Genomic DNA, 266,711 nt, shown 5'->3' with positions numbered 1-266,711 from the left:
TAGAATAAAAGAATAAAGGCCATAGGATAAAATCTGTATTGTATACAATTAATAACAGAATCAAAGGAATGCCCAGATATTAAGCATACTTAGAAACATAGCATAGTAATGTAATTTTAACATTCAAAATGAACATTCCCATCTTGTATATGGGAGGGTCTACATGGATATGCATGAATATATAGAGTAACTAACCTCCATTCCCAGCCAGGCACTGGGAAACTGTGCATACACCATGCCACTAACCGGGTAGTTGGTGGGTGTGGGTGTACTTGTTGCATTTGATTAACTTGCTTAAAGTTGGGCATACTTCATTAGAAAAAACAAAAGGAGAAAAATAGTTCTGAGAGCAAGATATACCAATCTGGTGTAAAGCAAGCATACTTATAATGAACCTACAGATTTAGATCCGTATTTCTAACAGCACACATCCCTAATTTATTCTGGGTCAGATAACCTGGGCCCAGTCAATTTTAGAATCTCATTTGTTTTCAAGAAAAGCACATATAAAAAGAGGGACTCGGCAGACTTTGGAATGGAGTTAGAGCTCCATACCAACTAAAGTTTTATGCTTGAAAGCAAACGCTAGGCTCCCACCTGCTGAACCATTATCTAGCCACCATTCTCAGGGTAACTGCTGTTTTGATGCCCATGGAACACCCAAAACTATACAAGGCAGTGGGCACTTAGTGCCTTTTACACAAGCAGATGCTTTAGCCTCCGTGGATTTAGAGAACCCACAGAGAATAACCCACCATAAACACTTCAGACAGCAGACTTTTACCAAGACTCCATGGTTTGTTCAGTCAAGTCAGGCAGGATTCTGATAGTAATCATAAGTAAATAGTTTCCTACCATTATTCGGAATGACTCTGTGTGTAGTCAGCCACCAGACTCTTTCAGGGATCATTTGTGAGGCAAGCCTAGCCAATGAGGAAACATAACTGTTGTGTCCACAACTGAAGTATGAATTGTCAAATGAAAGAAAAACCTATCATTAGCTCTTCTTAGAGAATAAGGACACTAGTAGCAGCAGCAGTAACTAGCAGAAATAACTGATACAACAGCAAGTAACACAGAGCAGTTAAGGTGTCAGTCACTGAGCACTTTACCTGGATTATCTCACTATGACTTACTGAGCAACACAATGAGGTATTTAATTGTCCCTTTTTATAGCCAAGCAAACTGAGGTTTTGAGAGGTTAAAAAAGTTGCCTAAACTGAGTTAATAGAGTAGAAGAAAATCAAATCTAAGCAATCTGACTTCCAAGTCTACTTTCCTACCATGAAAGCACCAGAGGGCAACATAAGTACAGAGGGGTTCCAGCAAGGAAGTGGTACTGGGAGAGCCAGGCTCCGCCCACCTCCTGACACAGCTGGGCAGTGTGGGTAGGGGTACACCTCAACTCAGTGCAAGTCCTATTTCAGTGGCTTTCTGGTCTGTCTGTGGAGGGAGCGAGGACAAGCGCTGAGTCCCATCTAGGTCCAAATCCCCTGTGCTCACAAATGAAGTTGAATAAATTTTACTATGACTTGGCAAAGCCTAAAATATGATAGGACAATATGATGGAGAGGGTCAGATAAGGGAGCCCAGAGAGTCTGGGGTCAGTTTGGACTTGTTGTTCGGAGAGCTGTGATTTGAGAAGCACTGAATAGCATTAGTCTCAGGACAAGAGTAACTTAAAGATTGACTGAGAAGTGAAGAGTCTGAAATTTAATGTTTAGCACCCACTATGCCACATCCATAAGCACCTTAAATTGTCATTCAGTGTGTCAGCCACCACCTAGGATTGCTGGCTACAAGGTACTGAGTAACAAAAGAATGTGGTGGTGGGAATAGAGGAAAATTGAAAAATCCATGAGTTATCTGAATGGAAGAAAGAGACTGATTGCAAGGCATAAAGGATACACGCTAGTTTGAAATTTTCTGGTCTGGGTGACAGGTGGAATCAGGATGATTCCTGGAAAATGAGAGACAGGAAAGTCATTGTGAGAAGTCCAGTTTGAGAGGTGATTTCTCTGAGGTGACAAAGGACATCCCTGTGAAGAGCTTTATTACAGAAAACATAGGTCCCCAACTCTCTTTCCCCAGTTTGGTAGGGTCTAGATGAAAGCACATTCCAGCCTCATCTTTCACATGCAAAGAAAGCATTGCTGTGGGAAATGAATATCTATGCCTAGCACACACCTATGAAAATTAAAAGGCTTTACTTGTACTCTTTCACTGAAGAACTAGCCCTACTCTGCATGAAGGTGAGTCCTAGGGGAGGCTGACTCAAATACTCAGCCAATGTCCCCAAAGGTCTAGAGCTGTGCTATGCAATGTGGCAGCCAGCAGCCACATGTGGCTATTTACATTTAGATTAGTTAAGAGGAAAACATTTTCTCTGTTGCATCAAATGCATTTCAAGTGCTCAGCAGCCACATGTGGCTAGTGAAGTATTGGATAGTGAAAACATAGAATGGAAAGTTCTAGATATCTGGGACAGATGACATTGTTCTGCAACAGGGGTGGCCAAAAAAAAACTAAGTGTCAAATTGTAAATATTTTAGCCTTGCTGGCCTCCTGGGCCTGCTGAAATACTCAGCAGTGCCTCTGTAGAGTGAAGCAGCTAAAAACAAAACATAATTGAATGGGTGTGGCAGCTCCATTGCAGTAAAATATTTTCAAAAACAGGGGCCAGCATGGGCCATAGCATGCTGACTCTTGTTCGAGAACACAGAGCAAAGAACAGACTCCTAACAGAAGTGTTAAAGGTGAGATTTTCAAGTCTATTATGCCCAGAAAAAAAAACATGACATTTGATTTTAAGCCTACCAGACTTAATATAAAAATGTGTCCTCAAGTATGTGAAAAAAAAAATAACCTGAGAAACTTAGTCTTACTCATTTGATGATTAAAGACAATGCCAAATCAAATGGTGATTTTTAAAATCATAATTGATGACAGACTATCTAAACCTGATTAGCCAAATGATGTTAGCTGCCTTATACCACACAGTGATTCTTGTCATCTTGGGTAATCAAGCATCAATGAAAACACCATGTTAATGACTATCAGATTAACACATACAGTTCTGAAAAAATGTAAGCCCATAATTCTTTACCTTAATAGCAAATAGACTGTGTTGAAAGTTATATCCAGTTAGCACAGTGTCAGCGTAAACAGGTTCAGAAGATGGCCTGCACATCGAGGACTGACATTTCAGTGTTCTTCAGGTCATCCTTCACCACGCCAGAAAACCTACCCCAATGAGACACATAATGCACACAAGTCAAGAATATAACTCAGTGGATTTCATCAGTTAGTTAGAACATATCACTGAAGCCAGGTGACAACATTCACTGAACAAAACAGAGATCTTACTTGTATGACTGTCAACTACCCCTTGACTAGGTTATAGTGGAAACCTGGTAAAATTTATAATTTGGGGGAGGGAGAAAAACATATTAGATTCATAGAGTTCCTTCATCCAGTTTAGTTATGGAATGTAATACATAATCAAATATTTGAATTAAGAGGAAATTTTCATGGACAAAGCACTTGGGTTCATTTTGTAAAATTTTTTAAAGAATGCAATGCACTGAATACATCTGAAGTTTTTTGTTAAAATTCAATGTTTCTTTTATTTATAATACAAGTCCTTCATTTATCATTTGCCACTATGAATTACCAAAAATTATCAAAGTTTGTTCTGACTTGTTCCAAGAAGGAGTTAGGGAAGATCTGATTAAATGTATGGAAGAATAGAACCAACAACAGCATAATAACTTTAAATATATTACAATATTATCTAACAATTATATCTCAATAAAGCTGGGGGGAAAATACAATCGATGGAACTGCTGGGATATGGCCAAAATGAGTAGAAGAAAAAGTCAAATGAAGCCAGGAAGAGATTAGTACATAAAATACATTTTCTGATAATAGCAAGCCTTATTGAGTTTTTATGCATCCAATACTTTTTCTGAACTGTGAGAGAATTTAGGTTAAAAATTCTAGTTAACAGCATTCTCTATAATTATTCAATATTTATCATCAAAAAATTTTTAATCTACATGGCCACCTTACTTTGTTGTGTTCCAAAATTATTAGACATACACACATATAACATAGTACATGTGCTGTCCAGAAAGAACACAGCCATGTACTATGAAAAATCAACACATTTATTGAAGATACAAGACACCAGAAACATTGTACATAGGACAATGATGCCTCAGTCCCCTTCAAACTAGGTACTCACACAGTTCTCCCAGTTGCCATCAGCTGCCCCATCATATTTTCCTGAATCTCATTAACAGTCTGAAACCTCTTCCCTTTGAAAGGTGATATTATTTTGGGAAAAGACAGAAGTTGCAGGGCACCAAATCTGGGCTGCAGGGGACCTGAGTCACCTGGGTGATTTGATATTTCACCAAAAAAGTATGCATAAGATATGATGCATGAGCAGGTGCATTGTTGTGGTGAAGCTGCAAATAAGTTGCCCATAGCTGAAGCCATTTTCATTGTGTTGCATCTCTCAACCAATGAAGAACCAAGGTAGTACTCCTTATTAATTGTTTGGCCTGGAGAGGCATATTCGTGATGGACAGCACCTTCCCAATCAAGAAAATACAGTTAACATGGTCTTGATCTTGCTGTGACTTTGCTGCGCCTTCTCTGGGCATAGAGAACCAAGCAACTTCCATTGGGACCTTTGTTTCTGGATCATAGCCATAGACCCACAATGCATGTGTGGTTATGACCTTCTTGAGTAACGTTCATTGGTAGTGGTTTGAATCAAGTCATTAGCAGCTGCAGCATGATATTCCTTCTGCTCTGATAGCAGAAGCTGCAGAATGAATTTTGCCACAACACATTTCACGCAAAGATCCTGTGTCAAATTCTTGGACACAGTAGTTTTTGGAATCCTCAGATCATCTTCTAGTTCTTGCACTGTCTGCTGCTGATTTTTGATCGCAGCCCATACACATTCAACATTCTCAGGTGTTCTTGTCACGGGTGTCCCAGAACATGAATCACTTTCAACAGATTCTTGACCATCTTTGAAACATTTGTGCCACACTTTTATTTGTGCAGCACTCATTACATTGTCCCTGAAAGCCTTCTGAATCATCTGAATAGTTTCCACAGAGGAACCTTGAAGTTTAATGCACAATCTGATGCAGATTCATTGCTCTACTTGCTCAAAATGACTATTTTGAATGCAATGTCCACACAGTACACATGCTCACTCAATGGTATCTACCATCCCCACTGACTAGTCTAGTAAAGTTGTCGTTGTTCACACATGTGCATTCCAGTCCACTCTCCTTGGCTGCCAGGTTATATTAATGCCACACAGACTGTCCTTGTTATACTAACAATTAATAATTATATATGCTAGATATCATATAATGCATGTTATATGTGTGTACATATTTGATTATATATAAAAAGTATTATTTTAAGTGTCATTGGGGAATGTTATTTAAAGAAAATTGAACAATGAATACAACTGCACCAATAATAAATACTTCTAAATTTTCACTCTAGAAAAGATCAGTGAAGTGTCGCAGGTTTGATTCCCCGTCTGGGTACATGTCTGGGTTGCAGGCTATGACCCCCAGCAACCGCACATTGATGTTTCTCTCTCTCTATCTCCCTCCCTTCCCTGTCTAAAAATAAATAAATAAAATCTTAAAAGAAAACACCAAAACATTATTAAAAAAAAGAAAAAAGAAAAAAAGATCAGTGCCTTCTATTTTATATGTAAATAAATGTATAAATATGTCATGCTGTGGCTCATATGCCTTTAGGAAACCCAATTTAAATTGATCAATGATTTCATTGGTGTTTCATATGAGGTTTTTAAAAATTTAAAGGCATATCTATATAGTACCATCTCAAGTTAGTATTGAGTTTGGATCAGAAATATGTCATACTTTAATAATAATGTTTAATAAAAGAGAATCTGCACAGAACTATTACTCTGAATGCTCTATCAAAGCAATGCATACTCAAGGTTACATCTACAAGATTATAGCAATATTTACTTTATGGGAATGATATCATGGGTTTTTTAGAAGGAACTGATTAATGATTGAACAAATGAATCAATTAGATACTTTGTACAATTTTTTTGTCAGTTTCTCTCGGTTCCTACCTACCACTCCAACATGTGAACACCATGAGGTCTGAGGCCTTGCCTCTTACTTAAGGTTGTAACTCAGGGCCCAGCACAGTGTATGTATAATTTTAGCAAGTACTTCATAAAATATGTTTTGGAATGAATAAATTAAAGGAAAAGAGTGCAACTCATACTCAAAGGTTGACTCCAATAAGAGTACCTAAGCTAAAACTTCATAGAGGCTATATATTGAATATTCTACAGTAGGAAAAGCAATAGCTTTATGTAATGCATACCTTATGTTGTAGTCAGTGACTTCCTCATCTGGTTTCACAAATCTACCACAGACCACTTGGAGGCTGACGTCAACCACGGTCATGGGACTAAGTTCTAAGCTTTTAGTTATATAGCACCAGAAAGGGGGAAACATTAATGCCATATTAAGAAAACATATATCCTCTTAACATCTAAGATATATTAAAGGAATATTTCTAGTTGGAATATAATTTACTCATATCATTCAGCTTTGCCAACAAAAGCCAGTAGATCTGACAGTCACGTGAAAGATGTTCTAAGCTTTATTTTTTCCCTTAGTGTTAGTAATATTTATGCTAACAAAATAATTTTATCTTGTTGGCTCTGCCTTTACAGTTATTTTCATTACATATGATCAATGCCATCCAATAGAACCCCCTGTGATGAGGAATAGTTCTATTTCTGTGTGGTCCAATGTGTTAGCCACTTGCCATATGTGGCTATTGAGTATTAGATACATAGCTGGTGTAGACTGAAGGACTGAATTTTTAACTTTATTTAATATTAATTTATTTAAGTTTAAATAGTCACATGTGGCAAGTAGTTACCATATCAGAAGTTGCAGTTATAGACCTTGCTAACTGACAAATAAGAGCCCCTGCCTCAGTTACAGAGACACGGCATCATAAAGGATGACATGGCAATGGTGTTGATTGCCAAGCCAGAGGCAGTCTGCACTGTATCCAGGTCCAGATCTGAGCCTGGAACAGAACATGCCCTTCTACAGCTATTACAATTAAACTTTACACACCTGTTTTCCTAGTGTACTACCAGGAATACAATTTAATTTATATGTTCTGTTGAAGATGACTGTTCATGTCTATTTACATGCACAAAGCACTTCCCCATATGTTAGCTCATGTGATTCTCACAGTCACTGTGACATTTTTAACCCCAGAATTTATAGCTTAGAGTCTTAGAGCATCAAGGAGACTTGCTCTGTGGCTGCAGCTGGTAAGGGGTGGAACTTCCCCACTCTCATGATTCCAAGTTCTGTTTTTTTTTTCCTTCTTTTTAGTATCGATTCTCATATGAAAGATAAATACCTATAAACATTTTACTATAAACAATAGTGTTTTTCAAAGTACTTCTTAAAACTTTTATGCTGATAATGGTAGTATTCATTTCATTTTCCACACACATAATGTCAACAATTTGATGAGTAGAACTACCACTGGTAATATGTGAAGAAAAAATGATAAATAAAAAGTATCATGGACTTCCAGCAAGATGGAGGAATAGGTGGATGCACCGTATCTCCTTGCACAACCAAGATTAGAACAACAATAATTTACAACAATAATATACAGTCAGAATAACGCCCAGATCCGGCAGAGGATTCATCTAAATGGAAGTCAGGCAGCCAAGAAGTTGAAGTAGACACGTTCACCGGACTGGTAGGAGAAGACGAGCTGGCAGGTGCGGGGCTGGCAGGCGCAGGGCTGGCTTGGGTCGGTGGCGCGCGGAGGTCGGGGAAAGTTTGGCGCGAAATTGGCGAGACAGCCATCCTGGGTGCAAGAACGCAGCGGTGATCCTGAGTACGCAAGCTGTGGCTGGCAGACCCAGAGGGGTAGCGATTGTGGACCAGGGCAGCACTCAAAGCCCAGGAGCCCAGAAAAGGGTCTGAGCCGAGGAGAACGGAATTATCGCCATTGTTTTCTCCCGTCCCCGTTCCGGCTCCCGCCCCGCCCCCACATATAACGTCACAATCTAGCGACTGGGGTGCCCAGCCCTGGTGAACACCTAAGGCTCCGCCCCCCACCGTAACAAGAGCAACCAGACCAAAAAAAAAAAAAAAAAAGGAGAGGCGGGGAAAAATATGTTTTCAACAGAGCAGATCAGTCCCCCAGGACTCATCCTTTTGAGTGACCACGAAATAGCCAATCTATCAGATGCACAGTTCAAAACACTGGTTATCAGAAAGCTCACAGAATTGATTGATTTTGGGCGCAATTGAGATGAAAGGATGCAGGTTACCATAAAAGAGATGCAGGAAGATACACAGAGGAGAGCCAATAGTGAAAGGAAGGAATCTGAGTCTCAAAACAATACAGTGGACCAGAAGGAAGATAGAATCAACCAAGCAGGAAAGCATGATGAAATAAGAATTCAAAAAATCGAGGAAAATCTTAAGAGCATCCAAGACACCTTTAAACATTCCAATATCCAAATTATAGGGGTACCAGAATAGGAAGGGGAAAGGCAACAAATTGAGCATGTATTTGAACAAATAATAAAGGAGGACTTCCCCAATCTGGCAAAGGGAACAGTCTTCCAAGAAATCTAAGAAGCTCAGAGAGCCCCAAAGAAGTTGGACCCAAGAAGAAACACACCAAGGCACATCATAATTACATTAGCCAAGATTAAAATGAAGGAGAGAATCCTAGAAGCAGCAAGAGATAAGGGGACAGTAACCTACAAAGGAGTTCCCATCAGACTGTCAGCTGATTTCTCCAAAGAGACCTTACAGGCAAGAAGGGGCTAGAAAGAAGTACTCCAAGTCATGAAAGGCAAGGACCTCCATCCAAGATTGCTCTATCCAGCAAAGCTCTCATTTAGAATGGAAGGGCAGATAAAGTGCTTCTCAGATAAGGTCAAGTTAAAGGAGTTCATCATCGCCAAGCCCTTATTTTATGAAATGCTAAAGGGACTTATCTAAGAAAAGAAGATAAAGAAAAGACATGTATAGTAAAAGGACAGCAAACTCACAAATATTAACAACCACACCTAAAGCAAAACCAAAATAAACTAAGTAAACAATTAGAACAGGAACAGAACCACAGAAATGGAGGGCACATGGAGGGTTAGCAGCAGGGGGGTGGGAGGAGGAGAGAGGGGGAAAAGGTATAGAGAATAAGTAGCATAGAATGTAGGTTGAAAATAGATAGGGGGAGGGCAAGAATAGTATGGGAAATGTAGAAGCTAAAGAACTCATAAGTATGACACATGGACATGAACTAAAGGGGGGAAATGTGGGTGGGAGGGGGGTACAGGGGGGAGGGGAGAGAAGGGGGGAAATGGGACAACTGTAATAGCATAATCAATAAAATATATTTTTAAAAAAGTATCATGGAACAATTCCTGACTCTATTATTTACTGTGGCAGACTCTGGCCAGCAGAGTTCACCTGTTGTGACTGAAGACAAGAATAAATGCACAGGCTACAGCAATCCCATGGGGAAAAAGGGGACGACACAGCCATTCTCTCAAGAGGAGAGTGCCCTGACCCTTGCCTAGACAAGCTTTTATTATTTTGGGGGGGTCTTACATCAAAGAAGGATTTATTATCTATGATATAGGATATTATTGTCTACATTTTAGGTACAATCAAGGAAATGAAAATAACACATGCAGAAGGGAAAGGTGGGGAGCTGATTAGCTCTGTCCTTGGGAAAATTCACACAGGCTTTGGAAATTACCTTGAAGACAGACAATATACATTTCCTGTTTCAGACCAGGGTGAGGGAGTTTAGCAAGAATAAGCTATAACAGTCTGTATGCATTTTCTAGGCCTGATTCCCACGGGAAAACTCAGTTTGAAGTTCTGGCTCCTGCCCACCACCTCGTTTCTGTAGGTTTTCCATACAGAACTGAATCACCTTTGCCAAAACAAACTGGTCCCCTACAATTTACTAAGCGCAGGAACTCTGCCAAGTCATCTAACATTTTTCAGCTTCAGTTGCTTCATCTGGCAGTGTGTGGACCACAATGCAGAGCTACATGGAATGGAGAGATAAAGCATAAGCCTAGGAAAGTGCTTTCTATAATGCAGAGTGTTCCACAAACATTCCATTGTAATTATGCAATAAGGTAAAATATAAAAGTGACATACCACCTAACAATTCACAGCAAAAACACCATAACTAACCATCAGGGGGTGGGAATTTGACAAAAGTCTTCACAAAGCCCTTGAGGTATTCTTTTTGGTCATGAACATGAAGCTGAAATAAGCACTGCCAAATAAATTAATGTATATTTTTTGCAAGAGCAATTAAGCCCATAAAAATTTCATCAACTGAAAATTAGCTCATTAGTTCTATCAAATGCTTATTTATCCCTAAGGTCTTTGCTGGAGGTAGCTGCTCCTGTTCTGAAGCAAGCAACATTCTGGGAGACAAATTCTACCTTGGTGACCTGGTACGGGGACCCATGGAAACCTTCACAACAGCTGTACCATGTCTCTAAGCCAGTGAGGACTGTAAACCAACCAAAAAATAAAAATCAAAAGCAAGAAAGCTTCACAAGGCCGAGTGGCTAACCCCAAGGGCATGTGTCTTCTCTTACCCTCAAAGACTTCTAATCACTTTACCATACAGGCAATCTGATGTCACCACTCTCCAAATTCACTTTTTTGGTTATTATGTAATGAACAGGAAAAACTGACTCCTGGAAGCACAGTTCTTAAGGATTATTCTTTGACGGTGAATTATAATTGCCAGTGTCCTGAACACTATTAACCTCTTCTTCCCCTTTCTCCCATCAGTTGCCCTACTCCCTCAACCCCCCTCCCGCATCACTTCTTTATCCTGCACTGACTCCACCTCAACTATCTCCCATCATCTTCTCCTACTTCCTGACCTCTTTGCTTTCTTCCTGCTACAGCCCTCTGGATGACAGGCTCGACCTACAACCTTCTCCCTTCCTGTATCTCGGTTGTTGACCTGGCCCAAGACACATCATCCAGTCATGCAGACCTAGACCAGAACACAGATGTAGTCTCCAGCCTTGGCTGGACCTCCAAAACCCTGACACCCCCTCTCCCACTTCTTTCATATCCTTGACCAGACATGTCTTCATTGAGTTTTGGAAGATTGTATTTTTCTAGAAATTTGTCTATTATACCTAGGTTTTCAAATTTCTTGGCATATGGTTATTCATGCTAATTTCTTACAATCCTTTGTATTTCTGTGTATTTCTGTAATCTCTCCTCTTTCATTTCTGATTGTGTTTATTTGGGTCCTCTCTCTTTTTTTCTTGATGAACCTGCTTAAAGGCTTGTTCATTTTGTTTATCTTTTCAAAGAACCAGATCCTGGATACATTGATCCTTAGAATTGTGCTTTTAGTCTCTATGTCATTTAATTCTGCTCTGATCTTGGTTATTTTCTTCCTTCTGCTTGCTCTGGGATGTTTTTGTTGTTGTTCCTTGAGTTCTTGTAGACATAGGGTTAGGTTGTTTGTTTGAAATGTTTCTATCTTTTTTAGGTGGGTCTGTATTGCTATGAACTTCCCTCTCAGGACTACCTTGGCTGCTTCCCATAAGTTTTGGGTTGTTGTGAGTTCATTTTCATTTGTTTCCAGAAACTTTTTGATTTCTTCCCTAATTTCATTCTTGACCCATTCATCGTTTAATAGCATACTATTCAATCTCCATGATTTTGAGTGTTCAGGTTTTTTCCCTTGGGGTTGGTTTCTAGTTTCAGTCCCTTGTGGTTGGAGAAAATGCTTGGTATGATTTCAATTTTTTAAAATTTGTTGAGGCTTGTTATGTGTCCTATCATGTGGTCAGTCTTTGAAAATGTTCCGTGTACATTTGAAAAGAATATATATTTAGCTTCTTTTGGATGGAGGCCTCTGTATATATCAGTAAAGTCCATTTCATCAAGGGTATTGTTCAATGCCACAATATCTTTGTTGAAATTTTGTTTGGAAGATCTGTCCATTTTTGATAGTGGGGTGTTAAAATCCCATACTGTAATTGTGTTGCTGTCAATATCTTTCTAGAAGGTCTCTAAGATTTTCTTTATATATTTGGGTGCTCCTATGCTGGGTGCATATATATTTACAATATTTATGCCTTCTTGGTGGATTCTTCCCTTCAGTATTATGTAGTGACCTTCTGTGTCTCTCTTTATAGCTCTTTTTTGGAAATCTAATTTGTCTATTATGTGTATTGCTACTCCATATATTTTTTCCTGTCCATTTGCTTGGAATATTTGTTTCTAGCCCTTCACTTTCAGTCTGTGTAGGTCTTCTGTTCTGAGGTGGGTCTGTTGTAGGCAGCATATGTGTGGGTCATGCTTTCTTATCCATTCAGGTATTCTATGTCTTGATTGGAGCATTTAATCCATTTATGTTTAAAGTTATTATTGATAGGTATTTATTCATTGCCATTTTTGTACCTGTGTTCCTCTCTCTCTCTCTCTCTCTCTTTCTGTCTTCCTTTCCTTTCCTTTCCTTTCCTTTCCTTTCCTTTCCTTTCCTTTCCTTTCCTTTCCTAGTCCATTTAGTATCTCTGCAGAGCTGGTTTGGTGGAGGTGTATTCTTTTAGAGTTCTTTTATCTGGGAAGCTTCTTATTTCACCTTCTATCTTTTTTTTTAATTTTTTAAAAATTTTATTTTAATCATTGTTCAAGTACAGTTTTCTCCCTCACCTTCTATCTTGATTTGAGAGGCTTGCTGGGTAAAGTAGCCTTGGTTACAGCCCTCTGGTCCTCATTACTTGGAATATTTCTTGCCATTCTCTTCTGGCTTGGAGTGTTTCCATTGAGAAGTCAGCTGCTAGCCTTATCAGGGCTCCTTTGTATGTTACTTCCTGTTTCTCCCTCGCTGCTTTTAAGATTCTCTCTTTGTTTTGGTATTTTGCCATTTTAATTATGATATGTCTTGAAGTGGGCCTCTTTGGGCCTCTTGATTGGGACTCTCTGTGTTTCCTGGATTTGTGTGACTTTTTCTCTCATCAAATTAAAGAAGTTTTCCATTATTACTTTTTCAAATAGGTTTTCTATCTCTTGCTCTTCTTCTCCTTCTAGTATCCCTATTATACAGATATTATTATGTTTCATATTGTCTTGTATTCTCTTAAACCTTTTTCATTCTTTGTGAGCCTCTTTTCCTTTTCTTGCTCTTTCTGGGTATTTTTTCTACTTTGTCCTCTAGCTCACTGATCCGATCTTCTGCTTCATCCATCCTGCTTTTCAGTCCTTCTACTGTGTTCTTCAGTTCAGAAATTGTATTCTTCATTTCCTCTTAGCCCTTGTTGATAGTTTCTATTTCCTTTTTCATGTTGATATAGTTTTCAGTGAGTTCATTGTAGTTTCCCTGTAGTTTCTGGTAGCTCATTGTGAGCTCATTGAGCTTCCTGATAACCATTGCTTTGAACTTAATATCTGATAGTTGAGTTGCCTCTATTTCATTTAGCATTCTTTCTGAGGTTTCCTCCTTTCCTTTCATTTGGGGATTGTTTCTTTGTCTTCCCTTTGTTTGTGAGACTCTTCTTGTTAGCTTCAGCTTCTTAAATTGATTTGTTCTGGTTCCCTGGGTTTACGGTGTGAACTTCTGTGGTAGAATACCTGTGAGATTCAGTGGTGCAGTCTCCTTGATCTCCTGAGCTCACTAGTCTTGGGCTGTTGTTTAAGTTGGCTCTGTATTTTTCTTTGGGTTTTGATTGTTTTTGGGTCTTTCTGTGGTGGGTCCTTCCTACCAGCTCCTTAACTGAGGGTCACTCTGTCCACCACCTCTTGTATTTTGTTGTGCTGGTGAGAGAAGGTTGTGTTGAAGCTGGTTCTTCCATTTGTACAAGGTTTTGAGGATTCTCTCTTGCTCTTGTTCAGTTATTTGTACTGGGTAGTTTCTCCACTATTTAGTTGTATTTCCAGATAGGTCCTGGATTGAGGTTTGTGTGGTTTCCACTCCCTCCTTCACCTTCTTCTGTTGTTATCTGTTGGGGGTTCCTATGTTGTTGGGTTTCCTCTTCCAGTGGGTATCCTGGTGTTCACCACTTCACCTACTCTTTTTTGTGATCAGTTGGAGGGGGAAGGCAAAATGGTTTAAGACAGCAAGAGAGTATTCTATAATATTTACAGTAGCAACTGGTAGAGAAGATATAGGAGATCCTTTGGCTATGTATAGTGTTAACAGTAATCTTCCACCCAACTAGATGATTTTTAGAAAGTATGGAAAGAAGATAAGACTCTCGTTGGGGAGGGAAGGATTGTGAGTTGGATCTAGAAAACAGTGAGGTTGTGGGAGGTCAGATTGTGAGGTAAAGGATAGTAAATAGGTGTAGTGTGTGAGACAATAGAGTTAACCACTACAGTAATAGTGTTCAGGGAACCGTGAAGTGGGTTAAGATCTGGGAGGGGTGTTGTGAAGTATTTACAATCGTATAGAACAGCTATTATTTGCAATAGTATTAAAGCAACAATCATATGACAGAATCTATGTGATCTGGATAATAAGAATAGGGAGTACAGGACCTTGAGTAGTGTGCTAATGGGACACAAGTGAAGTGAAGGACAGTAAATTACCAATACACTATGAAAGAGAGATCAGGGAAAACCTTCAAATGATACAATATAACCAGTGAAGCAAAGCAGACTATACTGAAAGAAGAGAAATACAAAAATACCATTAATATATAAGATGTAAGGATAATGAAAAAATAATAATACTACAAATATGCAATAACTTGAAGGTTCTCTGTAATAGCAAAGTGAAATTTGTCTCATTGTTTCAGCTGTTGTGATTCCCCTTCTTTGGATCCATCTCTGGTCTTTTTACAGTTCCAAGTTTTTTATGGCATTTGTAGGTGTTAAAAAAAAGGCAGAAGAAGGAGGGAGAAAAATACAAAATTGGGAAGAAAGGAAGAAGGAATAAAACACAGAAGAAGGAAAGAGAGGAAAAAGGAATTGAAAGATAAAAAATAATAAAAATTCAATAAAAAGTTATTATTCAAAAAATAAAAATAGAACAAAATTTAAAACCCTCTTGATTTCAAAGTGGCCAAACTGGTTTCTCTGGTCTTCCTGGCTGCAGCAGGCTGAGGGGTGATTGGTATGACTTTTCTTCCTTCCTGACCTGCACACAGCCAGCCTCATGCACTGTCCCTGGAGCTATCCTGGTGCCTCTCCCCAGTGCCTTGGGTGTGGGGTCTAGGTCTTTCCCCAGGGTTACCGCTGTGGGCTGAGGTGCGGGTGCACAGTCCACACCCTAGTCCTGTGGGTGCACACCCTTCCCAATGTTATGGGTGTGTGCAGGGTCTTCTGCACAACCTTCCGCATAACCTCAGGATCACTGCCCAGCTGGGTGGTGGGGAGGCCAGAGTGATTGCTGCAGGAGAATTCCCCAAATAGTGCCTGTCTTTTCACTTTTTGTTTTTGAGAAATTCCTCCTACTCAAGCCTGCTGCTCCATACAGTGGCCTGGCCTCTCCCACAGGCCAATTCTCCAGCCAGACTGGTGATTATCAGGGTCAAGACCCATCACTGTGAGACTCTGAACTCTGCTGGCATCCACAGACTCTATAGATGTTCGCAGCCCCTGTGCATTTGCCACTTAGACCTTATTCCCCTCTCTGCGACTTTAAGCATCCAGGTCTCTCCCTGTGCTGCTCAGACCTTGTTTGGTTGGGAGGGAGCAGTTGCCCTGGCTCTCTCCCAAGGACTCTATGGCAGACTTGGTGGGCACCAGGCCTGGGGCTGCAGCTGCCCTGGACCCTGTGCTGGTGTCTGGGACTTTATTGTCCTGAAGTACTCTCTTTACCGTCTGGTTTGTTGGTATCCACTATAATTTTTGGTCTCTTATTTTCATATATGCTGAGGTACTGTTGGCTGTTTGCTCTTTTACTCTGTAGACCAGCTAGGATTTTCTCCCATGTGTAGGGAGAAGTGGAATCTGCTCCCTCCTACCCCAACACCATCTTCTCATCTGAACAGCTATATTTTTGAAAATTGTGATGAAATAAGAAAATCCCTAGAAAGACAAAAATCTCTTGAAATTGACCCGAAAGTAAACCTATAGAAAGAGATGAATTAGTAATTTTAAAATATTTCGGACTTCTGGCAAAGATGGAGGCATAGGCAGATACATTGTGCCTCCTTGCACAACCAAAATAAGGACAACAACAATTTATAAACAAAAAACAAGCAGTACTGACAGAAAATTGAACTGTATGGAAGTCTGACAACCAAAGAGTTAAAGAAGATACATTCATCCAGACCAGTAAGAGGGGTGGAGTTGGGCAGCCAGGCAAAGAAAGGTCACAGCCAAGCAGCAACTGGCAACTGTGGGCACACAGGCAATAGTGGGTGGACCCAGTGAGGCATTGGATTGTGGAGGGGCATGGAACACAAGGTGGCTGGAAGACCAGGCAGTCCCACATTCATGCATAGATAAACCAGGCAAAACTGGGGATCGAGATAGACTCCACAACCCAGGGTCCCAGTGCGGGGAAATAAAGCCTCAAAACGCCAATCAAAAACACCTGTGGGGACTGAGGTGCCGGGAGAAACTCCCAGCTTCACAGGAGAGTTCATTGGAGAGACCCACAGGGTCCTAGAATGTAAAAAAGCCAGCCTCCCCAGGAATCAGCAGCAGAAGGACCCAGTTTGCTTGGGGGAAGCAGGGGAAGTGGCTGAAATTCGGGAGAGAGAGAGCAAGTGCCATTGTTCCTTCTTGGACACCTTCCCCACATATAGCATCACAACCCAGTGGCCAGGTTGCCCTGCCCCGGGTGAACACCTAAGGCTCTACCCCTCACTATGTAATAGGCATGTCAAGACAAAAAAAATTGCCCAAATGAAAGAACAGATCAAAGCTCCAGAAAAAATACAACTAAGTGACAAAAAGATAGCCAACCTATCAGATGCACAGTTCAAAACAGTGGTAATCAGGATGCTCACAGAATTGGTTGAATTTGGTCACAAATTAGATGAAAAAATGAAGGTTACACTGAGTGAAATAAAGGAAAATGTACAGGGAACCAATAGTGATAGGAAGGAAACTGGGACTCAGTTTAATAGAGTGGACCAGAAGGAGGAAAGAAACATCCAATCAGAAAAGAATGAAGAAATAAAAATTCAGAAAAACGAGGAGAGGCTTAGGAACCTCCAGGACACCTTTAACATTCCAACATCCAAATTACAGGGGTACCAGAAGGAGAAGAGGAATAGCAACAAGTGGAAAAGTTATTTGAACAAATAATGAAGGAGAACTTCCCCAATCTGGTGAGGGAAATAGACTTCCAGGAAATCCAGGAAGCTCAGAGAGCCCCAAGGAAGTTAGACCCAAGGAGGAACACACCAAGGCACATCATCATTACATTAGCCAAGATTAAAATGAAGGAGAGAATCCTAGAAGCAGCAACAGATAAGGAGGCAGTTACCTATAAAGGAGTTCCCATCAGACTGTCAGCTGATTTCTCAAAAGAAACCTTACAGGCAAGAAGGGGCTGGAAAGAAGTATTCCAAGTCATGAAAGGCAAGGACCTACATCCAAGATTACTCTATTCAGTAAAGCTCTCATTTAGAATGGAAGGGCAGATAAAGTGCTTCTCAGATAAGGTCAAGTTAAAGGAGTTCATCATCGCCAAGCCCTTCTTTTATGAAATGTTAAAGAGACTTATCTAAGAAAAAGAAGATAAAAGACATCTACAGTATAGTGACAGCAAACTCACAATTATTAACAACCACACCTAAAATGAAAACAAAAACAAAAACAAACTAAGCAAACAACTAGAACAGGAATGGAACCACAGAAATGGAGATCACATGAAGGGTTATCAACAGGGGAGTGGGAGGCCGAGAGAGAGGGAAAAGGTACAGAGAATAAGTAGCATAGATTGTAGGTTGAAAATAGATAGGGGGAGGGTAAGAATAGTATGGGAAATGTAGAAGCTAACGAACTTATAAGTATGACACACGGACATGAACTAAAGGGGGGAATGTGGGTGGGAGAGAATGTGCAGGGTGGAGGGGAGTGAAGGGGGGGAATGGGACAAATGTAATAGCATAATCAATAAAATATATTTAAAAAAATATTTCCACAAAGCTCACATCTCACTTATGAATTCTTCCAGTTAAAGAAGAATTAAAAGAAATTATTAATAAAATCTTCCAAAAATAAAAGAGACCTTATTCATCACATTCTATGAAGCCAATCTAGCCCTGAGATCCAAAAGGGGATAAAGTTATCACAAGAAGAAAATTGCAAAGTCCATCAAGAGATGAATGGAACAAGAAAATACTCTATGCACACGCAAGGCAATGTTTTTCAGCTGTCAAGAGAAATGCTATATGCTACCACATGAATGAATTTTGAAAACATTATGCTAATTAAATTGTATGAGTCCATTTATATGAAGTATCTAGAATAGGCAAATTTGTAGAGATATAAAATAAAATAGAGATTTCCAGGGGTGGGGGTGAGGGAAAAGGAATGAGAAGTTGTTCTTTGGTAGGTACAGAGTTTCTGTTTGGGATGAAGAAAAAACTCTGGAAATGCATAGTGGTGATGGTTAAACCTCATTGTGAATGTACTTACAACATTGAGTTGCTCACTAGAAATAATAAATTTTATGTTATGTGTATTTTATTGCAATAAAAATGTCAGTAATATTTAAAACCCAGATAAGAAAACTATAGACCAGTTTCTGTATTCCTGATGAATATAGATATAAAAATCCTCAATAAAATTCTAGAAAACTAAATCTAACAACATGTAAAAAAGGATTATGCATTGTTACCAAAGGGGTTTTAGCCAAGGAATGCAAGTCTATTTAACAGCCTCCCCCCCCCAAAAAAAACAATCAAGGCAATACACTAAAATTAATAGAATAAAGGGGAAAAAAATCCCTACATGAGATCTTGATATGAAGAAAAAAGCATTTTAAAAACCTCTAACATGATAAGACACTTAAACTGGTAATACAAGGAAACTTTCTCAACTTCATTAAGGATATGTTAAAAGCAAAACAACAGTTACCATTGAATTTAATGGCGAAAGACTGAAAACTTTCCCCTAAAGAGCAGAACAAGACAAGGACGCCCTCTTTGACCACCTTTAGTCAATGCTGTACTAGAAGATTGCACTAGGGAAACTATGCAAGAAAATGAGATAAAAGATGTCCATCTTGGAAAGGAACAAGTAAAATTATCTCTATTTGTAGAGGATATGATCTTGTGTAAAGAAAATCCCAGAAACTTCACTAAAAACTATTAGAACTGATAAAATAAGTATGGCAAGCCTGCAAGATACACAATTAAAAAACCAACTGTATTTCTACACACAGCAATGAACAATCTGAAAATAAAATTACAAAAATAATTCATTTTACAATAGTATTTAAAAGATTAAAGTACCTACTTAGGGATACATTTAATGAAAAAATTTCAAGATTTGTATCACAAAAACTACAAAACATTATTGAAAGTAATTAAGTGGAAAGATAGACTTAATATTGTTAAATGTCAATACTCCATAAATTGATTTAAAGATTCAAGGCAATCTCTATCAAAATTCTAACAATATTTTTGCAGAAAATACAAAGCTGATCCTAAAAGTCACATTGAACTATCAGGGACCAAACAGTTTGCAAAAGAACAAATTTGAAGAAGTCCGAGTTCTAATTTCAAACTTACCCCAAAACTTCCAGCCAAGATGGAGGCATAGGTAGATACACTGTGCCTCCCCCCACAACCAACAGAAGGAAAACAACAAATTATAAACAAAAGAAAAGTAACAGAAAATTGAACTGTGTGGAAATTTGAAAACCAAGGAGTTAAAGAAGAAACATTCATCCAGACTGGTAGGAGGGGTGGAGTCAGGCATCTTGGAGGGGAGACTTGAGGCACGGTGGCAGCTGGAGGACCAGGGTGGGCAAGGTGGCAGCTGGCAGACTGTGTGAGGTGGTGGCTGGCAGAGTGGGCGGTCCCACATTTGCATGCAGATAAACCAGGAGGAACAACTGCAGAGTGAGACAGACTCTGCAACCCAGGGTTCTAGAACCTTTAAATAAAGTCTCAAAACCTCTGACTGAAAAAGTCTGTGGGGCTTGAGGTGGTGGGAGAAAGTCCCAGCCTCACAGGAAAGATCATTGGAGAGACCACAGGGTTCTAGATCATACATAAAACCACCAACTGAGGAATCAGCACCAGAATGGCCTACTTTGCTTGTGGGTAGCGGAGGAAGTGACTGAAAGCCTGCCAAGAGCTTAACAAGAAGCATTGTTCCCTCTCAGACCACTTCCTCACATACAGTACCACAATGCAGCAACCCAGGTTGGCCTACCCTGGTGAATACCTAAGGCTCCACCCCTTACTATGTAACAGGTACACTGAGACCAAAAAAAAAAAAAAAAATATGGCCCAAATGAAAGAACAGATCAAAGCTCCAGAAAAATACAACTACTATGTGATGAAGAGATAGCCAACCTATCAGATGCACAGTTCAAAACACTGATAATCAGGATGCTCACATAATTGGGTGAGTATGGTCGAAAAACAGAGGAAAAAGTGGAGACTATGAAAAGTGAAATAAAAAAATGTATAGGGAGCCAACAGTGACAGGAAGGAAACCAGGACTCAAATTAACACATTGGAGCAGAAGGAAGAAAGAAACATTCACTTAGAACAGAATAAAGAAATAAGAACTCACATAAATGAGGAGAGGTTTAGGAACCTTTGGGACAACCTTAAATGTTCCAATATCCAAATCATAGGGGTATCAGAAGGAGAAGAGGAAGAGCAAGAAATTGAAAACTTATTTGAAAAAATAATGAGGGAGAACTTCCCCAATCTGGCAAAGGAAATAGACTTCCGGGAAGTTCAGGAAGCCCAGAGAGTCCCAAAAAAGTTGGACCCAAGGAAGCACACACCAAGGCACATCATAATTACATTAGCCAAGATGAAAGATAAGGAGAGAATCTTAAAAGCAGCAAAAGAAAAGGAGACAGTTACCTACAACAGAGTGCCCACAAGAATATCAGCTGATTTCCCAGAGAAATCTTACAGGTAAGAAGGGGCTGGAAAGAAGTATTCCAAGTGATGAAAGAAAAGGACCTGCATCCAAGATTACTCTATCCAGCCAAGCTTTCATTTAGAATGGAAGGGCAGATAAAGTGCTTCCCAGATAAAGGTATAGGAGTTCATCATCACCAAGCCTTTATTATAGAAAATGTTAAAGGGACTTATCTAAGAAAAAGAAGATAAAAAATATGAACAGTAAAATGACAACAAATTTCACAACTGTCAATAACCAAACCTAAAAACAAACAAACAACACAACACATCAAAAATGAACTAAGCAAACAACTAGAACAGGAATAGATGGACAGAAATAAAGATCACGTGGAGCATTATTAGCAGAGAAAGGGAGGGGGAAATGGGGGAAAAGGTACAGGGAATAAGTAGCATAGATGGTAGGTAGAAAATAGACAGGGGAAGGCTAAGAATAGTATAAGAAATAGAGAAGCCAAAGAACTTGTATATATGACCCATGGGCATGAATTAAAGTGGGGAGGGGGGATGTGAGTGGGAGGGGGTGTTCAGGGTGTAGGGGAATAAAGGGAGGGAAATGGGACAACTGTAATAGCATAATCAATAAAATATATTTTTAAAAAATTTGGAAAACTTACTGCAAAGCTACAGTAATTAAGGCTGTGAAGTATTGGAGTGGGATAGAAATAGAGATCAATGGAATAGAATTAGAGTCTAGAACTAATGATCATTTGTGCTTACACATATTAGCAACTGATTTTTGACAAAGGCAGCAAGAAATTTAAATGGGGAAAATGAGTCTTTTCAACAAATGGTTCTATGACCACTGGATATCTACATGTAAAAGAATGAATGTGGGCCTTACCATATGCCTTATACAAATATCAATTCAAAATGGATCATACATCTAACTGTAAGAATGAAAATTGTGAAACTATGAGAAAAAAAACAGGAATAAATCTTTGTGACCTTGGTTTCTTAGATGTGACACTATAAGCACAAGCAGCAAAAGAAAAATAAATTAAAATAAAAAACTTTTCATGCTGCAAACTATACTACCAAGAAAGTGAGAAGATAATCCATAGGAAAGAAATATTTGCAATTGTTTATCTGCTGAAATTTGTATACAGAATATATAAAGAACTCTTAAAATAAAAAGACAAATAACTGAAAGTAGGGGCAAAGGATTTGAACAGATATTTCTCCAAGAAAATACACAAGTGGCCAATAAGCACACAAAAATATGTTCAACTCCATTATATCATTATGGAACTGCAAATCAAAACCATGAGACACCACTTTCCCCACTAAAATGATTGTATGAAAAGAGACAATAACAAGTATTGGCGAAGACGTGGAGAAGTTGAAACCCTTATACACTGCTGCTTGGAAAGTGAAACAGAGCAGCCACTCTGGAAAAAAGTTCAGTAGTTTCTCAAAAACTATAAATATAAAACTAAATATAAAAAAGTAAGTACATGACACAAAAATTCCACTTTTAGATATATGCTCAAAAGAAATATAACCATTTGTCCACACAAAAACTAGTACACAAATGAACAAATTATTAATAATAATATTAATTATTAATAATAGCCAGTAAAAGGCAAATAAGCCAAATGCCCATCAACTGATGAACGAATAACCACAAAACACAGCACATTATTTGGCAATAATAGGAAATTAATGATACATGCTATGACATGGATAACCTTTGAAAATGTTACACTAGTGAAAACATTAAGCTAGTCACAAGAGAATCACATATGATTCCTTTTTAATGAAATGAACAGACAAATCTAGAACAGAAAGTAAATTACTGGTTGCCTAGAGCCAGGAGATACAGAGGGTTGGGGGAGTGGCAGACTGGGGACACAGGGTACCCTTTGGGGGTGATAGACATGTTTAAAAATCAATTATAGTGATTGTACAGTCTATAAATATACTGAAAGTCACTGAACTGTTCATGTTAACTTGGTAAAGGATAGGTTATATGAATTATATCTCAATTCAGTATCTCCATTCACAGATAAAGAAAATTAAGCTCAGAGAAATTAAATAACTTGCCCAGGACATTCAATCATTCTGTGGAAAACTGGAATTTAGGTTCTTTAGTTGTGTCTTGAAAGCATAATCTCTTTTTATGTCTTGAAGAGGATTCTGTTGTCAGTATGTACCAAGTGCAAATAATACAGAGACTAGAGCAGAGAAAGTTTGTGTTAAACAGCACTTTTTAAAACAAAAATGTTGAAGGAATTCTACTCACTGGAGTGCTTCTTCAATTTCTTTATATGTCATAAAAGACCTTCAGAATTTATAATATAAGTGGCAAGAGGTTCAAATTATAATACTTTGAAAAACTACAGTCGATTTTTCTTATTCACTATAGTTATGTTCTGTAGAGTCCCAGAAACAATGAATTTGTGAATACTGAAGCATTAATCCAGGGCAAATAGGGAGTTAAGTTTGGGTGAGTCTCTGGTTACAACATTCTTGTCAATCAGTCAACAGCATAATCTTGTTTTATGTGTTTCCAGTTAAAGACACTTTAGTACATATTGCAGATTCATTAACACTGAACTTGTGTTCAACAGCACAATAACTCAATGCCTGGACAAAGCTTCCCTAACACACATAGTTTCTCTGTCAGGGCACATTTACAGCATTCTTATTCTTTGAACGCTAGACAGTGCTATACTTCGGGGCCATTTCAAACAGCATCATTAACTAAAAATACAAAAATGCAAAAATGTGGCAGTATACAAACTAAGAAAAGAACTCTTGTTAACAGCATGAGAGCTGACACAAGAAGGCAGTGAGTGTTGCCTTGTGCAGCCTTTCTTGGAATGTGCACATCAGGCAATTCAAGTTTTTTACCATTATGCTTGTCTACAAAGGACCCCTAAAGCACAAGTCTTGATTTTGAGGTTACAAATTAATTTTAGTGAGTAGGTGAATTTGAAAATACAGAATCTGCAAATAATGAGAACAATCTACCAATTAATGGGTAAAAGGCTATGCAATAATAATACATCAATTTTTAATGCAAATAGATATTGGGAAAAATAAAAGATACAGAAAATGCTTACATGTGGGAATCAATTTACTGACTGCCTACATGAGCCGCCTGGTGGATAACAGGACATAAGTGTTAGACTATATTTCATGCATTTATAATGTATGGAGAGAGAGAGAGGTAGGCTGAGACTAAATGGCTTTCATCAAACTTGGCAGTGTGTGCAATTCTGTTTCTTGGGCCAGATCTTTTTTGTAATACAAAATAGTAATTCCATTTGTCTTCCTGAAACCTAGTTGGAAAAAACTACAAATTATCTGATTTCAGCATAGTACAGGCAAATCTAGAATGTTTTGTGGAGAGCCCCAGCAATCCAAAGTAAAAAATACTGGGCAATATATTAAGAAATAACTCACACGATGTAATTTAATTTGGATAATTTGACATGTATAGGTCCCTATAAAAGATTCCTCTAAGTTGGGAAATGAAAAGTTACTGTATGTAAAGTAACACCATGGCCTCTGGAAACCATCAAGTCTGCAAGACACTGGCTGACCAATTATCAAGGCCTTTGCCTTGTCATTCCAATACAGGGTGGGGCAAAAGTAGCTTTACATTCGTTTGTATAGAAAATAACACAATAATCATAAAATAACAATACAAGAATAAACTGTTCCATGTACTCACAACTGTAAACCTATTTCCCCCCGTATATTATTGATCACAAGCATAGAATAAATATACTATATGGATGTTATATATATATATATATATGGATGTTTTATATATATAGAGAGAGGCTATATATATATATATATATATATGTAGTCTATCAAATTTAGAATATCTAAAGAATATATGTTTAAGGGAAACTAACTCCCTCAGATTTAGAAAAAGGATTAAAAGCAAAGCGTACCCACCTGCTCAGCATTCTTTCCCTTACAATTTTCACTTTCTGTGAACTCACTGAAAATTTGAAGACATTCCTTCACAGTGCCATCAGAGTCAGAAGTGCCATCTTCAGTGAGCTCCTTATTGAAATCAAATTCTGATGCAGAGATTTGGGGTTAGGTTCGTGAACAATGACATTCAGTTTCTTCTTTCTGAGTATCATAAACTATTTTCACATGTGTTTTGCTCTTTGGATAACTTTCATTATGCTTTTCATTCTGTCTATCCTTGTCACTGAGAGATGCACGAGGTACAGTTTCTTCTGAAATACTTATGTACTTTTTATCACCACCAAAGCTTTCCAACTTAGAAATAGTTTTTTTTTAAACACCATACAAGTTTACATTATTTTTAATGTTCAGTGAGGTTTTAATGAGTGATTTTAGTGGTTCTAATTTGTTACAGTCATCATCTATTTGTATGGTTAGTTGGTTTTATGTATTTTTTCCTCTTCTGTGCATCTAATTTGAAGATATCTCTCCTCCGAGGATGGTATATGGACCCTTTCCTCCATATTTTGATGTTTGAAGCCTTTAAATGGTTTAGCTTTCTTGGAAGTAGGCGTCTATCTACCTCTTGTATCACACAGTCATCTTCATCAGAATCTTGAACATTTGTTTTAATTTTTGTCACTGAAACAGAAGGTCTTTGGTTCTCCAGGATGTGTGGAAATTTTCATTTCCAGATTTTTCAGGGGGCAGAAGTGCTGAGTTTCAGGCTCATCCTGTTTGGCTTTAGATGCCCCTAGCAGGCCCGTAGAATAATTGAGCAAAGGATCGTATTCAAAGTCAGTTGTTGGACATTTGTGGTCCATCCCATACTTTCCAGGCTCTCTTTGTTCTTCAATGGTTCACTACACTTTTCCTTTAGAACCAGGCTATTTTCAGGAAAATCATGTCTCACATTTGAGTCACTCAATGAGACCGTAGGGCTTCACAATAGCTCCTCAAGCAGTAAACTCAGAAAGCCTCTTCTGCTTTTCTTTGACTTCAGTCCTGACTGACTCTGTTTCTTTGTTGATTCATTCCAATTCTGCCACAGCTGTGTCTAGTATTGTCAGTGGCAGGTGAGTTTTGTTTTATCCTTAAAAATCACATAACATAAAATGCAAACTCCAGGATATCCTGGACAAGTATTTCCTATCATTAGCTCTTCTAAACCCAGCTTTAAATGCAGGGAGTGGTACTAATTGATCGAAGTTCTTGGAAAGAAAATGAGAAATCAATGACCCACTGTTTAAGCCTTTCAAACATCTAGCTTTTCCCATAATAGATTAAAGTACATTTGTGCCTTATTACAAGAGTGATGTATTACTTAGTATACATCAGTGAGACAGTGCACATCTATACATAATTATTAAACTGTGTCAAATGTGACATAATTTGGATACACATTATTCACCTTATAATTTACCAAACAGTGACAATTTGGAAACAATTCAAATTGCTAAATGCTTCTTACACTGAACTATTATTCAAAGCAGCAGACTTTACTTAATTTAGTTGGCCCTAACATTCTAAGGTCCCTGATGTTCTACAGAATGTTTCAAACACAAAATAAAAGATATGGTCCCACCAACAACCATAAAGAATCAACAAATAAAACAACTCCAGAGCAGCTGGATCCACACTTGGAAGGAAAACCAAGCTGACAACAAGAGATAAGGCTGGCAGTGCTGGCTGCTCACAACACCTGGCAGCTCCTTTCTTTTCACTAAGGAAATCACACCTCTTCCTTCTTTCCAAGATACACTTTCCTGTATCAATTATGGCATAATTTACACACTTTCTCCTTCTTCCAAACAAGAAATTTCAGATATGAGACATGGTCCAAATTACGCTTCTTAGAACTCTGACTTTATTTTAGATGTCTCATGTGTTTGGATAACATACACATGCTTCCTCTTTATACAGTGAGCTTTCTCCTGGATCCACAGCCTTTTAACTTATCACTCACTGTCTACTAAGAAACTATCTCCATTAAAACCCAGAACAAATTGTATGATAAGGTGAATGGCATTTTGATGGAGGAGAGAGAAGGGAAAGAGCAGGCATAGGGATAATTATCCTAGGATTCAAACATAAACTCCTGGATCTAATATCTGCTTAAATAAACTTGGAAAGGGGAGTAAACTCTGGATAACCAGTCGGAACTGCTTTTTGGCAAAAGCTGGGTTTTATTTGGTTGCCATGATTCAGAGAGAGCTGTTTGTGCTCTGGGGATGCAATTGGAAAAAAAAGTGATACTTTCCCTTTACTTCACAAGGTAATATTTCTTTTGCTCCATCAGAAGCTAGATTTGGAGGGCTAATTCTGAAGTTGGAAGGCACATGTGGAATCTTCGCTCAGGCTAGAGGTGATTGGACACAGCTCCTTTTGATTTGTAATTATTCCTTGCCCAACCTGGGTCCCACACCAATGCTTTTCACCAGAATGCAGTAAACTCCTGACAATAATTTCATACTGGGATGAGTAACAGGGAGAAAGGAGAAAACCCCATGAGACCATGCACATGCATCTTACAACCAGCAAACCTGTGCACACGTTCTAGGATTCTGAGCGCTACCCCTCTTCCCCATCCATACATATCCACACATATCCACCTGATACTTGTCCCCCAAATCCTTCCAGTTGAAACTAATTCATGAAAGGGAAAAAATATCCCCATTCCATTGGTCTCCTTTGTAAATTGAAATAGTCTTGGGATGACTAGCCTCCTGAACCCCTTAAAACTTGAATTAGTCTTTGAGATGCTTTGCTTTGCTTTCAATAGAGAACAATAAGCCTGGATGCTTGGGGGACAGGCCCTTCAGCTCTGGAACACTCGAGGAGGTCCATGAATCCCCTTCTGAGAAATTACTTGCTGAGACCCCTTCTTCCTTTCTTTTCTTTTGAAACATTATCTCAAATGCTTATGGATACTTTAGAAATGGAAAAAAATCTTTTTTTCTTATTGTTTGCTCAGTGAGAATAGCCCCAATGATGTTTAAAATCCTCATGCAAGGATATGTTTATTGATTTTAGAGATGGAATGATGGGGGGCTCTGCCCGCAGAACTCCCCAGTCACTGTGGATTAGAATAAAAATGCCCAATGTGTGATTTGCTTGGGGAGGAAATGTGACCAGTCCCTCAAAGGGAAAAGGTACCAAACACCTTCTTCCCTGCATTTTTTTGAGTTAGGCTCACAGGGAGATACATAGTACACACATAAAGCTTATCAACCAGTGCTCAAAATGCTACTGACATCATTTACAGATAATAGTTAAAGAAACACAGGGATTGTCTCTGGTCAGGACTGGCTTTAGCTCAAGTGTCTGTTTCATAGCAGCAGGGCAGAGCAGGTCTCAGAGGAAATTATGTATATTCTTTCTCTGGCCAGATTCACCCCTGGGAGTCGTCTGTTCCAGTATAAGGTCACAGCTGCCTCTGGCATAGTTCCCAGGCTGAGTCAGGTAGGGAGAGCAAAGCAGCCACGAGACTAGGAGACTTTTTCAGAAAGACTGAGGACTCAGGCTATGACAAAGCTAAGGGGTGAGGGTCTTTCTGGCTCTTCTCTGAAGACCTCTAAGTCCTTTCCTGATGGCCCTTTGCAACAGTGCCTGTCTTAGGTTGTCCCTTCTCCTTTGAGGGGTCTTACATGTCATCAGCTAACCAGTCATCTACTTGGGGCCAAGCAGGGAGAAGTGAGGGAGGCAGGGACTGCGTTCCTGCCAGGAGGTAATATTCTGTCTCCTTAGTGGCTCATGTCCCCAAGTCTTTTTCACTCAACTCTAGCTGTGAGACAAAAGGCTACAGTCCCTAAAACCAGTCAGGATGGTTCCCAACAACAGAGGGTGGGAGAGAAGAACTGATGTGAGAGAAAAACATCAATCAGTTGTCTCCTATATGCATGCCCCAACTGGGGATGCAACTGGCAACTTACATATGTGTCCTGCCCAGAGACTGAACCTGCAACCTTTTGGTATTCGGGATGACATTTCAACCAACTAAGCCACTGAGTCAGAGCAGCCTTGATGACTTTTAAACAATTCAAGACTGCTGGGAGTCTCTAATATTAATTTAGTTTCATCTCTTGATATGACACAACTGTTTTGCCAGTAAAACATAAACAGGTGTATTCTTTTTGTTTTGGTGGTGGGAAGGTGTGTTAAGTTGTGGTGATCACCCTGAAAGTCCTCAAAATGCCTTCGAGTAAGGTAAAAGATAAATATTTATTATGGTCACATTTAAAAATGAAACAACCTAGGCTTAATACTATTCATAAGTCACTTTCTAGGATTATTTTTACCTGATGAGTTTTCCACACTTTAAATTATTTTATTTTTCCATTCAATAATTTTTATAGATGAATTTTATTGAATATGTCCTCTCTTCAAGACACCAGAAAAATGCAAATGCCTCAGCAGTTTCCAAATCATGCCATTAATATGATTCACAAAGAAAGATACTTTTTTTAATGACAAAAAATTAAAGTTCCCTATTCATCAATGGTGACTTCCTCACTCTGAAAGCTCAGTCTTCCTCTGAGACTGTGGAAATCGCATCCATTGTTTTAGATTTTGTGCCCAAAACTGTGCTGCTGTCACCACTCCTAGAAAAAGATGAATCTGATACGCCTTCTGCTGGGTGAAAATAGGACAGGTTTGCCAGCTGTGGGTTGATGGTGTACTCGCGTTCACGCTTCTTTATAAAACTGAAAAATGAAAACATATGTCAAGAATTGTTTTAGATTGTGTATGTTTGCAGCACAACCCCAAAAAACATCACAAAAATTAAAACAGTGTATGAATTCTGTCCAATATATCAGTTACTTGGTATAATACTATGTAAATGAATGAAAACTGTTAGACCCTAAGCAGATGTGCTACTGAGACTGAGAAAGATTAGCCCTTTTGTTCAAGGCTATGAAAAAAGGATGCATATCCAGATTCTCTATATTCTTTCCAGTTGATTAGGGCGATTTCTTGTTCTAGAATCAGGGGTGTCCAGTAGGCAGCCTGAGGGCCGCATGTGTCCCAAGATGGCTGTGAATGAGGCCCAACACAAAATTGTAAATTTATTTACAACACTGAGTTTATTTGTGATTATGTGTCAAAATTATGTGTTTACTGTGTGGCCCAGAGACACCAAAAGATTGTACTCCTGTATCTAGATGATTATTTAAAATATTAGGAAATGTTCAAGAGGGATATTCTGTAAGAGACAGTGTATTTTTCTTTCTGAATAGGGGAAATGGAGCCAACTGAATGCCTTCTAGATAAATTTGAAAGTTATGTTTTCCTGACAGTCAGAGACATGGGTAAGACCATGTATGTTGTAGAGACTCCAGAGGTCTGTAGACTTACCTTGTTTTCAGTTTGTATAGCAGGGAACTAGATACTGCCAGGAGGATGACAAAAAGGCAGAGGGTCATCAATGAAATGCCCAGCATTAATTTTAACTTGTTATCCTGCGGCCCTACCACTTCCTCTTCATTTGTAGCATTAAAATCAGAGCCTAAGAGGAAAGAAAGACAATGCAATGAAAAAGAGTAATTGTGTTTGTCCAGCATGTTTTTTCTGGAGGAATAAGGGTTGCAAACCCAATGCAGAAAGGCCCTCACCCTCTTGAGTACTCACTGCTCACTCCCCTACCCATAGGCAATGCAAAGAAGAAGAATCTAGGTTACCTGCTGCAGCGAAGTACCTTATTTAGTTTAACTTTCACAGCAACCTTGTAAAAACTGTCCTCAGCTTCAGTTTACAAATTCACAGAAGGTTATGGATTTTCCCATGACACAGAGCTATTAGGTAGCAAAATCTAGTTTCAAACACAGGTTACCAATATGTGTATGTAGCAGACTTCCTCCCTAATAAAAACCAGTTCAAAACTCTAAAGAGATTACTATTAAAAATGTGAATTTATGCACATTGTTCAAGAGAGAAAGATACAATTAGACTCTTGGGAAATGCATTGATTTCTTTTAAGCTGATATGATGGTGTATCAGATGCTTTCTCCATGAGACTGAAGAACTGAACTTGCCATTTTATTACTGAGATCAAACCTCATGTACTTGATGTTAAAGGAAGAAACTAAAACTTATTTAACTTTCTAAAATAAGTTATATAATAAAAATTATGTGTGGATCGAGATGTCAAAAGTCTTTTTGTGAAATCTATTAATGAAAATATATCTTTACTGTCAAACTTTATATTTTAAAAATATATGTCAGACTTAATGGACATTTATTTAATGATAGTTTTAAATACTTTAAATGATCATGTTAATATTTCTCCCCTCTCCCCCAACATCCTTGAAGAGTTTCAAGGCGTTCCTTTTCTTCTAGGCAATGCTATTTTTGGTAATAAGCAATGACAAGCTCCCAGGTCTGTATTCTGATTTTTAAAAAAGTAATTGTTAAAGTGGAGTGAATTGTGTACAGTTGTCAAAGAATATCATCTTGACTTTGAGGCAGATTATTTTGGGAATAAGCAAATTATGTTAAAATGGGCTGTTCTCCTGAATTGCTTTGCGACTTTTTAAAAAGGTTTTGGAAAGAACACATGTTTGTTGAGGTGATGGGCAAAACCAGAGAAGGATTTGGGATTTCTTCCCACTGGAAATTATGAAAACTCTAATGGCAAGTTTGAACAGGGTCTCTCTGTAAGCCATGGTTTTCTCACCTGTAAAATGGAGAAAATACCAAATTCATGGAGCTGCTGTAAGGATTAACATAATAATGTATGTAAAGCACTGGCTATGCGATTAAAAATCAATTATGCTCAATTTAATTACTTAAAAAGACAAAATTTTTCTCAAGTGTCCCAGGATCTGTCATTCCATGTCTAGCTCTCCTAAGACAAAGATGTCTCGCTCCCCTTTTTTGAAGCTCTGCAAGGCACGTGGCGGCGGCCCATGTCAAGTAATACAGCGCCGAACTGATGGGCCAGGCCTTCCATGCAGCACCAGAGGCTGTTTCTTTCTCAGTGGTTTATTTGCAAAACAGAGGTTTGAGGAAAAGTGATATATTACCTTGTCATGAAATTTCCGTCCAGATCAGGAGTTCTTTCACGCATATAAATATGATTAATCCATTAATGAAGATTTTTGCATTCAGCAGCAGGAATTCTCTCATTCATTGCTGGCTAGAATGCAACACAGTGTAGCCACTTTGGAAGACAGTTCGGTTGTTTCTTACAAAGCTAAACAGAGTCTTACTATACAATCCAGCCAGTACAATCCTTGGTTATTTCAAATGAGTTGAAAATTTGTGTCCTCACAAAACCTACATCTGAATGTTTATAGATGTATTTATATTGCTGAAACTTGGAAGCAATCAAATGACCTCTAGCAGGTGACTAGATAAACTGGTACCTCTCCATACAGTGGAATATTATTCAGTGGTGAAAAGACATGAACTACCAAGCCATGGGAATCTATAGAGGGATCTTACATGCATATCACTAAGCAAAAGAAGCCAGTCTGAAAAGGCTACATAATGTATATGTATTCCCAAATATATGACATTCTGGGAAAGGCAAAACTATGGAGACATGAAAATTTCAGTAGTTGCCAGAAGCAGGGCTGAGGAATAGAAGGATTAAGGGAGCTCAGAGGGTTTTTAGGGCAGGAATGCTGTTCTTTGTGATACTACAGTGGTGAACACATGATATTTCCATTAATCAAAACCCATAGGTTTGAGTGGAATTGAACAACAATAAAAAAATAAAATCTGTAATTGAGCAACAATAAAAAATTTAAAAAAACACATTTGTATAACACAAAAAGTGGACCCTAATGTAAATTGTGAACTTTAGTTAATAATACAGTATTAATATTGGTCCACAAATTATAAATACTGAACCACACCAGTGTAAGGTGGTAATAAGGGGAAACTGAGCACAGGGAATATATGAGAACTCTCTTTAATTTCTGCTCAGTTTTCCTGAAAACCTAAAACTACTCTAAATACAGAGTCTATCAATTAAAGAAACAAATTGTATTCTATATTTTATTCACTTGCCCACTCCTCTATTTGGTCCATCTGTTTCAGGAACATAAGTTATAAAACAGGAAGACAGAAATAGTGGAATGCAATATGGTAACCGGAGAACAGGCTTAACAACCATAACTTTCCTAAAATGGTAAATGTCCTCTGCTTCAGTCAGCCACCGCCCTGCCCATGCACATACGCCTTACCAGAAACACAGTGTCACCGTGCAGACACTACCCTGTGTGCAAGTATTTATGTTCTCATTTAATTGAAGTATTTTGTTCTTACTTGGAACTGGTTGAAATAATTGATCTTTTGCTTCTTCACTCCCCTTTGTTCCATTTAAAGCTGTTAAAACAATAAATTGGTGTTATGGTAAACAAAATTCACTTACTAAAATTGTGTGTGTGTGTGTATAATATATACAGTTTACTCTCATTATTTATGGTAGATGTTTTTATAACCCCAGGGGAAATAGAGGGTTAGTCGGGTTCCTGTGAAGTCACAACATTTTCATCAAACAATCAATACAAAACCTTGTTTTATGTGTGCTTATGTTTAAAGATATTTTATTTCAGAATATATTGCTGATCCATTAAATTGCACTCACAGCCAACAAGCACTCTAGCTTCCGCCTAAATAAAGCTCACCTGACACACACTTTCTCCATGAGGTGCATACATCACAGCTGTCTTGTGCTATGAAACACTAACTAGCATCTAACGCCACACTTAGGGGACATTTTAAAGAGTAATACCATCAACAGAAAATACATGTAGCACTAAATAGATCACAAAAATGACACTTATTTACAATATGAGAACTGAAAAAAAAGAAGGCAGAATGTTGCCTTTTCTACCTCAGCTGCAAATGTTAGTAATAGGCAATTAAAATGTTTGGCTGCTCTGAGCATGTCTGCATGTAACTTGGAAAGTGCTTCAGGTATTAATTTGGGGGGCTACAAATAAACCTTAGGTGTTGGTAAATTTCCAAATACAGAATGTGCAAATAATGAAAGTCAACTGGATATGGTATATATTTTACATTTGTAATACATGCATATATATGTGTGATATTACATTTATACATGTGTTTACATTACATTTACGTATACGTATGTTGTGCATATACACATATGATATTCACATTACATTTATAATGTATGCTTGTATATTTATGATACATACATTAATTTTATGCTTGCATCTGTTTTGATATGTACTTTGCCTTTATTCCTGCATTTCCATGTGCTTTTGTGCTCCAAACACAAAGAGGGACTATATTGGGCAAGATCCTTATTTAAAATTTTTAATTATAAATAAATTGATTGTAAACTGATAAGCTGTAGAGACATAAAACTAGTTGGGGGAGAATTAGAAGCAAAGCACTTGATTGACATTCTGGATTTGTTCTGCTTTTGTTATTACATGCCATGATGGCAGCAAAATGTTGACATTAATTGCTAGTATTAGAACTATTGACACAGATCTTGGCTTTTTTACATAAGACTTTAGTACAACAAAACATTTTCCCAGTTACCTAACTACTATGAGTTTACCTTTAGCTAACATTGTCCAAAATGCAGGCTCATTTGGACCCTGGGTTGATTCTGTTTAAAAAAACAAAATAGAACAGGATGACAAAATAAGGTAATTTGGCTTTAGTAAATTTGTGATAGAACATTCATTCACTCATTTGTTAGTTTAGGCATTTAATAGTTAAACCTTGAGCTTCTACTATGTGCCAGACCCTATGGTTGGTACTGAAGTTACAGAAATGAACAAGACAGTCTTAGCACTCAAGGAACACTCTCGACTTTGAAAGCAGTAAGAATCACTGTAAATTATGTTGCAGGATAATGAGGGCTTTGAAGGGAACACACAGGCAGTATGCATGGAGGGAGCAAAATCAACTTGCAAAAGTTGGATACCCTTCAGAAGGGAGATGATGCTTCAGTACAGGTGCATAGGACTAGTAATTGTTTGCCAGGCAACAAGGGGAAACAGTGGTCGTTCCACTGTGAGCAAACTCAAAATCATGAGCAGGATGCGTAAGCTCTTAAACTTCTGGTGGTCAGGAAGGAAGAATGTGGATGGGGCATGTGACCAGAGATGAGTGTGAAAAGTTCTTTAATGCAGGTCATTTCAGATTTGAATGCCTAGTTAGAAGTTAGAGCGTAACCCCATATTTAAGTAGTGAGACTTATATTTTTACTCATGTAATGATATGCTCTAGGCATGTCCACAGTGTTTAACTTTAAATTTTTGAATATTTTTTCTCAGAGGGTTCTTTATCCTTTTTTTCTTCATTTACTTTTAGTAAATTAAAACTTGAGTGTAAATTACTAGATATTAAAGAAGGGAGATAGATACCAGGATGATCAGATTTCTATTTTTAAATATGTCAAAGACACTGAATAGGTTTTTATTTTTATTTTTAGTAGCATTAAAGATGCAAATGAATTTACAGTAATCATATTGGGAACATACTTGTATTGCATGAACTGGAGAAAATAGAATTTCATGTAACAACATGTTCATTGTCCTCAATTACACCACTCATTCAAGCCATCCTGGGTTGCTATGGTTTCATAAATACCTTATAAGGAACAATACTCTTGGCAGGAAAGTCAAATGATGATTCTGATTTTGCAATCTCTCACTCCCACCCCCCACCCCAAATAATCTTCGGAAACACTAATAATTGACTCATGCAGAAAAAAGTTTATTCCTCAAGCAGGTAGAAATTTTTATGTAATTATTAAAAGTTATATTATAATGTATTACATATTTATATAAAATAAATTTACACCTATATTTATGTTAACTATAGGTGTAAGTATAAATCAAATACATTTTATTAAAATAAAATTATATCATAAAAAGAGCTTACTTTGTATGCCTTGTCATATAATCTGAAAATTGACCCTTAAATTTTCAGTTTAAAAGATTTTAGAGTGATTTTAAATTGTAGCAGTACAAGTTCTTTAAGCATGCAATTACGTTATGAACTACTCAGAGTAGTGAAACAACTTAAATTATTACTCATATTATGATATGCTCCAGGTATGACTACAGTGTAGAAACTTTAATACTTTGAAATGTGCTTTCAGAGTGATCTTCACTGGATTTTCCAGAAGGTGGTGTAGTTGTTTCATTGACGAGTTTATCTAGGAAAAGGGATAATGGATTATCAGCACGTAGAAATATGGACTCAACATTTATTATTTGGCATGTATTTAAGCTAAAAAGTGGAATAAAGAAAAGGAGAAAAAAAAACAGAAAGATGTTGACAATTTTTTGAGATAAAGGAGGTTAAAGAAAAAATAAAGTTTTTGTCTGAGGTACGATTCATATGCCTATAATATATGCAAGAAAGAGGAAAAGCCGGGATTGGTGGGGGACAAGCTCCCCTTGGAGGTAAGAAAGACTCATTGGGTTAGATACTTGGTCTCCGACTGTCCCTGCACAGACCTTCAAATGATACTGTCAGCCCAGGACAGTTTGGTTGCTGTCAGTGTAAAGACAAGAAAAAGGAGGCAACATCAGTTTCCATGTGAATTGGAAACATATTCGTGTTTACTACCCAAAACAGGGTTTTGGAAATAAGGATTTGGGACCACAAGTCGAGGATCTTCAGGCCTGATTTAGTACGTATTTCAGTCTGTAATGTGTCCATCTGGAGGTATGTCAGTGAAAGAGTATCTGGGGACAGCTGTGACTGGAGGACCATATTTCCCCCCATGAAACTGGCCTGTAATTTCAGTTAACTTTGCTTATTACAGGGTTCAACAATGTCCCATATGCAGTACAGGCAATCCCACCAGAGGCAGAGTTCAACGGGGAGGCAGAGTGAATTCAGACCGAGTCTACCCACGAAACTACAGCATGAAAGGGTGGACAAGAGAATGTTACCAGAGTTGACATCAACTCAGGCAGGACTAGAACAATTGGTCAGAAATCCTTAGGTTCTTCATGCAGTCCTCTTATGCCATATTGGGGAAGACTGTCTGGATTGCTTCAGCTACTTTCCCTCAGAATTTCAGGGACTGAAGGAATTGTTATTCATAATTATTCTGGAGATTCCACTCTCCTTGGGGGCTTCCTCCTCTAGAATGTCCCATCCACATCAGCGTGTCTCCCACTGTCAGAGCCCCATTTAACATGGCAGCAACGGATCCCAATCCAACTTTCTCTGACAATCCTTTGGGGACATGAACTGTGGGAATAGAAGTTAGGGTTTGGGAATAATTTCCATGGGTCCTCAAAAATCCATCTCCTAAGGAGATGGTGTGTTTCTTAAACAGACTCTTTATGTCTTGTCCCAAACAACTCAAGATGTTTGCTTGTACAAGCAAAATTCCCATGAGTTACCTGTCTAATTAATGTATGCCCTTGAAATGTCCCAGTGTTTGAAATTGCTCAAAATATTCCATTATTATCAAGTAGCTGTACTAATAATTAGGCTTACTGAGTCTGTCTTTTACCAATTAAAATCTCCATTGCCAGAAACACGCCAAGGTAAAAGATGTGTTATATGTATTTTGGAGACTTTTACTGGCCTCCAAATTCAGCTATCAAGTAGTTATGCTTGGTGGAAAGGTAAAAAAAGGAAATAACATTTGGGGCTGAGCGTATAAAGTAGAGAGCAGTAACAATATGTGTCTAAGAGAGACATATAATTTTTTTAGTCCTAAATTTAGTTAAGTTTTATTTTCATGCAAACCAAAAATATGAGCCTAAGAAATGTAAGAACCTCCTTGCCTTCTGAATTTATCAGTACAATAGACATGGAGTCTCCTTATTTAGGAACTAAGACTTCTGACATTAGCTCCTCTTAAAATCTTTTTTCTATGCAATAATCTGTATTGCTGTTTTGAAATCTTGCTTTAAGGGCTTTTCATATTTTCAGTGTTGCATTTCAGTACTTACAGTTTCTTACAGCAAACCTCAGATCAGTTGTTGCTTTCACAGATATTTCAGACTGGGTGCCATTTGGAGTTCGTGTTGTGAACACATCTAAAATCATAAGACAAAAGTTTGCAGCTGCTAGCTAAGTTTACACCTTTTATTCTTTTACATTTTTCTCCATCTGATTTAAAACAAAATAAAACAAAACATATGCAATGACTAATTGCAGGAAAAGAATAATAAGGTATTTGGGACATCCTTCATATATAAAATAAGGAAGTAGGACAAAGGTTAAAAACACAATTCATGAAGAAAAGAGCTAAATTAGTATCTTTTTGCTAATGACTTTCTGAGAAGAAATTATTGGGGAATTTATGGAAAAACATATTGAAGTGCAAAATTAGTTCTGAAGTATATTTGTAGATGTGTAATATTTTCACATCTACATTTGATAATGAATTCACATTATCAAAAAGCCAAGTAAGAAGCATTCATTTGCCCTTGAATCTTGTTAAACTATGGAACAGTTCAGCTTAAAGCATATATTTTCAATACAACCAAGGTTTCCTATGTACATTCACATTTAAATATGTACATAAAGGATCCTGCTCTTAAGAGTTGTCAGTGAGGTTGATTATAATTCAAAATTAATGGGCATATTCACCTAACCAGAGTCAAATAAATGAGAAAAAGATGGCTGACTATATATATATATATATATATATATATATATCCTTTTTCCAAAATCTCATAAAATGACAGAAAATTTTATATATACATGAATGTATATATGTATATGTATTCAAAACATATGTATATAAGTATTACTCTCAGAACACACACACACACACACACATACAACTGTGTTGTTAATGTATCATAATTTTTTAAGAAGTTTTTGAGCTAGATCTATGGAGAAAAAAAAGAAAATTTCAGCCTACTATTCATGTGGTATTTTTGCAAGGAATGACAGAACAAAGAAACATAAAGGTAGCAATTGACTGAATTTCAAATGAGAATTTAGATTATATTAAGTGTCAATTTTGCATCGTAGGGAATTGATGTTTGACATTTGGTGATTCTCCTTAAAAAAAAAACATTTTATGCCATATATAAAAATGGATTTAAGTTAAGAGTTAAAATATAAAACAAAAAAGTAGGAAAATAATGTAATATGTAATTGATTAAGGCTTTTCTAAGCATGATACAAAATATAGAAGTTATAGAGGAATTAATAAAAAATTGATTTTATAAAGTTTAAAATTTTCTGTGTGACTAAGATACCAAAACAGGTTTAAATATAAGCAATAGCCTGGGAAAAAGATACTTGTTACTTTTACCATAAAGATTAATATACCAAATATAAAGGAGCCCCTACATATAAATGAAAATACAATCTAATAGCAAAATGGGCCAAAGATAAAAACAGACAAACCACAGAAATAGAAATTAAATGCCCAATAAGTACAGAGAAAAATATTCAACTGCACAAATAATTGGGGTCCAAATTAAAACCACTAATGAAATTTCTCACTTCTTCACAAAATATCATTAACAGTATTTATTGCAGGTGAGATTATGGAGCATTCTTGGGGGATGCAAATTGGTAGGTATAATTTGGTGATATCTATCAATATTTTAAAGGATTTATTCTTTGTTCAGCAATCCCAAAATTTGACATATCCAAAAAGAGATATACCCGAGGGTATATGAGAAGAGCATTCAAGGAAGAAGCTTCCCATAATTTAATTCTTTATAAGACAGTGGATAAATTATGGAACATCACTTTATGCAATATTATATGTCCATTAAAAATAATGAGGTAGATGTGGAAAGAACTCCAGAGTTGTGAAATGAGAAGAGTCAGTCATAATACAATTCTTTACTATGATTCCATTTATGTTTTTTTAAATGCTGGTATTAATTTTTATATATATTTTTAAATTTTATTTATTTATTTTTAGAGAGAGGGGAAAGGAAGGAGACAGAGGGAGAGAAACATCAATTTGTGGTTGCCTCTCTCGCACCCCCTACTGGAGACCTGGCTGGCAACCCAGGCATGTGCCCTGACTGGGAATCGAAACTGTGACCTTTTGGTTCACAGAGCAGTGCTCAATCCACTGAGCCACACCAGCCAGGGCCCATTTATATTTTTATATAAATATGTGTGTGTGTAAGAAATATTTTTTCTTTAATCAAAGTAACCACCAATCTATTGATTTATTTACCCTCTAGTTACTTCAAATAGAGTTTTTCCCTGAAAAGGAAATGATTGCAGTTTGGCACACAGTAGAGACAGCCCAATTCAACACCACTCCTGTCTGCCTTCTTGATATCTATGAAACCTGGGCATTGACCTCTCTGAGCACCAGAGTTGTTTATTTCCACATATAAAAAAGGGATAACAATTCATCCAAAAAATACAAATCGACTATAGTTTTCAAAGGACTTGAGTGTATATGTATTTCTAATTTTTCTTTGATTAATGTTAATAAAGAACCCAGAATAACTAGATTTAATCTTAATTTAAAATAATTTTAACAAGAGTTTCTCATTAAATTTTCACTTTTTAGAATGGTAGACCTTATAAGAACATGGAAAGAAAACCTATATGAGGAGGGTGAATGAACTTTAATAGTCCTCCCACACACCTCAAAGTCATCTTGTTATGGGTTGAAATTTGTCTCTCCATCCTCCACAACATATGCTGAAGTCTTAACCCCCCAAACCTTGAATATGACCTGATTTGGGAATAGGGTCACTTAAGATATAATTAGTTAAGGTGAAGTCACACTGGATTAGGGTGGTCTCCTAATCTGAGATAAATGGTATTTTTAGGAGAAGAGGGAAATTTGGACACAGAGACACAGGAGTTATGCAGCATGAAAATGAGTTGGAGATTGGAGTTCTGCTGCTGCAGCCAAGGAATGCCTGTAGCTACCAGAAACTGGAAGAGGCAAGGAAAGACCCTCCCCTAAAGGCTTTGGAGAGAGCATGGTGGAGTAAAAACTTTGATTCTGAATTTCTGGCCTCTGGAATTGTGAGAGAATAAGTTTCTGCAGCTTTGAGCCACCCGTTTGTGTTACTTCGTTTATCAGCCCTAGGAAATTCATATACAACTCCAAATAAATTTTGGTTAACTTGCCACAGAATTAAGTCAATTGTTATGCATGTGAATAAATGACCATAATGCTATAACGAAGCCTATGGTGACTATGGGCAATTACCAAGAGAATCTTGTAAAACTTCATAACACGTCATGAAAAAGTTGCAGAAAATAAAAATTTCATTTCACATACTGAAACATCTATAAGGTAAATTACTATTTAAGAAGTAGAAAAAATAATATGATTATAGTTTTTTTAAAAAAGTTAAATCAAACCAATATAATCAGCTTTTATATATGTATTGCTATTCACTTTAAAGACTTACATTGTTTTGTATCTGTAAAATTATGGTCATTTTTTTCATTATTAGTAACATTATCCTTAATTTCTTCCTCATTATTTTCTTCATCAATTATAGGTACCATATCGGACTCTGAAAAAAAGTATGACACACCATAGATTCAGTGCATGTTCACTTCTTTTACTATTTGATTTTCTAACCACATTCTTTTCATAAAAAATTTGAGGCAGAGATTTCAATTCTAAATGATACCACATTTCTACATATTTCCTTTGTTATCCCACAGAAGATTGTTATATATCAGTTTTCTAGGACAACGGGTCACCTTTCTTGTGTTATGTCTGTGAAAGCTTTAAATGCTTACTCACCTTTGTTATTGGAAGCCATACCACTAATGCCTGAGGAAAATACCCCAGATAAAAAAGTAAATAACATAAAATTCATTGGGATGACAGGATCACTAGTGAACTGTGTCTCTTCAGCGTTGCCTTTCTGTTGTCCAGCAATTGCTGGAACGGCTGGGAAATTGTGACATCACCACCAGCGTGAAAGAATGCTGAGAGCAGTTTCCAAACGCTTGTGACTCAGGCAGATGTCTGCTTTATTGTTGGTGTTATCATGGCCTTTAGTTTAAAAAATAAACCATTATAAATTTTCTTTGAAAGTTAAAAAATGTGTTTTCATGGTTCCAGAGTTTTATTTAATTAAAAAATATTTTTCAATTATTTTTCAATATATAATTCAATATTATAATGCTCTCAGATGCACAACTTGGGAGTTAGACATTTATATGACTTATGAAATGATCCTTGAGGTCTCCTAGATTTAAAAAAATAATTTTTAATATATGTTATTAATTATGCTATTAGAGTTCTCATTTTTTCTCCCTTTTATTCCCCTCCACCTTGCAAATCCCATCAGCATCCCACCTTAGTTCACGTCCATGTGTTGTACATTTCCTATACTATTCTTAACCTTCCCCTGTCTGTTTTGTACCTACCATTTTTTCACTCTTTTTTAAAGCATATTTTATTGATTATGCTCTTACAATTGTCCCAATTTATTTCTCCCCTTTTCCCCCATCTGTCCTGAACCACATACCTACCCTCTAGCATTCATCCCCCTTAGTTCATGCCCATGGGTTGTACATATAAGTTCTTTGGCTTCTCTGTTTCCTATACTATTCTTAACCTCCCCCTGTCTATATCGTACTGATCATTTATGCTTCTTATTCCCTGTACCTTTTTCTCCCCACATTCTCCCCCTTCAACCTCCCTGCTAATAACCCTCCATGTGATCTCCATTTCTGTGATTCTTTTCCTGTTCTAGTGGTTTGCTTAGTTTTTGTTTTTGTTTTTTTGGGGGGTTCAGTTGTTGATAGTTGTTGTCATTTTACTGTTTATAGTTTTTTATCTTCTTCTTAGATAAGTCCCTTTAACATTTCATATAATAAGGGCTTGGAGATGATGATAATAAGGGCTTCCTTTACCTTGATCTTATCTGGGAAGCAATTTATCTGCCCATTCTAAATGATAGCTTTTCTGGGTAGAGTAATATTGGATGTAGGTCCTTGCCTTTCATGATTTTGAACACTTCTTTCCATTCCCTTATGACCTACAAATTTTCCTTTGAGAAATCAGCTAACAGTCGTATGGGAACTTCTTTGTAGGTAACTGTCTCCTTTTCTCTTGCTGCTTTTAAGATTCTCTCCTTTTCTTTAATCTTGGGTAATGTAATTATGATGTGCCTTGGTGTGTGCTTCCTTGGGTCCAACTTCTTTGGGACTCTGTGAGCTTTCTGGACTTCCTGGAAGTCTATTTCCTTCATCAGATTGGAGAAGTTTTCCTTCATTATTTTTTCAAATAAGTTTTTAATTTCTTGCTCTTCCTCTTCTCCTTCTGGCAGCCCTATGATTCAGATGTTGGAATATTTAAAGTTGTCCCAGAGGTTCCTAAGCCTCTCATTTTTTTTTTGACTTCTTATTTCTTGGATGTTTATTTTTTCCTTTTGTTTCAAATCTTTGATTTGAGACCTGGTTTCCTTCCCTTTGCTATTGGTTCCCTGTATATTTTGCTTTATTTAACTTTGGGTTGTCTTCATTTCTTCCTTCATTTTGTGACCAAGCTCAAACATTTCTGTGAGCATCCTGATTACCAATGTTTTGAATTCTGCATTAGACAGGTTGCCTAGCTCCTTGTTGCTTAGCTCTTTTTTTTGAGTTTTGATATGTTTTCATTTGGCCCATATTTCTTTGTCTCAGCACACCAGTCTGGGTGAATGTTTCTTTAACTCCTTGGTTGTTGGAGTTCCATGCAGTTTGATTTTATGGCACTTTTGGCCAACATGGAGGCATAGGTAGGTAGAAACACTTCACTTCTTCACACAACCAAAAGGATAACAACCAATTAAAAATAATAAACAACCAGAAGTGCCAGAAAATTAAAAAAAATTAATATTTTTGACAGTAGAATGAGAATGAACTTTTTAGTTTTCAGAGCATTGCAATATTATATGCATTTTTAGATAACTGAAATGAAACTGTTTGTTAAAAACTCATCAGAGACACCAAGATCAATCCAAATGCCCTGCAAGTTCTGGTTCATGGGCTATTTAAACTACAATTCCTTAGGAAAAATTTTTTTGAAACTTACCTTTTTGGGGGTGTTTATTTATAAAACATAAAATATTTGTTTTGCTTCAAATTTTTTCAGTGAAACCCATTTTTTACCTCACATAGGGATTGAGAAAGTTATCTACTATTTAGTCAAAAGAAGACATTCATATAGATAATGTTATCCATATATTTCTCATAATAACACCTACAATAATCAATAAAGGCAAGAAATCAAATGGACACCATCACTAATATTGCTGTCTATGATATTAAAGGATCAACTAAGTTTCTTAATTTAAATTAGCATTGATGAATGGCCTCTCAGTATTAGAGAACATTTATAACTAAACTGACACAAGCATTGGTTTAATAAAAAGCATAAATTTAAAAAGACATGAAAGTTTTTTCAGTGTAATAAAGGTTCATTGTTGGGATGTAATAAATTATGTCCAACTTGGTCTCTATATATCTGATGAATTAGAGAATGAACTTGAAGGAAGTCTAATAGCATAAAGGGATAAGGGGAAGCAGAGAGGACTTAAATACTTAAATATAATGGAAGCTTGGTTTCTCACTGTCAAAGGAGAGAGTTATAGATATGTAAACAAGTGTTGGCCTAACATTAAAGGTAACCAGATGTAAATGTGTGTATGCATATAAATGCACATATCACATACACATACACACGCGTGCATACAATAATTACTTCTCTGTCCACTGGGAGGACATGATGATGGTGATATGCTAATTCAATGAACATATCTAGTTCCCAGATGTTGGCATGTGATTATTATTCTCCACTAAAAGGAACTAGGAATTCTTGGTGAATGGTTGGTTCCAGGGCTGGGTCAGGGACAACTGAAGATGAATATAGAACAATGAGTATCAAGAACCTAAAAAAATGTTCCCATGCTTTAAGTTGGAAATTCCACTTCTAGGAAATTCTCTAAATGAAATAATCATGAATGCTAGAAAAGTTTTCGTCCATGGCTAAGATGAACACATAGGTAGATACACTTTCCCTCTTCATACAATCAAAAGAAGGACGACAACAACTTTAAAAACGAAAAATAACCAGAACTGCCAGAAAGTTGGACTGTATGGAAGTTTGACAACCAAGGAGTTAAAGAAGAAACATTCATCCAGACTGGTAGGAAGGGCAGAGATGGGCAGTCAGGTTGTAGAGGACTTTGGCAAGGTGGCAGCTGGGGGATCAGGATGGGTGAGTCAGTGGCTGGCAGGTTGGGTGAATAGAGGCTGGTGGACTGGGTGGTCCTATGTTTGCATGTGGATAAACCAGGAGGAACAACTGAGGAGCAAGACAGACTGCACAACCCAAGGTTCCAGCGCAGGGAAATAAAGCCTCAAAACCTCTAACTGTAAAAACCTGTGGGGTGTGTGGTGGTGGGAGAAACTTCCATCCTCACAGGAGACTTTGTTGGAGAGACACACAGGGTCCTGGAATGTACACAAACCACCCACCCAGGAATCAGCACTAGAGGGGACCAATTTGCTCGTGGTTAGTGGAGGAAGTGACTGAAAGCCGGACGAAAGCCAAGCAAACAGCATTATTCCCTCTTGGACCCCTCCCCCACATGCAGAACCACAATGCAGCAATGGGTTTCACAGCCCTGGTGAATTCCTAAGGCTCTGTTCCTTACTACATAACAGGCGCACCGAGAAAAAAAATAGGGCCCAAATGAAAGAACAGATCAAACTTGCAAAAGTAGAACTAAGCAATGAAGAGATAGCCAACTTATCAGATGTGGAGTTTGAAACACTGGTAGTCAGGATGGTCACAGAAATGGTTGAGTATGGTTGCAAAATAGAGGAAGAAGTGTAAGTATGCAAAGTGAAATAAAGGAAAATGTATAGGGAGCCAACAGTGATGGGAAGGAAACCAGGACTCAGATAAATGGTTTGAAGCAGAAGAAATAAACATCCAAGAAATAAGGATTGCCCCCCTCCACAAAAACAAACAAACAAACAAACAAATAAGGAGAGGCTTAGAAACCTCCGGGACAACTTTAAATGTTCCAATGTCTGAATCATACGGGTGCCAAAAGAAGAGGAAGAGCAAAAAATTGAAAACTTATTTGAACAAATGATGGAGAACTTCCACAGTCTGGCAAAGGAAATAGACTTTAAGGAAATCTGGGAAGCTAAGAGAGTCCCAAAGAAGCTAGACCTAAGGAGGAACACACCAAGACACATCATAATTAAGTTACCCAAGATTAAAGAGGAGAGAATCTTTAAAAAAGCAAGAGTAAAGGAGATAGTCACCTACATAGGAGTGCCCATAAGACTATCAGCTGATTTCTCAAAAGAAACCTTGCAGTCAAGAAGGGGCTGGAAAGAAGTATTCCAGGTCATGAAAGGCAAGAACCTACATCCAAGATTACTCTATCCAGCAAAGCTATCATTTAGAATGGAAGGATAGGTAATGTGCTTCCCAGATAAGATCAAGATAAAGGAGTTCATCATCTCCAAGTCCTTATTATATGAAATGTTAAAGGGACTTATCTAAGAAAAAGATCAAAAATACAAACAGTAAAATGACAAGAAACTCACAACTATAAACAACCAAACCTAAAAAAAACAAAAACTAAGACAAAATCGAACTATGAAAACAACTAGAACAGGAACAGAATCACAGAAATAGAGATCACATGCAGGGTTATCAGTGGGAAGGGGTGGGGGAAGGTACAGGCAATAAGAAACATAAATGGTAGGTACAAAATAGACTGGGGAAGGTTAAGAATAGCATGGGAAATTCAGAAATGAAAGAACTTATATGTATGACCCATGGACATGAACCAAAGTAGGGAAAATGATGGTGTGAGGGAGGTACAAGGAGAGGGAAATAAAGGGAGAAAAAAAAATGGGTCAACTGTAATAGCATAATCAATAAAAAATATTAAAAAAAATAGTTTTAGTCCAAAATGTGCTCATTACTTCATTGTTTATAATAAGAAAAATTTGAAAAAACCTGAATAACAAATAAGATAATTGACCAAAACTGTTATGAATATTCACTAAATTAGATGTTGAATAGATGTTAAAGTTAAGTTTATGAGAATACTCTTATTATAATGTTAAATTATGAATGCAACATCTAGATCCAGTATAAGTACAGCTTTTAGCTGGCCCTTCACTGCTGTCTTCTAGAACTTCTACATTTTGTGTACCCCAGTATGTATGGGTGCCTTGAGATGGGGTTGGCATTTTTGCTGCTTTAAGACCTTGACTTCCCTGCTCTCAAATACTCTCTGTCCTACAAGATTTATGCCATGTAGCCATACCGCGCTTTATCACCCCACCTGCCACTATCACCTTTTGTCATTCTCTATACCTGTCCTAATTCACTGAAGACTCCTGTACCGGTTTCCCACTATTCTTCTCATTTCCAGGTCTTACACCTCCTAGAGAACTTCATTGGCCACATAGGCAATGCATCCAACTTCTTGGTCTCTCAGTTTGACATCCTGATGCCAATGCTCTTTTCTTCTAATATAATTTAACAATCCGAAGCCATGCACTTGGACATCATTATCATGCTTTACAGTTCCAGGATATGTTTATTGATTGGAGAGGAATGGAGAGAGAGAAGAAGAGATGTAAGAGAGAAATATCCATCGTTGACTCCTGTACACACCCAGACTGGGGATTGAACCAGTAACCTAGCTAGGTATGTGCTCTGACTAGGAATTGAGCCCACATGGGCTGAACTCATGCTTTTTAATATATATACATATTTCCTCCTGATCTTGATTTGGCTCCAATAATCCATAAGTATCCCTGCTCCTACTCAGATACCCTTCTCACCTTGCTTGAGTTCTGACACCCTACTCTGGGCCACCAGGGCTCCCTTTACCCCACCCTGGCACAAATGACTCCTGGGTTTGACCTTACAAAAGGCTTTGGGATGAAAATTTTCAGGAAGGTGAAGGTGGAAATAACAATGTAGATACTTCAAGATTCAGTGGACTCAGAGACATTCAGAACTTCTGAACACTGCTTTCTCTTTCTTCTCAGTAACCACCCTTGCCACATATCCTGTTCTAATTCCTTTCTCCCCTGCCTTATATATTCTCATTCACTTTGGAGTGATGATCAGTGTCCACATTTTCTAAAAGGTCAATGACTCTAGTCTTTTAATGAAAATTAGAGGCCTCAAAATAGCCACTGAAATTAAGTGATTTGCCCCCCAGAAAAGTGGGAATGTGAAGGTCACTTTCAAATGTAACTGGGAGCTTGGGAAGTGACCAAGGCTGACTGAATGAACAAGTTATTATAATATTTAGACTTATTTCATTTGATCTTTAGCCCATCTTATCCCAGAGAGGATTTTTAAAAGTTTATAAGAGGTACAAGAAATAACTGGATAGCATAAATAAAATGCAAAGGGGGGTAGGTTAGAAAAGTAAGTGCAGGTTCCCAGTTAAGCAGAAATAAGCTTAAAAATGCAATTGCAGACTCCCATGATCATGTTCAAAGCTGGCATAGAATTAGGTCTATCCTTCATAGCAAGCAAAAGGGAGAATCTTGTCAGTTACATGACCCATGGTGTTAAGAAAAATAAGGAACTCTTTCTTGTAGGATGAACACCTATTCTTGACATTGGAAGCAGATAGGCTCGTTTTTCTGTGTGATCTGACCCCTGCTTAACTCTTCAGCTGCATCTGTGCCACCTGCTGCCTCTCTTGCTAGGGTCCTAGCCAAACTCTTTCAGTCCCTTAAACAAAACACACTGCACCTGTTCCTCCCTAAGGGTCTTTTGCCATGTTGCTCCTTTGCTTGGAGTGCTCTTTTCCTTCTATGTGCCTGGCTAAGTCCAGATAAAACTGAAGGTATAAGCCTAGGTATCCACTCCCGCAGGGAGGCCTTTTCAGACCTAAGGCTAGGTCAAGGTCTTTTTTTCTTATAGTACCTTAGGCTTATCCTTAGAAGACTCATCACAATCATAAGAAATTTTTGCCTGTTTTTTTCTTCTTCCCAGCAGTCTATGCTTGCTAGAATATAAACACTATAAGACTCTGTATATCTTGTTTATTGCTGTATGCCCAGACCCTAGCACATAGTAGGTGCTAAAATAAATGTTAAAAAATTTGTGATGGGCTCATTAATGAATTTTCCAAGGTGTGGGAGTTTCCGTCTGGCAGAGTCCTCCAGGCTGTCTTGGATGAAATGTGTCTTCCAAGACATGATCTGCCTGGGGAGAGAATGCTGGCTTGTTTCTCAGAGAAAAAGAGCCTCAAACACCTCTTTCCCTGCATATTTATTGAGTTCAGATCACACAGATACATATTATGCATGTAAAGCTCATTAATCAATGTCCAAAAAGCTACAGTCATGAAAAACTGACATCATCTACAGATAATAATTGAAGAAACACAGGGATTGTCTCTGGTCAGGGTCGGTGAGATATGCTGATGCCAGAAGGTTGTTGAAGCGTGTATCATGAAGTAGGGAGTTTCACTCCCTACGCTTTGAGCACAAACATCTTGTTCATACCAACAGGGCTATCGAGAAAGCCTCAAAGGAAACAATGCACATTCTTTCTCTGGCCAGATTGCCCCCAGGACCTGTCCGTTCCAGTACAAGGCTGAAGCTGCCTCTGTCATTGTTTTCAGGCTGAGTCAGGCAAGGGGAGCAAAGCAGCCAATAGATTAGGAGACTGCTTACAGATAGAATGAGGACTCAGGCTATGACAAAACTGAGGGGTGAGGGTTTTTCTGCCCTTTCTCTATAGTCCCTTAAGTCCTTCCCTGATGGCTCTTTTTGTGACTGTGCCTGGCTTAGGTTGTCCCTCCCTTGAGGGATCTTACCTGTCATTGACTAACCAGCCATCTTTCATGGCCAAGCAGGGGGGAGTAAGGGAGGCCGGGGCTGTGCTCCTGCCAGGACGATTGGTTCTGTTTCCTTAGTGGCTCATGGCCCCAAGGCCTTTTCTCTCAGCACTAGTCATGGGACTCTTTTGTCTGTTAATGAGGCTACAGTCCATGAGACCAGGCAGGATGGCTCCCAGCATCTATGACTGATTCTAATAACAATCCGTCTTACAAGCTGAAGGCCTAAGTAATTTAGGCACTAAGTTTGAAGTGTTGGCAAAAGGCCATCCTAACACAGACTCCTGGGGGAATGTGCTATGGATCTGGTCAGAGGGACAGGACTATGCCATCCTGTCCCTCTTCTACCATGGGACAGAGAGAGCCTGGAAATGGACACCTGGACATGGCTCTTCTAGACCTGTCCATTCTGCTTCTCAGGGTTTTCCTTTCACGCAGTGAAAGCATCAGAAGAGAGAGATCAGTCAACATAAAACCACAGATGTATAGTGTATTCTTCACACTCACATCACTCTACACAACAGGTCTGCAGAACCCATGAAGTCCTGAGAACATCACCTTTTTAATACAAAAGCAGTTCTCTCTCTTATGGTCTGATCCTTTATCTGTTACACAAACCCCTCCCAAATACCTCCCTGACAGTTTCGCTCTGCATTGACTTACTGTTTACTTTGCATGTGTGCACTTTTCCACATGATAATATACTTTGAAAAATGAGAAGGTTTCCTATTGTCAGGGCAACCAAAGGGAGTGCTTGCTCAGTTGAAGCTCCAGAGACCACAGACTCCTGCTTGACTCTTGGCTCTCCTCACTTATGTAGTTGCAAGTAGGTCAGTTTTCTGCAGTTTTCTGTTCTTTTGCTCCATGACCTAATAACAAATAGTCATTTACTTTATAAATGCCTATAACTCAATTCTATGCATTCTCTTCTTCCAACGTAAGAAATGCCCCTCAAGATTAACACTGTAGAATGGTTGTGCCAGCTACATTCAGGAAAGCCTAGCTAACACTTACCTTGTCCTGATTCCAGCAAATCAGATGAGCATCTAGCTACTTGCAAGCTGCTATATCCCCTCACTGGTATCATGAAAGGGTCAATACCAGGAGATACAGTAGTTTCCCTTATCCACCACAGTTTTGCTTTATGCAATTTCAATTACTTGTGGTCTACTATGGTCCAAAAATATTAAATGGAGAATTTCAGAATAAACAATTCATAAGCTTTAAGTTGTACTCTATTCTGAGTGACATGATGAAATCTTACACTGTCTGTGGAGGATGTGAATCATCCCTTTGTCCAGTGTATCCACACTGCATACACCACCTGCCCATTAGTCACTCAGCACTGTCTCAGTTGTCTGAGTGACCACCACCATATTGTGGTGCTTGTGTTCAAGTAACCCCTGTTTTACTTCATAATGGCCCCAAAGCCATTCACATAACCTTTACTATGGTATATTGTGATCATTGTTCTATTTTATTATTAGTTGTTATTAATCTTTTACTGTGCTTAATTTATAAATTAAACTTTATTGTAGGTATTATATGTAGGAGAAATCATAGTATACACTATAGGGTTTGGTACTATCTGTGGTTTCAGGCAACTGCTGGGGGTCTTAGAACATATCCCCCATAGATAGGGGGAGACCACTGCACTAGTCTTTCCCAGAAGATTAAGTCTGTTTATTATCAAAATTATTTTTTGGGTGACTGGAAGGCGTGACTCCCCCTGAATCAAAGAGCACAAGCATTCCTGAACCTGTGACTGCTCTTCTCAAATGCGCAGAGACTGGGTTGCCTCGGTCAATGTGCCCTCCCCAGGCAGTGGCCTGGTCAGCAGCACCTGTACAGGGGCAGCAAACCCACATGTTTCCTCCCCTCTGATCCAATGATTTGATTATCTTAGCTTGCAGTGGCATTTTCATCAGACTCACCCTCTCTATGCTGTGAAGGAAACATTTTGCCTTCTGTAACTCCCTCATCATTGCTTCCCAAGGTTCCTTTGGACTTTCCAGGGGAAACTAATTTTATGATCCTCATGGTGAAAGAAGTTTTGTTATGAGGGTAGCAGGGGAATAGTCTAAAAGGAGGAATAATATTTTAATAAACAAAGTGTGTGTGTTGAAGGGACATAACATAGTCATTAAGAGCAAAGGCTCTGGTGGCAGACTGCCTGGGTTCAAATCCCAACTCCACCACAAGCCATCTGCATGACCTCGAATAAGACTTTTGTGTCTAAACTGCAATTTCTTCATCTGTGAAATGGAAATAAAAACAATGATATTTGCCTCATAAAATTGTGGTCAGATTAATTCAGATAAACCAAGTAAAGCACTTGGCACAGTGCCTAGCATTAAACGAGAGCAGGGCTCAGAGAATGAGCTCACCACTGCCCCCAGTTTACAAGCTGGGACTCAGCCTCTGCATTTGCAACAGATGACAGTGACAGTCGCTGTTACCAACACCCACCTCAATGAGCAGTTGTGAGGATGGCATGGGAGAACATGGGTCAAGTACTGGGTTGGCCAAAAAGTCTGGATGTTTTTTTCTGTAAAATAAAAGGCAAATTTTTCATTTTTACTAGTAACTTTATTGATTTGGATATTTTCAGTATGTCAGCTATCTCCTGCATGGTGGAATATTGGTAGTTTTCAATTAATGTCTCGATTTGATCACTATCAATTGCAACTGGTCTACCCAACCATGGAGCATCATCCAGTGGGAAATCTCCAGCACAAACTTCACAAACCACTTTTGACACATTTGATCAGTCACAGCACCTTCTCCCTACTTGCACAATTTTTTTTGAGTTTTTAGTTGATTTTTTACCTTTCTTGAAATAATAAAGCATAACATACAAAAAATTTGCATATTTTCTTCCATCTTCTATATTAAAATGGCTACATAAAAATTTAAAAATTTTGATATCTCTTCTTAAATGCATGCTTATATGATAGCTGTCACAATACAATCTAACAAAATTGTTTCTAATGAAGTTAAAGACAACTAAGCACTACTAGGGCCATCTAATGGAAAAAAAAACAAACAAAATTTTTGGCCAACCCAATACTAAGCACAGTGCTTGGTACAAAGTAAATTCCCAGTAAATTAATTCTCAGCTATTTTTCCCCTTAAAAGCCTTCGTATTTTCCCTGCAAGCACTTGGCATGCCCATCTGCTCTGCTTTTAGTCTTTTCCAATACAATAACTCAGGAATCTGAGAGCAGCAGAGGATAGATATTTAAAAATTACCTCATTTATCTTCCCTTCCTCTTGGCAATTGATGAGGACCTTGAGAACCTTTCTTCCCCATTCCTCTATCCAAGTCACCCAGCAATTTTGAAGTCACTTAGGAGAGATAATGCAAATTCCAATTAAATGTCATGAGCCCAAGGGTAGCACAATCTTTCTTCTAAAAAAAAGACAGACAACATGCCAATAACCAGTTTGTGGCCCTTAGAAACTTTCTAGACTTGTACTTTTTTATTTCTTTTCTTTCAAACCCATAAGCTCACAGAGTTTTGCTGAATTCAATATCCAGATAATGCTCTGCTAGTACTTAATATTTCAAAGCTCTACCTTATGTTATTGGCACAATGTTGTGCTAAGGGTGGGAATGTGCTAAAACTTATTCCTGGGAGTGTGAAATGGGACTTGTGTTTTGAATAAATTTTCTTTAACTTCCCTGGTTCAATAGTTGCTGCATCTAATGGTTTACTATTTTTTTAAAACCCCAACAACACTCCTACCTACTCCTTTTTATAAACAAATGCTGCTTCCTTCTATCTTCTGTAGGTCAATCATTGCATAGATGATTGGGAATGGGTGGGTAAAAGTCACTCACTTCCTCACAGCATATTTATTTCTTCCACCTTAAAACATAGACTAGCATTACCTCCCGACATATGAGGGGTCTCGCGATGGAACCAGGAACTGGAGGGCACTTATGGTCTGCATAACTCCTGGTGACCTGAAAGGAAGCTGCACAAGTCAGGTGGGTGAACAGATGCTGCTTTTAAAAGGCAATATGACTCCTGTTCATTTCTAAATTTAGTTTACAGAATGTATGCATTAATAAAGCTCCCAGCTGCACATGGCTCTAGCCTCTCAGTTGTATATTTCTAATTGTTCATGAACCTACATATTTTATATTATGGCTGAAGAATTAATGCCAGTTAATTTCTTTAGCTGAGAAGGAAAATTAGCAAAAAGTTAATGGTGATAGTTCTGCAAACCTCTTATTATCAAAGCTAAGATCTTCTGCTTTGGGTGCTCTATTTATTCATTCTTAAAAGTCTGCTTGTTTTCCTATAAGGATGAATAAAATGCATGCTTTTTTCCCCCTCACTTCACAGCAAAGAACAAAACCTAAATATTTCTTATATACCCTTTCTGTTGCTCATCAGGACACCCTGCTCCCACCCTGGGTGAGTCCTCCTGGACTGAGATTGTCTTCCTATCTCCTTTCTACCCAGGAGTCACTCTTGGCCTCTGGCATCACCCTCACACGCTCAACAGCACTTGACACTAGTTGTGCTGATCTCCTTGGTTTTCCCTGTTAGATCTGCTGTCCCAACTAATCTCTGGCCCAGGGTCCACTCTGTATTTGTGAATGCACATCTTGGAAAAGAAATACTTTATGATCATAGAAGCACTAATGCAAGCACATGAACAAATATCCAGAGAAGAAACTAAGAGCTGATTGCTACACCACATGAGCCCATGTCCATAGAAAGGGACCTGAAAAGGGACCTGATTGAAAAGAAAGCCCAGTGCCTACCAGGTGAAGGTGATTTCCACAGCTAAAGTGTGGGTTCTTGAGCTCACCTGTGGCTTTAAATCCAGCTCCATCACTTTCTTGCTATGACGTTGGGCAAATTATTTAAGTAACATTGATCATAAAATGTGGATAACATAGATAACCAACTTCACAGGGTGGTCATGAACATTAGATGAGATTATCCATGTGAAATATTTATAGTGTACTTAATCTGTAGCATGCACTCAATAAATGCATGCTTTTTGTGTATCATGAAATTGATATTATCATATAGCACCTTTAATTAACCTCTCTGACAGCAAACATTAATTAGGTACCTGTCAGTTATTCAATCATTCATTCATTCATTCATCAAGGGTTTATTAAGCACCTACTTTGGGACACTGTCTTCCAGGTGTTTGGGATATGTCAATAACCAAAATAGACAAAGATCCTCAATGTCATGGAGTTTATATTTCTAGTGCAAAGAGGTAGACAATAAACAATAGCCTAATAAATAAATAAATAAATTATATAATGTAAATGCTAGGAAAAAAGAAAATTTGAGCAGTGACTGTGAGTTTTTGTGGGCAGGTTGCAATCAGCAGAGACATTATTGAGAAGGTGCCGTTCAAGCAAAGACTTCAAGGAGGAGGAGTTAGCCATGAGGCTGTCTGGGAGAAGAGCATCCAGTCAGGGGAACAGCCAATGCAAAAGCCATAAACATCTGCCTAGTGTGCATGAGGCCAGCGTACAGACTGGGTGGGTATGCAGGTGGTGGAATGGAAGATAAAGGGAGAGCTTAGGCTTTTAATCTGAGTGTAAAGAGTAGCATTGCAGGGTTTTGAGCAGAGAAGGGGCTATCTTCTCCTCCACAGATAGGGTGGGGTGGGCAGCACAGTTCCTTGTTTCCAGCCAATGTTCAAAAGCCTCAGCATCTTTCCCAAGGTTCAGCCATAACCACAGACTTGTGTGGGCCAAAGGTCCCTATTGTACCTCCATATGATTTTACTTTTGATTAAGACAACCTTAGTGAAATAATTAGGCTTTAGACAAATAAACAAGTCACAATTTTATAAATGTTCGAAGTGCTGCTGCCTCTTGTGGGAGTCGGTCAGCATGTCATTTGTAGCAATCCCAAATACATCGTTGGACAGACATATGGATGCAAAGTCATGGAGAACAGTTATCTATAATATTGTTTCCAAGTTAATAAATATAACATTCTTTCCTACCTTTTCCCTCTATGTTCTATATATTTCTTGAAAATGTTTAGACTTACTCTTTGCTGATTTGATAACATGTGAGGTCATGTCTCAATTGAATGATATGATTTCCTCTGGAGCAGATGTTCAACTTAATCAAATATGCAGTAATACAGTTAAAAACTCAGTGAAAGTTTAGCTAGATTGAATAGAATTTCTTCAGGTAGTTATTAACTTATTAAGTACTGGAAATTTTTGCTTGGTTTTTGTCATCATAGAAACTCAGATGTTGAATATCACATTAAAATTATAAGTTTCAGTTAAATAATGTATCCTAAAATCTACTTCAAAAGGAAGAAAAAAGTAGGATAAAATATATTATCATTATAGTAGATGACACTAGCATCACTTTTCAATGACATTTCTTTGTAATTTTGGTCAATGTGGCAATGAAGTTTGCTTGGAAGCAGAGCTGAGAGTTTAGGATAATTGAAAGAGTGGATAGATGTAATGATCAGCTTAACTTCTATGGGAAGTAAGTTCCTTTATTTTCTTAATTGATTTGAGAGAGAGACATTGTTGTGAAAGAGAAACATCAATCAGTTGCCTTCTGTATGCACCCCAACTGAGGATTGAACCCACAAACCAGGTATGTGCCCTGACTGAGGATAAAACCCTCATCCTCTTGGTTTAAGGGACCACACTCCAAATAACTGAGCCACCTGGCCAGAGTGGGAAGTAAGTTTGTTATGGTAGTATCAATTTTTTCTGTTCCAGGAGCACTGCAAGATAAAGAAATAAACTGAAACCCTGGCTGGCGTAGCTTAGTGGATTGAGCTTGGGCTGCGAACCAAAGTGTCGCAGGTTCGATTCCCAATCAGGGTACATGCCTGGATTGCAGGCCATGACCCCCAGCAACCGCACATTGATGTTTCTCTCTCTCTCTCTTTCTCCCTCCCTTCCCTCTCTGAAAATAAATAAATAAAATCTTAAAAAAAAGAAATAAACTGAGCACACACACAGAAAAAGAGATGATGGTTATATGTTCTTTATTTGTGACATTTGGATTCTTAAGCTCATATAGAATTATTTCAGAAATGTCCTTTAGTTTTAGTTTGCTTTTCTAACTGATTTAATTGTATTAGTATGTTTTTCTAGTCAAACCCTTAATTTAATCACAAATGGAGCTAAAAATATGGTGATCGTGTTTTTTCTGATGCAATTAGAAAAGATACTGGAAAACTTTGGAATTAGAACACTAATAGCTAATAGAACAGCTTAATTATCATACTAGAACTGGACTCTTCCCTCTAAAAGTTACAAAGATTCTTATTTGCTCACTGAAATCTTCTTACTCAGAATTAATAACTGCCCAGAGGAGGGAAACAGTCTGTTATAAAAAGGTTTTTTTTTTAGTTGATATTCTTTCTAAAGCAGCAAAAATCTATTATTTCCAAAACACAGTTTGTTTGGCTAATTCTAAGAGAGAATCACCTACATTATCAAGGACCAAAATTATCCAAGAACCAATGGCAACAGTGTTATCTAAGTGACACACCTGACTCCTTTTAGGACTTTGCCTTTGTACACATTTCTCCACAATGTGCCCAGGCTTTTCCTATGACATTTCTTTTCTTCTGTGTGATACCTAAGGGGTGTGGCTGTGGAAAGTTAGAGACCATAGGAATTGCTGTGCTTACATCCATGACCAACCAGGATGATGAATTGGCATAAATCACCCCCACAAGCTGAGAAGAACTCTCTCCAAGTCCCTTAATACTCTGCCAATTAAAAAGGTGTTTAAAGCAGACAACACAGTGTGATCTCACGAAAAATGTTAAATGTAGGAGGGAAGGAAAGTAAAGAAGATGAATCAAAATAGTTGAATATAATATAGATATGAATTTAGCGTGGGAAAATATAACAAAAATTTATAAATGTATAAAGTCAAGTCAGGATTTAGCAAAGGCACAATATAATTTGTAGAAAATGTGCAATAATTTTCTCCATGTTCACTGCCGGTTACATCCTAGTGCACAGTGACAGGAAGTGCTTTGGCAGGCTTCAAGTGGGGCCACAGACATGTTAGTATGAGGGCAATAAGGCTTCCGGGGGACTTTGTCCATTGGAGGGTGTTAAAGGAAAAAAGGCTGAAGGGCAACTGGTATTGGTCTTCAAATACTTAATTGGCATGCAAATAAAGCTCTCATTCATTATATTTTTACTTACTCTATTTAATCTTTGGATCTTTTTAAAATGTGGGATTCTAAAAAGGTGAGCTGAAACTCAAAGCTAATAGTTTGGCTCAAGTTGAATGGAAGTTTCAGATTGTATAAAGTGTTCAGTGCATTATACTCAAGGACACTGTAGAATTTCTATACCTGACAGTCTTTGAGAGTAGAACTGTTTTTTTTTTTTTCTCACCTGGAATGTTACTCATATAGTTTGGGAAGGTAGAAGGAATGGATTAAGAAGTCTCTAAAAGTTGCTTTCATTCATTCTGCCCCTCAGAAATGAGAAAACACTCCAGGAAGAGAAAATTAACCATTTTTGGAAGCAGAAACTGACTCTACCTGAGTATTCCCAACCAAGTTCCTTTTCATCGTTACACTCCTAAGAAGCATTTTTAGACATTTAATTCAAAATCATCCTCTACCCCCATGAAATGATCATACCACATATATACTTCATATCTGTGTAGAAACTTTGTCCCTTTGTAATATCTATACCACCCCAATTTTTTGCTCTTGGGCACAAAATGCATGCTTTTCAATTAAAGTACATGCTCTCTAAAATAAACATGGGTCTGAATGGGGGGTCATTGGGGGTGGGAAAAAAGACATCACATACATTTCAACTCTGGATTTTGGACCATATAACTTCTCATTAGCCAGCATGCTCATGTACTGCCGCACAGGGAACATTTTGGTTCCCCTTTACCTCTGTTAAATGGAAAGAGATGAATTCCTTGTCACTACTATATCTTCTAACTGCAATGGTTGCAATCCTTGGGAGATCCTGGGCCTCCTTGAGAAGAATAAGGCTGTGCACATTTATAAAATGTATGTGTGCTGAGTTCCAGAGTTTCATAATGAATTATAGAACATTATAATGAGTGGGTCTGACAGATAACACCTGAACCCACTGATCAAGCTTAACATTGTGAGACAACTAGACATTATATGCATCCAGATTTAATGCAATAGAAAAGAGACAATATCACATATATAACATTCTTGCTAAAAAAATGTTTATCCGGAATCTAATAATGAAGAATGAAACAGAAAAAGAATCCCAGACTGTGGAACAGTCTGCAAACAAAGCAGACCTAACTTTTTAAGGCAGTGTCATGAAGGACACACACACACACACACACACACACACACACACACAGGAACTCCAATCTATTAACTCAGAAGAATGACAACTAAATGGCAATGTGTGATTCTTAATTGGATTTTGGATTTAAAACAAAATATATAAACACTTTGGGGATAATGGATAAAGTATTTTCAAGTTTTATGATGTCTGCAACATATTTTGAAGTGGTCCATCAGTAAGAATGTGTATTTACAGAGACAGAGACAAAATATGGAAATGCTAGCAATTAAGTGAATGTTAACAATCGATGCAGGTAAGTGATGGGTATATCGATGTCCATTGAAATGTCTCCTTTTTGAAATTTCTCAGAAAGAAATAATAATAGCTACATGTATAATTCAACTGAAACAATAATGGAAAATGAAGGTGAGCCAGCAAGGTTCAGAGGAAGGAGCAAGGTGTCAGTCTCAGACCCAGAGAGCCGCTGGTGCCTGCGGGCTGCCGGGAGCTCAGAAGACTTTCCGCTCCCAATGAGATGTACTAATGATGTAGATGGGCCAAGGAGATCAAAACCAAAAACCCGCCTGTAATGATTTTCTTTAGGATTTGCCAAACAAGGTCTGTGGGAATAAAAATACTCTGTAATTAAAAAATGAGAGTAGTGTGCCAGAACTTATCCTAGAGGAGTTGATTAGAGCAATTAGCAATACAACCAGGAAGGAACTGTTTCAAGAAGTTGAAAAAATATTTGGATTTTTAAGTTGAATGAAAATTTTATATGCACAGTTAACAGAAATAACATTAGAAAGAATTAGTGACAAATGTCTTCCAAGTCCAGCATCTTATTTGATTGAAATGCGGGAAAAGAGTCAGTTTTTAATGCAGGACTCCTGAGGCTTTCCGCAGCGCAGCACTTCTTCTGAGCTCCTCCCACGGCATGGGCTCCACACAGCCGCTCTCCGTCTGGCGTCCCACGTCCTGTACCTACTGCGCATTGTGGGGGCTCCTAATTTATTTTTCTCTGGATTCTTAGGACAGTCAAATATTCTTTCAGCCAAAAATGATGCTAAAAAAATCTTTGCCTCCCTTGCCTCTAAAATGGGGGTGGGGCAGTGCCTGTTGAGAGCACAATTTGGAGAGAGGTAGCAGGATTTGGATTCCATGAGACAGCTTGGACGAGATGCAAAGCAAGGGTTGGCTCGCCAGGTTGGGTCGACGCAGAATGTCCCCACACCGACAGTCAGCCCTTTCTTAGTTTGGACCAAGAAGATTTCATGCTTTCTAGCCTCTGGCAGCCACCAGTGGCTTCAATACATTACATGAAATGAAACAAAATCAGAGTTGTTTAGTTATTCTTTAATCGGTATTACATTAAAATGCACTAATACATTCTTATCTACTTCCCTCCACCAACTGCGATTTTGTCATATGCAAACGATCACCGGAAGTATTATCACTGCCTAGTCACAGACTCCCAGGGCAACCACAGCTTCAGGGTGAATTAGAGAAGGCAACATTCTTGAAGCAGAACTCATGGAGGTTCCAACAGGCTGGGTGTCGCACAGAATGTGTTACTCTGTCTACTGGAGCACAAGACTTGGGAAGGATGGAAGAAGGAAGGAGCTCCAGCTCCACGGTTACCTTGGCAACTGTGGCACATTCACTGGGGCAGAAAGTAATTTTATGCCATAATATAATACAGCAGAAAAGAGGAAAGTGTGGAGGAAGAAGAAGAAAACATGGACTGCATTTAAAAGCTCAGAGGGTCAGCTAGGAAGGTTCCAAGTCAATGCTCGGAGAGTCTGAGCTTCATGCATCAATAAGCAATTGTACTTTTCTTTTTCACTGAAATTTTTGTATTATGCAGAGACAGCCATGACTCCCTACCCCCTAATTAAGAACAAACACTGCACTAATCTGGCTCAGGGCTTCTGCTGATCATCCTTAGTCATTTATAACTTCCTTTTGTTCCTCTTCTGGGAAACAGGAAAAATATCTTGAATGGAAGAAACAAGGAGTGGAGTGGTTATAAAAAACACTCAGGGTAAACTGGCAACGTGGTGGCATTTTGTTAGAAATCAGTCTCTTCCCTGTAGTTAAAGGGTGTAGACCCTGTTGGGGGCCGAGACCAGCCACCCCTCAGGGTGTCCCTGACGAAACCGCCCATTAGGAAGACAGTGCCAGTGCTGCGGTGTGGCCTCCAGTCTCTCCAGGCTCCGCAGCCCCGCACACAGCCGAGACACAGGATCGGGGTGGGAGTCCTCAGGGACCCAAAAGGAAGGCTCGTTGTAGAAAAATTTGCTTTGCAACCAGAGATCTAAAAGCACTTGGTACTTAGAAAACACGTACAGAAAAGTCAGCCAGTGGACAAGACGGATAGGTGGAAGAGTACAAACAGTATCTCGGTCTCACAACCTGAATTCCAGCACAGCTTGGGCACAGGTCCCAGGCAGAACTGCCACACAATCAGGAAGCTTCCTCCAGAGCCAGGAGCGGAGGGGCAGTCCTTCTCTCATGCTGTGGACAGCTGGTCCACAGGTCATGGCTAGCAGCACTCAGGGTTAAGAGCACAGGTAGGGATGGGGGACATCTCTCAGGAATCACCCCTTGTCTACAGCTTGCCTGCTCCTGGAAGTCTGTACACCATTGCATTCCGTGAGGTCTCCCTCCTGTCCACCTGGAACTTCAGGAACAAACAGCTTTCCTCTTTCTTCGAAGGGTAAGATGGGGTCTTAGTGACACATCCTGCTCGTCATCTCTTTCTGGAAAGCAGGGGGAGAAGGATGGTTAGGGAAAACTCACAGCAGAGATGACTCGTTGAAGGGTTCTGACAATACCCTTGTGACCTCTGGAGTCTTTAAACAAGAGCTTGCAAGCATAGCCCATGAAAAAGGCTTAGCTTGCAGATGTCTTCTGTTTGTTTTGTTTTGTTTTTAAATCAAATCAATGTTTAAAAACACAGCTAACTTGCCAAAAATTCGGGTTGCTTGCTTTTTCTGTACTATTGCAAGATCTGAAGCCTCTGGGCAGCTGGAGTTAACTGGCTGTCCTCTTCAGAGGGACACTATGCTCTATCGTTTTCCCCAGACCCCACCACTCCCAGCTGTCTCTCTAACAGGAACCAAGTATCACTTAGAGCACAGGTGGCAAACACAGGGCCCATGGGCTGAATCTGGCTCTCCACCTTATTTAATCCAGCCCAGCACCTTGCTTCTACCCGGCAGCAGCACTGAGCTCTTGCTTAACTGTTAAGGAATAGTTACATTTCTACAGTCTTAAAATTGCATTCAGCCCTTTGAAGGCAACGGTGAGGCTGATGTGGCCCCCGGTGAAAATGAGCTTGACACCCCTGATACAGTATGGCAGGATCACTGGATTTGGAATGCCGTGTTTCTTAGAGAGTGACTTCCCTTTACCTGTTTCCACTAAAGATGGTATAAGTCAAGAAGAACAGGAGGGAAGACATTCCTTAATGGAAATGAACACTATACCGATGGTCTGACATGCAGTCAAGCACCTTGCCTTTCACACCCCTACCACCTGCCTGGCTCTTGTGGGCTTTTACGCGTCCTAAATGCACCACCCATTCTCTTTCTCTGGGCCTCTCTGCATAGGCTAAGACCCTTGTCTGAAGCCTGCTCCTACCACATCCTGCCCTTTTGCCTTGGCTAAATACCATACACTTTCCCAATCAGGCAAGAGGACTTTCACCTGCCTGGCAGATCTGCCAACAATCTCGCCCAACCCACCATGAAATTAGCAACTCCCTCCACTTGTGTCCACCTGGAGTCTTTGCAGGCAATGAGCTGGAATGTACTTTGTGTGTGTGCATGGACTGTGGGCATATCTGCTAGCCCCACTCCACTGTAAGCTGTTGAGTGTCAGAAAAAAGAAGCGCTCATTCAACCACTACACATGCTTTCACTGAGTACCCTCACCCTCTGTACAGTGCCTGGCATAGGGTAGCAGCAACTCTTTCCTCATCAAGCATGGTATGGGAAGCTGGAATGAGCCCTGTACCATGCAGCATTTGGGAGGACACCTTTAATGCCATTTCTATTAGATGAATGAACTGTGTCCAAGTCCACCTGCTGCATAACTGATGCCAGCTGCTAGCTTTCCTGTGCACTGATCCTGGGTCACCCACCCCTGCTTATAAAATAGGAAACACCTGAGTAAAAGGAGCCTGAACAAGAGAGTGCCCAGGTGCTCAGAGACTCTTAGAAAATACATTGGTTAAAGAAGTAACAGAATATACATGGAAGAATTTAGGCACTTTCATGCTCCTAGAATATTACTAAATACAGGCATGTGTGTGTGTGTGTGTGTGTGTGTGTACATATAAAGTTAGCATCTATTTAGGCTTATTATTTTTACTATGTAGCAGGTATCTGGGAGATGAGTTTCTTGTTCACAAGGAGCTGCAATCTATCCTGGAGAAAGAGCTGTAGATCACAAGCTATCAATGAAATAACATAAATATAAATATACAGAGGAAGAGAGGCCATGAGGCACAGTAGAGCTGAATTCACCTACATTTAGTTCCCATATCTGCCTTCACTGCCCTCAGGGGACCTCTCTGTGCTCTCAGGTCTTGGCTGGAATGCTCCCTTTTTAGAGTGCTTTTCCTAATCTCCAAGACAGCGCATGTCCTTTTCCTCTACCCCTCTTCACACAGTCCACTACTTGTTTCATTCCTGACTCCCAAATTCATCCCACATCAGATCCTGTAAGCACCACGAAGGATGGCACTGTGGCTGCTATTCGCTGTCATATTCTCAGTTCCTGGCCATTGGTGTTTGATAAAAAGTGGTTTAACCAAGGAAGCAATGGGCTCTTAATCTCCTCACCTGAAATAGAATAGAATAGAATAGCTCCCTGAGAAAGTGACTGGAAAGAGTAAAAGTGTTAACAAGTACATGGACTCAATACACATGAATCCCCTTTCCTAATCTCGTCAGAAGCACATACCTGGTGGCAGTCACTTGTGCTGGGGATTAGGGGCTTGAGAGCACTTCTCTGATCACATACCCGTTGAGAACTCCAAAATGTAGAGAAGGAGAGTCAGAGGGGGTGAGGAGAGGAACTGGAGTATAGGGGCCACAGCTGGGGGGAGAGTGGCTGAGGTGGGGCCGCTAGTGATGTGCAGTTGCTGTGACTGAGCAGAGGGACCTGGGCAGGATGGGGAGGGTAGGGGTGGGGAGACAGGTAAATGCACAGCTGTTCAGATGAGGACCCATGCACTCGGTGTGAGGAAGGAAATAATAAATGCTGATGATTTTGAAGTGGATCTGCTCTTCCTTTTTTAAGCTGCCAAAGATTCTTGTGCTTTTTAGTAACTGATGATAGAGGCAGGAAAAATAAGGTGGGGATGCAGAGTGTGTGTGTCTGTTTGAGAGAGTGAGGGAGAGATCACAGGATAAACACAATTTTGGCTTTATAACTAATTCTGTAATTATTTGCAATGGGTCAATACTTTTGGAAAGAAACAAGCTACCATTTGTCAAGCCCCTAGGAGGTGCCAGGTACTTGGGAAGGGGGTGGAATTTGTGTTCCCTCATTCCATCTGTAAAACTCTGGAGAAGGAAGTAAGACCCTGTTTGAAAGAAGAGAAATCTGGGCCTCAGAGCAGAAGTGGTTTCCTCTGGGTAAACAGGTAGCTGCAGAGACTAAATAATAAGAGTTGCTTCCACCAAACAGAGGTCTGCTGTCCCTCAATCTGTGCCTGGCACTGCTCTACACAATTACATCATGTAACCCTCATCCTAACCATGTGAAGTAAGATTTGCAGTCCCCGTTGGACTGAGGAGGAAACAGGCTCAAAGATGGAGAGTAACATAACATTGTCACATAGGAGGTGGTGGGCTGAGGTTTAAACTCAGGTAGGGTGCAGAGGTCAGCTTTTTGTACTCCACCATGTAACTGTGGTTAAGGCATCTGAGACATTCTTATGAATATGCACTCAGAAGATATCGACTTATATATTGTACATATATTAATCATAGATGGTCATAGTCATCCCTAAATTTTCACAATGCTAAGGTGATGATTTTAATTACTCAGACTAATGCCACTTTGAACAGGTGTAGTGGTAAATACTAAAACAGATTATATGTCACTAAAAGACTATAGACACTTAAAAAAAAAAGCAGGAGAGAAGAGTTTGAGAGAGAATGTGGGACTTACCCAAAGTTATTGAGTTACTCTGTGAAAAGCCAGAGCCAGTGCTTTTCTCATCACACCATACAGCCTCAAAATGCAAGAGAAAAACTGTGTACTGGGATGTCTGCTAACATTCTTATAGGGAAAGAACAGTTGAAATGGCAGATCAGAGACTTGAGTAAGGAAGGCTCAGCTGGATCCACTCTTCAAAAACCTTCAAGGCTGCATTCTAGAATTCTCCCACTTGGTGGCGCAAATGAGCTAGTTTAGAAAAACAGATTCTTCTGGAAAATCCCCAGAACTCCAAACTCGCTAGTACACAGTTTCCATACCATTCCTCCTCATCAAAGCCTTTCCGTGAGCCCTAACAGAGCCAAACACATTTCTTCCTCTGGAGGAGAGTGGCCTAAACAACTCCTGCCCAGGCCGCTCTTTAAGGACGTCATTAGAATGCAGTATGTATTAAGGCACACCACTAAAGAACTCAAAAGGCTTCTGCAGCGATTATGAGAGCTTTCTGAGAAATGTTCATAAGGACTGTATTTGGATTGTGAAGACTTCTTTTAAGCACCAGATAAAAAAAAATCTATCCTTAAAAGAGTAAAGCCGGATTTTGGTTGTCCTCACTCAATAACATTTGCTTTAATATAAGGCAGTTACTGATTCTATAAAGTCCCTGGTTCCCCACTGTCATCAGAAGCAATTCCATACTCCACAACCTGGAAAACAGAGCTGTTCATAACCAGGACAACCCCCACCCATCACCTCCTGTTGAATGAACTCCCACCCACTCATCCCACCCACTAGAGAAACTAAAGTCCTCCTTGGCCTCCAACAGGCCACAGACTATCAAGGTTTTTAGGTTTCTCATAGGCTGTTTCTTCTGGGACATGCTTTCTGCTCCCCTATGCCTGGCAGATTTGACATCTGACCTTCAGATTCAGCTGTGAACTCCCTCCCAAAAAGGGTTCATTAGCTCCCTTTCTGGATTTCCCATCTCTTCTAACACACTCACATCACATCATTTTCTGTCACTTTACACCTCAGCATTTCATTTTTTGTCTGAAGCTGAGAAGACCCTTAAAACTTTATTGCATTTTAGTGTATGGTGAGGGATCTTTTGGTCAAGTCATGTAAGAGTATACATGGTTTGATTAATTATTTTGGGAAAAAGTACAAACAAAATGAGTTTATTTTTGGGTGAATGAAATTACATGTTTTCTATTTTTGATTTTTTGTCCTGTGCATAGTCTTTGGGTTTTTAGATATCTTTAATGCACATGTAATTTTTTCCAGTAATTTAAAATACAAAAAGAGCAACAGACCAAATCTCTAAACTGAAATCATATTTAGTTTTAAAAATGAAGTTAAAATGATTTTTGCTTAGTTTTTGTGGGGTGTAGTGTTGGTAGATGAAGTCAACATATCTTTTGCAAAAGATACTCAATCTCTTCAGTTCTGATGTAGACACTTTTAAATTGAAATAGAGATTTTCTAGTCATCCTAAGAAGTAGAACAAAGTTGCATGAACTTAAGAGTCAAATCTTACCCTGGTCTCTCAGTTTACTCATTTTTAGACCTGGTATTGGAGGGCAGGGGATAAGTGGTCCAGAAAAGTAAAATAATTTATTCTAAGTTGCACAAATAATTTCTGACCCAGCCCAGACTACAAAATAAACACCTGACTCCTAGATTATTACACTATAACATCATACATTTTAGCAACCTAATTTTTACACGAAATATAGAAAAGTAATTGATATTTATTAGGTCCCAGTAATCATGCTAGCATATAAATTATAAAATAAATTCCAAAAAAACAATGACAAAATTATGAAATCAGACTACGTTAAAGATGGGAGGGAGGACACTTGGATATTATCTAGTCCAACATCTTCATTTCAGAGATGTGAAAACTTAGACCATGAGAAGGTAAGTGACTTGACTAAGATGGCACCATTAACCAATGGCAGAGATAAGACTCCTGGCCTATGAACTCTGTACTTCATGTTCATATGAAAGAAGCACTTTGTGTAACAAGTACCAGTATTTTTTAGAGTTGGCTCAGGGTGCTTCAGGGAAAATCCTTCTTGCGTTAACAGCTCTCCTTAACCTAAACTCCTTTAAAGGCTCTTCACAGTTTTCAAACCGAGTCCCAAGCTTAACATACAGAGCTCTTCTTGATCTGGACTCCTCTCCGCTATGCAGCCTCACAGCCCAGCACTCTCCAACTCTCCTGCTAAACTCTGTGGTTCCCATATATATGCTTGCATTTGCTCCTCTCCTCCCAGAACACCTTTCTCCCAACTCCAATATCCTTCAAGGCTCTTGATCAGTGTTGCCTCCTCAGGGACAACCCCTCCTACATCCCACCTCATCTCCAAGAAATATTAGGCATTCCTGTCCTGGCCTCCCCATGATAGTTTATTACTTCCTGGCTCCAGCAAGAGGTTGCTCTTGAAGAGATGAACCACATCTTGTTTCTGTTTGGATCCTGGTGCAAAGATCTGGCACATACCAGGTGCTTAAAAAACATGTGATAATTAGACTGAAATCCAACAGAAAAAATTATTAGGTCTAGAGACCCAGCAAAATGAGAAGTAGAGAGAAATAGGCAATGAATATGTACTATGGTGGAGGCACTTATATTTATTTTATGCACTTCTTTTTTAAAACTCTGTGAGCTACACATTGCTTTTTCTAAATTACATATGAGGACATGGAGGCTAAGAGAACTGAAGTATCTTGCCCAACTTCACATAGCTGGCAAGGGAAAGAATAAGGATTTGCACTCACATTTGGATGACTCAAGAACAAAAACAAATAAACAAAAAACCCTACCGTTTCCATTACTCTGCTGCAGGGGCCAATAAAAAGAAGAGAGAGGGAAGCTCTTTGCTTTTCTAGTGCTTTAACACATATTTGGACTAGTGGTGCTACAACAGCATTTTATACCTCATTTCTTTTGTCTTTTTAAGTTCATCAACTTTCTGCTAATTCTGTGAAACAAGAAGGGGAGAAGTTTAGAAAGAAATATCGGACAAAGACATGATGGAAGGTGGGTTTAGAAGGTGCAGCGGTGTCATTGGGAGAATGATATTGCTGAGCTTTCTGAAAATGACTTATATCAATGAGATCCTTCCCCCATTAGCCACCATTAAAAAACCAATGGCTTAAATCTGGGTGGTTTGAAGTACACAACTTAATGTTAGATTTGGCCTTAAGAGGGAAGTAAATTTCCTCTCAGCTAAAGTAACACACACGCGCACACCACACACACACTTGCTCCAATAAGGGTGCTTCATGAGCACGTTTTAATGGCAATATCTTAAGGTAACAGTTGCTCCCACCCACCTTGGAATCAGCACCAGAAGGGCATAATTTGCTTGTGGACAGCAGAGGAAGTGACTGAAAGCAGAGCAAGAGCCGAGCAAGGGACATTGTTCCCTCTCTGACCTTTCCCTCACATACAGCGCCACAAAGCAGAGAAGAAGGTTGCCGCGCCCTGGTGAATACCTAAGGCTCTTCCCCTTACAATGTAGCAAGTGTGCCTAGACAAAGGAATACGCCCCAAATGAAAGAACAGATCGCAACACCAGAAAAAGAACTAAGCGACAAGGAGATAGCTAACCCAGATGCAGGGTTCAAAACACTGGTGATCAGGATGCTCACAGAAATGATTGAGTGTGGTTGCAAAATAAAGGAAGAGGAGAAGGCTATGCAAAGTGACATAAAGATAAATAAATATACAGGAAACCAACAGTGAAGGGAAGGAAACTGGGTCTTAAATCAATAGTTTGGAGCAGAAGGAAGAAATAAACATGCAACCAGAACATAATGAATAAACAAGAATTCAAAAAAAATGAAGAGAGGCTTAGGAACCTCTGGGACAACTTTAAACGTCCCAATATCTGAATCATAGGGGTACCAGAAGGAGAAGAGGAAGAGCAAGAAATTGAAAATTTATTTGAAAACATAATGAAGGAGAACTTCCCCAATGTGAAGAAGGAAATAGATTTCCAGGAAGTCTATGAAGCTCAGTGTCCCAAAGAAATTGGACCCAAGGAGGAACACATGAAGGCACATCATAATTACATTAGTCAAGATTAAAGAGGAGAGAATCTTAAAAGCAGCAAGAGAGAAGGAGAGAGTTACCTACAAAGGAGTGCCTATAAAACTATCAGCTGATTTCTTGAAAGAAACCTTCCAGGCAAGAAGAGGCTGGAAAGAAGTATTCCAGGTCATGAAAGGCAAGGACCTACATCCAAGATCACTCTATCCAGCAAAGCTATCATTTAGAATGGAAGGGCAGATAAAGTGCTTCCCAGACAAGGTTAAGTTAAAGGAGTTCATCACCAAGCCCATATTATATGAAATGTTAAAGGGACTTATTTAAGAAAAAGAAGATCAAACTATGAGCAGTAAAATGACAACAAACTCACAACTATCAACAACTGAATCTAAAAAATAAACAAACAAAAGCAAACTAAGCAAACAACCAGAACAGGAGCAGAATTGGAGAAATGGAGATCACAGGGAGGGTTATCAGTGGGGATGGGGAGGGGGAGAATGGGGGAAAAGGTACAGGGAATAAGAAGTATAAATGGTAGGTACGAAATAGAGAAGGGGAGGTTAAGAATAGTATAGGAAATGGAGAAGCTAAAGAACTTATATATAGGACCCACAGACATGAATTAAGGGTGGGGGGACTCTGATGGGAGGGGCAATGCAGGGCAGAGGGGAATAAAGGGGAGAAAAAATGGGACAACTGTAATAGCGTAATCATAAAATATACTTTTTAAAAAAGCTAACAAAAAGCTAACGGTTGCTGAGAAGACACAAAAGAAAAGTGGTGAGTCCACAGAAAAGGCTGCCAGAGGTGGTGCTCTTTTTATAAAGTGCTTCCTTGCTCACCTAGAGCAGCTCAGCTTCAGCCCCTCAGTTACTGGAGCATCCCTCCCCCGCTGGCCTGCCAGCTGGAGCATGGCCCTGCCCAGCCTTGAATCACCCACCAGTGTCCTTTCAAATAGAGACAGATTTGGGAGTGTCCCTTTAAAAGGCTGCATGAAGTACAGGGACATTTCCAGTTGGGCTGGGGGAGGGGTGTGGGTAACACCAAAACCCTGCAATTGGGAAGACTTTCCTTTCCAACAGCCAAGTCAGGCCCTCTGGGGTGGTAGCCAGCTCAGAGAGAGGCTTTCTGTGGTAGCTTTCATCGTATACATTCCATTTCTTAAAAGACCTGAAACCCACCAATTTGTATCTTTATTTCCCATTTGTTTCTTTTGTTATTAGCTAATTTTTCTCCTTCCCTAAAATTGTGTGGATTGAAAATGTTGACTATTGTGAAATTCCATTTCTCTCCTGAGTCCCCCCTCATTCCCTCCTCCATTCCCAACAACCATGCTGGTGATGCCTCTGTCAAGATTTCATCACAACCACCCCAACCCCTCACCCTCCAGGGTCCTCAGCCCCACTACACGCAAACCCCTGAGGACATGTTTGCACACGGAGGTAAAGCAGATATTTTGCTATTTCCTTACATGGTAGCAAAAGCAAGTCCCTTTGGAACTGTCAGAACTAGTCATCCCAAGATGTGCCTCTGTGGTATGTGGATTGTTTTGAGTTAAAGGCAACTTCAGCCTCAGGCTCAAGAGAAGCTTCCATCCCTCCCTTAACTCCCTTAACCTATCTATAGGGCAAGAAAACTACTATTTACTAAATACCTGCTCTTTATATCATCCTGCAAGGACCCTTTGAAGCCCCAAGGCACCTAACCTCATCCCTACCTCAAGATACTGTACACACCCCCATTCCCTTTCAGTCTATAAACCTCTCATGTGTGTGGGATCCCTGACTCTTTCATGTCTGTGGATTCCCATACATATGCATGTAATCAAATTTGGTCTTTTTCTCTTGCTAATCTGTTTCATGCCTATTTGATTATTACAACAGCCAAAAGAACCTTGAGAGCAAACTTTCCTCCTCCCTCACCATGAGAACCAAAAGAAATGCAAGTTGGCATTAGCAAGGGATGGTGCGATAGTCAGTTAAACTCCATGGGTCAGTTTGTGGTAATTTCTGATTGTGGACAGGGGCAGGGATTCAGTGAAGTTTCTTTTAGCACCAGGGCACTATGAGGAGCATGGCCATACTGGTATTAAAAGAATTCCAGGAATGGGCAGGTGTGGTTTAGGAGCTGTGATTCCAAAGAGGAAGCAATAGGGTGTTGAGGCATTTGATAAAAATCAAAATCCACTGTTGTCTCCAAATCCTTCAGTTTGAAGGACTCAAGAGTTTCCTGTGATACCAGGCTGCCTTGTGACTCCAAGGTCAATGGTCTGCCCTCCCTAATCTTTGCTTGGTATCAACAGAGCAGGCTGCAATGGAGCTGCTGAACATCCAGAGAGGTAGAAAACTTGTTCCCACTCATCTGTCTCTCACCAGATAAAGTCCCAAGATGGTCAAGTGACTGCAAGGATTTCGGGGTCTGCCTCCCTCTTTCTCCAGCCAAGACCTGTGCTTATTTCTTCTGCATGGTGACTTCCATTCCTTCGCCTGCTCAGAACACTCCTGTTCATCCTTTCATGCCCTGTTTATACATCTGTGAGGGTTACAAGCTGCGGCGATGGGAGACAGTGATTCAGAGAAAGGGAAACGACCTCAGAGACAATCACTGAGACCGAGGTCTGGAAGCTAGTTGTCCCCCAGACAGGGGTGAAACTCTGCCTTTAAGAGGCAGCCCAGGAAAAGCAGGCTACTTGCTGCAGGGAAATTGCTGGAAAAAGAGAGAAAAAAAAAAAAAAGAAAAAACAAGCAAATAAAAAACATCCCCAACCACTCCCCAGCTGGAACCCTTGAAGGTGGGAATAATGGGGGAGGGGCAGCTCCTGCCTGCCCTGGGGCCCAGGGAGGCCTATGTCTCCACACAGGGCCAGTGTTCCCCTCAATGAGAAGTCTCTCCTCCCGCTTTCTAGATTTCAAACAGCTGTATGTACCAGAGGAAGTAATATCAGTCTCTTCTCAAATGCCTTGACAATTCCAGGGGATGGCCGTCCAACCCCAGCTCCCCTGGCTAGGAAGGTAGGAGCCCTCAAGAGGTCTCAGGAGGTCTCAGGAGCCCTCAGTGCACCCAGGGGGAAGGGCCCAGAGAGAAGGATGATTCTGGTTCGCCTGTAGCAAGGCCACTCAAGTACCTTCTCCAGGAGCGTGGACCCAGCTAAATCTCCTCTGATGAACTGGACTCCCCAGTTGGTTCCTGGATCCTGGAAGGTCGGGAGCTCTGTAAGCTCACCCTGGAGATGTTTTTGTGTCTTGCTGACCCCCAGGGCTCAGACACTTTGTTCCTGTACTCAGGGCCTTTGAAGCCAGGAGGATATGGCTGCAGCCCAGAGCAGGTGTCCTGAGCAGGGGGTCAAGCACAGGGTCTACACATGTTTTTACAACTATTTTTCTTAATGTAGTTACATCTCTTTAATAGGAATTGGGAGGAGGACACCTCATAGGACACTGACACCAGCCACTTGAAGTGCATTTTGGAACAAGGTTTTATACATATATATAAGTTGGTGAATAAATGAATGAATAAATGAATGAGTGTCAGGTCACAAAAAATGAAGTGAACAAGATGGGGAAGTGGTGTAAGAGTCTTAAATAATCAATGCAAATGTACTGTGTTCCCATCTATCACTCTCTGCACTTTTTCCATGTGCCAGGCACTGTGCTCCATGTTTCACATTCATTATTTCCCCCAGTCCTTCCAGCGGTCTTAGGTAGTGAGTGGTGTTAGCCTCATTTCACAGATAAAAGAACCGAGGTTAAGTACCTTGGTAAAAGGTGCATAGCTAGGAATTAGGATAGTCAAGGCTGAAACTTGAAAACCTGTCTTCCTAACAAGTCCACTATGTCCCCAGACATCAGGCCCATGCTGACTGGATCTTCATTCATACCCACATGGGAGTCTCTTTGAGTCAGCGGCTGTCACTGGAGTAGAGACTTGGCTGGTGGAACCATTTTTGGTCTTTCCTTGCCAGCAACCAAAAGTCTGAATTCTTGTAAGGCAGGCAGGGCAGCCAAAATACAAACATTTTTTAAAAAATCCTCCCAAATTAAAGTATACATGGGAGCCAACCAGCACACAGGAATTAAAAATGTCTTTCTGCTTTCTTTTGGGAATGTGGGTGGCAAATAAGCCAAAAGAAATAAAAATAGAAACATGGCAGGCCAGACCTCCCTCCACATGAAAAAATAATATTAATTTGGTTAATTCTGTTCCTAAACAGCAGCCCACATTACTGACACAGAGGGCGTTCTGCAGCTGAGGGGTGTGTGTGTGTGTGTGAACATGTGCACATATTTGCACACCCTGAGTACATGTATACATCTGTATGGATAGATAAACACACAGACCTGCCACCCACAGAGAATATTTATTCAGATGATACACGAATCACACTGCTTTTCTTTTCCCAAATCCTGAAAACATTAAAAATAAGCCACCTTGTGTAAACATGTTCAGTCTCTTGATTTACACAGATCTTATAAAGGCAGATTTGCACATTTTTGAAGCTTTCTCATTTCACCACAGAAGATGGGTTATGAACACCAGGCAGGCTGCCTCCCCACACATCATGAAAGCAAGAGCCTGGACCGAAATGTTTTTCATCACTGCATTCCTCAGGATCTCCTTGCCAAAGCCCCACAGTGCCCTGTTCCGTGCTTTGTAACATCTGACTCACTCTGCAGATCTACCTAGCATGTCGCCCACCTCTCATTCTTCTCAGTGGCGCACTGTTAGCACCTGACCATGTCAGTGTATGGATCCAACCTGATTTCTGCTCAATGTGATGTACCTGTAATTCAGTGAGGCACAGTGTCAGCCCTCTCTGGCTGTCAGCCACCCTTCCTCCTCCTCCCCCATTCGGCCTGCCCATCTCCTTCCTCCACAGTCTGGCCTGAGGTCTCCACAGCTCTAAGGGGTGTGACTCCCTCCTTCCCAAACCCTGCACTTGTCAGAGCAGCTGGACTGGTGTCTGGAAGATGCTCCTATGCCCCATGTTTGGGGATGAGCAAAGGGTGACTGAATGTACCCACTCCCTTAGTGGGATGTAACAGGTGTCGGTGTGGCCCAGAGCCTGTGTGGCCCAGAACACACCTGCCCACCTCTTTGAAGACTTGGAGGGGGAGGGCACAGTAAGGGGATCCCCATTTGCTTCCGTCACTTGGCCTTTCTTTCTGTGGGGCACTGGCTGGTGAAGCAGAGTTCCACTAAGGCTGCAGGCACGGATTTTATTTATTCTAAAAGAAGCTTAATGGATCCAACTCTTAATGACATCCAAGAAATCCTGAAGAAACATGATTTGTCATTTTGGTTGTGCTGTGAACTTTCAGGGCACGGTCCCCGGATGAAGAATTTGCCTCCCCAGGGAAAACAAAGAATTCCACAGAAACCGGTCAGCCTAGCTGGATTCACCACAGGACAGAGCTTGCCATCACTTAATAAGGACTCCATTGTGTATCTGATGAGAATATATGGAGAATTTTCTTCCTCAGTGAGCCTGTAATTAAGAAAGTTTGTAGTTTCTTAGCAGTCTCATTCCTTTGACGGGGACAAAGGATTATGTTGATGGAGTAAATAGACATGAAACAAATTGAACTTTCATTTTAATAAAGTAAGATCTGTTACTAGCAGTTTGGCTACCACCAATTGAAATGTGTTCTCAGGCTCCCTTAGAGAGAAAGTTAGCCTCCTCAGAGCTTTAGGGACTGATTCCCATTTTGTGTCCCACTTTGTCACTGATTGTCATCTCCACGGTTTGGTCATTATGCTTCTCCTAGAAACCTGAAACTTGGAGAAGTTAATGACTTACCAAAGGTTACAAGGTTAATACTTAGTAGAGAGAATTTGAACTAAGATCTTGTCAATGGGCCTTAGAATCCTGTGTCTCCTCTCTATCCAGAACCTCAAAACTATGGCATGTAGACCCTTGTCCAGTCCATATCTGTTTTGTATGGGCAATAAGCTAAGAATGATTTTTACATTTTAAATAGTTGAAAAAATAAAAAGAGTAGTATTTCACTACACATGAACACTATATGACATTCAAATGTCAAGCCCCATAAATGAAGTTGTGCACAGGAACACAGCCACATCCCTTTGTTTACGTGCTGTGTATGCTACATCCCTGTCCAGGGCTAGAAACTCGGGGGCCACTTACAACCCCTGAGCCAAGGCATTTAGTATCTGAATCTCAACAGAAAAAGGAAGTTTGTTAACCCCACTCTGCACCCTGCAGATACTATGTGCAGTGTGACACTGTAAGCTTAGAGCCCCTGCAGTTCCACATGCACCCTTTTCAAAACTGACCTGACCATAAATAGTCTAATATTTCTACTTTCTTTGGGGAGCAGTGATGCTACATCAGTAAGAAAACACATGTAAAACAAGAGAGGAGCAAACTCTTCCTGCATCCCTTAAAACTAAACTTTAATATGGCTTTCAGAGCACAGAGGAGGCAAGCCCTGTTTTCTTATCCTCGGATTCTCAATTAAAGAACCATAAAAACAATACAAATTTTACATAAAGGGCATATGCTTCATATAACTAAAGCAACTTTGACCTGTTAGGGCTCCTTCCTCCCTTGTTTTTTTTTTTTAACATATTTTATTGATTATGCTATTACAGTTGTCCCATTTTCCCCCTTCATTCTCCTCCACCATGCACACCTCCTCCCACCCACATTCCCCCCTTTAGTTCATGTCCATGGGTCATACTTATAAGTTCTTTAGCTTCTACATTTCCCATACTATTCTTATCCTCCCCCTATCTATTTTCTACCTACCATCTATGCTACTTATTCTCTGCACCTTTTCCCCTTCTCTCCTCCTCCCACTCACCTATTGCTAACCCTTCATGTGATCTCCATTTCTGTGGTTCTGTTCCTGTTCTAAGTTGTTTGATTAGTTTGGTTTTGTTTTAGGTGTGGTTGTTAATAATTGTGAGTTTGCTGTCATTTTACTGTACATAGTTTTTATCTTCTTTTTCTTAGATAAGTCCCTTTAACATTTCATATAATAAGGGCTTGGTGATGATGAACTCCTTTAACTTGACCTTATCTGAGAAGCACTTTCTCTGCCCTTCCATTCTAAATGAAAGCTTTGCTGGATAGAGCAATCTTGGATGCAGGTCCTTGCCTTTCATGACTTGGAGTACTTCTTTCCAGTCCCTTCTTGCCTGTAAGGTCTCTTTTGAGAAATCAGCTGACAGTCTGATGGGCACTCCTTTGTAGTTAGCTCCCTTCTTTTCTCTTGCTGCTTTTAAGATTCTCTCCTTATCTTTCATCTTGGGTAATGTGATTATGATGTGCCTTGCTGTGTTCCTCCTTGGGTCCAACTCCTTTGGGACTGTCTGAGCTCCCTAGACTTCCTGGTATTCTATTTCCTTAGCCAGAATGGGGAAGTTCTCCTTTATTATTTGTTCAAATAACTTTTCCACTTGTTGCTCTTCCTCTTCTCCTTCTGGTACCCCTATAATTCGGATGTTGGAATGTTTAAATATGTCCTGGAGGTTCCTAAGTCTCTCCTCATTTTTTTGAATTCTTGTTTCTTCATTCTTTTCTGATTGCATGTTTCTTTCTTCCTTCTGGTCCACTCCATTGATCTGAGTCCCAGTTTCCTCCCATCACTATTGGTTCCCTGTACATTTTCCTTTATTTCACTCAGTGTAGCCTTCATTTTTTTATCTAATTTGTGACCAAATTCAACCAATTCTGTGAGCATCCTGATTACAGTACTTTGAACTGTGCATCTGATAGGTTGGCTATCTCTTCATCACTTAGTTGTACTTTTTCTGGAACTTTGATCTGTTCTTTCATTTGAGCCATTTTTTTTGTCTCAGTGCACCTGTTATGTAGTGAGAGGTGGAGCCTTAGGTGTTCACCAAGGCAGGGTAACCCACATTGATGAGTTGTGATGCTGTATGTGGGGCAGGGGCCTGAGAGGGAACAATGGCACTTGCTCCGCTATCTGCCAGATTTCAGTCACTTCCCCTGCTTCCCCCAAGCAAACTGGGCCCTTCTGGAGCTGTTTCCTAGGTGGATGTGTTTGTGTACATTCTAGCACCCTGTAGGTCTCTCCAAAGAACTCTCCTGTGAGTCTGGGAGTCTCTCCCGACACCTCAACCCCCCACAGGGGTTTTCAATTGGTGGTTTGAGGTTTTATTTCTGAGTGCTGGGACCCTGGGTTGCATGGTCTGTCTCATTCCCCAGTTTCACCTGGTTTACCTGTGTGTGAATGTGGGACTGCCCAGTCTGCCAGCCGCCTTTCGCACCGCACCCTGTTCCACAATCCACCACCTGGCTAGGTTCACCCGTTGCCACCTTGTGCCCCTGGAGTCTGCCAGCCACCATTTTGCCAAGACCCCTCTCTGCTTGGCCACCCTACTCTGCCCCTCCTACTGGTCTGGATGAGTGTGTCTACTTTAACTCCTTGGTTGTTGGACTTCCATACAGTTCAATTTTCTGTCAGTACTGGCTGTTTTTTGTTTCTAAATTGTTGTCCTTATTTTGGTTGTGGGAGGAGGCACAGTGTGTCTACCTATGCCTCCATTTGGCCGGAAGTTCCCTCCCTTGTTTTTGATATTTTATTTTGAAGCTGCAGTTGTAGACCTTTCAGCAATAGAGGAGGTCATTTCAGGCTGTTGCCACACTGTGTTTTGCTCTCAGTCTAAGAGGGAATTTGTCTGGTGTATTGACAGCAGGCAGCAGCGCTGCTTCAGCTGCAGAGAAATAAGAGCAGATATCCTTTCCCTTTATATACTTCTGTTCCCCTTCCTCAACTGCTCCTAAAGAACTGACTCACACAGGAAAAGTAACTAAAAAATAAAATTCATCCTTATTAAGATGAAGAGTTCTGGAGGTGAATGATGAGCATGCTTAATGCTGTACACTGAAAGGTAGTTAAGATGGTGAATTTTATGTTAAGGATAGTTTATCACAATTTAAAGTAAAACTTAAGAAAATAACAAAAAAAGGCCCATAGGTATCAATTTTGGAAACAAAATTTTCAAAAAATTCAAGGAAGGTTTTTGCATATAATTCCATCCCTCAATACAAGAAGAAGATGGAAGAAGAAAGAAGGAAGAAGAAGCCCAGAGAAGGGGTTTGGAAATATGTGAAGCATGACGAGGAAGAAATGAGCATTAATGTGTGTGCTTGTGCTTATGCTTGTGCCTGTGCATGTGTGCTCACTCACATGTTTTTCAGAAAATATTCATGTCTGATTAATTATATTCCCTCTGCTCTTACTATCAATATTGGAAATAAAATGTTTATGAGAATCCTTCCATTTAGAATAATCTCTCTCTATGAATGCAAAACAGCATCCACCCTTGCACCAGTGAGCAATAGAAACCAAAATGAAAAGTAACTACATCTGAGAACCTCTCAGAACTCTAACATCTCACCAGTGACACCAGAGACAAAACCCATATCCTGTGAGTGCCTATTAAGATTCCTCCGTAGTACACGTTCAAAGGCTGCTGTCACCACAAGGGCAAGAGCAAGTTCCTAAGAAAGAGGAAACCACAAGAGAAACCTTATATTATAAATGAAATTTAGAGATGAGAGGGACTGCCAAGCTGAATGAAAGTTTTCCTCTTCAATTGTTAGGTCATAAAACTAAAGCCAGCCTGTGCTGGATGTGGGCAAACATCTTATTTGACTCCTGTCCATTTGTCAATGTTTTTCAAAGATTAATAGGATACGACCCCTGAGTGTGCACTGGGAGTATTCTGGTGCTTGGTGCCAGTTCCCCGGGGAAGAGGTGGTGTGTGGCAGGCTTCTGAAGGCTCTACTGTTTTCAGTGAGCATATACAATGGCAGCAGCCACTTACGGTCCAGGCCAGGCAGCAACAGGGTCAGCAATCTAAATGCCAGCTGGCGATGACACTGGTCGTATCAAGTGAAACCAGTGACAAAAGAACAGATGTGCTCTGTGTCTCTTGGTGCCTGCAGCAACATAGTCACTGCAGACCAGTGACGGTGATGGAGCACAGAGCAGCATGATATGAGGTTGTCATCTAGTCAATCGCGTGACCACTGTCTTTTTGATTCACACAAACCCCGTATACCCCCAGCACATGCACGCGTGCGCACACACACACACACCCTGATGCTTCACTTCCTGTGCTTCGATGTTCTTCAATGTTTCAAGATGAGGACAAACTCTACTAATAACACTTTAAGCTCAGAAACTGTGCATGTGTTGCCAGGTTGTAATGGGCCAGACCCTCTGCTGCCCACCATAGGCTCTATGTAAGGCAGGAGGGCAAAATGATGGCCTTTAGGCAAATTGTGTCTTAGAAAGTGTTTGTTAGGCCTGTAGGTTTAAAAATAAAATACAAGAAATGAGCATTAATGTGTGTGCTTGTGCTTGCGCTTATGCTTGTGCCCTGGTCTAATCAGTTGCCATCATTTATAACTCTGGAGAGTTCACCTGAGGTGTTAGAGCTCCAATTTCTTTTGATTTGGAAACCCTGGGTCTCCACTCCCCCACTGAAGCCATTAGCTGCAGGTGCATGTTAGCTGCTCCTTCGGTTTTCTCTTTCTTACTACCTACTTGCTAATTCAATTTGCTATCCTCTTGGCCTCTGTAGGCTTTGAGTTTGGGTCTTCTGATCTATAGATAGTAACCTTTTGAATGCAAGGGGCATGTCTTTTCAGTTGCTGCAGTGCTTAGCATGAACTCCTACACATTGTCAACTCATTTGAGTTATTCAACAAGACACACTGGGCATATTCAACAACATGGCACACTCCATGGGCTCAGAGAATGGATGTGACTTGACATGGCCTCCCAGCCAGATGCTGCTGAGAGGACAGAACCTTGGGAATCATTCAGCTGCTGTAGAGCATCAGGACCCCTGTGAATTAGCATGTCCCTAAGCAAAAATCTACCTCACATGAATTTCCTCAGCAGATGCCAAGGCAGATGAAACTGGCTTTTGGAGTCACACTGCATGTGGCCAGCTCCTGCCTTCACAGAGCTGTGTGGCATTGGACAAGTTACTTTAACTCCTTATCTGATTTTCTTCCTCTCTAAAGTAAAGATAAGAACAGTATTTATCCCATAGAATTGAGTGCAGATTAAATGAGGTGATACATGAACAAATTTCCTACAGCATCTCTAGTCTATGGTCTGGCAACAGCCCATTGCTCCACTCAAAACCTTCCCTATTATACCCTCAAAAGATGGACATATCAAATTTAAAAAGTACATAGTTATTACCGACCACTTGAAGTTCTGTGCTGAAATACTTTAATAACACATAATTTTCTACCATAAACCTTTGTTCTAAAGTAAGTGTACATACAATAGAAACACATAAAGAAAAAGAAAGGCAGGACATCTATGTCATTGTGGATCCACAGTGTGCCAGTACTGAACAGAAATCTAAAACACCCTAATCTAGAGGATTTACAACTGACTTTAGGGGCAGAAACATTTCTTTGATGTAATCCTGCATGAAAGCTATTGTTGAGAGAGATGGGGTAGCTTTGGTGGAAGAGGAGGTGCAATCCCAAAACTGGGCTTGGGCTTCACCCAGAATGTTCACAGAAGCTGTTGCTAAGGACCACTAATCTAGGCTCTGGCCTCTCATTTTCCCAGAATTAAGACCATTCATATCTCTATTGCTAGGAAGGCTCATGCCAAGGCCAAGACAGGCCAGTCACTGCATCCCCTGCACTTAGCCAAGTGCCTGGAGCACTGGGCCCCTAGTGATGTGTTGGGGACTGTAACACAGGTGAGGCCTGGAGTTGGGGTGAGGATGGGCAAAAATTTTTGGTAGATTCCAATTCTTCTTAAAAATTTGGGAATAGTTGATAGTAGTTTCAAAGTGTGATTCCTAACCACCTGCATCAGAAGTACCTGGTTGCTTATTAACAATGCAGGTTCATGATAAGAATTTTCGGTAATAGAACCCACGCATTTACATCCTTCACAAGCTCCCCAGGTGCTTATGTGCAGGAAAAAGTTTGGGAGGCACCACACTTAGTCTCACTGGGGCTCTCCTGTGGTGTCACACAAGAGCTTTGCTGTGCTCGGGCCCCACCCATGGAGATTCTGATTTCACAGGTCTGGGAAGAGACCGGAGAACTGAGATAGTTTCTGAAATCTCCCCAGGTGATGTGCAGTGGAATGATTTACAACCATTCATAACTGATTGCCGGAGGGGAAGGAGAGCCACCTGTCCCTGTGGCATGAATTACTTTTGTTATTATAACCTACTGAAAATGAAGATATTCTGATTGGACCTTAAAAATTCATTTCAGCTCCAGGCCCAGAGAAGCAGCAAAGCCAGACTGAATGACGCCATGGCTGCCATAGGACCAGCTGCATTGACTAATGACCCCTGCTCTGGCACCGGCCAATCAGTGGAGACCATGATCCTGAGGAGACACACCCGGAAAGCTAGTGAATATTCGGTTGGGATCCTCCCCTGAGACTATCAGATAAAAGCCCTCAGATGGAGGAACCAGCATAGGGTATACACCTAAACATTTCCTTCCTCTTTTGTCTCTCACAAAGGATGTCTCTCTCTCTCCTCCCACCCTCTCACCCCTAAGCTTGAAGGGCCCTCCTTTTTTAAAATCCTTTTTATTGAATTTATTGGGGTGACATTGGGTAACAAAATAATAGATGTTTCAGGTGCACTTTTCCACAATACATCATCTGTACACTGTATTGTGTGTTCACCACCCCAAGTCAAGTATCCATCCATCACCATTTATCCCCCATATAACCTCCTCCACTTCCTCCCAACCCCCACCAGCAATCACCACACTGTTGTCTCCATCCATGAATTTTTTTCTTTTTTTCCTTTTTTGCTCAATCCCTCTACCACCTCCCCCCACTCCAAGCCTTTCTGTAACTTGTTTCCTGAGCTCATTTCTCCTGTGGCTTCCTTCTATCTTTGTGACTTTCTAAATAAACTTTCCCTTATAATTTGAGTCTTGGCTCCCAATTCTTCTCTTACCAGAACTCAAGAACTGTGGTTGCTGGACAGAGGTCTAACACCTGGTGCTGCTGTTTTGCTGCTAACAAAACATTACCAGTTAAATATTTTTATACATTTTTGGTCTCCATGGTGGTTTAAAATACATCCAAAAATTCTTTGAAATTCTTCTCTTCAAGAGGTAGAGCTTAATATCACTCCCCTTTAGGGTGGAATGGATTTAGTGACTCAAGTGTGATGAACAGAAAATGGAGGAAATGGTGGTTCACCATTTCTGACATCCTTCCTTAAAGACACTGTGGCTTCCATCTTAGTTGTCGTCTTTGGGATCAGGAGACTCCAGGAGCCATAAGCAGAAAGCTGGCATGGTGTGGAATAAGGTCCTCTCAGCAGAAGGGATGATTAAGCTGAGACTTTCAGGACAAGCATGACTTGGAGAGGACATGACGGTGGAGGGACTGGTACATCCCATGGCCTGGAGGTGAGACGACATGGCCCATTCAAGGAACTCTGTGGAGTTCCCTTCGGAGTAGTCTAAATTTCTTTCTTCATCCAGACCTACCTGTAGGCATTTATTTTTGTTTACTGGTCCAGTTATACTCAGACATGATGTAATCAGAATCTATCAGCATTAACATCTTAAAACTAATATTGATTAACACAAAGTTCTAGTACAATGGCTGAACTGGCTTTGTTGGTGGCTTATATAACTGATCTTTATATATAAAATTATTCCACGGGGAGAGATATCCTTAAGACCACATAAGTGTATCTTATGTCTAGGGACACAAGTCCCTAGATTAGGGATTACCTATAACCATATCCTCATGCTTTTATCATGGTGGGCAGGTGGGTATGGAGAGAAGTGAAACCTTCCCACATTCAATACCCACGTTAATACTCATTTGACATCTTTTGGAGCCAAAGAATCCACTTTTATCTGGCTGGGAAATTTGAACTAATTGAGACCACACATAGCAGCCAAGATTTGGCAGGCTTATTTATATATGGGCACCAAGCCACCCTGACTACTCATATTTTCATGTAAATGTTTATTAAGATGAATTAATTCCTGCTGTGATTGACATTCTGCAGCAATTCCCAACACTGCAGACACAGTAAAGCGTGATTAGTATTTGGTGCCCCACAGGCCAGCAGCATGCATGAGGTATTGAGCTCCTCCCTGAAATGGGGATTCTGACAGGAGAAGTAGGGAGAAACATTGAACAGATAGATGGTTTTGAGTCTGTTCTTCATCTGTAAACTGGGAGAGAAGTAGCCTAGCAAAGAGAAATAGATCACCCTAGGAGCTTAAAGAACTAAATGGCAATGCCTCATTGAAACAACATGGGGACAATTTTGAACACATCTGAGAGCCATACATGGTGGAAGAAGGTGTTAGTGTATTTTAGGAAGTAAATCTTGAAGATAGAGCCTTTAATTCAGTGTTGACCAAGAGATTGTTCCATGATAATGCAAATGTTCATTGTCTATCCACTACAATAGCCACTAGACATGTGGCTTTTGGATACTTGAAATGTGGCTAGAGAAATTAAGAAACTAATTTTTTATTTAATTTTAATTAATTTGAGGTTAAGTAGTCAAAGGTGGCTAGTGGCTACTGTATTGGACAGTGCAGCTCTAAGTGATGGGTAAAAAGATATGATTCTTTTAAAACTGAGCTTCTTAAAAAATGGAGATAGATCTTATTTGACTGTCACTCTGGCACTCAGCACAATAACTGACATAGAGTAGGTTTTCAATAAATGCTTAGAAGAACTTCAGCAGCCACAAGAGGACTGAGTTTTTAATATGGAAGGTGGATTGTATAATATTGTGTGGTCAGTAGTTCCCAAAGGGTATTTCAAAACCTTAGGTATAGAAAATGCTCTGGAGAGCAAGGATTTTCTGAGCATATACATCTACAAGCCTTGCATGGAGGATTAGGGTGCCTTCAGGGTATTAAAAAACTGGAATACAGTTATCAACTCACTGCTTTCCACAGCTATTTGCCACGGAAGCCCTTTTCACATATCCTTTAATATCCCTTAGAACCAGTAGATTCTGGGAAAAATATTTGGGGAGATGCTGAAGTAAAGACAGGTATAGGAGGAAAACTTACATTGTATTCCTTGAAAGTAAGAACCCAATTTTCAGCACATGGTCAGCAAGCAATGTATGTTACTGAATGATCTAGAAATGGCTCTGCCAGTCAAAACCATAGGCAGCCTATAAACCGTTCCCACTCAGCGAAGGTAAAGAGAGAGGCAGTGTGTGACTTGTAAGCCTGCCATCCTTAGTGTGCATTCCTGCAGAACTAAAGCATAATCTGACATGTAAGAATTAGATAGAGGTGTGAAATAGCAAAGTGGAACAGAAATAACAAGAGCTATGGGAATATATTAATAATTTTATAAAGCTCTTTATTTTAAAATTTAAACCAAGCAGCTAGACACTGAGAATTCATTGTGTTTAGAATATCAATCCCCATGCAAAGGAATCACAAGACAGAGAGATATGGGTGCTATAAATCAGGATGGCACAGGGGTTCCTGGGGATAGGAGAAGGGAATGGTCCTCTTTGAGAAGAAAAAATACAACAAGAATATGATTAAGATCAGGGCAAAGACATATTCCTTAGTCACTTCTGGTCTTGAGGTTTGCTAACACTTGTATCTGTGTAATAAGGAGTTAGAATTAACTCTAGACCCACACTATAGTTTCTAAAAGTTATTTGTAGTTATTGTACATACACTATGCTTAAGTGTAATAAATTGTATATAGACCACCCTATGGTATGAATTAATCTCTTTTCAACAAATTCCTTTTGTTCTCTTTTAAAACTTCAAGCTTTAAAAAACCAAAACCTCTTCAAATCCAGTTAAATAGAGAAATCTGGATAGGAAAAACCCAGCAACACTCTCAGTCAAGGTGCCTTTGCAGTGAGGTACCTCAACAAACCTGTCCCTGCAGGGCTGGGCATGTCTCAGATGAGCGACCTGCAGGCTTCTTCATGTGCTGTAGGATCACTGAGATTTGCCCACTTAAAACAAGGCTTCAAAACTCCACTTTCTAGGGGGGAGGACTCCACATCTGCAGAATTGTTTTCCAAGGGGATTGTGCACACCCACCTCCCACAGCCACCGAAGGGCTTACATGATGCCTGGCTTGCTCCTTTGAGCCTCTGTCACCACAGCTCTGTACAGGGGGGAGCAGGACCATGGTCAGAGATAGGAGTGAGCCACTCGGCCACTTGGTCCCGGGCACACAGGCCACTTGTCATTTTGCATTGTTGTTGTTCTTTGTTCTTAAGGCCTTTTAAAGCACACAGTTTGATTTTTATGATGATTATGAAAGTGATATGTGTTTATAATAGAAAACTTGAAAAGCCCATATAGGTATTTGTAAAAAATAGCATTACCCATAATTCCAGTAAAAAAGAACCACTCTTGACACTTTTTTCTGTATTTCATTTCTGATCTATGATGGTACTAACAGACAATACTAAAAAATAGACATATGAGTAGAGTGATTTTCCAATACAGTTTTAAATTCTGTTTTTATTACTTAATATTATATGCTGACAGTATCCCCATGATCATTCGACTCTGATTGATCATATTTTAGGCCCTGAGATAAGCCAGACCACATCTCACCCTGACCACTCCCCAAAAAAGATACCAAAACCAACAAACAAAACAAGCACCTACCATTTTACAAATACGACATTAGCAAAGGATGAGTAAATAGGACTGACAAAGGCATGTGGCTGATGCTGCCACATTCTCAATAACCCAGCATAATGCAGTTCATTGAAAACAACCCCAAATTTCTTTGCTATTTTTCACATTGACACTTCACAAGGCTCCTAAAATGGTCTCTGGCAGGCTTTCCCACTCACCCCTGGGCATTTGGGTTGCCCTGAACAACTGCCACCAGCTGATGCCATGCTGGACACACACATATTCACACCCCATCTAAACGGTCAGAGTCCCTTGAATGGAATCTCTAGTTACTCTCTGTGTCAGGTATACCCCCCTCTGCTGGTGAGCTTTAACTCATGAAGGCCTCTCTAAGCAAAGAAAGAAGGTCTCCTTGAAAGAAAGAAGACAAGGCTAGTGAAACACCATGTCAACGATCATAATCTCAGTGAGACAAGCTGGGAGGAGGCTCTGGATATGATCTCTTTCATAGATGGGGAAACTGAGGCACAGAGACATGACATGAGTTGCTCAGAGTCAGACAACTGTTGTGGTAACAAAGTCATGGAGACTTTATCGTAAAGGCCAACTGCCAGGCCCACAGGCTGAAGCTCTTTCTTTTTGACGCCTGTGTTCCTACCTGAGCCATCTGGCTTGAAGTCAAGGAACCCGTCTGATGAGAAGCAGCCCAGAGGCCTTTGCAGATGATGCTTTAGAAGAAAAAAGTCCTTTTAAAAGTCCCAAAATGGCTCTTCATTGCTGACTATTTTGGGGAGCAGCTCCGGCTCATGAGAGAGGCTCTGCTTCTTTTCACAGTCCTGACCTGATCTTACCACTATAGGCCAGCCTTGGCTACCGCACTCACCCAAGCGTCTCCGAGGAAAGTGCAGGCATGACCCGGCCACCTCTCAGGGGAACACAAGGTGAGCATGTGCTTGGACCTGGATGGGCTGTGCTGGGTCTCTATGAGACAAGGTTTCCCAAATCTTTGGATTCAAACTTTTTCATCCCGCTGGTTCACCATTTTTAAAGGAGTGGTTTTGGTGCTAAAGCTGAAAATCATTTGGAGCACGAACTTCAATCATGACCCAAGAGGCACTGACTGCAAACTGGGGGAGGAGGGGAAGCTTTGGTGTGACCAAATGGCAGTAAGAAACATCTTGAGGAATGGAGAGGGACGTGGTTTGGACGTTGAGAAGTAAAATCTGTTTGAAGTGAACATAAGTGTGAGGAAAAGATGATATAATACATGAAAAGAGCTTAATAGAACATCTGGAACTCTAGAAATGGAGCTAGTGTTTATTTCTTGGAAATGCCTGTGTGCCTTGCACTTGGTAGAACAGAACTCAGTAATGAAGTGTCACACAGTGACGTGGGAGGGGTAGGAGTGAGCAGGGATGGGTTTCTTTTTCCTGTGAAGCCCTCCCTTATGAGTTTCACTTCCCTCCCATCTTCCTCTTAGTCTTCTCTCTTCCTCACCCTAGGGAGCTGTGGTGGGTGTGTGGTTGGGGCCAGGGTTGGGGCAGGGAGGCAGAACTCTGACTCTAGAGACACACACAAAGATAAACAGTGTTGCCTAAACTGTGGATCACGTCCATGGATTGTGGTCTGTATAAGATGTTAACGAGTGATAACAATAGAAGAAAGATTTCGGGTGGGCTACACAAAATTGAACCGGTTTCTCCACTGAATGGTTTCTCAAGGCCTTTCATCTGCGATTGCACATTGTGAGTATCTAGGGTGGAGATGATGTAGCCTTTCACAAACTCACCTGATCAAGGAAAAAAAGCCTGCTTTCACTGAACATTATTCAGGACTGGCATTTTGAGGAATACTTTTAGCCAACGCTGATCCTTAGATTTTTCTTCTTTGCTTTATTTCCCCATCTCAATGAGCTAGCAACCCTCACTCCTAGAAAGGGGAAGAGATGATGTGTGCTAAAAGTAGTAATTCTCAAATATGAGCATATTCGTCATCTACAGTCTTGCCCTTCAGGATGTGGTCTGCGAACCGGCAGCACCAATATCACCTGGGAACAAAATGTACACGCTCACGTCTCATCCCAGGCCCAGGTGCACTGAAATGGAGCCTGCATTTTGGCATGATGCCCAGGTGGGCACATTCGAGTTTGAGATGCAGACTGAGGATGCATTGTACCAGGTACTAGCCCCAATAATCCTGATTTCTGTGTATCTGTGGTAATGTCCAGGGGTGCACATTTTAAAATAATCTCCAGGGAATTCTGATGTAGCTGGCGTGCAGAGCCCTATTGAGAAGCACTGACTTGGCCCAAGCACCCTGCTATAAGGTGACAGAACAGCCCTGTGATGTTGAATGAGAGCCAACAGCCCTGCTGGGTTTTACAGCAGCACTTGTACAAGGCAGGTGATGGTATAATCACCTTTACTGTTAGGAATAAGGAAATGAAGCCCTAGAGAGAAGGTGAAGGCCCTAGACCAAGGTCACTCAGGGGTCAGCAGGTGCATTAGGGTAAACAAGCACCCTACAGTCTTTCCCCTCCCCCTCCCACTTTTCCACCATCTCTCCTCCTCCCTAATCAGCTCCTTATTCAGTGGCTACTGCCTTACTGACAGCCCTCTCTGAGCCTGCCTTTGTTTGTAGTGAAAGGCCAACAAAACACTGTTGGCTGCCTGTACTTGCTAACAATCATTCTGATTAGCTTAATTCTGTAAGCTGACTCCCAGACTGCCAAGGGCCAACAGCAGCCTGCTTATTCAATCAGGGCCTGGCCCATTTTCTAATTACCAGCATCATTTGGACTCCTTCCCTCCAACTGTGAACTTGCTTGAGTTCAACTTGCATTTACATGAGAAATGGATCATTAGTCATGGCTGTGTCTATGTCAGTCCTCCAGCGCCCCTCCCTGTTGGAGACCAAATGAAATGGCATGCGATTCCCTGGGTTCCCAGGCTGCTGCTGACCAGCAAGTCCCAAAGGGAGCCAGGCAAGCCCTTGGTGTGCGGGCCAGGGTGACATCTTCCCAGCTTCTGAATTCCAGTTTGTATTCCCACTCAGAGGCCTCATGGAGTGACCACTCATCTCAGTTTGCCAAGAACTGAGTTTTCCCAGGACATGAGATTTTCAGTGCTAATGCTTTGGAGGGTCGGTCCCCTTTTGCCTGACACACCATGAAACACAGGCAGTGTGAGAACATTTAATATTCCCTGAGTGATCTAGCTAGAATCTAGAACAGAGAACTGAGTAGAGTTAGGGTCCCACCTTTCTGTGTCAGGCTGAAGACTGATGAGGTCTATCTTCATTGCTGTGCACCTTATTTTGCTTTTAATCTCTATGACTAATCTGAGAGGATGAAGCTTTACCTCTAATAATGGATGAGAGTAGGTCTGCAGGCGTGTTCTAAGATGAGGGAGGCACCAAGGAACCAATATCTCATGTGTAGTTCCTTTGAATGGAGGTATGCCATCCACAAACTACTCTTCTCAATTCAAAACTACAGTTAGCATTTATTATGTACCAAGCAACATAGGCAATGCAAGCTTATGTCATGTACACTGCCAGCCCTCAAAGAGGGAGACACTGATACAATGAATTCTATCTACTACAAGGCTATCTAGGGGATTACTAAGATGACAAAAGGCTGTGGGATCTAAGGAAGAGAGCACTGGGGTGCCTCTGCTTACTATATGCCAGCTACTTTACATTCTTTATCTCTCACTTCATAGCTGACATTTCTTAAGGACTTACCATGTGACTAACCCATTTAATTTTTACAATAGTCCTATCATTATACTCATTCTATGAATGAGGAAGACGAAGCTTTGAAAAGTCAAGTATCTTGCTTATCATTACAAGTTAGTAAAGAACGCTTGAACCCAGAGAGTTGAATTTTGTCCCTAGCACAGTCTGAGACTGAATCTCTACCCTCACTGGGGGGCTGGACCCTCAATACAACATCAGACAAAAGCAAATGGGTGGCTCTGGGAGAGGAGAGTGTGGGAGTCCATAGTATAACTATGGCAAAGAGAAACATGCAGTGGGGTGTCTGATTCTGAACTGCAGAATCCCAAGGCATGATACCAGGAATGTCCCCCTGGAGGTGTAGGAACTCTGGGCACACTGATGTTCTGAGGGAAACTGATGGAACAAACGCCATCCTCTGTCCCTGTAGGCTACGCCACCCCAGAGTAGAGGCTAAAGAATGTACAACTAGAATGTGAAGCCAAGTGCCTGACTTCTTTGTCATCCTTCAAGGGCTTAAGATGAGTGACAGTCATTGTTTTACATTTTTTGAGTGCTTTTGTAAATTCTCAAAAGTATATCTTTCTTCTGTACTTAGAACATCTGAGCAACTTACTTTGCATGTATAGGGTACTTGATATATGCAAATCAAATAAAAATAAAAATGTGTTGATTTGACATGCTGTGACTGATTTTAACATGTGCAATGCAACAGCAGTTTTAGAAGTTAGGGGTTCTAGCACTATTGAAAGTGCTCATTTCAGTAATAACAATCCACAAGTATAATAGTCTTAGTGGGCACTGGACACTGTTAAGTATAATCAATATCTTTTTTGTTTATATGTTTTGGTTTGTGTAAAATGAATATATAATATCAGACAATTAAGCATTAATAACACTTGCCATTAATATATAAAAGCATTAAAATTAGTCTCCCTGTAGTAATAATTAACAAAGCATAAAGGTAGGAAGGACACTATTTGAAACAAGACAGAAATATAAGCTTCTGGGAAGGGACCAAAACTGATACCCTTTTTGCTCACTTTCATTGTTAATCATTCTCGGTTAATCCAGTTATAGTTTTTTCCCACAAAGAGGCTCCTATCTAGAATGTAGGGTTTTGAGGGGCCTTTCTGTGACTCTGAGACTTTGGTCAGCTCCTGGCACAGCCAGGCAAGGCAATCCCTGTGGCCTCTTCTTTAGAAAATAACAAAGTTGTCTTATGGCAAAGAGAAAAACTTTCTTCTCTACTTGCTGACTTACACTCAGCTTTGCACTACAATGGCCTTTATGTTTCTGTATCAGTAGAAACTGGTGTTCAGATCTATCCGTCTGATGTTTCTGCTTCTGTAGCTCAGTGCAACCAGGACCATGCACAATTGGGAAAGCCTGTTGCTCCCCGTGGACCTTTAGGAAAGGTGTTTCCCCTCCATCTGAACAAGTCAATTGACGAGAACAAAACTAAACTCACCAAAACCAGAACCATCTCTAGGAGATCAGAGTGGTTTCTCTACTCTCTTCATTTCCACGGCCCCTATGGACTCTTTCCTTTGTCCTTGACATTTTCTAAAATTAGCTTTATCACTCTTTCCAGCATTTTAAAAGTTGTTTGCACAACTTTTTCTTCTTCAAGTGGCTGTCTACCCACAGCAGCCATTATAGAGGACAAACTAGTAATACTCACTCAAAATGTATTTCTGCTTCTTTCCTCACTAGTTATCCAACCAATTCAGAGACAACTTAGTTCTTGCTTCCAAGAGCTTTCTAGAAAGCAGTTGTAAATAAAAATGAAGAAAATTGGCACTTCTTTAGCCAATGACATACTTCAAGTGTACACAGAAAGTCTTACTTTCTTCCAGATTTCTTGAGTGACACAAAAAGTATACGTATTTCACCATGTACTCTCATAGCATTGTAACAGATCTCAAGTCCACAGGTTCTAAAGGCGATACGTGACATTTACCAACATCTTTGCCAGGTACAGGTACTGCACTGTATTAAACATGTCTTTTGTTTTTTGTGTTTGGATTCTTTACCATCTGGGGTCTTGCTGACCATGGAGGTCCCAGGGCTAGCAACTCCTCGAGACAGTAAATAACTTACCCTCAAGCAGCTCACTCACTAATCAACACAAACCAACAGAAGGCACACCCCAGCCACCTCCTCTACCTCCTTTCACACTTAGGGTTACAATTCCTCTGCTGTCACCACCCCAGAGCCAGGTCCCAGACAACCAGGGTAGCCCCTAGGCTCAGAGCCCACTGAAATTATTCCAACTAGTTAATCTTAAGCTGGCTTGCCTGTCTTACCCATTCCTTCCCAGGAAAACTACAACAAAGGCTCTTGCCCATGTCTCCCCTGCTCCCTCTGCCTCTGACCAAGCCAGCTGCTCCCCTGTGTGGCCCCCATGATGTAATGTGCCTTTCTCTTAGGATCTGTGAGCATAACAAACACTCTTTGGATAGTTTGATTTGTGGGCCTTGCCATACACAAATAATAACAAAACCTGTATTTTAGAAACATGTACATAAAGGGAAAGGAATATGGTGTAAAAGATGACAGCCTGCCCCCACGTTCTGACCATCACTCACATGGGCTTGGATGAAACGCAGTTGCTCTATCTGCTACATTTAGCAAAAGTGACACTTTTACTGTTTCAGGAAAAAAGCGTGATTTTACTGTAAAGCAGTACATTATATTGGCTACGAAAGTACTCAGCAGAGACGACTAGAATGAGCTGTGATGGGGCATCCTAGGAAGATACCACATGTTACAAATATGATGTGGTTTTTAAAGTCCTTGACTTCAAAAGCTCAGATTGAGTCCAACTGTAAAAATAATGTATGAAGAAAATAAATGTAGTCCCCATTCCCCTAAATGATAATAGTAAAGTTTTGTATCAAATGTTCTGGGTCCTAAGTATTCTATTAAAATTGTGTCCCAGGGGATCCAGTATGAAAGCAAAGTTGCTGTGATGCTGCACTCTAGTCTGGGCTTCTTCTGTCTCTATTGCTGGAATCAGAGCTGTTCAAAGGCAGTTTTACCTGACTTTGTCTGCACAGTAGTTGCCACACAATAGGTGTTCAAAATGTATTTACTGACTATATGCTTCTGATCATCTCTTTTGATAACAATGTAATAGATGACAGAAAAGATCAGAGATGCCCATAGAAGAGATTAAGTAATTAGGTGACTGGTTTTGAAGCTGAGAATTAAAGCTACTCCCTTTGGGATGAAACCACTATCATTCTATTATATTCTGCCACCTCTCAGAGAGAAATTTAAAATACTTATTTGGTGGCTGTGGACATCGTGGCATCTTCTGACCTTTAACTGACCTCTGAAGCGTATCGAATTCTGCAGCCCCAGCCAACAACTACTCATTAGTGCGCATTTTGCACGGGTCCTGGGGTGACCTGGGTGCCATCTCTGCCCAGTGACACTCACCAAGGGCTCCAGCTCCTTGCGGTCTATGAGGTTCATCTCTGTGACGAAGTAATAGAAGTGTTTGTAGCAGGTGTTGACATGGGCCTCCGCACCCATCACGATGACCCGGTCGAAGTGGTGGATGTAGACATGGACAAAGACCCGGAAAAGGCGGCACAGGATCTTCTTGCAGATCTGAAGGAAGTTCTTTGGGAAGGGAACACCTAGAGAAGGTGAAAAAAAGAGAGCAAAACCATGATGGGAAAGCTTCAGCAGCCCCCCAGGACCACATGCAAGGCTAAGGAGCAGTCCTGGGCCCAGGCTCCCAGGCTGTCCTGCAGACATTCAGCTGCATCTGACCCCCTCTTAAAAAAGTGGCTAGAATGTTGCTAAATCAAATGTCAACAACAACCAAAAAGAGGGAAGGGGGTCTTGTCTGTATCTTTGGTTATATCTTATTTTAGTATGAATAAATGTGTAGAAATACTTATTTTCACATAGAAACGTGCACTTTCCCTTATTGCTTTTTAATCTTTTTCCCACTTTATAAATCCCAAGAAAGTTCATTCCCCTTTTACCTCTAGTGTAAGAAAATGGGTGGGAGCAGGGCTATGCTACAGGGAGACCAGCACCCCCTGTCACAGAGTACTAGGGAGTGGAGGAGACTGTGGCATCAGACACAGCTCCAGCCCATGGGGCCATGTGTGGATGGGGGCCCAGAGTCATTACAGATGGTGATTTTTGAGACAATTAAGAAATTTGGAGCTCTATATGACTTGCTGCATTAAAAAATAGCAATTAATCTGAAATTTTAAAGATACCACGGGTCAAAACAAAACATGTTTCTAGGTTAGATTTGCCTGCAGGTTGCCAGTATGCAAATTCTAATGCAAACTTTTCCTGAGACCCTGAGATACACTGTTCCTGAGGTGGGCAAAGGCAACAAACTTCATAAATACCTCACATTACATTCACTACCACTCCATCACCTTGAGGTTGTTAAGAGCTGAGGGCTATGTTTTTCATGACGCAGACACCCAGGTTCCCCATCTGACCACTGCTGCTCCCAGCTTGGGCAGGCGGCAAAGAGCAGATTTGCAAGCCTACTTCCTTTCTCCCTCTCAAACACTGCTTAAGCTCTTGTTGTCCACACTGTCCTTAAGTGGTGACATGTTGTTAGGGAATCCTAAGAGAGACACACTTTGAATCCCTACTCTGCTCCTTTTCCAGCTGTACTTGACCTCTCCGACCTTCAGATTTTCTATATGCAGGATGCAGATAAAAATCCAGTGGTTGTGAGGATTAGAAGTGGAACCTGTACAGCTTTGGTTTCCCATCTGTAAAAAGGAGATTATGATAAGGCCTCCCTTGCATGGCTAGGAAGGTGTCAACACAAGTAAAATCCTCCTCCATTCCCAAAGCAGAGTAAGCATTCACTAAATGGGAACAGCCCCCCTTTTCTCTGCAAGGGAAGCTCACAGCATCTAGCTGTTGTTATAAGGAAAATAATTAACCTTACCAAGAAATGTAGACATGACCGCCGGCCTTTCAACAGAATTACAGAGCTATGCTTGGGGCGTGGCCCTGGTCCCACAAAGCCTGGAATTTGCTGTCTGTGCCTCCACAGGGTCCTGGTGGCAGCTGTCTGGTAAGAGATGCTCTGTAATGGGATCACCTGGGACTCCCAGGGCAAGATAAAAGAGATGGTACATGGCTGGCAGTTGGTAGAGGCAGAATCTGCCTCCCCAGGGCCTGGCACTGACACTGGCTTTTCTTCAAAAACAAAGTGGTAACATATCAAATGAACCCAGGGAGAGACTTGGCCACAGCTTGGCAGCTGACTGTCTGAGCAACAGATGCTGGGGGGAGGCAGAGGTAAAGCTGGGGAGAAAGTATAGACAGCCCCTCAGAGAGTTTATGGGCTATTTTGTCTGCCAAAGAGAGGCCAGTACAAACCCCTGCTGCAGGCTGGACAAGAGTCTGGCATCTTCCAAGAAGCTCAAGTCCCAAAGGCGATAGAATACTCTCTAAGACAAATATGTTCCCGTCAGAAGGGGAGTCCTTTAACCACACAGTAACAGTGCCAGCAGGCTGACGTATGCCGCCTTCGCAGCCCGCCTGTGAAGTAGGCTTCCCTACTCCCATGTCACAGATGGACAGCAATGAGGCTCGGAACCATGGGTTCACTTGCTCCAGGCCACTTAGCGAGTTGCAGGGCTTGGATTTGGACCAAGTCAGCTTGCTTGTAAAATGCAAAAGATCAGGTTGTGTGGTTCTCTCTACCAGGGATAGAAGCATAGCTCAACTGCTAAGCACAATGAGGCATCTAAAGGTTACTGTTTGGTGGTATGAAAACACAACTTAAGAAAAGAAAAGGGAGAGAAGAGTAAAAAATGTCTACACCCTAGGGAACCACAGAAGTGAGGTGATGGAGGTCAGCTAACACAATCTGCAGTCCTTAAGGAGAAATGTACTTCCTCTGTCAATGACTTAAAACCATAGATCTGAGATGAAGAGTAAAAGCCAACATTTACTGAGTACTTATATGCTCTAGGGACTGTGGCAAGTGCTTTACATGGATTACCTGATTGAGTCCTTAAACAACCCTTGAAGATAAATACTATTACTGTTCTCATCTCAGAGATGAGAAAACAGACTAGCATCTCTACCTCTGATAAGCTCTGAGCTCTTGGCTCTGCCCTCTATTCTACATCTGATATCTGGCCTTGCCTTTGGCCTTGACCTTGGTTTGCTCTTGCCTCTCCCCTTTAGGTTATGGCTGGGAATCATCTTTAGAGTAGTTGAGAGGAGTTGGCTTTGAAGTCTGAAGACTTTCTTTAAAATCCTAGCTCTATAATTTACTAGTTGTCTAGGCAAATCACTTCAGCACTCTACTTCATTATGGAGAAAGCATTTACTCAGCAATGTTCTTCTCTGTACTATACCTGGCACTTAGTGGGAACTTTGGGACTAAGTTCTACTTTTGTTATTTCCCACCTGAACTCCTTGGGTAGGTAGGACCTCAGGTTCAGAACCTCTTTGCTCTGGCTGCTAAGTTGGGTCTGAGTCTTCCATCATTGTCTCTTTCACTTGTAATTCATTCTTCAAAAAGGAACATTGCAAACGACTCAAGTGAGGACATGCTTAGCATGTACCATAGTCACCCCAGGCCAGCTCTGGGAGCTGAGAAGTCCTAGGCAGGGAGTCTTAGGGAGCCTAGGTTCACTGCTAAGCCAGAGATAAAATCTTAGCTCACAGAACATGAGGTTAAGAATAAGAAAGTTACATGACATTTGGGAAATTAATCCAATTATTATTGATGGTTCAGGAACTAATTATATAGTTTGTATACCTTCTTAACCCTTTTCTCCCCTTCTCTTCTGCCTTCCAAGCATTCAGATTTGTGTGTATGCATGTGTATATGTATTGTGTATGTTTTCAATAAATCTTCTCCAGAAGGTGGGAGATGGAAGAGTTCACCCCTGGATGTAGAGAACTTGATAGTCACCCTCTTGTGGATTCTGAAACTGTCACCATGTATAACTGGCCTCATTGTAGCAAGACAGGGTGACTCAGCCATGCTGATCCCCTCCTTTCCCTGACAGGTTCCAGAGAGGCCAGATCACAAAAATTGAATGTCATGAGAGGTTTCTGCCTTATGGTGCCACTAAGAAGTACCCAATCTCTGTTATATAGCCATGGAAAAGTGAACGCTGAATAAGGCCTAATATGTGTGTGTTTGATGTTGTTTAGTCCTTGAATTACCCTGAGCAGTGGCATTATTATTAGTTTCTTGATGTAACTGAGTCTTAGCTCAGTTAAAAAATTTGCTCCTGGCCCCACAGCTAAAAGGCAGCTCTAAAATGCATGCTTTTCCTTCAATGTCCTGATACTATAGGCTCCACGCATCAGTGAACTCACTGCTCAGATGGCCATTTTTGACCTGCACTTGGTTCAGTGCTTGGCTTGTAGAAGAAGCTTAAATAACGTCTGTTTGTTTTAATTGAATATAGTCCAGCAGCAGGAAGAATAAAAGGCTAGTAAATCATTTCAAATGGACACTGGGCTAGTTACAAATGGCAGCCTGAACCTGAGGGGGCTGTGTGATGTCCGGGTCTGGGCTGAGGGCCGAGGCCATCGGTGTGGCCCCCACGGCACCACAGACCTAGCCAGGGCCACCTCCAGCCCCCTCCTTCTGTCAAGTACATAAGATACTGTGGGCCTTCACCATTAGTAATGTTTTAAAAATCACCAATCCTAGGAGAACCATGGCTAAAATAAGAAGGTTATGAGGTCAAGTATATTTGCAAAAATGCTACTTTCATAGAGGTTTACAGTATTCCTAAACATAGTAAAAGGTCTGAGATTTCTAGTAGGAAAAAGTCCTCTTTAACTCTGGAACCTCCTTACCCCAATAATAACAATTGATTAAAACACAGAATCTGTAATCAGACATCTCAGGTTTCATTTCTGGCTTTACTACCTATTAACAATATAGCCAATGCAAGTGGCATAGTGTCTCTAAGCCTGTTTCCCCATCTCCAAAGAAACAGAGATGGTAATGTTATCTGTAGCTCAGGAGGTTGATGTGAAGATTAAATGCATGCATATAAAAGGCTTTGCTAATGTGTTGCAGATAGTAAGCACTCTTTTGTGAACTTTTAGTTTTAGCATCTCATGGAGACCAAATGTTCTTTGTAATGTATGTTGGAATGAAATTCCTCTGGCATCTTTATTTTCAGGACCATAGTCTTGGTATTAAGGCATCAATTCTGAACTCGCAAAGAACTTAGTGTGGTGGGTACTCAATTAAGCATGGGATTATATTCTGCCTTGAATTACTTTCTATAAATTTCTCACATTTATGTCTTGTATTAATTCAAGATCCCTGAACAAAGGAACAGTTTATACTTCTTTTCTACCTTTAAAAGCACCTGGCACAGGGCTAGGTAGGGAATACGCATCAATCAAAATTGAATCACAAAAGAGTAGTGATCTTATTTAGTTAAGATGTGAATCCATCATCTCCCATTTAGGGGAAGAAAAAAGACTATAGCAGAAATGATAGCTTTCTGCCAGGGCCTGGGTATGGTCCTGGCACAGAAGGCTGCACACTGCTTTTGGTGTGAAGGGAGGAGAACTCTGTGGTAAGAACATTTGATCTAGCTTAGAATGTGGGAAGAAAGAAATCTGAAACTCTTTTCTTTTTATTCATTAAATCTTCCCTTCTTCACCTTTCAATGTAGTTTTTCAAATGCAATAGTTAATTTTGTCTTGTACTCAATTAGAAAGTTAATGTCAGACAATATTAACCAGCAGTCTTAATAGGTTGAATGTTTAAAGAATGTGGAGTTAAACTTTGACCAGTCTTGTAATAATCTGGACAAACCATCCAATACTAATCCCACACAGATATGTACTGATGACATAGAAAACAACCTTTGATCAGAAGGTCTCTTTGTAAGCATGAACTGATCTCTCAGCATCCCCTTTCTCCATCCCACCCTGAGACACATCCTATGACTCTCAGATTCAAGCAGGGAAATTTCCAACTCCAAGAAGTTGGCTCAAGATGAGAAAATATGTTCAGATGAGTGTCACACAAAGGGGTGACGACGGGTAGGTGATAGACAACAAGGATGACCTTGAACCTGGATGGCCTTGGGTTATGGAATGGGGCTTGGTCTTTGCATTTCAGTACTGAAATGAGTAAGTGAACCTAAAACAGGGCCAGGCTGAGCTCAGATTCCACAGTGACCCAAGGTAAGAAGCCTGGGTCACTTAGAGGTCAGTATACTAAACCAATCACTTGTATGAGGTTTCAGCAGGAATTCGCTCAACAGTGAGACCCCAAGCAGAACTTCCATCTGTGGGGTGATCGGGCCAAGGAGGAGGCAGACTAGAGAGTTGAGGTGAAGCCAATCAAGGAGATGAGTCTGTGGAGCCTTGAGTCTCTCTTGAAGGCCGGACAAGGCAGCCCCATTGCTGTCCTGCTGTTCCTCATGAAGACTTGGTGCTCAGCCAGAAACCAGCATCTGACAGAGCCCTGCAGAGTTTATGAATGTGTCTAACCACGGCTTTCTGATCTCCAAGCCACAATCAGTGTGAGAGCTAAATCGAGCATGGAATATAATAATTTTGGGGGCCCCATGCCGATTTGCCTTTCATCTCTGACTTAGTAAATCTCCTTTCTCCCAAACAAAAATTTCATAAAAATTCCAGTAATTTCTGAGCTTCAATCCATTTTCTTTCTTTCTTTTTCACTCCCTTTCTTCCCCAAAGCCCTCAGATGCCCCGTTCTGAGCGTCCCTGAAAGAAAGATGTCGAATGGCTTGCGTTTTCTGCTATCCTGTGCAGAAGCCACAAAGGGAAAAAAGCTCCTCCGAGAATGCAGAAATGTTTTGGATGGAGTGCTGCAAACTGGAGACAAAGGTCCCAAAGTCTGCCACAGCTTGTTCTGTTTTCCTCATTTTCTCTCTTTTCTTCTGAAGAGAAAACCCAATCAATGCTGGGGGATGAGACTGGTCTGTGGTCATGTTGTGCTGAACATGGGCTGTGGAGGTATGGAGAGTAAAGGCTAAAAGGTTGTCTGCAGGTACATGAGAGCACTTCCCCCAAACGGCCCAGGTCCATAGCAGTTGGGAGATAGTCCACCTTGTGTCCACCCAGTTAATGCCTCCTTTTTCTGAAAAGCTCAGCTCAGAGGCTTCCCTCTTTCCCAGACTTGGGTTCCCAGGTGTTTACTATCTGCTCCTGAAACTTCCCTGAGCACAGATCCCAGATGGTAAGTCACACTCTCTGTGGAACTGAGGTCTGCCCTTAGCACTGTACACCACTGGAGGGCAGGGGAGTATCCAGGTTCTGCACAGGTGGGTCCTTTGTGCCCAGCATGGGGCCTGGAGCAGGGATGTGTGTGTAATAATTACCGACCCCTGGGTTCAGAGATGAGCTCTTATGCCATTTGTTTACCCTGAAGTGAATGCTCAGAAAGGCCAAGGGGTTACGGGCTCAGGATTTACTGAGTCAGTTTGGGTTGCAAAGGAATCTAAATTTGAGTCTGTCTGATTCCAGGGCCTCTGTAGCTTGCATTCGGCCAGGAAACCAGACAGGGCTCTCCCTTTCATGTCACTCAATCCCACTGGCAGAATTGAGGAAGCAGAGCTTGTGAAAAGACGAAGGTGGAAAAGGGAGGTTTGGTTACTTCCCCAAACATATGTGTCACTGGGGTCGACAGCAGTGATTAAGCATCTGGCTCTGGAGCCAATTACACTTGGGTTCTCATTCCAGCTGTGGAACTTCTGTGCCAGTGGCCCTTGAGGACGTTTGCACACTTTTAAAAGGTTCAATTACCTTACCTGAGGAACAAGGATCATACTCCCCAGCTACAGAGAGACTGTAGGGATTAAACAGGAGCACAGTGCCAGCAGGCACTCCGAAGGCCTTCAGTAACGGGCAGTTATGTTACCATTTTTCTAAACACAGTGCTTCCTCATCAAAGCCCAGAGTGGGGGTGGGGCTGCCTTTCTCCACAGGGTAAGCTCTTTTCCGGGAAGTAGGTTTGGAGCCAATGTGATATACAGAAACATTACTTGAACTGTCCAAGCAGTTTACACATGACGCAAGCTGAAACTTAAGGTCCTGGTCAACCCGTTGGGGACCCCTTATGGCATTTCAGTTTACAACAACCAAAAATGCCCACATTTCTCCTTAAAAATGTTGGATATCATATGTACTGTCCCTTTTGTCTTTGGAGCCCAGCAGCAGGAGTGCACAAGTGAAAATCCTTCCACAAGTCATAAAAGTCACTCATTCTCAAGAGCTCATGAATAAAAACAACATCCCACCCACGTGGGAAAAGCAAACAGTCCTCCTCTGGCAGTGTGGCTGAGAACATAACATTTCCAAAATACTTGCAAAACAAAATGCAATTGGATCACAAGGGGAAAAAAACAATAGCTAATACCACAGATCTGTTTCTTAAAAATACACATCCTCCCTCTCATAGTTTACTGTGTTGCCCGCTCCTGGCACATTCTCTTGCCTTCTGTAAAATGTGCACGTGTTTATTTAAGGGAGACTCCTGCTCTTGCTGATTCCTCCAAACAGATGTTTTGTGTTATCTCAGGGAGCTCCTCAAGAAAGTGTCTGTTCATCATGCCAAGGAAAACAACCCCTTGTAGCAAGACTTTGTTCATCTGCCTAAAAAAAAAATCCCCAAACAAGCCAACAGCTGCAAATGGTTAGAAATAAACTGACTACCACTCTGTTCTGCAACTCCCTCTGCCCTGCCCCAGCGCCCCCTGCGTTACCCTCCGACCTATTGTCAGTGGCTAGAGCAAAAGAAAGAAAAATAGACTAGCATGTGATGATGTGTTCTAAGCAGATTGTTAATTCTTTCAGCCATGCCATTTGCCGGCAGACGAAGCACTATTTCAGCCACCAAAAGGACCGACTGTACACGCAGTGTGCCTGTTGTCACACTTCCCCGTCCTTCCCCAGGGCTACTTCTGGGCGATGGAGCCTGCTCCTCATCTGCATCTCCTCCAGGATGGCTGCCCTCACCCTCTGCTGTCCTTGCCGGAGGTGGAGGGAGATCAAGATCCACAAAAACCTGAGAAAAGTCTTCATTCATTATGGACTGACAGTAAGAGCCAAATAAGAGCTAGCTGAGAACATGATGTTAATAAGCTTATCGGTACTGGAAAGTTGGGCAGAAGGACCAGTACTTTGATCGGAATTTGAAAATTACTCAGCCTCCTTGTCATGGATGGTGTATTGTAAATATCCTAACCCACACAACTTTTCTTTATTTTCCAGCAGAATATTTCTTCCATTATCTGAAGGGAATTAATGCCAAATCATGTCTGAAGAGTTTCTAATCTATAAACTTTTCTCCAACCCTGAGGCCCCTTCCCTAGCTCAAGCTGCCATCACCTCCTTCCTGGTTTGCTGTACCGCCCCCTTAACTGAGCTCCCTTCCTCTGCTCTTGGATTTCTCCATCCTCCACCTGGCAGGTTGAGGATCTTCCTATATGCACATCTAACCAGGACATTTGTCTTTCTGCACAGAATTCTAAAGCAGCTTCTTACTGTTTCAAGATAGAATCAGAGAGATTTAACTAGACAGGAAAGACCCTTTATGGTTTCACACATGTGTGTGTCTCCATCATCACCTCTGAGTCCTCCCAACTTGCATATAATACTCCAGTCCTCTAGAGCTAAGATCCTCTCACTGGCTCACTTCTGGGTCAAATGAGAGCTAAACTCACTGACTAAGTGTGTACAGTAGTGTCTCTTATCTCCGGATACAGTCCAAGATCCCCCAGTGGATGCTTAAAACCTTGAGTAGTACCAAACCCGGTATGTACTATGTTTTTTTGCCTATATATACATATCTATGATAAAGTTTAATTTATAAGGCACAGTAAGAGATTAACAACAATAGCTACTAATAAAACAGAACAATGACAATAGCATACTATGATAAAAGTTACGTAAATGTGATCTCTCTCTGGGACAACTATCTGACAACTGAGATGCTACCAGGTGACTAACAGGCAAGGAGCATGTAGAGCGTGGATTTGTTGGGTGAAGGGGTGGTTCGCGTCCCAGTCAGGGCAGAGTGGGCAACATGAGATTTCATCATGCTACTCAGAATGACACATGATTTAAAATGTACAAAATGTTTACTTCTGAGATTTTCCATTTAATATTTTCATACTCCAGTTGACCGCAGGTAACTGAAGTGGTGGAAAGGGAAACTGCCCATAAGGGAGGGGGGACTACTGTGTGTGTGATTTACACTTGAAGATGATCTGAGCCAGGACTCACATATCCAAATGCCGTAAAGTAAGCTGGGTATAACATGGTACAGGCTGTGGCAACCTGGAGGATGCTTTGTGCAGGAAAGGGACAGAGTAGCTCAGCCTTTGCTGACTGCTGTTGAGCAGGAACGAGGGTCCAGGATTGCTGGACTTTCTGGTCTTTCAAGACTGTCCAGAAGCCTAGATTCTAATGTCAAATCTCTTCTTACTTAAATGTTGGTACTTCAAAAATATTACGGAAAAAATTTAAAACATTTTATTTATTAACATTATTTTTTTTATGCATAGTTAACTCAGCTAGGAAAAGCTGACCCTCCACAAGATGACAGCTGAACTTTAATTAAAAAGTTAATTAAAAAAAAAAATAAAACAATTGAAAAACATCCTGGCAGCAATAACCACAAGCAACATCCAGATCTTAGTTTCTATACCTTCTTCAGTAAAGGGAATCATGGCCCCTTGGAGAATGGCTGCTGCTAGGGCTACAGCAGGAAATACACGATATGGCCTGGAACACCCCACAGCGCCAGAAAAAAAGGAGATGAGGCCTCCTCCCCCGTCCCAGGCCGTGGGGTATGCTAGGGGACTTGCTTCCAAAGAGTACAGGATGGAAAGGGAGGCAGGAAGAATATAGTGGAGAAAACCAGTAAATACTACATTGGGCAGCAATTGAGGTCAACAACCTTAATGATAAGCCATGTTTACGGCGATGCTTTTGATATCATGTGTTGAAAATGTTACTTCACCTCCATGATCTTCTTCCCATAAATCCATAACCCAAATCAAACCACTAGAAAAACATTAAATAAACATATAATAAATTGAGGGACACCCTACAACATATCTGACAAGTACTCCTCAAAATTGTCAAAGTCATCAAAATCAAGAAGAGTATGAGAAAACATCACAGCTCAGAAAAGCCTAAGGAGATAGATGACTAAAGGTAATGCGGTGTCCTGGATGGAACTCAAGGACAGAAAAGGGCATTGGGGAAAATTTGGTAAAATCTGAATACTGTGTGGAATTTAGTTAATAGGAATGTACTGATGTTAATTCCTTAGTTATGATGAATATATTATAAGTGTAAATGTAATATAAGGTGTTACCAACATGGGAATCCAGCATGGGTGAGGGATACAGGGGAACTCCATGTATTATCTTTTCAACTTTTGGGTAAATGTAAAAGTATTCTAAATAAAAAGTTTATTTATATTAAAAATAACCATTCAGTGGGCCAAAAATATTTGATCAGGTCCGGGGGCTATGAGTTTGTACCCTTCAGTTTATGCACTGACATTTCTATGTTTACTGATGAAACTCTCTGATTAGGACTAGCTACATAATTTGTAGAGCCCCTTGTTCAAAAATTATTAAGAATTTCAAGATGGTGACAACAGAGCATTAAACCAAGCACAGGGCCCCTCTGAGGGAAGGTCTGTGGGACCCTACATGTTCCACACCTGGGAAGCCAGCATTCTACTTGTCCAGCTAGGAGTTGCCCCGGCTGGATAAAACTCCCTCTATACACTCTTCATTTGTTCCTTAGCCAATGTAAATAACTAGCAAGCATTTATTTATTTTGGAATGTGCTAGACATGAGAGATTCAGAAATAAACAAAGGGGTTAAATTGGGCTGATAAATCATAAGATCACCTTATATGTTATAAACTTGGGCACTGAAAGGTGGCCCTTAGGCCTCTCCCAGGTACAGACATCCCTGAGGTTCATCCCCTCGCTCTCTCTATTTTCCCTTTTCCTCCCATCTCAACTGTCACACTGCCTACCACAATGAGATTTCTGAAGAAAGTGGGGTTTTCAAATTCTAATATTAAATATATAAAAGCTTTATGGGGCTCATTTTATAACATTTCAAGCAAGGTTCAATTACATTGGCTCCTAAGAGAAAGTTCACATTTCCTGAGCACCTACGGGCACCAGATATTAAAATATTCATTATCCTAAACAAACCCAGGGGTTGTCTTCTGTGTGTATTTGTGTGAATGTGTGTTCCTGTGGTCCCGTTATACCCCCACCCCCTCTGGCTCTGCAGATGAGAAATGGGAAGCTAAGTGAGGCGGAGCCACTTGCCTGCTGATCTAGGCAATAGATGGCGAGCTGAAATTTTAACCCAGATCCATCCCCCTCTAAGGCAAACATTTTTCTACCCTCTGCCTCTCAAACACCAAAAGAGTTCTTTCAAAGTCATTTTTAAAATTAACCTCATCTTTGAGAAAGTACTTCTCAGTACAGACATACCTCAGAGATATCGTGGGTTCAGTTCCAGCCCACCCTAATAAAGTGAGTATCGCAATAAAGGCAGTTGTAATCTTTTTGCTGGTGGAGGGCTTGCCATTGGTTCATAAAAAACATAACACTTATGAAGTGCAATACAGTGAAAATGATATAGACAGGTGTGCCTGTAATTAGTTTTAAAAATCCTCAACTGAAATAAATTACTGTGAGACCATTAGCCAATTTTAAGTTTCCTGATGAAATATGACTTTTGAGAAGTATCTGAGAGTTTGGGAAATTTACTTTTGGAATGTGGTGGAGGTGGGTGGGAAGAGGAGTGAGACGGCACAGATGACTCAAGCAATCACCTCTTTAGGACTTCAGATTCTAAAGCAGAGGTGAGGGCTGCATGCCAATGTCTACCAGCAGCCGTGTTTTCTTCAGACCACATTAGTATTTCTGAAATGCTGGCAACATTTAGACATTGGGAACTATAATTCAAAGATCAAGAATTCTGACTTCTCTCGGAAAAACTCGGGAGACCTGGCATAACTAGATTGAAATCTGCTCCTGGCAATGGCTAAGCGATGTCTGCTCCCTGCAAATGGAAGATGCTGTATTCACCTGGGAAGCCCCATTCATTTCATTCATTTATTTTGCCATCCTGGATCCTTTAAAGAAAATGTTGGGTGTGGTTGTAAATTTGATTGCAGTAAATGGTATGCACTCTGGTTAGGTGCCCTTCCTTGGGATAGGGCTTCTGTCTCTCAAGGAGAACATGTCACTCCAGAATGGTGCCCACTGACCTGCGACCTGCACCTCTAGACCAGGCCATCAGTCCCTGTTGCTGTGGAAGCAGTGGTTTTGTTTTATAAGACCCAGTAAGACTTGGTTGCATAGAAAATACCTATTGGAAAATCATCACCCTAGTAACACTATCCCTGAATATGCAATACTCTCAGATTCTTTCTTCCTTCCAAGCTCCTCTGAGCATTGTAGTGGGACAGTCTTCCTTCTAGTGCTCCATTTGACAAAATGTACAGAAGGCTACATTTGCTTGTTTTCTGAAGGCAACCCCAGGGGGAGCATTGACAGACAGACCCCAGGGGGTGAAGAAGGAAAATGGACTCATGTTTTGCAAAGTAGGAGTTTTCTCCCTATGTCTTTTTGTTTTTGTTAACATGCATAGGGGGTCTTCAAGTTACATCAGCTTGACTTTCTACCACATGCATATTTGCACAGTATACATGGACATTGCAAAGGTCCCTTTAGTATGGCACAGTTCGTCTATTCTACATTAACTAACTACATTGATGTCTCAACAATGTCACACAGAAGCACAGTGGACCAGCTATACTCACTGGAGAAGAGAACAAAAGTCCCACCCCCTCCTGACACATGTATCCTGAGAGAGGCCCCTAGGAGCTCCAGGGACCAACTTGCAGAGTACATGTGCCCCTCCCAGCACCAGCTCTGCTGGGTTCCTACAAACTTTCTCACACTTCCTAGGTCCAAAAAAATTAACACATTCTGGGACAGTAAGTAGCAATTTTTAAATGTTTTCTAGTTCTCTGAAAAAAACTTCTGACTTGTAAACCTATGATTTGTATTTCATGCAGGTATTTGGGAATATACATTTATGAAAGTAAGTGACTGCCTAAATTCTTTTGGTCTAATCATAAAAGAAATGTTTAAAAAATTATAAAATGCTGCTAAGTATAAATATCATTATCACTCATAATCCCACCAAAAAATAACCACTGATAATATTTTGGAAGACTGCCTTCTAGTCTTTTTACTTTGCACATATATGTTATATACAGTCTTTTAAAAGTAAGATTAGAATCAGCCCTGGTAGGGTGGATCAGTTTGTTAGAACATTGTCCTGTACACCAAAAGGTTGCAGGTTTGATTCCCGGTCAGAGCATACCGAGGCTGAAGGTTCAATCCCGTCGGGGCATGTACGGGAGGCAACCCATCAATGTTTCTCTCTGTTTCTTCTCCCCCACCTTCCTCTTTCTCTAAAATCAATAAACATATCCTTAGGTGAGGGTTTTAAATATATATATTCATGTTTTTACCCTCCTTTTTGCATTTAATGTAATATCATGAGTATTAAATAGTCTTTGAACAATAAATTGTCATAGACCCATTACACAGTTTAAAAATTATCAAGACAAAATAACATTTGGCTAACTCTCCTTGAGCATATCTTCGGCAGTTTAGTTAGTCTCTGACAATTTTTCTTGGTTACATTCTTAGGAGTGTGTTGAATGCCATAGTTCACATAAATAGTTATGCTTATTTTGCACTTTGCTCCACAGTAGATTTGTTTGTTTTATAGAGAACATGAACATTTCCCTAAGTCTTGAACAAAATGCATGGGCTCTCTTTATCCTGCAGTGTTGGTACTCCCCAGCACACCCAGAACTCCCCAGTTGTGTGAACGCCCCAGCTGCAGAAGCACTGACATTGGAGTCAAGGACTAAAGCTGTAAACAGCAATTAGTAGACTTCCTTTGAGTTCAGCGGTTCTCAACCCTGGCCACACATTAGAATTATCTGGGGAGTATATATTACATATGTAAAAGCATTTGCAGTGTCCCACATTGGAGCAACTGAATCTGGAATTCTCCAGATGGTTCTAACATGCAGCCCTAGTGAAAAACAATGGGCTACAGCAGGGATTCTTAGAGTATGATCCAGGATCAGCAGTGCCAGCAATACCTGGGAACTTGTTAGAAACACAAATTCTATACCTCAACTTAGAGGAGCTGAATCTGACTCTTTGTGACTAGGACCCAGTAGTCTGTGTTTTAAGATGCCCTCATATAATCTTGATCTGTGCTAAAGTTTAAAGATCACCTGGTCTAGAATATTCTTTTGTGTATAATCCTGGCTCAAGGATTAGCCTGCTTAACCAAGCATGGAGGCTTGTTGAAGATTCACAGAATCTGTTGTCAGATAGATTCAAGTTCAAGTCTCTTGTCTGCCACTTACTAGCCAGGTGATCCTGGGCAACTGAATTTAACCTCTCTGAGGCTCGGTTTCACCAGCAGGGCATGTGGGCGACATTAACAGTACCTAACCTCATTGGGTTAGTATGAGGTTTAAATGGAAAAAAAAAAGTATTTACCAACATAAGCAGCGCTTGATAAACATTTGCTGTTATCATTACCCCTCAGAGATACCATAATTATTGGTCAGGACATCAAAAAGGAAGCCTAGAAAGAGGAATAAGCCAATTGAGCTGGTGGCTTGAACATCTAAAACAGATGCTTGTTTCCTGACTTTTCTCTAGTACAGACTTGGGTCTAGATTCTACTTCCTGTTGGCATGAACAGATGAGTGTCCCGGAGTGAGAAAATAAATCATTCTCCCAGGAGCTGTCTTCAAACCATGGAAGTGCTGAAAATACACTACTGGAGACAGAGGCTTAGTCCTCTGGGTCTGAAAACTGCCAGAGGTAAGGAGGAGAGCCGGGAGAGGGGCTCTGCTGACACCTAGACCAATGTACGCAAACAGGGGCCAGAAGAAGCGCCTGGATACTTGTTAAACCACAGATTGCTGGGCTGTACCCTAGTGTCAGCATATTTGGAGTGAGGGGGGTTCTGAGGCTTTGCATTTCTGAGTTCCCAGGTTATCCTCATGCAGCTGATTGATATACCATACTTTCTATGCTAAATTGAAATTTCATGAAACACTGAACTGCCACTTATATAAGTTTAAGAAAGGAAGTAATGTTCTCCAAGAATTTCATACTTCTTCTGTAAAGTTCAAATTCCACATTTGCCTTAGAACAGGACTTGTCACCTTCTCACGTGTGCTGATGGCCATGTTTTCATTTGGACCCCAGGTCGTGTGTGGGTTATTGGCGAGGGAGTGTGAGGGGCAGCTGCGGCCCTCCATCTGCCCTTGAAGGGGGAAGCCAGTCATTCCCATTGGCACCTCTTCCTTCCAAGAAGCTCACACATATCAATCACTTGGTATACAGCTGTTTGTATGCACTATGCTATCTCGTCTTTCCTGAAATCCTACGAAGTCGGTATTACAATAAAGTCCTCACTTAACATTATTGATAGGCTCTTGGAAACTGCAACTTTAAGTGAAACGGTATATAAGGAAACCAGTTTTACCATAGGCTAACTGATATACAGAAATATACTGTAAAAACTGAACTCTTGTTTATATCAAATAGTCTATGGAAAAATGGTTAAAGTTGCAGTTTCTAAGAACCTATCAATGACATTAAGTGGAGACTTACTATGCTTATATCTCTCAGTTTTACAGATATTTTTCCATCAGTTTTACAGATGAAGGAACTGAAACTCAGAGAGATTAATTTTTCTGGAGACACATGGTAATAAGGATCTTCAGAAATCAGATCATGAAACCTTTTCATTTCTCTTTCTGACCCATATAGTAGGAAGAAGAGTCCTTGGTTCAAGACCAAAAATGCCATGTGCATGGTCTGATTCCAGCCCTGAGTCTGAGCTGTGGTGGGCTGAGGTAATGAGGGTGGACTTAGCATCTGGGCATGGGTAAGAGAGGCAAAGCCCATATTCCTCACCTGTCCTCCAGCAAGTTCTGGTCTTAGTATCTGGACAAACTGAGCAAGAGGGACAGTTGCCCTGACTCCATCCAGCTCTTTGCTCACTACCCTCAAGGGTGTGGCTTGGATGATGACATTTACCCCCAGTCCCAGGTCCAAAAGGACGTAGCCAGGGATTAGTCCCAAAAGCATCAGAGGTCGTCTTAGCTGAATGACCAGGGATTGAGGGCTGGGGATTTGATGTGCCAGAGTCTGTTTCCCTCTCAACCTGCTGGCTTACTCTTTGGCTTTCTGGGTCACTTTCCCAGCCCTGGCAGTCCTGATGCATTCCCTGACCCAGAGCCCCACTTGGGGTGGGGGACCACACACATCTTTGTATTGTATTATATGCCCTGGAAGGGACAGAACCTGGGTATGTGACTAATGTCACAAGGGAAAATGAGGTCTTATCCTGTAGGGAGGCTAGGAGAAGACTGGAAAGATAGGGTTCAAATACTGAAAGGCTGTCATTTGGAGGATGAAAGGGAGAAGAAAATAGCAAGCCACTGCCCAGGGCCAAAAGCTAACAAACACTGCAATGGAATTCAAGCCCATTTCTTCCTGACTTAAGTTTGTTCTCTTTCCTCTACTCTATTCTACCTTCTTATAGCCAGAGGCAGACCTTCCTTCTTTAGGTCAAATTTTGTATTGCCAGAAGTGTCCAAGAGTGGGAAGTAATGACTCAGATGGTAGAGAGCTCCTCATAAAAGGAGGTGCCCAAATAGAGGCCCCTTGCTAGTGTTGTGGGAGAGGGGATCCAAGAAAGAGAAGGTGGTTTCCATCACTGGCTGCACATTACCATCAGCTATGTTGTTTGTTACAGGACAGATTTCCAGGCCCTCCATCTGATTCCTGGGTTACAGGTACAGCTAGGGAACAGTAAATTTTTAAAAGAAGCTTCAGGGATGCTAAGGCAGCCTTTAAAAAGCACTGGGGTCTCTTCAACTGTGAAATTCTATGACTAGGGAGACTCTGGTATAAGAGAGGGCCAGCCATGTGGTGTCACTGCAGGTGTAACAGTGACAACAATACTAGCTAACTGTTGAGTGGTTACTGTGGGCCAGATTGGTGCATTATGTCACTAAGTCCTCACAACAGCCTCATGAGGCAGGCTCACTGTCATTCCCATTTTACAGACGAGGAATCAGGCAGAAGAAGATTAAGTTCCCTGCCCCAGGTCACACCACAAGGAGTCAAGAGGAGCTGGGCTACGAGCCCAAGCAGGCTGGCTCTCAATTTGCACTCCCAGTCACACAGGAGGTGAAGGCACCAAATGAGACCTGACTCAAGGCAGATTCTGAATAAAACCCATCTGCAAGGACTGGGTGGGTGAGGTGGTGGCTGGCGGACTCAGCAGTCCTCATTTGCATGCAGATAACCAGATAACTGGGAAGAACAACTGGGGAGAGAAACAGATCACATAACCCACGGTTCCAGAGCAGGCAAATAAAGTCTCAAAATCCCTGGCTGTAAAAATCTGTGGGGGTTTTCAGTAGTGGTAAATACTCCCAGCCTCACAGGAGAGTTCACTAGAGAGACCCATGAAGTCCTGGAACATACACAAGCCCACCCACCAGAGAATCAGCACCAGAAGGGCCCAATTTGCTTGTAGGTAGCGGGGAAAGTGACTGAAAGCCACCTGAGAGCTGAGCAAGCAGCATTGTTCCCTCTCTGACCTCTCTCCCACATGTAGTGTGACAACACAGTGACCTGGGTTGCCCTGCCCTGGTGAATACCTAAGGCCCTGCCCCTCACAATGTAACAGGTATGCCAAAACAAAAAAATATGGCCCAAATGAAAGATCAGGTCAAACCCCCCAAAATAGAACTAAACAATGGAGAAATAGCTAACCTATCAGATGCAGAGTTCAAAACACTGGTAATCAAGATGCTCACAGAAATGGTAGAGTATGGTCGCAAAATGGAGGAAAAAGTGAAAGCTATGCAAAATGAAATAAAGGAAAATGTACAGGGAACCAACAGTGATGGGAAGGGAACCAGGATTCACATCAATGATTTAGACCAGAAGAAAGGAATAAGCATTCAATCAGAACAGAATGAAGAAACAGGAATTTAGAAAAATGAGGAAAGGCTTAGGAAACTCCAGGACTTTAAATATTACAACATTTGAATCATAGGGGTGCCAGAAGGAGAAGAGGAAGAGCAAGAAATTAAAAACTTATTTGAAACAAACAATGAAGGATAACTTCCCCAATCTGGCAAAGGAAACAGACTTCCACAAAGTCCAGGAAGCTCAGTGAGTCCCAAAGAAGTTGGACCCAAGGAGGAACACACGAAGGCACACCATAATTACATTACCCAAGATGAAAGATAAGGAGAGAATCTTAAAAGCAGTAAGAGAAAAGGAGACAGTTACCTACAAAGGAGTTCCCATAAGGCTATCAGCTGATTTCTCAAAAGAAACCTTACAGGCAAGAAGGGGCTGGAAAGAAGTGTTCAAAATCATGAAAGGCAAGGACCTACATCCAAGAGTACTCTAGCCAGCAAGGCTATCATTTAGAATGGAAGGGCAGACAAAATGCTTCCCAGATAAGGTCAAGTTAAAGGAGTTCATCATCACCAAGCCCTTATTATATGAAATGTTAAAGGAACTTATTTAAGAAAAGAAGATTATCAAAAATATGAACAGTAGCCCTGGCTAGTGTAGCTCAGTGGATTGAGTGGGGGCCTGCGAGCCAAAGCTTGCTGGTTCAATTCCAATTCAGGATACATGCCTGGGTTGCGGGCCAGGTCCCTTGCTGGGAGTGCGTGAGAGGCAACCACACTTTGATGTTTCTCTCCCTTTCTTTCTCCCTCCCTTCCCCTCTCTCTAAAAAGAAATAAATAAAATATTTAAAAAATATATGGACAGTAAAATGACAACAAGCTCACAACTATCAACAACCAAACCTAAAAAATAAAAACAAACTAAGCAAACAACTAGAACAGGAACAGAATCACAGAAATGGAGATCACATGGAGGTTATCAGCAGGGAGGGAGAAAAGAGAGAATGGGGGGAAAGTTACAGGGAATAATAAGCATAGATGGTAGGTGCAAAATAGATAGGGGGAGGTTAAGAATAGTATAGGAAATGGAGAAGCCAAAGAATTTATATGTATGACCCATGGACATGAACTAAAGGGTGGGGGATGTGGGTGGGAGGTAGGGTGCAGGGCAGAGGGGAATAAAGGGGAGAAAAAATGGGACAACTGAAATAGCATAATCAATAAAATATATTAAAAAAATAAAAAAATAAAACCTAGCAGCAGTTAATCCCCCATATAACAAAAACTGCTCAGTACAGGAAGCACCAAGAGAGTGCGACAGGCAGACCTTGAAATGATTCTAAGAACTGAAAAGTTGTAAAGCTCTCAGATAGAAAGTCTAGACATCTCTTTGGTCCAAATGTAATAGATTCAGTTTTTAAAATGTAAACTTTTCAGCATGGCACAAAGTACACCCAGGTAATTCTTACGGCCATTTCCTCATTTAAAAACAAAACAAAACTTGCTCCTTAAAAATAGAACGTTCAAACAAAATGGCATTGAGTATATTGACACAACGGTTAAAACATTAACTGCAGTGAAACTCCTGATATGCTAATTCAACAGAACCCACCCACGCTTTTCTGGGAAACACATGGTGTAGAGGCAGCCACCAGGAGTGCAACTTGAGCACAGAGCCTTTCTCAACCAAATGTGTTCTTACTTTTCCTGTCTCTGGGCAGATCTCAAAGTCTTCGGAGGACCCAGCACAAGAAAGCAGATGGGATCTCTCTACCAAGAGGGCTGAAGCCACTGGGGGCTAACCCTCCCCAAAAGCTAAGCCTTAGCTTTAATGCTAAGCTAACCCCTGTATTAAAGTCAACTTGGGGGCACACAGGTGGAGGAGCAGAGGTGGTCCATTCTCTGACAGCCATGCCCCTGCCCCCAGCACTGCAAATCACCCTTATTCTTGCTTCCAGCCCAGGGCTTTTAAGCTTTTCTGGCTATGGAATTGTCCTGTCTCCCAAACTTGTTAACTCCTTGTGAAATTGGTTAAGACAGAAGAGAGTTGCAACAGCCGCAATGGGATGAACAAGTCAGAGACGTCTGGGGTTTTCATGCTATCTAAGGAAGCTCAAATTAACTTGGAAGAGGGAAGAGGCAGAACCAGTGTCACCCTGGAGACCCAGAAATCACCTGAAAAATACCAGTTCACAACTTCGCACCAGGCAAACAAACTGTGTGAACTTCGGAGGTAATGGGTGTGGACTCAGTGGGATTACCCTCTCTAGGTTTCAGGCTCCTAAGCTGACAAACAAGAGGCTTGGCTGAGACAGGTGTGTCCCAAACTCCTCATGCAGGTGCTGAGGTGCTGCTGAGCTAGTGGGAGGAAAAGAGATCTCTTCTTCCACTTACCTCTCCATGTCAACATTTGAGCTCTAAGTAGGATTTCACTTGACAAAATTAAAGTTTGAAAACTCCCGGCCTGGGTGACTTCTAAGGTTTCTTCCAGACATAACATTCTATTTGATACTATTTGATACTATTTCTCAGAGACAGACAGGGTCATCTCTTGGTGTTGCCTTCCAGCCTGTGCCCTTCTGAGGACTGCTAGAGGGTTAACCACTCTTCTTTGAAGCCCCCAGGGCCACAAGTCTGTCTCTGCAGAGTGACTGAGAAGCAGCCTCCATTTTCTGCACAATGAGACCAGGCCGGACCCTTGGTGACCTTGGCATCCTGCCATGTGTCTGTGCAAACCAAGCAAGCTGCAGACAGCAGGGGTCTGAGTGGAATGGCTACTTTTGGCATCAAATCCCAGGCCGGGCCCCTCATGGTACTGCCTAATTTGCAATGGAACCAAAAATGTTTTCCTTTCAGGTATTGCCCTAAGTATGTGTGAAGGTAACACAAAATTGAGGAAGGGTGCGCATAACCCAAGAACAGTGGGTGTTTCCTAGTGTGGTGCCTTCAGGTCAGAAAGCCCTAGGTTTATAGCTCTGACTCCCTCGCATTCGAGTTATATGTCTTCAAGCACATCTCTTCATCTTCTGAGCCTCTGCTTTTTCACAGGTGACCTGGGTGATGAGGTAACATTGTGCATAGATAGCTTGGCACAGTGTCTGGCACTATAAATGCTATTATTTGTTACTGTTGCTATACTTCATAGCAGGTCAACACTTGTACTGCCTTAAAATGATGAGTAATAAAAAGAGCCAAAAAGTTAAGGGGCTGAAAGTGACCCAGCCGAATGGATACCCACTGCCTCAGATACCAAATCAATTTTCTCTCTGCAAGGGTTTCTCTCCCTAAAGTCCCAGGCTCCCCAAAACACACTGAACAGATTCAAATGTTCCCAGTCATTCCCATGTCCTGACTCACTCTTTGCACCCAGAAGCCAGAAACTATGTGCATTGTTCAGAAGATCAAGCCAACCCTTTCTTTCAAGCCTTAGGGTGGAAAAAACACCTAATAAATCAAGGCACATTATGCATTCCTTCATGCTAACTCATGCAAATGCCTCCTCAGCTCCCACCTGGCCTGAGGAAAGACAGTACCACATATTCCCTGGACAATGCCCTCCCAGGACACAATAAAACCTGACAAATGTGAATCTGTAGTGATTGATAGCTGGTTTTCCAGTGTGCCACGAGAAATGGCAGGATAGTCAGGGGTCAGTCCCAATGTTATTCACTACAGAGCAGAGCTGGCAGACACAGGGTACTTCCTGTAGTTTCCCCAGAGGTGTGAAATAAGCCCCCCCACCACCACCACCGAAGTCCTATTCAAAACCCTACAACAACACACCATGAACTTGCAGGACTTAGTGCTATGTGGTCTTTATGTGTTAAACATACGAACAATTAAAACCTTATTAAGCAAGAAGGTACTGAAAGAGAATACACTGAATAATAAGATAATAAGAGATAGCAGCTGAACAGAGAACAGATGTGGATGAGAAGAACATGTTCATCAATATACACCTACTATGTGCCAGGCACTGCTCAGGTACTTTACAGGAAAGGCAGGAATGTGAAATAGTAAGAGGGGGGATCTGGGATGCAGCCTGCCCCACTTTACATCCTGGTACATGGCCACTTGACGAATTTTGTAACCTCTTTGTGCGTCCATTGAGGTAATAACAGAACCTCACCTCCAGGACTTGAGGAGGATAAAATAAATTTATATATGTTGGCTCTCTCACAATGGAGCCTGGTACATAGAAAATGCTACAGAAGAACTTGCTATTATTCATAAGGTTTCTCATTTAATCTCTCCACATCATTTTTATCTTTATGAGGTAGGTGAGGTCCAAGTTTTATAGTTGGAGAAACTGGAACACAATAATATGTCTAGGGTCACATGGGTAGTAAGTGGAGGTTTGGGGATACAAACTCAGGCTCAAATGATTCCACAACAGATAACATGGATTTGGGAAGGTTACCTGAGAGAGGACCAGACCACCCGTCAAAGGGGTCGAACCAAGGGGCTGTGGGTGGTTCCAGAGTCAAGTCTAGAAGGACACGGATGTGGTTGTGGGAGGGGACTTATCTGAGGAACCAGAGTATTTTTCTTTCAGGTGAAGACAGAGCAACTCTTATTATATGACTTACTGGCTGGTACCTTTATGAATCTACACAGTTCCTGCTCTGGAGCTAGAAGCCTGCTTTCTTCACTTGTTAGTTAGACTGTAGTTCACCCAAAGCACAGTGGGCATCTCATCGTGGCTGTGATTACCCTTACTTACTACTCTGTGTGGGTGTGGGTGAGGTTCACTTTTCATGTATTGCCTAGCATTCCCCAAAGTTTGCTCCTATATGGCTAGATGTTACTTAAAAAAAATTAAGGGTATCTGGGTTAAATAAAATGCTGTTTATTCTAGTCCTTTCCAAGAAATTTCCTAGTGTATATAAGACTAATAAAAAAAGCTGTGAAAAATTCTACAGGAAATAAATCTGTTTACTTTTAACGCAATGTTTCATAAATCTACTTGGTCACAGAACCCTTTTCTATATAAGTAAAAACTTTGGGGAACATTGAAATTCCCTGAATAAATCTGACTTCCTTGTAAGCAAGGGGTTATTACTTCTACTTTCTGCTTTCCAAATGAGAAAATAGAAAGTCATCCATTAGGTGGAGAAGCCATCTCTACATGCCTACCCTTGGCCTCCACAATAAGAATACAGTAGTACCTTGGTACTCGTCAGTTTCAGAACTTGCCAAACCTGGTAATCATAGCATTTTGATGAAAAAAAATGTTTCAGCACTGGGTGCTTGTTTGCTACTTGTCACATGTACTAGAACTTAAAGAGTCACACTGCTGTCCCGCAAGAGAAAATGCTTCAGCAATCCTCACTTGCTTGCCACTCATCAGAATGAATTAACAAGTACTGAATTGACAACTACTATACTCGTATTTCCAAAACTCTGTGCTAGAAAAGCCATTATCCCAGAAACTGTTATTTGATTTTCATTTTTAAAACTTATAGGTAAAATTAACTATCAGAGGAATAAGTGACTTGGCCAAAATCACTGAGCTAGCTGGTCGGAGTGGAACAGGGAGTGGGTGTAAGTTTACTAACTTAAGAATCTATAAACACAGAAACAAGCTACTATCCTTCATCATAAATGATTTGAGTGCACACCTGTCTGCGCCAAGAAACAGGCCAGACAGTTGACCTCTGATGACACTGAGGGTTGGTTCCAATCATCATGACAACTAGCTGGCACACACTTCATTGGGCTAATGAAAATAAATCTGGTTATTTGGCAAGTAGACTCAGTCTCATTAACACAATTGTTCTGCAGTGGCTCATATTCTTCCACAGGAAATAATAGTGGAGGTGGACATGTGTTAGGATGGGAACACACCCACAGCAACACTTTCCCCATCAACACCTCCCTCCAACGTTTCCCTGGCACAATGAGTGTTGGACAGAGGCATCTCTGAGGCCAGTCAAATTCCCCTAGCAGCCTCCCACAACCCACCCTGGCTGTTCTGAAGGCTAAGTAGACCAGTCTTTCTGGCCACATTGCACCAGCCTGTACCTGGGAAGGGGCACTTGGGCGAGAGAAGGAATATGAGTCTGGTCTTCAGCCAGCAGCCCCCCAGCCTCCAACTAATCCTTCCAGGAACTCAGATCACGTCTCACAAGATCCATAGGTCAGCCAGGCGATCCCTGTCAGGGGAGGTGGGATGAGTACCTGGACACCACCAATAGGAAGAGATAGGTATCTTGCCCTAGAAATTAGCATCAAGCACAAACTGTTTACTGTGCACAGTCCTGCCCCAGGACAGGAAGCAGGAGAGCAAGAGGAAGAAAAGGAGAAAAAAGAGAGTGCAGAATATGTTTCCCTGAGGGTATTTTCTAGCAGAGTACTCACCTGAGTTCATAAAACATATTTTTAGGCAAAACAGGACATGCAAAAGAACAGACTATTTCCTCCCAATTCAGGTCAATGCAATTAAAAATATATTCAGCACTTCCACAGTGTCAGGTCCTGTGCTGGGCACTGTAAGACAGTGTCAACCTGACAAAGGAGGTGGGACTGAGGAACGGTTTAGAAACTGTATTCTGCAGGCATTACGTATGTGCCCAAGGGGCCACGCATGGTGGGGCACGTGGGCGTGAGAGGCTGAGCTCAGGGTGCTCTCCTGCCCTCTCTCTAATCCTCTCCTCACCAGCCTAAGAAGGTCTGCTTTGATCTCTTCTCTGTCTCCTTGCAGTGAGAACTGTTGGGAGGCTCAATGTCTTGATGTTTAGAAATCCCTTGGGAATATTTGAAGGTACTTTCTGAAGGACTGGTCAAGGAACATGACTCTTACTAAGCATGCAAAGACACATGCCAATATTGACTGTCCTAATGGGTTCTGGCAGAGAATAGACACTTAACTTACAGTTAATTGTTTGCTGACAGCTTCTGAGCACGCCCGATTGCTGGCCGGGCCTGGCACAGCCCCAGGCATCTACGCGCTCGCTTTGACAGCTTGCTGTGGCAGCTGCTGGGACAGGCCCTGGAGCGGCACCTTGAGGTTTGGAGACTTCTGGTGCCAACCGTTAAGGTGATGGGTGCCTCCGGGCCTTGTACACAGGAATGAAGAAGGTTCTCAGATGCTTTTCCCAGAGACACTCCAGGGTGGTTTTAACCTCCCAACCTGGACACCTGGAATGACATACAGACCTTCGCAGCCCAAATTGCTGCTGCCTTTCTTTTGGCGTGTGGTGTTCATGGGTGGGAGGAGGCACATAGAAGACACTGGGTGCTCAAGAATGAGTGAGAAGTTCAAGTCCTGGCCCCACTGCTGCCACACTTGTGACCTGAAACAGGCAACCCCTCTCTTTAAGCCTGTATTTTCTCATCTATAAATCAGAAAGCAGTGATTATGCCTACCCCATGGGGGTGAAAGGGTTAAATTATGAATGCAGCTGATGAACCTATTAGGTAAGTACCTGATATCTCTTAGCCATTGTTAGTATTCTCATTACCAAGGAAACATCTGAGAGGAATGACTGGACAAAGCCCACAGAAATGTCCCACACGGCAACAACCATGTGAAGGTGTGGACCTGGAAGGCAGGCTCATCAGAATGAAAGTCTAAAGCAGACTGAAGGAACTGCTGTGTTGATGACAATTTACTATCTTCTCAAGAACATCATGAAAAAGAATTTATTATAGATGCTAGAATGCATAAATGCAAAAAACTTCTCCCCTTAGAGAAATCAGATGGAAGCTCTTTTAAAATAAATTTCAAAATCTATAAATATAAAACAGGGTCAGGTATAACCCTCTATCAGTTGCCATCACATTCCTGATGGCCCTTAAGGCCCAGATGGACAGAGTTTCACTCACGTTTTATTAGCTACAGGAATTTCATTTCAAAACAGGTTTTGAAGAAAAATGTCATGAGCTTATCTTTCCTGGTTCCAAGGCAGCAATCAAAGAATCAGCTCATAACTCAGGTTCTGTCATCCAAACACATTTCCATCTGCAATCCACTTGCTCCTGGAGGGGTTCTGAGAAAGAGTGTGAGCGTTCATCCTAGTAAATCACGTGAACTCAGCACACCTGTGAAATCACAGCCGCCTGCAGTTGCCACAGTCATGAAAATGTTTCTGTTGGCTTCTCCATGCCATCTGGAGGAGGCAGCAAAATGTGGCAAAGTTGCTTCTAGGCACTCAAAATAAAGTTACATGCCTATAAAAGCGAATCCCTGTGACTTAATAAAATCTGTGACCTCAGTGATGTGTTAACAACAACAAAAAGTTAGATGACTCTCTTAAACAGAAGGAAAGGGGAGAAGTGGATGAATAAATGAATACTTGCATAAAATATTTATCATCTGTGGGAATCACAATTTCTAAAATACTTTGGAATATGGGAATTTTCTATTGAAGAGATTTTGTAAATTTGTAAGTGTGATTAAGGATTAAAGGTTATGCATCTTAGCAGGCTGATCATTTCACACCCCTCTGTTCCCATTCTCTCCCATCAGATGCCCTCCTCCTTTGGAAACACAGCAAAGTTATGAAAATGGACTGTGGTGGTTGGGGGAGGGGCACAGATTGCCTGGGTCTGAACCCAGCTGTTATTTAACTACCTGTTGAGCTTGGGTAAATCTCAACAGTTCAGTTTCTCATCTGTAAAATGGGGTTGATACTAATACTACTAATGCCATAGTGTAACTGTGATAGTTTTGAAATACTTAGATCTGTATATGGCACAGTTCTATATAAATGTTAGCAGCTGTCATCATCATTATTGTTGTTGTTGTTGTTATTAATCCTGATTGTCATCAGATTGTCCCATTGTTCCTCCTGCAGAAGGAACTGCCCCAAAGTTCCCTGCAATAAAACACTAACAGTGTAACCATGAAGGAACTTCATTTCTTTAATACAACCTTGTCTCCTTTCCTGTCTTTTGACTCATAATGGCCTCTCACCCTGTGCCCTGACTCAACTGTCTCCTTCTCCCTTACCCATTCACAACCTTATCACTAAGCCCTCAGGACAACGAGGCCCTGGTCAGCACTAAACAATCAGAATTTCAGGGGAAAAGGGGAAGGGTTTACAGGAACAAGCATAAAGGACACAGGGACAAAAACAAGGGGGAGGGGTGTGGAAACAGAAGGGAGGTGGGAAGGGCTGGGGTGGTGGGCTGGGACAGTAGTAAAAGGCAGAAGATTGTACTTGAACAACAATTAAGATTAAAAAACAAAAACAAAAACAAAACAATCTTAGAAACCAAGCCACCAGCCTGTTGATCATGGAGACAGAGTTTCAAACAAACTGAAGATAACATCTAGGCCTCAGGTGTGTTTCAGCTCCAGACCCAGAAAAGTGGCAAAACCAGACAAAGTGATGCCATGGCTGCCTCAGAACCAGATACAATGATCAACCACCCCATACCTTAGTGCCAATCAATCAGTAGAGACCACGACCCTGACCATGACTCTAACTCATTCAGTCCCCTATATAGCCCATCCCCTAGAAACCATCAGGGGAAAAGGTCTGTGAGCATAAGCTCACCTGTGATTCTGGGATGGGCTATGTTCTAAAAATAAACCCTTACTTTCTTTGTCATAATGTCCTGTCTTATTGGGCTTTGATGCAGCAGGCAAATGAACCTCTTTAGTCTGGTAACAACAAGAACATTTTACAGGCTGAGATGTCCTCTCCAGAAGATCATTAAAATATCTCAACCACTGGCCTGTATTAACATTTTAGACTGCCTGAAAGTCACCTTGAAAGACAAGAAGTTCTGAGAGGCTGGGATTAAAATCAGGTACATTAAGTGGGGAATACAGTTTGGTTATGGCAAGGGGTACCACAAGGGGTTTAATATGTAGGGTAGTGCTTCTCAGCTGGAGGTCATTTTGCTCTCTGGAGAACATTTGGCAATGTCTGGAGATATTTTTGGTTGTCATAAATGGGGGGAGGAGGAGTTACTGGCATCTGGTAGGTAGACACCAGAGATACTGCTGAACATTTATACTCACCAAAGGCTAAGGACAGGTCCCTTCTCCACCTGCCCCCAGCAAAGAATGATCCAATCCAAATGTCAATAGTGCCAAAGTTCAGAAACCCTGTGTGAGGGTAGACCTTGGGCTAAAGTACCCTGGCCCCATAGGAGCTTCTACTTTAGATTGGATTTAGTGTTAACCTCCAGCTACCCAGGAGCTAAACTAGTTTCCAAAGGTGCCTCGCCTACTTAAAATCATTTACACTAAATGCTACTCCTGTGTGCAGTAGTGATTTATTACCAAGCATTTCTGGTTCTCAGAGAGCGAGACCAAGATACTGGCTTAGTCCCTAAGCACACTTAGAGTTTCTATTTCAGCTCTGACCAGGAAGTTATTGCTTTAAATATTTTTAGTTCAGCATTGAAACATCTGCACATATGAGGTTCTAAGCCTTCAAAATTGGTCCTTTAAGTTTAATGTGTTGAGCTTGAAAGGTTGCTAGGTCAGGGCACATGCCTGGGTTGCAGGTTCGGTCTATTCCCTGCGGGGTGGGGGTTTGCAAGAGGCAGATCGATGTTTCTTACTCACATTGATGTTTCTCTCCCATTCTTTCTCTCTCCCTTCCCTTCTCTTTAAAAATAAGTAAATAAAATCTTTAAATTTAATGTGTCTGAAACATGTTCAATTAATTACTGTTCTCTCCTTCTCAGGCATGCTCCTGCCCCAATCTTCCCCATCTCAGTAAATGCCTTGACCACCTCCCCTGTTTCACAAGCCAGAAGCCAAGACAATATCCTCCACTTCTCTTTCTCTCACCAATCACATACCAGGCTCAGGCAGATACTGTTGCTTCCAGCTCCTTAAATACATCCTGAATGCATCTTCTCGCTACTGCCACTACTCTTGCCCGGTCATCATGAATAACTTCCATAATGGCCTTTTTATTCTTGACAATTTCTAATTAATTCTCTACACAATGCTCTGAGTCATCATTATAAAAATAATAATTAATGGCTATGACACTTGACATCCTTTAATGGTTTCCCACTAATGCTTCAAATTAAATTCAAACCCCTTACCATGGCCTTAAAAAGTCTTATATTAGGGGCTATCGAAGAGTGGTCCTCAGACCAGCAGAATCAGCATTACCTGGCCCTTGTATAGAAATGCAAATTCCCAGACCCCATCCACCCCACACCTACTGAATCAGAAACATCTGGAGCAGGGCCCAGCAGCCTGGGTTTTAAGGAGCTCTTCTGTTGTGATGCATGCTGAAGTTGGAGAACCACTGGTTTATATGAGCTGGCTCCTACCTGCCTCACCCTCCTCATCTTGCTTTGCCTTCCTCCTTTCCGATGACAGTCCAGCCAAAGGGGTTTCTTTCCAATTCCTTGCACATGCCGAGGTCTTTTCTACTTCAGATCCTCACATAGACTGCTGTTGCCGTCTGGAACATATTTCCCATCTCTGTTCTCATACCCAGGTCTTAGCTTGACATACCTTCTCCTGCCACTCTAAGGTAAATTTCTGTCTCCGTCCTTAATTCCCTCCAGCTACAGCCTGACAGCTGTATTCACAGCACTCCACATCACCAGTTGCTTTCTATTTATTTTCAGGATTGTTTATTATCTGGCTCCTCCACTAGTCTGTAATATGCACAAGGCCAGGGCCATGTCTGTTTTGTTTGTTAATATATGCACAATACTACAGTGCATGGTACATAGGTAATCAATAGATTAAGTGCATGAATGTGCTAACACCCTTGAGGTGCTTCTAGTAGAGTACATGAAGAGAAAATATATGGCATACTGTGCTCACTTCACCATTTGAATAAGGCAAACATAACTCATCTCTAGCATTTCCCGCTTATGCCTAGATATGACTTTGGAATTTTTCATGATAATTTACTCTAAGCATTCACATACAAACACACATACACAAAGTTGTTATTTGCAATGGAAGTGAAGAGGCAAGTACATCAATTTTCTAAATAATATTTTAATAATAATTTAATTGCGAGTATTATTTATGTGCCAACAATATGCTAACATTCCATAAGCATTATCTTTACAGTCATATGATCCCTATATGGAAGATATAATTATTGTTCCACTTAGAGATTAAAAAACTGAACTGTAAAATAATGTCATCTGCCCAAGTTCCCACAGGAAGTAGCAAAGAGAGGAGCTAAAGTCAGGACAGACTGACTGCAGCATCTGGACTCATTGCTGAGCCCTTCTGCTATAGTACATGACACAGGTCATCAGTGAGAGCCAGCACGGGTCACCTCCCCCAGCTGAAGGGTCAGGGGCAATCCTGATGGAGTTCTGAGGCATGAGTGAATCAAAGGCACAGAGAACAAAAAGTGGGGACACAGAAGCATAAACCCTTTACTCACACTTACTCCTTTATTAAAAGAGGTCTTAGTTGGGAAGAGGAGAACTTTGGTAAAATGTGCTCAACTCACAGGCTGTTTGGCCGAGTGCATTCTGTGCAGAGGTGATGCTGCTGCCTACTTTCACCTCAGGAAAGTCTTCAGTGATAATCTTTCTTTCTGCACGTGGCAGCTTATCTGATCTCTGCAAAGGTTACTTGTAAAATGAATGCAGGGGTTTGGGCAGTTCTTAAAAGGTCTCCTGGGACGGAGGCAGGGCTTTTCAAGTTGTACTTGTGTCCCAGCTAATCTGATTCATCTCTCCTGAGCCAATAATCCTTTCAGGCAATGAACTATGTTATTCTTGGAAGCATGCTGTTCATGTGAAAAATGTGATGGCAGAAAATGTTTGGAAACCATAAATTATTAAAGCGTTTTAATAAAAGTAAGTGTTTACACTAAATATACTCTCTGAATATAATCCAAAACAAAGAAAGAACTGTCAGCTGATTTGCACTGGAGGGAAATCTGCATGGAGAGATCAAATTTATAACACAGACTTTACCTCTATGGCAACTGACGATGTCATACACAGGACCAAGACTTTCCCGATGGGCCCAGGACTCAGCTTGGAGGTATCGTATGCTTAGATAAACAAAAGTGATTTCAAATTTGGGAATTTTTAAAAGATTAATTTTATTTAAGTTGATTTTGGAAGGAAGTGATGAGAGCAAATCATATAGTTCTTGTCAATATTTTAACCAGAAATAGATGGAGAAATCTTATATAATTCACAAATTGAGCTTGACATGATGCCATAACTCTATGGTAAGAACAAAGAACTCTCCGTGCGGAGCAGAGATCATTTCATATGAGATCCAATGTCTTTGTATGAAAGTTCCTGAAAGTATTATTCCCAGCTGAGCAGCATCAGCATCCTCTCAAAGGGGTCCTGGAAACTCAAATTTGGGTCCCACCCAGAATTACTGGATCAATCTCTAAGGGCAGGACTCCAGAATGTGAAATTTTAATGTTTCCCAGAGAATTCTTAATTGGAACCATTTTTTGGTAGAACTTGAACAAACTATGAGAAACATTCCTTTATCACATCTGGGAGCAGGTAATTTTTGAATATCATCGGATCTTATGAGAAGTATAGGCTGCAATCACGTACTCAGCCCATAGGCTCTGAGGAGTGTCACAGAGTGCATACAGGGTCACTGAAGACATTTGCCTGTGTTCTCAGGGGACCAAAATGGTGTAGTGCTGGACTTCTGGGTTTTAAAATCCAGCAAAATTTTAAAAATTGGGCAAAATAAATAAACATAAATTGTCTCCCTTATTGGGGCAATTAAAAATGCCTCATCAGCCTCAATATCATTTAATAAAAGAAAGGGCATTTTAAACACTGAAAAAAAAACAAACAAACAGGAAAACATAATGTCAGAATAAAGGACAGCCCTTTATTTACATGGAATAAATTTAGAGATAAGCATGAGGCATTTGTTCCGACATCCTCATTTTCCTCACTCTGTCGCAGGGAGCACTGGCTCCATCACTGACATTCGGGGAGCTCTCAGGCAGTAGAGAGACCAGGGTTCACAGAGACAAAAGTCAATCTAAGCTCTGCCCCTTGTGGGCTGTGTGATTTGGGCACCACTAACATGACAGATTCATCCTAGTTTGCTTACCTATAAAATAAGGATAACTGTCATTATGACCATGAATGATCTAACATGAATTGAAGAGGGAGTTATCACACAGAAGGGACTCAAAAGATGTCTTCCTTCCCTGGTTTTCTCCTCTTATGGCTTTGCAATCTACTAAGAATCTTGTTGGATGTGAGATAAAGACTTGAGATTAAAAGGAGGGGGAAAGGGCCACCTAACTAACTGTTCCTAGATTTTTTTTAAGCTTTTCTTGCTTTAGGTCCAGGTGGAGTTTCACATTAGACAACCTGTTACCAACTATCTTAAATATGTTCTCTGTCTAGTTTGTCACAAAACACAAGGGGTACAAGTAAATCCCTGCCACAATTAAATCAAAATTTTTGATTTTTCTGTTATGCCTATTTATGAGAAAATTATGTCCCCAAAGTAGGAGTAGTCCCAGTGATTATTTGTAAATGGTGCAAGGGTGTGTGTGTGTGTGTGTGAGAGAGAGAGAGAGAGAGAGAGAGAGACTGAATAGTAGAGGGTAAGGAGGAAGGCTTCCGGGTGGCACAGCTGCAGGGCACCATTCATACTGTATTCTTTGTGAATGGTGTTGAACTGTTAATCATGCCTCAAGGAGTTGTGTGAAATGAGAGACCTGGGCAGAGGGAGGCTCACAGGCAGCTATTGTTCCACAAACAAATTCTTTATTACAAAGAAGGTAATAAAACAAGTTCATAACTAACACTTTTTTGAGTGCTTGTATGTCAGCATTATGCTAAGCATGTTACATGCATCATCACATTTTATCCCTCAAATCCACCCTGAGTTTATTATCCCCACTTTCTATATGAGGAGACCAGGTCTTAAGTGGTCACTTGCCCAACATCACCCAGCTGGTCAATGGCAGAGGCAGAATGTGAGTCTAGGTCCAAGGAAATCCAGAACGTAAACTCCAGACCACTTTGCTAAACTACACTGTTTAGTATGAAAAAATATAGAGAACAGAGATCTTGTAGCATTTCTAAACTGGGAGGAGGGTTGCTTTCTCTTCTTCTTCTTGAAAGGCAGTTGGCCAGTTTTGGCTTATGTTTACCTCTGTGAAGGTAGAAGAAAAAGAGCTTTTTTTAAAAAAAATAATTCACTCACTAATCTTTAGAGCAGCAATGTCTCTGTCTTCCTGAGATAGGGGGCCTTCTATTTGAGGTTCTCTCAGAATAAGCTGGTCATTTTATTTCCTAAAGGGATGACCTCCCTTTCTTCCAGAAGTAATTGACCCCCCTTTCTTCCAGAAGTAATCACTCATGCCCCACTGAACTGGACAGAAAGTGGTGGCCAAGTATCCTGTCATCAAGCCTCCTTCAAGGCAATGCTGGGAATGGTTGCTTTGGAAATAGCTCTACTCTGTCATGTTAGGCAGCTTTGCTAAGACTCACTTTATTAGCTACCACCAAGAGCTAATAAAACATGTCAGGAAGTCTCTGTAAGCTGTAAAAACATTTCCAAAGGTCACTGCCGACACTCCGGACTTCAATGAGTTTTTAAAGGAAAAGAAAACACAGGCAGAGGCCCAGAGTTCCAAAAGCAGTGGCCCCAAATGGTCTGTAAAGGCTGACAACTCCATATGACACCAGGCATGGAATAAACTCTGCCCAGAGGGTGTTTTGAAAAAAAGGTCCAAAGCCACAGAAGTGCAGTGCGATGGTGGCAAGGAAGGAAAGCAGGACGTGCCAGGCTTGATCTCATATGAGGATACTTTCTTTTTTTAGTTATTTAGATTTGGTGTAGCGGCATCTAACAGTCACACTTGCCATAGAACCATTCCTAAACAATGGCGTAGGTAGAAGAGAAGTGATTAATTTCAGATTAACCATATAACATCAGGCATTTTTCTTAATACATGCATTCTTTCTATCATAATAGTAAGCATACTTTTAAATGAATAACAGTAAAATATATTTTGAAAAGGGGTGAAAATCACCTTAAAAGCAGGGAACACAGTGTCATGTTGCAAGAGTCACGCTTTGATATTTGGGATGTCTGAAGACAAGTGACTGAGAGCCAGTGAATCTACTATATTGGAAATATTAATAATCATCAAGATTTCCATTCACTGCTGATAGGTCCAGGCCCAGAAGAGACAATACATTTTTATCCTGGTGTAGGATAAAAATTTTAGACTTGTAATAGTCTGAACTTTGGGGCTGGAGGTGGGGGAAGGTCCACCAGTGAACATGAAAAGACTGTGGATAAATTGGTCTGCCCTGGACAGAGAAGCAAGTTCCGTCCTGCTTTGCAGAGGCTGCCAGCCTGCTGCAGTGCACAGACTGTACATGGCTGTCCTTAATAATTTATTGCAGTCTCATAAAGGGAGTGAACATGATTCAATTCCCTAAGCATCACAACATTCAGTGAATTTCAAAAACCAGAGATACCATCGGGTTGAGCTGTTCCTTTCCTTTTTCTTACTGTTTTATTTCCCCTCTTCTATTTCCTGAGACAGGCAACAAAGAGCAGCAACAAGAGCCTCAACCTAGGAGACAAACTGAGTGGGCTGGGCCCCTGCTGTGCTCTGCCTTCTTCATAACTATAGGCTGCTTCTCTTGCTCCTCTGCAGGCATGTGCTTAACAGAGATAACAATAGGACTAGCCACCAATGCCACTTGGGGTATTAAATGAGATATGCTTTTAAAGCTCTCAGCAAGCTTGGCACCTAGTGGGCACTCAATAAATGAAGGAATTCACAACACTGTCTCTGGGCTAGAAACTTTGAGGGCAAGGGTTATGCATGTCTTTCCTTTTTCAGACCCCCAGCACAAGGTGCTCCAGCACCCAAGGGAGAGGAGCAGCTTTAAATATGCTCAGGAATAAATTAATTTGGCTTGATTTATTCCACTTTCCTTTCCTGGTACATTTCCCCTATTTTTTTTATCTTCAATATATTAAACCATATTTTCTCTTGCTTTAAACAGATGTATCATCAACAGCAGGATGGATCTGTCCAATTTTTTTCCTATATATTTTTTTACTTATTCTAGATATATTTATCTTTCCTGTATTATTTTTGATATTCAGCATTCACTTCCCCCTTCCTTTTTCATAGCTTTCTGCCCTGAGAGAACTCCTTTTCTCTCAGTTATTTTACCAATATGTTATTCCTGTCACCCTATTCCTATACAATGAGGTCTGTCCAGAAAGTATTCAGCTACATACTATGAAAAATAGAGATATTTCTTGAAGATACAAGAAACATTGTACATAGGACAATGAAGCCTCAGTCCCCTTCAAAGTAGGCAACTTGGAACCTCATACAGTTCTCCCAGCGTCTCTTCCACTGTACAAAACACTACAAAATCCTTTGTTGGAATCACCATCAGCTGTCCTGTTGTATTTTTCTGAATTACATTGTTGGTGATTCTCTTCCCTTTAACAGGCGATTTTAGTTTTGGGAAAAGCCACAAGTCATGGGGCACCAAATCTGGGGGGGACTGAGTCACTTGGGTGATTTGATATTTCACAGAAAATCTTCATGGGACGTGATGCAGGAGCAGGTGAATTGTGATGAAGCTGCCAATCACCAGTTGCCCATAGCTGTGGTCATTTTCATTGTATTGCATCTCTCAACCAATGAAGAACATTGAGGTAGTACTCCTTATTAATTGTTTGGCCTGGAGGTGTGTACTCATGATGGGCAACACCTTCCCAGTCAAAAAACATAGCTAACATGGTCTTGATCTTGCTGCAACTTTGCCTTGCCTTCTCTGGCACGGAGAACCAGGAGACTTCCTTTAGGATGACTGGATCTTCGTTTCCAGATCATAGCCATAGACCCACAAGTCATCTCCAGTTCTGATCTTCTGGAGAAAATCTGGCTCATTGGTAGCAGTTTGAATCAAGTCATTATCAACTGCAGCATGATATTCCTACTGCTCTGGTAGCAGAAGCCGTGGAATGAATTTTGTCATGACACATTTCACGCCAAGATCCTATGTCAAATTCTTGGACACAGTAGTTTTTTGAATCCCCAGGTCAGCTTCTAGTTCTCTCACTGTCAGTCTCTGATCTTTGTTGATTACAGCCCATACATGTTCAGCATTCTTAGGTGTTCTGCTTATTGCAGGTGGATCACTTTCAATGGATTCTCAACCATCTTTGAAGCATTTGTGCCACACTTTTATTCATGCCGCACTCACTGCATTGTCCCTGAAAGCCTTCTGAATCATCTGAACAGTTTTGGTGGAGGAATGTTCACACTTAAGACAAAATTTGATGCAGATTTGTTGCTCCACTTGCTCAGTCACTTTGAATATGATGGTTGCACCGTACACATACTCACTCAAAGGTGACTTCCACCTCCCACTGATTAGTACAGTGAAGTTGTCATTGTTCATGCATACACATTCCAGTCCACTCTCCTTGGCTGCCAGGTTGCATTGATATCACGCAAACCATTCCCATTATATTAATAATGGCTGGATTTTTTCTGGACAGACATACCCAGAATCATCATTTATTTGACTCTGAGGTTACCTACTTTCTCATAAATCCTTTTTCCCCACTCAGGTTAGTCAGAGTCCATTTCTGTTGCTTGTAAGCACAGGACCCTAATTAATACCTGTCTTGTTTTTTTCCCTCTCTAGTCATGTTTCTTTTCAGCTTCATGGATGGTTTCACATATGTCTCCTTGACCATCTACCAACAAATTCAACCACCTTCCTCACTAAACATGGCAGAATTTATTCCACCCTGTGAATAAGGATGATATCACTTTTTTCTAATAAGTTCAGTTTTCCTCTTAACAAGCATAGTGGCTCCATGAAATTAACTTACCTGCAAGTCAACCTGATTTTTTGCTGAGCAAAGTGAGCATCTTAAGTACTTTAAAGTGGTTACCTTCTGCTTTAACTCTGTTCCTTTTATAGCGTGGAAAAAGGAGAGACTTTTAATGACTTGTGCAAGGCCAGACCACCAGATAGAGGATAGATTAGAGTGCAGTCTCCTGATAGTTGGTGAGGTGCTATCATCATCTTATTGAGTCACTTATGAGGAAAGATATTTTGGACTAAATCCAAGCACATTTTCTTTGTGAAGTAGAGGGGATAAAGCCTTTGTCACAGAACAGTAACATCTATAATGCAGTCTCATAATAAAGACATCTAAGAATTGTTCAAATTATAGGGAAGTTGGGGAAGAAAGGAATAAAGGAAGGAGAGAGATGTGTGGGAAAGAAAAATGCCTGATTGTTTTTCTTCTACAGGGAGGTGCAGCCAATGAATAGTGAACTCTTATGTGCAGTGAGCTAATTTAAATTTGAGGGTCTCCCTCCTTCCAAAAGGGCATTGGATAATTAACCCAAAGCAATGGACCAATAAAAGTCTTTTATTTTAAATTCATATATAAAATATTTAATTTTCTTTTATCCCCAAAGAACAAGAAATCATAGTCTTTTAAAGCTCCCTGAGTGACTGAATGAAGGAAATGGAAGGGAGATACAGAAGCTTTAGAAATGCACTGTGTAATACATACATGGCCCCCCCAATTTTTTGTTAGATAACTACTGAAATGTTGTGATCCCCAAGTAGTAACACCAAAGGCAATGATACTTATCTTCAAATTTCTCTGATCTAAAAGTTTGCTTTTTTGCAGATATTTTCTAGACACAGGTATTGTTGGTTAACATAGCAACTAGCATGTTACATTAGTCTTCAAAATGCATTAAACTCACTTCTGGCCAAGATGGAGGCATAGGTAGACAAACTGAGCCTCCTCATACAACCAAAATAAGAACAACAACAATTTAGAAACCAAAACCAACTATTACCGATAGCAAATTGAACTGTATGGAAGTCCAACAACCAAGGAGTTAAAGTAGACATATTCATCCAGACTGGTAGGAAGGGTGGAGTCAGGCAGCTGGATGGAGAGAGAGGGGTCGCAGAAAAGCGGTGGCTGGCAGACCCCAGTGAAGCAGAGTACTGTAGAGGGGCCTGATGCACAAGGTGACTGGCAGACTGGGCTGTCCCACATTTGTGTGCAGATAAACCAGGTGAAACTGGGGAGCAAGACAGACCGTGCAACCCAGGATCCCAGCATGAGGAAATAAAACCTCAAAACACTGATTGAAAACACCCGTGGGGGTTGAGGTGCTGGGAGACTCCCAGCCTCACAGGAAAGTTTGTTGGAGAGACCCACAGGGTCCTAGAATGTACACAAGCCCACCCACATGGGAATCAGCACCAGAAGGGCCCAGTTTGCTTGGGGACAGTGGAGGAAGTGACTGAACTCCGGTAAAGAGTGGAGCAAGTGCCATTGTTCCCTCTCAGGCTCCTTCCCAACATACAGTTTCACAGCCCTGTGATGTGGGTTGCCCCACCCTGGTGAACACCTAAGGCTCCACCCCTCACTATGTAACAGGCACACTGAGACAAAAAAAATGGCCCAAATGAAAGAACAGACCAAGCTCCAGAACAAATACAGCTAAGTGACGAAGAGATAGCCAGCCTATCAGATGCACAGTTCAAAACACTGGTGATCAGGATGCTCACAGAATTGGTTGAATTTGGTCACCAATTAGATGAAAAAACAAAGGCTACACTAAGGGAAATAAAGGGAAATGTACAGGGAACCAATAGTGATAGGAAGGAAACTGGGACTTAGATCAATGGAGTGGACCAGAAGGAAGAAAGAAACATCCAATCAGAAAAGAATGAAGAAACAAGAATTAAAAAAAAAATGAGGAGAGGCTTAGGAACCTCCAGGACATCTTTAAACTTTCCAACATCCAAATTATAGGGGTACCAGAAGAAGAAGAGGAAGAGCAACAAATGGAAAAGTTATTTGAACAAATAATAAAGGAGAACTTCCCCAGTCTGGCTAAGGAAATAGACTTCCAGGAAGTCTAGGAAGCTCAGAGAGTCCCAAAGGAGTTGGACCCAAGGAGGAACACATCAAGGCACATCATAATCACATTACCCAAGATGAAAGATAAGGAGAGAATCTTAAAAGCAGCAAGAGAAAAGAAGACAGCTAACTACAAAGGAGTTCCCATCAGACTGTCAGCTGATTTCTTAAAAGAGACCTTACAGGCAAGAAGGGACTGGAAAGAAGTATTCCAAGTCATGAAAGGCAAGGACCTGCATCCAAGATTGCTCTATCCAGCAAAGCTTTCATTTAGAATGGAAGGGCAGAGAAAGTGTTTCTCAGATAAGGTCAAGTTAAAGGAGTTCATCATTACCAAGACCTTATTTTATGAAATGTTAAAGAGACTTATCTAAGAAAAAGAAGGTAAAAAATGTGCACAGTAAAATGACAGCAAACTTACAATTATTAACAACTACACCTAAAACAAAAACAAAAGCAAACTAAGCAAACAAGTAGACCAGGAACAGGACCACAGAAATGGAGAACACATCGAGGGTTAGCAACAGGTGAGTGGGAGGAGGAGAGAGGGGGAAAAGGTACAAAAAATAAGTAGCATAGATGGTAGGCAGAAAATAGACAGTGGGAGGGTAAGAACAGTATGAGAAATGTAGAAGCTAAAGAACTTATAAGTATGACACATGGACATGAACTAAAGCTGGGAGAATGTGAGTAGGAGGGGGTGTGCAGGGTGGAGGGTAGTCAAGGGGGGACAATGAGACAACTGTAATAGCATAATCAATAAAATATATTTAAAATATATAAAAATTAAAAAAATTAATTAATCTCAATCTTCACACTTGACTTTAACCACAAAATTAAATGTTTGTATAAGGCAGTTGCAAATAGCCACATACAACTTTCTGAATTTTTTTACTGGATCTTTTTTACTGGATCTAACTAAAGAACTTTTAAGTTTAGGGCTTTGGATAATGTTGAACTGTTAAACACATAAACAGCTGTCAAACAGATTGTCAATATATTGTCAAATATATGGTTTACATGTCACCAGGTTCCCTGCTACACTTCCAAAGCAGGTATCACCAGCTGACTACAGCAGTCTTTTCCAATTACACCAAAAAGTCTCAGAATCTTCTCAACACAGAACAACAAACTGCCATAACCCACAGGTAAACACACACACACACACATATTCCACTTAACATTTCCTTGTCAAACTGTCCTGGTACTCATGCCTGCTTATCCAATAGCTAGGATTTCCACAGTTCTGTTATTTAGTAAGTTCATTAATTATAAACTTACTAAGTTCATAATGAAGAACCACAGGTATCAGTTACAAATGGTTCTAAAATTGTATAGAATGCCTGAGCTATCAATTTCCCCTGGTTCTCAAGAATAGATAGCTGGGTCCTGAGGATCCCCATACACTTCAGTAATGTAACCTGGCCCTTGCCATAACATTTCACTCTACACCTCTATAATTGAAGTAAAAATATCATCAAGTGTGGGAATGGGGTATGAGTATTTTTTCATCTATCCCAGCTCAAAATTGTATTTCTTTTCCTCTGTTCATGAGCTAAGCCTTGATCTCTTCAATTGTATATCATCTCCAAAGTGGAAATAAAACCCATAATGCAGGCCTAGGATTAGGGACTATGACTCAGGGTCTTACAGAAGTGCCCCCTGAAAAAGGTCAAGATTGATACTATTAACATTCTCACTTAATTCAAGATTTTTCCTCCATTGAATCACAACATAATTAGGATTATAACACATTAGAAAGCAATAGCCAAATAAATGCAAATCAATAGGGTCTCCACTAATTATTATGTAGAGTTATGTATTACAAGGGAATAAATCAATAATATCTCAATATTTTGAAGCTTTCACTAACTCTGAGTGATTACCTTCTCTCCTTGCTCTGATGAATATAATAAGCCTGTGAAGTTTGACTACACCTTTTTCCTTATTAAAATATACTTTTAAAAAGTTCATAGAACCCTCCGAAGAATCCAATATTAATAATAGTAATAATAATGATAATGATAATAATAGAACCTCTCTCCTGAGAATTGCTTTTATGACTAGATATTTTGTAGTTCGTAATTACAGTAATTCTTTATATGTGAATAAGTACTTCCAAAATACTTGATAGTTCATGAAATTAGCTTGCTCTTCTAGAGCAGCTGAACTATTTTCTCAGCAAGTGCACTTTGGACCAGAGTTTCTCAGCCTCAGCACCACTCACCTTTGAGGCTGGATAACTGCAGTAAGGGGATGTCCTGAGCAGTGGAGGGTGGTTAGTAGCATCTACTAACTAGATTCCAGAAGTGACCTCCCAAGTGTGACAAGGAAAAATTATCTCTAGATATTGCTAAATGTCTCTTGAGGGGCAGAATCATTCTCAGCTGAGAACACCCATTTAGGCCAATCCTCTATTCCACACTAATCTCTCCTTTTTTTTTGGTAGATGAATCCAAGACACATTTTATGGCAAACCTCATCCCTTTTCAAAAGATCACCCTTCTGGGTTATCTGAATAGAAGTTAAAGCAATTTTACCGTTAATCACACAGCATCCCTTGGAAGAGCTCACCTGTTATCATCAATTCATTGTTGAGAAATAGAATCCAATGTCACACAGTGAGACAGGCATACAATGCATCTCCTGAAATGTATCTCCTCTTGGCCATGCCCCAACGCCCAGTAAGGGCAGAGAAATCATCACCTCATCCTTTGCCTTCTCCCCTTGGGGAGGTAAACTGCACTGGAGACTTGCAGAGCTCAGAGCAAGAACTAGCCAAGAGTAACCATCTTCTAGGTAATTTTGGCCAAGCTCTCTTATCTCTTAGGCCCTCAATTTTCCAATTCATAAAGACAAAGATAATTCCTACCATAAAAGGTCATTACTCAGAATTGAAGAAAATAGTGTATTTAAAGCATTTAGCACAGTCTAGCACATGGCAGCTGTGAGTGACAAATGTTAGGCCTGTCATTCCCTCTTCCTAGGGAATCCAATCTGGGGCCACCACATGGTCTAATTAGGAAGTCACGGTGAGGACTAGCAGAGCTGTGTGGAAAAGCAAGCTGCGTGTAAGCCCCACAGATTTGGATGAACAGGGAAGCTCAACAGGTCAGAGGGGCAGGAAGCACTTTGGCAGCAGAAGTATCTCTGCAATTCTGCTATGTCTTTCTTCAAATAAAAAATTACATATAATTCATATAAAAAGTGCCTTTTATAGTCATGTGTGATCTTAATTTACAAAAGGAGACATTTTTGCCTGTTGTGACAAATTACTCAGAGATACATAAAATATTTCTTGCTTTTACTTCACCATCTCAATCTTTTGCTGCTAGTAGGTTGAACCACATGAAATTGGTGATATTCAACTATTTTTTATGTGCAAAATGGTAACTTCTTTGGGGCATCAATCTACATTTTGGAGGGAAAACAGACTTTCAAATATTTCAAATGTGAGGTTCTCAAGTAAAGGTCAAATAAATCATTCTTAGTTATGTGTGGAAAATTCTGAGGATGCCAAGCCCACATAAGACATACTATTATTATTGGTGAAAATCTATTGACTCCCATCTTTCTTTCATAAACCCAAGATGCTAATTTACAGAGCTCCCAAAAGATCCTCCAGCAAAAGAGGCAGATGCTTGATCCTAAGTTCCAGCAGGGCTCTGAATTAATCACAGGGAGAAGGGATAACTCATCTTAAACTGCTAATAGGCTCTTAAATAAGAGATGGCATATGTATGCCACACCAGGGCCACACTGGGGCCACACAAGGGCAGAGGCCACATACACAAAATAACAGATAGAAATGCAGCTCAGGCCATTATGGATTTGGTTAGTGAGCATCCCCCCCACCCTAAGCTCACCCCCACCTAGTTGCCTTGCAAGGGGGCAGAAAGATTAGAAATGAGAGTTCCAGGGGCTTGACTGAGAAAGGCAGGTCACTGGGATGGCTGTTTTGGACTACTTTATATACCAACTATCCCTTGACTGATGTGGCCAGGACACCCTTGCATTAATAAAAAATTTGAAAACTTTCTTTCTACCTCTGAATCCTTCTGCTAGTCAGAAGGACAGAGTGATTAAAAACTCCCAAATCTGTATATTCAGTCTAACTCCTTTCCCAAAATTCTGGCTCCCTTATTTGACAGTCACAGATCTCCACGTTGCTCTCTTACTAGGATCTCAAACTTAAAATGTCCCTAAGTGAAATCATATCCCTGCCTACCACTGTTTCTATAGCACCTGTCTCAGTGCTGCAACTATGGACTCTACCCTAAAAAGGTAATCCTTCAAAGCAGGGATGTCCAACTTGCGGCCCACGTACGCAACTTCAGATGGCTATGAATGCGGCTCAACACAAAATTGTAAATTTACTTAAAACATTATGAGAATTTTTGGTGATTATGTGTTGCAATGTATTTAATGTGTGGCCCGAGACAACTCTTCTTCTTCCAGTGTGGCCCAGAGATGCCAAAAGGTTAGACACCCCTGCTTCAAAGGCTGCCTGAGGTTCTGTTTCATGCTCTCCATACATTGAAGTAATTCTTCCTCAAGCGTGTCTCAGGCTCAGCTGTTCCTCTCAATCCTGCAGCCTCTATCTTGGATGAGGTACTGGTTTCTCACCTGGAGAACTGCAGCAACCTACTCATCTTCTCTCATACTGGTCTCTCCTCACAATTTTTCCCAGGATCTCCATCCCTCAAAAGTAGCTTTAAAACCTTGACATTGTTAGGACACTGTTCACAACACGTTCCCACAACACATAACTAAATGAGAATAATATATACAAATGACTTTCTTTGTCTCTGGTAGAGAATAATAAATAGTACTTATTATAATTATTAATTGCAATGTTAATTGTGTATGTAGCTCTTCAAAACCTGGGCCCAACCTGACCCTATTCCTGCAACTCACCCAAAACAGCTACTTTTCCAACTGCACTGACTTCCTTCTGGTTCAACAAACTCAACAGGCCATTTTACAGCTTCCTGCCTTTGCACATTCTGTTCCCTTTGCCTGGTGTGTCTACCTCCTTCCTTCCTTTCTGAACTGCCAGGCAGTTACTCAGCTTTCAAGACTCAGCTTAGAAATTATCTTGTAGGTATTGAAACCTTCTTCAAAATCCTCAGATGAAATTAGTCATCTCCCTTTTCAAAAGAATATTTTTATTCCTCTGCTATAGTGCTATAAAATGCTACCACATTTTATAGTGATTTATACATTTGCTGTCCTCTCCATGTTACACAGTGAACACATCTAGGACAGGAGCTAGAGTGCTCACTTGCATCTGCCCCATCTCTGCCATGGAGCCTGAGTTAGAGAAGGTCTGTGTGTGGATGAGTGAGAGGGATGGCCAGTGGCCTGAGTGTAATGATGGTTCTTCTAGTGTTACATTAAATGTATAAAGATAATACTTAAAGGGGGCAGTTTTTCTTATGTGCTTTCTATTCCCTCTTTTAGTGTTACCTTAGGAGATAATAACATGAGATATTTAGCTTAGCCTTCTGTGAAGAGGGCAGAAACATCTGAGACCTGAAAGTAGGACCTCATCGGGTTCCTCTGTTCCTTTTGGCTATGGTACAAACCGCTTTGCCTACTTTGAGAACTTATGTTTTAATTTCTCTGTTACAAGGAACAGAAACCTATTCAACCTATTTAAGCAAACTGAGGGATTTATTGTTTTATAAGATGGCACCCGAGAGTAGCCTGTGAGGCACAGAGACAGAATTGGGCCAAGAAATGGGATGGGGGGGACTGGGTGCTCTTTTTCTCTCATGGGCCACATGGCTTTACTTCTCTGCTTCACGCTAGTCCCTGAGGCCTTTCTTTTCTTATACGTCTCCTATGAGACTTCACTCTCTCTTCATTTGACATGCCCCAAATGGCAGCATCAGCTTGGCTCCCAAGACTTTTCAGCTCAGGGGCTCTAACAACTTCCCTCTGGGCCTAAGTACTTTCCAATTAATTTTAACAGGAGGCCATTAGACTGAGGTGATTTTCATGCCTTAGTAGCCTATGTAAACAAACAAAAACCTAAGCCTAAAATGCCTAAAAATAAGAAATTAGAACCTAAGAACAACCAATCACAGCCAACTAAGCTATCCCAAATAAGGTGACCACTCAAGCTATAGTCAATCAAATAACTTCCTTTCCTTGCTTTTGCCTCTTGTAGGTCTTTCCCCTGGCTCCTGTTGGTGCAGTGCTTCTAACCACTACCAGTTTGGCACTGCCAGGTTGGAATCAATGTTTGTTCAGATAAACTCTTATGTACCTCAGTTTATCTTTTAACAGTACAAGGGCATGAAAGAGTAGTTTGAGTTGGCACAGCTTTCATTTTGGGTGACATGCAAGGTACATGGCATAGCCAATATATTGGTGGGCCTGGCTCAGGTCAGGTGTCCACCCTGGTCCAGTCACCCATGTCAAGGTAGAGTGGGATCACATGGGATCTCATGTAGGGCTATGAGCAAAGATGGATATCTGAGAAGGGTCATAAGCAGTATAGCTGCCTCCAAAGGTATGTATTCTCCCACTTTCCCCCCCAAAACTTGCCCACACCTTTCTGACTCATTATTGGCAGATTTGTCAGCCTGCTGCTTTCGTAGCACCAAGAGTGCCAGACAGAACACATCTACATGCTGAAAGTTAAATCCTCTTCATACAGTAGAGAATTAAAATGATTAAAGAAATATCAAAGTGAGGAAAGCAAAAGAAAAACATACAGGTGAACCAGAAGTTAGAAACATATGGTGAATTTAGCAATCTACCTCCTATCTGAGAGTAGACGTTTGAAACACAGCAGCCACAAGAATTGTGCAAAACTTCATTTCATCCACTATTCCAGGCAGCCATTGTGTCCTACTTATTCCTTGCTCCCCCGCAACTGGGGCTGGTGTACAATGTGACAATATCTCCATACCACAGAGAAGCCAGCACAGACACAGAAATCAGATGGAGTCTTGCTACTTGGCACCTGTGACCAAGAGAAGTTCATCTTTCCTCTTTATGTCAGTTTCTTCATTTATAAAATGGAAATAATAAAATCTACTCTGCAGGGTTGTTGTGAATATTAATCATGATATATATAACATAGTAATGCCTGCCATATAGATAACAGTCAATAAACAGTTTTACGCTGAATCATATGAACTTGACATTTTGGTAGGTCAAATTAATGTCATATGCTTCCTCTATCAGAGGAGTTATCACTTTTTATTACTTTGTGTATTTGTATGTTTTCATCATTAAAATATGAGCTTCATGAGTACGTGGACTCTGCATATCTTGCTTCCCACACAGGGTCTGGACTAGGACTTGGCAGACAGTAGGTGGTTCATCCATATTTTTTAAAATAAAGTAATGTTGATAATGATAGCGATGGTGATGATTATGGAGACACCTCTTTTGGACTGCTTATATCTGGGGACAATTATAGGCAATATAGTCCCTATTCCACAATAAGTGTCTATTAAAAATGAATGAGTGAACAAGTGAATGAATTTCCTGTTTTTTAAAGATTTTATTTATTTATTTTTAGAGAGAGGAAAAGAGGGCGAGAAGGAGAGAAACATCCATGTGTGGTTGCCTTTTGTGTGTCCCCTACTGGGGACCTGTCCTGAAACCCAGGCATGTGACCTAGACTGGGAATGGAAGTGGAGACCCTTTGTTTCACAGGCTGGCACTCAATCCACTGAGCCACACCATCCAGGGCTCAAGTAAATGAATTACAATAGTCACTTCTCTAAAAAGAACAACAGAAGGCCAGTAAACATATGAAATGATGCTCAAGATGACTGATCATCAGAAAGATGAAATTTAAAACCACAATGAGATAACACTTCACACCTGTCAGAATGGCTATCAATAAATCAACAAACAACAAGTGTTGGCGAGGATGTGAAGAAAAAGGAACCCTAGTGCACTGTTGGTAGGATTGCAAATTGGTGTAGTAACTTCTGGGTATTTATCTGAAATAATCTAAAACACTAATTTGAAAAGATATATGTACCCCTGTGTTCACTGCAACATTACTTACAATTGCCAAGATATGGAAGCAATCTAAGTGCCTATCAATAGACTACTAGATAAAAAGAAATGGTACATATGCAAATATACAATGGAATATTACTCAGCTATAAAAAAGAATGATATCTTACCATTTGCAACAACATGGATATTAAGTGAAAAAAGTCAGAGAAAGACAAATACCATATTATTTCACTTATATGAGGAATCTAAAAATAACAAAATAAAAGAACAAACCAAACAGAAACTAGCTCATAGATACAGAGAATAAATGGATGGTTACCAAATGGGAAGAGGTTTAGGAGGTTGGGTGAAAAAGGTAAAGGGATTAGAAAGATAAATGGGCAGTTACAAAATTGCCACAGGGATGCAAAACACAGCATAGGGAATACAGTCAATAACTATGTATGGTGTCATGGTGTCTAACCACCATGCTGTACACCTGAAACTAATAATATTGAATGTCAACTGTAATTGAAAAAATCTTTAATTAAAAAAATCTATAAGATAAGAAGGTAGAAAACCAAAGAAAGAAACTATCAAGTCAATAAAAACTGCTCTGAATCTGGGTGTTGGTCATTGTCATCACAAAACACTGAGTGGCTTGCCTTCATTTTTACATTTCCAGCTGGCTTTTTGGTGCTGTGGGGACACTATTAGGATTCACTTGGCCCTGTGGCCTTCTGGGCAAATGAGAGAGGCATAATGATGAAGTCCAGCCTGACAAACCAGGAAAGTTTAAGATTGTTCGATGTAGCTTCCAAAATCCTGTTGTTGCTCAGGCACAGCCAACAGCTTGCATCACGTGGTAAGCCTTCAGATAGGAAAAGACCGTCCCAAGGCACTGTGTGTGGCTTCTGCTACTTAATGTAGTTTTTGTCCAAAGAGCCTGCTTAATTGATTCCCTGCATCTCTCATCAAACATGCAATCTTTCCTAGAGAAAAACAAATCAGAAGAGAAAATAGTCCTGAAAAAAAAGGGTGGGGGGTATGAGAGGAGGTGGGGAATCTTGTATCTGGCTCTGGCGACCACCAGGAGAGCAGGAGAGGGTCTGGAGTGATCAAGATGACAAGGATAAAAAGCCACATTGTAAAGGGAAGACTTTACCCAGCCATACACGTCTTTAAATTTTCAGGTAAATGGCCAGTTTATGTGTCTAGATTTTAGTATGAAGTTACTTTTAGAGGAGGGAAATGTTCTTTCTAGTTTTGGCAACACATAAAGAAGGAACAAAGTATGAGGGTAAAATATAGTTACATTTAGAAGAAAATCAGTGACTCAATTATTTAACCTTCAGGAAACTACACACATGCATGGATAAATGGGAAGAAGGAAAAAATGAGGTCCATCCACAGAAACCCACACGCCAATGTTATCTCCAAAAAACCTTCATCACTGCTTACTGTTGCCCCCTCCTTGTGTTATCTGGTTGGTCTGGGAAGGGCGGAAGTGCCCTGCATTTCACCATCTGAGTTTAGAAAAAAGCTTAGTGCAGAAGTCAGGGAACCATTCCCAGAGGAGGCTGGTGACTGCTGCCATTTCTCACGATGCAGAGCTGGTCTTTTCAACTCAAGCTACTGTTTACAGAAGCATTGCCACAGGATTATAATTATGGGTTTTGTTTAGTTATAAAGAGAGTCTGAATCCTCCTTTAAAGGAGGAGGAAGCAAGTCACTCAGAGGTGTGGAGTGAATCTGACACTTGCTTCTCGCTGAAATTCCAGTGGTCTGTGTAGGTTCAGGCCAGTGCATGCACCCTTGAGGCACGGAGAGCTCTGATCTCAGGGTGAGCATGAGGCCAGGATTCTGCCCTGCATTTCCCTCTTCTTAGAGAAAGAAGCACTAGAGGCAGAGGAGGCAAGGAAGTCCTGTGCTGCTACCCAGCCAACTGTCCTACCTATGGGGACTTCTTTCTCCTCCAGGGAAACTGGTCAAGGCCTCAGGGACTGTCTCTGGCAAGACAGAGATCCTTGGAAGATCTATTTGCTTCTAATATTGCTTGTCCTTAACTTCTTTCCTTGGGCTTTTCTCCCATTTTTGGCCCTGATGCTGAAACTTGGGCTTCATAGTCTTTGACAATCCATCACACCACTAGCTCCAGAGATCTAAGCCCTGGTCCTCCCTGTCCTCATTGCTACCCTCCCTGAGTCCTCACAAGCCTCTCCATCACCAGAAGCTCAGTCAGTGCCTTAGTGTTCTGCTACTTTCTGGCCAGGGTGCACACCACAGCCTTGAATCTGAGCCTATGAAAGAATGTAGAGATTTCTGGCCAAGATGGAGGCATAAGTAGACACATTGTGCCTCCTCGCACAACCAAGACAGGGACAAGAACAATTTGGAAACAGAATAACAACCAGAACTGACAGAAAACTGAACTGTATGGAAGTGAGACAACCAAGGAGTTAAAATAGACACATTCACACAGACTAGTAGGAGGGGCAGAGTCTGGCAGCCAGGCATGGGTCACAGCACTAAGAGTGGTGGGACAGGGAGCGTAAGGCACCCTGGGGGCACAAGACTGCAGCAGGCAGACCCTGGGCATGCAAGTGGTGGCTGGCAGACCCCAGGGGAGGGGTGGCAACCAGCAGACCCAGAGAGGTGGCAATTGTGAAGTAAGGCACTGTGTGCAACCCAGGCCCCCAGTGCTGGGAAAGAGTCTTGGGCATGGATTGAAAACATCTGTAGGGATTGAGGCGCAAGGAGAGACTCCCAGCCTCACAGGAGAGGTTATCGGAAAGACCCACAGGGTGCACAAGCCCACCCACATGGGAATTAGCACCAGAAAGACCCAGCTTGCTTGGGGGAAGCAGCGGAAGGGACTGAAGTCCAAGGAGAGTGGAGCAAGCACCATTGTTCCCTCTCAGACCCCGCCCCCACACTCAGTGTCACAACCCAGTGACAGGGTTGTCCCACCCTGGTGAACACCTACGGCTCCAGACCAGACCTCCCCCCACCAGAAAAGATGGCTCAAACAGAAAAACAAATGTTGCCCCAAAGCCAATACTTTTAAACAACCGAGATAGCCAACCTATCAGATGCACAGTTCAAAGCACTGGTGATCAGGATGCTCACAAAATTGGTTGAATTTGGCTGCAAATTAGATGAAAAAACAAAGGCTACAATAAGTGAAATAAAGGAAAATGCACAGGGAACTAATAGTGATGAAAAAAAAGCGATGGGTCTCATATCAATGGAGTGGACCAGAAGGAAGAAAAAAGCATACAATCAGAAAAGAATGAAGAAACAAAAATTCAGAAAAATGAGGAGAGGCTTAGGAACCTCCAGGACATATTTAAACATTCCAACATCCAAATTATAGGGGTACCAGAAAGAGAAGAGGAAAAGCAACAAATGGAAAACTTATTTGAACAAAAATAAAGGAGAACTTCCCCAGTCTGGCTAAGGAAATAGACTTCCAGGAAGTCCAGGAAGCTCAGAGAGTCCCAAAGAAGTTGGACCCAAGGAGGAACACACCAAGGCACATCATCATTACATTAGCCAAGATTAAAATGAAGGAGAGAATCCTAGAAGCAGCAAGAGATAAGGAGACAGTAACCTACAAAGGAGTTCCCATCAGACTGTCAGCTGATTTCTCAACAGAGACCTTACAGGCAAGAAGGGGCTGGAAAGAAGTATTCCCAGTCATGAAAGGCAAGGACCTACATCCAAGATTGCTCTATCCAGCAAAGCTTTCATTTAGAATGGAAGGGCAGATAAAGTGCCTCTCAGATAAGGTCAAGTTAAAGGAGTTCATCATTACCAAGCCCTTATTTTATGAAATGTTAAAGGAACTTATCTAAGAAAAAGAAGATGAAAAACATGTATAGTAAAATGACAGCAAACTCACAATTATTAACAATCACACCTAAAACAAACAAACAAAAAGACAAAAACAAAAACTAAGCAAACAACTAGAACAGGAACAGGACCACAGAAATGGAGATCACATGGAGAGTAAGCAACAGCAGAGTGGGAGAAGGAGACAGGGGGAAAAGAAACAGAGAATAAGTAGCATAAATGCTAGGTAGAAAATACAGGGGAGGACAAGACTAGCATGGGAAATGAAGAAGCTAAAGAACTTATGACACATGGACATGAACTAAATGGGGAGAATGTGGGTGGGAGAGGGTATGCAGGGTGAAGGGGAATGAAGGGGGGTAATGGGACAACTGTACTAGCATAATCAATAAAATATATTTAAACAAAAAAGAAAGAATGTGGAAGCACCAAGTAAGATCTGTTGACTTTCTACCCCGTGAAAGCTGAAAAGATTAATATATAGATGAGTGGGCTGCTGAAATAATGCATGTACCACTTCTGAAATATCCCAGCAGGCTCTGCAGGTTGATAACACAGACAAACTTACTGGTCATGAAAGTAAAAATGATCCTCCTCCTAAGAGAAATCTGCCTGACACTAACTATCCAGACCAGGACTTAGTCTTCAGCCTGACTGAATTCCCAAGAATCCATATTTCTGCACCCAGAAGGGAGATGAATTTTTCTATCAACACTTGAGCAGAGGAGATTGTCCCCAGCTTTCTCATCCTCCAGTCTACTTCCTCCTGGCCTAGTGTTCCATTAACATTTGGTTCTAAGAAGTAAAATTTTCCCAATGTATTATTATGCGTCTCAAAAGAACATGGTAGCTGTTCCTATAAGACCCACTATCAATCACTGATCATTAATCCCCACTGAATGTTCCTTCTTCTGCAACCTCACTGTGTCATTTCTCACTTAAGATCCTGCTGGCCAAGCCCAGTGAGAGCACGCCTCCTGGTTCTCCTCCCTTTGCCTCCGGCCCCCCAGCATCATTGCTGGGGAGTGCGTTTGCTCGGGGGAGCTCTGGGCTTAATGGATTTTGCAGCACTTCCCCTTCCTTCCTGCTATAAAGCTCTGGCTTAGCATGAAAGCCACCCAGATCCCTGAACCCATGGCATCCTGCCTGCCTCTGGAAATTCATCAACATGCTATAGACCAGGGCTCAGCACTGGCCTATGTAAGAGACAGGGTTGTCTGCCACTACCATTTACAGGGTTATCACTATGGGTCAGGAAGTGTGAGAGCACTTTATGAGCACCGTGGAATTTCATCCTCACACAACGATGGCCAAGTCCCCTATCTTTCTTCCTAAATCCTGGTTAAGTGAACAGAGACTTAAGTTATTGACTTAAATCAGGTCACATTACTAGTAAACAATGGAGCTAGAACTCATCCATTTAACAGATATTATTGAGCTCTTACTATATGCCAGTCTCTGTTCTAGGGATTGGGGATGCATAGAAAACAAGACAGCCTAAAATTCCTTCCATCACATAGCTGATTTCCTTCTGGAGTTTAAAGTCAAAGCTGCTTGACCCCAGAGTTGAAGTCAAATAATGGTTAAATTAATGGTCACTACATAGTTCAGAGAAGGTTACGGTCACAGAGAAAGTCTGCTTTAGGTGTTTGATCCAACCACGGTAAGATACTACTTCACACTTATTGGATGGCTATTATTTTAAAAAAGGAAAAATGACAAGTGTTAGTGAGGATGGAGAAATTGGAACCCTTGTCTGTTGCTGGTGGGCATGCAAAGTGGTACAGTTGCTGGAGACAACAGTTGGGCAGTTCCTCAGAGTTAAACATAGAATTATCATATACTCACATGTTACTATAGATATACTTGTATACTCAAAAGAATTGAATGTAGAGACTTGAACAGATACTTATACACAAATGCTCACAGTAGTATTACATTCTATAGCCAAAGGTGACAATAATCCAAATGTCAATCAAAAGATGAATGGATAAACAAAATGTGGTACAAAAATACAATAGAATAATATTTAGTCTAAAAAAAAGATATGAAATTCTGATACAAGTTCCAACATGGATGAACCTTGAAAACATTGCTCAGTGAAATAAGCTAGACACAAAAGAATATTATATGATTCCACTTATATGAGATATCTAAGATAGGCAAATTTGAAGAGACAGAAAGTAGAAGTTACCATGGGCTGGGAGAAAGTGGGTCACAGGGAGGTAGTATTTAATGGGTACAGAGATCATGTTTGGGGTGATGAAAAAGTTCTAGAAATGTATAGTGGTGATAGCTGAACAAATTGTGAATGTATGACATGACGATGCATGAAATTCTACACTTAAAAATAGGAAAAGCGAAGGTGAAGGGCTTAGCTAGCCAACATATGTGCATAACCCACGGACACAGACAACAGTGTGGCAAAGGTCAGGAGAAGTGGAGGCGGGGCTGGGTGGAGGTGGGCAAAGGAGGGGGAAATGGAAGACATCTGTAATAGTGTCAATAATAAAAAACTTAAAAAAGAATAAAAAATAAAACAAATTTAACTGAAAAAAATAGGAAAAATTGTTTTATACTATGCATATTTTACAATAATAAAATAGATTTTTTTTGAAAAGTTGATCATAAAGGAAATAAGCCTAAGAACAAGAACTCAGCAGCTAATTATTGAAGGACCTCAGGATGGGAAACATGGGCCTATTTATTCTGTTGTTCGATTTCAAAGTGAACAAACATTTCTGCCTCCAGACACTTAGGGAAGAAAAGATGGCAGCTTTCCACAAGGCCTCACTCTGCTCATCCTTCATCCCATGAGGTCATTTATCCTTAAATGTACAGTCAGTATCACGCACACAAAATGAATACAGTTTGATGAAGGTGGTGAGAAGGAGATATTGAAACTGGCAAACTTCAGTCTCCCAGTTCAAGAGTTTTTAGATGTACCTGGCTAGGAAATTGCTTAAAAAAAAAGATTTTTTGCCTTGAGTTCCTGGAAATTCTTTCTGTACAAGAGCACAGTTGCTCTTGTGATGAATGAATGTTTTGCATCTTTCTGGAGTTAAGCACAAGCAAGCTGACCATTCAAGGGTGAACACTCTGACCTGGGCTTTGTATCCCCACTACTTCCAATGAGACTTGCTAATGACAATAAGGCTGCCTGGTTGGTCTTCAGGCTGGGCATATGTACTAGAAATAGCACACAGACCAGTGTTGATTTATTTAAAACCATTATGCTTTTTTCCTATTTGTAAATTAATGATGATCACTGCAAAAAATTTGGAAGATGTGGAAACATAGAAAGAAAGAAAGAATATTGCTCATAATCACATTAGCAAGAGATAACCACAGCTCAACCAACTTGGTTATCTAATTTTCTTTTTCACCCTCTCATATATATGTGAATTATACTACATATACATGAATTATACTATATACATATGAATTATAATATATAAGCTTTTATCCCATTTTTCTTTAACATTATACTGCATAAATATCCTTTGAAAACATAATTTATAATGTCTATGTAAAATTATACCATATGAATATGTGATTCAACATTATGAATGAGAATGCAAAAGCCAGGTAAAAACTTGGTTTTGCTGTGAATCTGTGGGCATGATCCTGTTGTTCCTGTATGCATGGGATTCTTATTATGTGGATGCTATATTTATAACAGGCTTTGATACGGTTATTATTTAGGGCATGTATTAGGAGCAGGGCCTTGGATCTAGTGGGTGGGGTCTTTTCTAACTACTAGTGACTTCCCTCCTGGTTGATGTGTCTCTTCGAGGGAAAAGGCACATTATTCTTTCAGCCTGGAATCTGTGTCTAGAGAAGTATTTGGGTTGGGGAAGGGTAATATTGCAGTGGACGAATCCAGCCCTCTCCTGATCCCATAGAAGTTTCAAAATTTCTAGGAAGGAGCATCTAGGTGGTGAATCAGTGCCCTCTAATCTTTCCAGCAAAGCACTTGGAAATTTCGTACCAGCTTCTTTGGATTACAGTGTGAAGATCATAAGCCAGCGCGAAGTCTTGAATGGGCAAGGGAGCCTGGAGGAGCCAGACAGCCATCATCAGAGCACACCCTCTGCCTAATTTTAGACTCTTAAACTGTCTGTGTATTTCCTTGTTGATTGCCCTCAGGATTTGGCAGAGTCATTTGAAAATTTGAAGCAGTGACAGCTGTACTAAGGGAACCAACAGAAGGGGGCCTGGTTCACACTAGAGGCATGACAAACAGAAACAAACAAACAGGGAAGAAAAGGCAGAGGTCAGGGGTATTTGGGGGGCAGTGAAACTATTCTGTATGGTACCGTAATGGCAGATACATGATATTAGGTCTTTGTCAAATGAGCAGGCTGTGCTACGCAGAGTGAACCCCAAATGAACAGGCTGTGCAATGCAGAGTGAATCCCAATGTAAACTGCGGACTCGGTTCTTCCATTGTAACAAATGTGCCACACTAATGTGGGACAGAAACAGGAGGAGAGATTGTGAGGGAGGAAGAGCCATAATAGAACTCTACTGGCTGCTTGATTTTCTGTAAATCTCGAATTGCTTTAAAGAAACAATCTATGAATTATAAAAATAGAGGGTGCTTGTTAGTCTCAAACCATTTATTATTGGTGTGTTTTATGCAGTCAAACAAAGTGAAATGAAACAATTCAGATAGTGTGTGGCAGGATAATATGGGGCAAAGGGTATAAAAAATAGCTTTGTCTTGAAATCTGCCCTTTTGATTAAAAAAATTAAAATAACATAAAATCAAGGAGGAGCAGCACGCCTACCCCTGTCCAGTGCAGTGGTTATAGGGGTTACTCAGAGTTCTGGAGTACAAAGGCAGGCTGCTTGGTGAGGTTCATCTCCTCATTTGGGATTCTTTGCCAGTGTGATATCCTGAAAACCCCTAGTTGACTACTAACAATGGAGGGAGTAGAGTTCCACCATGAAGCCCCCATCTCTCCAGATTCAAAAGCTTTATTGTCACAGCAAGCCATTCTTGACATTTATTCTTTTTCTATACTTCAGTGCCACGAGGTAACATTCAGCACCAAAGTCAATTTTCTTTTTGTTTCTGTAGTTTTTAGAGTTTTTTCCCTTTCCTTCCTCTTTTCCCCCTTCCCTTTCCTTCCTTTGTGATTAAAGTGCTAAATTCTACTTTCACAACACAGGCCTTCTGGATTTACACATAGCCACAAATCAAAGAAGCCAACGTTTTCATTTCTGACTTAGGGAGAGAATGGCAACAATTAGTACTGAAGGTTTCACAGCACCATCTCAGGGTGAAGGTGAGGGCTGCTATGGCCATCCTGCTTTAAACAGAAGCAGTGGCTCTGACGGGTTAGCTTAGCTTATTACAGTTAGTCAGCTGCCTATTTCTCAGTTACATTGATAACCCACATGTATAACTTTAGTGTATAAACCCAATGGCAGCCCTACCTATTGAGACGTCACCCTTCCACAGCTGCAGCTGATTGGACCTTGAGTGCACCAAGCTGGATGGTCCATTCAGATGGATTATCCTTTGAAATCTTCCCTTTAAAGAGTTAGCCTTTAGATATGCATTGGGCCAGAAAGCACACAGCCACCTAACCAAGTAACAAGAGGACAAAACCACCAGACTCTGGCAGAGTCCAGAACAGCAGTCCCTAGTGGGAGAAGAAGGAAGATGAGGAACAGGAGAGGACTCCTGCTATGTTCCCATTGCTCCACTCCCCTGAGGCAAGCAGTCTAACTGCACACTTATGGCAGCAGAGAGGTGGGAGGTGGAAGTAGCTGGGGGAGTCTTAGCTATGAAATGTTATTATCTCGGATTGGATTTATTCACACTACTGAATTCTGACTTTTTCATGTGTGTGATTTAAAGTGATGCAAGATTGTTATTACTTGAGAGTGACTGAGAAAAGCCAGGGCCTGTAAGAATTTGGTCTGAGAACAAGGGGAGGATCACCACCCTGAATACATTTAAAAACAAACAAACAAACAAACAAACAAACAGGAGATGAAGAATAGAATTACAGTTTGGCTACAATATGACTTATACCCACTAATGGACTAGTTATGTACATGGCTAGGTTTGTTTAGAGGCTTACTCTTGGCTATTTTGAAGAGAATGAATTGGAGGGTGGTCATAAGTAATGGCAGGAAACAAAACTGGAGGGTGCTGCCACATTCTGTTTGAGAGATAATTACAGAAATGGCAAGGAAGAAACACACACTAGAAGGTACAGGATTTGAGGATAGATTGAAAGTGGGAGCAAGGGAGAGGGAGGTATGAAGGATTTTTTTAGGTGTCTGGCCTGAGCAAATGGGTAGAAGATCTTGGCAGAACTGTGAGCTGGAGAAACTGGCAGAAGAAGCAGGTTTGGAACAGGGAGGAAAGGGGTATTCCTAATAAATTTAAGTGTTAGCAAGTCACTGAGGCTACTTTAAAATAGCCTTCCAAAGAGTTTTGGGTTTCTTGAGGTACGTCAGTAAAGAGAAGGCAAATGCTGGATTCTGAGATGTATTTTAAAAACTGACATATTTGTTGGCTGGAGTCAAGTTTTCAGTTAACTTGGAAGCAACAAAGTATACTGTGACATCTCCCCACCATGCTCAGGTCCATAAATCTGGATTGGGTTCTTTAAAAGCAGTTTTTTTAATTGATTAGAGAGAGAGAGAAACATTGACTTGTTGCTCCACCCACTCATGCATTCATTGGTTGACTCCTATATGTACTCTGACTGGGGATCAAACCTGAAACCCCAGCAATCGGGACAATGCTCCGACCAACTCAGCTACCCAGCTGGAGCTGGATTGTGTTCTGATGCAGAAATGCATTCTCTCTCTCTTTCCCTCCCCCTTTCCAGTGCACAAGCGTGCTGCTTCTTCCCCAAGAGAAGGTCTTGCTCTTCAAAGCACCGAATGTTTGCCTACTCTTGTCAACAGATGCCAACCTATACAGATACTACTTAATGGCTTCAGAGGACCTTGGAGCATGACTGTGAGTAACCATCAACCCTGACAACAGGCAGTGAAACTGCACATTCATTTCCTAGTGTGTAGAGCAAAAACATCTGTCTAAAGCTACAAGGGCTGGGTGGATGCAGGCAGCTGCGAACCCGTGGGGCTCATTGATCTTGACACCAGATTGTTACAGATGTTTGCAGCTGCTGAGAGCACATTCCAAAACTCATGGCCTCTGTTCAACTAGGGCTGGGCAGTGGGTGACCCTGAGGATTCCCCACATGAGGCAAGACCCACCTCTTGCCTTAGCAAAGCTACTACAGGGGTTAGGTTTAAAATGTCAGAGTCTTGAATGAAAGGCAGTTTTTCTTGGCTGCTGCTACTGAGATTATACTCCCTCTGGCCCTGGATTTGGTGATAAAGAACCGGTTACACATGGTATAATTTTCAAAGTGCTGCCTCACTACTTAAATCAGCAACATAAACATGAGATGACTTGGTCACAAGGTTTTTTCCTCCCCAATAAGTCAAATGTATGTTGGCCTTCCAAGCAGCTGTTTGTAGGAATTGCTATTCAGATCTTCAAAATTTGTAACCAAAATGAAGAAAAATCCTGTAAGAGAGCTGGGTGGAACTATACTCTAGATTTCTAAAGTCAGAATGAAGAAATTATATGAAACAGTTTTATGTGTGTACAGAATCTGCAAAGATAAATACCAATTTTTTTCTAACATAAGCTAAACGTGAAATTTTACTATTTGCTTTCAGAGAAATTATTTAAAATTATGACTTAATCAATGTCAACTTCCTGAGCTTGAAGATTGCTCTGCAGCTGTGTGGTATGTTAGCATTGGAAGTCTGCTGAATGGTTTGTGGAAACTCTATGCACTATTTCTGTAACTTATCTGCAAGTCTAAAATTATGTCAAATTATGAAATAAAATTTTAAAAATTAGGACTTTGCTCATTGGTTTCTGCCTTTTCTCATCCATGATTTCTCTCTCCGAAAGTGCTCTTTCCCACTGATTAAAAAAAAGTATCTGATCCATTTTGCGTGGGATCATTACAAAATAAATGAGGTGGGCACTTATATTTTATGTCAGTGTAAACTTTGTAGTAATTGATCCTACATGCTAACAGAGCAACATCAGATGTATGAGAAAGATCCTCATTTTCACTTTCACATGGAAAAAGTCCTGGCTGATCCAAAGGGGTTTGGCCTGAGATGTGAAAACCACTGCCTCATCAGGGGACAACAAACAGACATGCGCCTACTTTTCTGAGGTGTGGCCTTGCTGCAGAAAGCACAGTTCCATCACATTTGGATCTAAACTGCAGGGCGAATGGATTCTATCAATCATATAGTTTTTAAAACCATTTTTATTGATTGATTTTAGAGACACAGAGGAAGGGAGAAAGACAGAGAGAGAGAAACATTGATTTGCTGTTCCACTTGTTTATGCATTCATTGGTTGCTTCTTGTATGTGCCCTGACCAAGGATCAAACCTATAATCTTGATGTATTGGGATGACGCTGTAACCAACTGACCTACCTGGCCATGGTACTCATATAAGTTTTAATTTGTGATTTTACACACTTATTTAGCTAACTCATGTAGGTATAGGATTAGATTTGCTTTGTATATGCTGTCACCTTTGAGTTATCTATAGTTTTTAAACTTTTTCAATATCTTTTTATCCTCTTATTACATGACAAAAGTGTACTTTAGGTTCATACATTATTCTGACTGCTAAAAGTATTATACATATCAGTTTTCAAGGTACACGTATTATTGAATTATAAATAATTAGACTTTAATAATAAACTACACTTATGGGGGGAAAATCAAGTATCTCTATTAAGCATTAAGATTTCCCTTCATAACCTCAAAGGACCTCAAGACTTTATTACAGGTATGCCTAAGGATCAGTTAATAACAGAAATCTAGTAAGTGGCATATCAGAGCAAAAAGCTTTTCTTAGATTTGAATATGAGCAAAAATGGTGAAATGGCAATAGTAGAGGGACCTGAGGGAACATCTGGTCAAATCTCCAAGTTCTGAGATTTTAGGAAGTTTAAAATGATTGGTGCTTAACTTGGGGTTATGGTGGGGTGCCAGATTCCTTTGGTAATTTGATAAAGCTATAGACATTCTACCTACAGAATGCATTCTTACACATGTGGGCTATAATTGGAAGGGTTGCGCAGAAGACATGGAGTCTTTTTTGTTTAATTTTTGTAAAATAAAACAGAAGACAAGCACCACCATAAATCTTTAAATGTGTTAATGATTGTTAGGATAAGCAAAGGAAAACTAAAGAGAGAGACACACTAAGTTTTATCTTTTTTTTTTAAACTTTCTTTTTAAAAGACTTTATTTATTTATTTATTTTTAGAGAGAGGGGAAGGGAGAGAGAAAGCAAGACACATCAATGTGGGGTTGCCTCTCACACGCTCTCCCTCATGCCGTTCAGATGTTGCTCCAATATCATTTTCTCAGAGTGGCTTTTCTGCTCTCACCATATAAAATGGCATTCAATCACTCTCTAGTTACTTTTCTTCATAACACTTACCATCACCTGGCATACTACAGGATGGGGCAAAAGTGGGTTTACAGTTGTGAGTATACAAAACACAGAGTTTAATTCTTATATTATTACTTGTTAACTATTGTACTATTTTCCATAAGAACTACTGTAAACTTATTTTTACTATATATTTGATTATAGTCTGACTCCCTACCCCACTCAGATGTAAGCTCAATGACAATGGGGACTTATCCTTGTAAAAGTCAAAATGGTGCCTGGACCTGTGCTGAGTGAGTGAGTGAATAAATGCATGAGTAGGTGAGTGAATGCTACCTCCTCTCAGGGCAATAAACTACAAACGGAATATGGTGAGGACTAAATATTCAGTTCAGCTTACAAATCTAGGGCTGATCCTGCTTTCCAAGTAGATGTCTGGCTCAGCAGTTTACACTTGAGCTTCCATTTCCTAGTGTCTCCTGGGTTCAATATTTTATCTTCTCTGCATTAGAATAAATTAAGCCACCACCTCTTCATGCATGGATTAAGTTCAGTCCAATTTGACTTCTCACTTTCAGAGGAGACTAGCGACAGAGGTGTTTGGTGAATGTGAAATGTGCGGAACACCTATCTTGTTGTCATTTCTTTAATTCTCCTGACACAGTCTGGCCTCGGTTAAAATTAGGCACCCTGTAGAAGTTAAAGACACTGGTGGAATGTAACCGAGCCATCATTTTTAATGAAGACAGCTGCAGACAGATTTTATCTTTCTCTTTTCATGCCCTTGCAATATGTAGTTTTATCTCGCCAAAAATTCAGGGGGTGAAGCACTTCGTGAGTTTTTTGTGTGATAGTCCTGGTGAGCTCAGCCTCTGATGAATGTCAATGGCTGTGAGAAGCCTGCATCTGGACGAGCTAATCCTGGGGCCGGTCGGAGCACGTGCGCCACTCGTTCTTCTCGGCCTGTAAACTGCAGTTACAGAAGTGATTTGTCAGGAAACAGTGTATTGTGATTTTTTTAATTATTAAGATTACTTATACAATTTTAAAAGATGTGTTTTGAAAGTTAGTTTTTTATGTCCTGAATCTCTGGACAGAAAAAAGATAAGGATATATAGCTGATGTTTCTTGATAGGGTCAGGAAAAAAGTGTTGTTCAACTGTTATCTGCAAAGAAGTGGTATCAACCATCTGAAAAAATTAAAAAAGTATGAACTCCAAAAGCACTACAGAGTGGAGGTTTTGGTCCTGCTCTGCACAAGACCCAGAAAGAACACTCCAGGGAGTGTCAGGGGGCCTGCGTGCTGTTCACTCCAGCAAACGTTCCTGGTGCCAATCAGTATCAGGGACTCACCCTGCGACTTGCAGCCACTCCTTTTACTACTTTGGGCTTTAGTTTCCTTGTCTGTAAACTGTGCATAAATTCTGCCCTGCTGACTTTACATCATAGTAGGGACAATCAAGGGTAAAGAATAAACTACTAATCATTACAAATCTTCTGGTTATTATTATTACAAGTAAGTACAATAATTTCACCTGTTCTGTAGATATCTTTGGTCCCTACAACAAGGTATGGCAACAACTTTAAAAAAAACTTATACAATATTTTAAATTACTATTTATCCCAAGCAAGTAACTATTGATATTACTGTTGTTCTAAAACACACTCACCTCCACTTAAACCCCAATCCTTGGAGAATTCACAGAGCATTTAAAGAGAAAAGAAAGTTCAATTTATTATGATTTGATTCCTGTTAATCTCTTTAGAAAGCATAATGCTTGTCATAGCACTCAACACATGTGTAATAACTTGTTTAAAATCTGTCTTCACCACAAGACTAGAAGATACACAAACTGGTCACCCGGTCACAGTGCCTTCACATAGCAGACACAAAGTATTTGTTCAATGAATGAGTATGAGCCTCTGTTTACACTTATAATAGGAAAGTGGCAAATATTTATCTAAAACTTACATGCAAGGTACTTTCTAAGTGTTTTCATATGTACTAACTCATTTAAACTTCACAGTGAGCCTTGGCTAGTGTGGCTCAGTTGAATGGACTGTCATCCTGTGGACTGAAGGGTCACAGGTTTGATTCCTGGTCAGGGCACATGCCTGGGTTTTGGGTTCGGTCCCACGTCCAGGCATGTGTAGGAGGTAACTGATCGATGTTTCCCCTTCACATCGATGTTTCTCTCTCCACAACCCCCCACCTCTCTCTTCCTCTCTAAAAAAATAAAACATCACAACTAGATAAAGTATGTGCCAGTAGACCCACTTTCCAGGTGAAGAAATGCATAAATAATACATTAACCTCACAGAGAGGTTAAGTGACTTTCTGAGGCGAAGTGGAAGAACTAAGATGCAAATCAGGAAGGCTGGCTCCGGAGCCTGTGCCCTTTCACTACCACACTAGTGCAGGGTGAGCGTCTGTGCCCCTCTGCATATGTTTCAAAGCTCCAGCTTCCTGACAGTTGACTGTCACCCAAATTGATTTAGCCTTTTGACATCCCTATGCCTATATGTGACACTGTTTGCTAAGAGAAGGAAATAGGAAAAAGGACATTTAGAGAGGTTTCTGTGACTTCTTAAAGACACTAAGACTTCATTTCTCTTTCCCTAGCACCCCTGATCCCAAGATATTTTCAAACTTAATGTATATGAAGCATACATTTTACCATCCGTTCATCAATCAAACCACAGAGAGTTCAAAATGTGGGACTAGAAAAGGCACAGAATCAGCCAGGAAGACTGACTGAAAACTGGCCTGTCCATTAGACAACACAGCACTGATTCAATGAGCAGTAGGAGTGGGAGGATCTGCTCCTCTGCGAAAAGAAAAAAAAAAGTCCACCTCAAAGGACTGTGTTAAGCCTTTAAATATAAGGTTTTATTTCATTCTCTCAGTAAAGTTTAGGGGGTAGGTGCTATTATTATTCCCATTTTATCTGAAGACATAGAGACTCAGCAAGGTTAAGTAATGTGCCAGGAATTGGCAAGACTGGAATTCTAAAATACACTGTGTTTATACTAGAGTCCACATTTAATCTGTTTACCTTGTTGTAAATAAAATCATCTACACTGAGATACTCAAACCCAGTTGTCTCAGTTACAAGCATCCTTGTTGTTGTTGTCATTTTTGTTTTGCTTGGCACAGACAGGCAAGGAGGTGTGTGTGTTGAGAGGTGGGAGGAGTCTTGGGGAGAAATACAGTTTTGTGAGCCCCTATCAGTGCACCTAGAGGTCCAGGCAGGTGACCAGGCACTGTGAAGCGAATCTCTCATTTGGGCATATAATTCCATTTCTGTGGGGATCTGGGGACCTGATCTGAGAATGTCAGTGCCATGCCTATCACAGAGCTCTAGTTTATGTTTAGGCAGCGGCTGCTGCTTCTTCAAAAATGATCTCAGCTCAGCTTAATTCTGAACTCAGAATAATATACGACACTTCCTCCCTCCCAACTCAAAAGTCAAGGGGAAAATGAACTGCCCCAGCTCCCCAGCCCTCATTTTCCCAGCTTGCTTGAATACCTTTTTCTGTAGCTGCCTAGACAGGGAGGCCTGGCTTCAAGTAAAATAGACTCCCCTCCCCCATGAATGCCTTGGAAGCAAACCCAGAGTTCATTACTAGCAGAGAAGTGGAAGGGAATGGAATGGCAAAGACACTTGATTTTTCTTGCAGAACCCCATGCTTGTGTAGGCAAGATAGGATTTGCAAGCACACACAGGATTATCCCAGGTGCCAACTTCAACAGAGGGCATCCAAGTTTGCCACAAGCAAAGGCAGAGCAAGTGCTACACACCCCCCTAAAAGCAGATCCCAGCACTCCCAGGCAGGGAGTGCAGGAAGCCATCAAGTTTTGCCTTCACACCATCTGCAGTGGAGTTTGGGGCTTCTGGGCACAGTCCTAAGACAGTGCTGCTTCCATTTTTACCTCAGCCTAGAGCCAGTGCCCAGCCTCTTTGGTACAATCCACAGAGTTTAGGTTCTGCAAAAGGAGAAATTTCAATAACTGATATGGTGCCAATGTACAAGCATCCCAAAAGAGCATCTGGTTATCTCATAGGGAAAAGTGAATGCCAGTGAGAGTGAACCATATCACTTGCCAGACAGTTCCCATATGGCTGACATCAAACATCCCCTCAGAGTGACCAGTTTGAAGAGGAGTATATGCACAGAGAACCAAAGTCTTTTCATAGCCTGCAGCCTGTCTGCCCCACTATGTTAATGGTACCTTAATGTCAGTCCAGGTGGTCATGTCTTTGTGATAAGTAAGTGTGTGAAGCCACTACTAAAATCTCAGATTCCCTAGCTAACCTGAAAGATGGATTTCATCCAAGTTTTGGCTCTTCTCTCCAAACACTCAAGTTCAAATGCATAAAAGGAATGCACAGAACAATAAAGATTATGTTCATATTTCTGTCTTGTCTTTGATCTAGTTAGAATCTGTGTTTCAATATTGGGTGGGAAATGGATGCTGTTGTAATTTCAGCCTATCTGTCCAAACTTACTTCCTGCCATGCCCTTCATGAACCCTTACAGAGGTTGCTTTACCCATTCTTCCATTTCTGTGGTTCAGTCTTTGCTGCCCTCCTTCCTGGGTCAGGCTCTCCAGTAGATTCTCCAACCAAATCCACTTGGCCCCAGCATGCCTATTACATTGGTTATTATACCTGTGGGCCTGGCTACCTAACCTGAGCCCAGCCCACTATTTCTGGCTCCACCAAATGATGTCTCAACTTACTGCCATCCCCAGCTTGGTCTAGCTTAATAGTTGCAAATTCACACAATTCCTCCTCTAGTAATAATCACTGCAAACTGAATATTATATCATATCTTTATTACAAGCTATCCATGCATTTAGCAGCTATTTCTTTATTATGGAGTAGGCACTGTGAAAGGGGATGTAGTAGAAATGTATTGGTGATCAAGTAGCTCATGATCTAGTAGGCCTGTGCTTCTCACATACTTTGACATATATATGGGCCACCAGGGAATATTATTAAAGATTCTGTTCCATTAATCTGATCTCAGTTGGATCCTGAGATTCTGCATTTAAACAACTTCTCATGTGACCGTGATGCAAATTATACTTGGAGTATAATTTGAGGTAGTCAGAAAGTTAATGAGCAGGTATAGGGGGTGCCAAAATAGGTATTTCTAACTTGGTCAGTGATATTGCAGATGAGACCCAGAGGATGATTAAGAGTGGGCCAGAGATAGATTGGTAGGCCTGTATGGAGAAATGAGGGGTGGCAAGGGCAAAAAGGAAAGTAAAGATGTTGAACTTCTGTTCACTGAAGTCCCAAAGCCTGAACAAAAGGAAGTGCTTTGTTTATTGAGCACATTTTGCCAGGGGAGATGTCAACCTATCAAAGGTAATGGCTTCAGGTTGTATCTAAAATGGCTGGATGGCAGGTCCCAAGGCTCAGAGCTCTGTCAAGATTCCTGCATCCCAAGATTGGTACAAACACAGCACACTCAAGAGGACCACGTGGGATGGGACAATGGGCATCTCAGTGGTAACTAGTTTAGATAAAGGACTGGCCAGGCTGGCTTTGGCACCAAGTCAAGTCCTGGAAGCTTTGTCAAACTTTGAGGACGGGTAGAAAGCCTCAGTAGTGTCCAAGGCTGAGTTTCCCACCACCTGGTGGAAGGGGACTGTATTCAGATATAAGGTAAAAAATTAAGGAAAATAAACATGACATTCACACTCAAGTTTTTGTTCTTGATTCACACACATTTCAGCAGCTTAAGGAATGGCTTAATCTGTACATGCCATAAGGAGACACTCTGGCTTTAGGTCCACACTATAAATGCCAGAACACAAAGGGAAAGAGTTAAGGCCAAGAGTTAACATTTTGAATGTTTTCACCAGCCTGAGGAACACTTTTGTCATACTTACTTCAACTAGTATGTTTCAGTTGAGTTTACGGCTCCAGAATAATGTTGTAAGATGAACAACTTGGAAAGCACAGTTAATTATAGCAGCCAACACACCAAAGAACCACATTGCCCCACAGTGAAATGCGTGATGCTTGGAAGTGCCCCCATCAGCGGAGATGGTACATGCAGAGTGAACAATAGTATCTCACAGTAGACATCAGCTGAACTCTGATCTCTGAAGTCACTGGACAAGAGAATAAGGTGGGGGTGGAGGGGTGGGGAAGCTCTCCTAAAAATATTTTAATTCCTCTCAGAGCAATTTTCAGAGAATGGTAAATAGTTAAGAGAAAAATGTATCTTCATTAAATATATATTTTTCAAATCATTAATTTATTAAAATAAGCAGGGGAAATACACTTGAGAGCTAGAATATGATTCATTTTCACATTTGTTGTAGCAGGAAGAAGAAGCTGGGCTGAGGACTGGAGAGCTAGGAATCTGGAAAGAGGAAAACGCATATGGATGCTATGGCTGAGGCATGGGTGGGAAGCTTGAGTCAGCGCCCCCAGTGGTGGAGGGTTCCCAGTTTCAGGCTTACCATTCAAGGTCGTAAGTCTGAAGTTTCATAACCATGAGTTTCAGGTTACTTTTCAAGGAATAAACACAATCTCCAGGTAGAAGCACAAATGACCTCTTTCATGGTTACTGTGAGACCAGGTGTCAGGAAGGAGAAGGCTGTGTTGAGGATTAGATCTAAGAAGGGGTCTGGGGCAGCAAGATCAGTGCTTGCAGCTCAGGAGTGAATGTAACAAAGTTCTATGGAGCCCTTTGGCTCAAACAGGTTTCCTTGATGGACCCTGAGGGTGTTAATTGCCTAGCAAGAAATTTCCAGAGTGGTTCTTTATTTTGTTAAATTTATTTTATTATTTCTTTTATAATCCTCACCAGAGGATATGTATTTTAGAGAGGTGGGGGGAGCAAGAAATAAAGAGAGAGACAGAGAGAGAGGGAGAGACAGAGAGAGAGAGAGAGAGAGGGTGGGGGGAGAAACATCAACGTGAGAGAAAAACATGGATCAGTTGCCTCCCTTATGTAAGGGCCCTGACTGGGGATCGAACCACATCCTAGCTAGGTATGTGCCCTGACCGGGACTGGAACTTGCAATCTTTTGGTGTATGGGACGACAGTACAACTGAGCCACCCAGCCAGGGCCCCAGAGTGGTTCTTTAAACCCCTAATTGATCAACTTTTCTGGATTTAAGGAGTCACTGCTCCTCCCTGACCATTTACTTTCACCATCCACAACTGTGGCCAGGCACACCTTCTCAGGTTGGATGGGGAAACTTGGAGGAACTGCTGAGACATGACAGGCAGGCATCTGAGCCCCCAGCCTCTTCCTTCCAATCTTATGCAGCCTCTCTTGGTCTATGACTCTTTCCTGACCCCCAACAACAAGAAGCAAAGCAGGCCCCCAGGGAAATTATAAGTGACAAATGATTAGGTTTTCAAACTGTGTTCCTCAAAGTGTTAAGGTCCAACTTTATGAGTGAGGAAGTACATCCCCCTGGAGGAGTAGGGGCAGGACTCAGAGCCTTCTGCCCACCACTGCAGCCAACACAGATCCAATTTTACTCATTTTATTTGAGGTTTTATGTCTTTATTTGTTTGAAATATATAAACAGGTTAGAGCCAAGAAATGATCTGCCTGAATCGATAACAGCATACCATGTATGTCATAGGTGAAGCAACTGAAGGGCTGAAGCCAAGGGAGAAGTACATTGTGTCCAGGTGGAACTCAAAGGGGATGGGAATTCCTAAGAGGTCACCATGAGACACAGAAGCTCACTGGGCCAACAATTTTGCCTATTAAGTGAGGGTTTTTGTGCTAGTCACTTTTTTTTAAGTATTTTCTATAAAAGTTGGCACAACAACTCCCAGTTCCTACCACAGTGTTAACCTTCTGTTCAGAAGGGTTAACAGGAGGGTTCAGACACTAACCACAGGACTTGGTTCCGCAGAGTGCTAAGCTGTGGTCCCACTTACTAGAAAAAAATTTCCCCATCAAGGATCAGATTCCACCTGAGACTCTTAAGCCCTGGGAATTTGGATCCTAGTAATTTAGCCATTCCTTAAACAGGTTTCTCCACTTGCAAATGACTGGGATTTTGTGCATAGCTAGAAAAACTGATTTCTGTGACAAGTGGGAAAATCAACATTTGTTTATAAAGAAAGAAAGTTTCACTTTTCAATATGTTTTTTTCCACCGTGGAAAGGACATTCTCTATGTTCCCCAAGGAAATGCTAGGTCACTGTACAATTAAAAAAACAAACAAAATCCCATGAATCACATCCAAAGAATCAAAAGTTAAGCAAACAATACATTTTTTCACATAACTAGACATGTGTGGTTTTATTTTAGTTGTTAAATCTAACTCCTGAGCTCCTTGAGATTAAGCGATTTAATAACCACATTTGAAAGGATATGTAAGGATGAAAGTGGAGACAGAAAAGGGGACAGATTAATCTTCTTGGATGTTTCTTCCCTCCCATCTCCACAGAATTCAGAGGGAGCCCAACCCCATAAACAGAAGAGCCTCACTTACTCTCTAGAAAGGCAAGATTTCCCTTGGGAAGTAGAGCTTGACCTTGAGTGGCACCAGGAGCTAACTACTATGGAGGGAGCATGAGGGCTAGTGATGGAAATCTCCCTTGCAAACCGAAGTAAAGCCTAGAAAACTATCAGCCACACAAGCCCTGCGTCTCCCCTCTGCACCCTCCCTTCTTGCCTGCTTTGAAAATAGTGGATTCCTGTGACTGGGGAGGTGTGAGGCTGGGAATGTAATAATTTTGAAATGGAAAACTCTTGAGACAGCCCCAGAGGAAGAAGAGAAAGAACATTCTTTTCCAAAAGACACCAAGCAGCCTTAAGTAAATTTATTTGTTCGGCAAAGGTCAGTAAAGTCATGCTTTTCCCATTTAAACTGTACACAACAGATGAACATGAGGGATAAACACAACTCCATGTACCAGGAGACCTAAAACAGGCCAGAAATTCCCCTGAACTCTCTCGGGTACCAGGCTGATGTGTCACACACAGAACTGAGGGGCTGAGCTATCTTTTAGGCATCACGGTGCAGAGTGGTTTAGACTGAGCTAAATAAACTTTTTAGGGCTGGAATACAGGAGCACTGGCCTGGAAAAAGAAGGTAACATGAGAAACAGTCCAACATTCATTGGGTGTTATGCCCCACAAAAGCAAAAGACATCAGGTGCCATTTTCAGGAAAAGAACGCAGGGACTCGCACAATGAAGAGAGAAATTAATTAGAGAGAGAAAGGCAGCCTGTTATTAAAATGGCCACAGGAAAGAGTAGTGGATCCAGGGTTTTACTGAAAGTCCTTTCTAGAAATTTATTTATTTGGATCACCCAGCCAGATAGGACTCTCCTTTGGCAACTCTGTAAGATGCCTTTCTTTCTGTGAACTGAATTTCCTTTCCTGCATAACTATATCACACAATTATTGCCATATCATGTTAGAATAATCTGTATACTAAAAAAGCTGTATTTAGTTTTGTTACCTTGGTAAAGCTTTTATTTTTACAGGTCTTTTTTCATAGTGAGATTGTAAGCTCAAGAACAGGGAGCACTTTTTGCTGTTCTTTCTGCGCCCTGCAATGTCCTACCCCATGCCCAGCACATGGTAGTCAAAAATAAGTCTCTTTTAAACTGAACTGAATCCCAGCCAAGGTCTCGTACCCTTGACCCTGGCACACTCTCAGAGCATGTACAGTGGTCCCTCAGTATACACAGAGGATTGGTTCCAGGTCCCCACTCAGATCCCAGAATATAAGGATGCTCCAATCCCTTGTATAAAATGGCATAATATTTGCATATAAATTATGCACACCCTCCTATACACTTTAAATAATCTCTAGATTATGTATAATACCTAATACAATGTAAATGTAACATGAGAAACTATTTACAGTATAAATAGTTGTACTGTACTATTTGCAAAATAATGGCAAGAAAAAAGGTCGTACATGTTCTGTACAGACACCAACTTCGTAGACCTAACTACATAGTGCATATCAGCAACAATGCAACATTATTTTCAAATATTTTCAATTCAGAGTTGGTTGAATTGGAAGCCACAGGTACAGAGGGCCAACAGTACTGTCATTGATAATCCTTTTCATTAATAGAATGTTAGCTACTGAGAGGACCCTGAAGTCTTCTAATTTTTATCCAAAAATAGTATTGGGAATACAGAGTTTCCAACTTACCAAGGGTGGGGCTTCAATTCTAAACTGCATTAACCAGTGTCCCTGGAGGATACCCCTCCTCTGCCTACTCAGTTCCATCCCCTCTAGTGCAGGAAGAGGGGGTATGGAATCAAACTAAGGCATCAGGAAGAGGTGAAGTAGGAAAGGGAGAGAGAAAGCTGTTTTCCAACCTTTTAAAACACAAAAACATTTCCCAATTATACCGAATTCTCGGCTCATCTGGGAGATACAGAATGATGCCAGGGAATCTAATTAGAAACCCCATTTTCTCTTCTCTCAGACTTTAATAAAAGTTAACCTTTCCTTTTTAGGAAATTGTGTTCTATAAGAGATTTGCTGATTTTCAACCAGACATCTCCCAAATTTGAAATCAGAAATTGCTCCAGTCCCAATGCCCCCTCTTTTCTGGCTCCAATTGTGTTTGCCCCATGTTACTGCTGCTACCTTCACCCACCTGGGGCCACAAATGATTCTAAACCGAGAGGCAGCCATGACTTAAGCCACACAGAGGTGAAATCACTGTCAGGTGTTCAGTGAAAGTGAGGGTACAAATCTCATTTACTGCCACAAAAATCAGAGATGCAAAAAGTCTCTGAGATTAACCAATCTCATAACTTCTGCCTTAAAAAGAGAAGTATTTCTTTCACTTCTTGCCTGCAAGGCCCTATCTCCACCCTTTCAGTTAATCAAGTCTGAAAAAATTCCTGGAAGTGGAACAACTAAGGGAGGCTGCCCCGTGCATTGTCAAGGCCTTTAGAATTCCTGTGATTTATAGATGAGAAGGAAGCCTTTCCATGCATGTGGAAGGTGCATGGGGTTCTTAATTTATGGTTTAGGAGTTTCAGGCTAAAGCAGTAAACCTGCTAGGCTACTGAATCACTGCCAAGGGTAACCTCTAACACAGCCTGCAGAGGTCAAGCAACCTTTTTTCTGCCAGTCAAGGAGTTCTTGGCTTACCCAAGGCACTTCTGGTTGAACAAAAGAGAAAACGACTTGAGTGAGCATCAGCTAACATGGGTAATTTGGTGGAAGAAAACAAGAGCAGGCAATGTCACCCAGCATCATGCGGGAGTGGAAATGGAACTGAAAAGCTGACCAATAGCACTCATTCTCCGAAGGTGCATCATATCTTCTCACTCCTCATCCTGTTTGTACACTGACGTCCTGTGCTTTGGAACGAGGAATCAGAGGAGGTGGGTGGGCTCCGATAGGCCCTGATGTAGGTAGAACAGAAAATCTTTGAGAGGACAAGTCTGCTTTTAAGTGCTTTTGCCCCTCCTGGACTTCTCCCCACCCCTCTCACTATGTTGACCTATGGTGTGCTTGTCTTTGCTGGGCTCATCTTCCTTAATCTTTCAATACCCTCCCCTTTGCAGCACTCTCCTTCTCTGCTCCTCGAACCTGGGCTTTCCTCTGAACTGACCTCTCCTCAAACTCCTGTAACAGCATACCCCTACCCTGCCCCTCCATTAAATGTGGTGTCCTTCGGGCTCTGTCCCAGGCCTTTCATATACTTAAAGTGATGTCAACCACACAGATGGCTTCAATATCCTTCATATGGTCCACCTATTTATTGAGTCCCAGACCTGTATATCTACTTATCAGGTCTATAATTCTACTTGGAGGTTTCAGAGGCACCTTAAAACCAAACTTCCAGGTCTCCATCCCCAAATCCTCCTCAAAGATTCTCAACCCTGGTAAATGGCTCTAACTCAGTTGCTGAAGCTGGAAACCTAGGAGTTACCTTTTACTTTTTCTGTTCCCTGCTCCAACCCCATATAACCCATCACTAATTCTCCCTGTCTAATCCACCTAATTCTCTCCACATTTGAGTTTAAGCTTTCACGTCCTCTTATCTGGACGACAGCAATGGGCTCCTGCCAGACTCCATGTACCCATCCTTGCCCTTCTCCAAGCTGTGGCCTCCATGATCCTTGATGCATTCCAGGCATACCACGCCACTTACCTGCCTTCAGAGGCTTCCTATGATTATGGATGTCCATGGCACCACCTCCAAGGCCCTGCCACCTCTGTGAGCTCCTGTGTCACTCCTGCCTCACTCACTGCAGCCCTCACAATGGTCTTCAGTTAGTTGTTTGGAGATGCTGCACTTTTCTGCCCTCAGAGCCTTTGCACAGGTTGCTTTCTTTTCTGCCCAGACCACCTCCCTACCCAAACCTTTTCCTTACTGAATCCCACTCACCCTTCGGTCTCACCTGAAAGATCACTTCTGAGCTCCCCCAGTTAGACATGTTATTTGGGAGTATTTGTGTGTGTATTTGTATTTTGTGTGTTTGGTGCACTGCACTGTCTTCTGCCAAACATTTCACACTGGTATTGATTTATTTCCTTTGTATATTCACCGACTTGTACAGAGCATGGGCTGGTGCCAGGCACTGCTCTAGGCACTGGGTCTGCAGCGTAGAATGGGGGTGATTCCTGAACTCAGGGGCTTCTGCCCTTTCTAATGTCTCACTGACTATTTGATTTTTAAGTTTATGAGGAGAAGTACACATGTTTTGTTTAGTGTATGGGCACTGTCTGGCACATGTGAAACATTCAGTAAATATTTGCTAACTGATTAGCCTTCTGAAGTTACCACTACACTGGACATATGGTAAGCGAATATGTGTTGCATTAGGCAACTTCTTTTAGGTAATCATGTCCATAGAAAAAGGTATTATTTCACATTTATGATGATAACTTTCATTTTATTATTTGATTTTTAGTTAGGAGTTATTGGTTCCCTTATACTTGTTAACTATTGTAAATGAATAAAGGAACAAGACAAATAATTTCAGAATAAGAATAATTCTAAGGAAATTAGACAGGATGATTTGAGATAAACCAAAGGGTTTTATGTCACATTACAGCAAATGGTCAGAAAGATCCTCTCCAAGGAGGGGAAATGTGAGCTGAGATCTGAATAACAAGGAGGAGCCTGCTCTACAAAAATCCAGGCTGGAGGCTTCCAGAGAGAAGAGACAGGAATTGCAAAGGCCTGGAGGTGGGGATGTGTGTGCTGGGGGCAGGGGTGTTTGAGAAGCATGAAGGAGGCTAGGGCAGTTGCAATCCGTTGGCAGGGGAAATGGGCCATGGAGATCAGAGAAGCAGCCTGGGGCGTGCCCACAAAGGGGGCAGCGGGCCAAAGGAAGAATTTAGGATATTTTTCTGGTTGTAGTGAGAAGATATTGTTTTTTTTTTTTAAATTTAATTCTAATTTTCATTAGACCAAGACTAATTGAAAGATAATCATGAACAGGAGTTTGGTCTCTTGTCCATGACTTTTTTTAATTTTATTTTTCAATTTACTAGTTTTTTTTTTTAAGATTTTATTTTATTTATTTTTAGAGAGGGAAGGGAGAGAGATAGAGAGGGAAACATCAATGTGCGGTTGCTGGAGATTATGGCCTGCAACCCAGGCATGTACCCTGGCTGGGAATTGAACCTGGGACACTGTGGTTCCCAGCCCGCGCTCTATCCACTGAGCTACGCCAGCCAGGGCTGATATTGGGGTTTTTTAAGCAGAGAATGATCAGCTCTGCTTTATAATTTTTAAGCAAATGACTGTCTGCTCTGTGAAGAATGGGCTAAGATCTGTACTCCTCCTGGCATTAAGAACCTCTTAGAATATCAAAGACTACTCTAGGAAAAAATGAAATTGTCTTGGTATCAAACGTCTGACTCCATTTGGGGCTATTATATAATTATAAAGGTGTTTGATGGCTTTAGTCCTTTCTGATGAGTTTCAAATCCTGACAGCTGTGAGACAAAAATATCCCACTTTACCGAAGAGTAGTCAGGTAAGGGGACATGGCTATGTTATCAAATTTATTTATTTATTTGAGATCTATTTATTTACTGATCATTAATGAATATCATCCATCTGATGGACATTAAAAAAACAGAGTGATGTCTGATAAACACCTTCTTCAGCTCAAAAAGCTCACAACATCATCACCAGAGCCCTTCCTGTTGAGACTCACTGATGCATCTTACATGAGTCAAACTCATTATTTATGAGCAGTGAGCTACCCAGGAGAAGCGAGAATCATCCTCACAGACACATCTGCCCTTCTTATACCTGAAACTGATTATCTCCAAGTTTTTTATTTTGTCATTTTAATAAGTGTATTACACTGTTTTTGGTCTGGAGCCTTCCTCTGAAAGCAGGGGACAATGACTTCCCTAAATCCTGCTGAAAACAAAAACACATCAAGAGGCTCTGGAAGAATGGAAGCTATGCTGCCATTTCTTAAATGAAGGGGACGGCCTGCTGCACTGGATGAACAGGGACCTGTCCCATAGGCCCTCCTGGAACATGCCAGGTGCTCATTTTCATTTCTTATTTAGTTGCCATGCCATTAAGATATTGGGATGCAAGCCATTTTACCTTTTAGAAGCCAAGAGCCCTGAGAATTCTTTCCAGGAAGGGGCTGCACTACACTCAGTTAGTCAGCCTGTTACAACTGCTTCAGCTGGGACAAAGGAGCAGAGCATTAATCTTAGGAAAAGACTGAGCAGTAACTTCAGGGCATTAGCAGTGAGAATCGAACTTGAGTCAGGGCTACATTCCTGCCTAACTCTGGGAGCCCTCACTTGCTGCCCGCTCAAAGCGTTGCATCCAGCCTGAGGTTGTGACTGACCAGAGTTTCTGCTGCTGAGTTGGTAGAAGGAGGCCCTCATCAGTGACAGGAGGTTCTGGACCCCTAACAGGCCCATGAGGAAGAGGCAGGTGCAGAAGCAAACTCAGTAGGAGATAACTGAGGGAGCCCTGAAAGACGGCAGCATGCTGGGCAGGAGTATGGGGGGCTGGCTGGCAGAAGACACAGGGTCTGGTCAGTGGTCAGCATGGAAAAGGCTGGCATCGAATAGTGGGACCCTATCATTGGTCTGGACACCAGAAGTGTGACTCCAATATAGTACAATGGGCAGACAAGTTGGGATGCCAGACTTAAGTGATGGGGTATCAACTAGAGTCCCAGATAAAATTCTACTTCTTGATCTTAGAACTTGGGGGATGAGGCTGGCCAATAATTAATAATACTAGGAGAGTCCATCCTGCTACTAAAACCTGCAAAGAAATTCAGAGCCTCTGGGGGGTCTAAGCCTATGGACAGGGTTCCAGAGGGCTCTCAGGGCTTGTGGAGGAGCCCCCATGGGGCTGGTGCAATGACCAGGCAGACCAGTCTTTGTATCCCAGTGCCTAATACAGTGCTTGGAATAGGTAGGTGCTTCATAAATAATTGTTGAATTAATCACCCTTGGTTCTGAAACCTAGCTTTCTTAAGAAACCTACCTCTATGGATCTATTTATTGGGCAATTCAAAAGGTTTACTTTAATTACATTTCCCTTTCAAATTGTTCTGGAAGAGGCTACACTATTTTATTTAAAAACCTCAAGCCCCACTTTGGCTTGTTTTTCTCACAAGCTGACAGAGTGCCCCATGGACCTTCCTCAAAGGGCAGCTGCTGGGTCGCACTGCGGGAGGCCAGGGCTACCAGAGGTGAAATGTACACCTGTGGCACCTGAAATAACATAGCATCCAATCAGCCCATGGTGAGTCATCAAGGACTGATAAGGGCAGCCACAGTCCATGGCTGTTATAAGAGTCAACATGTTTTAAAACTAAGAAAATTTCATAGGCCCCAAGTGTCAATTGTCTGGGGGGTGACTGAGAAACCATGGCTGAAAAGTACACCACTGCAGGAAGTCCAGAAACCTGCCTCTGACCCTGCTTGTCAAGGGGCCTGGGGCCTCCAGGGTCTTTATTCCAGAAGCCCCCATGACTCATTGGTATGTGCAGCTTTTCACATGGAGAAAACCTAGCAACTACTTTGCAGAAATACAGTATCAATAATATTATTAGTAATCACATTAGCTCTTATATATTGAACATTTTATACATATCAAGCCTAGCATATTATCTTGTTATGACTTCACAGAGACCTATGACTCATGTCTCGTGTTGTTACAGCAGAAAAAACAGGGTTAGCAGACCAGGGTGTAAGAAGGGAAGGCGACAGAGTCACAGAGTCCAAAAGTTACAAGTGAAGACTGAATTACATTGGTCTGCGTAGTTGTTCAATGTGAAACTACAGCGTGTTAGAGGTGGCTAGTCCCCATACCCTCATATTCTTTGGTTTATTTTTTCCTCCTTTTCTTTCTAACCAGTGAAATTTTTATCTTTAAAAGACACACATACACAATCAGTCCTCACCATACACATGAAAGTTATATCAAGCCATGCATGCATCTTGCCTTATTCATGGAAGGTTTGTCCCACTGGCACCCATCAGCAGACCACAAATCAAAATCTAAGTACTGTATTGAAGGCACAATCAGAACATAACAAAGCCATGACTTGAAATATATTATTGCATCCAGGCAGGGTTTCTCTGCAAAGGCCTCATGCTCGGAGAGAAGCCAAACCTTGTGCTTCTTCAAATTATCCTTTTGATTTTTCCTCTCTGTCTTTAAATCAATTATTCTATGAGTTTATGCAAAGGTTTGTGTGCATGTGCCTAGAATGTGGGTATCACAGATGTCCCTGGCAGAGTGAAAAAAAGTGTCAGAAAGCCATAGGCCTTTGCAAGCTGAGTAACCTGTGCCTTTCTGAGACTCAGTTTCCCCATTTGGAATAGAGGTGAAAAAACACCTTTTTAAAAAGATTGTGAAAAGTAACCAAGCTTTGTAAAGCACCTAAGCTATTGTAGACACTCAGTAAACAGTGGACATTGTTTTTACATCAATTGCATAAAATCAAAGCTAGATATGACACAATCCACTTAAACACAAGTAGGTATGAGGTTTGCCCCTGACACTCACAGTAAAGGCACATTTCATCTGGCAGAAGATGTGTGATAAACTTCATTCAAAAATTAGTGTGCCCACAGATGGTAATTCATATCTGTCCATTGGAGTAATGGTTGAAGTAATGTGGCCATGCCCACCTAAAGCTGACTGATGGTCGTCTCTGTCACCTTGGCATGCATGGGACTTGGTAAGTGCTGAATTCAAATATCTACGCTGATATAAATTGTAGGGTCACAGATAATTCAAAAGGGTAGATACCTTCTAAATTATTCATTCAATTTCTTATTAACAATAGCTACCTTAAATATGATTTAGGCTTTGGCTATGGCATCCTGTATGAATATATACCAATTGATGGTGAAGAGAAACTCATAACCTTTCTGACCTAGATACAAAGCTACCTTAAACTTGAATACTGTTGCATATTTTTACAAGCTGAATAACTGGTGTTATTATACCACTATCTATTGTACTCGTATCATAGTCATATAACAATTATATTACAGCAATTCCATTCAAATTTTTAAACACTTCTATGTGCACATCAAGTCCCATCAGTTAAATGTCTAGTCTGAATTAGCTCATTAGGTTAAGTGTGAACATAGTACCAAGGAAACGAGAGGGTGCATTTTTTCCAAGACCAAACAGCATCTTTCTTTTGGTGGTCCTACAAAAGCCTGTGGTAGGAAAACTGCATGACTATAAACACTAAGGTTAAAAGCCACCAGTACTGCTGAGTAAATACCCCAAAGTATGTGTCCAGCTGATCAATGAGAGCCTGAGAACAGTGTCGTGTAACTAGTTTCCACTACCATGGTGTCAGCAACATCATCACTTATCACAAGGGACACTTTGAAACCCTCAATGCAATCTTCATTTGTGTTCATTCAACCAAAATTGTCAAGTGCCTGCTAGGTGCCTAGGACTGGCCTTCCCATTCTTTATCTAGTAGATAAAGTTCTGTAGGAATCCCTGGGGCCTCTCTCAGGGGTACCCAAAGCTCTCCCCTTTCCAACTCTATATCTGTATGAACCTAAACTTGAACTTAAGACACATATCACAACACATTGAAATGCAGAACATAAGAGAGTCCAGGTGTTTTCTACTAAATCAGACATCAAAAAGATTTGCAGAAGCTAAAATAATCCCACACTTCTTGCTCAGTTTTTTTTCCTTGGGGGGTGGGGGTACAGTTACTTTTCATAAAAAATTATATTTATGTTACTTTTTGATAAGTTTATTAATATTTTTCAATGAATTAATTAGTATTTTTATATTTATGTTTATAAATATATTTATTGTATTTATATTTATATTTATAAATATATTTTAAAATAGTCATACTTTTAACTTCTAATATGGGAACTCTTTCATAGATATAATCCACATTTTTAAAAAAAGATAGCTTGGAGATTTTCAATATTTTTAAGTATGAAGGAGTTTGGAGACTGAAAAGAGAGGGAGAGAGAGAACCACTGTAATTTTAATTGTCTTCATAGAGTTTATAACTACCTAAAATTATATATTTTTATTTATCCATTATCTTCACATGCCAGTCCTTTGTCAATCTACTCCCAGATCCATTCCCTACCCTTCCTCTGCAACATACCTTTCCCAGGATCCCTTGCCAAAAACAAGAAGCAGCACTGGCAGGAGCCTCAAGTAGAAGAGCTGAGCCCAGGTGTTTCTCCTCCTCCCTCTCCTTTGGACTCCAGCTTCTCCTTGGTTCCAGTTCCTGCTGATAGGCCTACCCTCTGCGCACCTAGCTCCTGTTGAGCAGCCCTGGCTCCCAGGCTCCAGGAATCCCCTCTCTTCCTTTGTCTAATCCTAGGGTATAGTGGTTTGCAGCTCTGGTTATTACTATCTGATTGCTTCACCATAACAACTTGACTTTTCAGCTGTCCCTACACTTTATGGGAACAAAATTATCTCAGCTCCCTCATTTGAAAATAGGGATAAAAATAATGGTCAACCAGAGCTGCTGTGAGTATTAGATTAAAAAAAGTACGTAGAACCTAGCACACTGCTCAGCCCAGGATAGGTAAGAAATGTTGGTTAAAATTATTAGTGTATTTTAAACTTTGTAATTACTGCCTTCCTTACATAAAAAGTAAATCTATTGCTTTCAGCTGGTGTTTAAGTTTTTATTATTAACTGAGATTTTAATGGACATGGTAATTATTTTTTCCAAGATAACTACTGTAATTAAGACGCAATCAATAGCTATTCTCAATTTTTACTTCAGTTGGAAAAGAATGCACAGAGAATACAGCAGGAGAAATTCTCCTATGTAATTAAGTGTTACAAACTGCAATCAGTCAGAGGTCTTCCCTTTTCACATCACTGTAAAAAGGAAATAAAGCTCAAATGTATTCAGCGCTTAATTCTCTACCTGGTACTCGGCACGAGCTTTATATGTATTATGACACTTAATTCTCATAACCTTAGAAAGTGTCTATTATTATTATTATTATTACCCCTCTCCAGACGAGGTTACAGGCTCAGAGAAGTTTGCTAACATCACATAGCCTATAATGAGAGAAACAGATTTGAACCTGGACTGAAGATGAGCCCTGACCTGTAACCTATTTCTAGAAGACAGAAATTAAACCTTCCAATAGTTACTGCTTACAGGTTGTTTCCCAGGGGACTTAGTACCTATAATTAATATACTTGTTCATATTTCTCTTCAATGGCATAGAAAGACAGATGCCCTCAGAGGTAGGTTTTTTCTATCCCATTTTGGGATGGCCAAATATAAATGATTTATCAACAACTTTCTTCCCTCTGCCCCTGCTGGCTCTGGGAGGATTCCTTGGCTGGGGTGGGCAATCAAGGTGGTGCTGGTGGTCCCCAGATGCCGAAGTTCCCTGTGCTGCCACACCAGGCAGTGGGGCTCCCTCACACCAGCTGTACTGGAAGCCAGGAAGGAGCCTGCCATTGCTGGCAGATTCCAGAGAGTATGATATGGGTTGACAACAAAACAAAAACACAACTATTGGCTGGAGTTTCTTCCTTATATCATCACTGCTTTCCAGTCTTGGGATCCTGGGCTGGATGATGGAGAAACACCAGAAACCTATTGCTTCCTTTGAAGAAAGATTTCTCCTTTTCCTGACAAAGAGCTAACAACTTCAGTTTGTACTCCACGAAGACAAACACTATTGATCCAAAGGCATGCACTAGGGATCTATCAGACACCTCACTAAAGAGGTGTTCATATATGAAGGGGTTCTTTGCCAATCTTTCTTTAAATATTGAACTTACTCTGAGAAATGAGAATATTAGCCAATATGAATTTTTCATTTCCAAGAAAAATTCTGCTGCCTCATAATTTTCAGGAGCACATCTGTTCTGCCATATGAATGATATGACATCAATCAACCAACTCACAGGTGCATGGTAGAAACTTGTTCACATGTCCTCTTGGTGCAGGGAGTTATGCTGGGTGCTTTGTCCCACAGCAGAAACAAGAAAGTGGGGCTGGCTTCATGGAGGCCACATAAACTATGCATGTGAAACTCTTCTGAAGTTCAATTGTGGGCCTGTCCCTGGTTCTGGCTGTCAAGGCCATGCAAAGTTAATCACATCCCATGAGTGTTTACTTTCTCTTCTGCTGGTTTCACAACATCTAGCAAAGATGAAAGGAACATGGATCATCAACTCCACAACCAAATGTTTCATGTAATTAAGGATTTTCACCCTAGGTTCTTTTCTTTCTCACCTCAGGTCACCTGACCAATGTATTTCATCACACTGATACTGCATGACGCTGAAGGAACTAATGTTGAGAGCATAACCAACTTGTGCCAAGTGTTTTAAATGTAGCATGTTATTTTGTACTATCAAAAATCCTTCCATCATTTTATAGACAAGGAACTGGTTTAGAGAGACTGAAAGTTTGCTAGTAAGAGTTGGTAATTAGGATTCAAACTCAGGTCTTAGACTAATGCTTTTGTTCCTTTCCACTCATCCTTCCTGCCTAAACTGGCTCATGTTCCCAGAGCATCCATTGTACTAGAAAAAGACTTAGGGAAAAAATATAATTACATGAAGGAAAACATGGATAGAGTTATCATTCATTTAGAATACAAATTTATCATAATTTTTTAGAGCTAAAATACCAGAAGTTCCCATATGCAGAGGCCTTACAGAAAATCCATGTCCTGAACCTACAATGAAAATTTAAGGGAAAACTTGTGAATCACTCTCCACACATGGAGGTCTAGGGCAGTTTAATCATTTGGCCTCCCTTCAAAATGACATCATTTAAGTATTGACACATTGTCTAAAGGGAGGCTGAGGGAGAAGGCTCCGGTGTCCGGGCCCTGTGGATATGCCCTGTGAAGAAAACAAAAACCTGTTCTCTCTTTAGAACTCCGTCAGGAGCTCAGTGATAATCCCAGTGTGCCCTTGCACATGTCATTCCTACTTCAAGTGGCTTATACAATATTCCCTCCAAATCTATATTCTGGTGTGGGAAAGGGTTAAGTCCTTTCTCTTCATCCTGCTGCACTTCCAGACTTCTAGATACACTTCCACATCCCTGAAGTTGGATGCTGAGCGGACCTGCCTCACCACACAGCACTGGCCCCCCACAATGCAGCCTCCTCCCTTGGCTGCAGAATGGCCCCACATCTACAACCACCAACTGAGTAAAAGCAGTAGATGCCCTTACCCCCACCCCCTTACAGCCTTGGTTTTCCATCTCTGCTTTCCACTGAGTATCACATATCCCATTTCCCTTCCCAGCTGATGCTGAGATGTAACGACTTGTCACCTGAGATATGGCCCATTAAAATTACATAGTACAGGTAATGGAGAACTCAGTGCAGGTCAGGACAGCAGGTAATTAGCCTTAACTTACAGGATTGCCTCTAGTCCCTCTATGCTCCCTGTCTCCAATCCCCTTCCTCTCTGCTTCTTAGTATGTGAACACCCTCACCATTTCTCAGAGGTGTCTTTTGGGATTTGTGGGGTGGGGGTGGTTATTTAACACTGCTCTCATTAATTCAGCCACCCTTCACTGCAGTATTGGGTTAACAAGGTGGGGGTGGGGAACTGTGACCATCACAATAGACCATCAATTCCCCAGTGGCTGATGGAGGCAAGGAAGAGTGGATTCAGCTGTCTTTGCATGTTTTCTATGAAGAGGCAACTGAACAAACTCGAATAGCTGCAGAATCTAGTGGGGGCAAAATATAAAAAGAACAGAGCCTTGGGGATCCTATCAGTAGGGACTCCATAAAATTTGCCTCAGATGCAGGACCTGTCCATTTTCATGTCCTTCACTGTGACTGCTGGGTTTGTCTGAGGACATTGGTTAGAGAGGATTTAACATTGGAGGCAACAGGCAGGGGTAAATCAAGGGTAAGAATTCTGTCAATTCTGGGGCAAGAAGCTGTGGAGTTGGGCAGCTTTGGGTCTGAATCCTTGTGTCTGTGACCCTGGGCAAGTTACTTACTCTTTCACATCTGTGAAATGGAAATCATACTACCTGTCTTTATGGTATTGTTTTGCAGATTAAATGACACAATGCAGCTAAAGTGTTTAGGGAATACATGTTCCAAAAATGGCAGCTTTATTATCATGCCCTCCCAGCTAGTAAGTTCTTAGGGAGCCAGCTTATCAGATCCCAAAGGCAAATCATGTTTCCAGAGCCTTGGAGAAACTCACCTGTTCACAGGGCTCCATTCCTGACACTGAGTTGTCTGAGAAACCCTTTCCATCCTCTTGAGAGATCAAATCCAGGCAACCTTCCCCAACACTGATTTGAACGAGTGCCTTGTCCTAGAGGTGACTAGTAGGCTCTCTCCTCACTGCTCCAGCTAACCTGCTGGTTTGACACTGGACATGGGCAGGTTTAATGACTTGGTCTTCTGAAAACCAAGCAAGAAGAGTCCTCCTGGCTTTCTCTCTAAAGAGTTTGGTGCTCATCCCTGAAACCAGGAGCTGGTCTAGCTCCTAAAGTAACATTAAAATTTCCCAAAATCTTTAGGTAACGAAAACCTGAAGTATTTATAACTCCTGTCACAGAGTGATTCAGCAATGACAATGGCTAATTTAAAAAAAATCTTGTTGAGTCTTTTACAACACATTTTATTTTTCTGGGGATATGGTTCAGAAATTGTCCAGTGGTTCACATGAGTGTTGGTTGATAGTTATGTAGAATTGTATGCAGCGAGACAGGTGACTAACACATTTGGTTTTCACCACCTCTTCACTTTTCTCAGTGCTTATGGCTCTGGGACATGTGTTTTTACTCACAACTGCTTCATTTAATCTTTACAACATCCTTTTGAGACCAGAATTATAATCTTTAGTTCACTAAGAGAGAAATGCTGGCTCAGGGGTTACGTGTTTACCATCACACACCAGCTGCAACGGCAGTGGTGGAGCTAGCTGACTACATCCATGTCTCCGTACGCTGCCCAGGGCTGGTTCTACCACGTTGTAAATATAGTTTGTTGATGTACATTCTGTCTTATCAGTGTTATGTAAATTTATATCAAAATAAAAAGGCGAGGGAAACATACAATAGAAAATAAAAAGTTACAATGTAAAGGTTAATTATAAACTCAGTTCTCTGACATCCCATGACTGAATAGCTCACCCCTTCGGACATTTTTACAGTCTCAGGTTTCCTGCTACAGTATTTTGAGAGAGGAGGAAACTCAGCTGTAGTGTCATGAGAAATGTTGCCAAAGGGATGCAACTCTTTCCACAATGCACTTGACCACTGAATAAACTACTCATTTTAGAAATATGTATGGAGTAATTTGGAGCAACTAGACATTCTGGACATTAGGGAAACTGCTCAAGCACCTGGACTCTGTGTGTTCTGCTCTCTCAGTGCCTAAAATAGGGCCTGCTTCCCAGCAGGTGCTGGACAAATATTTATTGAATGAATGAATGAATGAATGAATGTCAGTAACAGGTAGTTGTAAACTCACAAAGCATTTTTCTTGAGGCTAAATCATCCTCTGCCCAATCTTAGAATGCAACATGAGCACAGTAATAGTGGCAGTAAACTCCTCAAGCATTATAAAAGTAGTTCCTTAAAAAGGAGCAATAAAAAAATCATTTCTTTAAAAATTATAGCAAAAATCAGGTTTTCCAAATTTTTCTTCACCCTAGACAACTTCCTAAAACCACTGAAATCTTTAATTATATGAAGGAAAATTTACAAAATAATGATATATGCTGTGAATGGTAGTGGGTGAAAAAGGCATAGATTTTTGGCCAGACACTCTTGAGATAAAATGCTGATTTCTAAATGACTTATTAGCTATATAACCAGAAAGCCCCTTAACTTGTTTAAATGTCAGCTTCCTCATTGGTAAAATGAGATATTTAATTCATTGAGTTATTGTAAAAAAAATAAGATTTATAACCACTGGCACTTAGCAGGCTCAATAAATCTGAGTTCCCTCCCTCACTTCCCTCCTTTCCTTTCCTTGATCTTTCCTTTCCCAACACCCATTTATTCTAAAACCATAAAGGTAGGTGAGATCATGTAATTATTTTTTTAAGTGTTCTTATTTCTCCTATTCAAAGACTTCTTTAAAACATGAGTTGGAGGAGCTCTAAGTTTTCTACTCATTTTTTTTTCTGAGTGTCAGATCTAAGATATTAAATCCTATTATATAATAGAAAACCAGGGAAGCTGAGGAGCTAGAACATAAAAATTATTATAATTAGACAATAGAAGAAAAAAGGCTGTGGCTTTCTAGGCTTCCTATTTTTCTGATGTTACCTCTAAAAGTGAATAGAGATAAAATCGAAAAGGAGATGGCCCTTGCTTCTGAAGTTACTGCTGTCTTAGGAGCTTTAACAGGGACATCTGTTGGCTTTTTAACAAAGGAAGCTGGAGGGGATCAAGGGAAAGTGCAGGAGACTATGGTTCACAAGGGAGCCACATCTGTTTGGTATTCTCCCAACTGAGAAAGCTCAACTTCTGAAACAGCATGGGTATCCTAGTTAAACTGGAATCTAGGAACAGATGAAAGCTTTTCTTTTCTCCATGTTTCAATGGTACTGATCAACAGCTGTTTATATCCTTTAATACCTAACTAAGGGTGAAGTCTTCACATCTGTCAGTATTTTCCAGTCCTATTTCCGTGGATCACAGTGGGGAGGAGGTGAAGTTTGAGCCCCTCCCAATTCCCAAGCAAGAACACAGAAATATGCCTAGGATTCAAAGCGGTAATGCTAAGCAGAAGTCTCCACTTCTCATCCACCCAGAGTCTGCTGTTTGCTGAGAATTCTCCTTTTACTTTACCCTGACAGATGTCTTGATCATTTTCACGATAATGATGACTCAAGGCAGCACAAAGATCAAAAAGAAGAAAGTAGGCTGGAATAAGTGGGAAGAAGAAGAGGAGGAAGTGAATTCTAACAAAGAAAGTGGCTCCTGAGGATAAGTTATTTCAAAAGATAGCAAAAATATGGTCGAGGATAAATAATAGAGTTTAGCAGGATGCTGATGAAGACCCTCAGTGTAGCAGTGGATGGTGGTGGTTTTTACTGACCCCTAACAATTCACCTTGGAAAAGTTAAACAGAGAAAATTAAACTATGTGGAGGCAAGGCACACGATATACCCAGGATGGTAACAAAGGGATAGAGACATTTGTTTAATTTCACTTGGATCACCAGCACCCTAGACATGCTGGGACTTCATAAAAATTATTTCTCCAGCCTTCTTCCATCCATTCATCCATCCACCCACTCATTAAATAACTTATAAAGCACCAAAACTAGACTTAGTGCTGGGATTGTCAAATGAATAATGAATAAGACATATCCCATAACTTTAGGGGCTTCCATTCAATGAGGAAAAGAAGACGTGGTATAAAGGATGCATGAGAATTCACTAGATAGAAAAGATGGTGACTCCAGGAGAAAACAACCTGAATAAAACCCAGGAAGTAAGAAACAGGCTGTTCTGGAGGAAAAAAAAGCATTCCAGGGCATTATAATAAACACAAGAGAGAGTGGGGGATTCTTATTAAAGGTGCAAATTCTTAGTTCTTACCTAAGAGATTCTAATTTAGTTGTTGAGAGAAAGAACCAAGGAATTTACATTTTTAAAAGAATTCTGATAGAAACAAAAGTTTGACAACTCTAATTTATATAGATCCCTATTTTCCAGAAGATGCTAAGGGTGTTACATTTAATAAAAAAGAAAAAAAGCCAGCAGGTTCAAATTAGGAAATACTACATAGTAAAGTGTTATTCCTTTCTTAGAGATTTATAATGCATATTAGCATATTAGAAGTCCTGCAGTAAAGAAATCAGTTTCACCTGGCATTTCCAAACTTATTTTTCCATGGGGGGAAAAAACCACAGTACACCTAAGTAAGATTTCTCAGAACACAAGTGTACTATGGAGCATAAATTGGGAAGGATTCTGATCAGGTGAGTATGGTCTCTAATCCCATTGAATAGCTAAAGAAATGTCTAGAAAAAGATAGTAAAGACAGTTAGTCTGGGAGACAGGGTGGCATCCACCTATTTCCTCCAAGCAAAATCTAAAACCACCTCCAGAAGCTTCCTCACTCTCAAGTGACATACCATGGCTTGTGGTGGCATTTCTGGTCACAAACTCTACATGGTAACCACAGCTGCCAGAGAGAGCAGAAGTGCCGGAGTTCAAAGCATCAAGGAGCAGGAAGAGAAGGGGAAGGACAAAGAGAAGGTCTCCCTGCCCACATTTATTTATCTTTATTGCTATCATGTGTTCTGCACGGAGCATTAGCAGTGGCTTACAATGCTTTTGAAAAAGAAAAATTCCTCCTGGCAACAAAAGAAGCCTCTGACAGTCAATGAAAGTGCAAAAAGACAAGGACCTAAGAGATTCCTGCCCCTTGCAGGTGTCTATTTTAGGTCTGGGGTGGGAGGGTAGAAACCTGCCTTCTTCCCCCTCCTCTGGCAAGTCAGGGTCTATACTACCCCACCTCCTCCCTTAACAAAGGATAGCAGAGAGCAAGAGCATGAGGGAACTGGACAAGTCAAGGAAACACCATGATTCAGAGCAAATTGGTTTGTGCGCCGAATATTTCAAGATGTACTGCCCTAATCAATTTATACACTTTTTTCCATGGTATTAACTTAATTACTTCCATACACCCCACCTCATCTTTCCATATGCCACATGGGGACATACAATCCAACTAGAGGTGATTTCAACAATGTGTTTCAAATACTTCTTTCATACCCCAATCATCTCAGAGCTTTTTAATAATACTTTCTAACAGCACAAGTATTTTTTCAGTCATTCCACAAATATTTCCTGAATGTGTACCAGGGTTTCAGGGCACTGTGCTAGCAAGATATTGGAGGTATGACCATGGAAGTAGGGAGAGTGTTTTTTCTTGTTGAATCTAGGGCCTAAAAAGTGAAATTTTAAATCCAGCCCTTCAGTGCATGGAAAATCCAATCATCAGCACCATAAAGAAATAAAAGGGATGGGAAAGGTTTGGCCCTTCCCTTGAAGAGTTTTGTGATTCCCAGCACAAGGGAAACAAAAGCATTCACATTTCGAGCCTCCTGGTGGGTCTTGCTAGACCATATACAAGGGCCCAGCATTAACAGTGTGTTATGATTGGGGGAAGGAAGAACAGAATGGCAGGTTCTTTATTTTTCTGGAGTGCCTACCCCTTGCTCAATTGATCTCCAGTCCATAGATTCTCACACTAAGATTTGTTTACCTGAGAGATAAATACCAATAATTACACCAGAGATAATGTAACTTTAACTAGTTAATTAGTCAAATAATAACCTTCCCAGAATGACTACATGGATTTGGAGTCTATTCCTAAAGAAGCCAGCAAGATCAAGTCTAACATTTCACCAAGTCAATGTTCCCTCGCATGTGATATGTGTAATTTCATGGCTGAAGTCCATGAAATTATTGTAAGTGGTCCACAAATGATATTTTTCAAAATTTCAATGAGGTTCCTAGACATGGAAAAAGAAACTGAAGGTATGTGGAAATGGAATTTGGGGGAACATTGAGAATGGGTGGCATCTACATTCAAAGGCAGTCCTGGAAAAAGCCTCTGTAAACTCTCTGAGCTTGGGTGAGATATGACAAAATAACCAAGAAGCTGCTGATGGACTTACCCACACATGTTGGAAATATGTCTTCATTGTTGATCTGGACTTCAATCCAATCCATGAGAAGGTTCATGTACTGGGGAGCTGGCAGTGCAGTCGGCTTCTTATACTTGAGGTCATCCTGCCACCGATATTCATATTTGGGGCCCCCTGACATCACAGGGCAGGTTCGCTCAGTGCAGAACTCGCAGATGGTGCCATAGATAAGGTTGATTCGATTGAAGAAGTCCACCACGTGTACGGCTACCCAGTCGTTCTGGTCCTCCCCACTGGGCAGCTGCACAGCTGCCTTTAGGTCCACGCCCGAGTTGAGGGATGCCTGAGCCCTCTTGTGGAGCTCAAACCTCTGTGTGCCAGGTTCAAATTTCCTCTTGGGCCGGAAGGTCTTGTCCTTGTTGAACACCTGCTTCAACGCTATAGACATGGTGTTCTCCTTTTCTTCCTTTGTCTTGCAGGAAGCAAAAAGGCACCTGGAACTCTTCCGTGAGAGATCACAACCCAACAGAGTTTTCCACTGCCAGCCCTCTGGCCCCAGTGTTGCAGCTTGCAGCTTCTAATCTATTTTAGATGGCCCCTTCCATCTTCCACTTGAGTGATTTCCAGGGGAAACTCATGTTTCTTCCTAATGGCAAGAGAGAAAAAGTTCTTATAAGTGCCCAGTTTACATTTAAGAAGTGACAAAGGCTTAGATCAGATTTCTAGCTTGCATTTGGCTGTGCCCAGGTATGTGGATGAGGAGGTTAAGCCAACCCCCTGGGAATCTGTATTGATGATTCACACCATAAAAATACCAAAATAAGTAAAGGCATCACACTCCTTTTCTTCATGAACATGATCATATCTCTGGTTACTCTTCCCTGTGTGATCATAGGCCACTGGACCTCTCCAAGGTATTCAGGATGGTATGGTAGTCAATAACACATCCCCTTCCCACACAGGCTTCTTCTGAGAGCATCTACCCCATCCCATTGCTTCTGTCCCTATTCAGTTAGCATGGGGGCCACTACCCTCCTCCTCTTGAACACACATGATTAGTGGCTATCACACCATGCTGGCTAATAAAAATATTTCTCCTGGGAATTTGGAATCAGGATCCAGCCTTTGTTACACATTACCCCTGAGAAGTAATCAGACTGGGTCTAGTTGAGTCCTACTTGGACCACGTATAGTGAAGTTGGGAGAGTTGGTCTGTAGAGTGGGGAGGGATGAGGGAAGGAAGAGGAGCACAAAGGAGGAGGAGGAGATGGAAGAAGCCACCAACATACAAAGAAACAGAGACAAGAACATAGGTGACCACAGAGAGGAAAAAGAGACAGTGAGAAGGAAAGAGTGACTTCCTTAGTTCCTGATAATCTTCTATGAACTGGTTCCAATTCCATTTAAAGCATAGCTATGATTCCAGCCCTTGGGATCCATAAGTTTTTCCTGAATTAATCAAATATTGTAGATCCCTTGTTTTACTTTCGCTAACTTGAGTGGGTCTTATTTCCTTCCAAGAATCCTTAACTATGACAGAATATACCACCCCTAAAATCTGCCATCCTTTATGTCCTTAGTACACACTTAGGTAGCACTTCAAGGCAGAGCTGTCTGATAAAACATTCTGTGATAAAGCAAATGTTCTGTACCTTTGCTATCCAATATGGTACACACAAGCCACATATGGCCATTAGGCACTTGAAATGTGACTAATGTGACTGAGGAACTGAATTTCTCCTTTTATCTCATTTTAATTAAATTTGAATCACTATATATGGCTTGTGGCTACCATTTTGGACAGTACAGCCTCAAAATCTTCAATGCTTTCTTCTCCATTATCTCATTTGACACCTTCTAGTGAGTTTTATAGAAGATTTATAGTAGGTATAGTAGATTTGCAGTAGCTATCATTACCCGTGGGTCTCCAAGAGATAAAATAATTTGACTAAGAAGGTCCCATAGCTAGTAGGGGGCATAGTTAGGATCAAAATATAGTTTCTTGACTCCTAGCAAAAGTTCTTTCTACAAGGCCTTATAATCCAAAAAGTGATGCCCTTCAAACTGTCTTTCCTGCTGGTTCATGAAGCTCCTTCACCCAGAGATTCCATCCCCATACCCCCAAAGATCACAAGTATAGACAGGCTGAAGGTAAAGACCGTGTCCTTGGCATAGAAACAGAGAGGAGATAAACTGATCCACTGATGGGTCAAGCCCTAGCAAAATGGGCAAAGGGCTGTGGCAAGATTCAGAGGTTCCATCATGGAATCTGGACTTGGAGTTAAACAAGTTAAAGTGCACAGAAGTGCTCTTTTCCTACCTAGAAAGGCTTCTGTCATCCTATGCTCAAACATGTGTTGGTGATATATTCAACCTTAGTTATTCAGGCAAAACAAAACTACCTCTCAAAACAAAACAAAAACCAGCTGAGACATTCAGATTCCCTTTCACATACTCTGCTCTTTGCTCAGAAGTGCTGACCATTCAGCTAAATGTCTCCCCTGGCCACTCCCTACAGTCTCTGTGTTCACTTCCTCCCTCTTATTGCCACCCTCTTCCTATTACGTTTTCACTGAAATTCCATAGATGAGGTGTTTTTCCCCCTCTTCACATGGCATTGAGCATGAACACACCCCACAAAAAACTGACGTGGAAAGGCAGGTCATGTGACATTCTCTGCCTGGGACAGTGAGGTCCCACTCTGGAGTAATTTGGGGTTTCATCAGGAAAGATATTCCCACAGAAACTCTGAAATTCTAGAAAAACAAAGTCTTCCTGACTTTATACAAAGTCTTTTTGAACAAAATCTTCTTCAAAACTACACCTTCCCAAAAGTTCATCCTACCTGAAAAGAGGCTTAAGAAAACTTAGGGCTTTAAAGGGGCATTTCCAAAATAAAAAATATGAGTTAGAGATAGGAAGGCTAGAGAAAGGATGGTGAGCCTTGTTTTTGTTTGTTTGATTTTCCCCCCCTTTTAAAGTGGGCAATAGTCCTTCTGTATCACAAATGCTTAAATGCTGACAGTAAAGCAGCAACAACCCGACAGCCATACCCTCATATCTGTAGTGAGTAAGACTTGGTCTGTTATTCTGATAATGAGTGTACCATCAATTCCAGGGTCTTCAGAGCACTCTCCTCTCCTTACATGACCCTCAATATCACTAAACATGCCCCGGAGTGTCTGCCTGCATGGGCATCGACGTGGAACCTTCCTCCACACCACTGCCAGGCCCTCTGGCACCTCTGATAAGAGCATGTGAATGAGACAGGACAATCATAACAAGTCCTCCTGGTTCCAAAGACCTGCCCAGGCTGGCACTCACTATTATCTCCATTTCTCAGATGACGAAACTTTGATCTCCTAATGCTTGTTCCAAATGTGTTATCTTTCTGACATGCTCAGACATGAGGATGTCTCTTTTGGTCAAACTTTTGTCTAGAATGAAGTGCTCTGGAGAGGGGATAAGGTTGGCTGGTGGGCCAGTGGAAATACAGGATGATTAATAACAAATTCATCGTGCCACTGTATGACTAAACAAAGAGGCGTCTGTCTGTGTCTTTGTCTGAGTGGTAGATGTTATACTGAGGTGGGTACTCAAGAGTTTTGAAATGGAAAGGAACTCAGAAAATCTAGCTGGTCTTATTATCCAACCTAGAGCTTCATCGGGACCTCTGCCTATGATTTATGCTGTAGACATATTACATGGTTAGAGCAGTGCTTCTCAAATTTAATGTGGGATCTCGTTAAAATCCAGGTTCTGATCCAATAGGTCTGGGATGACACCAAAGAGTCTGCATTCCTGACAAGCTCCCAGGTGGTGTCAAATCTACTGGTCCATGAGTGATGCTTTAACCATCCAGACCTGATTTAACAAAGAGATCTTAATAGAAATACAAACTCTTGGGACTCTTCCCAGACTTAGCAGGACTAGGTCTGCAATCTAATAAAATCTCAGGAGAAGTATATGCTTTGAGGAACACTGGGTTGGATGGCTGTTTGACAGGCTAGGTAAAGGGATGATTAAATAAATTCCTATTTGTTGTTTTGTCAACAGCTGGCATCATAAACATAGTCTTCAGCTATGTGTGCATATGTGTGTTTGAGAAAGAGAATAAGGAGGGATTCACTGTTTTGAATACAATGGCCTTGACAGATGGTGACAAAGACTGGGTCTTTTGATCTCGATTGATTTGGACAGCACAGCACCCAAAAGTTGGGAGGTTCCCAGTGGATACCTTCCATAAATAACAGATGGAATGTGGCTGCTGACACTTCCGCTGCAGCCACATGCAGAAAATCTTCTTTGGCTAGATTAAATGTAGTGCTAGCAACAACACAGTCACATTCTCCGTCCTTGCCGTCTCCAAGAAGAAAACAAGTCATACGTTTTGCTCACTGCGTAGAAACTATAAGCAAATTCTGATATAAATAGCACCCATCACAATGCTCTCAATAAATATTTGAAGCCAATAGCTCTTTTAACCAATAAACATTTACTAAAGGCCTTTTATGTGCCAGACACCAGGCTAAGGTGCAAACACTACAGAGCTACTGAAAATTTGGACCCTGACTTTGAAAAATCCAGTTTTATGTCTAGTTATGAGGTTAGTTTATTGGCTTTTGCTTTTTAAGGTACAAAGTTAAATGCACCAATGTAAACCATGATGTGATTCCTTTACAGTATTATGTAGGTTAGGAATGAAAAAAGGAATAAGGTCTTGTGGAAAGAGAAAAGTGGAAATCCAAATAAACAGCATAAAATTGACAGGAGCTCCATGTGTTCTCCATATTTTCTGCTTAATAGATCAATTATAGCAATAAAATATGATGTGCACTATAAAAATATGCAGAGAGAATTCAGCCAGACTGGAGGGGAATGTTGACAAGGTAACTAAGCAACTCTGGCAAGGAAAATTCTTATTTTTCTTTTCCTATGGATGTCTTCTGCCTTATTAGTTCAAAAATAAAAGTCTTTGCCAAGTATAAGGAAGAAATAAAACAAATCTCCCACTTGGTCCTGAGAGGTCCATCTTTTCTAGCTGTGACCACTTCTAAAGAGACCTTTGTGGCATAGAATAGTAGGCAGGACAGAGAGGAGCAAGACTAACACTGATATTAGCTGGGGGGAAAGATGTTCCATATTTCATATGTGGGATGAAGAATTCCTCCTGGCAGTACCAGCCAGAGGACAACTCACTCCAGAAACAAGAGAAATGCTCCAGAAGTACCCCACTTGAGGGACATACCACGTCATCATCATTGCTGGGGCCCCACGGAGCTAGGATGGTGCCTGGCACAGAGCCACTTCACTGAATGCTTGCTGAATGAATGAGCAAATGATAGTGAATGAAGAACCCATTGTGTAAAACTAAACCCACAAAAGTGAAATTCTTTGGGGTTCTACCTCAACCTGTAAGCTCACTGCCAGCTCACTGCCAACTCACTGAAGTTGGCTGTCACCAGCTGCTGGGTTACTCTGAAGTGGCCCTTCCTGAAAGATCTAGACAGCTGTCCAACATCTTTCAAATGAGCTATTCCTTTCCACTGTTACCAAAAAAAAACCCAGCTCCTCAGAACTGAAGAATGACTACTCTGATTTCCCATTTTCCCACTGTATTTTTCTCTCATGGCTGAAATAGCCCATGGAATCCTCTTCTCATACCCCAAATATTGAATAAAAATAGGTTTTTATTTTAAAGAAGTATGTGTATATGAATAAAATGAACATCATTTGACTTTCCCAGGCTCCAATAAAGGATGTACCTACTCATGTGATTCTATCAACATTTATGTATTGTTTTACTCCAGCCTACTCATTAGGTGCTATCTTTGCTCACAAGTCAATCCCTGAACTGGAGATTACTGCCTGAGAAGCAGTGTTGCTATTTTTTTGTCCAACTAATCTATCTCCTCAACCTGGAGCCCCCATATTGTTGCATTTTAGATTCATTAACAGAAATATTGTGGACTTTATTTTAATCTTCAAAGATAGGCAGAGTGAAGAGCTTTAAAAAGTCCATGTTACTTCTGAACACAGATGAAGTCAGGACCGAGAGGTGCAGACCCACCTCTGCAGTCTGTCACATGATTTTCACTCCCCCATCATTTTCTAGTTCTCCAATGTCCATTCAAGTTGCAGTCTCACTGTTTCATTTGTATATTTACTTATTTAGTAGAACATTTCAGCACCAAAATAGGAGTAAAAAAATAAAAGCATTGTATGCAAACTTGCACACTGCAGCAGCAGGAGTGATTGCAACAGGAGTGATTGCTCAGTGCACAGGTGTTTACAGCAGAGACCCATAGTGAGTCTCCATTTCACAGACTCAAAGCTGCCACTCAAAAGAGGGCACTCAGTGGGGAGAAAAAGTGGAAGGATAGAAAGGGATGGGATTTATTTGGTGTGGTAGAATTTGCTACATATTCATGTTTTTCTGAAGAAAACATACTTTTAAAGAAATATTTTCTTAAAGAGAATAAAGTTATCTTAAATAAAGGCCTTCCTGAGGCTAGTAGAGACTAGCCTGGATTCTGAATAAGGAGGAAGATGGCAAATATTTGGTTCACCCTTGGATAAGGTTGATCTAATCTTACCACAGTTTTAAAAATAAGTAGTGAAAATAAAATTATTATAAGATAAATCCTCAGTTGGCCCACTTATAATTTATGAAAGACATACTAATTTTTTAAATAATTTTTTCAAAGAATAAAGAATTCCAAGTAAGTTATCACTTAGTCTACTATTTGCAGATCTTTGGACTAGCTAGAAAATATTTTTGTGGTTTAGAAAAAAAAAGATTTAAGATTTGAGGACACAATACCTAAAGACTGAGCTAATATAATAGGAGAAACTACAAAATAAGGCAAACACACTTTTAAAAAATTACTGCATAAAATATATATTTTTACTTTTCAAGCACAGGTGTGTACTAGCTAATGTGGTGTCACTCAGAGACTCCATCTGATACTGGGATAAAGGTCACTGTCAATTACCATTTCCTTCTTTCTCTTTGAGACAGGGTATGCCAATTCTTTCTTGGAAAGATCTTGTTTTAAAGGAAAAATGTTCAAATTCAAGGAAGTTGGTTCCTGTAACTGTCAACAGACTTATTTAGTCTTAGCCACTCTAAGTGAATTTGAGTCTGAGGGTCTGGAAAATTTTTATCCCTGGCACTATGGGAACTTTTGTCTGACATCTGGAACCATTGCAAGAGGCTGTTGAAGAGGGGCAGAGAGCACAAAATGGGCTAGAACACTGAAAATTTGAAAATACAGTTCTAATTTTCAAAAGGGTACTGTTTTAAGCTTGGGGTGGGGTGGGTATAATTAATATCAATTGCAAGCAAGATTTAGAGACAATATAGCCAAGTAGCTAAGAGCATAGCATCTGCAGGGTTGCTGTGAAAATTTCATAGTGCATCTGTGAAATGTTTGGAATGTAGTAGGTACTGACCAATATGGTTGTTGCCATCACTCTCATCATAATTAAAATCACATTATAATACAAGTTTTTAACAGATCATTGAGAGACTACCCAGAATCTTAGAATGCTTAAAACTCTATTCAAGTTACTTATGTAATAGTAACAATAACTCATATTTATTTTGATTTTCACAACCCAGTGAATTAGGCATTACTATTTTCCCCATCTTACACTTAGGGAAACTTGAGACACAACTAGATTGAAACTTTGTCCTGGGTAGCTTACTCCAAAACCTTTAACCTCAATTAAGATGCGTATTTATGGGAGAAACCCTTTAGGCAAGGGTCCTTGCCTAAGGGCAAGGACCCTTAGACCTTGCCCTAAGGCATAGTCACATGCCTCTCCCAAAGATATATGTTTCTTGAACCTTTGTGATCTAGTCAGATGACCTGGATTCAGGTCCTGGCAATGACCCTAACTGGCTATGTCTTTGGGCAAGAGACCTTTCATGAACCTCAGTTTGGACTTGTTAAAAGATAATGGTACTTATTTCTCAGGATTATTGTGAAAATTTAAAGAGACATTGCCTGTGTGAGTACCTCATAAATAGAAAACCATTATATAGTTATTAACATGGTGATAGGTAACAAAGGGAACTACAACTTTTGACATGACACCAAGAAATGATATGAGTAATGAAAAATAACTCATTTCAATGCAAACGTGTTTATAAGCAAGAGACAGGGCAGGGACAAGGGGAGACACTGGACCCCTAGATAGAAGAAAAGAATAAAATCAGTACTTCCTTCTTGCTTCATTTGGATGGACTTCATATTCTCACAAGAAAGGAAATAATATTAATCTGAGTAACTTGATAATGAGTCGATATTTCTGAACTAATCCATTTAGCTTAATATTGTGAGAAAATTCCAATATTTTTCATGTAAGAAAATCTATTGCAATATTATTTCATGAATTTTCATATACTGGGGCAAACACCTTTTAGAATAATGTATAAAAGTTCTTGTTTTAAATTTTAAAATGCTTTATATTTAATACAATACCTTAGGTTATAACTTGGCTATGATCTATCTCTGTGTTCTGATAACGTGAATAACTTTCTGATTAGTTATCTAATCAGAAAGAGGATTAAGACTGCATCTCCAGAAACTCTCAAGAGAGAAAAGATAACCATCTACCTGGGAGCTTTTTAATTTGCTGAGGTGAAAACAGATGGACAAATAGGATAACTTGGAGACAAATAATTAATGATGCTATCCTCTCTACATTCCTGACCCTGTCCGCAACTACAAAAGAGGTTGGAAATAAAATAGACTCCAAGGAGTAATTGTAAACCATGGGGCCACCTGGAGGACTGGAGAAGGCCCTAACTCTTGAGTCAGAAAGATGTGGGCTTGAGTCCAGGCTCTGCCGTTAACTAGTTACCCTCCTGGGCTAAAGATTATCTTTGTGTTTCAATTTCTTCTTTGGTTAGATGAGAATACTGATACAAGTAACACAACGTGTTTGGGGGATAAGTGGGAGAATGTAAGCAAAGAGGGGCAATGTCAGTGCTATGTTTATTAATCCAGATTTCTCATATTACCAGGTTATTTCTCATATTATTAACTAGCTTCATGGTCAACAGGGATTCCAACCATACCTGATCTATTCTTTGACTTCTTTCCCACAAGATCTGAGCACCTGACCCCCAAAATGTATAAAATCTTGGAAAATTTTAGAGAACAACTCCATTTCCTCACTGTTGGTTTTTATGAGGAATAATTTTCCCTAAGTACATGACTGGCCTTTCTCTGTCCTTTTACTAATGTTGTCTCTGGGGAAATGGAGGAACTAATTCATTAGTAAATTTGAGAAGAACCAACTGGACATACTCAGCTACAAGCATTACCTCCTGGGAGGTGCCTGCCCTCCAGGAGTGTGCTGTTTGCTTTCCACTGCTTTCTGAAGGGAGAAAGCCATCTCTGTCCACTATTACATGGGAAGAGGTGGGTAAATCTAGCATTTACATGTAGCACACTCACTTGACTAACAGACCTAAAGCTAAATCCTCAAGCCTAGCTTCTCTAAGCAATAAAGATGATCTGTTTCTGTTGTTTCAATCAACTTCTTTTGAAGCCATGTAGGGAAGAGTGGTATTCACAATATTTGTTTATTGGAGTCCCTCTTAGAGACCCCAATCCTATGCAAAGTTCACCAATTTTTTGAAGAGTTTCATTATGACCTCAGTTCAAACATAACTTACTTACCTGCAGAAGTTCTGCATCTCTCTACCAAGCATGCACAATCTTCTCAAGAGTTTTTCAGGCAAGAGAGACCACGTTACTGTCCAGCCACAGACACAAAGAGGGAGAATACTCAGAACAGAGGACCCCCTCATCTGTGAGGTGTTTTGAAACATTCCACAAGAATCAGTGAGCATTTGGTTTGATATTCCCATGCCCTGTAGGTGGCTACTGTCCAGGGCCAGTGCTCTTCATGGAGGATCTAAACACTTCCACCCAGATGAAACCTCTCCCTCACCCAGCCTCATTTCTCAAACTCCTCTCTGGTTTAACTTCAAAACTCTGTTTAAATAATGGAACAGAGGTGGAGAATGAAGGTGGAAGGGATGGCTGATGGTTCCTGGCCAGTGACATCTGCATCTGGTATGCACTCCTCTCTCACTCTCATGCGGTGACCTCACCCTTTGCTGCATTTCTGGGCTCACTGGCCTTTACTCCATCAGTCTATGAGGGCTGATCGCACCCTTCAGTGCAGCACTAACACATAACGTAGGGCCCAGCACAAATAGGACCTCATGTTCTGTGGCAGAACTATGTCTAAATTATTTCTAATAAAATAGTGCACAAACAGTTCCTTTTCCAGCTGAGAGGGCCAAGCTCCTGGAATCATGATGAGACATAATCGACAAAAGAAACCTTCTCAGAAAACAGACGCTTCATGCAAAGATCAACAGCAGCAACTGACACGTGCTTCCCCAGGCCAACAACCCAAACAGCTCTCACTTTTGCATTTTCCAGCATTCACTGAAAAGTCAGCTCCTTTAGAAGCAAGCCCAGCTTTAAAAGAATGTTTAAAAATTCATGATAGATCTTTGGAACATCTTTGCATGGTGCTGTAAAGACCTCTACCTGTGTACTTTATTAAAAGAATATGTCTTTAAAACATGCCTCAAAGGAAAAATAATGGGTTAGAAAGGAGGTCATTCAGCCTGGGGAATTTTTTATCTCTAACATGAGAGGAAAATGTATCACATCACCTCCTTTACTGTAAACTACTTCTATGAGTTTGTTGCCCATCCTCAGGCTTTTGCCTCTGTTGCATCCACTCCCATGCCCTCTGTGCTCCTTCATGCTGGGACGTGTCAGCAGGTCTCCTTGGCCCCTAACCCATGTCCCTCAGTCACCCTGCACAACACCATGAAATTCATCTTCTTCGAGCCATGACCCTGCCACACCCCCCTCATGTGAATGTGAGGGAGGCCTAGTATGAGACCATTGCTGATGGCATTTTATAGCAGGAAGAATTCTGGGAAATCACTTAATTTAATTCAACTCTCAATGTATAAACACAAAAACAGAAGCAACCACACCTAATTCCCAGATAAGTGAGGTGAGGCCCACAGCACAGACTGCAGCTGACAGCAAAGCCCCCGCCTTTGGGGCCAGTGTTCCTTCCATGAACCCACGAATTTCTCAAAGGCTTAAGCAAACCTGACACCTAACTGCCCTTCAAACGGCATCTAACTTATCTCTTTCAATACAAACCTCTTTCATATACACATAGTTTTATTCATCCCCTAGGTGGGTTTTAAGCTTTATTTTTTTTAAGCAACATAACTTTTTCCCCCTAAATGAAGTTTTACACATGAGAAGGGCCCTTGTTCTTAGTCTACCCCCTCCCAACAACCACAGAGACCCCTCTGATGACCTTCAGGTTTGACTCTATCAATCAGGCAACTCATGAGTTCCCAAGGCCCATTGCACTTGCCAGTGACTGAATCTCTGCCCCAGCCCTCTCCTCACCTGTCCACCTGCCATCATCCTTTGGCCTTCAAGGCCTGGAGAATTGCCACCACCTCCAGGCAGCCTCTCCTGCACATGCTGCTAGAAAGTGACTCTTGTCTTTCCTTTGCTCCAAAGCCCTGAATATTTAAACCTTCCTCTCTACCCAAATAGTCTGAATCATTTCTTATTTTTACGCCTCACCCTCACCTTCTGGCCCATTTATAATGAGGACCCACCCACCTAACTGGCAACCCCTGCAGGTCCATCAAAGTAGGCTTTGAACACAACTGCCCCTAGGCTGAAGGTTCGGCATGCCCCCTAACTTCTTCTGACCCTTCCCTAATCTGGCTTTGTTTCTGCTCATTCTTATTGTACTCATTTTGAACTTTTGCTTCTTAAGCAAACCCATGAATAGGGTTTGACTTGCTCTTCTTGAGTTCTGTACTCATCCCCCAGCTCTGTCTCCCATTTGTTCTTTTTCAGTTTTCTCCTCTTGAATTCCTGGAGTCTCTACTAAGAAGTGGATGGCTGCTGATGAAAGCAACTATGACCCCTCCTTACCCTGACCTGTCTGTCCACTGGACCTGCCTCTGGACTTGCCTCAGAAATGATGGGAAAACCAGGACTGACTGACCAGATACTTGTTTAAAATGCTGACCCTTTGGGTTCCACCCTCACTGTTAGAGGGAAGTGATTGTGATGCATTCTAATGTTTAAGGACTCCCTGAAATGGGGAGTTTCACACTCCAGGCCTGTCATATCCAGGGTCCATGTGCCAACAGTCATTTATGGAAGAGAATGGACAGATAGAAATGTGGTCTTCAGAAGAACTGAATTTCTAGCAGAAAAAAGGTCAGAAAAATCCTTAGAGAAAAGGAAGACGAAGTTGAATCACACCGGAGATTGGACAGTGGCTCTTCCCTGACTGGTCTACCAGCTACGCCATCAGCGGAGAGGCTGCTTCATCCCCACCTGCTGCCATCTGTGTCTGCTGGCCCTTGTACTGTTCTGACTGGTAGTTAAGTGACTCTGAAATCACGCTGCCTGGGTTTGATGCCCAGGTCTACGGTTTTCAGAGCTGTAATCTCTTGAGCTTAATATGTAACATTGTTAAACTTCAGCTTCCTCTTTTATAAAATTGTGAGAATTAAATGACATTGTCCAAATAAAGCATTTGACATAGCACCAGGCACAAGGAAAATCTGTAATAAGTATTAGCTTTTAATTCTTAATTATTCACATACTACTTTCTTGAACTTAACTCATTTATATGTGCATTCTCCTCTCTGGACAGGAAACTCCACAGGCTTTTTCTACTTTCTCTCCCTTATAAAAACACTCAGTAAATCATGTCTCACAGGATTGTGGTGATAATGAATAAGACAGTAAGCAAACAAAACAGAAACAAACTCATAGATGACAAGGAATGAACTGATAATCACCAGATGGGAGGAGGATTGGGGGAATGGGTGAAAAAGGTCAAAGGGATTAAGGAAGTACAAAATGACAGTTATAAAAATAGTCACGGTGGTTTCAAGTACAGCATAGGGAATATAGCAGTAATGCTGTAATAACTATATATGGCATCAGATGAATACTAGATTTATCAGGGTGATCAATTACTTCATAAGGTATGTAAATATGTAATTGCTGTTATACACCTGAAACATAATACTGTGTGTCAACTGTAATTGGATAATAAATTAATTAATAAAAAAGACAGTCAGTAAAAAGAGGTCAGCAGCAGCTCTGGCACACTACAGGCTCTCAGTAGTAGTGATAATCAAGGAGGCTGACCCACCTTGACCACAACCTGGGCACCAGGACAGCAGGTTTCCCTCGGCAGGTCTAATATACTGCAACCTCCCTTCAGCCACTGGGCAGTGGAGCCCTTCAGAAAAACAGGAGCCTGGTTTAGAAGGCTTCTCCAGGCACCACACGGTGCAGCTGGCCAGAAAGCCTGTGTTGATTGGACATTTATACCTATTATTTTATAATGGGAATTTGAGCTCTGTCAGGGTAGTGCCAGAAAAGCTCATCCTGAGGTAAGGGGTGCATTTTTGATACCAAATAGCTTAATTATGATTTTCTTATATAACCACAATGTGTAGACTTGCCAAAAGTGTTAAAAATAGAAGACAATAAAAAAAATCAAAGAGAAAATCTCATAGTTTCTAGACCAGCTTGCATGGAAATAGTTACCTCACAAAAGCATGTGGCTGTCAATTTTTTCATTCATTTAGGGGAGTGTTATTTGTTTTTTCTATTGTTTTCTTTAGATATTTTATTTATTCTTCCCATACTATTCTTTAATGACAAGTGAGGGTGGTGACACCACTCTTCTCAAAAACAATAAAAGCTACAGGGGAAAAAAAAAAAGGCCATATGAGCCTCCAGAGGCCTGGGGAATTCTGCCCAGAGAAGTGAACTGCTCAAGCAGAGTATGGCAAACAACCGCCTCTGCTGGCACTGGGCTGGGCCAGCCCCTGTGGTGAGCACTCGCTTTATTTTTGGTCCAAGCACTGACTCCAGGAAGCCAATCTACTGACTTCTTTTTCATTTCAGATTATACGTTCATCCATAAGCCTGTTGAGAAAGTCTCCATTAGAGATTCCCTCCACTCGTGCTGAGAAAGAACAGGAAAAACAAACACAGACATCATTCCTAGAAAAACAGCGCCCACCCGGCAAGAGACCAAAACAGGTGTGTGCTATCTCCTATTCTCTCTTTAAATTGTACTTTATTCCATATGCACACAAAAAGAAAGCAGCTCCCCAAGATTAGTGTTTGATTTTATATAAGTGCCAGATGACTCAAATTCCTTTTAGAAGAAGGAGGTGTGGGGATTTATAAAAAAACGTTGATAAGAATATAACCATGAACGTTTCTCCCATCAACTGTTGTCAATTAAAAAAAGTTCAAGGGCTTAATATAGTTGAAGATGGAAAAATACAGAGTTCCACAAAGACAAGTAAGACAGCCATATTAAAAAAAAGAATAAAACTCATCTGAACCACTTTAGCACATCTCAGGTGCAGACCTTTACAAATCTGATCAAGAGACATCATTTGCAAATATATATATTTTAAATCATATGACCACTGTTCCTAGACTGTAGAAATTGAAAGTGATTGCACAATGGACTGGTCGTCATTTGGTCTCCCCTTAATTTGCCAGAACCCAGCATGGCTTCTACAAAAAGACAAAACCTGACAGACCATGCAGCATGGCCAAGGAGCTCTGATTTATTTCAGCTTTAAAAGGCTACTGCACCAGGATCTTTGTTTCTGCCCAGAATGCAATCCACACGACTGGTCTCGGTGTCCTGAGTCAAATACACGTTTTTCTCATCTGGCAGAGAGATCTTGTGAACTCTACGCACAACCTGCGCTGGCGACTCTGGGAGAGAAGAAGGGGAGGGTGGGGTCGTGCTGGGACACAGAGTCTCTCCATGCTGACTGTTGCACCAGGTTTGCAGAAGGGCCCAGACAGGAAGAAGGCAAGGCCTTGGCCTTCAAGATGTCCAGTAAGGGAAGCTTTCCAAGCTGACATCACAAGCAGAAATGAATCAGCTGGTAGAAGAGCTAGGTCCCTAAACTTATACAAAGCAAGGAGGGCCTTGTGGCTTCTGGGAGCAATGACGGGACCTGAAGGTGGAAAGTGGGGGCAGCGATGCAGGGGAATTCCAGCCCCTTCTTGACCCAAAGGGCTAGCCAAAAACAGGGAAAGTCAAAGATGTACCCCATGAAGACATTCCCTCAACATCATTAAAGGTCATTCCCTCTTCCCAGCTCCTTACTCCACCCTACTCTGCTCTCAGGAGTAAGGGGAAAGAAAGGACCTTGGCATTCATTTGGGAAGCTTCCCAGATAGTCTAAGCTTTCACCTAGGGGCACCTCACCTGAGAGCAACCATAGATACTTGAAGATCAGTTGTTTCATTTTTATAATACTCTAGGACACAGGTGGCAAACACAAGGCCTGCGGGCTGAATCCAGCCCTCCACCTTGTTTTATCCAGCCCGGCACCTTGTTTCTACCCAGTGGCAGTGCTGAGCTCCTTGACCCTACTTAAGGAGTGTAATTGACCTTACAATTATACAGTCCTAAAATTACATTCGGCCCTTTGAAGACCCTTTGGAGGCTTCTGTGGCCCCAATGAAAATGAGTTTGACACTTTTGGTCTAGGTTTAGGATGTACCTAATTTTATAAAGCCACCTCACATTGTGTGTGGGAAGGAGATAATGTAATTCTGATAATAATTTGCATTTCCTCCAACCATATCCTAGTAAACATAAGAGGGACCTTTTAAGTACAGGTGCTTTCTGACTAATGATGAATAAATGTACACATCACTCCATGGCCCAACAAAATCTCCTGAGGACTCAGGATTTAGAGAAATGACTCAAGTGGAGTTTCCCTAGTCCTTTGCAGCCCAACCTACCTTTCCTCACCTGTTTATCTCCTCTCCTCTCCTGTCATCTGTTAATCCTTCTCGTGAAGGCTGGCTGAATAAACCTCACCTAAGCCAGCAAACAAGTGAGGGCAAGGACATTTTTAACAGCACAACCCACATCATTGTACCCTAAGATAGTTGCCATGATGACAAGGATGGCATGAGCCTGCTGATTAGAACCTTCCTACCATTTCTGTTAGGAGACACACAACTACTTCCTGCTCCTGGAAATTTTGGAGGGGCGAGGAAAAGGAAGACAGGGAGGAAAGAGATATTCATGACAAAAGCTGGCAAAGGCTCTTTGAGGATGTATAGTTCTTCTCTCAAGCTATGTAGCAAATAATCCCTTCAAAATGAACTTTGAAATCTAGAATGAAGGCATTTTTTTATCCTCACCCAAGGATATTTTTTCATTGCTTTCAGAGAGAGAAAAAGGGGGACAGGGAATGAGAGAGAGAGACATTGATATGAAAAACCATCTCATAGACACCCTGACCGGGGAACAAACCTGCCACCTGGGTGTGTGCCGTGACCGGGAATTGAACCCACAATTTTTCCATCTATGGGATGATGCTCCAACCAACTGGACCACATCGACCAGGGCTCTAGAGAGAAGTTTTTAAAAAGAATTCTAGTGTTATATTTGAAGTTTAAAACTATGCATATCTTTTCCATCAGCAAACCCACCTTTAACAATCTATCAAAGGATAATGAGAGTGGGCTGTTGTGTCTGGCTGACTTCTAAGACGGCCCCATTGATGTCTGCCTCCTGGTATCTATGGCCCTTGAATAATCTGCTCCACCTGGATGAGGACTAGACCTAGTGACCCCAGGTGAAGAGAAGACAGCAAAAGGGATTAGGTTATAAAAGGCCTAAAAGATCAAGATATAAAAGATATAAAAGATCAGGACTTCTGTCTTGATCACATACTCTTTTGCTCTACTTGTTCACTTTGATGTAGCCAGCTGCCATGTGTGAGCTCTCCTACAGAGAGGCCCACATGGCAAGGAACTGAAGGTGGCTTCCAAGTCAATAGCCAGTGAGGAAGAAGGGCCCTCAGGCCAATGGGACTGAGTCTTGCCAATAACCACTGAATAAGCTCATCTCCTTCCCCAGCTGATCCCCCAGATGACTGCAGACCCAGTCCAGACCTTAGTGACAGCCTTGTGCAGGCCCCTGGCCAGGAGAGCACAGCCAAGCTGTGCTCTGATTCCTGACCCAGAGAAACTGAGGTAATACACGTTGTTACTTTTCAGCCACCAAGTTTTGGGGCATTATGTTATGTAGCATGACATAAATAATACAGCTTTTAAGTATCACTGTTTATAATCACACCCAAAATAGGGAAACCCCAAAAGTCCATTTGGAGGGAGCTAGTTCAATCAAGAGTGGAACATCCATACCAGAAATATGGGCCAGCCTTAAATGCAGTGAGGTCGATAGGTCTGCACTGACACTGAAAGAAGTCCATGAAGATGAAAAAGTTGCAAAATGTGTGATGCTTCTAAAACATGGCAGATATCTAAATTTCCATACCTGTAAACTCCAGACAAGCTGCTTATCCACTTTTCCCATCTCAGAAAATAACAATTGTAGTTATCTAGTTACTATGGACAAAAACAAAATAGAAAAAGAACAAAATAGAGAAAAATAGAGGAGAAAAAGAAAGAGATCATTCTTGACTCTCTTCTTTCCCCCAAACTGCTCATCTAATCCATCAGTAAATTACACAGTTTACCTTTTAATTACCACCATATCCTACCCTTGTCACTGCCTCCACAGTTACTCTTTCCATCCAAGCTACTATCCTGACTTTCTGGAGCAGCTGCAAAGGACGTGACTCGCTGCCCTGTTATGTCTACTCCCCTGCTATCTATTTCCAGACAATAGCCAGAGTGGTACTTAAAAAAGTGTCAGTGGAATCAGGCCAGTCCTCCCTTTAAACCCTCTAAAGGCTCTCCATCACAGTCAGAATAAAAAAAAAGTTGCTTTACTGATTCACAAAGCCATAACCAACAGATCTGGCCCATGAATACTTCTTGTACAATTCTCCCTCTTACTTATCTATCCACATTTACTTCCTTGAAGTCAATAACACTCCAAGTTCATTATCATTAGAGAGGTCTATTAGTTTGCTAGGGCTTCCATAACAAAGTACCAAAAGCTGTGTGACTTAAATAATAGAAATTTATTGTCTCACAGTTTGGGAGGTTAGAAGTCTGAAATCAAGGTGTTGTTAGGGCAGTTAGCTTCTTTTGAAACCTCTAGGAAAGGCTCTGTCCCATGCCTCTCTCTCTGCTTCTGGTGGTTTTCTAGCAATCTTCAGCATCACTTGGCTTGCAGATACATCACCCCCAACAATGGTGCTCTTGCCAGGTGCATGTCTGTCTCCAATCTTCTCCTGTTTATGAGGACAATAGTTTGCATGGATTAGGGGTCCACCCTACCCCAATATGACCTTATCTTAACTAATTATAATTGCAGTAACTGTATTTCCAAATTAGGTCACATTCTGAGTAACTGGAGCTTAGGACTTCCATATACGAATTGGGGGGTGGGGAATATGCGTCAACACATAACAAGAGCCTGACAGGTGTCTTTGGCTCAAGGACTCTCCAACAGCCTTGTCAAACTCTCTAAGAACATCACAGCACTCCAAGCTGCTGCCATTCACCCTTCCTTCCTCCCTCAGACTGGCGTTACAATCTGATGGCTCTCCCAGGCTCCCTCCAGTTTCAATTTGCCCACATTTCCCTGGCACCCAGAGAAAAGCACTCTAAAGGGCCCTGTACTTGGTGGAACTCTGCTGGAGTAATCTTGAAATATTATTTCTGAACAAAGGGACCCACATTCTGCTTTTGTAGTGGGCACTGGTCTCAAGGGGGTTGCCTTACTACATCTCTTGTATCACTAATCTGGTCTTGGTGTCTTCTTCTTGGAGGACTCAGAGTGACACCCCAGATATCACCATGACTCTGGTCACCTCCTCCGAGAAGCCTCCTTTGCCATCTTCAGAAAGCACACCCTACCTAACCCTGTCTCTGTCTCCCATAACTCTGCTTTAATGTTCTTCATAGCTCCATCTGATTTCACTGTATGTTTTTATTTTTTGTTTGTCTTATCTTCTCCTTGAAGAGGTAAACTATTAATATACAGAGACAAAAACCTTTGTTTATTGTTGAACCCCAGCACTGATAACAGAGCCAGGCATGTGAAAGGTAGCCAATAGTTTGTGACTAAATTAATTTATTAATAAATGTTATACTAAGTTCACCCAGATCTTCCTTCAGTTCCAAACATATAAAACATAACTCAGAGTGACCATCTTAAGAATGTGCTTCACAGATATATAAAATACAGCTTTTTAAAAACACAGGCCAGAAATGAATAGAGAATCCAAAGCCAAACTCAAGCAGTAGACATGAGAGCAAATGCTGCCTCACCAGAGGGGCTGAATCCAGATACAGTTGCTTAGGCCAGGGGTTTTATTGACCAGGTTAGGACAGGTGATGTGACCCTGAGCCCACGCAAAGTAGGAAACTGGAACTGAGATAACTTCATACAGTTAGGATTCTTGAAAACCTCCCTGAAACCTACATGAATATGGGACTAGAAAAACTACCACTGAGCTCTTTCGTAGCTCAGGGAAGAAGCAAGGAGGCCTGTACTCTGCCCCAGCCTCAGGGTGAAAGAAAATGCATCTAGTAAAGAAAAAAAAAACCCACCGAGCTTGTGTCATTCACAAGTATCTTGCTCAAATTTACATTGTTTTAAGATTACATAACAATCCTAAATTAATAAATCACCATAAAAATGTTCCTAGGACCACAGTAACCTCTATAGAAGCAAACTCAAATTGCTCTGTAAAAATATTTTCATAACTCAGGACTCACAAGACTCCCTCAGAATAAATAATTTCTGCTGAAGAAACCAATCAGGGGGAGAGGCCATATACTCAACAAGCAGAACTAGCATCCCAAAACTAATGGTTACAGAATAATATGATGAGTCTAAAAACTAATTATGTTTAAAAGTATTTTTAAATGAAATAGTCAACTTCTATGGAAAAAGAAAGGTCATGTTTAAAAAAAGTAAATAGGATAATGAAAATTAAAAACACAATGTTCAGTTGCATATTATTTAGATATAGCGAACAAGAGAATTAGTACCATGAAGGATGGGTCAGAAGAAATTACTCATACTGTAGCAGAGAGAGGAAAAAAGTGACAGAAAATTTGAGAAGCTATAAGACATAGAGAATAGACTGAGAAAATAAAATATATATTTGATTGAAGTTCCAGAAGGAAGTAGAAGATTGTGAAAGAGGTAATATTAAAATGATAATGGCTGAGAATTTAGCAGAATTAAAGTAGTACTTATGTTCTTCATTTGAAATATCACAAGCCTCAAGCAGGATTCAAAAGAAACACACACACACACACACACACACACACACACTGGACACATTGTGGTAAACTAAAGAACACCAGAAGCAAAGAGAGAGGTGTGGAAGCAATCAGAGAGAAAAAGATAGGTTACCAGTCTCATGGGGGGATTCAGATTAGCAGCAGACTTTTCATCAACGACATAAAGTCTAGAAATAACAGAATAATATATTCAAAGTGGTAAAAGGAAATATCTTAAACAGCTATTCTACACCTAAATTACTACTCTATAATGAATGTGAAATAAAAACACTTTCATACAAAACAAAGACAATATCCAATTCATACACTCCCCCAAATTACACAATAATGTTTAATATAAAGTGAATTACATTAAGAAAAATTACAATAAATAATGATGAGCAAAGAAGATACTAAACATGACAGCCAATTTATAAACACTCCTACTGTTTAAAAATTCTAAGATTATTTGGGGGAGAAGTTATAAACAACTTAGAGGTAAAATATTAGATATCAATAATATGTAAGGGCAATTACATTACAATATTCTAAGGTCCTTGTGTTGTTTAGTAGGAGAATACCAATTTTGAATACTTTTAAAATTTAAAGCTAAGCATGCATATTGTAATTTTAGGGTAAATGAGGAAGAAATGGAATGCATAGCTTCCAAAGTAGTAGTGGAGGAGAAAAAGGGAAAAAAGAACACTCAAATGAGATATGTGCAGACAAATAAACACAGAAAGAATGAGCCACCAGCAGCTCCTCCCAAAAGGAAATATATACAAAAATGCAGTTTAAGCAAAAGGAAATTGATCACAGATATACAACATATAAGAGGAGATAAAAGAAGGAATTTCAAGGCTATAGAAAGACATGAGATTCTGAAATATAAGAAAGAATTAAGAGCACATAAAGTGGTAAATATATAGGTAACTTAATACAAGTATTGATGCTATAAAAGAATAAAAGAAACAATGCCTTGTGGGATTTTAAAAAGAAAAAATACATAGCTTTAAAGTACACAAAAGGACTAGCATAGGGACTGGAGCAACATAAGTGGGATGGGTGTTGTTCAGAGGAAGGTAAAGATATTGGTCACTTTAGAATTGGGTGAGTTAAAGATACATTCTGTAATTACTAGGTTAACCATTAAAGAATAAAAACAGGCAGTATAATTTTTGGAGTGGTATGGAAGAAAAAGTAGACTAAGACTAAAATTTCAATCAATCCAAAAGAAGACAAGAAAAGAGAGAGGACAGATAGAAATTTTTGGACAAATAGAAAGCACAATGGCAGACATGAATTAAAATACATCAGTAATGATAACATGTAGATTCACCAAATGCTCCAGGTAAAAGATGGTTACAGATTCAAATGCCTTCTGGGCAGGCTAGGTCACATAAATGAGTCAACAGCAGGTCTAGGAAAGCAGCAGCTCAAATGTAATGGCAGCTGATGTTCCTTCATGGTCCAGGAGACAGTACAGTATAGTGGGCCCTGGGGTAAACTGCTGAGTATATCCATCTGAATAAGGTAGCTCTTACAGATTTTTGCAGCCGTGTACGAATGCAAACACAGTGTCCAGTATGTCAACAAAGCTGGAAATTCAGTGCTTTGTGGGAAATCTGACTTTTAAAGGAAAAAATCCTACTGATAGCCTACTGATTTTTTAAAGGAAAAAAACACTAAAAAAAAAAAAAAGAGAAAATGCTGTTAGACTTTCGGCCAAGATGGTGGCATAGGTAGACACACTGTGCCTCCTCGCACAACCAAAAGGACAACAAATTTGAAAACAACAAACAACCAGAACTGTCAGAAAATCAAACTGTATGAAAGTCCAACAACCAAGGAGTTAAAGAAGAAACATTCATCCAGACAGGTGGGAGGGGTGGAGATGGTCAGCCAGGTGGAGAGGATTCGCCACAAGGCAGCTGATGGAGGACGGGGAGGGCAAGGCGGTGGCTGGTGGACCCAGCTAGGTGGCAGATTGCAGACTGGCAGTCCCACATTCGTGTGTGGATAAACCATGAGAAACACCTGGGGAGCGAGACAGACCGTGCAACCCAGGATTCCAGCTCGGGGAAATAAAGCCTCAAATTCTCTGACTGAAAACACCTGTGGGTGTTGAGGTGGCAGCAGGAGAGACTCCCAGCCTCATAGGAGAGTTCGTTGGAGAGACCCACAGGGTCCCAGAATATATACAAAACCACCCACCCAGGAATCAGCACCAGAAGGGCCCAGTTTCCTTGTGAGTAGTTGGGCAAATGACTGAAAACCAGCAGAGAGTGGAGCAAGTGGCACTGTTCCCTCTCAGAACCCTTCCCCACAAACAGCATCACAATGCAGGGATGTGGATTGGCCTGCCCTGGTGAACACCTAAGGCTCTACCGCTTACTATGTAACAGATGCGCCGAGACTAAAAAAAAGAAAAATGGCCCAAATGAAAGAACAGATCAAAGCTCCAGGAAAAATACGACTAAGCAATGAAGAGATAGCCAAACTATCAGATGCACAGTTCAAAACACTGGTTATCAGGATGCTCCAGGAACTCATTGGGTACTTCAACAGCATAAAAAAGACCCAGGCAGCAATGAAGGCTGCATTATGTGAAATAAAAATCTGCCCTGGCTGGTGTGGCTCATTGGTTGAGTGCAAGCCTGTGAATCAAAGGGTTGCAGGTTTGATTCTCAGTCTAGCGCACATGCCTAGGTTGCAGACCAGGCCCCCAGTAGGGGGCTTGCAAGAGGCAACCACACATTGATGTTTCCCTCCCACTCTTTCTCCCTCCCCTCCTCTATCTAAATAAATAAATAAATAAATAAATAAAATCTGCCCTAGCTGGGATAGCTCAGTGGATTGAGCGTGGGCTACGAACCAAAGCATCGCAGGTTCGATTCCCAGTCAGGGCACATGCCTGGGTTGCAGGCCACAGCCCCCAGCGACCAAACATCGATGTTTCTCTCTCTCTCTCTTTCTCCCTCCCTTCCCTCTCTAAAAATAAATAAATAAAATCTTTAAAAAACAACAACAACAAAAAAAAACAATCAAAGTGTCGCAGGTTCGATTTCCAACCAGGGTACATGCCTGGGTTGTAGACTATAACTCCCAGCAACTGCACATTGATGTTTCTCTCTCTCTCTATCTCCTTCCCTTCCCATTCTAAAAATAAATAAATGAAATCTTAAAAAAAAGAGAGGTAACACGTACTTTGTAAATAAAATAAATAAATACATAAATAAATTTTAAAAATCTAAAAAAAAAATCTATAGGGAACCAACAGTGATGGGAAGGAAAGTAGGACTCACGTCAATGGTTTGGAGTAGAAGGAAGAAAGAAACATTCAGCCAGAACAAAATGAAGAAACAAGAATTCAAAAAAATGAGGAGAACCTCCAGGACATCATTAAATGTTCCAACGTTAGAATCATAGGGGTCCCAGAAGGAGAAGAAGAAGAGCAATAAATGGAAAACTTATTTGAACAAATAATGAAGGAAAATTTCCCCAATCTGGCAAAGGAAACAGACTTCCACAAAGTCCAAGAAGCTCAGAGAGTCCCAAAGAAGTTGGACCCAAGAATGCATATATCAAGGCACATCATAATTACATTACCCTAGATTAAAGATAAGGAGAGAATCTTAAAAGCAGCAAGAGAAAAGAAGAATTACCTACAAAGGAGTTCCCATAAGACTGTCAGCTGATTTCTCAAAAGAGACCTTGCAGGCAACAAGGGACTGGAAAGAAGTATTCCAAGTCATGAAAGGCAAGGACCTACATCCAAGATTACTCTATTCACCAAAGCTCTCATTTAAAATGGAAGGGCAGATAAAGAGCTTCCCAGATAAGATCAAGGTAAAGGAGTTCATCATCACCAAGCCTTTATTATATGAAATGTTAAAGGGACTTATCTAAGAAAAAGAAGATAAAAAATATGAACACTAAAATGACAACAAACTTACACCTATTAATAACCAAACCTAAAAAAAAAAGCAAACTAAGTAAACAACTAGAACAGGAACAGAATCACAGAAATGGAGATCACATGAATGGTTATCAGTGGGGTAATTGGATGAGGAGAGAGGAGGAAAAGGTACAGAGAACAAGTAGCATAAATGGTAGGTAGAAAATTGACAGGGGGAGGCTAAGAATGGTATGGGAGATGCAGTAGCCAAAGAACTTATATGTACAACCTATGGACATGAACTAAATGGGGGGGATGATGGTGGGAGGGGGTGTGCAGGGTGGAGGGGAATAAACGGGGGAAAATGGGACAACTGTAATAGCATAATCAATAAAATATATTAAAAACAGCCCTGGCTGGCATAGCTCAGTGGATTGAGCACGGGCTGGGAACCAAAGTGTCCCAGGTTTGATTCCCAGCCAGGGTACATTCCTGGGTTGCAGGCCATAACCCCCACCAACCGTACATTGATGTTTCTCTCTCTACCTCTCCCTCTCTCTCTCTCTCTCCCTCCCTCCCTTCCCTCTCTAAAAAAAAATAAAATTAATTAATTAATTAAAAAATATATATATTAAAAACTTATTAATAAAGTTTAAGTTTAAAAAAGTGGTGGTAATACCTGCTAAAGATGGTCTCTCCTCCCTCTCATTTTTTTTACAGAAATGTATTCTTCCATATAAACTGTAAGACTATTTTCTTTAATTTCTAAGACAAGCGCTCCTTGTGAGAATACTAACAGAACTTTCTAAAATTTTACATGAATTATAAATAAATTACCTCTTTGTGTTAAAACATTTTTAGTCTTTCTAAATGTGCAGAGATTGTTGTGTCTCCCTCAATAAAGTTTTATAGTTTCCTTCAAAAAAAAAAAAAGAAAAGAAAATGCTGTCAATCCAGTAGATAGGAAGGTGTGGGAAAATGAAACAGGAGATGAGAAGAGCATGGTAAATAAAATTCAAAAACATAAAACTAAAGACAAAAAGGCTACCCTTGTGGTTTTAAGGAACAACTATAAATGACACACGGACAAAACCAAGGGGGGATGGGATCAGGAGTGGGAGGTGGGAATGGCTGGGGTAGGGGAGTGGTGGGTGGAAAGTGGAGACAACTGTACTTGAACAACAACAAAAAAAAAGAAAGAAAAAGGACTACCCTTGCAAACCCTTGTAACATGAATGGAAGTGACGGCTTATACTAAAACACCACTGCGATCCACACCCTGTAATTTCCATCCTGTTCAACCTTATCATTTGGCTGAAGAGACCTAACATTAAAGGTTGGGGAAAACATTGAATATTCCAAACATAAAGTACATGGAGCACCAGTGGTCACTTAAAATTCCAAATCATGTTTGTTCCATCAGTTCTGCTTACACCAAGTGTCCCCTGGGGCTTACTGGATACTAGGATTAATCTAGCTGTTAATAAAAATAGTGATGTTAAAAATGTCTGGAAGGACAGAGAAGAGAAAACGGAGAGGGGAGAAAAATCAACAATATTCACCTTCTGTTACTGATTCTGTTATCTGAACTAGTCCTGGATGGCAGTTCTTCCCCATGGCCTATGAGGTAAGGTTCCAGGGTTTTTCAGACCTGGCCCAGCCCAGCCCCCACCACGATGCCAGAGACACCTTCATCCAGGTTCGTGTCTCTGCCTTTGTTTCCCCCTCTACTTCAAACCAAAACCTCCGTAGAGTGAGGCATTCTCTAAAGGTTGCTTAAGGTTCCTGATGAAATCCTTGTATAAGGAATGCACCAGATGGCTATTTTTAAACTTAGTTGGGCTCTGCAAAAGTATGTGTAATGAGACAAAGGAAATTGTGTTTATCATAATTCCAGAAGGCACGAGGGATAAATGGGCTGGCTGGATGGCGCCAGCTCCTGGCAATGAGGTCAGCCATGATGGGAACTGGACTCTTTTCCTAGGGGGTCTTGCCTGAGGACAGGCCTCCAGTTGAAGCTGTCTCACCCACTATAGCATAGCTATAGGCCTGTGGTCTAATTTCTTCATGGGTTCAGGTAAATATTTGAAGGCTTAAGAGAGATTATTATCTCCAGAATACAAAGAAAAAAAACATCAAACTCCCCCCCACAAATGTTTAAGTAAATGTCTACAAATACATGGTATTTACTTCTTAATTGTTAAATCCAATATTCAAAGATACTTTATTCTATATGAAAACAATTGGTTAAATTTTCTCACTTTTTAAGAACACACAGCTATAGAACTCCTGAGAAATCAGAGCCAATCAAAGCTGAATGAGTTACTTATAGTCAATTTCAAAAGACAAATTATAAAAATGCTTTTCATTTCTTGCAGCAAAAACTTACATTTAACGTGGGGTGTGGGTGCCTACTGACATGTTCGGTATGTGTGTGGGCAGAAGACCCAGGACCTCAGAAAGTCATGAAAACCAGGTCCCACACAGCTAGAGGGCCAGGGAGAGCTGATAGAAGCAAAAGCGATGCAGGGGGACATGGCAGACGGTTGCTCACAGCTGAGGTGGTCGCTCCTCTGCTCCCTAATTCTCATGAAATCATTCATGAAACTACAGAACCAGGAAAATGCTGATTTCCACTGGATTTCTTGTAGAAATGGTAAAAGGATAAGGGTTGGAGTCCAGACCGGATTCTGAGCGGAAGTGAGTAGACTCCACAATTCAGAAGGGACAGAAAAGCAAAAAGATGAGGGGGGCAGAGAGCCAAAGGGAGCTAAAGCAGGGGTGGGGAGAGCGCAAAGTGGAGGCCAGCAGGGGTGGGGAAACAAGAACAAAATGGGAGCCAGAGCAGGTGTGGGGGTGCAGAGAGCAAAGGAGGGGCCAGAGCAGGGGTGAGAGGAATAGTGAGAAGGAAGAGGGGCCAGCATGGATGAGAGGAGCAGAGATCAAAAAGTGGGGTCATAGAAAGGGTAAGGGGCCATGTTGAATCACAGTGCCAGGAATTAGGGTTCAGAGCAAGTTTTACCGAATTCTTGGAGAGGTAAGGATGCCCCCAAGTGAGAAATGCTACATGTGTTTCCTAGTGTATGCTCTTCTGAAACACAACCTGTCACAGTTCTCTGGGGCTAAAGATGGGTTAAAAAGAGAAGTGACCAGGGTTCCTTCCTAAGTGCTTCCCTTCAGAGATTCTCATTCATTAGAAGAGAAGGGAGAAGGGTTGGTCAAGTGCTGCAAGAAGACCTCGACCCCACCAGGTCCCGCAGTACTATCACAGCAGCTTGCTGTCTTACAGGTGGGGCTGAGAAGGTAGCATCTGTGATCACAGTTATAATGAACTAAAATTAAAAACAAAATGAAACAAAACAAAAAGCCAGGTGGAGCAGGGAACCATAGAAAGTGAACATTTCTCTCTGAGCAAAGTTCATAGATGGGAAGTGGTCAGCAGAGAGCAGACTAAATCCATTATTTTGGGCTTGTTTCTACTTTAAATAAAAAGCATGAAGAACTTGAAAAAATATTTGTTGTTAGCCTCAACTTTGGAGTCATTTTAACCCATGCTTGTCAAAGGCTACTGTGAAGGCTCCATGGGCAGAGGTCCCAGGGTGATTCCCTTCTGATTGCTCCAGATGTTGTTTCTGCTGCATTTCAGGTCTGCCTACCTCCCAAGCCATGCACCTGCTCTGTGGGCCTGATGACTGCATTAGTCAATCCCTCTGTTCTCTCTCTTTCTCCTCAGGGTTCCATACATCTGGGGCTTTTTTCTACAGGCACTCATCCAGGCATCAGGCTGATGAGGATACCAGCCATTAATCTACATTCACATAGCCAGGTCCAGGTACCACCTTGGATAGACTAGCCTAGGACTCTGAGACATACAGTAGCAGTGACTATTACACCTCAGCTAATAGAAACCTAAGTCTTAGCCTTTACCTCCTCTGGTGGCACATGAACCACCCGGAAAACTGGCCTTGCCACTATTTTTAAACAGACCACTCATCCAACTCCAGGCCAGCCTTTTCCATTGCCAGTTGGACAGTTTCTGCAGATGTTTCATTAACATCCAGTCCACATACTGATAAAATGTTAATAATAAGAAGAATCATAGCGAATACTTCCACATGTCACTTACTTGTTACTATTAGCTATTGCTAGCTATATAGGTACAGACTTGCTTAGCTGACATTCCAGCCCCTTTACCATAAAAGGGTCAAAAACTACATTTAATTTGTTCAATCAGTGTTTCTTGAGTACCTGCTATGGCAGGCTGGGCTTGCTGTGGTGAACCAAACAGACGTGATTCTTATCCTAATGGAGCTTAGAGCCTACTGGGGGAGAAGCCATTAAACACACACATCCGCCAAGCAGATATGGTGAATGGCAAACACAATTTTTACACAGAGATTCAAGGTTGGCATACATGATATACAGTAACCAACTGTGCTGTGTGCTAAGAATAAGAAGAGCATTGCTACCAGAAAGGACAGTGGGGCAAGGGCCAGTTTAGATGGTGGCCCAGGAATGCATTTTGAAGAAGACCACAGGAATCCAGGACAGCTTGTCAGAGTAAGAGGAGCTTCCAGAGCACTAGGACTGGACAGTGAGAGAGCCTAAGCCAGGCACAGTGAATATTTCAGTGACCCCTTTACAGCACTGCAGGCAGTGCTTTCTAGGTCTTGCCTTCACCATCACTCTAGCTCCTTCAGATCCTTTGTTACAGGTCCTAAGAAGTATGCCATATTTATCCACAGGGTATCCGTGGTCTCTTGGCCTCATATGTGCCCTCTGAGACTCTGCTTTGTATTGCCCCTGGAGCTGGAAGTTTGCAGGTGATTTTCTCAAGCACCCTTACCAACAGGTTTCCCATTAAGTTGTAGTTGTTGGAAGCAGAGGAAAGAGAGCATCAGAATAAACACAAAATCTTCCTGCATTTAGCAATTCCAGGGTAGCAGCTGCTGTCATAGCAGCAAGATGGGTGATTTTAAACTGTTACCAAACCACATAACCCCAGCTCAGCACTGAGCCAAGCAGATATGGTGAATGGCAAACACAATTTTTACACAGAGATTCAAGGTTGGCATCACATCTGTACAGGGTTCATGATAAACCCATTGAGTAGTACTGACCTAACCACACAGGAGACTCCTCGCCTTGCCGCGTGGAATACCATGACGTCGTGGTCAGCCCAGGAAGGAAGTGAGGCTTACTTACATAATGCACCAGCCAAGGCTGCCTGTGCCCACTTAACTTGACAGTTGAGCCAGGGCTAAGAGAAGGACTGGTATAGGGTTACCACCATCTCATGGCAGGGGGCTCAGAATTGTTCATCTTCTGGAAGAACCGGTGACTTGCACAGACTAAAAACGGGAGCTGTCATGTTTCAAATGATGATGTGGGGTGTGGAGTTTAGATACTTACGGTTCCCACCCCTGTTTTAAAAATTTGGATATTGCTACCAGGTTTCTATCTAGCCATTCTGGGTGTGTTTTTCAGCTTTTCTCTGTTTCATACTTAACGCATATCTCTTTGCCTTAGCATGGCCTTGTGTCAACAGTATTCCCTTTTACTTCTCTTAGTCCATCCTCTTCTTTTGCTTGTGGTTTTCTTCCCTTGTCAGTTAAGCTTTCTCAACTATGCACAGAAATCCAACAGAAGTGTTTTGTGTGGGGGAGTCCCTCTCTCCCGGCAGTGCTGAAGGCAGCAGGTGCCTCTGCAAAGGCTTTGGTTGAACCTTAGACCTACACCCAGCAGCTACTAATCCTGGCCTTTCACTCTTAAAAGCAGTAAAAGGGACTTAAGTCAAAAAACAAGTGTGGTGGGAATTAACTCTCTCCTCTTGAAATCAAGTCACTCTTGCCTTAACATTTTCCAAAAACACTAAGCTGATTTCTCTCACCATAAGAAGAGAGACTGATTACATTGCTGGTATAGAGAGTGTGGCTTAACTTGGAGGTGGTGAGGCATGGATTTCACTAATCAGATGAACACAAGCTGTGGGTGGGGGGAGTGCAGTGGTGGGAGGTGAGTGTGGGAGGGTAGATTGCAAGGTGCCAGAGCTTCAGAAAAAAAGCACACATTTCCCTGGCTGGGAATAGGCCCCCCAGGAAAGGAACTGTCACACAAGAAAGAAAAAAATCTATTTTCTTTTGGAAACAGAGTCCCATGTTTTCAGTGAGCAAATGGCCAACTTATAATAGACCTACTTTGCCCTAGGGAGACAAAGGTGAATGACACACAGTCCCTACCTCAAAAGTGCTCATGGCTTATGAGAGAGGTTTAGACACACACACACACAATGACATATTAAAGATACTATCTTGAGTGTTGTAGAAGTATGAGTTTTCTTAAACAGGAAGAAGCAAGTAATAAGACAAGAGAGAAGCTTCCTATAAGACATGAAATTTGAACTTGGTCATCTAAAGATGAGTAGGAGTTTGTCTCATGGGAGACAGGAAAGAGCATCTGGGGAAAAAGAAATAGTGCGTGCAAAGGCAGGTAGTGTGCAAGTACTGGACCTGCTGGGGAAGACGCTACTGTGGCTCAGGCATGGGAGAGAGGGCTGAGAGAGGGGGCCTACAGAGGTCACCTGACTTGCCCTAAGGTTCCAAAGTAACATAGCTCCAAGGTCTACCTAACCAGGTTTCTTGACTCTCCTTTCAGTGCTATTTTCACTGAGCCTTGATGCCTTTATTGCCAATGAATGTAGCCAGGGGAAACTAGAATCATTTTCAGTAAATGCCATCAGATGCTGTGGTACAGTGGGAAGCTCAAGGAGATGCCGGATGAAAGCATAGAAGAGTGAATGAGAAGGTGGCTTATAACAACGATGACAACAACCTGAACAAATAGATTATTATTGGTCAAAGCACCAAATAACACATCATATAGCCATTTTTCTTAATTAAGAAAATAAAGTATACCAGGGCAGAGGAAGGTGATAACAATAGTGATAATGATTGCAACAAATGTTCCTTGTACTTTATAAAATCCTCTTTTATGTATATTATTTCAGCATAAGAATAATTCTATAGTACGGACAAAATTAGTATGCAATCCATAGTTAAACAGAGTAATATCTATTATTTATGACTGTTCACTTGAGGCTATCACTGGTGTCAAAACATAAACAGATGCCTTCATGCTGAGGGATTTGGCACCAATTCCACATAAACCAGAAGGTTAGAGAAGGAGAAAGCAGAGGTGTGCCCAGGCTGTTTACTAAGGAAGAAAATGTTTCTCTTTCAAGTGACCTGGGCTTTGGAGTTATGTAAGACTGCACAGCAACAGGCATGGAGAAATGAGCACAGCAGTTTTTGGACATTTTAGGCCCTACAATACTTCTTCCAGAATAAGGGTTATTTTCATTTCAAAATAGTCACTGTCAATCAAACTGCTTAGTTTTGAGAGTGGAAGTAAAGACATGTATCGGGATCAGCCATTCTTTTTCTATATTCTAGGCATTCTCCTGTTTTATGAGCACCATCTATTTGACATCACCACCTCTATAGGCATATCTCCTGAAACTCCATTCTGAGATACCTAAACTGGAAGCAGTCTTCTCTTTCCTTTCCACTCAATTGGGAGCCCTTGCAGTGAAAAATAAAATTTGCAAATGGGGTTTGAGAGCAGAGGGAGGGCTGTCCATGACACAGTAAAAGCAAATTGCAGAGTATTTTTTATACGGCACAAACCACTGTTAGTGTATGCTTGCACAAAAAAGGAGAAAGGTATGGAACAATAGAAGCCAGTCTGTGGAGGAAGTGGGAGGGAGGAAGTGGGAAGTAAAAAGAGGGGAGACATTGTTCACTTTTCTTTATATATTCCTATAATTCTCATACTTGTTAAAACAACCATAAAATATCACACTTTTCCTCTAATTGAATAGAAAAAAATGAATACAAAAAACTTCACAAGAAAAATACATCCCACAAGTAAAACAATATATCTTTTAAAAAGTGATTGAATAAACATTCCCTGAGAAAAATACATCCCATAGCAGAGAAATAGTCTTTCAAGGCCCCGGTATCTGACAGATTGTCTGCCAGCCAAATGCTGCCCACGTGATTCCCAAGGTAGAGGTACTTGAAGATTTTCAGAACAGTAATTCATCTAATAATATCTAGTACCATAAATAAGCAGGCCAATAGGATTCAACCACTGACCCCAACTGTGTTTGTAACTGGCAGCCACCAGGCATTATGCTAGCAATTTTTAACTGTATCTGGAAAAGAAAATTCAGCCCAGTTTTAGACTGCTTGGGTTTAGGGCACTAAATTTCTAACATAAAACTGAAAAATAAAGGGGATGAAGTATAGCACAGCCTTTCAGAGACGTGTCCCAGTCCTGGGAATCTGTGTGAGTTCTGTAGGGAAAAGAGCAAGGCTTTGGAACCAAGCAGTCCTGCTTTTACATTCCAGCCCTCTGCTACTTGCTGCATGGCCTTGGACATTTTCTAATGCACAAAATGGGGATAACTATTCATTTTCTGCAGGTTGTAGAGGGAAGTGAGTAAGATTATATATTTAAGTCACTTAGCAGCCACCCTTGTAAGCAACAAGATAGGGAGCTATAATTACTAAGTCATTCTAACACCCACTGATGAAAAGTGGGCCCTCTCTGCTCACTCTTCAGGAATATACATTTGTAACAGTGCCCCTCCCCCATGCACAAATGAGGAATTTTAATCACGTGACAAAATTTGAATCCTGGGGACCTTGTTAAAATGCAAATTATGATTCAATAGGTCTGGAGAGATGATGCATTTCAAACAAACTGCTGGTAATGCAGATGCTGCGGACCTGTGTGCCTCAACCAGAGTAGCAAAGCTTTAGGGTAAAGCTCTTATGAATAAAATGGATTTTGAGGCAGGGTCAGCACTCCGTCCTGGTGCCTTGCACACTTCGTGTGCACTTCCATGTGCAGCACTTCTCACACCACTGGGGATCTCCTGTCCGCTCCACTGGGCTATCAGCTCCTGAAAGGCTAGGAGCCCAGCCTTTTGGCCCTGAGTGGCTGCTGCACTCAGTTCAGACACTCAGTTCAGGTAGGAGTCAATGAGACAATGAAGGAATTTATCCGTGAATGTGGCAAATGAATGACATTCAGAGAAATTGCTCTTGAGTCATGTTAAAAGCCTAATGGGTTTGAATTTCTTATTTTTTAATTACTAGGCTAACTTCATATATTATTCATGTTGTTGGAATTAAGTTCTTCATTAAGCTTGATATTCAAGCAAAAGAACCATCAGAAAAGACTAATCTTGGGCATTCACTCTAGAAATATAAAGTTTCAAGATCTCTCCTTACTATAACACAAAAAAGAAAGATCCAGGGCCCCATTCTCCTTTCAAGTGAAGTCACTTGTCCTCAGGGAACAGTCACCACAGTTCCCAGTACCTCAAAGGGGCAACAAAACAGTCATGCCAGCAGCACGTTACCGGAATTAGCCTAGATTCTCTTTTGGGCATCTAACAGATTTATCCTTTGCTACTCCAGTGTGTAGGTCTTCTAAGTAATTAAGGGTCACTAAAAAGCAACAAAACCATTCATTGTTTTTATGACAAAGAGTAACAAGTTTTCCAGCTGGGGCCTCATATCAGCATCAGCTTGTACAATCAAGTCATACATTCTTTCCATGGTTCATCTCACTGCGTGGACAACTGGAGATTACACTTGCTAAGTACACTAATATAGCAAAGTCTAGTGTTGTTGCTAGGAGGGCAGCTGAAATTTAAGTTTCATTAGATAACAAAAAGAAGCACTTCAAATTTAATCTATTTACATAACATAATTCCTTTCATGAGAACCTCAAGTTCTAATTTAACTGGTCAGTTCAGGGCCTGTCTTCGTTTGGCCCTTTTGTTGCAGACTGGGACGCTGCATGTGGACAGTATAGCATCTGTTTCTCAACCTCTCCACACACGTTAAAAATGTTAGTTCAGCAGCCTAAATGTTCAAAAACATGAGTGTTGTTGGCTACAGTTCATCTTCTCAATAGAATAAGAGGACTCAGAGAAGCAGTACATTAAATTTATAATAGAGAAAACCTTACTTAGGTGTCCTTAAAAAATAAAATCCAGCTTCAATTTAGTCAAGTCACCCCAGGTAGTCAGATATGTTAACCTTTGTCAGTAAAGGCATCTGCCTTTTCTGGATGGAACACTTCTAGAGGGTAAACACTCTCCCTAGGCTTCTGACAGACTTTAAGATCATTCATTAATTAATGCTTTCAGTTCCCCTGTGGCCTCATTATGCATTTTATTTTCTTAGTTCCAAAGGTTGTCAATGAAAATACATGTTCCCTAGTAGACATTTATGTTTTCTTACAGAAGAGTTAGTTGCCCATTCATGATACAAAATAAGTGTTCACTAGGATGATGGTTAAGATAGCCCAGATTATTTGCAAATAATCTGGCAGCTCTCCATTTCTAGTTGGCAGCTTTCCATTTTTCTCTTCCCATAACCCAAGAAACTTAAATGGTTAGTCTTCTTCAGTGGGTAAAAATATCTAGGTAAAAGCAGTTGAAGAATATTCCAAGTAGTTTCCCAGAAAGACATTCTTAGAAAAGCTCCCTATTTAGGGCTCTCCTTAGAATACCATAGGGAGGGTCCATTCCTACAAACTTTCTGAAAGCCACCATAAAACTTAACTAAAATCTTTGACTCACAAGTCACTTTGGGGAATTTTTGCAAGTGGAAAATTTATAGATAGATGTGCACAAAACTTGGATGTGAAAGCTTATGAATTTCTGTATTGCAACAATGTTTATCATTCAAAGTTGGGAGAACCCCTTTCCAAAAACAGATCAACTAGGGAGTACCCATGTACTGTAATTCTATAGAGACCTTTGAAAAGCTTTAATGCCATATTTAAAAATATAAAAATATTTATGATTTAGTATTCCACAAATAAGTACATAATGAAATAGCATTTCTAGAATTATCTCAATTTTCTAAAAATTATATTTGACAAAAAAAATAAACTCAAAAGTGAATGATTATCTCTAGATGGTAGAATAAGGTGAGTTTAAATTTTTTCTTTTGTACTTTCCTGAATTTTCATAGCTTTATATTTTCTACACTAAATATGCCCTGTTTTTGTAATTCAAATATAAGGTGTTTTCCTCATTCTTTCCTCTTATCAGCATGAATATAATCTTCATATATGTAGAACTAATTAATTTCTAGATTAGCAGGAAATAAAAAAGATTAGAGAACATATAGAGAATCTACTACATAGATTTGTCATTAGCTTCTTATATTTAAATAAATTCCTCCTCTGGGCAGATTCTCTACCAACTAGCTCCAATTTGTACCAGCTGATCCTTTTTCTGAAGCAATTCAAAGATTCCTAGTAAATCCAAATGAAAATTCAAGGGAGACAAGGAAATAAAATGTGCAAAGGAAGCTGGTGTTGGCTATACACAGAGGTGGAAACCATGAATATGAATGGATGGAGCTTTTGCACGCCAGGATAAAGGGAGAGGGAAATGCTATTCAAATGACAGCTGCCAGCTCTCTCTTCACACGGTCATCCCCTGTGCCTGCCCCCTTTCAGGGCCTTGATTCCCACCCCGCAGGGACGCTGTGGTGTCACACTCTAGAATCACAGAGGATAAAAGGCCACTGTGTTGAAAGCTTGTGCCTCATAGAATAACGACAGGGCTCAAAGTGCCTAAGAATACGTGTTGCTTCTTTTCATATTAATCACAGCATTTGCCAAGCTACTCCCCAACCTCTTGGGAGGTACATGGGTGAACACAGTTTAATGGGCTTCAGGAATCCTATGACCTCTGCTAGACCATTAATTAGAGAGGATGTTGAAATGAAGTCTGTGATATGTATGTTGGCGGCGGGGGGAAGGCTGGTTATGTCATGGTCTTGGAAAACCATTTGCAAATGTCCCTTTGGACAAACTTAAGAGAAAGTAGAAGAAAGTTAAGAGAACTCCTTACTAAAAAAGTTTAAGACACCCATACCCTAAATTTTTGCTCAAGTACCTAATCTCTGAATATAAATACCACTGAACAGTGCTTAAATTATTTACTCTTAATGCCAGAATTTTCTCATCTAGACCAGCAGAGAAAACCCTGATTTGTAGTGTCAGTGTCTCTACTCACGTGCTTGTAGCTGAAGACGAAGAAGACAACCAGCCCTGTGCGGGGGCACATGCCCCACCAGAAGGGGCAGATACTCAGCACCACAGCAGTTGCCGATGCAGAGAGAAAGACCCAGAACTGCTGGATCTTTTGATTTTCCTAGAATAACTGGTAATCCAGATTTTTATGTAAAAGTGTGTTTTTACAGGTTGACAACTAAAAAGGAAAATCAATGCTTTCTGTGAGCAAACAAAACATTTCTGAGGGCCAAAACAGGCCCCTGGAATGCCAGTTTGCAACCTCTGATTCAGAACAAGACTGTAACACAGGATTTACCAAGTACGAGTTACTAAATGTACCTGCATATGCATAAACTACCCTCCAATACATGGGCTAGAAAAAGATCTACACTTAAATTATAAACTGCCTGACTAATTTACCCTAGTCAGCCTCCTCTGTTTTCCTCCTTTTATTAAAATAGGAATCATATACCACAGTTTTATAATCTATATATTTTACCCAAGTGCATTTATTTTTATACTTAAGAAACTCTGCTAATGACATTTCTTTTATGTATGAAAAAACTGGAACAGAGAAAAATCACATAGAAGTCAGAGGATGAGGCTGGAAGCCAAGAGTCCTGTCTCCTTGATCAAATAAGACCCTTCTCTAAAGGATGACCAGAAATGCAAGCCTACTAACCATGTAGGCTTATGTAGCAAGTCATCATGTAAACAAATTACTCTTCTTATAGTCCCAGCAAGAGGAACTCAGGTTCTCATTTTGAACACACAGAAAGGAAATATGTGAGGCTAAGACATCTGTCTTTAATAACTGGAACATTAATCACATCTAATCCAATGTACATTTCCATACATGCCATTTATTAATTTGCTTTCCATCCATGCCATTTCAGGTTAGACTAAGAACATCCAGTTTGTGAGGGAAATGAGTCATACCATCTACTCATTCACCTTCTGAGGGACAAGGTAAAGCAGGAAATGAATGCTTTTGTGAGTGTATGTGTAGGTACAGGAAAACAGAATATTCTAATACTGAAGGATCTCAACATTGGGGTACCATTTTTCTAGATATTGTTTGTAAGTTTCAGAACTGTCTTATACTGGATTGAATTATAATTTTGCCATTAAGTATTATGCTGAAATGATTTATAATACATAGATATCACTCAATGTTTATGAATTTTTCATTTAAAAATCAGCCTGTCAACCAGTCTTATACAAAAGCAGCCTTGAGTTAAATTTCTGTTTTTCACACCTAACCTAACTGCATCTTGTTCTTAAGTGCTGGGGCATATATGACCAGGCTGGGGAACTACTGAGAACTTCCAAATAATGGTTGAAAAATCACCACTAAGTAAATACACCAGAAACCAGAAATCCAGAACAGAGGGGCTACATTTCCTTTGAATTTGGTTCACCTTCTTTGGTTTCTTTTTATCTCTGTCTCAAATTCCCTAAATTGGAACAAAACTGTGACTTACCTATAAGGTATCTTGTGAGATGCACAGTTCCTTTGCAAAGCTGCTTTAGTATGCAACCCAAACTGCAAAAGCATGGACAGGTGTCCTTACTTGACAGATGGAAAAAATCCTTGTTTAAAGCTCCAGTTACAGCAATAGGACCTTCAAAAATGTGCTCTTATTTAGATGAAGCCATCTTTTGAACAAAGTAATATTCTTCCAGCATGGGAAAGTGTCAGAGGATTGATAGGGCAGCCTTTGTTTGTTTTTTTTTAAGATTTTATTTATTTTTTAGAGAGGAAAGGGAAGGAGAAAGAGAGAGAGAGAGAGAAACATCAATGTGCGGTTGCTGGGGGCTGTGGCCTGCAACCCAGGCATGTGCCCTGACTGGGAATCGAACCTGCGACACTTTGGTTCGCAGCCCGAGCTCAATCCACTGAGCTACGCCAGCCAGGGCTCAGCCTTTGGTTTTTTACTTGAGCAAAAGAGAAGTTGTCAGGGAAAAGGAAACTGAAAAACCTTATTGCTCTTTCAGGGAAAGTACCCTCCACAAAAAGGACAAACACTGGAATAAAACCCTGTTTGTCCTTCACTTTTGTGCCACCAGCTCAGCTACCTTATTTCTTCCAAACACACACTATCCCTCTTCCTACCAACTGGGTAGATCTCCAGTTTCCAATCATGTTTTGCTAAGCATGGTGCTGCAAGCTCTACTCTCATATTTCGTTGCCTGCTATCAGATCAAATGAGATAATAAGAGAATTCTCCATTTCAAACCCCAAACAAGCAGGTTTAGCCACACAAGACCTAGACCTATCTTGGTGGGGTCACTAATGATAGTCTCCTACATAATATAAAAACCAAATAACACTTATATATTCAAATTCCACTACCTCTTTCCTATTTGAATGCTCATTTAGGGGCTGAATTACCCTTCACTTTTTCCCTAAAGTTCAGGGAATAGAGAGTTATCCCTTTAACTTATATCCTACCTGCAGCATTTTACCTATAAGTAACACAACAACTATACTATATCCCATACTAGATTAGAGGTAAGCATTAGATATCATTTTAAAAAACAAAACATCCTTTAGCCAACTGAGGACTGTTGATGACAACTCTAGTCCAGAAAGAACCAAATACATAGCAGGCATCCCACTCCTCTCCAGGCGCACAGGCAGGGCAGCCACAGCCAATCAGATAGAGGCTCTTACTGCCTTCAGAATCTTTCTTAACTCAGCCTCTTCAGGCCAGCACTCCAGATGGATCAAAGCCTTTGTTAGGTGGCCTCCAAACCCTCAGTCCACCAGGATGCCAAAACTAAATTCTCACAGACAGGGGCATTTTCAGCCTTTTGAAAGAGAATATCACAGAGTAATAGGCACCAAATAAAAATAAAATCTTTTTATTTCATATTTTACCTAAGTTTTGTGACAAAGTCTTCCATTAATCTGGTTTATCTCCCTACTTATTTCTTGGCAACCTCCCTCAGGGATCTGCTAACCTGTTTTTGTTTGGTGGGTGGGTGGTGGGGCTGGTCTCAAAGCCGTAAGTGTGAGGCAATCAGTCTCTTCAGAGAATCAGAGGTGTTGACCCCATTGTTCCCAATTCAGGGCAGTGGAAGCCAGACTCCAGCCACCTAATTCTTCAGAAATGAACAGCCTGGGATGACTAAATTGGACAGTGAACCTGATATATATGTGGAGCCTAAGAACCCACAGGAAAAAGCAGGGTAGAGAGAGAAGGGGATAAAAAAAAAGTGAATCTAATCTTTTCTTTACAAGATACCTACATTTTACTTGAAGAGAAAAATCAACCACAAATATCAAACTTAGCAATTTTCTATCTCATTTTTATCATTCTCTCCATCTTTTCCAATTCAGAGCCAAAGTGCCCTACAAGGCTAAGACAAGACCAAGTAACAAGATCTTCAACTTCTCTCAAATTAACAAGTTATCATAAGTGAAAACAAAAGTGGAGGCGATCCAGGCCCAGCAGACGGCTGCTCTTCACTCTGGGAAGGGGAACCAGCCTGGAAGGTGGCCCTGCCCTGTCCGTCCAGCAGTCCTGACCTGAGCCCAGCAGCCTGTCAGCATCCCTGCACCTCTGTCTCTTCTCCCTGTTTATTTTGCCCCAGAATCTGACTTAACCTTGCTTGACATGGTTATTGGACCCCTCTAAAATTTGGCTGCCCATGTCCTGACCAGTATGGCTCAGTTGGTTGGGCATCGTCCCACAAAGCAAAAGGTGTCCAGTTTGATTTCCTGGTAGAGGCATATGCCTGTGTTTGGGTTCACCAGACAGGGCACATGTGAGAGGCAACTGATCGATGTTTCTCACATCAATGTTTTTCTCCCTCTTTCTCCCTCCCTCCTCTTCTTTTGAAAAGTAAATAAATAAAATCTTTAAATAACATGAAATTTGGCTGCCCAGTGGCACCAGAATCATAGAATCATTGAGGTAGTGGACACTACCCAGATGTGCTGCCCAGATCCCTTTAGGACATTGTCCTCCCCAACCCCACCCATTGCTGGGAGTACTGGAAGCTGCCAGTTCTTGGCTGAGTGTCTCTCCAGGGCTTAGTTATAGGGAAGTGCCTGGCTGAAGGGCGTTATCTGCTGGGGTTTGGACAGCTCTCGTCCAATGGCTGGACTGATGGAGAAATAAGCATTCAGGCCTGGTCCCCTTGCTTTAACTTCTCCACTCAACTTCTTCTTCTGCCCAGTTCTGCTGCTCTCATTTCTCTGTAAGGCATTGTCATCATCAGTGGTCCCTAATAAACCTCCTACATACAAATATTAGTACCTCAGTGTCTGCTTCCCAGAGAACTAAGCTGCAATCATCAGAAACAAGGTACAAATAGTCCTTCATTATCCTTTGCTGTACTTTAAATTCATACATTGTTTGTTGAACCCCTGACCCTTGCATCAGCCACATTCAGACTTTGGTATTGAGCATACACATGGAGACCTGGCCAGGTGCCCACCAGTCCAGTTATAACTAGACTACAGGATTTGTGCCACAATTTTAATACATGCAGTCCTCCCTCACTTTTGCATGGTTCTTGAGATACATGTATTGCACCAACCATAGTTTAGTTAAATAACACCAGCCCCACAACAGCCAGTTCAGATTTCAGTTACCATAGTATATTAGTAATTGCATGAAGTACAAAGTCGGCAGGTAGCCCTTCAGTCCACAAATCACTATGTGAATAGAAGGTTTGGATCATGACCAGTGACCAGTCACATTGCTTCTTTCCCACCCTGTCAGTGCTCAGTCACTGTACATGGGAGCAGTACAAGCAAGAGACAGTGTGATGTTTGGGCCCAGGGATTGGATAGGTAGAGGAAGGATGGCCAGAGAGCAGAACCCACTTGGCTAGATGGTGGTTACTGGCAGGCCTTCCCCTCAAGGGTCAGTGTCTTGAAAAGCACAGGGTCTTAGAAGGTATGTTATTCCATCCACTTCAAACACAGGAAAAATGGGACCAGTGTCAGACCCAGATGTTAGTTTCCTATGGTGGTTATAACAAGCTACCACAAACTTAGTGGCTTGAAAGACCAAAAATGTATCATCTTTCAGTTTATAGGTCAGAAAACTAAAATGGGTGGCTGGGTTGTGCTCCTTCTGGAGGTTCTAGGGGAGAATACATTTCCTCTCCTTTTCTGGCTTCTAGAGGCTGTCCACGTTCCCTGACTCACGGCCCCCCCTCACTCTGACCGCTGCTTCAGTCCTTGCACCTCCGCAGACTCCCACCCACCTGCTTCCTCCTTTTAAAGCCCTCTGTGATCACAGTGGTCCCAGCCTGATAATCCAGGATAATTGTCCACGTCCATATCTTCAACTGAATCACATGTGCTAAATCCCTGTGGCCACGTCAGGCAACACATTCACAGGTTCTTGGGTTTACAACGTGGACAAGCTTGGAGGCTCATAATTCTGCCCACCAATCCCACTGGGTTTTTCCAAATGACAGTGCTCTCCTAGAGAGTGATCCCATTTGGCTACCACAAAGGGAAAGAGGTCTGCAAACATCTGTGTCTGTATCTGGACTCCATGGGAGGGGAAAATAATAAAGAAATGATTTCGACCGGTGTTCCCAACCCTGAGTTAGCTTTGCCCAAATGGCTGCTCAAGCCTCTAGTCCCTAGATACATTCCACATCAAAAAGGATACTTTCCAGTAGGTCTGGGAAGTGTTGCATTCAGTCCCCCCACCCTTGGATACTCTCAGTTCTTACTGGCATATCAGAGATCTTGACAGGTCCTGCAGTAAGAAACCTCTTTAACATGTTTAACTCTGAATTTTGCAATGTATGTACATATGTATTTATTTTTAAGTCCTTACCCGAGGATATGTCTATTGATTTTAGAGAGAGAAGAAGGAAGGGAGACAGAGAGAGAAGACATCAACCCATTGCCTTCCATAGACACCTCAACCAAAGATCAAACTCGTAACCTAGATACATACCCTGAGTGAGAAACAAACCTGCAACATTTTGGTGTATGGGGTGGTGCTTGATTAACCGAGCCACCTGGCCAGGGCCGCAATTTATTTTTCATATAACATTTCATGGGACGCTGTGGAAATGCTGCACAGTTCTGCAGGAAGTCGCACACCTCCCAGGCTCCTCTTAAGAGTGGACTGTGGGTAGTGCCCCTGCCGTGAAGGAGTGGTTCTCCTGTACCAGCCCTCAGGTGCACTTTGGCAAACCCAGAACCTGCCTACTGACTCACATGCACAAAGTAGATAAAGTCACGTATTCTTCATGTGTCTGAGTTCTGCCTGCCTTAAGACTCATTTCCTGAAGAACTGGGGTTTTTTTCCCCCTCTCTTTCTCTTTTTCCTCTCCTTGACTCTAGATCTCAAACTAAACAGGACAGAAAATGACCAGGAAATAACAAGTCACCAAATATATTAATGGGCTTCACTTTTCTCTCTTACCTGTCAAATCAAATACTTGGGCAGATTGCCACATGAAAACTAAAACATCTCCTTTCAGCAAAAGGGCTGCTATTGTCAAAATCGAGAACAGTGCACTTATTATCTTATCACTGGTGTGTTCCAGGCATACCCAGAAGCTCTACTGAAGGAGAGATTTCACCCAATGGAGTCTTTCTCAGGAATCTTTCTAGACGTTTTGGAGGAACCACAGAATCTCAGCATCAGAAAAACTGAGAGATTGGTCATTCGATTTTCTTCTGGATCCTGGAATCTTCCATCACTATCTCTAAAAGGCACTTAATGTATGTTTTACATGTTTTACAACCATCATCTATTTTCCAATTACTATTTAACTGAAAAAATCCTGTGTCCAAGAGCCTGGGTAACTTTCCAAGCCTAGGCCAGGCTATGTCCCTTTTCCTGTGTCTGAGATAGCTTCTCTCACCACATTTTTCATTAATAAAAATAGCAAATACTATCACATGCCTAACAGTAGACACTGTACCAAGCCTTTTAATTATGTCACTTTATTTCATCTTGACCACTGCCCTATGATGATGTAATATTGCTACTTTACAGATAAACACACAAAACTATTTACTGAATGTTTTGCTGTATTTACTGATATGATTTACTGAGTGTTTTCCCCATCTCAGACACTAAAGTCCTAACCTAAGCACTTGATATTTTTACTGTCACGTCTATGAGTAGATGTTATGGTTCCTTCTCACAAAAGAAGAAACTGAGTCTTCCACATGGTAAAAAATTCACTCACAGTCACATAGCTAGTAACAGGCAGGGCTAGGATACACACCTACAAGTATCTTCTGCTCATCCTTCACACCTTCCTTCTCTCCATTGTCTTTCCGGCCAGAAGGGTCCTCTGTATATTTTTGAATTTGTAGAGCATTTATTCATCATCCTACTCTTGTTACTTGTCATATTCTGCACAGGGCTTTCTCCTCACTGGGCATATCTTCACTACTGTGTATCCTGTAGTGTGCTGTTCATCACACACACTCTATAAACATAAACTATTCTACAATAAATCTTACAGCAATCAGGATTGGCAAGAAAACCTGTGTCTCATAAAGGGTTTCCAGGTCTCAGCTGATTTCTTGGTTGTTATGGGAAGCAGCTGCACAATGGCAGTTAGCACAGGGCATTAAACTGAGTAGTTTGTCATTGATGAGTGCTGTAGCTACCATGGGAGTGAGAGGCTGTTATATTCAACCCTCTCAGATCTACTAGCAAGGCCAAGGTTGAAAGAATCTCTGAGTCAAAGTTGAACCTCTAACATTTAGCAAAGTGCTCGACTGATATCTTTTTTAAAATGACCAATTACAAAGACATATCCTACAGATTCAGCATTTAGAAACTATAACTTCCTTTACCTCTAAAATAATTCTTAGAAATAATTCATCTAGGAGAAGCTTTAGGTTCTTCAAATAGGCATAATGGATAATGATAAATAATGATAAATTATTTTTTCTTTTGAGTTGAATTTGGCAAGCTGATGACTTTGCTTTCCTGAGGATACGTTTAATTGATTTTAGAGAGAGAGTAAGGGATTGGGGAGAGAGAGAGAAAGAGAAAGAGAGAGAGAGACATCAACTGGTTGCCTCCTGTACATGTCCCAACCCAGGATCAAAACCACAATCTTTTGGTGTATGGGATGATGCTCCAACCAGCTAAGCCACCTGGCCAGGGCTTTTTATTAAAAAATTTAAAGGTACTTGTTAGAAGGTTAAGAAGAAAGTACCAATAGAGAACTGTGAACTGGCTCCAACCAAGAGCCCCACACTATTTTGGGAAAATAAAGGCATACATTTGAGAAATATGACTATCTTGGCAATATGCACTAGGACATTCGAATGCTGTGAACAATTTGTTAAGAAACTATTTTACCTATATCATCATAAATACCTTTCAGCTAAAGCAGTGATTTTCAACCAGGGTACTGCAGCACACTGATATGCTGCAAGAATTTTTTTTTAATTTTATTTTACTCATTGTTCAAGTACAGTTTTCTCCCTTTTACTCCCATTCCAGCCCACCCACCCATCCCTCCCCACTTCCCTCCCAGTACCACCCTCCCCCTAGTTTTTGTCCATGTGTCCTTTAAATTTGTTCCTGTAAACCCTTCCCATTCTCCCCTGAAATTCCCTCTTCTCTCCCCTCTGGTCACTGTCAGATTGTCCTCTATTTCAGTCTCTTTGACTATATATTGCTTGTTTCTTTGTTTTGTTGTTTAAGGTTCCTGTTAAAGGTGAGATCATATGGTATTTGTCTTTCACTGCCTGACTTATTTCACTTAGCATAATGTTTTCCAGCTCCATCCATGCTGTTGCAAAGGGTAGGAACTCCTTCTTTCTTTCTGCTGCAGAAAATTCCATTGTGTAAATGTACCATACTTTTTTGATCCATTCATTTACTGATGGGCATCTAGGTTGCTTCCAACAGTAGGCTATTGTAAATTGTGTTGCTATGAATATTGGGGTGCAAAGGTTCTTTTGTATTGGTGTTTTAGGGTTCTTAGTATATAATCCTAGCAGTGGAATTGCTGGGTCAAAAGGCAGATCCATTTTGAGTTTTCTGAGGAAGACCCATACTGCTTTCCATAGTGGTTGTACCAGTCTGCAGTCCCACCAACAGTGCACTAGGGACCCCTTTTCTCCACAACCTCTCCAACACTTGTTTCTTGCTTTGTTTATAATGGCCATTCTGACTGGTGTGAAGTGGTATCTCACTGTTGTTTTAATTTGCATCTCTCTGGTTGCTAGAAATATTGAACATCATTTCATGTGTCTTTGGATCCTCTGTATGTCCTCCTTGGAGAAGTGTCTGTTCAAGTCCTTTACCCATTTTTTAATTGGGCTGCTTGTCTTCTTAGAGTGGAGTTGCGTAAAATCTTAGAGGACTTCAAGAAAGATATTGACAGCAACACAATTATAGTGGGGGATTTTAACACCCCACTGTCAAAAATGGACAGATTTTCCAAACAAAATATCAACAAAGATATCCTGGCATTGAACAATACCCTAGATGAAATGGACTTAACTGATATATACAGAGCCCTCCATCCCAAAGAAGCTAAATACACATTCTTTCCAAATGTACACAGAACATTTTCAAAGATAGACTACATGATAGGACACAAAACAAGCCTCAACAATTTCAAGAAAATTGAAATCATACCAAGCATTTTCTCGGATCACAAGGGACTGAAGCTAGAAACCAACCCCAAGGAAAAAAACCCAAAACACTCAAAATCATGGAGATTAAATAGCATGCTATTAAACAATAAATGGGTCAAGAATAAAATTAGGGAAGAAAGGAAACAAATGAAAATGAACTCACAACAACCCAAAACTTATGGGACACAGCCAAGGCAGTCCTGAGAGGGAAGTTCATAGCGATACAGGCCCACCTAAAAAGGTTAGAAACATTCCAAACAAACAACCTAACCCTACGTCTACAAGAACTCGAGGAACAACAACAAAGGCAGCCCAGAGCAAGCAGAAGGAAGGAAATAACCAAGATCAGAGCAGAATTAAATGACATGGAGACTAAAAGCACAATTCTAAAGATCAGTGAATCTGAGAGCTGGTTCTTTGAAAAGAGAAACAAAATCAAGAAGCCTTTAAGCAGACTCATCAGGAAAAAAAGAGAGAAGACCCAAATAAACACAATCAGAAATGAAAGAGGAGAGATTACAACTGACACCACAGAAATGCAACGTATTGTAAGAAATTACTATGAAGAACTGTATGCCAAGAAATTTGAAAACCTAGGTGAAGTGGACAAATTTCTAGAAAAATATAATCTTCCAAAACTCAGTGAAGAAGAAGCAGAAAGCCTGATCAAACCAATAACAGCAAAAGAAATTAAAGCGGTAATCAAAAAACTCCCAACACACAAAAGCCCGGGACCAGATGGTTTCACAGGAGAGTTCTACAAAGCATTTAAGGAAGAGCTAACCCCTATCCTTCACAGACTATTCCAAAAAATCCAAAAAGATGGGAGTCTCCCAAACTCTTTTTATGAGGCCAACATCATCCTAATTCCAAAACCAGATAAAGACACAACAAAGAAAGAAAACTTCAGGCCAATATCACTGATGAACATTGAGGCTAAAATCCTCAACAAAATACTGGCAAACCGCATCCAACAATACATTAAAAAGATCATACATCATGACCAAGTGGGATTCATTCCAGGGATGCAAGGATGGTTCAATATTTGCAAGTCAGTAAATGTAATACATCACATAAACAAAAGCAAATACAAAAACCACATGATCATATCAATTGATGCAGAAAAAGCATTTGATAAGGTACAGCACCCATTCATGATAAAAGCACTCGGCAAAGTGGGAATAGAGGGAGCATTCCTCAACATAATAAAGGCCATATATGAGAGACCTACAGCCAACATCATACTCAATGGGCAAAAATTAAAATCTTTTCCACTAAGATCAGGAACAAGACAAGGCTGTCCACTTTCACCACTTCTATTCAATATTGTACTGGAAGTTTTAGCCACAGCAATCAGACAAGAAAAAGAAATAAAAGGCATTCAAATCGGAAAGGAGGAAACAAAATTGTCACTGTTTGCAGATGACATGATAGTATACATAGAAAATCCTATAGACCCCACCAAAAAACTGCTTGACCTAATCAATGAATTTGGCAAAACAGGGGGATACAAAGTCAATATCCAGAAATCAAAGGCATTTCTGTACACCAACAATGAAACAGCAGAAACAGAGATCAAGGAAAAAATCCCATTTGAAATAGCAAAAAGAAAAATAAAATATCTAGGAATAAACCTAACCAAAGAGGTAAAAGACCTGTATTCAGAAAACTACACAATACTGAAGAAAGAAATCAAGGAAGACAAAATCAAATGGAAACATATACCATGTTCATGGATTGGAAGAATTAATATCATCAAAATGTCCATACTACCCAAAGCAATTTACACATTCAATGCAATACCTATTAAAGTACCAATGGCTTATTTCACAGACATAGAACAAACACTTCAAAACTTTATATGGAATTATAAACGACCCGGAATAGCTGCTGCAATTTTGAGAAAGAAGAGTAAAGTAGGAGGGATCACAATACCCGACACTAAACTATACTACAAGGCCACTGTAATCAAAACTGCCTGGTACTGGCATAAAAACAGGCACATGGACCAATGGAACAGAACAGAGAACCCAGAAATAACCCCAAGTCTCTATGGTCAATTAATATTTGACAAAGGAGGCAGCAACATAAAATGGAGTGAAAATAGCCTCTTCAACAAATGATTTTGGGAGAACTGGACAGCTACGTGCAAAAAAATGAAACTCGAGCACCAGCTTACACCGTACACAAAAATAAATTCAAGGTGGATAAAAGACTTCAATATAAAACGTGACACCATTAAGGTGCTAGAGGAGAACGTAGGTAAGAAAATCTCAGATATTTCACAAAGAAACTTTTTTACTGACGTGTCCCCTAGAGCAAGGGACATAAAAGAAAGAATAAACAAATGGGACCTCATCAAAATAAAAAGCTTCTGCACATTTAAAGAAAACAGTATCAAAATAAAAAGAGAACCAACTGTATGGGAAAACATATTTGCCAATGACACCTCAGACAAGGGTTTAATCTCCAAAATATATAAGGAATTTTTAAAACATACAATACCTGACTATTTAGTCTGGGGCACTGACCTCTTTTCCTTTAGATTGTTAAATTAAAAAAAGACAATAGCCAATATAACAATAGCCATCTGATGTGAATGAATCAAAATTATAGTGTGCTACAGAATTTTAGTAATTAGTTTATGTGTGCCATGAGATGAAAAAAAAATTTAAAAATCATTGAGGTAAAGCATGCTGTCTTTTTACTTAATCTCTTGAGCTCTCAATAAGAAATGTTGATGTGCTGTGTTTAATTAAATTTGCTACCAAAACAGTTGTTTGTAGACAGAGGAACAACATTAGTGTGGGTGCTTAAAATAAGATAGTAAATTTCTTGGTCTAAACATATAAAGAAAATGAAAACAGAACCCAGCGAGGCCATTTCCTGAGGTCAAATAACTCATTAGAACAAAACCAAGGTCTCCTAATCTCCCAGTCCTTCCACTACTCCAGGGAAGGCAAACGACTCCAGTTCCAGTGGCTCTGCAGTGACTGCCAGTCTGTTACATGAATGAGCACTGTGATCCGTCAGAGACATCTAGCATAGCATTATGATGAGTCCTGGTACATGTACTGCTAGTCTGCATCTCTCCAGTATATCACACTGTCAAAGTCTACACAATCAAAACTGCCCAGTGACTAATACAAATGTGTAAATTTTGGTAATGTTCATTATTCACATAACAGATAAATGTATTACTCAACAAGTAACAATAATACATACATACACACATTAAGAGATAGAGTTTTGTAGTTACAATGCCAAGCCTTAGTATTTGCTATAGGAAGGAAGGAAGGGAAGGAAGGTAGGCAGGAAGGAGGAAGGGGTGGAGTGATGGAGGAAAAGAGGAAGAGATGATATATTTCAGGTTTCCCAAATATAAAGAAACAGCAAATAAAATTATCAGCTCAGTAAGTTTATGTAACACCTTTGAGGGATAATATGCACTTTACTAATACCTTTAGTTGCCCTTCAATGGAATATTAAGACATCTCCTGAAAAGAATAAACGTTATAATTTCAAGTGACTCATTTCCTGAGGGCAAGAAGTTTAGTATTTCATTGGAACGAACTTCGGAGAAACTCATTTGAGTACTTCTGCACCTAAAGATGCTGTGTCAAAACTGCTCTATCTCCTCTTCTTATTGCATGATGCTCTGGTTCTACCCACAGGCTATGTCTACGCAGGACCACCTAATTCAAGTAGGAGCCATGCCCACTTGGGTGGCCCCTGGGATGCTCAGTCCGATGCTGTGAAGACTTTGGCAGGCCCAGCTCTCAGCCCTTCACACAGGGGCAGCTGTGCTTTTTCCTTCCTCTGCCACAGAAGCCAGGAGTGAATTCCAGCTGTGCCCTGGAATCACATTTGCCTGGTCTCCTATGTCTGGTCAAGCTGCTGGGACTCATAAACAGCTTGCAGCAACTAAACTGACTTCATAGCAGGGAAAAGGACCTTGCTCCCCCTGGGCAGAAAAAGGGACCTGAGTGTGTTTAATTTATTTTGTCAGAAGCCAGAGAAGTCTTTAAAATCTTTCTTGAGAAAGCTGTTTTTGTGAGGTTGCTGTTGTGATGTTATTAGATAACAAATTTCCTTCTCTATTAAAAAAATTACATAGACATTTATTTTACACTTCAAAAACAGTTAAATCAGGCAGACCTTAGTTTTGTGTGGACCTTTCCAAGTTATATAACTTTCTGCAGCTTTGGTTCCTCAAAACTGTATAATGGGATCTTGCAGGATTCTTTTCCTGATAAAATGAAATAATGTCTGAAAACTTAATAACACTGTGCTTGATGTGTGCTTAATGATCAGTGTAGTATTATTAGCTCTGGATGATACTGAAGGACCTTCTACATGATGGAATAAATTCCGTACGTTCTTTTTTTTAAAGAAGGCAAATGACAGTATCTTTCTACCACAATAGATTTCTTATAAGGAAAGTATGATTTTTCAAAAAGACACCAAATTAATCCCTTCTGTTCTTATTTGTATAGCCTTGAAAAGGAAATTTAAACTCTTTTATTTCAACAGTACCTCTTCTTCTACTCTTCAGAAAAAAGAAGAGAAAATAACCCCACTAGAAAACTGCCTATGACTGAGAGTCCCAATTCCCTTCAAATGAATTTTTAAAAATCTTTGTTGGGTCTCTACACTGTATCATTAACATGCCAGCCCCAGCCAACTCATATCAGTGCCAACACATTGTGATTGCTGGACTCTTTCTTCCAAACATACCAGAGCAGAGATGAGCTAGCTGTTCATCAATCTACTCCCTCCTCTTCCCAGGCACATGGCTGGACTACATTTCCTGGAACCCCTTGCACTTAACTGTGCCTATGTGACTAAGTTCCCACCTGTGGGATGTAACTGGAAGTGATGTGTGCCCCTCCAAGCCTAGCCCAGATGATGCTCATATGGACACCCCTCCAGCTGTCGCCATTTTGCCCCCACTTGTTGAAGATACACTCTAATACTTACCACGTGGAAGAGAGCAGAGCCACAAGATAGAAGGCATCTGTGTCTGATCACTGGTTCAAAGAAAGCCAAGTACCTCTGTTCAGAATGTCACATGCTTCTATCATGTACGGGCCACTGTTTTGCATGTGTTTATTACAGTAGCTGGTACCTCAGGCACCTGGAAGTCCTGGGGTTTTTGCAAAATTACAAAGTACTGATAAATTACAGTATTTGTAAAATTATCGATCTAATTATTGTGTGCCAAATCAGATACTAGTTCATAAAAAATAATAAAAAAAACACTCTAGAACTAAGAAGACTAGCTTCTACACTAGGTAAACCATCAGAGGTGCGAAAAGTTTAAGAAAAATGCTGTTGAAAACCTTGAAATATAAAATCATTTCATTTATTTAATTTTTCTCTGACACAAAGAATCTAGTATTGCTTGACTTTAGCGACTGGAATATCTTGATTCAGACTCTTAAACACCAGTGTTTCATGGGAGTATAGTTTGCATCAGGTCATTAGTACAGACAGACATTTCTGACAATTAGACATTTCTGATTTAAAAAAAAATCAATTCAAGAGAACTGGAGTTATTAGCTATAGGCTGTCATTTATATTTAGTAAATAACAGAGTGAAATCACCTTCATAACTTCAGAATATCTATAATGAGATGATTACAGATAGTAATCCCTGTTTTAAATGGATCATAAAATACACTGTTTTATTCAATTGCTAAAATGTACATGGATATGCATTTGTCCTGTGTACCCACAGGAAATAAATCAGGGGATATATTCAGAAATTTAATCCTCAGGCTAACTCTGGGAAATTCAAGCCTCAACCCCAACCCAAGTCCAATTAAGTAAATTATTTATTTTGCTGTCCAAAGTATAAGAGACCTAACCTAGTTTAAGACCATACAGTTAAAGATGTAATGATGAATGAGATTACTTACTGGCTATCAAAAATGATCATGTTAATATAGTAAAGACCTTATATCAAATGGATTATCAATGGCACTTCTGGAAAACCACCTTCGATCATCACAGAAGCAAGCCTGGACACAAATGCATCATAAGTAACTTACTAAAAATATCTCTCAAATCAGTTGATTCTCTCCATTTGCACTGTTCCTATATTTATCTAGATCACCCCTCTTGCCTGGCCTACTGAAATATCTGCTTTTAACCCAGGCTGTATGTTCCCATTCTTGCCCTATCTTCAAACTGTTCCCCTTACGGTCCCCAGAGTAACTTCTTTAAAGCACATAGCCTATTACATCACTCTCTTGCTTTAAATTCTTTCATGTGTCTGCATCGGTCTTAGAGTAAAATTGGAACTCCATCATGACCTGCCATGCCCTAGTCAGTCTCAACCTGTCCTAGTACCAACCTCCCCATTCCCCTCACCTGAACCCAGAGGGTCTCCTTTATATTCCTTGAATATTCCAAGCTCTTTTTTCCATCAGGGCTTTTAGACTTCGGTTCTCTCTGCCAGAAATGCTTTCCCTCCAGCTCTTTACATTGTTGACTTTTCCTCATCCTTCAACTCTCGATTCAGCCATCACTTACCCAGATGCCCTCTTGCCCTGTTTATTTCCTTCACAGCACTTACCGCACCCTGTAATTTTAGTCTTTACTATCTGAAAATCTGGATACTCTTTGAGAACATGTACTTTTTTTAAAAAAAGTATTTACTTATTTTAGAGAGAGGGGAAGGGAGGGAACAAGAGAGGGAGAGAAATATCAATGTGTGGTTGCCTTTCACACGGCCCCAACTGGGGACCTGGCCCAAAACCCAGTCATGTGCCCTGACTGGGAATCAAACCCTGGCAACTCTTTGGTTTACTGGTGCTCAATCCACTGAACCACACCTTCTGGCTCTTTTTTCCTTTTTTACTACCTTGTTTTAGGCATCATATCCTCAGAGACTGGTGGATACGTGGATAGATGGACTGATGGATAGATGAATGGATGGATGGAATGCCCCATGTACCATCTATAAAAAGCTATATTATCACATTTGGCAATAAGTGTTACTGTCCTTTCCCTGTCCTTGTGGGGATGGTTATAGGGCAATCCCAATTTCTTCTTTGTCTTTTAATTGCTTCTATTACTCAAAAAAGCTGTATTTATCTATTTTTTATTTAGCTTTCTGACTCTGTGCTTGTACCTTCGATACTTTCAAAATGATTTTCTGCTCCTCACTAAGGAAAGCCACTTGATCCTGTCATAGGTATGTAGCACACATAGATACACCATAGGCCCTGCTAACATGTTTTGTTGTTGTTTTGTTGTTTTTGTTGCTATTTCTAGACAACCTCATTAGAACTTTAGGTCTCACAGCAGGAAATCTGCAAAGTTGGCCTGGGCATGTGCCAGATGCAGATGTTGGTGCTTTCTCAATTTTCTTGGTACAAAGGTAAACAATTCTGCTTAGCTGGTTGGAGCATTGTCCCATAATCGAAAGATTGCAGGTTCAACCCCAGTCCAGGTACATATAGATGCAACCAGTTAATGTTCCTCTCTTCCTTCCTCTCTCCTTTTCTCTTTCTCTAAAAGCAATGAAAACATGTCCTCAGGGATGACTCAAAAAAAGTAAACAACTTTATTACCAGGGGTTCAGAACAGACTAGTTATGTTATGTTAGAGGCTGTACTGTAGGACAGCTTCAATGGTAGGTCAAATGCTGGACCACTTTGAATGCCTATAACACCATCCCTGAAAGGGGGCAATCCCAGTTTCTGTTCTCTTCATTCATCTCTCTTGGGAACACATAGAAGATTTAGCTCTGGGGACATCCATATGACCATTTCCACATAGTTTTACTCTTAAAGAAAAAATACCAAGTCTGCAAAATAGATAATCCCAAAAGGATATGTCTTAATATTTCATTATCTACAATATTTGGGCACATAACGTTATCCTGGCTTTGAATTTACTATCCAACTTCTGAAGGAGCCCTTCAGGAAAACAAACAAACAAAAATGATATCTCAATGTAGGACCAAACCACAGGCCACTTCCCTGGGTTTCTACATCTAGGGCTATGGCCTGTGCAAGGGAACAGCAAATGAACTCCAGGACTATGTGGAAGCCCAGTACACATTTCAATTTTTCTTATGGCACTGGGTCAATATGACAGAATAGCTAGATTTTCCTATTCTGACTAAATGGAGGAGAGTCATGCTCACAAATAGTTTTCCCAAAAGTTCCTCTGTACAAATCATAGGAAATGCAGGACTGGATCTGGGCAGGGATGCTGGAAATGTCAAAGCAGGCCATCCACACTGAACACCTCTGAGAATGCCAGCATGTGTGACCACACTTTTCCCCACTTGGAGCCATGATGAAGAAATGCTATCCCAATCCAGCTGAACTTATGAACTCCATTCTGTCACTCAACATGAGAAAACTCAACAAGTCCCTATAGAATGCTTGCCAAGGAACTGCACATTTGGCAATGTGACAACCACCTACAAGGAGGAAGGCTACAAGATGCAGTCCTGCCACCCCTGTAGTGGCCGTAATGGCGTTACATGAATAAGGAAGTTACTGGGTTCTTTGCCCCGGAAATCCCACAGGGCTCTTTTCTTGAAGGCTCACAGGAAAAATTCTTCCAAGGACTCAGTACCAAGAAAAGTATTGCTTCTCCTGAGGATTTAGCTTTGTTACTGGTTTGTTTTATCTTTTGGATACTGTGATTACTTTAACAGACTATGTTTCCTCTTTGCTTCTAGATAGAAGATTGCAATGACAACAGTGAACATTATGATATGCATTCTTATGCTCTAACTGTACCCCTGACTTAATTTTGTTTTCTTGCACTTGTTACCCCCAACTCTGATTTAGCTACTTTTCATTCTCTTGTGTATATTTCATAAGCTGCTTGAAATCTTTTGGGGAGTAAAATAGGTTATTATTGCATAGACATACACAGCGGATTTTACATCAAAACTTTTACAACCCTAGATCCTATAACAATACAATGTGGCCTCAGACAAACCGAAGTTTGAATCCTGATTCTGTGCCTTTCCAACTATGTGATCTTGGGCAAGTAATTTAATATTTCTAAGCTTTCATTTCCTCCTTTTTAAATTGAGGATAATGACATTTATATTATATAGTGGCAGTGAGAAGTAAAGACAATTTATATAGAGTTGGTACTTTGTAATTACTAAATAAATATTATCCTTTATTATTATTATTAATCATGCAGATTTTTATGGAAGACAAATGTCTGGAAGACATTGTCAATACCTAAAGACAAGGCCTGGAAGACACAGGGCCACAGACACATGGGAAACGTCATGTGGCTGTGAAGGCAGAGTTGAGACTGCAGCATCTCCAGGCCAAGGAACACGAAGGATCAGACATCACAAGAAGCTAGAAGACATGATGAGAACAGATTCTCCCTTAGAAGGTTTGGAAGAAACATGGTCCTAATGGCTTTGATTACAGCTTTCTGAGAGAACAGATTTCTATTGTTTTAAACCATCCAGTTTGTGGGATTTTTTTTACAGCAGTTCTAGGAAACTAATACATCCTGCAATTCCTTTTCCAGGATACCACCCCCTAACATAGATATTGCTCAAACACTAAAAAAAATCATAAAACTTGGAGCATGTGAGTCTTCTGTCAACCTAAAAAAAAGCTCACTTCAATTTTTCTATAATAATGCCTTTTTTTTGTTTTTCATAAATGTCAAGAAACCTTATGACCACATACAAGCTGATAGTAGTTGAAAGAAGACACCGTCTTCATACATGTAATGGTGGCAACTAATTTTAAAATTATCCTAAAACTTCTGCCCAAGATGGAGGCATAGGTAGGTACACTTTGCCTCCTTGTACAGACAAAGGAAGGACAACAAATTTAAAAACAAAATATAACCAGAACTGCCAGAAAATTGAACTGTATGAAAGTCTGACAACCAAGGAGTTAAAGAAGAAACATTCATCCAGACAGATAGGAGGGGAGGAGAGGAATCATGGCAAGGCAGTGGATGAAGGACTGGGGCGGTCAAGGGGGCTGCTGGCAGACCAGCTGAGGCAGTAGCTGGCAGACCAAGTGATCCCACATTTGCGTGCTGCTAAAATAAGAAGAATAACTGGGGAGTGAGACAGACCATGTGACTCAGGGTTCCAATGTGGGGAAATAAAGATTCAAAACCTCTGATTGTAAAACCTGTGAGGGGTGTGTTGGCAAGAGAAACTCCCAGCCTTACAGGAGAGTTCTTTGGAGAGACCCACAGGGTCCTAGAATGTACACAAAACCACCCATCTGAGAATCAGCACCAGAAGGGCCCAATTTGCTTGTGGGTAGTGTGGAAAGTGACCAAAAGCCAGCCAAGAGCAGAGCAAGCAACATTATTCCCTCTTGGATGCCTCCCCCACATACGGTGCAACAACGCAGCAAAGTGGGTTGGCCTGCCTTGGTGAATACCTAAGGCTTGGCCCCTTACTACGTATCAGGCACACTGAGACAAAAAAAAACATGACCCAAATGAAAGAACAGATCAAAGCTCCAAGAATAGAACTAAGCGATGAAGAGATAGCCAACCTATCAGTGGCAGAGTTCAAAATACTGGTAATCAGAATATTCACAGAAATGGTTGAATATGGTTGCAAAATAGAGGAAAAAGTGAAAGCTATGAAGAGTGAAATAAAGGAAAATGTACAGGGAACCGACAGTGATGGGAAGGAAACCAGGGCTCAAATCAATGATTTGGACCAGAAGGAAGAAATAAACATTCATCAAGAACACAATAAAGAAATAAGAATTCAAAAAGATGAGGGGAGGCTTAGGAACCTTCAGGACAACTTTAAATATTCCAACATCTGAATTATAGGGGTGCCAGAAGGAGAAGAACAAGAGCAAAAAATTTAAAACTTATTTGAACAAATAACGAAGGAGAACTTCCCCAATCTGGCAAAGGAAATGGACTTCCAGGAAATCCAGGGAACTCAGAGAGTCCCAAAGATGTTGGACCCTAGAAGGTACACATCAAGGAACATTATAATTACATTAGCCAAGATTAAAAATAAGGAGAGAATCTTACAAGCAGCAAGAGAAAAGAAGACAGTTACCTACAAAGGAGTTCCCATCAAACTATCAGCTGATTTCTCCAAAGAGACCTTACAGGGAAGAAGGGGCTGGAAAGAAGTATTCCGAGTCATGAAAGGCAAGGACCTACATCCAAGATTACTGTATTCACCAAAGCTCTCATTTAGAATGGAAGGGCAGATAAAGTGCTTCCCAGGTAAGGGCAAGATAAAGGAGTTCTTCCTCACCAAGACCTTATTATATGAAATGCTAAAGGGACTTATCCAAGAAACAGAAGAAGATCAAATCTATGAGCAGTAGAATGATAATAAACTCACAACTATCAACAACTGAACTTAAAAACAAACCAAATGTAGCAAACTAAAACAGGAACACTATCAGAAAAATGGAGATCACATGGAGAGTTAGCAGTGGGGAGGGGGAAAGATACAGGGAATAAGAAGCATCAGTGGTAGGTACAAAATAGATGAGGAGGTTAAGAATAGTGTGAGAAACAGAGAAGCCAAAGAAATTACCTGTATGATCCATGGACATGAATTAAGGTGGGAGAATGCTGGTGGGAGGCGGGTTGTAGGATGAAGAGAATAAAGAACAGGAAAAAAATGGGATAACTGTAATAGCATAATTAATAACACATATTTTAAAAAATGAATTTGAATAATGAGGTAGGCAACTAACTTTCTCTGATAGTTTCACCAGTTTAAGAATGACAATGCAATGTAGTTTTTTATTTCCCCTAATTCTCCTTGTTTCTACAATGTTGAAATTGTCTAGAAAACTAAATCTTAAAGAAAAGAAAATATTTATGCTAGATAAATGGACATCATTCCACTCTTGTTACTTCTTTCTAGACTCCAGGTGCTTGTGGATATTGTCCAGGAAGAAATCCACGTCTACTCACTAGGTAAAGAGGATTATTCTGGTAAGCGATATCCTTCAGTGCCACAATCTGAAACTCTATCCTCTCAGAAATGAAAGCCCTGTTAGGGTCTGAATGAACCAGGACAAACTATAGTGGGGCAAGCACACAAATGGAAGCTCTTCTGGGAATCCCAAAACTGAGGGTAGGTTTTACTGATAGTTTGTATTTATTTATTTAAATACTTATTCCACCATGTTAAATCTCTTTTTATCAGGGATCATTTTCTAAAAGCTCAAATTTCTCCATGTGGGAAGTTACTATTTATATATCCTAGAGCTGGGCTATAAAATAGAACCAAGGTTAAGTTTGTCCAAAGTGTCTCCCTAAGGATAGTGATAAAATGACAACTACTGGGAGCACCTAATACAAAGAAGCGGCAATGTTGGGGCGAGGGGAAAAGGATGGTCTTATAATCTCTCAGAAGTTTTTCATTACAGGTTAATACCCAATTTTGAGAACCATAAGAAATCACATGCAGCCTTTTATTCAATGAGCAGTTAGTGTCTTAGGTACGAGATGCCATGGGAACAAAACTCAGTAAAGACACATTTCTTTCTTTTTTTAAATCCTCACCTGAGAATATGTTTATTGACTTTAGAGAGAGAGGAAGGGAGGGGGAGAGAGAGATAGAGAAACGTCAATCAGTTGCCTCCCAAATGTGCCCTGACTAGGGATTGACACCACAACTCAGGTATATGCCCTGACCAGGAATCAAACCCACAACTTTTTTGGTGTATGGGATGATGCTCCAACCAACCGAGCTGCCCACCAGGGAAAGACACATTTCTCATCTGAAGGGAAAGATATATGAGTCAATCAGACAATATAAAACTATGTGTTACTACTAGAGTAAAGGTTCTCATGACCTACCCAGCCTCAGGGAATCCCAAAGAAAAACAATGGGAGTAAGAAAGGACACTGAATGGATGCTTGAAATGCCATCTACCATTCTGTGAACTCATCTATCCCCAACACCTGACTGTGTTCTCTCCGTGTCCCTACACCAAAATGATTAAACCACAAAATAACTTCACTATTATAGACACATGTCTTCCTTACCTTCTTTTAGTCATCCAACAAATAATTATTGAGTAACTACTATATGCCAGGTGCCTTCTAATCCAGGTCTAATGACACATTTATCCTAAGCCTCATATTCATGAAGGGTTTCTAGTGTAGATTTTTAAATTCTTTCCAAATTATATCATATATGCAGTCACAGATATATGCTTATAGAATTAAACTTCAAAGCATATTACAATTTTTATAATCCTGTTTTGGCAATTTAAAATATATACACAAGTCCCCCAAATCCCAAGCTGCATATTACCCATGGAAGTGATCTTGGTCTTTCTTGATCTTTTTGGGGTCTGCTGAGCACTCAAGGAGGAGTGACAACAAACAAGCCAGTTGTTGTACTTGCACTCACAGATATCAAATAAGAACACACACCAAACCGATACCCGTAGTGCCTGCATGGCAGGGCAGTGGCATGAGGCGAGACTGAGCTGGTAAACCAAGCTTTCACTTTATCTGAATTGTTTGAATTTTTACAGTATGGACATATCCATGTATCACTTGTGTAGTCATTATGCACTTCTATACCAGGTACATCATTGAGAGAAGAGCCAAGAAGGGGACCACAGGAGAGGCTGATCTCAGTGTGGATCAAGGAGAATGAGAGAAATGCCAAGTTGTTAGAGCTTCAGGGTTGGTCTGGAGCTAACATAGCTGCACACAACTTCACGGTGACTGTTGTCTCCATGTCCTGTGGGAAGCACTGCCAGGCATGGACACAAGACTTCCCATCTTTGATCTCTCTACTGGGCTTAATTATCTTCTGATCCCAAATGGAATGACTTGCTCTCATGTACTGAGTAACATGGATGATCAACATGTTACTCTCAAATATTGGTTTGAAACTTGTCTTTCCATGAACAGCAAAATAATCTTACCAGAAGATGCCAAGTGCCCCTGAGCTGAATCACAGTCACTATGTCTAGACTAAAATGTCTCATATCTATTTTGTCAAACAAGTTGTGCCCTGCCCATTACTATAAACTGTATAATCCACATAGACTTTCCACTGCTCCACTGACAACAGGGCAGCCTCTGCTAATCAGATTTCTCTCTGAAGAAAACTTAGCCATGTAAATAATCTCAAGACATGCTAGGGAAATAAGAACAGGTATCATGCAAACATCAGCCATGTCCTCACATAGCTCACTAATGGCAGACTGGTCAGTTGTGACAAATTTGGGGGCAAAAATGTTTCCTTACACTGTCATTCTTTTCAATTTTCTAATTGTAGTTTGAAATATATTCAGACAATGTGGCTTTTACAGAACAGAGGTGTAAATAATGACTGGTCATCCAGTAATGTTTTTGATCAGAGCCATTATGTGTGAGCATACATGTATGTGTGTGCACTGTTTTGCTATAATATGACAGGGTCCCTCTTTGGAGTGTGCACAGTTGTTAGGGGTATGTGCACAAGTAAAGCCAATGCAGAGAAATACAATGGAAAGTGCCTCTGCATGAGGCGGACAGCTAACAGGGAAAGCTTTCCACAGAGAACTTCATATTTGAGTTCTGTTCTAAAACGTCAAGGGGAGTTTGCATGGTGGATAGGTAAAATAGGAGAAACCCAGTTAAATTTGAATTTTGAATAAACAATAAATGATTTTATAGGTACATCCCAAATATTGCATGGGTGTTCGGTATTTTTATTTGCTGAATCAGGCAATCCTAATGGTGGAAGAGGCGAAGATATGCATGTCAATCATCTTTCCTCCTTTGTCATGAATATTGTCAACATCAGCATCAATTAACATTAACAGGCCACAGTGAATGAGGTGCATGCTTATGGAAGGCTATCCATCACTCCTGCTACTGGAAACACTAGAACATGCCTGCTTCTTCAATCATGACTCCTTGAGATTCTAGAATTCACCCTATTCCTCCTTCTTCAAGACCTAGCCCATGACTGGCATGTGCTAGGTGCTTGAAATACAGTTGTGAACAAATGAGGATATGATGTGGAATGACCATAAAAGGAGGAAATTTTGGGTGAGGGAAATAAATTGACAAAACTGTACATGGCAGGAAATATAGGAACTTAATGGTAGTTAACAACAACCACTAGTTAGGAGTTGTTTTGTGAGATATATAAGGAGGTCTGGCCCTCGATTTTACACTTTGTTGATGCTGTGCATGTGTGTAATTATAAACACATGTGTATATTTATATTAACACATGTATTTTTAAATGAAAAGTTGCAAGAATAGTACATTGAACTCCCATGTAGTCTATGCTATACATATCAACTGTACTGGAACTCAGCCTTAGAGAAAATTCACAGTCTTTTGAAGTATATACTCTAGAATAGAAATGTTTAACTAAAGCAGTACTGGTCCCACTGAAGATGTTGAATAATTTTTCTTTTATAATGTACCTTATTTTTAAAATGATTTGTCTTATTAAATAAAGAAATGCTTGTGGACTACACCAAACTTTAAAAACCCGGGTAAATAAAAATACAAAAATAAAAATCACCCATTATTTTTCCAGTCAGAAATAATGACAAAATATTTGTAGTATATATATATTTCTAGGTGCTTTCTGCACTGATATGCATATTTTAAAAATATCTAGCATATGTAAATATATAACAAATACGGTGTTGGACTATATATACTACCATATAAGCTTGTTTTTAAGCTACAAAGTAAATCTATTCAAGTGAACAAATATGTTCCTACAATGTAATTCTAATGCTTGTACAGAAATTTTAACTGATGAATTACTTAACCAAGAACATATTGCTAAACATTTGAACTGCTTTTCATTTTTTGCTGTGAAAAACTTCCTGACAGCTAAGTCTTTAAAGTCATTCATTATTTTCTCTTGAGTATGAATTCCTAATGAGAGAAATACTGAGTCAAAGATTATGTACATGTTTAAGGCTATTGATTCATGTCACCATTTTGCTCTCTACAAAGGTTGTGTCAACTTATAGAGAAGATCCCTTTTTCCCAATTATTTTTCCAAGTTAGTCACTCCACAAAATCTGTGAAATCAGAATTTACAGAGAGAGAGCCTATAGAGTAAAAATATGTAGTAAGTTTTCTTTTCATTGGAAACCAGTCCAAAAATTAGGATTTTAAGAAATCTCACTTGTCCATAATTAGCCTTTGGTACAGCCAACTCCTTTAAACAATAACATTTTAAGCCAAATTTTTAAGGAAAGTCTGCCATACTTGTGGAACTATGGTTGCTTACAATTCTAAAATGACTTTATTAAAAATAAATGTGTTTCTTTTTTTAAGATGATAATTAAACTAGCCTTATTTAGTGACATTCCATTCCTTTCTTCACATTCCTGGAGAAAGGAATATGGCCTAGACCACAACTAGAAGGTTATTTGATCAAACAAAGGGAAAACCATAAATGGTGGCTAACCAGCATTACCACAGAGACATTGGTCCAGGTGTAAGTAGCTTGGCTAAATGGGTAATCACCTACTCACTCACCTCCTCAATGAAGAACAAGCTGGAACAAATACAAATCTTAACAGTGTCAAGAACCTCCAAAGAAAAAGGAAAGATAGCCAAGCAGAACTTTTAAAATACTGTCTAAGCCATATCTAAAAGTAAAAGAAATCTATGATACTATAAGAGAGAAGTTAATAGAGCAGAAAAATATTACTCAATATATAACTGCCTAGAGGACTTCTGTGAAAGATATCAGAGTGTATGAAATGCTAGGCAGGGGTAGAAGTGCTGGCTCAGTCGTGAGAAAAGCAAGGATAGTTGGGGAGTATCAACATTTTCTAAAAGCAACAGAAAACCAGGCTAGCTTAGTCTTCTATTTGATAAGTGCCACGATCAATTGACCAACTCCATTTTTTATCTTTTTTGAGACCCAGAAAAATCAAATAAAAGAAAAAATATCCAAATATAGAAGCTGAATTTAACAAGATTAGACATACCATCAAATAATCATAGTCATTTGGTCAATGTCTACAATTAACTCAATGAGACAACATGTTTCACTATGGAGTCAGGTACAAAAACAAATTTTCTTGGGAGATTGCTTTCTCTTATGTAATCGAGTTGGGTGATATTCTGCATCAGTCTTGTTATGATGATTCTATAGTACTAGGATGGAATTTCCAAAGTCAGCATAGTCACCCAAAGTTTAAAAAAAAAGCTCAGAGGTAAAGGGGCCAAAACCCTGAGAACCACAAAATGACAAATGAGAAAACTCCACCCCGCTGAAGATATTCAGGTGTATAAAAGGCACACAAAGGCATATGTAAGCCCTAGAACATCGTCGTTAACCTTGAGTCTCGTGAATCTTTTGGCTCGGGAGAAAAATGAACACCAAGCCTGATGTGATTCGAAAGTGTGTGTGCCTTGTGGGTCTATTCATCACTGGCACCCTCTCTGTGAACTGTAACTCACTGCATGTTCACCTGCGTAGAGTCATCTGGAAAAATCTGAGACTTTTGAGCACTGTGAGCAATTCATTTCCTGTGGCGTGTCAAAGAGAAAACAAAGCTTTTGAGTTGCCCCAAGATATCCTGTCATACACCCAGCCTCTGAAAAGAGGCATCAAAGAAGCTTTCTATGAAATGTCCATATTGGCCTTCAATATCTTCACTCCATCCACCTTCCAACCAACTTGGGGAGAGAAACACCTGAAGAAAATCCAAATTGGACTTGATAAGCAATTGCAGTATCTGGAGCAATGCTTGGAGGAAGAGAAGGAAAATGAAGACAAGAAAGAGGTGGAAGAGGATGAGAAGAAACACCCAGGAGCTATGGTCCTCCAGCTGAACCATCTAGAACTGAGGAGGTATTTCCACAGGATAGGCAGTTTTTTAAAAGACAAGAAATACAGTCACTGTGCCTGGGAGATCGTCCGAGTGGAAATCAGAAGATGTTTCTACTACTTTCAGAAATTCACAGCACTACTCAGGAGAAAATAAGGTAGACTTTTAATATAAAATTCCATTTCTCTCCAAATCTCCTTCCCCTTTATCTTCTTTTTAAGAATTACTGTGCTATCTGTTAAGCCTGCTCTCGGCTGAATTGCTGGTTGTTTATGTGATGTTTACTCTCTCTACAGTTTGGCCTAGCAACATCAGCCACGTTCACCTCTCTAAGAGAGGTAATGCCAATGTCTGCTGGGTGACCAAGAATTTTGTTACAAAGTCCTGAAGACAGTCCTGAAGACAGTAAGAATCCCACTCCATCTTCTACTTTCTGTTCCTCTTTCCTTTTGCTATTTTTTACTTGCTTTGATCGTCACCTTTGAACTTTACCAAGGCAATGGCTAGAGAATATGGATCAGAGAATGTTTCCAAATGTAACAACACCTCAATGACTTAACCTTTTGCTGCTAAGGTGTTCTAGTCTTAAATTAAGCCTGTTTCAAGAAATTATACAAACTTCCACAGAGTTAAAACCCTTCCTTTCTCCCCTTTCTTACACACACACACACACAAAAGTTGACATTTCTGGTCCATTTGTTTCTCAGCTTGGTTTGTTTAAAATCATACCAAGTTTGTAGGATGGTATTCTATTATTTTAAGAGAATGAAGATCCACTCTTTCATATGGGTTGGTTGAATTAGATGACCATTAAGCTCATGTTCAGCCTTTGAGAGCCTATGATTCTAATGCAGAAAGCACTGTTTATTCCCAATTCACATTATTTGATTTCTACAGTCAAGGGCATGGAAAATGATGCAGAAAAGTGTAGTATCTGCCCTCATCATTTTGTGTCTCTGAAATGAAATGCCTACAGTCATCCTATAGAAGAATTTCACATTGGATTTTCCCAATTAGAAGATCACTTTCTGTCTGTTAAGGAAATTAGTTATTTTAATAATACATGACACTTTAATACAGATTGCCTTTTAAAAAATTATTTTGTACCCAGATTACCTAGATTATTTACTTAAATTTTCTCATGTGGTCCCTCATCTGTATTAATTCATCGTCTAGCTGAAATGAGCCTCTTCTCCGTTCTCCTCCAACCCATTTCAGAATCATCTATCTACCTTCGAGCAAGAACTAACATCAAAATTGAGGCTACACAAATTCACAAAAAGGGTGAAATGTACCTGTTTTCAGCCCCTGGGAGACACCTTCTGCTATTTGTTTTAACAGTGTGCTGCTCTATTGTTTAGATTCAAGATTCATCCAAGTGCAGGACTCAAAATTCATAGCGAAACAGAGAAAGTCTTATGATAAAATGGAGGCAACCTTCAGTCAGAAAGTTAGAAGAAATGATTAAAGGATGAGAACAGGTAGTGGATCATGGTCTGCTGGTTATCAGTGGAAGGGTCAGACCATAAAATGAGTTAGTATCACCCATTTAGTAAAAACTGCTCATCAACAGAGTTGTTCTACATGGAAAACAAGCAAGCAAACAAACAAACAACAGCATTAGAAACTGTAAAAGAGATGGGGCATGCAAGCTACTGAGCAGAAAGTATGCACTTGATATTTCCCACGAGTCTCTCTAATAAAGTCTTTGTGTGATCTCCCTCATAACTCTACTAGGATCATGTCAGTTACCTTAGTAATTTATGTTTGTAGTCTTGCCAAATGTTTGCTATACAAGAAGGAAGAGAATTGGCACTTCAAGTCAATAAAGATTGTCTGGTTGTAGCAGCAGAGGAAGAAATCAGAACAGTATGCTTTTACTAAGAACACTTCTAGCCACAAAAAGAACATGACCACTGAAAAATAGGTAAGGAGACAAACTGGCATCATCCCTAAGGAAGAAATACAAACAGACAATGTGCAAAAGAAGACACTGAGATACTCCCCTCCCATTCATCTGGCAAAGATGAAAAAAATGATACTATAGAGTGTGAGTAGCATGTAACATATAGGAAAAAATCCTCTGTCTGTTGCCAGGGAGAGGGTAAACTGGCACATGTTTCCTCTGGGACAATAAGGCAATCTTTTTTTTTATTGATTTTAGCAAAAGAGAAAGGGAGAGAGAAAGAAACATGGATTTGAGAAACACTGATTGGTTGCTTCCTGTATACACCCTGACAGGGAACCCAAACCCTGAACCAGCAACCTACAAATGTGCCCTGACCAGGAAACCAACCAGTGAATCATCAGTGCAGTGGACCATGCTCCAACCAGCTGAGTCATGCTGGCCAGGGCAAGGCAATCTTAAATATTCTAAAAAGTCAGCAACTCCTTTGACCCAGCTATCCTATCTTCAGAAATGTATTCCAAGGAAGTAATGGGTTAAGATTGTTTACTGAAGCCTTGTTTATAGTAATCCTCTTCCCTTTGCTTTCACCGTCACCTCTCTGTATTTTCTATTTCCTACAATAATTGGGGGGGTAATTTTTTTTAATTCTAAGATTAAAAAATTTATTGTCAAAAAAGCAAAAAAAAAAAGAAATTTATTGTCTACTACAATTACCCTGTTTTCCTTACTGGGGTAGCAGCTGGGACCAGCACTGCCGTTTCACTTTGTTGAAGGTGCCTGTGGGCACTTCTTGAGCAACCCAGGTCCTTCTTGCCACTTCTCCCCTGCTACTGCCGCTATTTTTCAAAGAAACCCTTCTTTGGGGATTATTTTCAAAATGAAGTGTTTGAAGTGACTTCAGGTGCTTCAAAGACTTTACTTTTTCTTTTGTTGGTCCCACTCCTACTTTCCAGAAATTGCTGGAGAATGTGCACTATGTGTCTGTCTTCCTGATTTAGCAGTTCCCCTGTTTTTCTCCATTAAGTGTAAGCTCCAAAGTTCTGTTAACGTGGGTAAAGGGCATACCCTTAGAACTGCAGAGCCAAGTGCACTTAAAATGCCTGAGCGGGTACATAGGCGGCAAGTGTTCAGATGGAAACTTCCTCCATCTTCTGGCTTGGGGTAAGGATAAAGAATGTAACTGAGTCTCCTCGGAAGAGGGGCTGATTGGGGGGATCCCACAGAAAAAGCTGGTGGCTCTGGTATATATACGCTACCAGAAGGAATAGCCACAGGTGCAGACTCACCTCCTTTCACCCTCAGAGCGACTTTCTGGGCACTATCCAAGGAGGACCCTGCTTTCTCAAAGTGGCCACTTTGTTTTTGCCCTGGTTCCTTAATAAATAATCCACACTCACTAAGAACAGGTACTACGTGTAAGAAATCTAATTTGTGAGGGAAGGCAGGGCAATAGGGCCACCTGTAATCTAACAGGCACACACCAACAGGGAAACTAGGGGCTACTTCCAAGCCACCGGTTCCTAGGGCTTGGAAGCGTAAACACTCCCTTGGCGGCATCTGCGCTGTGTCCTCAGGGCCTCCCTTTTCTAAATGCAGAGAGGGGACCTGGGATTTAAAGTTGGGGGCCCTACTCGAAGTCAGAATCCCACGTTCATTCTGGAGGGGGCCCACCTTACCATTATTTCTAGGCAAAGACTTGAGGCTTCCTAGGTTATTTCCCTCATCATTCTTTTTTAAGGCGACTCGCTGGCTCACCAGCTCTTGGAAACTCGCAGATCCCAGAACCTAGGCTTTCTGCCTGCCCGAAGTGCCCTGATCCTGTCGTGCACCTTTAGGAGGAGACTGAAATCCTCTGGAACCCACCCAAGGACACCCTGGAATGGAGCGGAACCTCGCTTCTACTCTCTGCAAACGGCACCCCTTTCAAATGTGCGCCCTTTGCGGTGCGCATTGGATAAGATCTGAGAAATGCGCCCTGGGCCACAGGCAGCAGAAGAGGCTGGGCAGGAACAACTTTCCCTACGCCCGAAGCCGCAAGGCAGGGGTGGGGTGGCCACGCTGGGGTCGGGACCCTGGGCTGGAGCTGGCAGGGGGGCTGACTTGGGGAGCAAGAGATTAGGACCCTAGGGGTTTCTTTCTCCCCCCAGCCCCGCCAAGTGTTGGAAAGGCACACAATAGGGGAAGGCGGAGAAACAAAAGGCCATTCGCCAGGATCTTAATCGGCTCCCTCGCGTGGTTCCCTCAAAAAGGACGTCTGGGCGGGTTGGGGAGCGGGGTGGTCAGGAAGGTGGGTGAAGGAGGGTCCTGAGGAGTTCGAGGTCTCTGGTACTTGTCAGCCCTTTTACCCTACGGAGAGGGGCCCAAAGGCAGGGAGGCAAAATCAAAGGAATGTTAAAGGGTTTTCACCTTCTTCCTCAGTAGAGGGACAGGGAGGGGCTGGCATTCCAGATGTTTTGACAGTTGTTGGCTCTGGGGTTCAGCAGAATTTGTACGTCCTTTACACACCTCCCCCCCCCCAAGAAGCACCAACAGTATAGGGGGTGACCTGGCCGACGGAGCAGAGTTCCCCTTCGCAGCCCCAAGCCGAGCCTCCTCCTTCAAGATCCAGACGCCCTGAACGTTGTCCCCCGGCCCAGAAGCACTTTTGTAAAAGTTTGTCTTCCCGCCACCCACACAGCCCAACACGCACCCTGCAGTCACCTTCCATTCGGGGTGTGTTCGGGGACAGACATGTACCCCAAAGGTACTAGGGTTTTATTGATATATCCTCTAAAATCAAGGCCCCACTGCCCAGGAAAGGCGCGGGGGGAGCCGGCCAGAAGCCAAGCCGCGGGCAGGGGTCTGAAGCACACTCCAAGCCCGGAAACGCAAGGAAGGCGGGCGGGGAAGCGGGGTCCGCCGCCTCCCGCTCCTCCGATGCACCCGCCCCCAGGTGTGCCCAGCACCTCTGCCAGCCTGGGCGCGACCAGGAGCGAGCAGCAGCCGGGCGGCGCCACCGCCCTCGCTTGGAGCAGCTTCTCACTCACCGTGGGGTTTCACCTTCAGCCCGGGGCCCTGTCGGCTTCCTGAGCTGGGTAAACTGCAGCCGGCACGAAAGGAAGCGGGTGAGCTTGGGGCAGGAGGAGCGACTCTTACGGATCCACGCCAGGGGCTCCGGAGCCAGTGAGCAAGCTAGCAAGAGAGCGCTGGGCTCCCGCTGATGTTGCCTCTGCTCCAAAGTAGCCCCGACTTGCACTCGAGGCGGCGGTGCGCCGGGGCGGCGAGAGGGGGACCTCCTGGCGGCCACTGGGGGAATGGCAGCTCCATGGGGGAAAGAAGTCAGGTCGCCTTTGGGTCATCTACCCTCAGGACAAAGAGGTGGGACATGGACAGTCTACCGGGCTCACAGCCTTAAGGAGAAGACATTGACACTCTGGCCAGGGGGTCGAGGAAGATATTGGATCAAGAAGGCTACGTTCTGGGTCCACAAGGGTGCATCCAAGGCACCAAGCTACCTAGAGAAGGGAAATCCTTCATCTTCTCCAAGATGTTCTGACTTGAAAAATCCCATATTCTGACTGACTAACAAGGGGAGCATTAATCACTGAAAAATACTTTGAGAGTCTACCGAATTTATTTGAACAAGATGGGAGTCATGAAATGAGCAAGGACTTTGAAACCCAACCCACAGCCTCCCACTTTCTACTTGTGTCATCTTGGTCTATGACCTATAAGGTCATACCTTGCAAGGTGGTTGTAAGGGATAAACTAACCGTAGAAAGTATTTTGTAGTTCACAATGGGAGTCATTAAAAACTAAGTAAACTTCCTGAAGAAAAGCATGTCCTCCACATCTCTTATTTCCTGTATGATTGCATGTTAATGCATGTCAATTAAGGAGTACCAAATGACTAAGTATTGCCTGTATATTGCTAAGTATTGCTATATATTGTGAAAATATATAAATAGAAATTAGGATATGTAGAGAAAACATCCCTCCCCCAAAAGTGGTTTCCTAAACCACATACATCCTTTGCAAGTCTCTAAAACCACATACATCCTTTGCAATATCAAGCTATTTCTGGTATTATAAGGAATATTTAATAAATAGTCATGGTCTAATGATATCAACCCTGGATTAAATGATTCCATTTAATTCTGTGTCACTTGGGGAATACAGATATTGGAGGTTGTGAATATAAAACTTGAACATGAGGAGGAAAAAAAAGTCAGGTACAAGAATCCAGCCACTAAGCAACGTCTCTATTCATCATTTGGTAATGCAATCTTATTTCCAAACTCCCTGAAATCCTAGTTAGTGCTTTTAAAGCTCCTTTTGATCTTTTAGCCTCATGGCAATCAGTGAACTCTTCATCATACAGAACTATTAGAAAGGAAGGGTCTCTTAACTACTCTGGTTTACCTTTAATAGTCCTTCTCTGTCACTCAGTAGTCTCTAATTGGGAAGAGGCTGTTGCCTGCCTGAGAATTGTCATTATATGATCTTTTCTGTCCTGCCCAGAAAAGAGGAAAAATAAAGTTTCTTGTCTAAGAAGCTAAGGCTGAACATTGAGATCCAACTTTCAGGGCTTTCAGGGCAAAGAGAGCATTTGAGTCTTGTTTGTAGGGATAAGAAAACTTCTTTCCCATGTTCACACCCATAGGCCTTAGTGGCTCCTTCCCTGGGGAGGAAAGTAAAGCTGTGAGGAACTTAGGTATTTCCTGGGTAATTTCCACCAGTGAGAGGGGTCATTGTGATGAATGGTGCCACAGCTCTCAACTACTCTGTCCAGCTGCTCAGCCTGTACCTGGTGGCTGGAAGAGGGTGGGCCAGCATTTAAAATTCAAACCGTCCTAAGTCATCCTGTGTCTTAGTTTGCTCAGGCTACTATAACCACATACCATGGACTGGGTGACTTTATAGGCAAGAGAAATTTATTACTCACAATTCTGGAGGCTGAGAAGTTCAAGATCAAGTTATCAGCAGATTCAGTGTTTGGTGAAGGCCTGTTTCTTCATAGGCACCTTTTTGCTATAACCTCACACAGAAGAGGGCAGAGAAGCTTTCTTGGGTCTTATTTATACAGGCACCAAGCCTAGTTATAAGTGCTCTGACCTCATGACCTTCCAAAGGCCTTGCCTCCAAAAGCCACTACAATGGGGTTAGAAATTAACATACAAATTTGGGGAGGACACAAATTTTTAATCTACAGCATCCTGGCTAAATCTCAATCTCAAATCCAGCTTTAATCAGCACCTTGCATGGGTGTTATACAGCAAATTGGCTTCATTGTGCACCAAATAAGATACATTTCTCACTGGCTATTAATCCTTATGAGTATGCTTGTTTGCTTCTGTAGAAAAGCAATCTGAAGGGAAAGAATGGAGGACAGGGAGATTCAGGTACCAAAGTTCACCCAAAATGAATGGATCCTCCACTTCAAACTCGTTCCAGCTGCTGTCTTCCCCCTCTCAGTGAATGGTCACTCCAACCTTTCAGTTACTTAAGGCCCAAATTACAGAATCATCTTTAACTTTTCTCCTTTGATTATCTACCTCTTATCTATCAGCAGATCTTGTTGGTTTTACCTTCAAAAGATACCCAAGAGCAGACCTAAATAGAGCTCTGCTCTTTTACCACCTCCACAGCTACCACCCTGGTCTAAGCCACAAATACCAGTAGCCTCCTAACTAGTCCCCCTGCTTCTTTCCTGCCTTGTATGTTCTGTTCTCACTACAGCCGCCAGTGCAATTCAGTATGCCACATTATGCCCCTCTGCTACTCAAAATCTGCCTTGCACTTCCTATCTTATTCGGAGTAAAACCAACACCAACAGGCACTCCTTTCTCACTGACTTTGTCTCCTAACACCTTCCTCATCATGAATTCCACTATACCCACTCTTCTTTCTGTGATTCCCAGAGTGCCAGGTAAGCTCCTACTGCAGGGCCTTTATACTTGCTGTGCCTTCTACTAGAAACACTTTCCTCAGATACTTCATTGCTTACTAGCTTACCTCCTTAAGCTCTTTGCTCAAAAGTCACCAGAGGCTTCCCCTTTCAACTCTATTTAAAATTATAATCAGCCTCTTCTAACACTCCTTATCCACATTCCCAGCTCCAATATTCTCCATAGAATTTATTGCATCTGACATCTGATACATATACTGCCTGTGTTTCTATGGCTGCTATAACAAATTACCACAAATTTAGCAGCTTAAAACAATTCAGATCTATTATCTTGTAGTTCAGAAGGTTAAAAGTCTCAGTTCTCATAGGGCTAAAATCAAGGTGTTGGCAGGGATACATTCCTTCCGAAATCTATAGTGGAGAATCAGTTTCCTTGTTTTTATCAGCTTCTAGAGACCTCCTGCATTTTGGGACTCATGTTCAAAACCTTTCTGTGTTCAAAACCATCAACAGCAGGTAGAGCCCTTTCCATATTGCATCAATCTGGCTATTATGTTTCCTTCTTCTTCTTCTTCTTCTTATAAGAGCTCTGGTGATTACCCCAAAGCCATCCAAATAATCCAGGAGTATCTCCATATGTTAAGATCAGTATATTAGCAAACTTAATTCCACCTGTAACCTAATTTCCATTGCCACATAATGTACCATATTCATAGGTCTTGGAGATAAGAATATGGACGTTTTTGGGATCCATTGTTTTGTTTACCACACAGCCTTTCTCTTTCCATTAGAATATAAATTTCACAAGACATGAATTTTTGCCTGTTTGGCTTATTGTTCTATCCTTAGACTAGCTCAATAAATGTATAGGTACTTGCTGTGGACTGAAATGTGTCTACCTTCCCCAAAACACACATATTGAAACCCTAATCTTCAATGTGATAGTATTTGGAGATGGTGGCTTCAGTAGGTAATTGGGGTTAGATGAGTTGATGAGATTAGTGGGTCTACAAGAAGACAAAAGAAAGGAGAGAGATCTTCCTCTTTCTTCCATGTGAGGACACAACACAAAAAGGACCATCTACAAGGCAAGAAGAGAATCCTCCCCCGAAGCCAAATTGGCAGCCACCATGATCTTAGACTTCCCAGCCTCCAGAACTATAAAAAGCAAATGTTTACTGTTTAAGGCATCCAGTCTATGGTATATTTTTAATAACAACCTGTAGACTAATGCAGCACTCAATAAACATTTATTGAATAAGTAATGAGAAGACCTCATCACAAGCACAGTAAATAGTGAACATCTATTATGCACCTACAATTTGCTAGGTACTTGTTAAGCACTACATATGGAATAGCTCATTGAATTCTCACAAGATCCCTATGGGTAGGTACAGGTGAGAAAATCACAGACTAGAAAGTTAAAGTAATTGCTTAAGGTCATGCAGCCAGTACATTGTGTAAGCAGGTTTTAGATTTGGCAATGTGACTAAAGCCCATGGCTGTAATTCTGATCCTCCCCTACCACTATCTAATGTGTTGATGGGTACCTTGGGATCTTGCCCTCAAGATACTTACAGCATAATAAGGATGACAAGAGACACACAAATAGCAATAATATGAAGAAGGCTATGGTGGGTAATATAGAAGAGGCTATGACATTTTGGTGGATTGTAAAAAAGGGAAAGGTTAATTCCAGGTTGATTGGAGGGAGTTTCAGGGAGAATGTGGCATTTGAGCTGGACTTAAAGATGGTATACATTGACAGAGTTAGAAGTTTTGTTCAGATAGAGAGAACCACAGGAGTAAAGGTACAAGAAACTAGAAAAGTGACTTCTGGCCAAGATGGAGATTAGTGGGTCTACAAAGGTGTAGATTGGAGGTGTTGGTAGACACACTGTGCCTCCTCACACAACCAAAAAAAGGACAACAATTTAAAAACAAAAAATAACCAGAACTGACAGAAAATCGAGCTGCATGGAAGTCCGTCAACCAAGGAGTTAAGGAAGAAGTACCCATCAAGATCCGTAGGAGGGGTGGAGACAGGCAGCTGGGCAGAGAGGACTTGTGGCAAAGCAGTGGTAGAGGACCAGGATGGACAAGGCGGTGACTGGCAGACCCAGTGAAGCAGTGGATTGTGAAGCAGGGTGGCCAAGGCTGCAGCTGGCCAGCAAGGCAGCAGCTGATAGACCAGGCAAGGTGGTGGTAGTCCCACATACATGTCCAGATAAACCGGGAGGAACACCTGGGGAGCAAGACAGACCATGCAACCTGGGGTCCCAGGGTGGGTAAATAAAGACTCAAACCACCTATTGAAAACACTTTCAGGGGTTGAGGTGGCAGTGGGAGAAACTCTCAGCCTCACCGGAGAGTTCACTGGAGAAACCCACAGGGCCCTAGAATGTATACAAGTCAATCCACCCAGGAATCAGCACCAGAAGGGCCCACTTTGCTTGTGGATAGCAGGGGAAGTGACTGAAATCCAGCAGAGAACAGAGCAAGCACCATTGTTCGCTCTAAACCCCTTCCCCACATACAGCATCACAAAGCAGCGATGTGGATTGCCCGGCTCTGGTGAACACCTAAGGTTCTGCCCCTTATACATAGCAGGCATGCAGAGACAAAAACAAAAAACAAAACAAACAAACAAAAAAACATGGCCCAAATGAAAGAACAGATCAAAGCTCCAGAAAAAATACAACTAGGCAGTGAAGAGATAGCCAACCTATCAGATGCACAGTTCAAAACACTGTTAATCAGGATGCTCACAGGATTGGTTGAATTTGGTCACAAATTAGATGAAAAAAATGAAGGCAATGCTAAGTGAAATAAAGGAAAATGTACAAGGAACAAACAGTAATGGGAAGGAAACTGGGACTCACTCTAATCAACGGTGTAGACCAGAAGGAAGAAAAAAACATTCAGCGAGAAAAGAATGAAGTAACAAGAATTCAAAAAACATGAGGAGAGGCTTAGGAACCTCAAAGACAACTTTAAACGTTTCAACATTCGAATTATAAGAGTACCACAAAGAGAAGAGGATGAGCAACAAATTGAAAACTTATTTGAACAAATAATGGAGAACTTCCCCAGTCTGGCAAAGGAAACAGACTTCCAAGAAGTCCAGGGAGCTCAGAGAGTCCCAAAGAAGTCGGACCCAAGGAGGAACACATCAAGGAACATTATAATTATAATTACATTAGCCCAGATTAAAAATAAGGAGAAAATCTTAGAAGTAGCAAGAGAAAAGAAGACAGTTACCTACAAAGGAGTTCCCATCAGACTGTCAGCTGATTTCTCAAAAGAGACCTTGCAGGCAACAAGGGGCTGGAAAGAAGTATTCCAAGTCATGAAAGGCAAGGACCTCCATCCAAGATTGCTCTATCCAGCAAAGCTTTCATTTAGAATGGAAGGGCAGATAAAATGCTTCTCAGATAAGGTCAAGTTAAAGGAGTTCATCATCACCAAGCCCTTCTGTTATGAAATGTTAAAGGGACTTATCTAAGAAAAAGAAGATAAAAAATATGAACAGTAAAATGACAGCAAACTCACAACCACACCTAAAACAAAAACAAAAGCAAACAACTAAAACAGGAACAGAACCACAGAAATGGAGATCACATGGAGGGTTATCAGCAGGGAAGTGGGTGGGGAGAAAGGGCAAAAAGGTACAGAGAACAAGTAGCATAAATGGTAGGTAGAAGATAGACAGGGGAGGTTAAGAATAGTATAGGAAATATAGAAGCCAAAGAATGCATATGTATGACCTATGGACATGAACTAAAGAGGGGGAATGTTGGTGGGAGGGGTGTGCAGGGCAGAAAGGGATAAAGGGGGAAAATGGGACAACTGTAATAGCATAATCAATAACATATATTAAAAAAAAGAAACTAGAATAGTTATACATGTATTCTGGAAATCAAGATTAATGAAGTAGGTATGAGGACTAGATGTGCAGTGAGATGATAAGGGCTAGGATTCCAAAGAAAATTTAATACTTTTTGTTTACAGATATTAACAGAGAAAAACCTGAGGATGCTGTCAAAGTAATGTCTGAAGCTGTAACTCAAAAGGCAACAAATAGAATAGAAACATGAATTTCTTGCTGAGTAAGATGTTTTCAGATGCTGCTCTGTTTACCACATTAAAAAAGGGCACCAATGGACCCATAATTTAGGGTTCAGGGTACAGTCTCATATTTCTTAGACTCAAAAGGTTCTGAACAAGATCAAAAATAGATAATGGGACAACTGGACTACTTCCGACCTTTGGACAGGAATTGTTTTTGCCATTTCCATTCAGAGATGAAGTAACTAAGGCAGGAAGGATTAAGTGACTTGCCCTAGATTACGCAACTAGTAAGATTGGGACATTGATTCTGAGTCTCATGACCATTAGTGTTCTGTGTATCCTGATATATAAAAGGAAAAGGCCACAGTAGTGCATTTTCCAAGGCAAAGTTTTCAGCGTTTAGGCTGCTTCAGATAATCCTCTCCAGATTCTAATAAAATAATTCTGAGGACTATGGAGGGGAGCACTAATGAATATCCCTTCCAAGCTCTTCTAGGGACAGTAGAGGAATCAGGATCACCTGATAGATGTATTACAAGAAGACAAGGTGCATGGTGATTAAGAGAGTGGGCTTCAGCGTCTGCAAGGTTCATAGTAGCTGTGCCTAATGTCTCTGGGTCTCAGCTATCTTATTGTATGAAATAGGGATAATAATATAGGTAGTTGTATGGACTCTTTACTGATTTGACAGAGAGAGAGAGAAAAATCAATTTGTTGTTCCACTCACGTGCACCCATTGGTTGACTCTTGTTTGTGCCCTGACTAAGGATCAAACCCACAACCGTAGCATATTGGGAGGATGTGCTAATCAACTGAGCTACCCAGCCAGGACTATATGGATTCATTGAAGGTAGGTATGTAAGGTGCTTAGCACAGAGTTTGTCACATGGTAAATGCTCAAGAAATACCAACTCCTCCTTTTCTTTGCAGCACACCACACCATCCTCACAAAGGTAGGAAAGAAAAAAAAAACTAGAACCAAGCATGTGTTACATTTCACATGAATTCAGAAGCCTCACTGTCCCTTAGGATGTCATTTTCTGTAATTGGCAACAGAAAGAATACTTCTGGGTAGTTTGATATGTAATGAATAACATTCACATTCTTTGCTCAAGTCAGTACAAATTACTTTTCATCAATTTCAATTCATGGTCTATACATTTCCCTGTAAAAGCAAAGCCATGCTGGTCTTCAGTGGTATACATGAAAAATCCCATATTCTGTTGCCAAACCACCTCCTTCCTCTGAGAGGGTACCAAAGAGCAAAAGGGTACTGGAAGGGTGTCACCATGGCAACATCATAACAGATTGCAATATAGTAAAAGTGGAAGAGCATGTTTACAGTCACTGACAAACAGACTCACAATTATATCGCTCCAGAGAGTCGTGCTCAGAGTTCAAGGGCTATTCAAATTAGATTTCGTGAGAGGACATTCCTGTTTATTTTGATTGAGTCTGATTACCCAATGTTATTGTGCACTAACTGCAATTGTTACAGGGCAGCTTAGCAACAAGCAGCAGACATTCTTCCTCAGAACTCTTCTTTTCATCCCAAGCACTGAGAGTTCACAGATCTAAGTGTCTACCTGAAAAATGTTCTAAAGTAAGGCACACTTCCTCCTTCTTTGATTTTGTTTTCAAAATCCTGACTAGTCAGAAAGCTGAAGAAATTGTCTCAATGCTTTGTGAGAAACCTCTGGGTGCTGGAAATGAATGTGCATGGTTTCCCCTAAGCACTGAAATAAGGCAATTCAAAAAAATATACATATATATATTAGATATGTAAATATATATTGATATATATTAGATATATAAAAATCAATATATAGATACATAAAATAGATACTAGTTATACAAAACATGTATATAATTTTAAGACATTTCAAACCATTACAGAATCCATATGTTATATTAATGTATGTTTTCTGCTAGCATAATTCTTACCATTTACAATGACACTAGACACATTTTCTCTGAATCCACATTAGATCAATCTCATTTTGAGGAGTGGAACTGAGGCATAGGAAGGTGACAGAGTTTGGGGGCTTATAGAATCCATGACACTGTTCAAAGTTGTACCAGTGCAGCTGAACAAGATGGCACCCTCTGGAATCATAATAGCCTTTTATCTGCTTCAGTTCTATAAGAATAGAGTGAACTTTCTTTTACAAGTTATTTTAAAATTAGTTTTATTGAAATGAGGCTGTATTCTTTCCTCCTGCTCTGAGGATCCCTTTGTATATTTCATAGTGACCCAAAACCTTTTCAGATCTCCCTACCAGACTTTTTTTTAAAAAACATTTAATTTTTTAATAAGTGACTCTTCTCAGGAGATGAGTCTGATGTTTTGCTCTGGCCTGGCATACACTATGTGATACATTTATGCTCAGCCTTAGTACTCTCAATAATGGGAAGAAATTGTCTCATCATAAAACAGGGCAGCTTAGATGTGTCCCAAGAAGGGTTAGTTGCCAGAAGAAGGACAGTCTAAGGTACTCTCACTTAAAGACATCAAAGCCTGAGTCCCAAATATCAATTTAAAGTGAGACTTCGCCACCTTCCAGAAAAGGGAAATTCAGACTATATGAGGAAAGATAAGAGTGGTGTGTTGCAGATGCTCCCAACTGGATCCCAGCTCCCTCCCTCTTCCAAACAGGAAAAAGAATGAGGATCTTAAATGGACTTTCTCTTGAAGGGGGGAAAACATATCTTGACTACCTTTGTCTTCAGTGCTCACTATCAAGGTCAATAAGTCCCAAATGGCTCATATGGCAAACCAAGAAAAGTCTTTTGTGCCTCCTCAGCCATTCTTGAAGGTCTGCAAAAAGAAATAAAAGAAATAAATTTTTCTATTGTTACACTGAAGGTGGCTGTTGATGAATAGGGAGCCTCTCCAAACAACCCCTTGCCTTCTTGGCATAAAAATAAACAAGATTTTTGGAGGTAGGGCTAGTTGAACAAGAAACTAAAGACTCAAAAGTAGCTGTAAAATATTGTGGGGATTGCTATGGCAGGAGAAAATCCCAGTCTCACAGGAGAGGTCATTGAATAGTGGGGCTAAAGTGGAGCAAGTGACCAGAATTGTTCCCTCTCTGAGCCCTCCCCCACAGGCAGCACCACAATGTAGCAAAGAGGGTTGCCTGGACCTAGTAAATACCTAAGGCCCTGCCCCTTACAACATAACAGGTGTGCTGAGACAAAGAAAGATGGCCCAAATGAAAGAACAGATCAAAACTCCAGAAAAAAGAGCTAAGCGATGAGGAGATAGCCAACTATCTGATTCAGAATTCAAAACATTAGTAATCAGGATGCTTAAAGAACTGATTGAGCTTAGTCACAAAATGAAGGAAGAAATGAAGACTACCCAAAGTGAAGTAAAGCAAAATATATAGGGAACCAACAGTGATAGGAAGGACACTGGACTCAAATCAACAATTTGGAGCAGAAGGAAGAAATAACCATCCATCCAGAACAGAATGAAGAAACAAGAATACAAAAAAATGAGGAGAGGTGTAGGAACCTGTGGGACAACTTTAAATGTTTCAACATCCAAATCATAGGGAGATTTGCCAGGAGAAGAACAAGAGCAAGAAATTGAAAACTTATTTAAAAAAAATAATGAAGGAAAACTTTCCCAATATGGCAAAGGAAACAGACTTCCAGGAAGTCCAGGAAACCAAGGAAGTCCAGAGAGTCCCAAAGAGATTGGACCCAAGAAAGCACGCACCAAGGTACATCATCATTAAGTTACCCAAGATTAAAGATAGAAAGAGAATCTTAAAAGCAGCAAGAGAAAAGGAGACAGTTATCTACAAAAGAGTTCCCATAAGACAGTCAGCTGATTTCTAAAAAACAACCTATGGGCAAAAAGGGGACGGAAAGAAGTATTTTGAAGTCATGAAAGGCAAAGACCTGCATCCAAGATTACTCTATCCAGCAAAGCTATCATGTAGAATGGAAGGACAGATAAAATACTTCCCAGGTAAGGTCAAGTTAAAGGAGTTCATCGTCACGAAGCCCTTAGTATATGAAATGTTAAAGGGGCTTATCTAAGAAATAGAAGATCAAAAACCATGAAGATTAAAATGACAACAAACTCATAACTATCAACAACTGTACATAAAAAACAAAAATAAAAACTAAACAAACAACTAGAACAGGAATAGAGGCAGAGAAATGGAGATCACATGGAGGGTTATCAGTGGGGAGGGGGAGAGAAAAAATGAAGGGAAGAAATGTACAGGGGATAAGAAGCACAACTGGTAGGCATAAAATAGATGGGTGGAGGTAAAGGATGGTATAGGATAAAAGAAAAAAGATAAACAAAACTCTTATTTTCACATCATAATTAATGTAAGACACAAAAGTGAAGGTATCACTTATCCTGACCTACTTTAGCCTCCAGCTGTTTTACCTTCTCAGGACCTTATTTTCTCAAGGTTCCAATTAGATTTGATAACCTGCTCAATATTAATTTCCTCCTAAGAAGTTACTACACCATTTGGAAAATCCCTTGAGTGGAATAATTATTGAATTTCTAAATGGCCTCTGCTAGTCTCAAAGGTGATAGTGTTTCACGCCCAGGAATAAGAAAGAGACTTGCCTTGGTATTGAACAACCCTGATAATGCTTTTCTGAGGAAAAATCTTTCCCTGAAGGTTTTTAGAAAAGTTTCAGTTAAATCTCCCTTCAAATCTTATTGCTTAATGTTCAACAGAATCACTGAAGAAGTGAATGGATAATTTCCTTCCTTCTTTTATTTATTCTTTCCTTCTTCTCTTCATCCCTCCCTTTACCCTTCCTGTTTTCTTTTCCTTCCTTCCTTTCTTACTTGTCCTGAAGAGGATTTATGACAGCTAAATAAGTCATCAAGATTTCTACCCAATATCCCAGTAAAACAATTCTCCTTTTCAAATAAAATAGAATTATACTTTCACTCCTTTTTCTTGTCTCTCTACTTTCATGTGTTCTTTTCTATTTATCTCAGCAGATGCTAAACCAGGTTTTCATTTGAAGTTGCTCCTCATTGCAGATTAAATTGGGAACAGTCAGCACCAGAAGCCAAAAGGAAAGCACAGGTAAGAGTTGGAAGGTCCCTGGAGACCATTTGCCTCTGTATTTAGCACAGCTTAAGAATGTTTACAGAAGATGGAGGGCAGGGAACTCACATTTATTAAGTGCTTATTATGTGCTAGGAGCTGTGCTGGGTATTAGCTCATCTAATTCTCACAGATACTAGAAAACTTGCCCTGGATTCATGCAGGTCTTCTTTGATGCTCTTAGCCCCATCTTTGTATCACCTCACATCCATCAGGCCTGTAAGAACTGAGACTAGTGTTTAGGGTCAGGGTTTGATAGACATCCTCGATGATCCTTGTCACATGTCTTATTCCAGTGCATTTATGGTGGCTGGTTTCCCAGATCTCAAGCGTACATCAGGCATCATTTCACTGTCTGCCTTAAGGCTGTTTCCACAGCTGCAGGAACCTGCTCAGCACAGTGTCCGTACTGTAGGGATAATCAATGGGAATGAGAGACACTGAGAAAATGCTCTGTCTTTTTGGCCTTGAGTTGGACAATTACAGAGGCATTCTTGATGTGCCTTATAGATCCAAGCCTGAATTGGCCAGTTGTCAGTTCATTCTTATTTTGGCTTTTCTTCCTTATTGTTCTGGTCAGCCTGCTCTCTCACTTCTGCTTCCCGGAATCACCTCCCAAATAAACTAACTGCACTCACAACCAAAGCAAGATAACTGGACTCTTAGTAGATAGGAGATAAAGAATATCTTGTGTACCAAATAGTAGAGAAGAAGGTTATTGTTGTGAGGACTGTAAGAAAATAAGTTTAGACTAAACCAGAGAGAGGCCCTGAAACAGAGAAAACTATTCCAAGCTTTTAAACTTGATTAAGAAAGTTTTCCTTAGTTAGAACTCTCCTTGAGGAAATATATGCAAAGTGTTCAGTAAACTACCTAGAAAGAAATGCATCAAAACCTTAACTGTTTTTTTTTTCCTGAGTAAATCTTTGATGGAAGTTCCTTTGATCTTCCTCCGTCATCTTTATCAATCAGTCTTGACTGCCCCCTAGGGAATCTCAATTCCTATCTCTGGTGATAATACCTATCAATATTTTTCCTGCTCCTCAAACTAGGTAGAAGACACTTAGCCATCATTCTCTGCATGGAAGGCAGCACAACATGTCAGTTCAGAACAAGCTGTGGGCAATAGAGGCAGGTCAAGTTCTCGTCAGCTGGGTGAGTTGGTCTATCTGTCAGGTTTTGCTACAAAAACAATCCCCCAAATTCAATGGCTTAGAGCTGAGGTTTAAAGCTTCATACTTCAAAGCTCAAAGCTTCAAAGTTAAAACAAAGGTTGATGTCTTTCTCATCAAAATTTGACGGAGGTAGGAAAGGGGGTTCGGCTCTCACTGCAGGACTGAGGCTGCGGAGCAGCCATTCTTGGGCATGTTAATGATTGCTCTGACAGAGAGAAAAAGAGTCAGCTCAAATGGCTCTCTTACCTTCCTTTTGAAAGTAATAGCTGCCACTTGCTCAAATTTTATTGGCTAAAGAATGTCATGTGGTCACTCCTGAGTTCCACTGAAAGGGAAAAAGTACAATCTAACTTTCAGGTGAGAAAAGAAAGAGGAAAAAAGTAGAGTAGTTGTAGAAAATGTCTATCCCATTTTGACAACCATTGAACCTCCAGTGTCCTCCCCACATACCACAGGGGTATTAGCTTTACAACATTGTTGTGAGGGTCAATTGAGAATTTGCTCATAAAGTACCCAGCACATAGCCACTACTCAATAAATGCTGCCAAACTGACCATAAAATCTTTTGTATACCTGAAACATAATATTAAGGTTTACCCTAATATTTACCAGTTCTCTGAGATAAATAATAGCAAGTTCTTGAACCTTTTTTCATAGGTTGTATTTTCTAGTTTCTAAAGATGTTTCCTGTGCCCTCTCTTGGAATTTCTGCAAGTTCTGGCCATTCTAAGGTATGGATTCCAGCACAGTGCTCCCCACATAGAAAGGACCTGATTACTACTAAGGACAGAGAAAATACTTTGTTTTGAAGGGAGCTACACAAGATAGAGTGATCATCACTGTGTTTACTATTTATAACAAGTATTATTCTAGTACACAGGTAAACATAACCTAAGTTCATTAAAACATCATGGGCTTCATTAGAGAAATTTATTATTATTATTATTATTATTATTATTATTTTATTATGCTAAAAAACTAGGGCTAAATATAAAGTTATTATAATACTGTGGACTCCTTTGGCCAAGTATGTTATTATAATCTCAGTGAAACTGTTATCTTGTCAACAGAACACATGGAAGGCCTGCAGGGGCTTCCTCTGACTCAAGTGAATAGACTCTGGCTTTTCCTAGGGAAGGAGAGGGGCTTGTCGGGTCTGAGCAAGGGCTTGAGGCATAGGGTATCTCCTATCCCTCAGCATCCTAGCTTTGGTTTAGAAAGCCAGGATTTTGAGTATCTATCTAGTCAAGGGACTCTCTCTTTGCCCTTGGGTTGGGTCATCCTGCCCATTGCCGTCTTGTTCTCACATGCTGATCACTGACTCCTAGTTTTATCAGGTGCTCTTTATTTCAGCAGAATTTGAGCCAGGGACTCTTTCTGTTCAGCCAAGTGGCTCAGTTCACGTGGACCTTGGGGTTGTTTACATTTTCAGGAACTGCTATTGCAAAACTCCAACGAAGTTTATTTTATGTAACTGGGTTGCTTTCACTAGAATGAATTAATTTACTCAAGTTATTTTTAAAATGTGTTTTTCTTAGCTTCTTAGAGAAGCTCTGGTCTCCATGTTTGTGTGGGTTTAGGCCAGAAAAAAAAATGCCATGTGTCTTGATGAAAGCCAGAGAAAATGTCTAGTCAAAGTGGATCAAAGAAGGTTTCTGGTTTGAATAGAAAAGACTCGACTCCCTGAAAGCTGGGTTAAAATGCTGTGGTGCTGGTTCCAGGGGCTGAAATCCTTGAAGCTTCTAGGTGAAGAAGGCCATGTAAGTGAGTCTCAACTGCTCCTTCATCTGTGTGAAAGGGAACACCACAAACTGATGTTCGTCCAGGAGAAACACCCGCTGCAGCCAATTGGAATTGCCAGTCCAGATACAGGGAGACTGCTGGGGGTAGTAGAATTGCAGAGACAAACACGCTACCTTATCTCAATCAAATGGGTTGCTTGATCAAACAAACTACCTTGTAAACATTTTATTTCACAACTGTTTTTTATTCAATTTTTTAAAATTTAATCTTTACTGTGTATTTTTCCATTACCATTTAGTCCCCTTATACTTCCCTTCCTCCAGCAATCACCACACTGTTGTCCATGTCCATGAGTCCTTTTTCCTTTTTGTTCAATCCACCTATCCTCTAACCACCCAACCCCACCATTGTTGGCAGTCGTCTGCTCTCCATTTTGAGTCTGTTTCTGTTCTGCTTGTTAGTTCAGTTTGTTCATTGGATTCCACCTATGAAAGAAATCATATGGCACTTGTCTTTCTCTGACTGGCTTATTCATTTAGCATAATGTTCTCCAGGTCCATCCATACTGTTGCAAAGGGTAAACTTTTCTTCTTTTTTATGTCCGAGTAGTATTCTATTGTGTAAATGTCCCATAGTTGTTTTATCTATTCATCTATTGATGGACACTTGGGCTGCTTCCATATCTTGGTGATTGTAAATAATGCTGCAGTGAATATAGGGGTTATATTCTTTCAAATTAGTATTTTGGGTTCATTCAGATATATTCCCAGTGTTGTGGAAAATCACTTACACGCGGAGAGATGAAGAAGCACAAACTTTATTACCCAGGGGCTCAGAGGGGTTAAATCCCCCAAATTCTGAGCAAATGAGCTTAAGCTGGGGTTTTCTTTATATGCTAGTTATACAGGCAGAAAGGGGGGGGGTGAGTCATCTGCTAAAGCAAGCATACAGAGGCAGAAGTGAGTGAGGTCAGTATTTTGGCCTTGAGATAACTGTTACCTTGGTGACAGCTGCTAGTCAGCGCCTTGTCAT

The 266,711-nt window shown here is 40.8% G+C and overlaps 3 protein-coding genes across 4 annotated transcripts; 1 reads left to right on the top strand and 2 right to left on the bottom strand.

The window, feature by feature from the left end:
• Nucleotides 1-29,463: 29,463 nt before the first annotated feature.
• On the bottom strand, nt 29,464-41,521 carry EQTN (equatorin). The gene is given in 6 exon segments (XM_028505121.2): nt 29,464-29,799; nt 30,452-30,602; nt 33,368-33,427; nt 34,638-34,688; nt 38,011-38,097; nt 41,422-41,521. Coding segments are annotated over 6 exon segments (630 nt in total). The 3' UTR covers nt 29,464-29,618.
• Nucleotides 41,522-56,856: 15,335 nt separating this feature from the next.
• MOB3B (MOB kinase activator 3B) lies at nt 56,857-251,012 on the bottom strand. 2 transcript variants are annotated; one of them, XM_028526077.2, is made up of 4 exons: nt 250,731-251,005; nt 182,104-182,719; nt 93,189-93,391; nt 56,857-61,907 (listed from the first exon to the last, which is right to left on the bottom strand). In XM_028526077.2, the coding sequence occupies exons 2-4, from the start codon at nt 182,519-182,521 to the stop codon at nt 61,878-61,880; spliced, it is 651 nt and encodes a 216-aa protein (XP_028381878.1). In that variant the 5' UTR covers nt 182,522-182,719; nt 250,731-251,005; the 3' UTR covers nt 56,857-61,877. The 2 variants fall into 2 exon arrangements, with proteins under 2 accessions (XP_028381878.1, XP_035877419.1); XM_036021526.1 differs by lacking the exon at nt 56,857-61,907 and adding an exon at nt 89,322-92,569 and having other exon boundaries at nt 250,731-251,012.
• IFNK (interferon kappa) lies at nt 245,167-246,455 on the top strand. The gene has a single exon (XM_028526088.2). The coding sequence runs from the start codon at nt 245,337-245,339 to the stop codon at nt 245,949-245,951; it is 615 nt and encodes a 204-aa protein (XP_028381889.1). The 5' UTR covers nt 245,167-245,336; the 3' UTR covers nt 245,952-246,455.
• Nucleotides 251,013-266,711: the final 15,699 nt, after the last annotated feature.

Source organism: Phyllostomus discolor, chromosome 3, assembly GCF_004126475.2.
Source record: "Phyllostomus discolor isolate MPI-MPIP mPhyDis1 chromosome 3, mPhyDis1.pri.v3, whole genome shotgun sequence".
In the NCBI taxonomy this organism is placed as follows: Eukaryota; Metazoa; Chordata; class Mammalia; order Chiroptera; family Phyllostomidae; genus Phyllostomus; species Phyllostomus discolor.
Note: the sequence above shows the minus strand (reverse complement) of the source record. Positions and strands in the feature narration are given on the sequence as shown.

Excerpts from the sequence above, each read along its gene's own strand:
- MOB3B (XM_028526077.2), bottom strand. The coding sequence starts at position 182,521 with ATGTCTATAGCGTTGAAGCAGGTGTTCAACAAGGACAAGACCTTCCGG. Across the intron at positions 93,392-182,103 it reads CATATTTCCAACATGTGTGG|GTGTTCCCTTCCCAAAGAAC; the intron begins GTAAGTCCATCA and ends CACCTTCTCTAG. Across the intron at positions 61,908-93,188 it reads GCAAGGAGCTGGAGCCCTTG|AAAGAGATGACGAGCAGGAT; the intron begins GTGAGTGTCACT and ends CCTGCTTTCCAG.
- IFNK (XM_028526088.2), top strand. The coding sequence starts at position 245,337 with ATGAACACCAAGCCTGATGTGATTCGAAAGTGTGTGTGCCTTGTGGGT.